The sequence below is a fragment of the Sesamum indicum genome, linkage group LG7 (genome assembly GCF_026168435.1).
Source record: "Sesamum indicum cultivar Baizhima isolate 11 linkage group LG7, ASM2616843v1, whole genome shotgun sequence".
NCBI lineage: Eukaryota > Viridiplantae > Streptophyta > Magnoliopsida > Lamiales > Pedaliaceae > Sesamum > Sesamum indicum.
Genome location: NC_142663.1, coordinates 11,835,425 through 12,079,534, shown reverse-complemented (window position 1 = coordinate 12,079,534; position 244,110 = coordinate 11,835,425). Strand labels below are relative to the sequence as shown.

General features: G+C 34.9%; 31 protein-coding genes and 1 pseudogene across 80 annotated transcripts; 10 read left to right on the top strand and 22 right to left on the bottom strand.

Moving 5' to 3' along the window:
• Positions 1 to 4,973: 4,973 nt before the first annotated feature.
• On the bottom strand, positions 4,974 to 6,601 carry LOC105180239 (LOB domain-containing protein 1-like). The gene is made up of 2 exons (XM_011103910.3): positions 6,287 to 6,601; positions 4,974 to 5,484 (listed from the first exon to the last, which is right to left on the bottom strand). The coding sequence occupies exons 1-2, from the start codon at positions 6,548 to 6,550 to the stop codon at positions 5,164 to 5,166; spliced, it is 585 nt and encodes a 194-aa protein (XP_011102212.2). The 5' UTR covers positions 6,551 to 6,601; the 3' UTR covers positions 4,974 to 5,163.
• Positions 6,602 to 11,423: 4,822 nt separating this feature from the next.
• Positions 11,424 to 16,403, bottom strand: LOC105180259 (Pentatricopeptide repeat (PPR) superfamily protein). Of its 3 annotated transcripts, none has more exons than XM_020691631.2 (5): positions 13,877 to 16,403; positions 13,317 to 13,512; positions 13,123 to 13,215; positions 12,268 to 12,896; positions 11,424 to 11,624 (listed from the first exon to the last, which is right to left on the bottom strand). In XM_020691631.2, the coding sequence occupies exon 1, from the start codon at positions 16,328 to 16,330 to the stop codon at positions 13,961 to 13,963; it is 2,370 nt and encodes a 789-aa protein (XP_020547290.2). In that variant the 5' UTR covers positions 16,331 to 16,403; the 3' UTR covers positions 11,424 to 11,624; positions 12,268 to 12,896; positions 13,123 to 13,215; positions 13,317 to 13,512; positions 13,877 to 13,960. The 3 variants fall into 3 exon arrangements, with proteins under 3 accessions (XP_020547290.2, XP_011102235.2, XP_020547291.2); XM_011103933.3 differs by having other exon boundaries at positions 12,268 to 12,339; XM_020691632.2 differs by having other exon boundaries at positions 11,424 to 11,615; positions 12,268 to 12,339.
• A 2,076-nt stretch (positions 16,404 to 18,479) lies between these two features.
• LOC105180257 (uncharacterized) lies at positions 18,480 to 20,750 on the top strand. The gene is made up of 3 exons (XM_088882841.1): positions 18,480 to 18,936; positions 19,731 to 20,073; positions 20,528 to 20,750. Exons 1-3 carry the CDS (start codon positions 18,542 to 18,544, stop codon positions 20,591 to 20,593), a joined length of 804 nt encoding a protein of 267 aa, XP_088738967.1. The 5' UTR covers positions 18,480 to 18,541; the 3' UTR covers positions 20,594 to 20,750.
• A 666-nt stretch (positions 20,751 to 21,416) lies between these two features.
• On the bottom strand, positions 21,417 to 24,520 carry LOC105180320 (complex 1 protein, LYR family protein). Of its 2 annotated transcripts, XR_016066458.1 has the most exons (4): positions 24,234 to 24,520; positions 23,086 to 23,204; positions 22,418 to 22,527; positions 21,417 to 21,785 (listed from the first exon to the last, which is right to left on the bottom strand). XR_016066458.1 is itself a non-coding variant. In XM_088882842.1 (3 exons), the coding sequence occupies exons 1-2, from the start codon at positions 24,450 to 24,452 to the stop codon at positions 23,091 to 23,093; spliced, it is 333 nt and encodes a 110-aa protein (XP_088738968.1). In that variant the 5' UTR covers positions 24,453 to 24,515; the 3' UTR covers positions 21,417 to 21,785; positions 23,086 to 23,090. The 2 variants fall into 2 exon arrangements, 1 of the variants encoding a protein (XP_088738968.1); XM_088882842.1 differs by lacking the exon at positions 22,418 to 22,527 and having other exon boundaries at positions 24,234 to 24,515.
• A 3,987-nt stretch (positions 24,521 to 28,507) lies between these two features.
• Positions 28,508 to 31,043, bottom strand: LOC105180123 (putative RNA-binding protein ARP1). Of its 2 annotated transcripts, none has more exons than XM_088882732.1 (5): positions 30,727 to 31,043; positions 30,465 to 30,636; positions 29,955 to 30,157; positions 29,220 to 29,433; positions 28,508 to 28,854 (listed from the first exon to the last, which is right to left on the bottom strand). In XM_088882732.1, the coding sequence occupies exons 1-5, from the start codon at positions 30,937 to 30,939 to the stop codon at positions 28,835 to 28,837; spliced, it is 822 nt and encodes a 273-aa protein (XP_088738858.1). In that variant the 5' UTR covers positions 30,940 to 31,043; the 3' UTR covers positions 28,508 to 28,834. The 2 variants fall into 2 exon arrangements, with proteins under 2 accessions (XP_088738858.1, XP_088738857.1); XM_088882731.1 differs by having other exon boundaries at positions 28,508 to 28,830.
• A 5,925-nt stretch (positions 31,044 to 36,968) lies between these two features.
• On the bottom strand, positions 36,969 to 42,847 carry LOC105180125 (nuclear transcription factor Y subunit B-1). 3 transcript variants are annotated; one of them, XM_088882733.1, is made up of 6 exons: positions 42,700 to 42,847; positions 42,197 to 42,457; positions 39,377 to 39,515; positions 38,975 to 39,058; positions 38,812 to 38,874; positions 36,969 to 37,186 (listed from the first exon to the last, which is right to left on the bottom strand). In XM_088882733.1, the coding sequence occupies exons 2-5, from the start codon at positions 42,433 to 42,435 to the stop codon at positions 38,812 to 38,814; spliced, it is 525 nt and encodes a 174-aa protein (XP_088738859.1). In that variant the 5' UTR covers positions 42,436 to 42,457; positions 42,700 to 42,847; the 3' UTR covers positions 36,969 to 37,186. The 3 variants fall into 3 exon arrangements, 1 of the variants encoding a protein (XP_088738859.1); XR_016066433.1 differs by lacking the exons at positions 36,969 to 37,186; positions 38,812 to 38,874 and adding an exon at positions 41,398 to 41,460 and having other exon boundaries at positions 39,142 to 39,515; XR_016066434.1 differs by lacking the exons at positions 36,969 to 37,186; positions 38,812 to 38,874 and having other exon boundaries at positions 39,142 to 39,515.
• A 1,243-nt stretch (positions 42,848 to 44,090) lies between these two features.
• Positions 44,091 to 48,396, bottom strand: LOC105180130 (D-aminoacid aminotransferase-like PLP-dependent enzymes superfamily protein). 11 transcript variants are annotated; one of them, XR_002286480.2, is made up of 9 exons: positions 48,225 to 48,380; positions 47,591 to 48,071; positions 47,223 to 47,340; positions 46,311 to 46,435; positions 45,997 to 46,082; positions 45,346 to 45,451; positions 45,225 to 45,257; positions 44,572 to 45,145; positions 44,091 to 44,451 (listed from the first exon to the last, which is right to left on the bottom strand). XR_002286480.2 is itself a non-coding variant. In XM_088882999.1 (8 exons), the coding sequence occupies exons 1-8, from the start codon at positions 48,316 to 48,318 to the stop codon at positions 44,971 to 44,973; spliced, it is 825 nt and encodes a 274-aa protein (XP_088739125.1). In that variant the 5' UTR covers positions 48,319 to 48,388; the 3' UTR covers positions 44,091 to 44,970. The 11 variants fall into 11 exon arrangements, 9 of the variants coding, with proteins under 9 accessions (XP_088739125.1, XP_088739127.1, XP_011102086.2 ...); XM_088882999.1 differs by having other exon boundaries at positions 44,091 to 45,145; positions 47,223 to 47,353; positions 47,591 to 47,665; positions 48,225 to 48,388; XM_088883001.1 differs by having other exon boundaries at positions 44,091 to 45,145; positions 47,223 to 47,344; positions 47,591 to 47,665; positions 48,225 to 48,386.
• Positions 48,397 to 48,667: 271 nt separating this feature from the next.
• Positions 48,668 to 50,432, top strand: LOC105180134 (uncharacterized). The gene is made up of 2 exons (XM_088882404.1): positions 48,668 to 49,872; positions 50,144 to 50,432. The coding sequence occupies exons 1-2, from the start codon at positions 48,815 to 48,817 to the stop codon at positions 50,430 to 50,432; spliced, it is 1,347 nt and encodes a 448-aa protein (XP_088738530.1). The 5' UTR covers positions 48,668 to 48,814.
• A 592-nt stretch (positions 50,433 to 51,024) lies between these two features.
• Positions 51,025 to 54,294, bottom strand: LOC105180121 (NADH dehydrogenase [ubiquinone] 1 alpha subcomplex subunit 8-B). Of its 2 annotated transcripts, none has more exons than XM_011103770.3 (3): positions 54,140 to 54,294; positions 53,238 to 53,449; positions 51,025 to 51,483 (listed from the first exon to the last, which is right to left on the bottom strand). In XM_011103770.3, exons 2-3 carry the CDS (start codon positions 53,426 to 53,428, stop codon positions 51,354 to 51,356), a joined length of 321 nt encoding a protein of 106 aa, XP_011102072.1. In that variant the 5' UTR covers positions 53,429 to 53,449; positions 54,140 to 54,294; the 3' UTR covers positions 51,025 to 51,353. The 2 variants fall into 2 exon arrangements, with proteins under 2 accessions (XP_011102072.1, XP_011102073.1); XM_011103771.3 differs by having other exon boundaries at positions 53,238 to 53,441; positions 54,140 to 54,289.
• A 2,580-nt stretch (positions 54,295 to 56,874) lies between these two features.
• On the bottom strand, positions 56,875 to 61,987 carry LOC105180133 (protein RETARDED ROOT GROWTH-LIKE). Of its 6 annotated transcripts, none has more exons than XR_016066407.1 (8): positions 61,444 to 61,982; positions 61,202 to 61,313; positions 59,884 to 60,043; positions 58,986 to 59,134; positions 58,757 to 58,908; positions 57,868 to 57,982; positions 57,293 to 57,761; positions 56,875 to 57,212 (listed from the first exon to the last, which is right to left on the bottom strand). XR_016066407.1 is itself a non-coding variant. In XM_088882667.1 (7 exons), the coding sequence occupies exons 1-7, from the start codon at positions 61,839 to 61,841 to the stop codon at positions 57,621 to 57,623; spliced, it is 1,227 nt and encodes a 408-aa protein (XP_088738793.1). In that variant the 5' UTR covers positions 61,842 to 61,982; the 3' UTR covers positions 56,875 to 57,620. The 6 variants fall into 6 exon arrangements, 2 of the variants coding, with proteins under 2 accessions (XP_088738793.1, XP_088738794.1); XR_016066408.1 differs by having other exon boundaries at positions 56,875 to 57,042; XR_016066409.1 differs by having other exon boundaries at positions 56,875 to 57,431; positions 57,558 to 57,761.
• Positions 61,988 to 65,230: 3,243 nt separating this feature from the next.
• On the top strand, positions 65,231 to 73,782 carry LOC105180209 (uncharacterized). Of its 8 annotated transcripts, none has more exons than XM_088882932.1 (12): positions 65,231 to 65,390; positions 65,789 to 65,910; positions 66,507 to 66,634; positions 66,747 to 66,873; positions 67,064 to 67,173; positions 69,477 to 69,560; positions 69,652 to 69,700; positions 69,815 to 69,906; positions 70,828 to 70,975; positions 71,184 to 72,120; positions 72,838 to 72,948; positions 73,066 to 73,782. In XM_088882932.1, exons 2-12 carry the CDS (start codon positions 65,815 to 65,817, stop codon positions 73,692 to 73,694), a joined length of 2,511 nt encoding a protein of 836 aa, XP_088739058.1. In that variant the 5' UTR covers positions 65,231 to 65,390; positions 65,789 to 65,814; the 3' UTR covers positions 73,695 to 73,782. The 8 variants fall into 8 exon arrangements, with proteins under 8 accessions (XP_088739058.1, XP_088739062.1, XP_088739060.1 ...); XM_088882936.1 differs by having other exon boundaries at positions 66,723 to 66,873; positions 72,877 to 72,948; positions 73,129 to 73,782; XM_088882934.1 differs by having other exon boundaries at positions 66,723 to 66,873; positions 72,877 to 72,948; positions 73,069 to 73,782.
• Positions 73,783 to 74,561: 779 nt separating this feature from the next.
• On the bottom strand, positions 74,562 to 79,104 carry LOC105180195 (ethylene-responsive transcription factor RAP2-7). 2 transcript variants are annotated; one of them, XM_011103856.3, is made up of 9 exons: positions 78,140 to 79,104; positions 77,680 to 77,705; positions 77,483 to 77,513; positions 77,305 to 77,392; positions 77,087 to 77,232; positions 76,654 to 76,733; positions 76,416 to 76,546; positions 75,727 to 75,825; positions 74,562 to 75,017 (listed from the first exon to the last, which is right to left on the bottom strand). In XM_011103856.3, the coding sequence occupies exons 1-9, from the start codon at positions 78,664 to 78,666 to the stop codon at positions 74,844 to 74,846; spliced, it is 1,302 nt and encodes a 433-aa protein (XP_011102158.2). In that variant the 5' UTR covers positions 78,667 to 79,104; the 3' UTR covers positions 74,562 to 74,843. The 2 variants fall into 2 exon arrangements, with proteins under 2 accessions (XP_011102158.2, XP_011102159.2); XM_011103857.3 differs by lacking the exon at positions 75,727 to 75,825 and having other exon boundaries at positions 78,140 to 79,099.
• Positions 79,105 to 87,244: 8,140 nt separating this feature from the next.
• On the bottom strand, positions 87,245 to 90,601 carry LOC105155200 (zinc finger BED domain-containing protein RICESLEEPER 2). The gene is made up of 4 exons (XM_088882649.1): positions 90,125 to 90,601; positions 87,780 to 89,861; positions 87,619 to 87,682; positions 87,245 to 87,453 (listed from the first exon to the last, which is right to left on the bottom strand). Exons 2-3 carry the CDS (start codon positions 89,857 to 89,859, stop codon positions 87,636 to 87,638), a joined length of 2,127 nt encoding a protein of 708 aa, XP_088738775.1. The 5' UTR covers positions 89,860 to 89,861; positions 90,125 to 90,601; the 3' UTR covers positions 87,245 to 87,453; positions 87,619 to 87,635.
• A 1,231-nt stretch (positions 90,602 to 91,832) lies between these two features.
• LOC105155199 (receptor-like protein 7) lies at positions 91,833 to 95,257 on the bottom strand. The gene has a single exon (XM_011071069.3). It carries the CDS (start codon positions 95,154 to 95,156, stop codon positions 91,938 to 91,940), a length of 3,219 nt encoding a protein of 1,072 aa, XP_011069371.1. The 5' UTR covers positions 95,157 to 95,257; the 3' UTR covers positions 91,833 to 91,937.
• A 3,095-nt stretch (positions 95,258 to 98,352) lies between these two features.
• On the bottom strand, positions 98,353 to 99,829 carry LOC105166657 (dirigent protein 24). The gene has a single exon (XM_011086096.3). The coding sequence runs from the start codon at positions 99,623 to 99,625 to the stop codon at positions 98,510 to 98,512; it is 1,116 nt and encodes a 371-aa protein (XP_011084398.1). The 5' UTR covers positions 99,626 to 99,829; the 3' UTR covers positions 98,353 to 98,509.
• A 586-nt stretch (positions 99,830 to 100,415) lies between these two features.
• Positions 100,416 to 103,801, bottom strand: LOC105166641 (leucine aminopeptidase). The gene is made up of 4 exons (XM_011086081.3): positions 102,624 to 103,801; positions 101,909 to 102,142; positions 101,484 to 101,810; positions 100,416 to 100,822 (listed from the first exon to the last, which is right to left on the bottom strand). Exons 1-4 carry the CDS (start codon positions 103,605 to 103,607, stop codon positions 100,526 to 100,528), a joined length of 1,842 nt encoding a protein of 613 aa, XP_011084383.2. The 5' UTR covers positions 103,608 to 103,801; the 3' UTR covers positions 100,416 to 100,525.
• Positions 103,802 to 104,523: 722 nt separating this feature from the next.
• Positions 104,524 to 107,752, bottom strand: LOC105166640 (leucine aminopeptidase). Its single transcript, XM_011086080.3, has 4 exons — positions 106,594 to 107,752; positions 105,841 to 106,074; positions 105,416 to 105,742; positions 104,524 to 104,997 (listed from the first exon to the last, which is right to left on the bottom strand). The coding sequence occupies exons 1-4, from the start codon at positions 107,575 to 107,577 to the stop codon at positions 104,701 to 104,703; spliced, it is 1,842 nt and encodes a 613-aa protein (XP_011084382.1). The 5' UTR covers positions 107,578 to 107,752; the 3' UTR covers positions 104,524 to 104,700.
• A 1,782-nt stretch (positions 107,753 to 109,534) lies between these two features.
• LOC105166639 (protein TONNEAU 1a) lies at positions 109,535 to 114,151 on the top strand. 2 transcript variants are annotated; one of them, XM_011086079.3, is made up of 8 exons: positions 109,535 to 109,873; positions 110,702 to 110,834; positions 111,226 to 111,314; positions 111,421 to 111,537; positions 111,953 to 112,086; positions 112,182 to 112,207; positions 112,288 to 112,444; positions 113,674 to 114,151. In XM_011086079.3, the coding sequence occupies exons 1-8, from the start codon at positions 109,787 to 109,789 to the stop codon at positions 113,714 to 113,716; spliced, it is 786 nt and encodes a 261-aa protein (XP_011084381.1). In that variant the 5' UTR covers positions 109,535 to 109,786; the 3' UTR covers positions 113,717 to 114,151. The 2 variants fall into 2 exon arrangements, with proteins under 2 accessions (XP_011084381.1, XP_011084380.1); XM_011086078.3 differs by having other exon boundaries at positions 109,538 to 109,873; positions 111,415 to 111,537.
• A 2,892-nt stretch (positions 114,152 to 117,043) lies between these two features.
• LOC105166638 (putative serine/threonine-protein kinase PBL7) lies at positions 117,044 to 124,340 on the top strand. 2 transcript variants are annotated; one of them, XM_088882764.1, is made up of 6 exons: positions 117,044 to 117,346; positions 118,139 to 118,332; positions 119,044 to 119,233; positions 119,377 to 119,768; positions 123,363 to 123,423; positions 123,549 to 124,340. In XM_088882764.1, exons 1-6 carry the CDS (start codon positions 117,256 to 117,258, stop codon positions 123,584 to 123,586), a joined length of 966 nt encoding a protein of 321 aa, XP_088738890.1. In that variant the 5' UTR covers positions 117,044 to 117,255; the 3' UTR covers positions 123,587 to 124,340. The 2 variants fall into 2 exon arrangements, with proteins under 2 accessions (XP_088738890.1, XP_011084379.2); XM_011086077.3 differs by having other exon boundaries at positions 117,046 to 117,346; positions 123,363 to 124,340.
• Positions 124,341 to 124,960: 620 nt separating this feature from the next.
• Positions 124,961 to 135,968, bottom strand: LOC105166637 (uncharacterized). The gene is made up of 19 exons (XM_088882763.1): positions 135,765 to 135,968; positions 135,365 to 135,567; positions 134,256 to 134,325; positions 133,506 to 134,102; positions 133,245 to 133,418; positions 133,031 to 133,144; positions 132,216 to 132,274; positions 131,956 to 132,022; positions 131,758 to 131,809; positions 131,564 to 131,656; positions 131,285 to 131,368; positions 130,734 to 131,155; positions 129,785 to 129,846; positions 128,743 to 128,812; positions 127,409 to 127,489; positions 127,213 to 127,314; positions 126,739 to 126,863; positions 126,414 to 126,516; positions 124,961 to 125,339 (listed from the first exon to the last, which is right to left on the bottom strand). Exons 2-19 carry the CDS (start codon positions 135,433 to 135,435, stop codon positions 125,226 to 125,228), a joined length of 2,460 nt encoding a protein of 819 aa, XP_088738889.1. The 5' UTR covers positions 135,436 to 135,567; positions 135,765 to 135,968; the 3' UTR covers positions 124,961 to 125,225.
• Positions 135,969 to 137,654: 1,686 nt separating this feature from the next.
• Positions 137,655 to 140,429, top strand: LOC105166636 (CDP-diacylglycerol--glycerol-3-phosphate 3-phosphatidyltransferase 2). Its single transcript, XM_011086075.3, has 7 exons — positions 137,655 to 138,260; positions 138,480 to 138,577; positions 138,681 to 138,731; positions 139,069 to 139,182; positions 139,317 to 139,373; positions 139,488 to 139,573; positions 139,697 to 140,429. Exons 1-7 carry the CDS (start codon positions 137,777 to 137,779, stop codon positions 139,815 to 139,817), a joined length of 1,011 nt encoding a protein of 336 aa, XP_011084377.1. The 5' UTR covers positions 137,655 to 137,776; the 3' UTR covers positions 139,818 to 140,429.
• A 245-nt stretch (positions 140,430 to 140,674) lies between these two features.
• LOC105166635 (putative protein phosphatase 2C 38) lies at positions 140,675 to 145,548 on the bottom strand. Of its 3 annotated transcripts, none has more exons than XM_011086074.3 (5): positions 145,345 to 145,548; positions 144,333 to 144,858; positions 143,074 to 143,441; positions 141,859 to 142,095; positions 140,675 to 141,465 (listed from the first exon to the last, which is right to left on the bottom strand). In XM_011086074.3, the coding sequence occupies exons 2-5, from the start codon at positions 144,664 to 144,666 to the stop codon at positions 141,250 to 141,252; spliced, it is 1,155 nt and encodes a 384-aa protein (XP_011084376.1). In that variant the 5' UTR covers positions 144,667 to 144,858; positions 145,345 to 145,548; the 3' UTR covers positions 140,675 to 141,249. The 3 variants fall into 3 exon arrangements, with proteins under 3 accessions (XP_011084376.1, XP_011084375.1, XP_088738820.1); XM_011086073.3 differs by lacking the exon at positions 145,345 to 145,548 and adding an exon at positions 145,101 to 145,321; XM_088882694.1 differs by lacking the exon at positions 145,345 to 145,548 and having other exon boundaries at positions 144,333 to 145,092.
• Positions 145,549 to 147,439: 1,891 nt separating this feature from the next.
• On the bottom strand, positions 147,440 to 165,793 carry LOC105166634 (vacuolar protein sorting-associated protein 53 A). 11 transcript variants are annotated; one of them, XM_088882619.1, is made up of 25 exons: positions 165,524 to 165,792; positions 165,299 to 165,379; positions 164,641 to 164,735; positions 161,397 to 161,453; positions 161,100 to 161,250; positions 160,093 to 160,163; positions 158,111 to 158,235; positions 156,889 to 157,049; positions 156,649 to 156,790; positions 156,077 to 156,140; positions 155,212 to 155,394; positions 155,062 to 155,103; positions 154,249 to 154,353; positions 154,104 to 154,163; positions 153,396 to 153,473; positions 151,918 to 152,025; positions 151,770 to 151,835; positions 151,120 to 151,197; positions 150,879 to 151,012; positions 150,702 to 150,795; positions 150,035 to 150,112; positions 149,767 to 149,829; positions 148,391 to 148,459; positions 148,207 to 148,302; positions 147,440 to 147,936 (listed from the first exon to the last, which is right to left on the bottom strand). In XM_088882619.1, exons 2-25 carry the CDS (start codon positions 165,354 to 165,356, stop codon positions 147,640 to 147,642), a joined length of 2,475 nt encoding a protein of 824 aa, XP_088738745.1. In that variant the 5' UTR covers positions 165,357 to 165,379; positions 165,524 to 165,792; the 3' UTR covers positions 147,440 to 147,639. The 11 variants fall into 11 exon arrangements, with proteins under 11 accessions (XP_088738745.1, XP_088738744.1, XP_088738746.1 ...); XM_088882618.1 differs by having other exon boundaries at positions 165,299 to 165,373; XM_088882620.1 differs by lacking the exon at positions 153,396 to 153,473 and having other exon boundaries at positions 165,299 to 165,373; positions 165,524 to 165,793.
• Positions 165,794 to 168,096: 2,303 nt separating this feature from the next.
• Positions 168,097 to 177,281, top strand: ITPK4 (inositol 1,3,4-trisphosphate 5/6-kinase 4). Its single transcript, XM_011086065.3, has 13 exons — positions 168,097 to 168,432; positions 169,138 to 169,173; positions 170,641 to 170,833; positions 171,121 to 171,147; positions 171,323 to 171,414; positions 171,865 to 171,933; positions 172,525 to 172,727; positions 173,495 to 173,648; positions 174,021 to 174,134; positions 175,061 to 175,123; positions 175,557 to 175,702; positions 175,807 to 175,939; positions 176,965 to 177,281. Exons 1-13 carry the CDS (start codon positions 168,295 to 168,297, stop codon positions 177,118 to 177,120), a joined length of 1,524 nt encoding a protein of 507 aa, XP_011084367.1. The 5' UTR covers positions 168,097 to 168,294; the 3' UTR covers positions 177,121 to 177,281.
• Positions 177,282 to 178,233: 952 nt separating this feature from the next.
• Positions 178,234 to 179,584, bottom strand: LOC105166631 (U-box domain-containing protein 34-like; annotated as a pseudogene).
• Positions 179,585 to 180,390: 806 nt separating this feature from the next.
• Positions 180,391 to 181,593, bottom strand: LOC148787569 (uncharacterized). Its single transcript, XM_088882403.1, has 4 exons — positions 181,404 to 181,593; positions 180,914 to 181,065; positions 180,648 to 180,766; positions 180,391 to 180,535 (listed from the first exon to the last, which is right to left on the bottom strand). Exons 1-4 carry the CDS (start codon positions 181,591 to 181,593, stop codon positions 180,391 to 180,393), a joined length of 606 nt encoding a protein of 201 aa, XP_088738529.1.
• A 568-nt stretch (positions 181,594 to 182,161) lies between these two features.
• On the top strand, positions 182,162 to 184,155 carry LOC105166630 (caffeoylshikimate esterase). Its single transcript, XM_011086063.3, has 2 exons — positions 182,162 to 182,972; positions 183,674 to 184,155. Exons 1-2 carry the CDS (start codon positions 182,322 to 182,324, stop codon positions 184,022 to 184,024), a joined length of 1,002 nt encoding a protein of 333 aa, XP_011084365.1. The 5' UTR covers positions 182,162 to 182,321; the 3' UTR covers positions 184,025 to 184,155.
• A 5,297-nt stretch (positions 184,156 to 189,452) lies between these two features.
• Positions 189,453 to 193,244, top strand: LOC105166628 (V-type proton ATPase subunit G 1). 2 transcript variants are annotated; one of them, XM_011086060.3, is made up of 4 exons: positions 189,453 to 189,607; positions 191,224 to 191,336; positions 191,759 to 191,859; positions 192,858 to 193,244. In XM_011086060.3, exons 2-4 carry the CDS (start codon positions 191,249 to 191,251, stop codon positions 192,999 to 193,001), a joined length of 333 nt encoding a protein of 110 aa, XP_011084362.1. In that variant the 5' UTR covers positions 189,453 to 189,607; positions 191,224 to 191,248; the 3' UTR covers positions 193,002 to 193,244. The 2 variants fall into 2 exon arrangements, with proteins under 2 accessions (XP_011084362.1, XP_011084363.1); XM_011086061.3 differs by having other exon boundaries at positions 189,456 to 189,607; positions 191,248 to 191,336.
• A 132-nt stretch (positions 193,245 to 193,376) lies between these two features.
• LOC105166627 (uncharacterized) lies at positions 193,377 to 196,914 on the bottom strand. Of its 2 annotated transcripts, none has more exons than XM_011086059.3 (8): positions 196,677 to 196,914; positions 196,375 to 196,588; positions 195,877 to 196,273; positions 195,619 to 195,759; positions 195,172 to 195,331; positions 194,461 to 194,617; positions 194,240 to 194,380; positions 193,377 to 193,877 (listed from the first exon to the last, which is right to left on the bottom strand). In XM_011086059.3, the coding sequence occupies exons 1-8, from the start codon at positions 196,805 to 196,807 to the stop codon at positions 193,683 to 193,685; spliced, it is 1,536 nt and encodes a 511-aa protein (XP_011084361.1). In that variant the 5' UTR covers positions 196,808 to 196,914; the 3' UTR covers positions 193,377 to 193,682. The 2 variants fall into 2 exon arrangements, with proteins under 2 accessions (XP_011084361.1, XP_088738932.1); XM_088882806.1 differs by having other exon boundaries at positions 196,666 to 196,894.
• A 6,842-nt stretch (positions 196,915 to 203,756) lies between these two features.
• LOC105166626 (patatin-like protein 6) lies at positions 203,757 to 208,935 on the top strand. The gene is made up of 3 exons (XM_011086058.3): positions 203,757 to 205,171; positions 206,757 to 207,079; positions 208,567 to 208,935. Exons 1-2 carry the CDS (start codon positions 204,026 to 204,028, stop codon positions 207,024 to 207,026), a joined length of 1,416 nt encoding a protein of 471 aa, XP_011084360.1. The 5' UTR covers positions 203,757 to 204,025; the 3' UTR covers positions 207,027 to 207,079; positions 208,567 to 208,935.
• Positions 208,936 to 212,617: 3,682 nt separating this feature from the next.
• Positions 212,618 to 218,565, bottom strand: EMB1144 (chorismate synthase, putative / 5-enolpyruvylshikimate-3-phosphate phospholyase). Its single transcript, XM_011086057.3, has 13 exons — positions 218,337 to 218,565; positions 217,071 to 217,221; positions 216,740 to 216,816; positions 216,569 to 216,627; positions 216,092 to 216,175; positions 215,871 to 215,963; positions 215,267 to 215,347; positions 214,527 to 214,658; positions 214,261 to 214,363; positions 214,034 to 214,128; positions 213,887 to 213,952; positions 213,355 to 213,439; positions 212,618 to 213,104 (listed from the first exon to the last, which is right to left on the bottom strand). The coding sequence occupies exons 1-13, from the start codon at positions 218,473 to 218,475 to the stop codon at positions 212,956 to 212,958; spliced, it is 1,314 nt and encodes a 437-aa protein (XP_011084359.1). The 5' UTR covers positions 218,476 to 218,565; the 3' UTR covers positions 212,618 to 212,955.
• Positions 218,566 to 219,792: 1,227 nt separating this feature from the next.
• On the bottom strand, positions 219,793 to 229,789 carry EMB1997 (para-aminobenzoate (PABA) synthase family protein). Of its 4 annotated transcripts, none has more exons than XM_088882775.1 (14): positions 229,624 to 229,789; positions 229,009 to 229,521; positions 227,309 to 227,440; positions 226,915 to 226,982; positions 226,624 to 226,688; positions 226,351 to 226,417; positions 224,833 to 225,120; positions 224,624 to 224,750; positions 224,099 to 224,370; positions 223,345 to 223,424; positions 223,152 to 223,260; positions 222,428 to 222,510; positions 221,386 to 222,003; positions 219,793 to 220,769 (listed from the first exon to the last, which is right to left on the bottom strand). In XM_088882775.1, the coding sequence occupies exons 2-14, from the start codon at positions 229,331 to 229,333 to the stop codon at positions 220,229 to 220,231; spliced, it is 2,775 nt and encodes a 924-aa protein (XP_088738901.1). In that variant the 5' UTR covers positions 229,334 to 229,521; positions 229,624 to 229,789; the 3' UTR covers positions 219,793 to 220,228. The 4 variants fall into 4 exon arrangements, with proteins under 4 accessions (XP_088738901.1, XP_088738900.1, XP_011084354.1 ...); XM_088882774.1 differs by having other exon boundaries at positions 229,009 to 229,518; XM_011086052.3 differs by having other exon boundaries at positions 229,009 to 229,418.
• Positions 229,790 to 244,110: the final 14,321 nt, after the last annotated feature.

Sequence of the window (244,110 nt, the reverse complement as noted above, 5' to 3'; positions counted from 1 at the left end):
TATATGTTCTAATCAGCTATTGCGTTTCTTTTTCAATTTTATCGACAACTAACGTGAGAAGTTTTGTTGAATAATGTCCCCTCCTTATTTCGGCTTTTTCATTTCCTTGTCTGTGTGTCTCTTTTTTATGTGTGTGTGAGAGCGTGTGGGTGTGTGTGTGGGGTGTGTGGGTGTGTGCATGTGTGTGTGTTGGGGGGGGGGTGTGGAGTTTGTGTGTGTGTGGGGGGGGGGGGGGGGTGTGTGCGTGGGTGTGGGTGTGTGGGGTTTGTGTGCATGTGTGCATGTGTGCGTTTGTGGGTGTGTGGGGTGTATGTGTGTGTGTGCGAGCGTGTGAGGTGTGTATTGTGTGTGGGGTGTGTGGGTGTGGGCGTGTGTTGGGGGGGGGGGAGGGTGTGCGTGTGTGTGGGTGTGTGGGGTTTGTGTGAGTGTGTGGGGTGTGTGGGTGTGTGTGTGTGTGTGTTTGTGGGTGTGTGGGGTTTGTGTGTGTGTGTGTGTGTGTGTGTGTGTGTGTGTGTGTGTGTGTGTAGGGTGTGTCTGTGTCACGGTAGAAAATGTTTTACTTGCATTTTGAACATAAAAAAAGTGAGGTGTTGCTTTTATCTTCTACGCCAACGAATGTTATCTGCGTCTTGTTACATTTGTCATTCTCCTTCAATTTCTAAGTATTTATTTCTATCTTCACAACCTTTTTTCTCGTGCAGGATGTCACCATAGTTTCACAATATTTTATGCTCATTACGGGTATTGTTTGTCTTTGAGGTCTATTTATATCCTTTGTAATATTTTTGTATGATTGCATAGATTTGTATTATCATTTTTGTTTACCTGATATGAAAGAGTATTTATTAAAATGAAGAGCAATAACAGGACATGAGAGAGTGCATTGTCCCTCTTCTTTTTTGCTTTCAATATATCTCGTTAGCAAGAGCGGTCTTGGATTGATTTATTTTACTAGAGGGGATATAGTGAGAGAAATTGAGTGGAGGAGTGATAAAATCTGATAAATGCCTTGGGTGGTTATGATTTGCTAACCAATTCATGAATTGGTTGTCAGCGACCACTACAAATGTTGTAGTTGAACCCTGACTTTGGTGTGTTTAGCCATTTTGATTTCCTTCCTACTAATAGCGGTCTCTATAATTTTCATCCTTGAATCACATGGTAGTTTCTGTAGCATCACCTTGATTTTTGGGTACTCGAATGGAAGAGGGAGAATGGTCCTTTTTCTCCGGAACAATTAATTAATTATATATGTTGTAGCTGATGCTTGACTCATGCTTGTGCTTACATATGGCTTACTGTTTATCAGGTAAAGAACTAATCATTCACCTGCCCAAGTCTCTGTAATTTTTCTGCCTTCAGGTACTTATGGGCAGTTTCATACATATTTGAGTGGTAACAGATTCCTAGTAATGATTTTGGTATTGTAGAAACCAGGATATTAGGCCTATAAGTTGTTGAATCTATGGTAATGCTTGATAAATGGCACAACTATTCCAATATGCTATTTCCTTAATTAACGGGAATATAATCTTATATATGTCAGAGTTGAAATAATAAAAGTTTTGTTTACGATTATTATATTGTTGAGATTTAATAATGGTACGCGGTTACATTGAATCATAGGTATGTTTAAAAAAATAGTATCTCTTTTATGAAATAGTTTGTATTTTGCAAGATATCTAATGTGATGATATATATTAAGATTAATAAATATTTAAGTTGAATCGTAAATTATTAATCTTAATATACATTGATGCTAATAAATTATTATAATTATAATAATACAGATCATTTGAAATTCCTACTTTACTTTATTTTTCTTGTTATAGCATGTATACAAATTTCTTCCTACCTCTTGTGCATCTCCAAATTAGGAACTAATCATCACAATCTAAGAACATAATAATATGACGGGCAATCATGCACGTTATCTATAACGAATAATTTATTCTTTTATTTGGATGATTTTGGTTCGTATATTTTTAAAATTTATAATGGTCATATTCAATTATTATCTAGTACATACATACATATGTACTTATGTCTTGATTTGTAATATAGTTGGAAATAATGATTTTTAGGACATGTTTTGTCACTTACTCAAACTAGCATAAAGTTTGAATGAACGAGAAAATGCAAATGCTGAACGAGTATTTTTTTCTTATTTTTCAAAAATTCGTATACTCTAACATAAAAAGACAATCACGTGTACAGATCGATAAACAGTAACTAAAAATCAATAATGTTATGAACGTCGTGCTTAACTAGTTATCAATTGCTAGTTGCATGATCCATTTGCTGTAGATGGCATTTATTCACGAGGAGTCATTATTGAGAGATCATCTGTTGCATACTCTTTTTTGTTGATTATATCTTACTTTTGACCATTTGATTTGACAAATATTTCTATCTTAAAAGCCCATATTTGTCACATGCATATATACATATGATGACAAATGCCGATGTCGAATAATGTCTTCCTTCGTTAAGAAGAATTTTGTGTTGTATATATATTCAAACGTAAGAGCTAGCAACAACTTGTACACATAATTACAACTAATAAATATTTAATGTTGTTAAATTCTTTAATATTTTTTTAAAAACATTTAATCAATTGATGATAATCGATCATGTGTTATATATATTCCGTAATTTTACTTGATTAATCTTACTTTATCAAATTATTGTGAGCTTCAAGTGCGTGTTTTCTCTCACTTACTCAATTAATATAGAGTTTTAAAAGCGTACAAAAAATATAAATAAATAAATGTTCGACGAGTAATGGTTTCGTTCGTTCCTCGAAGATTTTTGCTTATATAAGAAAGTAATTCCTCTAAATGCCGTGCTTAATTAGTTTCCGATCAGTATGATTGAAAAATGGTGTAGAACGATCCGTTCGTGAGCATTGCGATGTATGCATGCTTTATTTCTTGATTATATCTTACTTTTGAGTTGTTATTCTCAAAAATATTGTTAGTCATCGATGAACACATGCAGTTCAAAGGATGCATGCAAGGAAAAAAAAAAAAAAAACAATTATTGAATGAATAATTTCTTCGTTTTGTCTGGATGAATTGTATTCCTATGTACGAAAGTAAGTCAATCATATGTTCCGACAACTACTAATAATCACTATTGTGAAGGCTAAATTATAAAGGGTTTCTTCAAATTTTATCATTTATACTGTACTATAAAAGAAAATTTTGTGATTATATTAATTTTTAATTGCCCCAATTTACCCATTTTATTTTTTTAAAAACAAAGTTATCCACAATAGTAATTTTAATATTTTTTTAATTATGTTTTTTTTTCTCTCAACCACTGTTTGTTACTACATATCTCTCGTATTTCTCTCTCACATCTCGTCTTCACGTTTCTTTTCTCACTTCCTTATTTTTACAAACTTCCTTCTTCTCAGCCCACTACTCAATATTTCCCTCTCGCCTTCTTCGTGTTTCCATATTTTTAATAAATTCAGAAATTATAATTTATTTTTTTGTCTCTCATCTTACCCTATACATTTATTTCTTATCACATACTTCTTTCTTTCTCCTCACCTTACCGTACGTTTATATCTTTTCATAAGTTATTTTTAATTTTACAATACAATTCCTTTTATATGCTCGCATGGATTGCGTACGACAATGACTAGTAATTATACATACCTTATCGTTATTTAAAAAAATACTTCCTTATGATGGGTTGTCAACGGAAGTATTTATTAGACGGTCATTAATCTCATTTTCAAATATTGGATACTAATTTTGTTAACAACTAAGAACTTATTTTAATGAGACAACAAATTAATTTACATAAATTAGAACTTAATAACGGGATATTTTAACCCAAATCAGATTTGATTATGAAACCAAATTATATAGCAAGTGCAGCTTGCAATATGATTAATGTGCAACTCAGAGTAAGTAATGAATCACATAACAAATATATCACACTTGTTTTATGATTGATTTATCACAATCAAACTTGATTTGGACCTATATATGTACGCAACTGATGAGACAGAAACCAAAGTCCTCGTATTATGATCTCAACCCTGATTTCATGTTAGGTACTAATTAATTAACAATATTTATCACACATCATTTAATAATAATAATAATAATAATCAATAATCAATAAGAACCTTATAAGTCACTTCAATTAAAACATGCATGCATGCTCAAATTTGCATGTTTAACAAGGAAATAATTAATTAATTGGAGACAAATATATATATATATATAGCACTCGGTAACCAAAAGTAGGCACACAAGAATCCTCACCTTCATACCCCATTTATTTTTGGCAGAAGTAGGTCCAAAATGCACATGAAAGTACATGTGCTTTTTTTTTTTTTCTAAGTATAGTCTTAATATATATATATATATATATAATTATATAGTAAATAATTAATATTGATGTGAATGTGGAAATTTGAGTTGGTGAGAAATTAATTAGCTAATCGAGTTTTAAACATCAAATCAAATCTCAATTATAACTAGACAGAAACATATATATATATATATAAGAATATACATAGATATATGAAACAAAATTAGAGATCGAGGATATATATATTGTTTGACCGTCCTTTTGAATGAGGTGTCAATGGCGAATTTATAAGCATGTCATTAAAAAAATATAATTTTTTTATTATTGTTAATTATCATGGTTAAAAGTAAAAAATCGTGGTGGATACTAATCAACCACGACTGCGCAACCACTATTAGCCGATGTTCGTACAAGGCCAAAACAATTGTCATAACTGAAAACTATAGCAAATATTTTGACAATAAATAAAACCATAGTGTAATTAATGACCGTGGTAGATAATATTAATTTTCTACGACTTTTATCTATAGTATAAGAATAATCAAATCTTTTTTGTATTGCGTGATGCCATGCATATATACAGACGTTTAATTTGACTATTCTGCCCTTATTATTTTTGTATAATTAATTCACTTAAAAAAATAATAATAGTTTCCCTTATGCCCTTGTTACAAAAATAATGTAATAATATCATAAGTTTACAAAAAAAAAATGTGACTAATTCTTTCTTGGTATACCTTTTTTTCCTTGGTATGTATCATTTAAAAACATACTATAATTAATTCTCCATGATATACATGTAATAATTATTGCAGGTAGCTAGCTCCTTCATGTCCAAAGATGTTCCCAAGAAACTCCCACATTGGGTTCATCAGAAAAGATGGTTGAGTTGTGATCATATATCAAGTTCTCTTCAACGTTTTGTGTGCCGGCCATCCCTTTGCAAAGTAGGTCAATCAAACTAGCATTCTGGCATTGCATGTTCAATATTTCTGCCTGTGCCTTGGCTACTTCCGCTTGCAGCTCGCTTACTTGGCTCTGTAGATGGCAAATCATGCCCGTGCACCCGTAGATGGGATCCCTTAGTCGAGCATTCGCTTCGTAAACCATGCTGTTCACAGCATCTGCTCTTTGTGCCTCAGGAAGTTCCTGCAGAAATTAGGAGAAAATAGGGTTTTAGAGACGGGCTTTTCGTTTTAATTTGAGATATATCTATTCATAGTAATTTGTGAAGGAATTGTTCGTAAAATTAAGGTACATTCGTTGCGACATAACAAAATAGGTTTTTCCGCATTTTGTGGTTGTGAAACATTAGATAAGTTGAACAATTTTCATAAGTAAATGTCTTCTTATACCTAATTTTCTCATTTATTTTGGAAGAGAGAGTTGAAATTTGTGTTAATGAGTGCTGTGTGATAGTAAACTTGCACAGCAAAAATTGTGTCATTTTAGTTAGGTGCCTACTCCATTGACCTTTTACATAAATCTCTTTCTTATCTACAAAATTAATATGTACATAATATATAATTAACATTATTAACTTTTATATCGAAATAATTAATGTAAAGCAAGACTCTCTGTTTACATATTATTTCAAAAATAATTAGGTATGTAAACCTGTCTATCTAAAGTAATAAACGTCACGACACAACTAATTTAATTTTAACTGATGAAAAAAGTCGGGTGGTATTTTTGGTCCACTTTGAAATTATTTTAGCAATGAAGTTAAAGTAATAGTACATTAAGAACGTCTGTTGCCGGAAATTGCTAATTTGACCATCAAACATTCCAAATTTGCAACCGTCGTATAACGCGTCGCATGACACTTTTCGATCAAATTTGTAATTTTAGAATGTATCCTAAATTTATTTTTCTTCATTGCTAAAATAAATTCTAAAGTGAATCAAATGTGCCCTCCGAACTGAAAGTACAGAACTAATCATTTACTTACCTGCAACAGCTTGATAATGTTGCTAGCTCCGAAAACCCGGTGGGCGGTGGTGAACTTGAGCGGCTCCGTGGGCGGGAAGTAAGGCGCCAGCAGGCAGTTCTCGACGCACCGGCGGCGGAGGATCTTGCAGGCGGCGCAAGGGCTGAGAATCACCGGGGTAGGGAGAGAGGTTGGGTTGACAGATGAAGCTGATGATGTGGGAGAGACGGAGGAGATACGAGCGCCGGTCTTTGCGGCGGCGGCGGCGGTTTTTCTGGATGCCATTGGGATGTTTCGGAGGTTGGGGTGGGGTTGATTTTGTTTGTTGAAAATTATGCAGACAAGGTGGGTGGTATTTATAGAGAAGAAGCAGCTCGTCAGGGTGGGGGTGGGGGGAGCAAAAATTCTTGTCTAGGTTTTATTTGGCAAGATGCAATTAATTATATAAAATCTTTTACGTCGTATGGGATTTAATAAAAAATTAATTTAAAGATTTCTTAGGTGGGGTAGTGTTAAAAATTGATTCTTCATTTACTATAAGCTCGTAAAATTCTAACTCAAATTAAATTAAACTTAATATATTTATTATCGTCACTTCTTGTTATTGAATTTAAGTATACATACACTTTATGCATTTATAAAATTATAAGTATACCTTTTGATGGGGTTTTACTGCAATATACTCAAAGGATTTTTTTGTGTATAGTTACGTCGTTGAATAGGGGTATACTTATTATAGTTATAACTTTGCAAATAAGATTTATAATTAGGGGATTTATGATAGGACTAAATGTATCAAAAAAAATTTAATTTTGGGACTAATTTGAAAAATCATGTGTAGGATTAAATATGTTAAGTTATTTCAATTTTATGACTGTTTTATGACTCTCATAAAATAGAGGACGAAAAGTGTTGAATCCTCTTATGGGGCCAAAAGTATAATTTGGCAGAAAGAAATTTAATTGGCAGGTAATCAATGGAGTTTGATTCAAAAGTGTAATGGAGATGACATCTAGTAATTATGGAAGGGTTAAAAGAAGGTGGTTAGTTAGTGGATAAGGTACTCATCAAGTAATTAAGTAGGTCCAAACAAGATAAACCTTAACTTTTACAAATAATTATGACACAATAATATATATGATTATATTAAATAATTTGATACATGATTATCATATCTTCATTAATTAATCTTGGACGGTCGAAAAGTTTGTGTGTGTGTGTGTGTGTGTGAATACTCGATAAAGGAGTTAAATGCAATGTAGTCTCTTGTGTTATAAAAAATGAACAAATAATTTCTTTATAAAAAAAACCACACTAGCAAATTACTCTCATGTGTTTCAAAAACTGAATCAAATTACCACCTATCAACGATTTAGATGGGGGTAATTTTTTTTTTTTTCAAAACACAGAGGGTGATTTTCTATTTTATTTTTTATAGGAATTTTTTTTTATCAGTTCCCACGTCATAAGGGATATATATATATGGGGGGAGGGGGATTGATATTTTAATATAATTTACTCGTAACAGTTCTAATCAGTAGAAATCGATCTTGAGCAACAATGGACATGCATATGAGAACTTTCCGAGACACATAAAATTTTTGCATTTCGCAAGTATTTGCCTTTTAGATATTTTTCGCGCATAATTTGTCTAAAATAAATTCTTAGGCATGGTCAATTGTATCACTAAAAGAAAGTAATTATTATTCCATAAATAATGGTCTGAATTTAGGTAAATAATTAATTGTTTTCAAAATTACTAATAAAAATCTCTCTCTCTATGTATATATATTATCCAATTGTAGGAGAGGTGATGCATGGATGAATTGGGGGGACAATATTGGGAGGAGTTTATTTAAAAAACTGACCACGCATTGACGAATAGTACTTTAATTAAAAATGTACAACCAGACTTTGCAGGAGCTGCAATCTAGAAGCTATATATATATATATATATATATATATTCCTAATCCCCACGTGTTGTAATTAATCCCTTCAGTGGTAGTGGGAGTGGCAGTGTCGTCAGAAACACCATTATTCGTTCTTATTACCACAATTATTACGTGATATTATCTCTACATATATATAATAAATATTTTTTTATATTTTATAAATAAAAAATTAATTTATGAATAAATAAAATAAAATTAATTTAAGAATATTATTAACACAAAAAAAATTAATGTGAATGAAATTTTTATATTAGTATAAATTAGTATAGAACATATAAATGAGAAGAAAAATCTGAATAGTAATGGTTAAACGTACAATAAGAATATTTTTTGTAATTTAAAAAATTAATATTAAAATGTAAATAACCACTATTTATAAATCAAAACGGAGTTTTCTTTTTATATAATATAGCGTATATATTACAACGCAGTGATTGAGGATAAGGTAGTTAAAACTTCAACCTCTGCGTCTCCTCTCAAACGACTTCACACAACTGCAACAGATATATAATAATATTATTGGTCATTTTTATAAAATATATATATAATAAATAATTATTTATATTTTAAATATATTATAAATACCACGGCCAACAACTCATGCATGGCCATGGTCAATGACTATGATTAATCAGCATTCGTCATAATTTTTTACTTACAATCAAAATATTGAAAAGTATTTTGCCTTCGCACGCTTGCATAAATAACGGTTAATAATCATTGTGCACTCGTAATTAATTAATATTCATGACGAGTATTTACTCTCAATCATGGTAATTGATATAAACATTTTGAGTGGGGTCAAATGTAAACGTAGGTAACCTAAGCAAGAACCACGTTACCCACAAAAATCAACATCTAATAATTATGATTTCTCCTTTCTTTGGAAAAAAAAATAAATAAATGAAGGACCAAAAGATGCTTCAATTAGCATATGTTCTTACTATTTTATGTGACTCACGTTTTCATGTTCTTTTATTCTATTACATACAAGAATTTCATGTAATAATGACATGTTATTGTCTATAATTTAAATATAATTAAGAGGGTGTTCCACTAAATTTATTTTAAATATATTATAAATTTATATATCTTATAAGATGTTAAATTCTACTATGAAAATAAGTATTTAAAATGTTTTAGTATTGATAATTTTATACTTAATATGAACATTTTATATTATTTTTTGTCTAATATATTTACAAAATAAATTGTATTTAACTAACGATAGTCGATTGGATATTTCTGAATAGTTGACTTATATTTCATTTTCAATGTCTGGCAGGGGACAACCTGAATTTTGGTTCCTCCAGAGGTCAGGGTCCTACTTTTTTTTTTTTTTTATAATACATATGTTTTTGAACCAATCAACATATTGTTACAACATTCAATAAGCAATACATTAATATTTCCAAATTAACAAACGATTTAAAGCAAATAAAGAAATAATATACTATGTGTTATTAGAAATGGACTAAATGCCTACAGTTGTAGAATTCAAACGTACAAATTCTTGATTGTGAGGTCTCAATCCCACCGCTCAATCAAGGGAAAGGGAATCTCGAGTTCAGTCAAAACCCAACCCCATGCCATGTCCAATTCATGATTGAGACATGTAGCACTAATGCTGTTGCCCCAAAAATCAATGTCATTCTCAAATTACGTCCATTTACGATCAAATATAATTTTGTGACTATTAGGTTTTTCATGTCCAACATTGAATCAGCCTATAATGATATCATCATAGCACGATCCAACGGATGGCATCGAATTTTTCAATTATAAATAAATATTTTTAAAGGTGGTCAATGTCTCAACCTCTAAGTTTCCATAGCACAAGGTTTTTTGCATTTATCACACTTTGTTTGCTTTAACATTTCGTGTCCATGAAGCCCAGGTTATTGTCCAAATCATGAGTTGAAATCCAACTAGATACATACATATTTATCTTATTTAATATGAATTTTATAATAAATTGTGAAATACAACTTCAATTTTAGCCTCAACCACAAACCCGTCATTTTCATGGGAAAAAGAATATCGTGCCTCATGTCACGCTTTATTTTCTTACAATTGAGGAAATATCACCAAATATACAACTCAGTGGACCACACCATCCATCATTTGAAATCAATTCACAGTTAATTTATTCAAATCAAAAGGCAAGAATGTGTTAATCGTTTGAAAACATGTCTAATTGAGATTTTTTGACCATGTCAAATTGTAATTGCATAGTGAATGAGGGCGTGTTAATCACGATAAGTTTTTTTTTTAAAAAAAAAAATTTTAAAAATAATAAATCTAACAAAGTCATGATCGGATCCTGTAAATTGATCAACACGCGATAAGTAATCTGTAAGTACTTACGTAAACGATGAATAATATCAAGAACATGGCCAGAGCGATAATAGCGATCAGAGTCGAAACCCGTTCTTAAGAGGAGATGATCATTATCAAAGCAATAATAGCATACATCCAAACATGATTAAGTTGGCAATAATTGAAGAGCGACATAACGTCGGCTAATATTACTGAACTCGGACAAAACGCTGGAAGAACCTGACTTGTTTCTGAACGCAAGAATTAGGAAATCATACTTTGGTTTTATTTTCAACTAAGGTGTTGCCATTTCTATTTCTTTTTGGTGGAAAATTAAAATTTATTTTGATTTCAATGGCAAACGTCATTGACTTCATCATTTTGAGTACCCAAACAATATAAAGAAATTTTTAATTAATAGTTAATGGATTTAACAATATTAACATTAATATATATATATATTCCACTACATTATCAGTTAATGAATTTTTAGTTATGTTAGAATTTTAAAAATAATTTTAAAAAAACCCTTACCTTTCTAAAAAAAGTGTTCACAGATATCCTATAGTCATACTTTTGGATCATACGAACTTATCTCTAAAAAAGATATCAAATGCTTTATAACATTTTATAAAATATTTTGAAAAGTTTATAACTTCAGTCAAACAACTCTTAATCTGAACCGGGGAATCCCGCGAGTCATCAAGAATAACCCGTCATCTCTGACATTGATTATAGAAAGAACCAGACCAGAGAGTAAACTGAACAAAGTAATAAGTTCTCCAAATCACTACAATTTTTCCAGATATTCCAAGAACAAGTGTCATGTGTTGCATCATAAGTGCATGTTTTTGCCACAGATTACAATGAGGTTGATACAAAAGAATCCATGGATATATGACAACATTTACTACCTTAGCGCTGTGCCGGTTGATGAGGTAGAAGAACAAGAGATCAATCCCCAAACCCTTCAATCCACTTGCTAAGAGCGATAACAGCCGGTGAAACATCATCAGTCTACGATGTCAGAGTTGGTACCAAAACCATCAACTTGATCACTCCCAGCCTAATCGTATGTCTGCATATCCTGAGCATTTTCAAGTCACAATCAAAGCAGAAATAATTCCCCGACTTGAATAGAATGATTAGTTTCTATATTGATGATCCCACATCATAATGCAAGTTACTGGAGTTAAGTAGAAATAAAAAGCTTGAAGTCTTTCTGAGTTTTGCATGCAAATCTTGTTTAAGATGCAAAAAATCAAAACTTCACAACATGAGGCCTATGTTGCAAGAAGAGTTTGAACTATACAAATTGTATACTGAACCACTACTATGAAACTCATCCTGAGAGTACAAATACCATCAGAGTAGTATAGGAATGACGCAATCATGAATACAGTAATGCATTAATCAATGAGGAAAGGAGGATGTGTACATTGCCATCAGAGGTCAAAAGCCAAAGACATTATATGCAATCTGACAATTTACACAACTGCTAGGTAAACATTAACAGGCTTTACGCACAAGAACATTTCATCCATTAGCATTCAGATTAAACAAGAATAGACTTCCGACTGCAAATTTCTGACAGAGCAACATACATAATGGTCTAGGGAAAAGAGCTTTGATTGTTTTCACAAAGCACATAAAAATTTTACCTTCTCAACTTTGATAGGTAACACAACAAGCATGTGAAAAGAGAAAATAAAAGGAGAGAAAGTGAGCACCTGAGAATGTCCAGTTTGCGAGAGAAACAGTTGATTTATCCTCTTACAACTTTTAGTCCAGGCCGCAACTCTCTTCCAGGAGGGAAGTTATTGGAAAATACATGAAAACATGGTGGAAACCAAAGTATAGCCATCAAGAGGAGCTCACAGATAGAAGAGAAATAATGATGTTAAGAGCACCACAAATTTGCACAGAGATAACAATAAGATTCTAGTAGTTTCACCAAAAAAAGGTGCCACCTACAAATCCCAGAGTAGGCAAACGAAGTACTCAATGAAAAATACAGGCTCTGGGTCATCACCCAGAATTTTACAACAATCACAACAATGAATAGGGGCCTACCTAAACAATGGAATAAAAAACTAATCAATACATGGGATAGTTGACTCATTATGGTGAGAAGTAACATATTAAGATAAAATGCTTTAGTTACAATGGTTTTCAATTTGTCATACTTGAGTACAATGTATACTGGTTGTTCATGATCAAATTACAACCAAAGCCAAATTTGACATCTGTGGGTAGTTATTCATGATCAAATCAGAATGAAAGCCAAATAGGACATCCAAGATATCAGTAGCATATAGTCACACTGATAGTGAAGCATCGACAAAGGCGTGCATTTTTCCTGCACACACACAAGACCAAATCTTTATAAACTACTCCTACTAAAACAGTTTCCAATAGAGGGAAAAAGGTAATCATTAGTCAACCTGGCTGATATCTTTTCAGTATTTACTTGAATGTACAGCGTATAATTACACCTTTATCTTGTCCATGATAAATGAATTTGTCACAAGATGGAAAAAGTCTGCAAATTAATAGAAATCAGGAACAGGAAATTGCTAACCAACCTCAGTCTTCAACTCTCTTTTGCTGCTCCTAATACCTGGAGACAATGCTTAAATCTCCATAAGGGATCACCAACAAGATTTTCACATTTCTACCTGAAGGTGTATCCATGTCCAATCAAAACACTTTCCCATAAGTAATAGTTCATGATGAGCAGCTATTTTAAGGGAATACAGATCACCCTAACAATACCAACCTCGGTTACTCTGAACCAGTGAATGAGCACTGGATCATCAAGTCCATTGACATTGTTCCCAAAAGAATCTTTCAGGTGTAGAAGTCTGAGCCTGGAGTTGGCACGGTAAAGTAGATCATCGTTTTGCTACATTTGAAAGCACGGAGGCACTCACATAGGCAGCTACAACCATTACTGCAGAGCACGACCGTTTTAACTGCATTCAGAAAATAGACAGATTTAAGTTGTTTGCAAATTAAAATGACAATAAAGAGGGGGTTCAATAAAATGACATAGAGCTTACACCAGAACTTAATTAAGAATCTATATCCTATCATTACAATGCCATGTTCAAAGATGTAGGAAAGAAGGTATGCTCTTTCAGTAATGGAAATTGACACTAGCAGGAAAAACACAAAAACAAAGTAATGAATTTGTTGTTACGGCTACATTGATAATACACACAGAAACCACAAAGCGAAACTTCCCCAATCATCAGTACAATGGGTTAAGCTACGAACAAGAAGCAATGAAAGCTACTGGTGTTTTCTTACATACAAAGCCAAGGGAAAAGTATATACCTAAGTTACACGTAGTGCGTTTGCAATGATGAAGTGAAACATGTTCACTGCCTGGAGCCAAAGGAAGTACAAACCAATACACAATTAACCAGGTTTCAAAATACTTTTCCTCCTCTTAATGAGTCCGCTCATTAAAGTAATGTAGGTGGACTTATTTACAGTTATACCCCTCTGAGTCTGTTCCATAAAGATATGCATGGCATCTTTGTATCTCCCTTCAGCACAGAGCTCACTAATCTGTTCTGAATAAGCGATAGTACTTGAATCTGATTCATCTGAAGGTTCATTAGTAACCAAACTTTGTCTATCATCAGTCTGCTTCAAATTTTGAGCCAGTTTATCCCTCTCGACCATTTTTGATAAAAGTTCTTCAGCTTCTTTAGTTTTTCCAGCATCATTAAGAGCACCAACAATGGCGTTAAATGTATAACTATCAGGACCTAATTTCTTTTCTTCCATTTCAGCAACAAGGCCCAAAGCATCCTCAAGTCTTCCTTCCTTGCATAAGGCTGTTATTAATGTATTGTATGTCACAGCATCAAGGTTTTTCCCTTTCGAAATCCATGTGTTGAAGAGTTTGATAGCTTTTTCGAGCATCCCTTCCCTGCACAACCCTCGAAGAAGAATGTTGCAAGTATAGATATCAGGCTTAAAAGACTTTTCAACCATCTTGTTGTGGAATTGAAATGCTTTCTCCACGTTACCCTCCCAGCAGTACCCATGTATAATGGTGTTGTATGTGGTTTCATCAGGAACCAATCCATTCTCCAACAGTTCATTCAGCTTAGCAATTGCCGTATCTGTTTTGCCCAACTTGCAGAGCCCACCAATTACAGAATTATAAGTGATAATACTAGGTATTATCTCTTTCTCCTTCATTTCATCCCAAACCTTCATAGCTCTATCTGCATTATCTTCCTTGAAATACCCAACAATCAGAGTACCATAGCTCACTTCATCTACAATATAGCCTCTCTTATTCGCAGAACTGAGCAAGTCATATGCATCATTAAGCTTTCTTTCCCGGCATAGATTGTGCAGAGCAGTGTTGAGCGTCACTGTATCCATTTTCAAGCCTTTCGCACCCATTTGATTCATCATTCTAAAAGCCTCCGCCAAATCACCTGCTTTACAAAATCCACTAATCAAAGTATTGTAGGTGACACAATCCGGTGAAAATCCAGTCTCTTCCATCCTCCTTACCACCTCACTGGCATCTTTCATCCTCCCTTCCTTGCAATACCACTTAATCATGATGTTGTGAGTAACCTCATTGGGTTGCACTCCTTTCTCCTTCATTTCATTCACCAACTTGAAAGCCTCCGAACTCTTTTTTGCCTCAAAACACCCATTTATCAAAGTGTTATATGTAATGACATCAGGTAACAACTTCAGTCCCTCCATCTCATCTCTTAGCCTAAATGCCTCATCAATCCTGCCCGTGTTACACAACCCATTAATCAACATATTATACGTCCAAACATCTGGCAACAAATTATCCTGAGTCATCAACTCAACAACCTTAGCTGCATCCTTCAACCACCCCATCCTACAATACCCATCAACCAAAATATTATAAGTATTCCTATTAGGAAAAAGACCCTTGCTCTTCATATCCAACAATAAATCACGAATATCATGCAACTTCCCCTTCTTACACAGGGCATCCAATATAGTGTTATAACTCGCATTATCTGGTTTACACTTAAAATCGTCCTCCATCTTCCTCAACAACTGCATTGCATCCCCAAACTTATACTCTAAACAGTAACCACTAATCAAAATATTAAAAGTAACCACACTAGGCGACACACCAAGCTTCAATGCATCATTAAACAATTCTTTACAAAACTGTGAAGACCGAGAAGAAGGGTTCTTCTTTACCAGAGAGCTCAGCAAAGTGTTGAGAGTCAATAAATTTGGCCGAAGCTTATGGCGCTTCATTTTCTTGAAAATCTGTGCAGCGAGGTGGGGCCACCCAGAACGACAATAAGCGAAAATGCAGGTGTTTAAAAGGGCTTTCGACGGCGGCGGAAGAGGCGGAGCGGGGTGGAGGAGGTGACGGTGGAGCTGGTGGTGGGGATGTTCGGCAGTGATCTGGGATTGAAGAATACTCTTGGCGTCATCGAATTTATGGTGGGAAATGAGGGTGGAGAGGAGGGAGAGGAGAGGAGGGAGTGGTAGGGGGGTAAAGCTTTTGAGGGTGGAATGAGAATGGACCCAATTGAGGAAAGATAGCAAGGCGGAAGGCTGGTGGTGGAGGGCGGGGGAGGAGAGGATGGAGTGGATGACGGGTGGGGTTAGGTAGGGAAGGTAGGGAGAGAGGGCAGCGTGCAAGGGGGAGGTAGTGGTGTTGGAACTTTTGAGGACGGTGGTAATGGTGGATACGAGTTCCGTTGGGTTAAATAAAGGCGGCGGATTGCCGCCGTCGGTGGTGGTGGTGGTGGTGGACATAGTTCCTTGGCTTGAGGTTTTTGATTAGGTTTTATTGATGGCAGAGGTATAGGGGTTTTGGGGAGGGGAGAAGAAGGTTCCATTTTTTTAACTATTTTGGAATAAATAATTATTAATTTTCTTAAAAATACATCATATATTTTTAATTCAATCCATTATAATCACATTATTATTGTACAAATAACTATAACAAATATCGGCAAAAAACTATAACGGTCAATATATTAATCAACAAAGTAGGTGTCGGATGAATTTACTAAAACCTGGAACCCGTCCCCCTAAGAAAATTTTGGACTGGATTTAGGCCATGGGGTTGGAACTAGTGGACCAAGTAGTATTACTATTTTAAATATTTAAAAATATTTTTTTAAATAATAATTTTATAAATTCAAGAGGATAATATTATTAGTGTGTTCAAAAAACATACGAGTCCAATTGATATGAACTATGCTCAAAACTTGGGTTAAAGCAGATACCAATCCTGAAGGGGGACATCCAAAAAAGGCATTAGTACTCCAATGCCCAAATTAATATCAAATTTAAGAGAAAAATAATCATGATAGAGTAAGCAATTTTGTGAGAGAAAATCATGCTAAAGGTGCAATTCGAATGCTAAAGCAAGAAGAGAGAATGGTCTTCCAGATTCTAGAGGGAGTCCAAGTAAAGGGATTGAAGGTGTTCTTGTTGGAGGACTGAAAACGTTCCTGTTGGAGGATTGAAGAAGGTGTCCATGTTGGAAGATTGAAGGTGTCTTTATTGAAGGACTGCAAAAAGCGTCCTTGTTGGAGGACGAAAGGTATCCCTCTTGGTGGACTAAGGTGTACCTCTTGGTGCTGCCTGTATTTATAGAGAATGAGTACCTCTTCGTAGGAACTTTATGGTGACCTGCCTTTTCGAGAAAGAAAGCAAAAATACGGGATAAGGCACGATTTTATCTCCTCCTTGACTTGAGCAGTATATCTTTGGTTGGAAGAGGACTCCCTCTATATGAGGACTCTTGCTCTGCAAGGAGTCCTTCTAGGTTAAGGAGTCCAACTTTTTTAGGGCGCCTCCCTTCCTCTAGGGTTGGGCTTGGAAGGCAAACCTTGTACCAGGCCTCTTTCTTGGACCGATCTTAGTGTACTAGATTTTCCTTTTGCTGAGCCTAGTAATTTTTCAGTGGGTTGTCCTCATCATGGATTGGTGGGCCTAGTTTAAGCTTTAAATCTCTTCATGGGCCAAATGAGAGAGAGATGCCTTCAACCTCATTCCTTTGCCAATCTATTTTCTGGAAGCACCCGCCAAAGCCGCCCGCCTATCTACTTTCTAGGGAGGGCACCTGCCAAGGACGCTTGCCAGATCCTCTTGGACCTCTTAAAATGTTACGGACCTCTCATTTCTTTCTTCTTTTTGGATCGCTTCAGTCTCTTTGGGCCAACCTATTTTCATACACATAATTTTTGCTTCTGTTGTTATGTATAAAATAAATTATCAATACAAATTTATAATATTACATTGGACATATATATAGTATAAAACATGCAAATGTATAATGTAATTAATATATAATATTCTATATTTTTTAAGTAATGATATGATATTTTATTATGTGTACATGTAATTGAGTAAAAATTTATAAGTTATATAATATACGTTTTCTATAATATTATATGCATCATGTATTAACACATATTTATATATACTTTTTAACATAATTTATTTACTTTGTAAAATATATCTGCATATATTGAGCTTATAAATATTTTTTGTGTTTCATAAGTTATAAAAAAAATAAAAATTATAAATATTATTTTTAAAATAAAATGTGAGTAAAATTTTAAATCACTAAAAATAGTTTAGGAAAGATATCTTACTAAAATATATTTTAAAAAATTAGAATAAAAAAGTACAGGGATAATGATAAGGGCATTTTTATCTTGTCGATGTCAAATTATTTTGTCAGATAAATTTTGTTATTTTTCATACTTTAAAAATATAAATGGGACAAAATATATAGTTCAGGGTGCAAAGTATATTTAACCCAAAATAATAATTTGAAATAGAGGTAGTGTTTGTAAAAATCATTATAAAATTTTAATACCAATTATTTTATTATAATAAGATCAAATTCAAGAAAAAATTGATAATTTAAAGGTAGAGAGAAATTAAAGTAGGAATGAAACCACACCACAAACATTTACTGAAGTAGACTTCCTATTTATATGCAGCCACATGAAGCGGTTGGCAATCCACCACCTGTCCCACACGCCGCCCAAATCCGCCGTTGCCGCCGACGTGCGCCCTCCCACCTTGATAGATTCTGCAAGTTTGAGCCGGAGACCCTTTTTTCCTGTCTGCCCACAATCTCGTTCCCTTTATCTTCACGCCTTTAGAATCAGATACAGTACCAAATTTATCAAGATTTCGTCCTCGTACCAACATCAGATGGCGACGGGAACCCCCGGGCAGAGCGCGACGCCGTCTTCTCCGGCAGTGGTAAAACTTAAGCCTATTGAAGCAACCCCGGAGAGCTTCCGAGAATTCGGACAAGTGGTGGAGGCTTCACCGGACGGCGATGAGTTCGGGCCACGCGACGCGCAGCTCGACCTCTCCCATGGCATTCCGAGGTAGGTCTCCCCTAACTGTAAAGTGTTTTTGTAGTCTATGTGTGTGTGTGTGTGTTGTTTTGACTGAGTTTAGTGGTAGAAGTGGCGGAATTCAATTAGGTGATGCTATGCCGGCAGTCTCTTGTTGCAGAATCATTTCAGGCACTGCATATTCTCTTGTTGGGAGGAATTAATTTTTGGTGACGAAAAGGAAAATAAAGAGTATAAACATGTAACTAGTAAGCTGAATAAGTAATTCAAATGATAGCAAAGTAGGTTTCTCCGTGTCTCCTTTGTTAAATATGAAAAATTATAAGTAGTGAAAATTGTGAACCTATTGTCACTGACCATTGAATTGTGAGGGAAAGTTAAGTATAATCCAATGGTGTTAGATGGATTCAGCACAAACAAGTGTGTCTGCAATAAACTTCAGAGTGTCAATGTTGACATATCTTCCTGTTGAAAAAGGTTGTCTGCGTATAATTGTCCCAATCCCAAGTCTAAGTAAGGCCAGTTTTAGGCTAGCTAATTTAAGAAATGGTTTTTATCATAGTAAAGTTCTTGATTTAGGCGACTTTGGAACTATGTGGTGCACTTATAATTGTTTTAAGTTGCGGTCTGAGGTTTAAGTAAGGCTAGTTTGGAATTAAGTGTTGTTTTTCATTCTCATCCACAATTGAGCATTCCTTGGAAGATGGGCAGCTTTTGCTAACACTCTATCTACTACTGTCTTACACTAGCTTTTCTGTTCTCTTTAAATCTTAAAATGGCTAACTTCAGAGATGAATGACGATAATGTCAATGCATTTGATCAGGTTTTATATCATGCATCTTGAAGACCGGCCTCTCAAGTTCTCCACAATCACACACCACGCCAGCGTGACCCAATGCCTTGGTTCGATTGGTGGTCACGTCTGGTATCTTGGTGTTGCAAAACCATCTATTCTCGATCCAACTGAAATTAAGGGCACCGTTGGAGCTGATGTCGTGCAATCACACTGCGGCCATTTCTACCTCCCTCCAGCGATTGATGATGTGCGTGTCTTCAGAATTTCAGGTCCCAAGTTTCTGAAGCTCAATCGGGGTACATGGCATGCTGGGCCATTGTTTCTTGAGAAAACGATGGATTTCTATAATCTGGAACTCAGCAACACAAATGTGAGTACTTTGTTTTTTGGCCTTCCATACACGCAACTGCCTACAGTAAGTACCTCTTGATTGTGACATTACTTAATTTAGTTTGAGGTAAGGGGAGGATCGAGATGATGTCGGCTTCATTGGTATATGCTTTTATCCCTTTGCATGTGATGGGAGATGGAAACATATGTAGCATGAGACTTTGATTTGCCTTTCTATACATTTCTTTTTCACTTAGGACTTAGATGAAGGAATAGCCTTTTGATCATATTAGCTACTTGTCATAGTGAAACTAGAGGAAAGTAGTGAAATTCACATAGACTTGTGTAGGATAATTTATGAAAAAAATTCTAACTCAAATCGGATGTGATTGAATTCAAACCAGTCACATGACTAATATAATAATCTTATCTTCAAATTAGTGTATACTTGAAGGAGAGTGACCAATCCCTTGTTTTTTCGCCTTTATGTGCAGGTGGTGGATCATACAACTCACAATTTTGTCAATAAGAATAAAGTTGTTTTTTCCATTGGCGAGTAGCGATTTTGTTTCAAAGAGGAGTGTGATGCTAAAGGTTGGTTCTATGCTTTGTAATAACAACAACCTTCGCAGTCGACCATTATGTTATGTCATTCTTGTCCAGTGAATGTACAAATGTTTCTTGTTATGAGAAAACAGCTCTAGACTGTTGGGGAAATGCTACAATGCTTGTCACCGGAACTTCTACATCTTAGCGTGCAGAGCCTCACAACTCCCACGTCCTTCTCCACCTGTTTGGCCCATAGACTCCTCCCATTTGGTTTTCGTCTCAAAAACCATTTCCAAATTCCCAACTGTTTGACCTTTTTCCAAATTCCCAACTCTTTGGGAAGGTCAATTTCCACACCTATAACTCTATAGTTGGAAACGTGCAATCCAAACACATTTTCGGCACAAAAATCAATGAAGTATTTTCATCCCATTAAAGACGTTGAAAACTGAAATTAAAATTTGAAAACTAAGACGTGATCAGACGGAGCTTATGCTTACTGTGAGCAGATTCGAAAACTTAACCACATCTACCCAGAACATTTGCACTGCGAAACTAGAAGAAAATCTGATCATCCAAATGCTCTTGTCTGGACATGTTCTTGGCCTCTTTGTATGAATCCCAACAGAAGCTACTCGCAGACGTTTTTGCCAAACTGAAGGAGTACTGTCTTTATGAACATTAAGGGATGATTTCAGGTTACCAGTATGGATTACGATCACATGAAGTGTGAATTTTTAGATCAGAACATCATTCGTGATGTTAAACGTAGCATCATCTGTGGCCTAATCGCCCATCAAAATATCATCATTGATAAAGTAAAATGCTAACAACTGAAAGAATACACATAAAGCATCATATTGAATTGAAAAACTACACTCAAGTTAATCATGCCAAAATTGCTTTTAACAGGATGCAAAGAAGGGAGGACGGGGATTTTGAACGGGTACTAACGTAGAAGAAACCTCCCAAAGTTCAAACAATTATTGCAAATGGGAAAATGAGAGCACCTGATTTCAGTTCTATTTCGAACAAATTCGAAAAAGGTCGTCTGCCCAAAAATTTAGTATACAACCATAGCTAACTCATGCTGAAATCAGTCTTACGGAAAAAATGTGAGTGTTGACCAACAGTTTCAGCACATATCGCACACCCCTTAATCCCTGTCTGTTTGCTCAGCCGCATTCAAAGCTCATATGAAAGCTGCAAAATAGATCACAACAATTAGTTTGGAATAAGTTTTGTATCAGTATCACTTATTACAGTGTTTATCTAACTATATATCAAGATAGTGAGTCTCTATTTGAATTTATACTTCAAAAAGTAGAATCAATTCCCAATTTGAAGCAAGTATGAATATAAGGGAACAAGAATACCGTCCGACAATGATTGTACAACTTAAACAAGCTTACATATGTGCAACATGGAAGATGTTTAACTAGTCAGCTGACTAAGGTTATAAGGGTATCACGAGTCTAAAGAGCAAATGACTTGGGAACTCTTGCTTTCTTGATCATTCTTTGTGAGGCCCTTCATTACACTCTTTCCCTTTAACAGGGTGTAACACGTACTAAGGGCACAAAGAAAGCACTAGAGATGGAAAATTATAGTAGCACTCCTATTTGGGAGATTTATTTCCGTCTCCTGTAGTTGAAAATAGATAAGGCAGCAATTGCTTAGCATCTCATTCATCAGATTTTGATTTATGAAAAGATAAAAATAAAGTAACTTCTTCAACAGGCACAGGACACGCTTATTCCACCACACAACAAAACAAAACAGTCCAATGGAGAAATATGCAAGAACAATGAAACATCCTGAAACGTGAATACTACCGGATCACGCAAACAATTGTATTGTGACTAGTAGGCAGCGGAGCTGGTTTGGCCACCAAAACCCGCCCTGCCAACTCCAGCACGAACCCAGGACCCGCCCGCTACAAAACCTGCCAGGGTAGGTTTGACCCGCTTTAATTCTTCCTCTTCTTTTTCTTCTTTTTCTTTTTTTTTTTAAATTTTATTTTTATCATTGAAACAAGATTTACAAAATTCATCAAATCATATTGTTCCACAAATAAATAAAGAAAAGGAAATACAACAACATATCAATTTTAAATAAGATTGTTCCATCCCTAACTCAAATATTCAAACTCCAAAAGTTTTTTCTTCCAATCACTAAATTGAATACTATTAGCCAAAGCAACCCAAATGAATCACATATCAATTGTTCATTAAATTACACATCAGTAGCAACTTTCATTACATATTGAAGATGATTTCTTTACATATTGCATTAATCTATAATAAATTAGTAACATATATTAAAAGAAATAAATAAAATAACAGGAGCAAGTCTTGGGGCGGGTTTGGGTGGACCCTAGACCCACCCCGGCTCCGGGTGGGTCCTATTTATTAGGACCAATTACCCCCCGCTACACCGTTTTTTTTACCCGAAAAAACCCAGACCTGTTGCAACACTGATTGTGAGAAGCATGATCTCTTACCTCTATCATGCCTGATAGACGTCAGGAAGCTGGAGGCCTACACTTGCAGCAGATTTTCCAAGTATCTTTTTCATCTCATCAGACCTATCCACCGCGATATTGTATGAGAACAGCAATTCCTGTACTTTGACAATAATGTAATTGTTAGGAAGCTCAAAAGAAATTGACATAACATGTTCTGATCTGAATTACAACTTTAAGAGAGTCACCCACTACACGGACAACTCAACCAATGAAAGAAAAGTGTTGCCTGATTCATCTAATGCAGAGAAAGCAAATTTAAAGCTTTCCTAATACCAACTCGAACGAAGAACAAGAAAGAGTGTATGTCTAAAGACAAGCGTAACAGGCAAGGAACACAACAGCCTCAAAGAAGCAGCAGAACCATTCCCTAGAAACTTATAGCTTTAACATTTCTAATAGTGACATCACACTCTCACAGGTTTTTGTACTTGCTCAGCATTAAAGTTAGCTCTCCAACAAAAGTAAAACATTAAAACTAAAAGAAACGGATTAAAACTGTGAGGTTCAAGGTACCTAGCCAAACCCCGATTGAGAATGGACCTTATTGTCAAGGTCACTACAAATAGGAAATTCTTACGGCTCCCAGGCAAGCAAACAAACCAACAAGGTGCAGCAAGCCATGAAGGATGAGAGATTCTTGAGAACAGCAAAGAAACATCATGATCGCTAACAATTTATAATCAACAAACATTACGGACAACATTGAAACAAGAATTTGGTAATTGGCTAATGATCTAATGTTTAAACAAGAATCCTTTCTTATAATTACATAATAACATAAAAGTAAGCAGTAAGATATTTAACTGCATAATGCATATAACTCTTCTATATCCCTTTAAAGTTTCAATCTTTATCATCAAAACCTTATCATGCTCAAGAAACATTAACTGAAACCATGCAAATAGTTACTACACACATAATAGGCGCATTATCTTCGTTGCCAGAACAAGTCACAGGCACCAAAAAGATTGTACTTTGCTGTACAACCACCCTAAAACTACCTTCTTCTTTCTCAATTAAACCAAAAACCCACATCCCCATCACCATTAACTTCAGAATTGCAGCACCCAATTACCCAAAAAAAAGATTCACAAAAAACAATCTGGCAACGAAAAATACGACACCTTGTGATGGTGGACGCTGTTGAGATAGAAAGTGTAATCATTGGCAAGCTTCAAATTCTGTGGGTTCTCAGAGTTGGGATTTTTCCTGAATTCTTGCTTGATGAAATCCGTGAAATGGGCTTTGTGCTCTTCGTTTCCAACGTGTTTCCTCACTGCTTTCAGAAGGCTCCTGTACACGCCCTTGGCTGTTGTATTTGCACCTTGAAACGATGAACCCATCACTGCTTTCCGATTCTTGTTCTCTCTTTCGAGTTGAATTTGACAGAGTTCTTCGATACAGCTTCAATTGATGGGCTTTTACGATCCGGGCCTCGGTATAAACATTTCCAATTTCATAGGCCATGGACGCCTACATTAATTTGTACTAAGCTTCAATAACCAAGCCAGCCCAGGATGCTCCTCAAACCTCTGTTCATAAGCCTCAAGATCTGATGGGCTGATCCATCACAAAGAAGAATGTCGAACTACAATCTTGCCGTGTAGAATATGTTGTTTCTGAAGAAATACCATTCCCTCCCTCCAATTCATATGTTCTTAATTTGATCTTAGAAAAAGTTTTAGATTTAGTTTTAAAAAAAAAGTTGAAGTTTTGTACACTATTGTCTTTAGATTTATATAATTCAAAATATAAATATAAGGTATTTCAAAATGACTGATTTAAATGTACATCATTTCAACGACAATGATATTTTTCTTAAATCAATTAGATGCATGCAAAACAAACACACCGTTAATTAGACTATGTTGGGATATTCACGACATTGGTCCTCCAACACTCAAACTAGTGATCAGAGTAAAACTCTAAAAAAAATATAGAGAGAATGGATTTATAGGAATAGGATTAATTATTCAATTTTACGTGCACTCTTGATGTAAAATATGAGTTCAAGATTGCGGTGATCCATACATATTAAAATTTTCATTTAACACATGTATCATCGATGCTCTGACACATTTTGATGGTGTGAAAATATTTTTAGAATAACTAACTTATTTTCTAAACTTTTATACAAATACAGATAATAGAACTCACATAAATTAAAATTTTCTAAATTATTTTAACAAATATATATATATAACATCTACATTTACCTTTGTCTTATTTATTTTTTTAATCAGAAAAATCTTATCTATTTAATTGAATTGATATCTCTATAAATCCGCATATGTGGATGTGAATGTATATATCTATAAATACTTGTACAATATATAAATATTTATATATAATAACAACTGCGTATAAATCATGTTGTGTTCAATATTTATGTCGCATTGCGTCCATCTTTGTACATATGACAACCTTAAAAGTAATTATAATTCTTCTATAGTGCCATCATAACTTCAAGAAATTAAGATTATAGTTTTCTGAGGGAAAAAATAATAATTTGTAAAATGAAACTTTATTTTTGAGACATCACATATATATATATATATATGTGTGTGTGTGAGAGAGAGATGAGTTTATAACATGGGTACATGATAAATGATGTGTGCACATGCTCATGTTGACAATTCATCATATGAATTCCCATCATGAACATATGACCTATAGTGTATATAGCATGTGTGAGAATGAGTTTTTCCAGCTATGTGTTGTGTAGCATATACCATGATTAGGACTCACATGACCATGTGATGTCATGCATACTCATCATTCCACAATATATACATATATATCCATATACTACATTTCTATTCTTTAATTACTACCTATGCATATGATGCATTTTTCATATAAATTTTCCATTTTAATAATGTGGAATAATAGAAGAAAAAAAAATCTTGTTTTATTATTTATTTTATTCCTACCAAATATTGTGGGTGCAAACACAGCCCATAGATATAAACATTAGACACATGGTTTTGTACCATTTAAGCAAATTATCCTAACTCCAAAGAAATGGTCATAATTACTACAAACGAGGTTACTTGTCTTTTTTCTTTTTTAATCTTTTGTTTAATTCTTGAATGAGGCAACCAACATATTAATTGGGATTATTATACTGTTCTATGTTGAAATTTGGTATAGTTATATATAAATATTTTATAATTTAAAAAATTATATTTAGTATTGTTAATTTTTTTTTTATCTAAGAAATTCAAAATTCAGTGAATTTACTAATATTAGTAAAAAAATTGAATCAAAATTCATTAAATTTGTGATATTAGCAAAATAATTAATGAAAATATATTTACACCCAATTAACTTATTACTAACTTGCAAGCAAAATGAATCTTTTTTATTAAACTACTCTTATAAATCTTCACACACTAATGTATATAATTAGGGGTGGACGTGGGTAGGGTATTCTATATTTCGAGTTTTTTAGGTTGGGTACCCGACTTTGTCGGGTAGTATATTTGACTACCCGACACAAATTCGATAAAATCGGATACCAATTTTATTTTTTTTTTGTTAATTTAAATTTGAAGAAAAGTAGAAACATCAAATGTATTTAAAAACATGTATTTTTTTAAAAATTTTATACTTCTAAATTGTAATTTGTATTCATGATGTGACTTTATTTTTAAAATATTATTAAAAAATTTAATACAAATTAAGATATCAATATATTAAGTTAAAAAGTAGTATAACATCACAATTAATTCAAATTAATAAACAAAATAATTCAATTCATTATATTAATAACTTGATAAGTAAATCAACCAACTCATATATCATTCTCTTTTTTACTTTATTATTTTATTAGTAACAACAAATAATTCTATTTTTTAATTAGATGTCGGTATTTAATATTTATCTCTACCCGATAACCAACCCAATATATTCTAAATCGGGTCAAAATAACCCAAAAATTATAAAATTTACCCGACCCGATCTACCCGAACCTGTTCGAATCGGGTCAGGATCTGAACGTCCACCCTTATATATAATGAGGTATATTTTCACCCTTATAAGATCGTTTTGAACTTTTGATCTATCATTTTACATGTATCACTAATTCTCTATAGCAATAATTTGGTGCATAATTCTTGATTGCTAATAATTAATAATGATTGCTTTTACACTATAACATTTATTATTAAAGTTATGAAAAATTATTTATTCGTTATGCTCATAAAAATGAACTGTTCCAAAGAGGTCCAAACTGTCCAAAAGGAAAAAATATATTGCAAGAGTCCAAAGAAATGCAAGGCCTAAGGTGCCCCAAGAAAATCAGTTTGGGTAAGGGCCAAGATGTCTCCAAGAAGCCGAATCCAAACAGAGCTCCCTAGAAATCTGGCAAGATATTGTCTAAAATCCTTGAGGGCCCAGATTTAGAAGGCCGGATAGGTCCATAAGAAAGGTTAAGAACTTGGACACCCCCCCCCCCCACCAAAGCAGTAACCATCCGGCTCCTCAAGGACATGTGACACCCCTAGTAGGAAGTAATCCCTAAATCCTAAAAGCTTCGATTCTGACTGGGGGAAAGCGTCTCCTCAATCACCTCACCTAAATCCAAGAAGGTGTTCTTATTTCCTAAGATATACTCATCTGTAGCAGGTACCAACCGCCCCCCAAAGATTACAAATCCTACAACTGCTAGGAGATGACCTTTCAACGAATTCATGGGGGATTCAACCATCCAACCACTTTGAGATCATGCTTCATCAAATCTTTGAGAAGTCTCCACAGAATACGCGGGCAATTTGATACTAACTGATGGTGCTTATAAATAGAGAGCTCCCCCAATGTAAGAAAACAAGTTTAACCTTGATACTACAACTTGAGCTTGATACAACATATTTTTAACATTCATGTTACAACTTTAGCTGAAATGAACACTTTAATTTCATACTTGAAGTTTTACTTCGATGTAATTATCTCTCATTACAAAATATAAGGAACTTCACTCTCAATTTCATTTATTCCTATTCTCTTAATTTCTAGCATTCTATTTCATCATTTTCTACTTCAAGTGGCTCCGAACACCATTTTTTCTACTCGCAACAATTCTGATAAAATGAAGTTTATTATCAATTAATACATATAACTAGTAAAAATATTAACCCCATCGATTTATTTTCCATTCCTAATATTCTATTTTTTTTTCTAATTAGTAATGAAAAATAAGACCTTAATTTGTCTGATTAATTAGTGCAATTGGATATAGTTAAAACACTTGAAATTCTTTTATTACCCAAAAAACAACTATATTTGTATCATTATCAGCATATTCATCTAAATTACCAAATATACATAATAAACTATGTTGAGTTGAGTGAATAACATCAATTAGCATGCATGAAAACCATCTCACACAATTAAGACATGATGAGAATGAAATCATTACATGGCCAAATTAAGGTTACAATATTTTTCCTTAGTCTAAATGCTTGCATGCACCACATGTGCATCTCAAGCAGGTTAGAGATACACATAATAACAATAATAATAATGAATGAATCAGATAATAATTCCTAAAAATACATTAAAAATAAAAAATAAAAAAAAGGGGGGGTCTGGAAAGAAGAGCCACTGCAGATATATGATAATAATGTTGGTCTGAGCAGCACTCTTTCCTCTTTGTGTTATTCATCCTAACCATTTTGCAAAAGCTTCTTCACCTCTGCTGCCCAACTGCTGCTGTTGTACCTATTCATTCCACAGCCAGGCAAACTGTAATATATATGTACTATCAGTTCACTATCATACATATCTCTATACATATCATCATCATCATCATGATTGATGTGGCGTGATACTCACTGTATGACAGATGGGTTTTTTCTTACAGAGAATAGAATAATTGATGTGCAAGTTGCATGGTTATTAGTATTTAATTGGTGAGCCAACTGTTTTTACCTGCTCACTCCATTACCCATTCACATGCTCATGTTCTCCTCACTTTGGACCATGTGTTCAAAGATTCTTCTTCTCTTTACCTTTTCTTTTTTTTTCAGCTATATAATAATAAATAAAAGGTGACAAGCATGCTATTTCATGTATGTATGTATGTATGTATGGAATGTGTGTGTGTTTACCTGCATTAGGAGGGGCAATGGATGTGGGCTTGGACATGAGGGCTGGGCCAGTGGGTATTGGGCCAGCTGAGTACAATTGGGCCGGAAGGCCCATTGTATGTGATTGGTGGAAATGGTAGAGTGGGTACATTGGCATCAGTGTGTTCGCCCCCACCATAGCCTGCCCTGGGTAAAAATGCCCATTCATGTAGGACCCACCATTGAAACCTAGTTTCTGCACATCACAAACAATGTTTTATTTATATATATATATCATTGGTTATTCTATGTTTTTTGGGAATTTATAAAAAAAATATCCATAAGGCATTATTTTTATTTTTCATACAATGTAATTTTGGTAAGAAATTTTGAAATTAATGCACATCGATAAATTTAGTAAATTGACACTTTACGAAACAGAGGGGATGAAAAATGATGAAGGATCAGTCGTTCAACCAGCCAACGACATATAATATTTTCTTAAAATCAATTTGAATGGGAACATGTTCGATGCAGGACAAGTTTATTGGGATCAAGACTCGATCTGTCAAGAATTTTATGGATTCAAATTTCAATTCGAGATTCAAAAATTATTAACAAGTTTCTATAATGGACACTTTAAGTGATCAATGATTGTGATTGTTTTCGATTTTTTTGAAAATTACTCTACATGTCTATGACATGATACGATACATGCATTGAACGTCTTTGCATCCTCAATTTATTTGAAGATGTAAGTTTAATACATGTACTTACGTGGTTGTAATTCATGTCCGTTGTTGCAATGTACGTCGGTGAGTAGCCGTAGAAAGGAACGGCTTGGGGGTGGTGGTGGTGGTGATGGTGGAAAGGGGAAACTGTCGCGGCCGCAGCTGCGGCCGGTGCCCCTGTCGGATAGTACCATTGCATGTGGTTCGGAGGTGGTGTCGATGCTGCAGCCCTTGGTCCGACATTCACTCCTTCAAAATAGGACAAGAAATAATATATTTAATTTTTTGGATTGGAATTTTTATTTTAATTTCTCGGCATAAGTAAAATTAATAAATAATTACTTTATGCTATACATATTATCGGTCAACTATTTGTTATCCAAGTGATTAATTGCAACAATTTCTCTATCAAAATTCACAATAATTTTTGTAAAAGAAAAAAAATCAAGAGACATATATATATATTGCATGTGATGAACAACATTTCTTGATCACAATTCAACCAATAATTAAAACACACAGTAATTTAAAACATAAAAAGGATATTTTAGTTTACCTTGTTGAGGAGGGGGGTTGTTGGCCGCGCCGCCGGTGGTGTTGGTGGTGGAGGACGACCTAGGGCGGCGGGCCCCAAGCGCGGCCAAGTTGCAGTTGGCTCGACGGCCGTTGATGATCGGCGTGGGTTCCTCACAGGCCTTCTTGGCGGCCTCGGCATTCTTAAAAGTAACCTAGGATGTGGCACAGAACAATCATTACATCTCATATAAATAAACAAACAGATCTTCTATCACACCTTGGTGTTATATACAATTACGTACAAAGCCGTAGCCCTTGGATCGGCCGGTGAGCTTGTCGGAGATGATGACGGCCTCGAGAATCTCGCCGTACTTCTCGAAATGCTCTCTCATGGCCTCCTTAGGAGTCTCCCAAGCCAGCCCTCCCACGAACACTTTGGTCAAAGTCGTGTCACCCATGTTTTGGACATTGCCATTGCCATTGCTGTTGTTGTTGTTGCTACTCATCATGGTCATGGTATTGCAAGAAAGTGTGTTGTGTGTGTTTTGTATGTATATGTGTATCTATATGTTAGGGGGTGGTGGAGGAGGAGGAGAGGTGGGACTATATGTGTGTCTATATATATAAACTAGGAGAGGGGGGGGGGGGGGGGGGTGTGGTTGAATGAGAGTAAGAGTGTGAGGATGTATGAGTAATGTGGTGGGATGTATGAGAATATATTAAAGGAGGAGGACAGAAGGGCAGACAGATGGATTTTGGGTTGAGGCCAACATCAAACTTCAATGTGCTGTCTTCTCTCTTTCACTCATTGCCCCTATTTTTTTTAGGTAAATTTTCATGTTTAACATGTATATATATGGTATGTATGTATGTATACACACACAACACACACTAAAAAAACACATATACAGTATGTACATTGGGGTTTTTGGTTTGTTCTTACACTGCATTTATTCATTACATAGCTGTTTTGAACTTTTGAGAAAGTTGTTAGCACAAATCCGAACCCAACCAGCTGGTTATATTTACTCTACCTATATTAATTTAACTGTCTAAATGAAAATTCTGAGCTGGCCTGAGTTTGGGTAAAGGTGACTAGCTATTTCAGTGTAATAAGAGCGATTAATCACGTAATACATGTAAAAGTTGATTGAGGGGTGGAAAAATTTTCTTCAATAAATTGTGAGGAAGCATCAAATATGTAACACCATGTTTGCACGTGGGACTAACCATTATGGTCTAGTGGTTCGTTATGGTCGAACATTGGTACACCCACAACGTGTGTTTGATTCTTGCTAACACGTCTTGACCTGTATGTTGATTTTCACGTGATTAGGCATTGATTCTTAGAAACAATAAGTCAACTACGATTTGTTCTATTCTACACGTACAATCCTGCCTAACGGATTTGTGGGCTCTCGTCCCTACTTTTCCATTTTGTAATTAAAAAAAAAATTATGTGTTTGTATTTTGTTATTTTTCTTTTTATTTATCGTTGCTTTTGATCTTAATAGTTGTAGGTGGGGGATATGATGGTTTTTTTGGCAATATTGATTGGAATAGTCATTCATTAATTATTCTAACAAAGAAAATAAAACCCACCATTCACAACTCATTATTGACTCTTATGGACTACCAATAAATTTTTAAAAAAATGGGATTTATATAAAAACACCTATTTAATTTGATATAGAATTTTAGATTACAATTAAAAAAAATTAACAGAAATTATAGAAGATCGATAATGTCGCTTTTTAAGAAAAGTGATGTTTTCGTAACAAGAAAATTGGTCAATAACTATAAAAAAAAAAGGATAAAATTAGAGTCGAGCTAATTAGCAAATAAAATTTTCGTTGCTAAATTCATTAATTGTATTGTCTTGACGTGACATAAATCATATCATGCAGTATTATAAATATTTTAATTTTGAACTGACCATAGTACACTATATATGCAGAATGAAATATCATAAACACGTAAGTACCCTCTCGTCCCATCATTAAAATTTTTCCATTGGCGTAATGAATTAAAATTGAAATTTAAGTATTTTCATGATCGAGTAATATCAAAACGTCGTTTTTTAAGAAAAGTTGAATCTTATTTTCTCTAGAATTACAAACAATGCTCATCATACAAAATCAAAAATCAGACCTGACAAAAGAAATATTATTTTTCTTTATAATTAACTGTCACGATCAAAATTAAAAACAACAACGAAAACTAATCAACTACAATGTCGTGTATATATATATTTATATATAAAAAATAAATTTATTCATGTAGTGGAATAAAATGTAATTAATTTTGTAATAATAATTATAAAATAAAAAGAGCCGGCGGCGGCGGGGAATCAAAAGACATGGGGTGGAGCTATATATGTTACATGGGAGCAGTCACGAGTAGTAAGGACTAAGGAATAGCACAGTACAGCCCCCCACGTTCTGTTGTGTACAAACCGGTGTCGTTTCATTTGGTACGGCTGTTTAGCTGTCTTCTTTGTTGACTGTGACGTACGTTTGAGTTGTCCACTACTCTCACTGCACGTGGAACCAATTCACTACTTCCTTTTTTTCTTTTTTTCTTTTTTATTTATCTCAATTTCTTTTTTTTTTCTTTAATTTTTTTAATTTATTTCGATTCAATTTCTCTAATTTCTTTTTTATTCAATTTTTCTTTTTTTGATGGTGGGCTTTAGTCCATATGAAAGTGGATGGATATTGGCCTGTGGGTCGAAGTTAATGGGCCAGCCCATTGACCCGAATGGTTTTCCAATTATTTGGGCTAATTGCTCTCTCGTAGGCCCATCATTTTATATTAATTTTAATTATCATTTGTTAATAAATAATGGTAATTCAAAGTAAACTTACTAAAATCTAATTTATTAAACCAAAATTTATTTTTTTTATTTTTGGTCAAACAAAAAAATATTTGGTCAACTAAATCAATTAATTATTAATTTATCAATTTATAAAAATAAAATAAAAAAACATATGAATCAATCAAAGATTAAATTATTATGGTAAAATGGACTGAAATTTTATCCCTTTTGCTTTTTTTCATAGCTTTTGCTGCACCAGTCCTAATCCACACTCTCCAATGATGGAACGTTGCTGTAAACTCTAATTACAATTCTCTAATACTTAAGTTAATAAAATTATATTAAATAAATACCACAAATTATTAGAATGAATTGCATATTTGCTTTTTTAAATGTGGGGTCGTCTACAGCATATCCCGTTCGAACCAGACCAATCACATGAAATGATGTAACAAATTGAGTGATGTAAATTTACAACAGATTCATCTGTTGCGAATCGTGCGAGTCTTTATCTTGCTCGAATATTTTCTTAAAATTTATGGTATTTTAGTGCGTTTTCATTAATGAAGATATCGTATACGAATAATTTTTTTTTTATTGGATTGAATAATATAAATATAGATAATGTGTGTTGGGGGTGGGGGGGGGGGGTGTTTATGGAGAAAATTGGAGACGTGAGAATGATGAGTGAGAGAGAGAGAGAGAGAGAGAGAGCAATATGTTCCATGCCCCTTTGTAGTTGTCTCCTCCTCTCTCTCTCTTATCCCCCTGCCTCCATAATGTAACGTGGCCAGCTGTTTCCCAATTCGGGGGCATTTTTGTCAATTCATATTATGTTTCATTTGACCGTTGACCAGAAATTTTTATAAGATTTTATTTTTTAAATTAAAAGAACAGAAATGGGAAATGAAGTGGAATGTGTTCTGGGTGTGAGATGCGGGGAATAATGGGGATTGGTGGTGCTAGCTGGAACCCCTCATGCTCTGAGTTGGCTGGGCTATATTTGTAATTCTCCACCCCAACCCCCCACTCTCTCCCCAAATCAAATATTTCAGCAAGAATTGAAAAATTCTAAACTAAATCGAATCTGATCGAATACACTTGTTGTGTAAGTTGATGTACAGTTCAGAAAAAATGATCAATCATATAATAAATGTATCACACTTACTCTGTGATTGATTTGTTCCTATCAAACTTGATCTAGATAAGAGTTTTTCATAAGAATTAAAAACTTTCATTTTATTATTGTATTTTCTGTAGAACGTGAGGATTAACGATTTTCTTTCCTATTTTTATAAAATTTATTAAATTTAAGGATAAATTATAACAGACTTTTACAAGATTTTTTATAATAATGAATATATTTTCGTTGTTTGAAAATTTACAAAGTATTTTATAAAATTAACGATCGTTTTGATAAATATTTCTCCAATATCAGAGGATTGTTAATACGGAAACGAAATGGTAATTGTGTGTGTATGTATTTAGTATTTAGAGGGGGGAGAGGGGGGGGGGGGGTGTTGAAGATGGTTGTAGGCATAAAAGAAGGGATGTATGTGAGTGAGTGTAGCTGCTGCAAGTCCAAGCAAATCAATCATCCACCTCACGTGATTCTCACGTGCTCCTTCTACATTGCCACGTGATGTCACATGCCCTGCCCACTTCACTCATTCCCCCCCCCCCCAACCCCCACCCCCACTCCCACTCCCTGTATCTGATTTTTCTGTACCAATATAAAAAAATAACTGCAATTACACACACCCAATCCTTCTGTGCTCTGCTATGCTCTGTCCTTGTGATTAATCTCCCAATCATCTAACACCACTGCTAGGCGTTAATGAATAGGATAAAACTCTATTTAAATTCATATATTAATTCTAAAATTTAAATTTAGACCTCATAAATATTATTAAATTCAAGCTCAAACTCATTAAAAAAAATATAGATTAAATCTAGAGACTCATCAATACTTATGAGTCTTATGTACCCAATTTAGATAAAAAAAATGTATTTATTTTTCTTCGTTATTCAATTGGATTATTATTTATTAATCGATCTAACTTCAAGTGAACAGTTTTCTTTTGAGACACCATAACATTATTTATCGTGTAATATTTTCATAAGATTATTTTGTAAATAGTATAATAAATGATATATTATTTTAGAAAATTTATAAAAAAAAAAGGAGTTATTTATGTATCAATCTCAATAATTTTAAATTTATTGATAACTTATGAAAAGTGTTAAAAATTCGGTTAACCAATCGAAAACATGTTGAATTGAATTTTCAACTCGTACTGAAAATCGAACCAAAAACTCACTTTGATTTTCGGTTATTCAAAAAAAAAATTGATACAATCAAACCATACAGACTCAATAACCGAAATTAAAAAATATATTTATATAAATATATTATAGTTTTATAAAATATAATAATACATATAAATTATATTTATAATTTATAAATATATATTATATTATAATAATATAATTTAATTTTCTACTTATTTTAAATATAAAATTAAAACTAAAAAACTATTAAAAAATAATTAACTGGCAGATATTTTTTCTTATGAATCCGCTAATTCGATTATTAATCGAACTGAGCCAAAAAATATTCAATTAGTTCAATTCAATTTTTTTTGGTACGTCTAAACTTTTGATTTTCAAAAAATCGATCTGATTAATCGAATTGAACACCTCTATAAACTATGGATAAAAATAAAAATTAATTTAATTACTATAATTTACAGAAAAAAAAAATAAAAACAAAAAAAAAATTAAGTCTAGGTCTGATAGACCCAAACACTAAATTTGGTCGGGTCTAGAGACCCATGAGTCTAAAATGGGATAAAATGAATTGAGCAGAGTCTAAGTTCAAGTTAATTTATCTAGGTCCTTTTGCGGTTTGGATCTAAATAGGATAGGATCCTATCCATTAACAGGCTTACCCCACCCCCACCCTTTTGTTCCTTTTTTGCTAATTAAAAAAAATGTAACCATCAAATCCTAATTTCTAAAATAAGTTTTTAATTTCTTTTAAAAAAGAGATGTGGATAGTAACAGCATTTTGTCCTCAAGAAGATAATTGTAATTAATTATTTTATTAAGTGTTAAAAAAAAAAAGGAGAGCGATTAATGTTTACTGATTAACAAGCACTGAAAATTCTAACTCAAACTAAGTTAAAAATAGAAAAGCAAATCAATGTATGTGATGAATGTAACATTCCATGCAATTGATTGATGATGATGGATTGGTTCCCTTTCATGCCATCCATTTGTATAGATTTTATAAGTCAAGAAATAGCAATTTTGTTGTCCCATACTGTCTCTGCTATCTTATAAATTTTCATAATTTCTTTTTGAGATTTATAAAATGTTCCAAGTGTTTTTGGTAATCTTTAGAGAAGAAACTTAACGGAAGCAAAATAATAAGATATTAGAAGCTTATAAATTCTATCTTCAAGGCTTAAATGAGCTCTAAATCAGGCTTATAAAAGTTTCATGATCTTATTTTATCCGAATATTTCAAGACTATCTCTGTAAAATATAATATGGCGTCTTATTAATTCTAAAAATATTTTATAAGATGTACCAACTTAACACTCTCTGAGTGGAAAATATACGGCAAAAAAATCTTCTTCAGCAAAGCATTGCTGAGGAGAAATTTGTCCATGTATTCCCCGAGTTAGTAGTCACTCTCCTCCAAATGTTAGAGCAAATTAATGAGCAGAATGTAGAGTTCATAACTTAATATCAGGATTTACAGATAACAACTAGCAAACAAAGATCACATCATCATACTTCTTTGATAGAGGAGTTGGGTATAAAATTCCAGGTACATCAACCAATATCAACTGACCGCCATATCCTGAGATTAACTCAGCACCGGGGAGCTGGATCCTTGCTCGTTGCTTGGCGCCGACCATATTCTATTCTCTTGGCTGCAAAAGTTTCAAAGAGACAACACTTAAGATAATTTAGGCACCACCACTTCATTTTTTTGGTTTTGGGAGAAACAAACGAGTTTTAACGAGGAAAAGTAAACTAATGTTCGTGAAGAAAAGAAGCCAACACAAAAACCAGCCATCAGAAAAATGTCTCCTAGGCAGCATCAAGACTCGTACTTCAATGTAGCACCTTATACTACTAAAACAGAAGGAAACAACATCATATGTTCTGTAATTAAGTAGGAAGTGGTTCAGATTTAGAGAGCTCCATTTTTCAAGAACTCCAGTTATATAATTGCATAAGATAAACCAGTTCAGAAAAATTGAACACTTTGCATGTTATTAACTTTCCTGGTGGCCTCCCAAGCTTCTAACCAACAGAGCTTCCCCTTCAGGAGTATATGACTAACTGCATTGTTACTGAGATCTATTTTCTTCCAGTTCTAGGAACTTGCAGGAACTACCTTATACCATCCAACCTTCTTTCTTTCCATTTATTTATATACGTATTTTCTCTCCATGCCATTGAACAAAACAAATTGCAAATGATTTCAGCAAGATACCATGGAAAAGATTAAATAAGAATCTCCAACCCACAGCAGAATCAATATTCAGCAATTACACCGTAAAGGGTAGAAACCAAATAATGTCCGTGCAGTTTCATTCCACAGTTCTATACTATTGTGCTCTTAACACAACATTATCTACCCCCCCCCCCCCCCAATATTGCATCAATAAAGAAAACTGAGGGCGGAGCTATGCAAATGCACTACAAAGCTGTTCATTCGCCTTTCAGACAATGATGTAATATGACTTCCAAGATTCTTTGTTTTCCCCAGCTAACTTTATTCATAAACTATTAGGCTAATATCTTATAAAATTCATAAACTTGCCTCTTGTTACGACACTGTTCCAAATGTTCAATGCAATGTTAAGACTGTGTAAAAATAGATCAGATACCAAGAATGCTTCTGCAGAAATGTTTACTTTGATTGCCTTTCTCATCTAGCCTGTAGTTCAAGCATTTGGAAACAATAAACTTTTAGATTTTTGTTGAACAAAACCACAGAAGTTCTTTCAGCTACAAGCCAAACAACACACATCTGATTCTACCCATCAGCAGCAGGAGAATTTTCTATTCATTCCTCCCTCTTCTATGCATAGCTGGTAATCTTTGAGCAACCACAGCACAATAATGCATATAAGTTTGCAGAAGATTCCAAGAATAGCCCGTAAATATTCATTAATGTTCTCTTTTACCAACATTGATACACACAAAAAATAAGAGCACAAGCTGAAAGCATCTGGCAGAGAGAAGCAAAACCAGAAATCAATGTAAATAACTTGTTAACCATTATCCAACAATCTGCAGTATAGGCAAAGCCTAAAGATAGGAGTAAGTGAAAATTTTGATTAACAGAAAGTAGATAAAAATATATTAGTATGCTGAGCTGAGTGTATATTGCATCTTCATAAGGTGCATTATTAGAACAAATTATACATACAAGGGAAATACAGGTGCAGGAAAAAATTAGGGATGATGTTTACATGGAATTCTCCTCTTTACTCTTTTTGTTTATTCTAATTTGGTGGGGAGTGAGGAGAAGGGGGAAACTTACTCAATATTCAATTTGGGAGTTCGAGTAACTGAAACCTTGTGAAAAAGAACCTTGATGAGCAAACTGCGAAAGTCATCCACACAGAGAAAATAAGGAAAACAATTTTATTCTTTTTTCTGAGTGATATTTGTAGTATATGTCAGCAAATAAATTCAAAAGCTACCTGTGCATCAGAACCCAGCTGAGTTCCAATTGTATCTTTCTTTGCGGATCCATCAGCACCCCTAGCAGGTCCTTTCGTGTCGCCCTGCCGATAGGTCGCAATTTATTACATACTATAACGAACTAAAAAATGTAAGGGAAGTTCATATAACATGCATAGTTTCTTACCTCTAACTGAAACATTGAGGTCGTTCCACAAAATCAACATAGACACCCCAAAAGGAGGAAAAAGGCGAGGGTTAGATTGAACTCGTTTATCATTTAATTATAGATGGGAAAGAAAAGCCAAAAGAGGACTAAGAAAAGATATAGATAAGAAATGAAAGCATGGGAGTTGAGATGGTTCCCTAAGGAGGAAATGAAAGACCAAAGAAGAATATTGAACCAGAAACGATAAGGGAACTTCTTTTACCTCTCTATACCTGGCCAAATAGGCCTTCAGCGGGGCTATATAATCCTCAAAACCCAAAGTTGCCATTGCCCACAACAAATCATCCCCATTAATTGTTTTCCTTTTCTCTTTTTGGCACTTATCGCTTGCTCTGCAAAAAAAATATGAAACAAAATGAAAAGTGAATCATGAAACATAAAGATTAACAGCCAGAGCAACTTACTTTTCCAACCAATTACTAGTCACATATATCTTCTTGTGAACACTCATGCACAGAGAGATAGGAATTTATCAAAATACTGAAGCATCCAATAGAAAAGCATACGGACTGCTGCATGTGGGACGACAAAAATAACCTTATCCTTTTTCTAAGACAAGTACTAAGGATCAATAGTAATTTAAAGCTTTCAAAAAACTGCTCAATCAGACTTCTCTGAGGACAAAGAAAAAACTCATAGCTTATATGGTAGTTAGAATAATCCAGAAAGGGTTAATCAGAGAGTTCAAATCATCTGTCATTTAATAGCAACAGAATCAAGGAATATTGTTGTTATAGTAGATAATATAGATTTATTCCATATAATATTTACTACAATGGCAGCCCGTCCAGAGGCAATGAACCCAACACAGAAAGCAGCATTAAGGATGTAAACTACGTTCAAAGCTTTTACACAAGTCAACCATTTGCTACACTAGAGCTACTTACTCTTGTGGTGCACTGATCTACATGGATGCATCAACTTATTCTTGTATATTACTTTTAAACAACAAATGGATAAACCAATAACCAAATACAAGATTTAGCTCAATTAGAACGACTGATGTTGTGGCTGCAAGTGGACAGAAGGACCAGAAATTCGCAAATACTCTAAAATGTCCAAGAGAACTCATTTTCTGCCCCGGGCTATCTATCCCTTCTTCAAAACTTACGTTCTTGGCTCGCCTTATTGAATGTGGTAACTAGTTCATGTGCTACTAGGGCAAAATGAAAATTCGCTAATATCATGGATGAAGGAAAGTCAAACTTCCCTCTATTGTATAATAGATAAACTAATTGTGACCTACATGGAAAAAATATTATCCTATTGTCTAATTGGAGAAAGTGACTGTATTTTCATTCAGGATGCACTCTCTGACTTTATTCAACAAGTTTCAAAATCCCTAATGGAATACAGTCATGCTCCTGACCCAAGCTCCAAAACTGAATGTATTCTCACAGCTTCTAGAAGGCTTCATATATCCTCCGCCTCTATGAAAGCTGTGGATGACTATCTCTGTCTAATATGCGTCGAGGAAGAGCTAATGGCAAAGTCTTCACATTTTAGACTATTATTTGATCCGAGTTTCAAATTAGTGCTTTGACATGCTGAGGGAAAACAAAACTGATACCAGGAGATGCAACACAATGTCACCCACAACTCTAAAACAAGCCTGATCTTATCTATGCAAGACAATTACAGATCCAAATGCTCGCAAGACAAGGTAAAATATCTAACTTAAAATTATAACAGTTAGATATAAGCAAATCTGATGCCAATTCAAGAGATTTCTGCATCCGCGGTTAGGGAAATGGGTATAGTCGTGGAAGAAGATTCATGGGTATAGTCCATTATTAGGAAGTGCAAGAATAATCCCCAATCAGAGCAACCAAAAATTACTTCTGTGGTAATAGCTAACACAATTAACTAGAACGAAATATCCATGAAATGTGTGGATGCTGTAAAGAATTTGCATTCATGTGCAGATGAAGGAAAGGTTAAAGAATCAAAGAAGAGAGGCAATATGAAGATGGACTTGTAGGCAGTTGCGTCACGTCATAACTAGTTAGCCACATGTTATGCTAAGCGAAGCTTACTCCCTTTTTCACTTGTTATCTTCCTTACAGAATATCTTAAAAAGTTACCAACTTATATTTGACCTCCAAGCGTATAGATGAATATAACCCGTTAAGGTATTGCCCAAGAACCTAAATTATCTCTTAACCTTATATGATACATCTTCACAGGGTAACATGTTTAAAAAGCATGACGCACCTAAAATGAGTCACATCATCGCTAATTGGTGAAAGGCCAATACTCTCAAATAGTCCACCACTTCTGAGCCAATTGACGAAACACAGACACCAAAAAGGACAACCTCAGGAGCAAGCAGAAAAATATAATATCTACGCGTAAACTGTAGAAGTTAACATAAAGAAGTGTCACTATGAACTGCATACAAATAACATATCCATCTCTCATGATCATATCATCCAGAAAGACATAGAAAAAGAGTTATCTGAGGTCAATGAATAATTCTCTGGAATACCAGTTCTTCACATCCTTTAGTTCAAAGCATACCACTGGATTACTAATAAAATCAACAAGCCAATGAAAGCTAGTTATAACATTAAGAATATCAATATCCACATGTATGCATGAATCCCACCCCTCCCTCCACCATGAACATAGAAGCAGTAATTTGTCAGAGCTAAAGTGAACTAACCAATTTCACATATATTAAGCTTCCAAAACAATACGTTCAATAATTTGACAGCATGGACTACATTTACAGTGCTAGACCAGAAGCACAACCAATGACCAATCACATATTCTAGTTGGAAACGCAAACACAATATATAAAATATGCAGTGAATTCTCATGCAATATAAGTTTGATATTTAGGAATCAAGAACAGCATCAGCAGTAAGGAAAGAATGGAACACCAAAACCAAAACTCGATTCAATCTTTAGCACAATCAAATCACGTTCAAAATAAGGGCTCAAGCACATCCAAAACACAAAAAAGTACAGATTGAAACAAATGAGCGAACATTTCATTTTAAGTGCGTACTCGCTGGTGATGAAACTGATGAACTCGGACACACATTCCTGTACAGTGTCCTTCGCATCCTTGGCGATCTTCCCATTCGCCGGCAGGGCCTTCTTCATGATGCGACCAATATTCGCAATCGGGAGAAAGCGATCCTGCTCACGCACGCCCGACTGCGGGCTCTGATCCCCACCGCCACCGCCACTCTCGTGACTGCCGCTGCCACCGGCAACGCCATGGCCACCCGGACTGTCCGCCATCCCTTTAGCAACCTAAAAAACCCTAGCCCCATACATAAGAACCCCCCCCCCCCCCAAAAAAAAAAAAAACAACAACAGAAGAAGAAAATTTGTTCACCACCCAAATGACAAATCACAGATACAAAACCACAAAAAATTACAGAACCCAAAAAAGAAAAGCTCAACCCAGTTCATGAAATCCATCTAAATAAACAGTACATGATCAAAAATGCACATAGTTTTCACACACAGTGAGCAGTGTATGTTTGTGTAATAAGGAGGTACCTTGTGGGTAAAGTAGAAGAGGGATTTGTATTTGGCGCGCTGGAGAGGGGGATTGGAGAAATCTGAGAGGGGAAGGAGGAGAAGATCGGACGACGGAGAGATGAGGAAGGAGACTTGTTTATTACTTCTACTACTACTACTTTTTTTTACTTATACTGCAAAAATACACATTCAAACTACACTCTTTTTTTTTTCCCCCTTTATATTATTTATTCTTTTTCTATTTCAAATATAAGAAAATTAATTTACCTAAATCAAGCTTGATTACATTAAATTACTTACATTCCAAGTATTTTTATATATACATATGAATTATTATTATTATCATTAAACTGTTCACCAATCGCATCATTATAATTAGTTTTGACTGTTTGTTTGGATTTCGACAGTGTAAGTGATAAAATTTGAAATTCAATATTTGTAAATGATAAAATCGTGTGTATGTAGTAATAATTACATCCTCTTATTTTGGAATAAAATCTCGTCTCACTTAATTATGACCACCTGCGATTACTATAACAGTCAATTCTCTTATTATGGTAGAAAATCATGGCGAAATAATTTCTAAAATTGTAATTATTATTTTTCTAAAATAAGAGAAGGTGGTAACTATAGTGTTGTAATTGTGGTAATTTAAATATATCATTTAATCACACCCTATATTTCACTTTCAAAAGTTCATGGTTTTGAAGCTAAATAATAAATAATATTTGGTAAATATACAAATTTAGGTGTCCTAAATTGTAAGAAAGGGGGTAAGTTTCATATTCATATTTAAAAAATGTAACTAGCAATCAAATTCCTTGGTTTTGAGGAGGGAAAATTATGTTCATTTGTATTTTTTTTATTTAAATCATGTTTGATCATATTTAATTAATTATATTATAAATATTATTCTGTATTTCTAATGATTGATTATTCTTCTTAAACTATGCATCAATTCATATTGAATTCCCCTACACAAAGTATTATGTGGTAGTCTTTCAAGAGCCTAAAGACTATATCTTAGGAGAATAAATGAATTGAGTCGAGCTGAAGTTGAATTTCTTATCAAATTTAAAATTATAGTTGAGATTATAATGTAATTGGATAAATCGACTTCAGACGAACTCTAATTAATTTAAACATGACCCAAACTCGAGTATCATTTTCTGACTCATTTTTTATATTATCTTTTTTAACTAGCAAATTTTATCAAATGAAAAACACACGCATGTACGTGTGTGAGTAGTGTTATGCTAACAAACCAAGCTCAAACGAGCTTTTGGTCGTGTATCCAGTAGTTTGATTCAGTTTGTAGCCCTGATTACATTTGCCTTCCTCTTTCTTCTGCAATAGTGATATAATATATATAGATAGATAGATAGATAGATATAACACAAGAGGTCAAATTAAACGAAAAGATAACTCGAAAATTTCCAGAACCATGAAGTTGATCGACATAGATATTCTACATACAAATCCATAACAAGATCACAATACAGTGAGACGTTGAATCGTTTTGGTAATCATCGACAAACCAACAGACGACGTAGAACACCAGGGATAGTAACAAACAGTTACAGCATCAAGAAACCGAAAGCTCAAGCAAGAGGAGAATCCATAAAACCTCATTTCGTCTTGATTGTGAATGACACCATCGAGACAGTTCCTTGGCGTGTGCTAGGCCGGTGGAGATTACACGACCGACCGTCCTTCCTCAAATGAAGTAACCGGGAACTCCTCGACCCCTGCTTTTTTCATAATCTCCATCTGCCACAAAAGGCAACTAAGTGATTACTTCCTTTCGTTCAAGGAACGTACCTGAATGCAAAGCTTCAAGAAGCTAGCTGGTAGCAGCACGTGAATGTAACTCAGACGAAGAAGATTTACCTGTATATATCGTTTTCTTTTAGGGATAATTGTACTGACAATTCCTGGAGTTCAGGCATATTACAGAAAACATCCCTCCGTTTCAAGAAATTGCATACCACCCTCTAATAGTCCTATTTTTATTGCAAATTCCCCACTGTAGATCAGATGTCCAAGGGGAAATATTCGGTGTAATATATGATTGTTGAGGGTGTCTATGTAAATGTTCAAGATCGGCGTATCCTTTTGTAATAAGTCGAAATCTCTGGGAGTGTCTATGTAATTGTCTCTTTCTCTTACACAATGTTGGATCCAAATATATGCAGAAAAATAAAGACTAAAATGATCTCTCTAAGCAAATATAAGAATATCATATGACAGAAATAAACCAGATATGGATATCACGAACAGCGCATTTTATCAATAACTCAAACAAGACTGCCTAACAACAAGGAATTGCTTATACACCACCCCATATTCTTTCGACTTGGGACTGATGAAGATGTGAGTTTCATTTTTCAGGAACAAAATCACATAGAATAAAATCGGGGGGAAGGTAGGGCGCTTACCAGAACCCCAACCGGGTTTCTTAATTCTATAAAAGATTGCTAATCAGTAGAAAATTAGGAAATCGCGGATGTAGTAGGTAAAAATCGACAAACTAACCGAGTTACCTGTAACATTGATGTAATCCTGCCAGGACCGTCCTGATTCAGAAACAGAAGGCAGCATTAATTAGTTCTTGAAAATAGCTCATACTCGCATTTATTCACCTGCTATTGCAAATTCACGCACCTGAAATCGTTTCTCGATCCATGTGATCTCCTCCCAAGTATTTGATTCCACTGATTTCCATGATTTAGGAGCTTGGATTGTCTCAACATGCTGTAAAATTCGAAGGCTATCTGCCAGTGTTAAACAAATTAGATTTGAATGCAACTAGAAAAATACATTCCAACTCTATATTTCCTGTTTTGATTGAAAACGAGACGCTAGTCTCAATCACAAATTTCAAGACCATGCACGGACAGGATATAAATCTAGAGTCTGGCATTTCAGAAGTGCAAACAAGATCTGTTACAAACATGTTTACAGACACGAGGGTAATGGTGAAGTTGCTTCATAAACATCAATGAGGGAGATAGAAGCCAAGGATAAAACTCAGCAGTCTACAAATTGAACAGACACAACATCTCAAGATTTCAAAAGCAGTCTTCGATGTCCTAATGCCAGAGTCTTAAAGGTCTTCTGCACAAGTGACAGTATGGACTTAATGTCAGACCAATTAGATCTATTAAGAATGGAGTAGAACTAAGGGCTGGGCACAAAATTGCAGAGATGCAAATGAAAAAATTTGTATTCAGGTACCAAGCTAAAATACTGCTGGAGGTCAAGACTAACTACAGCAAAATTTCTACTGCCACAATTTATGACCAACAGACTTACTTGTGATGAATGCTTCCATCCACAATTCACGCTTCGACCACGATGGTGCAACTTCTCGAAATGGGATCCCAATTTTCAAGCATATGCTGCAGAAGTTGAGAATTTCAAAACTTGTATTTGAAAACTTTTTAAATATATACTCTTTATGTTCACAACATATGACCGAGTTTGCCCTGTATATTTTATGACATTTATGAGAAAATATTTCTTAGAACTTTAATACTTACTACAAGAGAACTTGGTAAAAGATGTGTGCATGTGTACTGCTATGGGTGAGAAAGTGAAAGATTTTTTGTTGACAGGAACAGACTTACTCTCTGATCACTTGTCGTATGACTCCAGGAAGAACACCATCACTCAAAGGAGCAGTCTGAACTTCAATACATCTTAAACTTTGTGGTTGTTTCTGCTCAACAGTGTGACCATCTCCATCTTTCTCCTGCAAACAAATATTCAAGAAGAATCTAAATTGAAGTAGTGGCAATGAGTATCATTGAAGCATTTATATGTGACCATAACACCCATAAAGCACGACAGACTATATATTCGATGAGAAAAGACACTCTGACAAAAATTTGAATTTATTTTCGACCCAAGATATTGACATTATTCAATGAAACAGAAACAGTTTTGTATGTGCAGATTGATATAGAGTGGAAATGCCAAAGAACTAAAGATGCATACAATTCATAAAGTTTGATTTACAGAGACAAAAGGAGAAATGAGATACTACTAAATTACACCATAATCAACGTATTTTATGACTCATAGTTATACCGGCATGAACTGGAAAGCAGATCACTGGAAAGCCAAAACTACCTTAAAGAAACAGAAAACCCAGACTGACAGACAAGTTTCCTCATACTTCACTTACATAATAATTTCGACCTGAGAATTTTGATCACTCATATCTCTAAAAGCCTAGGTATTAATATAAACATCGAGTTTGGACTGCAGTTATCAAGGTGTTCACACCACCACCGTTTTGCTTCCTCTCTCATCTACCATTGACACTCTTGATTATCTAACAAGCTTAACATTGGTTGCAGCAATGCTCAGCAGCTTACAGATCAAGCAAGTTCAACAATAGTTTCCAAATACTCGTCAAAGTGAAATTTGCTAGTTCAAGTTATGTTTTCTATTCTTTTTCTAAGAAACATAATCCTGTGCTTACAATCTACCCCTCAAAATTTAAAAGAATGGCATTTAAAAAATCTACCCCTCACCTTGAGACAAACGACAAAAAAGTTTGTCAAACAGCCTTCCAAAATCTGCTCACCATCATTTGATAACAGAAGTTCATTTACAGAAGGTGGCCTCAGCTTCTCCAAAGGCTTCCTTAGCCTACCTAGAAAAGCTATATCAAACAATGCGCATACCATGAAAAATGGCCAAAAAGAAGTGTATCTACCTCTTCTAACAACTCAAGAAGAAAAGCTAATCAAACTTGCAACAAGATATTAGCTAACCATAGGAAAAATGCTAAATATCAAAATCCAACTAACTACTTTCCATCAACAGAACAAACAAGAATCTCCCACTAGATTTTAGAACCAAACAACGGAAAAATTATAAATGGCAACAACATTTTTACCTGACCCAATCTGAATACTTCGCATTTGCAGAATCCCTGCCACGACCCACCACAGCCAAATGCGCAGCACTCCCTCTAACACCAAAAACAGGCGGAGCATATCCGCCTATATGTAAATACACATCCAAAACCTCAGAAATCTTTCCCTCATCAAAACCACCCTTCAAATGATCCAAATTCTCCAAATTTCCACTCAAATGCGCCGTGATTGCCAATTCCTCCCCGAATATCCTCTCTTTTTCAACAAAAGGCACCACTTTTCTCATAGAATCATTAACTAGAGACCGAATTACTGAGTCCCACATCATTGCTCGGTTCGATAATTCCAAAAATGCGGTACTAAGAGTTATGGGTTTTTCAAATAAAAGTCTTGGATTTTCTTTCAGTAATAATCTGAAGGAGTTTGATAGCCTAAGTAGATGTCTTTCCCAGAATAAGAGTTCTGAGCCATTCTTGTGAGTACGAGTTGTTGTATATGCACCTGAATATCAAACCCAATCAATTATATGAATCCAACATATCCATCAACCACAGTTTCTTGAACTCTAATTCTCTTCATTTCCTGTTTGAAAATTCTGCTACGAATTCAAGAAAATGAAAATTTAAAGGTAAAGGAGCTTTCATAGTAGTGCACCTGGGTGAGCTTCAAGAAAACCTGCCACTGAAGGAGTGTCCGCTGCAGGTGAAACGACCCCGTTTTTGAACAGAAATCTATTGCCATGAGACATCAGTCAGTGTATGAGAGCGCGCGGAGGGGAAGGAGAAAGAACACTGATGGAACCATTTAAGGCCACCGTATCAATTTCAAGGAAAAGCGTATTAAGGAAACAGCACTTTTATGTCATTTGATTTTCGCGCTTTTTTCTTGCTTGGACAATCGAACCGCCACTGTGCTTCAATACAATTGCTTCCAGTGTCAACCAAAATCGCTACACTCTTCCCCAACTAAAATCGCACTAATTAGACAGAAGCCGATTTCAGTTCAAACCTCCTCGCCCGCACAACAACAAACAGGAGACTTCGCCACATTTGAAACCACATTGAACCGTTGCCTCCTGAAATGGAAAAACCTTCAATGCAGAATCCAACACACCGATTCCGACCAATCGCCACCCCCCCACAGGAGTCTCTCCGTCCACCACCACCACACATATATATATACACACACACATTCATGCATATATACATTTATATACCTTCACCAACTTCGAGAAAATCAAGAAAATGGATCATGATGACCTTTCAAGAACTCACTCTCTTTTCCCTCTGGAGAGCTGCCCACAAGTTCCTGACGAAGCTTTCAATCTCTTCCACTCCATTGACAGAGAGCTCTACACCCGTTTGATCTACAATCTGGGTCGGGACCCGCCTGAGTCCGTCCAAATCATGGCTTTCTGGATGTGGCTTGAGAGAGAAGGAAACGACATGAACTTGATCAGGAGACTTCTGTCGCTGCCGCTGCCGCTGCTGAACGAACTTGCGGAGGAGACGGCGGCGTGTTTGAAGTGCGTGGAGAAGGATGAGTTTCATTTCCGTGATGATGGGATCAGTGGTTATCATGAGATCACTCTGTTGCCTGAAATTTTGAGTAGCCGTGTCGTCAGCCTCCGCTTCTTCCATGAGAATCGAATTGCTGTGCTCCGGGGAGTCACTAAGATCATGAACACCGTCTGTTCAAGGGCCTTCAATGATATCTTGCAGCGGGCTTGGCGTGCAGGGAACGCCGCTGCCGCGGCGGACAGTGGTGGTGGGCATGTCAGTCCGGTAGGTGGTGTCCCGGTGCAGTTCATGCGTGCTACTCATGAAGTTGGGGAGTCAAGCAGCGCGGCAGAGAGGAGAAACGAAGGTGGTGGCGGTGGTGGAGGGGTGACGGCGCCGCCTGTTATGCCGATCTTGTATCACCCTTTTCTCAACGTACCATTCGTCCCTCTTCCTCCAGCAGCATCAGGTGGGCTAGTGGGAATCCCACTTCCTCCACAATATCCATATGTTCTGCCACCAGGCGCCCACCGTCCTCCTCGTCCTCCAGTGGCGGCGGACGCTATCGGGATTCCCATCCACATGGTGGCGGAGGGGAGTTTTCCGGCGTACGATTTCGGGGCACAGCGCCAAATTGAACTAGGAGAAATGCTGAGCAGGACCTTGAGTATCAGCAGCAGAGATGAAACTAGTAACTATGGAGAAGAAGAAGAAGAGATTGCAGCCGATGACAGAACAATTTTCTTGACATTCTCCAAAGGTTACCCCATAACTGAAGATGAAGTCAAAGAATTCTTCACCAGGTAATAAAAACTACATGAAAATTACCAATATATAATCATAAGAACACATAAATTAAACAGAAATTATAATGCATAAATATAAATCTGTTTGTACTATAAAAATATCGAGTATGCATCAACGGCTAATATGTGTATATAAATACAAGTATGCAACGTGCATCACCTGCTAGTGCATACATGTATATCGGTAATGACTGGACAAGAAAACATGTAAATTCTCATCAACCCATAAAAAATGGGGTTTTTCTCTCTCTTTTTCTAATGTTTTCAGGAGATTTGGGGATTTCATAGAGGAGTTGATCATGCAAGAAGTGGGAGAAGACGAGCAAGTCCTCTACGCGAGGATGGTGGCGCGGTCACCTGCGGTGATAGAGGGGATCGTGGGAGGAAACAAAGCAAAGTATTCGATAAATGGAAAGCATGTGTGGGCAAGAAAATATGTGAAGAAACAGCAGCAGCAGTCGAGATCGCCTCCGAGACAGGATTCTACTTCACAGCAGCAGCAAGGCAGTAGTTCTTCTCCATCCACATCTACTTCTGGGCGTGGGGAGCAGTTCTGAGTTGGATTTGATTGTTTTTTTTTTTCTTGGATTCCTTTTGTGCGTTGAATGTGATGGTTTTCATGTTTCTGGATTGTCTTGAATGTGGGATGGTTGTTCTTTTATATTTTGTGAGTTGTTGTGTTTATGATCGTATGTAACGTGAAAGTGTGATAGAAGATCATATGTTATAATATATTAGTTTTGATTGTAATAAGATTGTATTAGTTTTCTGAGTGTAATTAAAACATTTTTGCCTTTTGCATGCATGAGTAATGAACTCTCTAAGTGGGGTTTAATTACACGACAATGAGCAAACAATTTGTTTTCCGTTAGTAAATTCTTTTTATTCAAATCAAATTCGATCGGATCAAATCACAAAGTATAAATACTTTACCATATGTCACTTTTTTTATTGGTTGATTCAAATTCGACCCAAAACCTGATCGAGTCAAAATTTCTCATTAATTATTTGTCACATAAATATAATCTCAACTTAATTTAACAGTTGAAAAAACGTGTCAAAAAGGTAAAAAATATTATAATTTATGTTCTTTGAGAGCGGTGAAAATGTGTTTGATTATCTCTAAAAATTTCGTCATAATCACATATCTGAAGGAGAAAAATCTCACAAGCAAATCCTTTCCCCAACACGTCTGCTGTTTCAAGACTGAATGCATGCATACAAGAATTTCATGAGAAATTCCAGAAACAAGTTAAAAGAAAAGGCAACATTTCTTGACAGAATTATTGGAAACCATTTCTGCTATACTCAAAACAAGCTGCGAGCATTTGTAGACACTGAACAGAGTTTCCTGCAAATGATCTCTCATGAACCCATAAACGGATCAGTCAAAAGTAAAATTCAACAGAATATCACTTGTTGGAGATGGGAGTTTGTTATTATTTTGATAAGATTGAGGAAAGGGTCTTTGCTGCTCATCAAAACGGGCATGCTTTCTCGAACTCCTTTTGCTCTTTACGACAGAATTCAAACTCATTGGTGTGGTAATACATGCACCCAGCATAAGAATCCAATTCTTTGTTGCAGCTCTGGTGAAGATCCTTCAGCCTGCAAGTACAACAGAGCGTATATGTACTGCCATGTTACATAATTCTTCTAAAACTCGATCAAGATACAGCGAGTGATGCATTTTATCTTCTTCGAGTGTCAGATACTAAAATGCACATGTATCAATGTTTATATGTTTTGGCTGTCAATTGCAAATGCCTCCTCGGCTCATATTCAATGAAATATTTACCTCTCAAAAAGTGTGATGCATCTTTTGTTGGTAGCAAATAACAATGTAAAAAACCATGGGGCCAATTTCCGACAGGCCTCTCTGCCACTTCTGAAGTACAGGATGTCTGAATCAATGATATGAATACTAATAATGATAACTAGTATGTACTATGTAGAGCTTAATTCTTTTCTGAGAATTGTGAATGCAGTTTTTCCAGAAATGCACGCATAAAGTCGCCGCTAAATTCTTGGCCCAAACCCATCCGCTTCTTTTCAGGGGCCATGTAAATGCAATGTCAAGAGCTGTTCAGGCCAATGGGCCAACCTAGAGCACCTTAAATTGGATCTTACTCAAGGGCTGTGCAAGAGCGGAGGAAAAGTTGGAGAAAGAGAGAGAGGCAGAAGTAAGAGAAGAAAAACTGAGAGAGGAGAACTTCTGGGAACAAAACATATATAGAAAGGGGAGAGAGCCTTGGAGGAGGCATGAAGATACAATCTTGAACAATTTATTCATGGTCAATATGGTTTTAGAGCCATATGATTTGATTTCCTCAACATTTTGATTATGGGATTAGACTCAGGTATATGACCAAGCAGCAATGTATAGGATTAATCGCCAAAATGAGTAACTGTTTGCCAAACCTAACCTGAATTTAGGAGAAAAGGGCTATCCACAGTGAAGTGACGGGGTGAATATCGGACATCATTTACACACTATGACATAAAAAGTACAATCTGCAAATCCAAAGTGTTCTCCTATCTCCCCAACTTTTTGTGCATTCTTGCAAGCATAGGTCAATTGATTGAAAATGAAACAAAACAAGAAAAGTTAAATGCAATAAAGGGAGAAGCAAAATAGAAGATATTAAAGCAACAAACTGAGAGCTCAAAAACGTGCAGATGGCCAGATAATTTTTTCTATAAAAGTTAGCTGTTCCTCGCAAGCATAAAAGTAAATAGAGCCTTCACAAGTAAATCAATCAAGGTGCTCTGTTTCATCCAACTTTGAGAATAAAAGATAATACGGAGACTTTCAAAAGGAATGGCAGCTAATGTGAACTATAGAACTTGATAACAAAACTTTAAGAAGAATCAGCAGAAGTAACTACACAGCACAATCCGCACATCCCATCACCACTCTCATAATGGAGCCAAATTATAGACAAAAAACATAGACATTAACTCTACATATTAAACAAACCGGCTTATTATTATAAGAAGTTCACAGCTCAATCTCTCTCTCCTTAACTAGAAAGCCCATGATTGCATTCTGACCAAAATAAACCTGAAATTGACTTAAACTCGGCTTTCAGAAACAGCAAAATCAACCTGATCAGCCATCATATTAACTACACATTCCTAACGTGGAATGGACTTCAAATTACACTTTCAAATTAATAAGCGGTAGCTGTCTTCAATGCACATTGGTTTCTTAGAATGCATATATAAAAGCCCTCAGTTAGAAGCTACTATAAAGATGCCTAAAGAAGTTCAGATCATAATTTGACAGCCACATATTAAGTTTGGTAAAAGTCGAATAATCTATCTTGTATCACATATAAATGAACTAAATTTTAACTTACAGGTGAAGCACGCATTGTGTAACTTGGCGTCCTTTGTCAAGACATTTCTCAGGATTCGGATCATCCTTCTTGCACTTCAAAAAAGCCACATTCTCACCACGGCACTTGGTTCCTATATGCTTTGCCGCTGCCATCAAAACAGATGAAGTTGGGATTGGTTCTCCTGCCGCTGCATCCACTGTGCTTGCCATCCTTAACCAAAGACTGCAAAACTATCACCATTCACAAACCTTTATTTAGAAGGTAATATAATAAAATACAGTCAAGCATCCTAAAATCTCAAACGTTTAACAAACAAAACCGACAAGAATAGCGCAGACCCAACAACTTCAATTTGAGAACGGTACGCCAAGCTTCCAAGTGATGCCATATTCCACAAAAAAGAAATCTTTGGCAAAAGTTCAAATTCTGATCATCCTCATCAAGCATGAGTACAATAACCAAGTTTACAAAATTGAATCAGAAGCCACATCTAATCTAATACAAATATATAAGTGGTGAAACACCTAAAATAATTCTTACCCCACCCAATAACCACAACCAGCAAAATCTTTCGAGCAGTATCTCCACTGCGCCCCCCCTCCCCCCCCCCCCCCAACCTGAAAAGCATCAAATTCCAGCAGTTCCATTGAAATACAAACCAAGACTATACTTTTATACATTTTCCCGAAAACCCATTTGGATTCAACAAACAAATCCACAATCTTTTTCCAGTCCCTACGCAAAACGGAAATGGAAGCACAAGATCCCGACCCCCCAGAAAAAAAATACTCATAAAATAACAAACTTCCATCCAGCTATAAACCCAAATCTCATACGACACAGTTAATCTCATCTCCTCCATTATCTTCAAACGAATTAAACAAACAAAAAAATTGAAAGGAACGCGAGAAACTACTCACCTTTTCTTTGCCGCTTCTTTGGAGATTCAGTGAGTAGTCAGTCAGGCTGAGAGCTCAGAGAAGTTTACCAAGATGCCGTTCTCGTAATTTGACACAATTTGCAGGGCTATTTTTGTCATCAAAAGGTATATTGGGCCTCACCCAATTGAGAATATCTGGATCTTTTAGGCCCAACTTTAGTAAATAAGATGGGCTCCAGCTCTTTGACAATCCAAATTAGGCCCAATTTTAGACAAAAAAGTTGTTATTTATTTTTAAAATTTAATTCTAATATGGTTCCATGAAAATATAAAACTTTGTGACTCGTTAAGAATTCAAATTTAATTATCTACGTCAAATCCAGGCTTAATAAATTAAATGGTTCTTCTATAATATTCGTAAAAAATAATAAATAGGCAAAATTGTATTTTCTTATCATGAAACATGTCCTTATAATTTTTAATTCTGAACTTACATTGTTGACACATTTAATTCTTTATTCGACGAATTCAATTTTGAACATTTTATATTTAGTCCTTTTTTTATAATTTTCACTTTACATTGGAATAGATTCATTTTTTGTGTTGTAATTATATGTTTTCAACATAAAAACTATCAATGCATGACTAAATTTGTCAAAAAAAAAAATTGACCAAAAATGAAATATTCAAAACTAAATCTGTGAAAAATATGAATAAATGTACAAGTAGAATAAATTACAGGACCAAAAATACCAACAACCTATAATTACAGAACAAGGAATGTAATATTACTGAATAAATGTTACTCGTTGATTAATAGTAATAAGTATTTCTGCTCATATGCAAATGAGGAATTATGTAAATAGCAAGTGTTGCACATTCTATGTATGTATATAATTCTTAAAAATGAATCAAAATAAAATATTTATATAATTGTATTATTACTTTTTGTAGTTTAGAAAAGTACCTAAAAATATATATTGAGATAATAAATTAATATTAATATCTTGATCTATAAAAAAATTGAAAAATAAAGATAATGGATAATGTAGGAAAACCAAAAAAATTGTATGAAAGAGAATAACCACAAAAATAAAATTATGAAAAACCATGACAAATAATTAATTAATTAATTTAAAATTTTGAAAATAAATAATATATCAAAATTAAGTAAGATACCAAAAAAGTGCTCTCACATTATATATAATAGCATAAAATTATGATCAAATCGAGGGGGGAGGAATCCAGAATGCTCGCCTATTCTGCCCAAGCCTGGCTGAGGAAGAGTTACGGGGCGTAAAACAAAAAAATACGCTACCCTGTCTCCACATTGGATCAAGAACAGGGTCAGAGGGGAAAAATAGAGATGTCTCCTACGTTACCCATAATATGTGGATTTCTGAGGAAAGGCTGCAATAGCAAGGGATAGAGGCATCTAGTATACTCTTAGGATTCTGTAGACGGGCACGGTCACAATTTAAGGAATACACGCGCGCGCGCGCCACCATCAGTCATTCGTGCTCCTCACTAGAGGATCACTCATTCCTTCCATTAACCGTTCGCGCCTTCCAACTAGGAAGACGCTCTCTGCCTCCTTGCTTCTCTCATGTACACACCGAGCCCCTTTTCTCCTCGGCCCACAGAGACAAAATGTAGGACTGGTGCCAACAATTCACCGCCGTATGGCTGACCGGCGATTACTAGCGATTCCGGCTTCATGCAGGCGAGTTGCAGCCTGCAATCCTCCTATTTTATTTGGGGTTAAAATGACAATTAAGAAATAGGATTTTCGGGATGTAGCTATTGGGCAAAAAGCATCTTCTGTGGCTCAGGTAGTAACTAGTTTACAGGAAAGGGGAGCGATGGCCTAATACTTATAAAGATCCCGTAAAGGAATCCGCGTTAGGTGCTGGACCCTGGTTCCAGTTCTGGAAGGGTCATTGTCGTCGCCGGTGCGGGCCGCGAGATGTTCCTGGTAGAGAAAAATACAGACATGCTGCCACCCTTATAGATAGATAAATCTTTCCTTTTCATGAGTTCGAAGTTTCACCAACCCAACCTGTGAGCAAGCCCGCGATTCTGTCTCGCATTCTCTTTTTCAAATACTTCCTTCGTGAATGGAATCTTCCAACTTGTGTAAGTACTTTGGAAGCCAAATAGCGAGCGATCACTCAGCAATGAACACTAGCTGAAAGCGGCCGACATAATATAATACTAAATGACTTCCGAAGTGTTAGAAAACTCGAGGGAGCCAAAAATTATAATTATATATTTAAAACATTGATAAATCAATTAAAATAAGGATAAATTACAACTATTTGCATAATTACAAATAACATTCATTATTTGAAAAATTATTAATACCTCATAAAATAGAAAATAATTATGTAGCTCCAAGACAGTGAAATGGATACTACTATTTTCCCTTATTCAATATTTTAAAAAGATAAAAAAAATATTAAAAATGTATAAAAAAAATGTGGGTGGGTAAAAAATAATCTAGAGGAAATATTAATTCATAAAAATATTTTAAAAAATTATAAAATATATATATAATTATAATTTATAATTCAAAATGACATTTTAATTAATTTATCACAAAAATTGAATGAAAACATAACAAAATAGACTCGTTGTTAGACGGATATTAAAATCAAATGAGTATTTATAATTTTTCAAATAACAAAAAAGTATTTGTATTTATGCAAAACCTCAGGAAAGGTGACCCTTAAAATAATTGGGAGCCAGGGTACAAAAAAAAAAAGGCAAATCGAGTAAATCTTATTATTTGTTTATTTTTAATTGATTGCATTAAAAAGTTAATAAGTGTATAATTTATACACTTCAAAATTTGAAGCATTCACATAGGATATTCTTCCACCTCAACAAAAAATTGCAAAATGCGCAGTTAAACCAGCAGCATGCGCCTGGATGCATGAATATCTGCAAATCCAAACCAATATTTCAACCACGAAAGAACTGATAATTGAGACCCCCGAAACCTAAAAGAAGCTCAAAACAGTGGCAATAAAATTGGTAATATATACTTAGCCCCCTCGAAAATGGTTCAACTACTTTTTCTCCAACCCTTTGGAAATTACAGTGATATCCTTCTAGAAATGCAATGGACACCCTCAGTGTTAGGATTTTGAACGGAAAATAGAATGTATCGATCACATAGGAAGAAACATACTCTTTATTCCTTCGAAATTTAAGGAAGTGAGACCGACAAAAAGTGAAGCAAACATGCGTAATTCTTGAACTTCAACCAGGAGGGAAGATTCGACTTTCTCCGTACAGGCAGAAAAGAATACAAAAAACAAGAATGTTTACTGCAGAAGTCGGCAGAGAAGCGATACCAGTCAAAAATTTTGAAACAGATTAGGACTTCCTGAGATGAGTTGCTAAGAGCATATAGTTGAGTAGTATATACAAAGCAAGATGTGTTGTTCATATACCTGAAGTCGTCAAAGCTGTTTCTGCAAACTAGTTCATTTCCTAAAAAATTTATGAGGCGTCTTCTATAAAGATGTTATTGCTGACTTATGAGCAATGTCGTAGACGGATATAAGGATTTCAGCACCAATTAGGATTATAATCAGCCATTCAAGGAAATCAGATTTCCTGTTCTGGAGAATCTCTTGAAGAAAACGGATATTGTGCTGCAAGCATAGAGGAACATGGCGACCGGGTGATATGTGTAAAGTATATTGTAGATAGTGCAGGAATTGGGTATGGAAGAATGAAGAGGCTTGAAGAAAGCAATACCTCTACGAACTTCAACTTGAAATCAAGGCTTGCGAATCTCTGAGTGAGTTCAAATTCATCTCTGAGGTACTCCCAAATCTGAGCATATTTAGCATCCTTCCATGCGATATCTGATCTGGATTGGATATGACTTTATATCAGTGGCAGAACAACAGCCAATACAAGTAGCAGATGGAGAGAAGTATATTGTAAAAGACAACTATAGTGCACGTCACTTCTGCAAGAAATACAAATAGGACGAATGAAGACTTTTGGAGAAGGTTTGCTTTTTCCTCCAAAAAAAGTGATGGCAAAAGAACATATAGTGAAAGCATGAGATGAAAGACATTGAAAAGAGTAACAAGACTGGTATTCACTTATATTTTTTTAATCAGTGTTTAGACAGATTCAAGCAGCCAATATTTTTTGTTTTGAATTGTAATCATTATACTAACAGTGATTTTATGCAGCGGTCACACTACGAAATTGTATGCAAATAGTAAATTTAGAAAGTGGTGCATTTTTTTTAATAATGCAGAGTCAATTAATCGTTTACAATGGGAAGTGGTGCAAGTGGATGTAAATCTGCAAAACTATCATATGATCCAAACGCAATTACATAGGAACTAAAAGAGATGTTTTATTTGTGTAAATATCCAATCTGAGTATGCTTTCTAATAGTGAAATTTGATAAAATATTGTGCATCACAGAGAAAACAGCAGTTAGCATTACAAAAGACGAGAATGTCTTGTTCAAGTTTCACTTGAATAACAAAATCTTCTATTTTCGTTTCTGCATGATATGGAAAACAAATTTCATGAGCTGTGACAACAAGCAAAAAAAAGATTGTCACTACGACGAATCTGAATAGATCCATCCAATTCTTAATGGAAATAACTGGATTATTACCTTTCAAAAAGTCCCAGCTTTAGAATTACATCTGCAAGATTGGAGTTTGCCTTTCCTACCAGTTGAAAGAGCTTTTTCCGTTCCATTGTAAAGGTTCCAGTTTTCTCCATCTCCCGGTTGATGTCCGTAAATTCCCCAACCATTCCATCAACCTGAAAGAGCTCAAACATAAATTCCCTAAATCAAAGGGTACTGTCAGAAAGGTTAAATTAGTTGATAGGAATAACACCTGACGAACATAGTAGTCAAGAGCAATACTTTGACCAAGAACACTACCAATTGTACGGATCCCATCAGTATTTAGGTACTGCAGCATTATGTAATCAAGCCCACCTTGCATCCAGGTATTCAAAGTTGGCTTCTCTCGCACCTCATATTCTGTTTTACAACCCCAGGTCAGAAACTCATAAGGAAGATAAGAATTAGTATTGAGACGGACGTGTGCTTTTCATATGCTTACATCACTCAAATGGCAGCACCAGTAAATTAATAATTAAAATATGCATTCTAAATCATAAAAAATACAAAGCTGCAAGTACAATATAGCTTATAACAAATGGACATCATTCAATAATTGTCATATACTCTATCACAACAGGAAATATCACAGACAAATATATGGTATAAGGTTTCATCTCAATGAAATGTGTAATACATCAATTTTTAACTTAAAAAAAGTGACGTAGGTAAGGTCGATCACAGCTCTTCTTTCAGAAATTTGGATTGCTCGTACACTTTCAAATCATTGTTCGCTTTTTTTCTGCATAATGTAATTAACAAATAAAGGCAAAGCCAGTCTGGCACAAAATTTAGACATCAACTCACCTTTTCCCAAATGAACAGACCAAGTTGTTTTGTTCTTCTTTAGTTTGGAAGGAGAACAGGGTAGATTATGGACTCAGAAGGTTGGCAACATTACAAATGATTGAGATTACAAGTGGGACGAATATATTAGGTGTTTCCCACATAACTCAAAGCCAAGTATAAGATATCATCATTGGGATCTCCATTCTTTGCAATGCACTCACATACTTGAACTATAGCATCAAGCATAAGAGGAAATGAAGTAAATTAGTAAAGTAGGTAGCTGGATACAACATTAACTAATGTAATTTTTATGGGCTTACCATCCTTTCTCATCTCAGGAAGCAATCCGGAAGCATGCCTTTCTACAATTTTTAGATACCCATCAATTTCATGATCACGGACATTGAATAGGACAATCGAGCCATACTGAAAAACTACCATGTAACAGCAGTCACTTCCACCTAAACTAGAACCTGACCCCTGAGAAAGAGACGATGCACTACTAGTCAACATGACATAAGGAAAGTATACAGGGTAACATTCATAACAAATATTGAAAAGGTCTGTCCACTTAAAATAAATGGATAACCCGGGTTGTGTAACTGGTACACATGTCTTATTGAGCAGCATGGTAAAGTAAAAAATGAGACAAGACCAACTTTGAGTTAAAATTTGGACTCCCTTACAAACTGGTTCCAGATAATTTTTAACTTGCTCCATGCCAAATTGACCCCCGTCACTAATCCGCTGGCAGTACTTAATAAGCCTACAACTAGAAACTAAATTTGCACTCCAAGAAGAAGAGGAAGAAAAATAAAGGAATAGATAAAACTCTGTTCAAGGAGTCATCTTATCCACCCATATTTACTTGAAGTGATTGCATAATACTTAAAATTCTGGTTATTCATAACCATATATCAATAAAAGGAAATCCGTGACACCTGCAAATTGTTGGAGCTAATTACAATTATTATCAGGGGATGTACATGGTTCAAGCAATCCAAGAGCATTCTTATTTTCTTCACATAAAATTAACAGGAAGCAAGGGTTCTCTTAAAAAAGGTTTCCAGTATCTCGGAAGTTGAAACACCAAAACTTGCATTCAGGTAACATCACAATCAGCACAGCTAAGGAATTATCAAATATAGAACATAACATCCGACAAATCTATTTCACTATGGAACTTATACAGCAGCTGTTCTTCATATAACTAAAAGAAATTGCTCCAAACCAAATAAATTACGACACTAAATTGGAATAATAAATTGACATAGAGGAAAAAGAACACACACACACACACACACACCAAAAATCAAAGAGCAGCAAGTCATCAAAATTATGCATAAATTCCACTAAGCAGGACTCTTGCTGAATTTACTACAAAGTTAACACAGACACTCCATTTCATGCAAAACAATGTACAAATAAAAAAAGTAATCACATTATTGGCAAAAAAAAGGTATCATGTTAGAGGAACATGTTTTCCTTGCATAACCATTTTCTTAACTTCACAAATTCAACGCCAGCCAGAACTGAGGAAATAATATAGTAACAACTATATCACCAAAACTCCATTACATCGTAGATAGAACTAAACCCCTCTGGGGAAGGTGCCGCAGGTCAGGAATAGAAACTCACATTAGGATCAAGTCTTAAATCACCAAATCTCAAAACCACGTAATTAGTCATGCGAGATGATGGCGGAATAAAATTCTGCTTATTTTGCTCTGTTAACCTCCTCAAGTCCACACTGTCACCATCATTACAACAATAGTCATCAAAACCAACCATTATAAGAAGGAAAAAGGAAAAAGAAAAAAGAAATTAGCCAGAAAAATTTATCAGCTAAATGAATATAGAAAAGGGGGAAATAATCGAACCTAGTGGAGAAGAAAAAAGCCCTAACTGGAATAGAAGCCCCGGACGCGTCAGTAACTTCATCCTCCTCCTCTTCCGACCTCACAACTCCTTCATCCACTCCGCAACCACACTCCAAGTACGACCCGGCGTCGCTCCACTCCAAAGTACTGGCAGCCGACGACGAAATCGAGGAAAGACATTTCGAGGCCGCGAAGCCGGGGTTGCGCTGAAACGAAGAACGAGCGAAGGAGCGACAAGATTGCGATGAATGGGCGTCCCGGCAGAGAAAATTGGAGTAGAAGACGTAGGCGGAGGAGTTGGGGTTCCGGGAGATCGTGGAGAAACTTCGGGCGGAGCTGCGCGTGGAGAATGTGAGAATAGCTTCCCGGAGGGAAGTTAACGTCGTTGTCAGCCTCATTTCCGCAGGCAGTTCCGCTGCAGTCCGTACAGTTGCTTTTGCTTTCTGCAGTGTACGGAGGGAGGAGGATTGGTGTGCAAGAAAGAAATGTGGAGGTCTCGTCTCTCCTGTGAATTTTACTCTAGTGGTATCCAATTTCTTAAAAAGGCGTTATGTTTACTTCATGGGCCAATGCTAAATAAGCCGAGTTGAGCAAAAAAATATACATAATGTTTGGATTCGTTTTCTAAGTATTTTGTTGTGTTTTATGGAGACAGAGAGAGAAAAATAAAAATAAACAAGTATGTGTTAGAGATAGTATGTATGTTTTGATTTATTTTGTAAGATAATTTAAAATAAGTATTGTATGTTTAATATTGTGTTTTGGGAGACAAAAATTACTATTCATTATCGATTCATAGTCAAATCATGTCTTTTTTATATATATTTATGTATATGTATGTATATATACATATGTATTTATGGTAAAACAGTTTAAAACACCTAAATAAGGTGTTTTTGAATAATGACAAACATTGGGTATGTTTTGACTCGTCTCAGAGATAATTTGAAAATGAAAACAAACATAGCAATAGACTCGCGCTCAGACTTCTTTGATCGAACTCGATTATTTATTTTTAACATTTGGGAAATAAGAAAAAATATGAACTATTTTATAATTTAAAATACATTATTCAAAATTTAAATAAGAAAACATTCATAAAAATCCCAAAAAGAATGAATACAATGAAAAAATTGACAACCATAAAAAATGATTCAGTCCAATTATTGATATTAAAATTGTAACAAAAAATTCATATACATTATATTAAATATTTATTTTTAAAAAAATTATAAAAACTTACTAAATTATTGCTTAAGTTTGTTTCTAGAGTTAAAAATTTAAATAATATAAATAACGATATCGTATTTTATAATTATCTAAAATTAAAATAAAAGATATTTGGCTAATAATTATAATACATAATAAATTTTGAATATATACTTGATATAATATTGAATATGTAGTAAAATATATAAAAATATTTATAAATATAATTAAAAAAAAAGGTTTTAGCTCATGAGACAAAAATAATGCAGCTCGAGTTCGAAACTTAGACGGCTTGCAAACTGGCTCCACTCATCTTACATCCCTACTTTATGCTCTCAATAATACACGAATAATTCTAACATATGCTTCTCATTTATTAAGAAGGTGCATGCAAATATTTATTTTATCGGCTTATTATTTGAAAATAAAGTTAAAAATAGTATTATTGTTTTATAATTTCTATTCTGAGTCTGATTAATTGAGTGTCCGGGAGAATTTTGAATAAATACTTTTTAATTTTTGGTTTAAAAAAAACTTTTAAGTTGAAAGTTATATGGTTTAAGCTGCATTGACTTTTCCTAAAATAAATCCATTTTTATTTTAGATTACTTTACCCTTATTATAATAATTATAATTCAAAATCTACCTTTTAAATTGTTTTTTTCCAGTAAATTGCACATTAAAGTATATGTTAGATTTTCCAGTCTTTTATATAATTGCAAGAAGGGGGGAAAGAGTAGATTTTTCAGTTTATTATCATATTCATTATATGATTGTTGTACTTTTAATAATCATTTAATATACTTCTTTTTGTGATTTATGATTTGATTTGTAATGATATGTATTCTCCATTTATAATATAATTTAATAGGTCCATTGTTTCACGTAATGGTCATATTTTCTATTTATATAAAGAGGTCATTTGAGGTGTTTGGAAAAGTAAGAAGTTGATGAATCCTTTCCAATCCCATAAGTTTCGAGAATTTTGGAAACATGACTGTGGACTGATTCCTAGTCCCTCGTGGTCGTGTACATGAGATGAGACACTATTGAGAACCAATAGAATTTTATCATGAAATTATGGTTAGTCGTTAAAACCTACACATCAGGAGGCAGTCATTTACTGTACTTACTCAGTGATATATATTTAACATAATATAAGCATAAATCATACAATATTTACATTTGTGTTACTTTTCCACTCGTAAGATAACATATACAAATGACAAAAGTATATATTATAAAATGATACTTGGTGTAGAGGACCGGAGGAAGTCGCAACTCACAAGCTACTAGCAAGGAAGGTAAAGAAGAGCATGAGCCGTCAGATAAGATAGAAAATGAAGACATGATATTCTATTTCTTCCTCTGATCAGAATGGACAAGTTGGAGCACTCTTTTGCATTGTGAATATGCTTTCAGTTGTGTTTTCACCCGCATGAAATCCGGGTAAAAGGTTATCATATTGTAGCTGATGAAGTCACTCTGGATAGGAGTAGTGGGAAAAGTTGTTTCCCAACAAAATCATTCATATGGAAATAGGCCACCAAAATCTATAAAAAATATTGAGTCAAAATCGTTAAGCTGTCCCTCAAATAACTATAAAAGACTATATTTTTAGCATGAGATGTCCCTTCCCCATTCCATAAAAGGTTACCACAAGGATGCCAGAATTACATGATCTCATCTCAACCACTACATACCCCAAAATACTTACTTCCCTCCTCCACCTTGTTCTTTGTAGGGTAAATTATTGCATTTAAACTATACATTATATATATATATATATTTTTTTTTTTGTATCAATTTACCATCTTAACTTTGCGAAATTTATACTTAGTTATATTCAATCATTTCTTTTAATATTTATGTCGAAAAAATATCACGTACAATAATATGTTATATTTAATGGCAATGTAATGTCATGCCTTTCACATGTGAACTGAATATGATATATTTTCAGTAAAAAATCGACAAGAAAATGTACGACAAAATGTAAATTTCTCAAAGTTAAAATAGTAAATTCACAAAAAAAATTAAATATGCAAAAACAAGCACAAAAATAAATAAAAAAAATTATTTACCCTTCTTTGTAAGCATGTCCTTTAATTTCTCAACTTATAAAAATAAATTTATTTTTAAAAATTTTCTTGTTTAAAATCTCCAAATAAAGAAAAAATTAATTTGGACACAAAAATTGCACTATCTCTGATGTACACGTACCTCGACTATGTTACGGAAAGTCATTATAGCTCATAAATCATGCATTTCCAACTACTACATCTTCAATATTATATTGATATATTGTATATTTCAATCGTCTACATTTTAAATTAATATTAATGTGTGCGTAAATTATATTTAGTTACGATGAAATTTGATATAATTATAAATATTATTTTTAATTAATTAAATATCAATTATATTTACATAATCTTTTTGAGAAATTACTACAAAATTAAACCAAGTATGAAAATTATATATTTGTCTAGACTCGATTTATTTATGTATTTTTGTATTTAAAAGTATTTATATTGTTATATGTATTATGTATATATGAATGTATAAATCGAAAAAGGCCATCCATAGAAAGCGTCTGAATCCTGTGGTTTCAAATCATCGCTCATTGCCGAGCAGGCTCTCGGAGTTGGTTCATCGCGTCTCTCTTTCTCTCTCTACATTTCCCTCTCTCTATTTGTTTTCTATATCTGGTGGCTTATTTCTTCATCAAAATCGCTGTAAGTTTTCTTATTTATTCTTCATTTTTTCGTTTTCGTGTAAGCACAAAACCCTGTTTACTGCTGCTCATTTCATGTGTGGGTGTATGTATGCACATTCATGATTTCACAGAAAATCGTGCATTGTATGTGTAGTTATTTGTATTTTTTGCACACGTTTGAAGGTTTTTACGCGCTTTTTTTGGTTATATTTCTGGGTTTATACGAAAATGTTAACATTTGAAGTTCTTTATTTTTATTCTTTTGTTGAGAATTTTGTGAATGGCATTGTAATAATTTTTCGTTTGGCTTGCATATGTGCTCAGTGGAGGAGGGAAATGTTGCATGGTTTAGTGTGGTTGTGGAATAATTTCTTTTCTTTTCTTTTCTGCTTCTTTTTGTGGGTTGGTTTTGTGCAGAAGTTTTTGTTGGGTCGGAAAAGGTGATGATGAGCAACGAAGAAGAGAAGAGGTGCCCGCTTTGTGCAGAGGAGATGGACTGGACGGATCAGCAGTTCAAGCCTTGCAAATGCGGTTACCAAGTATGGTTTATTTAAGTGGAGTATGTTTCAGTCAAGAAAATTTAAATAGCTGTTTCTAAGAGTCGCAGTGACTATTTTATAATGCAGCTACTAGCTATGCATTAATACTTTTACCTACCTGTGATTTATTCGCTATAATTGTTAATATGCTGAATCAGCCATTGACATTTTATTGACATGGACATTGTTTTGTTTTATTAAGCTTGGGATTTGGTTTTTTATTTTATATGTAGTTCTGACAGGGCTTGGTAATGAGGGTTCATGTGTATGGTTGTTTGTGTCGAACCCATTCTGTGCAATTCTGGGTGAATTTGTGGGTTACAGGACATTACAGGATGAGTTATTTGTTTTAGTTATCAAACCATTTAGGGTATCAGTCTGGCAATGGGCTCTGGTGGTTGCCTAAATCCCATTTATGTACTACAAGGGCAATTCTCATCCTTTTTGTTTTCCCACTGCATTCATGTAATATATTAATTATGTGGCACTGCACCACAAAGATGAGAAGTCTAGCATCACCTATGGCTATATCTTTCTTTATCTAGGGAAGTTGGTTTCTTTGCTTCTATTTTAGCATGCTTCAATTTATTTTACAGGTTTGTGTTTGGTGTTGGCATCATATAATAGACATGGCAGAGAAAGATGGGACGGAGGGCAGATGTCCTGCATGTCGAGCAATCTATGAAAAGGATAAAGTTGTGGCAATGCAAGCAAATTGTGAAAGGTGGTTTTGTGTCTGTGTTTCTTATCCTTCCCTATAGTAGAGCCCTGGCATTCATGCAGAATTTTTTTATTCAACTTTCATTAAGTAGGACTTCAAAGAAAAGTTCTAATAGGAAAACCAAACCCCCGAAGGCCAAGCCCAAGACTGATGAAGTAAAGAAGGATCTTTCAAATGTTAGAGTGATTCAGCGAAAAATGGCATATGTGATTGGGCTACCTCTTACTCTAGCTGATGAAGATGTAAGGACTTTTTTTTTCTACCTACCCTTTTCCCCTCTCTTTTGTTGTTTCTCTCTCCAAAACTTTTATGTACTTCTCCTCTAAAGAAATTGTCTGTGGATTTTGCCTAATTCTATTTCAAGTTATTAACCAATACCAAATTTTTGTTACACTTTTTTCAATTCTCAAGTACGAATGTTTTCTGGAACAGTTATTACTCCGGAAGGAGTATTTTGGTCAGTATGGAAAAGTGACCAAGGTCTCTCTCTCACGGACAGCTGGTGGAGCCATTCAACAGTTCATTAATGACACTTGCAGCGTGTGAGTTTACTGCTTTCAATTGATTTGTTATATTTGAATTGGTATAGCAATTATTTTACTGCATTCATGTGATTGAAATGAAATATTTTTGCCTATACCATACTTCATTTTGATAAAATTACTTCTTTTTGTATGATTTGGCATATCTGATTGAGCGAGACAGAAGGGAATGAGATTTATAGGAAGTTAGTGAATGAGGAATGGCCCAAGGAAACAAAATAATCTCTTCATGCTTTTAGCTTGGCTTTTGCTTCTTTGTCCCGCCTCATAATATTCATTTGTTTTGCTTTGAAAGTTCTACAATGTTATATTTTCTTTACCTGATACATGATTATAACACAAGGACCTGAATTTCTTTGATTGCTTATATCTTATACTGTACTTGTAGCATCATATGCAATCTTCTTATGTTTTATGAAAAATGTAATCTCCCTATTGGCCTTGAATTGGAATGTCCAGATATTTAAAGGTCAACCAGAAAAGGATTACCTTTGGATCTCATTTTGTGTTGGACTCTGCATCAGGAGCTATTTTAGACAAAATTGTGCCAGAAAAGGAATTTATTGTTTGGTTGGTGATGCACCATTTTGTCACAGAGACTATTTAGTATGGCTAGGGATGCACCATTTTGTCACAGAGAGTATTTAGCATGGCTTACCAGGATATAACAAATGTGTGGTTGATTTTCATGCATATCTTTGCTTCTCACTTTCTCTCATGCAAAAATACTCCTCTCAAAAGGGTGCAAGACCGAGCTTATTGTTGGTGGCAAATTGACAGATTGGTTATGTTTAGTGATACACCATTTCTTCACTGAGAGTATTTAGTATGGCTTACCGGAATATAATAAATGCGTGGTTGATTTTCATGCATATCTTTGCTTCTCTCATGCAAAAATACTCCTCGTCAAAAGGGTGCAAGGCCGAGCTTATTATTGGTGACAAATGGGCAGATCAGTTTAGGTTTGTGTTGGTTTAAGTGGATTTGGGGCTGATACGGGTTGGATGCAAAATGGACCAAGTACATGGGTCAAGAATGGGTTGTGTTGGATGGAGCATGGGTGCATCCAATGCAAGAAAGAATAAAGGATTCAATTACTTTAACAAAAGCATTTAATTGAAAAAATACTAGTAATATTATGTCTATCCTTTTGATTGTATAATCCTAATTGTAATATTTCAACCCAATTTAAATAGTGTACTTATTCTTTTAAGTATCTGTTGTATTAAATCTACAAGTGTTGTTGTACTTTATATTACGTATGCATCCTCTCATGAATATCTGAGTAAGCATTTAATACTTCTAAATTATTATCATTGTTATTTGCATTGGTTATTACTAAGCACTTGTTGGCTTATACACTACCATATAAGTTGCTATGTATAGTTAGATATTGCATGGCAAAAGAAAAGACGTGGATAAAACATAAAAGTAGATAGAGAATTTGGACGTCCTGTATATTGTGACAATTGTATTGCACTTATCATTTAGATATTCCATTTTTTCTGCATAAACATGGAAACCATATTCTTGCTATTTCCTTACTCCAAGTAATGAATTAATAAGTTTTGAAATGTTCTGGTTGAGGGTTCCGATGAAGTTTTTCTTTAAAATTCTTTATCTATAACCAAATAACCAAACTTAAATATTATTTTTATTCAGTCAAGAAAGATGGAATAAGTCCCACGGGGATATCCCAATGGTTCGGGCACAACACTTCCCTATGAGAGGTCTCATGTTTGAACTTTGGGTTTGTGCGTGTATTGGGTGCGTGAGTGAAAGCAAAGTAAGAAATATGTAAAAAATGAAAAAAAAGAAGTTTTTTGAGTTGGACCCATACTGACCCAATTTGGACCTATTTCAACCCAAACCCAATCAAACTCAATAGAGTCCAATTCAACGCAACCCAATTTAGAACAACTTAAGACCCAACCCAACTCAAAACTGGGTTGGGTTAGACCCATGGGATCTAAACCATTTTGTCACCGCTAGTGCTAATCATCACATGAGTATGTGATAGAGTATTGTATTAATAAAAGATGAAGGCAGATAAACTATCGCAATGGTATTCACAATCTTAAAATGGGAGATTATGGTTTAAGTGTCTGCTGAGGTTGTTGGATCCACGTAATTACTTGACACAGATATCAAGTAATAAACTAATATACACGATGTCAATGAGTTGGTATCATTATCTATATGTTTCAAATTGTCCATATCTTGATTAGGTCTGCGGCATTACTTCATTTCACAGAAGTTCTGCTGTGTTCTATTTCCTGTTGTCCTGATTATGTCACTTCCAGATACATAACATATTCAAAAGAGGAGGAGGCCTTACGATGTATACAATCAGTGCATGGTTTTGTCCTGGAAGATAGGTTTTTGAGGTAAGCACTTGTCGTGTTCTCTATGTTGATCATATCACAGATGACTTCAAAGAATTTTCTAACATTAGCAACTGAACAATTACTCGTGCAGAGCATCATTTGGAACTGCAAAATATTGCCATGCTTGGCTGAAAAATATGGTACAGATGCTCTGTGATTGCTTTCTTTTTTCACATTGGACCCTGCAACAATTTCTTCTTATGCTATATTAATGAAACTCACTCATAGTTTATATATATAAATATTTGTTTCAGCCGTGCAACAATCCTGCTTGTTTATATCTACATAGCATTGGGTCTGATGAAGATAGTTTCGGAAAAGATGAGGTTGCTGCAGTACACACAAGGTATCATGTTTACCATTTGTTTGATTCCTCCTCTGTAATATTCAAGTTTCACACTGTTATGCTTACTTTCTCTCATAATAAAGCAAACTTCTCTTAGATCCAGATGAGTTAAGTGCTCATCACGTAACGCCCAAGCTTCTAGTTCCAAAAAGAGAGAAAAATGTGGTCTATTTGTAGGAGTGCGCTTATATGGACTTACAAAGTATGATTTTACTACAAGAAATTTAGACATGCGATTGAAGAATTTTGTAGCTAAATTGATGGAAACTTATATCTACTGAATTTATGCTGAGTATGTGCTTTATCATGGCATTCATAGCTTATTAATTGATATGCTATTATGTGCTGCATGTGGTAGATCTTTATCTGCGCAAACTGCATTTGCATGGGAAGGACACAGAAGATGCTTTCTTTGGGTTGTAACTTCTGTTTGCTGACACTAGTTATCTTGAAAGTATTGACATATGTGTGGTAATTCTTCTTGGAGGAAATGTATACTTGTGAACTTGTAAGAGCTTGAGAGTGAGAAATGCTTAAATGCATATCATGCACGAGTTAGAATTAGTTTTGGAGAACCTTGCACTTTTGTTGATTATTGGTGTTCCTCTTTACCTCGCCTGTTTTCTGTTAGACTGTTCCTTGTTTCATTGGGAGCTTATTTAAGATATGTCTTATAAAGGATTTCCTGCTCAGCGTATTTGCTTATGTCGTTTACTTGGCTTGACTTTGATTTTATCTGTTCCATGGTTGCTGTTATCAGATTGTCTAATTTAGTTTATAATTATGTTAAGGATTCTGAGTGAGATTTTTTGAATTTACATTCATAATGGTATATAGGTATTAGAAGTTAATGTGCTGGTTTAAGTGCTGTATCTACTAGTGCCGTTTTTTTACCTTTCCCTTTTTGTTTTCATCTTAAAGGAGTAGAGTTCAACAAATTGTTGGTGCTGCAAACAATGTGGTAAAGCGATCTGGCAATGTTTTGCCACCTGCTGCTGATTATATCTATAGTAGTACCTGTCCTTTTAGTGACAAATCTACCGAAGCAAGTGATACAAGTGTCACATTGGTAAGTGCAAGCTTATGAAGTCTTACTTGGCTTTAAGATTGATAAAGTGTTGAAGACATTTCAGGAATGATCACAATACTTACTGTATCATTATTGCCAGTATTAGGCTTTAGATACCACCAAAGAACTTATCTCTACATTATCATGTTTGTGTTTCCATGGTTATCTTCTGTTGAAACATTATCACTGTCTCTGGTGTCACTGTCAGGATGCAACTCATGGTTCTGTAAACAACGGCAGCGACATAACTGGCACAGTTCCTCCTAAAGAGAACGAAGGAGGTATTGCAGTACCCCACAAAGTGACAACTTTTGTAGATGTTGGAGGGTCTCATTCTTCTGTTATTGAAGATAGGTGGCTTTCAGACCTATCTTCTCAATTATCGTCAGGAACAAGTAATGCAGATTTACAAGCCGTGGAGCCAGATTCTGTCAGTACCATGGTTAAAGTTTCATCGTCTAATTGCATAGGAAGTGGATTAATTAAAAGTATCCCAGATGAATCACTCAGAGAACAGATATTATCATTTGATAATCATGGGTCAAAGGACACCTGTGGTTTGAGTCAAAGCACTTGTTTTCATCATCCATATTATCCTGCAAATATTTCTGAGGATCCTGGTGGTCCCACATTATTGCACAAGAAGACTCATAGTCTAAATGATTTTAGGATGGATCACAATCTAGTACAAAATCATGAGGATGAGGCTTCCTCACCTATTAGGTTTGTGAATTGCCTATCAAATGATTCATGCAGGGATATGAAGTTTCAAACTTCCACTAAATCTGATAGAATATGTAGGAGTTCCAACTCTTTTTCTGATGAAGAAATAGTTGAACATTTACGAAGAATAGATGACAACAACTTGACCAATAGCGGAGAAAATTCTACCTACGATGCCGTGGAGAGCAGTATAATTTCTAATATCCTGTCAATAGACTTTGATTCATGTGAAGATTCTTTGCCATTACCTAATGGTTTGCCCGAGTTGCTTGGTGAAACTGACTCTTCCTGGAAGTCCCTGACTGGTGACCAAGCAAGGTATTCAGTTGGGAAACAAGAGGCTTTTGCAAGTTACAGGGGTTCTATGCTTCCTCATTATGGTCATAACAAGGAGCAGTACTTGTGTAAGCCTCAATACCCAGGTATATGAAATAGATTTTTTAGTTCATGGTTGTTTTAAATTTATTGTCTATAACTTTTCAAATTCAAAGGCGCAACATCTATTGGAACCATGACATTTATGAAAAAGGTAAAAATGGTTTGCTAATGGGTGTTCCATTATATTTTTGCCAATAACCATCTTGGCCTAATTTTCATCCCGTATTCTTTATTCTTAATATTCATTAATCTTATTGTCCTCTTTCTGGTCCTTGATGATCTTTGTATATGTTTTCTATACGAACCATGTGTATGGTTCTTGATTTTTTAATTTGGTGGCTTTTTCACACTTTGAGCTTGGAACTATGAGATGATATGGGCACTTGGAGTATATCCCAGTTAGCTTAACATTTTTTCATGGATGTTTTTTATGGGAAAAGACCAAAATTATGGGCTATGATATTCAACTGTTTCTATGTGCAACAGTATCTCCCTTTCAGTCAAAGAGGTGAAGCATGTATATGAGTGGGTTGTGTTTCCATAGCTAATACCTGGATGTTTATACCCTAGAAAATCTGGATATGAGTACCGATAGGAGGTTTTTAAGAGCAATATGAATATTGTTACATGAAATTTTATTGAAATTTGTAATTGGAATTTGCTCTTTGTTCTAAGATTAGTTTATGATTGGCTGTATCTTTCTCTAAACGACTTATTAACTCATTTTCTTTGTGTCTTTGTCTTGTTATCTCTTCTTAAAGTAACTAGAGCTCAATGTTTGGGCCCACCTGGTTTTTCAGTGCCTTCAAGAGATCCACCTCCTGGTTTTTCTACATGTGACAGAACTGACTGCTTAGCCCGTCCCTCATCAGGTTTGTGCTCTCGATCCTCGCATTCCTCCATCTACAGTTTGTGGCTTTAATCTAGTTTACAATTCTTGTTTTGTCATTGTTGATGGACATTTCTTTTATTTTCCCTCTTATTATTAGCAGGTAGTTGCTTGGTTAATGCTTCATCTTCACCCAAAACTTTGCTTCGACCTCCTTCAACAGGATTTGGCCGCAGCTTTGGTGCCGTTGACATCTTAGACCCTGCCATATTAAGTTGTGTTAAAGGTAAACTGACAAACAGGTTAAAAAGCCCAGGCTTTGATAGGAGGCAAGCTGGCACTGGGCGACTAAGCACATTTGAGGATGAATCCAGACTTTGGCCTTTGATGAAACAATCAACATCTGCATGCCAAGACTCGAAATTTTCTCATGTGTTTGTGCAACAGACTCCATCTGTTCAACAGGAACCAAGTTATACTAGTCATATGGAGAAGAATTGCTTCTCTGGCCTAGATGATATATACGGTCTACCTTCAAGACTGGTTGATCAAGTGCAAGACTATGATGCGTGCTGCTTGGCACAAATGTCACAGCTGAAATCTTCAAATGGATGCATTTCCAATACCAATTGCTACTGGCAGAGTTTAGATGAGGTTCAACATAGAGGTGAAATGTGCATGAGGGATCCTCAAAGAAATGAGAGATTTGGAGTCAACAACTATTTTCCTGGTTATGGGGATTTAATGTTCAGTTCAGGTGATATATACACCAAGGTATTTGGGTTGTAATTATCATGAGTATGGTTATGAAACTCTCCTTTGTATAACTCATTGCCTATGTAGTTTGAGGATGAGATTGAAGGTCGTTCCTATCTAACCAATGGACCTCTAGGTTGTCATTTATAAATTTGCCCTCAATCTCTCTCTACACATGTACGCATAAGTGATAAGTGTCGCACGCGACTTGATGTGCATAAAAAACATTGGTTAAGTACATTTTGCAGAGTCAACGAGGATAATAGGTAAAGTATGAACTGGAATGATAACAATCACCTTTATTATATTTGGATTCATAGTCCTGGAGACTTGGACCAATGTAAAAGAATTAGGCTGCACAATTAAGGACTAAGTATTTTCCAGTACATGTCTGATCAGATTTTGGCACACCAGGACATTTAGTTATAAGTTCAAAATGGGATGACTCTGGCATCATGGCTTTGTTTGACAAATCTGTTCGGCAATAATAGACTTCTTGTTATTTAGGTGGCAGGTAAACGGGATCCTATCATACCTAAGACCGAATATCTTACAACTATAAAGTTTTGGGTCCAAATTCACCAAAAGTACTGATATGTGTCCTGGCTATGTGTTTTTGAACTAATACGCAACAAGAAAATAAAGCTGCTAAACTAGCAAATATGCATGAAATGCCTCCAACAGAAACTACTTAATTGCAAACATCACAACTAGTGTCCAGTTAACTTACCAAATTTCCACAGATTAAAGTAGATAAGATCATGCTAATGTTACAACATCAAGAGTTTTGCATGTGGCCAAAGATTATAAGCACAAGTTCGCAACAGGATAGAAACAGCTATCCAACTTATAATATTAGTCGGAATCTAAACAACATTTGTTGTGTGAATAATGCAAACATTTCAAGGGGGAAGAGATATGCTGAATATTCATGGATATTATGTCTAGTGAACTATACCAATCTATACATCATACAATATGTTCAATCTGTTTTTTGTATTATATATGTATGACTGACGAGAGATGTAAATCCATATCAATGCTGATTACTGGTTTCTTTCAGTAGCCAAATCTTTTACAGACTAAAGTAGTAAGGCTGCTGTGATGTTGCCTCAGGGGCTGTAATTGGAGAGTCGATGAAGGCCGTGGGAAAAGCAGTTGGTGGAAATTGTGGTGTAGACGTCAATGAGATGGTGGAGTTTTTGAGTAGGGAGAGGTAGTGGAAGAGAATCTTGATGATGCTGCAGAAGACAAAAGTGGTGCAGTGTCGACTAAACCATGGATTTGCCTTTGCCACGGCCAGCTTGAGAATCCAGGCAAATGAATAGCTTCAGTTCTCGTTCCTGTTGGTCTTTCCTGCAGATGTAGAAAATAAATTGTTATTCCTAATGGTGGAATTAAAATCACATATCTTTCATGTTTGACGTGGCATTTCCTCTAAAGAGTAGTCTTTCGTCAAGGAGTTGAAATTGCATGCGAGAAGAGAAATATCTTCTTCTCTCTCATTGATGAATGTGACGAGAACATTGCACAATAAAGTTCAATATTTTCATAAATGATATTGAAAGTTCCCTGAGCACAAGGAAAACACCTCACTGGCTCGTGTTGACAAGAACTTGCTTGTAGCATGTTAATATTTAATATGACAAAGAAACGAAATGAAATTCGGTACACAAGAAGAATATTAAATGTTCACAACTGGCATTGGTAATATCATTAATCAAGTGACATGATTTCTAGGCACAAAGGAGCAACTTCGGGAGGGCCGGATATATGGAGAAGGATACGTCCAGATAATGGGGCAAATGATACATTGAAAGGTTGATTTTTTTTTTTTAAGGAAATTATGTAATTTCAAAAACCAAAACGCTCAAAATGCTCTACAAGTGCAAGTCTAAGTACGACAAATGGAACTGTCCAATTCATTTGATTCATTGACTTAAGTACCCTAAGAATCTGAATCAAGATGGCTTAGCAACCTCGATGATTGATTGTTCTTTACAGGCAGTCATCAAATTGGCTGCGGTCTAAAGTTGGTACGTAAGAGCATAGAAAGAATACCTACCTCACTGTTTGGTGAGATACCATAAAATATGCCAGCTCCAATTGGAGCATACCTGGTGGTTATTACTAGCCCATGAGAAGAAGCAGAGGACGCTTCAACCTGTCATATTGGTGAAGTATTACCACCAATACTATCCATTAATATCGGATTATATTGTCGATACCATGCATGAAGTCGATCTTATCAGATTATATCGCCTATAATGTCCGATTGTATGTGGACTTTTAGCGAATGTTATATCTAAAAATGAAGTTAATATGTCCTGGGGAACTACTTTCTAATTTGACTAAGTGGATAGTTATACAATGAATGTTTTCTGGTATAACATTAGTATGAACTTTTTTCTGCGCACATAAATTTGGTATTAACATGTATACCTTTATCATCGTTTGATGCAATGGTTCTTTCTCAATGAATGAGTAATTTGTTTATTTATATTTTTTGTACAATTTTACTATTCTTTTAGAATGTGTGAAGCGTCCTATAGTATATTCTGCTTTGTATTGCCTGACAATATCCTAATAAGCAATGGCCACAGCAGATATCTATGGACCATGATCAGATGGTGTTGGCTTAAGGAAAGCCCTCAATGTACGGAAATTAAGAATGAATCTCAACATTGAAAGGTTACCAGGACATTGTTAAAACACTAGAGTACGTTCAAGCTTACAATGGAAAGATAGGAGTACCTTTACTCTCTTCCCATCAGGCAATTCATAAGATGCATAGGCGAAGTGCAAGTTATTGGTCGTACCATTCCTCTGTGGACCATCTGAAGCTAAAGAAATTCCAAGGTTGAGATCAAGATTCCTTCCACTACCTGGATAAATTCATAAATCCAACTAAATAAGTCAGCTGCCTGTGCTGTCCAACATAAATTCAGGACAGGGATAAGCATGGGCAACGGAGAATAAACTTATCACAAACCTCCATCTGTCGAAATTCTATTTATCTCTCCCTTGTAATTACCAGGCATAAAGTTGGTAACAGCTGCTTTATCATGATCCCTATATCAGAAAAAGGAAGCCAATGCTGGTAGATTTAGAGCCAACCAAAGAAATAGATATTAGTATCACATCATTTATATTTGATTGCAAAATACTTTGCAGCATTTTTCGCCTCTATATAATCCCCGATGCAACACCCTGTAATATACCACTAAAATCTTATAGATCGTAGGGTTCCCATTCTCCATTTAATCAGCTATTCTAGAATTAAATTCCAAACCGATAAAGCAAATGCCAACCAGTGCTGAAAACGAACAATGGGATTTCAGATTACTAAGTAAAATGCATGAAATTAACAGTTCTTGATTTTAACAAATTAAATGATTTGTGAGAATTTCCAAATGTATTCTTACTTTTCCCCAAGGAATTGACCCATATGTGCTTCCCGCAGTCCATATTTGTGCAGGCTTACGCCTCTGTACTTTGAGCTTCCTCGAGAGAATCCAGTGTTCTGCCGGCGAAGAATTTGAACAAATTCTTCTTTTGTCAAGTTCTTCATCTGCAAACCATCAACTGAGTAAGGTTCATTGAACTTGAAACAAAGTGTTAGGACCAATCTACAATTGCGAACCTGTTTCATGTCCTCCTCATAATCGGTTATGTTGAAATTGATGTCCGCATCAACTCCACGGAACTTGACTGCAGCACGATCATATGCTCTGATAAATAAATATAAAAGCACTCAGACATACTTCCAGGAACTCACAATTACAAGATTCCAAATATCTGCTTGCAAGCCATATTCTTACCTAGCTGCAGCATGAGCTGTGTCAAATCCCCCTGAAAAAGAAACCAAAACCAAATAGTAAAGCAAACGCCTAAATTACAACCAAAAAGTCGGCAGAAGTATATCTAACTTCATTATGGAAGACCACAAAAAACAGAAAATGGAAGAGATAAGTAGTCAATTATTTAATCATTCAGGGATATTGCTCAGTGTTCTTACCCAAATAGACTTGTTTGCCACAATCCCTGCACACAAACACAGAGTTCAGTTAAAAGTTACAACACAAAAGGACCACATGTACACAGTACCATCTAAATTCACCCACCAAATGATTCTATCTATAAATAGCTTGCTTATTGATATTCAACCCCTAAAGCATGAACTATAACCGTACACGATTTCATGCTAATTAAATCTCAAAATTAATGACAAAATGCCACAAGATTTAATCAAGAAACTGGGACCGAGGGAATATTTACAAATTTGTAGCGGCTAGATGTGAGAAAAACCTTTCTTAAACACTAACGACATGTATGTTGCCTGCAAAAAGTACAAATACTGTAGCACAGTGCACAAATCATTTTGTCTAGCCAAAAAAGAACTCTAAAACAACATATCATGCATGCAACACAAATCGAGTATATTCCTTTTCTGAATGTATGTGTAAGCATAGACACACCAGATATGCGACTCCCATCTTCCTGTTCTCCGATAGAAGGTAACCCCTCGATACTGCGAGCTCCGAGAGCGCGGCCCACGCCTACTCTTCTTTGCTGGTGGCTTCTGCAACTGATTATTAGGCGGCACTTGTGCCTTGAAAACCCCCAATTCTGCCCCTCCACCGCCGGAAACCTCCATCGCCGATAAATTCAACCAATAGTTAGCCCTATCCATGGCCGGGAGCGAACACGATGCACCAACTGGAAAAAGCTGCAATTCAGTCATGTTACGGGCGACTCCGTTATTCACGTCATGGTCAATATCGATCACGTTGCGGTGGAGGATGGAGAAATTGAGAGTAGGGACGGCGCTTCTTCGGGTGGAGCTGTTGGAGTCAAGCTCGTCGGCGGCGAAGGCGACATTATTGTTGGTGGTGGTGGAAGTTACAGAATCGGCGTCGCCGGTATTGGTAACCTTCCGATCATTTTCATCCTCGCAGGAAGCGGATTCCACTGACAATCCGGCATCAACGTTCAGATCCAACATTTCACTCTCCACAGCGTGTTTCTGCCCCAAAAACAGCTCCACGTCTACACACACACTACCAGGTGGGCAGTTGCAGACAAGTTTTATCGTGATAGAACTAAGTCACATGATGGAAATGAAGAGTAGAGAGAGATAAAGCGCCATGCCACCGCAGAATTTGTGTATCTACACACATACATACCTTTTAGCTATACATCTCCATGAATTGAAGCACAGACACCCAAACCCAGTTACCAAAATCCAGAAAAAATGAGAGAATTCAGGTGGGTTGTGGTGGGTATATATACATTGGCTGTGCCTATAGGAGACAGAGAGAGAAGAAGAAGGGTTTTCAGTGCGTGTGTGAGAAGGAGAGTCAGAGGAGTTGCAATTTTAGGACTGGAAATTGGTTATATGTCTGCAGTCATACACTCATCGCTTTTGAACAACAAAGATGAAGCACAACAACATACAATTTTAGAGAGAGAAATTGCAAACCAAAATTCCAATTTAAATTCAATGAATTAACTATTTATTTTTAAGATAAATATATATTATAATACATCAATTTGATTAATAAATTAAAAAATTTACGATAAATTCACATTAAGCCATCGGCATTAATTGTGAATTAACTTAAATCGGACTTAAATTAGTCGTTGTCGTACTTAGTTTCTATGTGCACATAAGTTGGTGTTGTGGTTTTATAACGCCGTTTGTGAGAGAAAAAAATATTTTCTTTTTATATAGTATAAATTATTATAGATAATATTTTATATTGTAAAATATAAATAAAATATTTAAACCAATAATATTACATTAAAAAAGAAAAGAAAAGAAAGCTAATTTATTAGTTAATATAAAATTTGAAAAGCTTAATAAGTTAGTTATCTTATCAGTTGAAGTGCATTTTTAGCTTTACAAAAAATTAGTACAATGTGTCATTAACCGCTATTTATGAGTGTGGATAATTTTTTTATTATTATATAGATATAATAAAAATTAATAAAAATATTATTATATGAAATAAACTAAATAAATATTAGACTAATAATTTCTAAAAAAGAATCTTGAATAAATATTAGACTGGCAATTTTAAAAAATTATCATTCTGTGTAAGAATAAGTAGTCTGAGGGTAATTTAGTTAAATCACAACATGCCGATAAAAAGATTTATTATTCTAACCCCGTCACACTTAATAAATAGTATTTACATAAATAATAGATATATTATACTCATATATAGTTATTATGATCAATTCATCGAGTTGAAAGCTAAATCAAACTACTTGATACTCAATACGACTAGTCGAAAAATAATAAAATATATTTAAAAATATCATATTATTCCAGCCCACCTCATGTTTCAATTAAAGCTCGTTTGAGTTCGATCAGAGTGATAATCAAATCAAATTCAAATATAATTTTTTAAGCTTGATATTTAATTCAAACAAATTTGTGGGCTCGACTCGAGTCATTTGCAGCACTATCAATTCGTCTTCGACTCGTCTAAGCTTTCTGTAATCCAATTTTCTTTTAGTTAGTCTCTTATTTTTATTTATTATTTTAATTTATTTATTTTTTAAAAAATTTATTATTATTATTATTTTGAATTATTAAATACTAATAAAAGTTAAGTTGAAGTACATGGAATATTTCAGTAATAGAGAATAATAAAATTAGAGGGGAATGCAGCATTTTTCTAAATAAAGAAAAAGGATAGGGGACGTGGCGTCTGCTCATAGGTTGTCAACAGCCAGAAATGGAAGGAGAGATCACAGCAGAATCTTGGGTGTACTATCCTCTACGGAGGACCACACTGCAAAATATTTACTACTAAACTTCAATGTTGATGCAATGGTCCCCTAACCCCTACTGAGCACAACAACATTAAAAAAGCATGTGTTCGTTGGTCGTATGTATGGCTACTCGAATAATCTAAAATTACAAAAACACCCTTAAAGAGAAATTATCCAATGCCAAAACTATTAATGATTAGGGATAACAACTGTTCGGGTTGGAACGATAACCTTAAAACTGTCAAGAAAATTTTAAATTTGAGTTTTGATGTATTGGGTTGATACATTTGATTTAAAATTTTCAAAAACGATATGATGGGTATACACATGTCACCCCTGCAAAAAGACCGAAACCCTTCATTAAGGGCATTATAGTCATTTCGCAATCAAAATCCGCGCCTTTTGTAACGGGCGGGTCGCGGAAGACCCGACCCGGGTCGCACAGACTGATGAAAGACACGGATAATGACAGCCGCTCGATCAGAGCGCGAGCCGGTAGGATAAGGCCACGTGGCCCAGTACTTAATGTCCAACTGTGCTCTATAAATAGACCCCGATACGCCATAAATGAGGTAACTGCTGTGCATTAATTGAGCTCGAATTCTTAGATCGAATACATTTCTCTCGATCAACCTAACTTGAGCATCGGAGGGTCATTATCGGGGACGTGCCCGACGAGCTCACTGTTCGTGTTTTATTCTCAGGGAATCTAAAATCTGATCTAGGAAGAGTTAGACCATCTGCAGTGAGATCGTTTTAGGAGATCGCTAATTTCGACCCGGATCACGATAATAATAATTAGTCTCTTATTTTCGCTTTTCATCCCACTTTTTTGTTCATCATCTATTATGTAGCGCTTGTGATTCGATTGTTGTCTTGTTGCACGGTTTATTATCTGCTTTATACAGATCATCTATATCTTTTAGATAATTACACATACATGCACTAAGATATTATTACCACTTTCACAAACCATCCCTTACTTTTTTAAAAAATTATATATACACCCCCTAAAAATGTTAGCATCATTGCACAAATTACTCCTATGTTTTGGTTGTTAGCGATTGTTTATGTAATTATGCAAAAGATAGGAGTGATTTATGTAAATAAACCATAAATCAAGGGATGTAAATGTAATTATCTCAAAAAATAATTATATAATAACAATTATTATTATTTGGTCAAAATTCTATATGAAAAAAGTCAAAATGAGAAGAAAGGAGCATGAAAGTAGGAGTCATGAGGAAGTGGACATGTAATGTAATAATTTATTTAGTAGTACGAATGTCCTTTTTTGGGAATAAAGTACCAAAATAGTGATAAGTATGCATTTGATAAGTACAAAACTCTCAACATATATCATTGCTACTACTTTTTCGGTCTACAACTTCTCTATTAGTGTGTGTATGAGTGTGTGAAAGTAGTTTCTACATATATGTATTTAGTGTGTATACTATACGTGTGTACTATAGTGATAAGTACAAAACTCTCTACATATTTTATTGACTTTATCCGATTATTCCGATACTTGAATTGTGAATCATTGATAATTGGACACGTAAAATTTGACTAGTAACGATAAACAAATTATAATAAATAATCTCGATAAGCTGAGCGTTATATCTATTCAATCAGTATAGAAATATAACTAGCAACAAAAAATAAATTGCAGTAACAATGACAACGAACTTATTCATGAGAACTCGATTTTAACCTTAACCATCAGGCTCAAACATCGTTGGTCTCTAAAGCCAAACTAGGCACACAAGTATACTCCTTTACTCTTAACACTTTTCATTTCGACCCGATATTGATTTAACTATTAAAAAATTTTCCACACAAAACGTATCAAGTACTGTAACTTTTGGACACAACTGTCCTAACTAAAATTCTTAGTATTTTGGTGAGATTTGTAGTCAACTCTTGTAAGTTTACCAAAATAGTTAACAAGTTTGCAGGTTTGTGTGACCAAGAAAAGAGAAGAAGGTGCAGTTGGTATGTGTGAATTGGTGTGTGAAAGTGCCCCTTCTCTTGTGTCAAAAGACACCCCCACAATCACATGATTCAAGATTTCTATGGACTTTGTACTTACGTTGTGAGGGGCATAGGATGCCCTTGTCTTTTTCTTGACAACTATGTACCTCAAATGATGAAACTAAAAGGCCATTCAATTTTTTTTTTCTTTTTCTCGAATTTTCTTTTTGTGATGTGATTGGTCGGTTATTCATACTCAAACTTTCACAATGCATCTTATGCATATCATACTATTTTTCTTATGAGTTAAATATATATATATATATATATATATAGTGATGTATTAATATGAGTAATGCATAAAAGACAGAGTGCTTATTTGTCATAATATGATCCCAACAACTTTACGAGGAATCGAGTTGGTGATTTCTAGTTCGACACAATTTATTGGGGTTTTGCATCGAAAGTTACAGCTGATTGTAACGGTACAATTCAAATTTCTAAATCATACAGCTGCACAAATATAAGTTAACTACGTAACTTTATGATCTTTTCGTTTTCGTTCAAGCCCATTTCATATTTGTCGAGTGGAATAGTTACATCTATACTACATGATCCATGATTTAATTACACAAATCATCCATACTTTTTGAAAAATTACACATACACCCCTAGAAAACATCAGCATCATTATATTTTAACTGTCAGGTATAATTTCTATAATCGCATAAAGAAAATCACAAACGAATGTAAATATAATGATCCCTTTGTCAAATTGATACTTTAAAAGAGTACTTATCAAATAGTCTCATCTAAATTAGCAAAAAACTATGAATGTGGTATCCTAATTAATATTGTGAGAATTTTCCTTGTTTAGGGACACACATGTCACTCTTGATAACAAATAATAAAGAGGTTTCTAAGGGTCAACTACATTAAGAAAAGGATTCTTTGAAGGGAAAGCAAAACATCATGGATGATGTCAATTTGCAAGAGGAGGGGCATTCTTGTCATTTCACATTCTAAGAGAAGGGCAACTTGGACTAAGCCCCACTTCCCATTTTCATTCCTTTGTCCCCCTTCCCCCACACAAAGGGCCACTTGCAAGAACCAATAATTATTAAAATCAGACAAATAATGTTTGATTTGTCAATCAAAATGTCTATTTCCAAGTTCATAAAATTTGTGTACAATAAAATAAAATAAAGATAGTGATATCTTTTAATTTTTCTTCTTCTATAGTCCAAATGAAGTGTCTGGTGGGGCAGGTCCATTTATAGACTATCAAAATGTTGTTACAAATTATATAATTAAAATTCATAATTATAAATATTATGACGAGAATAATAAGTGGAGACAATATTATACGAGAAATACTAAGTATAGAATGCGTTCATACATAAATGTAAATATTTCATAAATTTTAATAAGTACTTCAAAGTCAATTTTAGTATAATGCTAAGCCACGTACATTTACTATTAGGATATCTGGTACTAGCTTTCATTACATCACAACGCTTAAACTATCAACTTTAAATTAGACGCTCAATGTCACGCATGACACTAGTAAATATGATGATCGAGTGAGATTATGGACAAATAAATAGGATTAATTGCATTCAGACCCCATCTAAAATTATAAAATTATATTTACACCCCCTCTAGAAATTTTTGTTCACACATGACTTCTTTTCATTAGGATTTGAATGAAAAATGCTGATATCAACAAAGAAACTTACATATATTTTTTATTTTGCCACTCATGTTTGTTTTTGTACGTATAGGAGATAAATGTAATATATATTAGGAGTCATATTAATATATTACATTTTTTCTCTTTTAAATACGAAATTATTACATGATGATGTATTTTACGCCAACAACAATATTTTTCATCCAAATTATAACGGACTAGATTCAAGTATAAATGATGAATTTTCAAATGGAGTGTAAGTATTTTATTTTTTTAAAAAAATAATTTTATATTTTTAGAGGGAGTTTAAAGCATAATTAATTCAAATAAATATTTGTAAAATGATATACGATAGTTTGAATTTTTAGTAACCAAAAAGAAAAGGTTTAAAATATCATATATTAAATTTGACGTTAAATTATGTATAGATAATATTTTAATTTTTTTGAATATTTATTTTATGGGATAAATTGAATATCACAAATTTAAATATTAGGATAAATGTACAGGGATCCGTCACCTCAAACAGCTAGGTGGTTTTCCTCCAATCATAATCAGGTGATCAATCCAATAGGAGGCTGCCACGTAGATGTCAAGAACCTTTGGAATGACAGTGTGGATAAGGTACGGTCGGCCGCATCGCAGGTTACAGTGCCACCTTTTCCTTAACCAGACTTTATTCCAGATCGTAGAACGCGCTACGTGGCGCGTGTGATGCACGTTACATTTGGATTTTTCCATTTCGATGATAATTTGCCAGGAGTTGCTGCCAGGTGCGAGGAGTATGAGCCCTAAGTCGGAACCGCGAAGTTGAGGTTTTATAATTTTAAAAAATATTGATTGAAATTTTATTATTTTATAATTTTATTGACAGAAATTATTATAATTAATTTATTTTAATTAATAATAATTTATCGCTTTTACTTAAAAAAAAAAAAACAGAGGCATAAGGAACTCTCAAATAGGGTAAATTGCGATAATATTTAGTGTAAATTACAATAATTTTTCTCATATTCGTTATGGTTATAAATACTTTTTTATTTTAAAAAATAACAAATATATTCTAAAATTAATGATTGTTTAATTTTTATTGATCTCTTCGCTAGGGCACGAATCCTTTACAAAAATTTATATTTTACAAAATTACTTCATTTAAAAAGAAAATGAATAAATGACTAAGATGTAGAGGTTGAAACTATATGTATTTAATAGCTATAAACATGAAAATGATGTATTATTAACTTATTTGTGAAGTTGATAGATTTTTGCAATTATTAGGATTAGATATTTCTGAAATATATAATGAATAGTTAGGAAAAAAATAATAAAAAAAATTCAATTTAAGCTTTTTTTAGATTAATTTAGGAGAAGTATAATATGAAAATTAAATTTTTACAATCACCCCAATATTACGGCTACATGTTCTTGTAAATTTTTTGAAAATATGACTAAAAAAAATAAATAATGTGAAAAAAGATGATAAAAGATTGTCATCAATAAGTCTAACTCAAAAGAAGGTGTATGGGTATAGGGGCCAATATTCAATATTATCTTCCTAGTAACTTTGATGTTGTGTGTTATGACCCTAATATGTTATTCATCAAGTCCAGCTGCTCTACTTATCCAACTTTTTGTGTAATGTCATGCCCTCAGGGTTCCGACTCCGTTGGGTGCCAAGTTTGTCTTCAAATTCATTAAACGGGATTTTGAAATTCGATTATGAACAATTTGAATATTCGATAGGTGGATTTGAATTATTTAACTAAATTTTTTTTATCGATACTTATATTATCAGTTCTTGATTAACGTGGGACGGAAATACCAAATAAATTTAATTATAATTTATATTTGAAAAATATATAGGTCGAGCTGATTTGTTGCGTTGCTGTAAATCCTTAAATGATTTGAAAAACTACACATACACTCCAAAAATGTTAACAATATCAGATAAATTATTCATACTTTTTAATTATCAGGGGTAATTTATATAATCAAGTAAAATACGAGAAAAATTGAGTAAATATATTATAAATTAGGATGTAAATGTAATTATCCCAATAGAATAATCATTGAAAAGAATAGCTAAATATTTTATGAATTGTGGGCAAGTGGATTTTAATAATAAAAAAAGTAGGTGTTTGTATGAATAATTAATGAATGAATATGGGTTTTAAAATTGTGAGAGGTAGATAAGAAATGAATGGAGAGGGCAGGGGCAGGTGTACGAGGTTTTAATGCAGGCGACGTGGCCTCTTCTCCTCCTTTCCTACCAAAACATCCCTTTTTCTCCTATATGTTTGGGCCGCCTCATCACTCTTTATGGGCTTCTTATTATTACTTTTCAGACTTGACGGAAATTGAATTTTTTAGGACTTTTTTTTTTTTTTTAATTTAGTCTTATTTATTGTATTGCATTCATAGGTTGAAATTTTTTTCACTTATTAGTCTTCACGTGTATTTTTCGTTCATTAATTAACAATTTCGGCAGCATTTTTCATTAATTACATATGTTGAATAACGCTGAAAATATTTTCAACTTATGGGAACGCAACGTAAGAAAATGATAACAAATTGAATTAAATTAAAAAAGACACCAACATATGGGACCAAAGGGCGAAATAATGTTTTGCATGTATTGTCTTATGCAATTAACTATTATTTTATTGAAATTGATTTCAAAATAATTGATTTACGTTCGACCAGATTCGATCCGAGCTAAAATATTCCTTACAACGAACATAATCTCAACCTTAATAGTTGGGTGAAACCCAAATTGGTAAGGGATCCAAACCCAAATTAGTATTTTAATTCAAGACTTATTATCTCATTAATTGGGTACAATTGCGTGCCATATCGATTTGGTACTAGCATTTGCATCTATGAAACGACCAAAACTAGATCGAATAATTGAAATAATTGCAATTATCTAACCAAAGTTTTCTTGTCCGTGTAAATAAATCAGGCAAAATACATAACTAATTTACTTGCTATTCGTACCAATCATTCATGATAATTACGAATTATTGAACTCGTAGTCAATGATAGAATAATTAATATTGAATCGATATGTCGAATCTATCAATAGTAATCATGCCATAAACAATAAAATCAAAACAAAAAATACTAAGAGAAATAAGATAAACATAAGATCTCATAACACAGTAAATGGTTCAACGTTTCCCTTAAATTAGAGAGGGGATTAGTTATACATGAAGTGTTGAGAAAAACCTAAAAACCAACAAGAAAGCATGAAGTAAAGAGAAAAGGGAAATATATTGATAGTTGTCTCTAATGAAGTCCTCAAATCTCTTGCCCAAACGCCAAACAAGCTGCATTTTTCACCTAATAATAACCCTTTTTATCAGTACAAAATATGAATAATTCAAATATGTATGCAATAAAGTTCTTTCGAAATACTCGACATAAACATACATAGGAGCGTTAATGTGTCTCTTATCACTAATACAGTTATAAAACTATAAATAAAGGAAAACAATTCATACTTACATGAAATATATATGGTATCATAAACCAATGATATTTGACTTTGAGCCGACACTTGATACGATATCTACAGGTACATCATTTGAGATAAGATATTAGAGAATTAAAAATTTAGAATATGAAATATGTGAATAAACTATTTTTTTAAGAACGTTGAACTATACCTTTTTCAATTTTCTGAATAAAGTCACGGTCCTCTTCCATGGGCTTGATTGGAGTGTGGTGAAGCCAATCTTGACAACAAATTAGAGCTTGTGCCATATTGGGAGTCAATGATGCTAGAAAATTATCAATGATGTGACCTCCAATATTGAAAGCAAACTCTGTAGCCACGCTAGATATAGGCATCGCTAACACATCTCGCGCCAATCTTGATAAAATGGGAAATTTAGGACTATGCGATTTCCACCAATCAATGATATCAAAAGGTGGAGAATCATTCACAATTTGTTCACGCAGATAGATGTCCAACTCCGATTCATCCATGCCTCTAATCTCAGATATCATTTGTCGGAATTTTTTCTTTCTACGTTCTCTAATAACCATTGTTCCAGTTAAATCATGGTCTCCTAATTCTCTGGGAGTAGTGCAAGAAGAACGTGATATAGTAGAAGAATACAACTTCTTGTATTCTTCAAAAACATCATATAGAACACTTTTTGCCAAATTTCCCATTTGCTCTCCACGTTCAGGCCCGTACATAGTTTTGAGAACATACTCCACATAACTGAATTTAACGCAAGGATCAAGCATGACAGCAACATATAACATCATATTCATCTTCTCTACATCACCCCAATACTTATCAAATTTCACCTTTATATGTCTTGCCAAATCTACCAAAATATCATCATCACTCGTAAGCCATTCCTTCAACATGTCATCCACATCACTTATTTCATCCAAAAACGTGTTAGATGTTACATACGAAGACCCAGAGATTCGAACAGTGAACTTATAGAAATATTTCAACACTTTCACAAATCTTTCCACCACAACCCAATCATATTTAGTAGGCAAACCTATTTTTCCATAAGGTCCATCATGTATAAAATCACCACGAAAATCAGCATCAGAGATTTCATACCTTTCAAATACACCTTGAAAAATCACTGCCGTCTCCAACATAGTATAAATCGAATCCCATCTTGTTGGATCATCTAGACATAATGATCTTTTGCTTTCAACCTTCTCCTCAACAACAAAATCATTAAATTTCTTTAACCTATCAAGTGATTGTTGGACATACCTAACTACTGCACGAACACGCTCAACCGATTCATTCAATTCTTTTAAACAATCTTTGACAATAAGATTAACAATATGAACCACACATCTCATATGTAGAAATTTCCCTCCAAGTATAGCAGTTCCCCGATTAACAAACTTTCTTCTCATATAAGCCACAATAGTGTCATTAGAAGAAGCATTGTCAACAGTAATAGTAAAAATTTTATCAACTCCCCAATCAAGTAAACATTTCTCAATCAACAAACCCACCTCATCGCCTTTATGAGTAGGACACGGAATGAAATTAAGAATCACCTTTTGCATCTTCCAGTCAGTATTAATGTAATGCGCAGTCAAACACATATAGGTAAGTCTCTGACTTGAATTCCATGTGTCCACGGTCAATGAAATTCTTTGTCCAGTTGTCTTGAAATAAGTTTTCAGCTTAATCTTTTCATCAAAATACAACCTATAACAATCTTCAATTATGGTGGTTCTTGATGGAACAATAAACTGCGGACAAGCAACAGATACAAACTGCCTAAATCCTTCTTTTTCTACAAACTTAAATGGCAATTTATCAATAATGACCATGCGAGCTAAGGCTTTTCTTGTGGCTTCCTGATCAAATTTCCAGTGAGAAGAAAATTCACTAGAATCCTCAGTTACACTCCTGCAGGAACTAGCTATTGCTTGATTATCGGCAACATATGCATTATGAGGATGATTGTTGCAAGCTTTCCTATGATTATTCATTGCTGAAGTCACGTTATTAGATGCATCGACATCATAAACTTTATCACAATACTTACAGTTAGCCCTAGTCTTCCCATTGTTATCAGTGTAAGGAGTGAAATGGTCCCAAATCTCCATTTGTGTGGGTAGCGTATCTGAATAGCCTTCATCCTCTATTTCCATTTGTTCGTTTTCAGGCGTAAACCGTGGAATTGATGTGGTGGGTGGAGCCTGAGGTAAATCCATTTTCTTCGAACTTATTGAAGGCGAGTCGTCCATAACTAATCCACACAATGTGAAAAAGTAAAAATTGAAAAACACAAATTAACTGTGAGAAAGAATAAATTAACAGCTCATTTTCTGATTAATTCATGAACATATTAATGAGTCCCAATTTGTGAAAATTGTAAATCCAAAACCAGAATCGTCCTCTCTTCCATGCTTGTTCTAAATGTATAGGGATCTCATGACTCATAAATTCATAAACAATCCATGTCCTAAGAATCAAGGGTTTTCAAGAAATCAAGGGTTTTAAACAATTTACCTCTTTTCACTTTTCAGACGGGACGGCGCCGCGGAGAGGGTTCCCGACTTCCTTTCTTGATTCCTTCCTTCTCGCTCGTGTTCGTGTTTCTTTCTGTTTCTTGATGGTGTTCGTGTTTCCTTCTCCACCTCGAACTCTGTCGTGGATTCTTAAGTTATGTCTGAAGACTGAAAAAGTGAAATTAGGTTATTAGGTGTTTAGTGTTAATTTTTTAGTTATTAATTATTATTTGTTACTTAATTGTTAGATTAATTCGGTTCGGTTTGCACCGAAAATTTTCGGTGTGTTCGGTTTTCACCGAAAATTTTCGGTGTGGTTCGGTTTTCTGCTGGTGGCGAGGTGAGTTTCCATTTACATGGAGTATTCTCCTCATGGAAGAATTGGCCACTGTTTGAACAGATTCTGCCGTTGTTACTAGTACAATGTTCGGCTGTTCATTGTGTGGGCTGTAGATAGCTTGAAGTTGGTTTGATATATGTGTATCTGGTTTTGAATGATTATGTTGCAGAACAGTAGTTAATTAGGATTATCGGTATGGAGCTTCGGGCGTCGCTGGTTGGCTGGTAGAGGCGAAATGCTGCTGCAATCCGTTGTTATGATGTTATGGTGATTGTTAGATTGACTTCTTTTCCATATGACTTTTGCATTGTGGTTTGTAAACTGGAAGTCATTGGTAGTGATGGTGAATGAGATATCCTCAAAGGGATTCCTTAGTCAATCTTTCTGCTAGGATTAACTTTCACATGAATGCATGGAGTTTTCTGAGCAATTACCTTCTAAAAATCAAGTTTCTCGAATTTAGCAGAGAGGTAGAGTTTGTAACGAGGGAATGGAGGGATGTTTATATTGTTTTCTTATACATGATAAGTGTAGTTGCATCGCTGCTTGTTATCGAGAGAAGAGTCATTTGAACCACGTCTTCTTGGGCCTTTCAAACATTATACCCTTTCCGTGATTGCTGCAATGAATTATAATGGGCAAATTTGCAGTTCATATGTGATGAGATCATTGATTAGTGGTGGGTTGGCATACCTATTCTAGAGGATATAAGAGTTCGATTACTGAAACATTTTATACATATGGAGATCTCTTAGGCAGTTTGCTGAAAGCTGTACTGTTTGCTTTCTGATATTTCTTGGTGGCTCCGCTTTCAGGTGCGCTAAAGAATGTGCACTAGCTGTACAGAGGTCGGATTGGTATACATTGTCTTGAGGAGTTATCTTTGCTAGTTGTCATATATGCTGTTTGAGACAGTCCTTAATAGGTTTGTAACTAGAGCTGCTATTCCAAGGAGGCTTTTTCCCTGAATAGTGCATTTTTAAGATTCAGTTTTTGTTGGAAACTTCACAAATATGTAGAAGAAATACAGTCGTTTTATTACCCTCTCTAGTAAGAAAGCTCCTGTATATAGTTAACTGCATCGGATGCATTTCTTACATATAGAAACTAACAGAAGGCATTGATTTATAGTGTTGATATACAATTTTTCTTGCTACGCAAATTTGCCATTATGTGGTGAGTAGGAGATTGGGAACAACTGATCAGCTAGATGATTGAAAAGGAGTTGAATATCTTCTTGTTGAACTTGTATAATGACTATGGAAACATGTATATGAGCTGTATCTCTTCAACAGTGGATTTATAATATAGTGGAGAGCAGACTTGATTGCTGATGGTTTATTGGTTAATAGTCAATGCAGTGAACTGGTAGAGCTGTTTGACATCATATGGACTCAATATTCTTGAAGTTACAGCGACCAGGTGGATTCTTTTCTCGCTTGTCTATAACTTAAGAGAGGTACAGATTGTAAGTTCATGATCTTCTTCCTCGCCTTTTAAGTTGTACACGCCCTCTACTGAATCTCAAATCTGGTAAAAATGTGTACCCAAGTGCAACACCAACAACTATTCCACATCCATAACCTGAGAATGCAAATTTCCAGTCGAATAAGCTTTCTTTTGTGGAACTCTCACCCTGCTGTGGAGGTTCTGGAACTGGATCATCAATCGGTACACATCTCGTTGACAATGGCAGCCCACACAATCCAGTATTCCCAATATAGGAATCACTTGAGTAGGTGTTGAACTGGTTTCCTTGAGGCACATGCCCTGTTAGATTGTTGTAAGAAATATTGAAAAACCCCAGGAAAGTAAGGCTTGTAAGCTGCTGTGGAATAGGGCCAGAGAGTTTATTCCATGAGAGATCTAAGGATTCAAGCTGAACCAAGTCCCCAAGTGATGATGGGATTCCACCATCAAAGGCATTTTGTGACAAGTTGAGCACGACCAGTGATTTTAGTTCCGCGATTTCACCAGGGATCTTCCCGTGGAACTTGTTGTTGGACAGATCAAGAGATATGAAAATGGTCAGTATCCTCACGAGGACCATTTCATTTCCTTTGCTCATAATTGTGACGGAATCTTGATAGTACTCGTATTGCCCTATCGTTTTCAGGGTGGCAGACTTGTTTTTGCTGTTCAGTTGCATCTCATCCAAGCTTTCCAGGAATTCTGGAGGCAAATCTCCAGTGAACTGGTTGGATGATAGGTCGATTATTCCTAGCTTTGAGAGGGAAACGTTTCTTCTTGGAAGGTGTATTTGGCCGTAGAAACTATTGTTCCTCAAGACGAGAACTTTTAGTTCAGGAAGTTTATCCAACCAGAAGGGAAATGTATCTGTAATCTTGTTGTTTCCAAGATCCAGCACTTCAAGCATTTTACAGTTTGCCAAGGATCTTGGCAGCTGTCCTTCCAAGAGATTTCTGTTGATATTCAGAGACCTCAGACTGCTTGCTGATGCAAAATCTAAAGAGATTTGCTGATAGTTGTTCCCCTGCAAGTTCAGCACAGTAAGATTGCTCATCATGCCTAGACATTCGGGGATTGATCCGCTGAGCTGATTATGAGAAGCATCAAGAATGGACAGGCTGCTCAAACTGCAAATCCCACTTGGAAGTGACCCTTGAAGCAAATTTCCCCGAACGTCAAGAGTCGCCAACAAATTCAAGGAGACGTTGGGAGAGAATTCTTCCACAGAATTGAGATGGTTGTGCGAAATGTTCACGTATTGAAGGGTGCTATGCCAAATCCAGTTGGGCACTTGGCCCTCAATGTTGTTGCCTGACAGGTCAAGGTACCATAGACCGTCTAACAATTTCAGAAACTCAGGGAATCTGAAAACTTTGCAGGAACGCATCGCCAACTTTACCAATGGAGAAAGTATACTGTTTGCATTGTCACCCTGATTAGGTTCTTCAGGAAAATCGACTGCATTCTGTGAAAGATCCAGCTCATTGAGAGAGCTAGTCCACAACCACTTGGGAACATATCCTTCTATTTGATTGTTTGACAGATTCAGAATCCTTAGTTGGTCTTGTTTCTTGAGGAAAGTGGGGAATTCTGTCAAGTTGCATTTGCTCAACTTCAGTTCCTGCAGCTGCGGAAACATCAAATCTGGTTGATCAGTTCCAATGGTTAAGCTGTTGGAAGAAAGGTCAAGGCTCGTTAAGTTATCGAGGTTCTGGAACGCTTCCAATTTGAGGGAGCCAGTGAATTTGTTAGCAGCAAGTGAAAGAAAGCTGATGCTTGGGATCTCAGAGATCGATCTTGGTATTTCCTCAGACAGGTTGTTGCCATTTAAGTACACTTGCTCCAACACTGACGAGGCTGCTGGAAACTCCTCTAATTTTCCACTCAAATGGTTGTCATTCAAGTACAAAACTTTCAGGGATGGAAGTGTGAAAATGAGAGGGTCTATTGTCCCTGTGAGAAGATTGAAAGATAACCGAAGATCTGCAAGTTTTGGGACGCCGCTATCTCTGAAAGGCGGGATTGAGCCACTGAATTTATTATAGCTAATGTCTATCTCAGTCACACTAGTCAGGTTTGCAAATGATGATGGGATCAAACCAGAAAAGTTACAGGTGTAGAGAAGCAAATTTGTCATGAACTTCAAATTACCAATTGAATCAGGCAATTTTCCTTGGAAGTTTGTCTGGTAGAGTGAAACCAGTCGCAATGAACTGTGAGAGGGAAATTCAGGTAACTCACCTGTCAAGAGTGGATTTTTCGACAAATCAATGGTCTGTAGTCTTGGTAACAGGAAAACTTGGCGGGGAAAGTTGCCGTAAAGTTGAGTAGATGCAAGATTCAAGACTTGCAAATCCCTGAAACTGGCTAGAAAACGAGGCACCTCAGAGGTGAGATTGTTGCCTTCAAGCTTGATAAAGTTGAGAGATATCAGATTTGCAAACGAACTATGGATGGGACCTGAAAGCCGACAGTGTGACAAACTTAAGACCTTAAGTCTTGGAAGTACAGACAACGCTTGAGACCAGTTGGAACCTTGAGCTGAAAGGTCCACATTGTCAAGAATAACCTCAGTTAGATTATTCAGATTCCTGAAAACCGACTCAAGATTCGGCCTTTCAAGCCTCAGCCTGTGGAGCTCCTCGAAATCAAAGATATGATTGAAGTCTGGATCATTAAACGTGGGGGGCAACTCACAAAACGGAATCGTCGAGAGATCAAGAGATACTAGTCTCGTCAAACGAGAAATCCCAGCTGGTATTTGATCAGAAAAACAGGAATACGAAAGATTAAGGTGCGTTAAATTCGTAAGCCTCTCAAAACCAGAAGGAATTGGACTAAGCTGGAAGTTGTTACGAGCAAGATTAAGACGCTGGAGATGGCGTAGATCAAAAATGGCTCCTATGTGGCCTGAAATTCTGCTGTAGCTGAGGTTCAGGCCGACAACATTGCCAGACGTATCACACGTCACGCCATCCCACAAGCAGCAATCTGTTCTGTCGTCCCATTTCGCCACTTTCATCGACGAATTATCATCGAACGAGACAGAGGAGGAGTTGTGGCTGAGGATGTCATCTTGCAGTTGCATTAAGGATGTTTTCTGGTCGTCGAGGCAGAGGTGTTTGCTGCTGTGCGGCGGCAGCTTTGCCGCACGGGACGGAATGGAGACAGAGAGAAGAAAGACAAGCAGCAGCATGATCTCATGCTTGCAGGTGAGTCTCATCTCTTCTCTATTAGGTAATGCGGGAAATGGCTTTTAGGATGTTCTTGGACTAACACACCACTTCTTGTCTTATAGTACTATGAAATTTCTGGTTACTTAATTACCCCTTAATAATCATGATTTTTTGTAATGAAACTGTATTATTGTTCAGTAATTACAGACTTCATGGTGGTGAAGTCCATTTCATGCATGATTTGATGGCATTCAATAGTGGAGACTGCTGTTAAATATCCCAATCATTGCATTTTGACCCCTCATGTTTTAAAATATTATGTATAATCCCTTACTTTATGAAAATAATAAGTTGTAACCCTTGTTTTTTGAAATACATCGAACAAGGACTAAAAATCACTTTTTATATATTTTAATTAGTCCAATTATATTTGAAGTTAACTCATGCATAAATAAAAGAAATCAGTAAATGGGCATGTGGGGAATTCAAATATTAAAAAATAGAAGAGGTCAAAATGTAATTTTTAATAATATTTGAAGTCAAGTAAGTCTTCCCAACAAGAAGGGGTGGAGTCTCCTGTAGGTCTATGTAAGTCCATGAGGACTCTTCCTCTATCCCATCAACTGCAGCTAGACAAATAAGACTTCTTCAAACATTCAATCCTTCTTACCCACATCACATCACATTGATTTGAGTTGTTTACATATAGATTTTTTATTTTAACAACTTTTTTTTTTTTTTTTTATGTTTATATACATTCACTTTTCATTTAATCAAACACAAGGAACTCCAATCCATGAAAATAAATTGACTTTTCTATTTTAAATTTTATTTAATTTTTTATTCTAAGTAATACATATACGTTACATGTATGAAATCCTTATTATATGCTAAAAAATTGTCCTATTTTTTAAGAAGAAGAAAAGATATTGTAAAGAGGTTTGATAATTTTTCTATTTTTAATTCCACATAAATTTTAAAAAAAATTCTTCAAACATATTTTCAAGAACCATAACTCCAAACATTTATGTATGAGTTTGGAAGGAGTCAAGTTCCAACCAAATGGAAATTTTAGCAACTAAGGTTCAAAGTGATGTACTATCAATTGACAAGTGATATATAGTCATATTAATTGTTCATGGGAAAATTCTTGGAAACAATAATTAATAGTCCTAAATGCATAAAACAAAATTGATTTTCTCATCCTCCAAGAGAAATTTCAAACCCATTCAATGATGTTCAAATTTCGGGAGTGTTTGCATTAATTTTTTTCTTTTTTAAAAAAAATATATTTATTAGATTCCGACTTTAAAAAAACTACTTTAAAGTATTTGTAAGTAATGATTCTATTTTAAAAATTGTCAAAAATAAATAAATACTTTTGAATCAAAAGCTATAAAGTATATATTGATTGATGCTTTTAGTTGTTTTGATTTTTTTGTAAATAAATTCAGTTCTTTGGAGTTTGGACTATTTTTTTATTATTATAATAATTTTAATCTTGATTTACTTTTTTTTATTTATGTTTTTGTATTTACATATTTAAAGTTGACATTGAACTCTTCAACTATACAATGGGAAAATTTATTTGTAATTTTTACTTTAAATATTAATAATATATATATATAAGAGAGAGAGAGAGAGAGAGAGAGAGAGAGAGAGAGAGAGAGAGAATCTCATTTAATTATTTCATTTGAAGTATAATATAAGTTAGAGGGGACAAAATCTAACCACAAATATTTTCTTTGTTTATTGTTTGACATATGACCTAAATAAGATTTAATAAATACCTAACCAAACAATATTCCTTAATTATTTCACATTCGATGTGGGTCACGATAGGGGTTAAAGAGGTCTAAACCTCTTAATTGAATATTTTGCCTTCCAAAAATTAAATAATCGCAAGATAGGTTAAGATTTTATGTGATATTTTTATCGGATCGAGGCCTAATAATCTAGAATGGCAATCATTGATGCTTCCACCATTTGAGGGTCTGAGTTCTCAGTTGGATACATGACTCCGTACAATTTCTGACAATTAATTTGCCAGCCCTTTATAAATATTGGTTGACTTTGTTAAACAAACATGCATTTATGACACCAAAGATTAGTTCTCACTATAAAAAAAAAAATTGAGGTTTTGCTACACTATAAATAACCACGGCTCAAAAATCATTGTAAATTGCTACTATTAACCACGGTTAAATAAAATTGTAGCAAAAACTTAAATTTTTATCACGATAATCACTATTCACTATGATTTTTAGTCATAACCAAAATATTTGTATGGTTTTAGCCATGACTAATGTATTAGCTACACTTGTACAAACAACGGTTAATGGCCTTTGCGAAGTCATGGTTGATTTGTATTTGCTAGAATTATCTTCTTTTGGCTAGTAATTAAACGTAGCAAAAAATCTCTGCAACCACAATTAATTATTAGCTTAAACGAACTCTGGTTCAGATATTGAAAGATTTTAGTTAAGGATCACTTCTACAAACATAACTAGTTGTGTAACATGCGAACTCAGGATCTAAGATTGAGAGGCTAAGATACCTCACACTTTCGATCATCTGACGGGGATAGTAAACCCCATCTCCACCTCAAACACTACTCACGACCTTCTTCCGAACCAATTTCAATGTAGAAATTAAAAAAAAAAAATATTACTAGAGATGTTTCTTGCAAGATTTCTTTTCTTTTTTTTCTTTTTTTCTTACAGAGAAGTTTGGAAGACTTCAATTCTAATTTCTTGCATGGATGGAACCATGAATTTTAACTGGAAAGCAAAGAGATATTTCCAGTCATGAAAAATATTTTTTTTGGAAAAAAAAAAAATTAATACAGATATAATGCCGGCGATGTGAATTGTCTGAAATGCCCTTAACTATATTTATTTCTTCCATGATAATCATTTATTTAATTAATTATCGAGCACGCCTATATCAAAAAGTAGGGGTTTTTTGGTTCAATAAATTTGCATTGTAGTTAAATATACGAGATGGATTGTGTACCCACTTTTCAATAAGGGTTCACACCATATTAGTAATATCGAGCCTTCAATTTATAACGAGCTTAATATATATGCACCAACAGAATAGATTATTATGTAGAGAATCATATCCTGCATAATCAACCAAACAAAATAGATCAAACTTGTATATATATACACACACATTATATGTATATATATTTAACAAATTAATACATAGATAATATAAATTTTGTACACATGCAACATATATAACATGAATTTCCAACATAAAATGTGAACTGATTTGGACAAACTTTCTTCTTATAACACTGATCACAAACATTAATTTGTCTTACATCATCATTAACACACAGTAACTTAAACCCCACAAATCATTCAAGAAAGAAGGGAAAAAGAGGCTCTAATTAAGGAGTAAGATAAAGAGTGAAATGAGTAATGGTTTCAAGGCCATCTGTGGTGTGCTGATCCTCATGTGGAAGTGTCTCAATTGTAGCATACCCTTTTGCATTCTCGTACTTCCCTGTCCCTCCAACAATGGCTATGTGTGATATTGGCGTGGCTGTCCGATGAACCCCAAAGAAGCTCACTGTATCAAGAATCTCATGATCGTGTTCCCCGCCGTGGAATGCCACCGTCAGCGCCACCGTGTGGCTGCTGCCGTCGCTTGAGCTCACCATGTAAAAGCCCTGTGCTCTTCCCAGCACAGAGGTCCCCAGCTCGTGCCCTTCTGTGATCTCATTGTCGACCACCGTCACGGTCCCGAACATCAGTTGTTGGAGGGTGAGGCCGGCTGGGAGTTGCCCCGCCGTCACGAAGGCTTGGTTGTTGCTGGCGACGACGTTGTTGCCGTTGCTTTGGACAAGGGTGTTGGTAGGGGAGCCGTTGAGGCCGACGAGGGAGGGGTAGTTGTTGTTGTTGATGACTCCGTTGATGGTGTTGAGGGGGACGCCACCGTTGATGGGGAAGATTTGGTTGTTGGGCACGGAGAATGGGAGGTTGTTGGCGTCGGAGTTGGCCACGACGCCGGTGACTACTCGGCCAGAGGGGTGCGTGCCACCGAGGATGTCGTGCATGAAGAAAGACAACGTGGGGTGGTCCGAGATGGCACCGTTTGTGCCAGTGGCAACCCCACCGGATGTTGCAGTGGCGGTAGGAGTGGTGACTGGTGGTGGCACGGGTGCAACAATGGGAGCTGATTCTTCCCCGATAGAAGGGTCAGCAACCGGTGCCACATCAGTGGTTGGAGTGGTGGTAGGGGTGGTAACTGGTGGTGGCACGGGTGCAATGACGGGGGCCGGTTCTTCTAGGATGGGAGGTTCAGAAATTGGTGCTACATTGGTGGTTGAAGTGGTTGTGGTGGCGGTAGGCTGTGTTTCGGGCAGGGTTACAAGGTTACTTTCATCAGGCAACTCGTTGGAGACAGGAAGCTGTGGAGTTAGTTGGTCAAGAACTCTTGATGAAGTGGCGAATGGGATGGTTAGAAGTAAGAAGCAAATAATTAAATTGAGAAATTTAGGCATATTGGATGTGAGCGAAGAAGAGGAGGGAAATGAGATATGAATGTTGAGAATGATTGATGGATTGGGGGAAATGTGAGAAGGGTATTATATAGTGGAATGAGAAGTGGAGCTGATGATGGATGATATGGAGTTGGTGCAGTATTATTCATTGCACTGTCATTTGTTTAGTTGAGAAACCTAATTTCTTGAAGCCTATGAAGAAATGGTTTTGTTGAGTTTTACACACACACACATATATATAATGTAGGATGGTATTTATTAATTGAAATATTTTATTATAAATTAATAATGTATTTCATGTTTATTTTTTATAATATCTGTATTCTTTGTATATTTAAACAAACACTACTCAAGAGTGAAAGGTACAAACACACATTACTCGAAAGCGAACATCTAGAGATATAACATATTTCGATAGAATCCATTTAGAACTAATCAGGGAAGTGGGGTATACTCTACAAGCCCAAGACTTATCATTTTGATAAATGGGCTTTCTAATCTACAAGAATTTGACTAGAAACACAACATTTTAAAATAATTTAAAATTCATTAATATCCAATAAAATATAATTTAAAAATTAAAATCAAGATATAAGGAATCAAGCAGAGCAAATTTAGGCAGGTGATAAACTACAGCCATACAGAGCATTTCAAAGGTTTGATGGATTGATTTTCTGTAGTAACAGTTACTGTATTTCTCCACACTGTAAAATTAGATGCAGAACTAAATCAAGAAAAGACTCGCACTGTCTTCTAGCAAAAGCCAATATCAACAAGGTGGCCAGGAGGATGAAACGGCGGATGAAAAGCATTCATTATTCAGCCAGATCCCAGAAAAGTGCATTTACAAGAAGTATTCGGGTTAGAGCAACTAGAGTACAACGGTGAGCATCTTCTGGTTTACATATGTTTAGCAAAGATAGACTCAACTACACCCTGAGCTATAGGATGATAGCAAGCGCATGCCTCTGAGAACACCCTCTTGGCAAATATTTTCTCCTCTTCTTTGCCGGTGCCCTGGACTAGTCCAGTATAGAGTGGGCGGAGATATTTCATCCTTCCAACTTCCTTCAGAGTTTTCTCAACCTCGTTATAGTAATTACTGCACCTTGATGAAATAGCAAGCTGAAGAAATGCCACCTTGACCTCATAATCTTTTGATTCTGAAAGCCTGTATCGTGCATCCAGAGCTAATACCTGTGGCAAGGTCAACATGGTAAAGCTGCATTAGCTCTACATCGGGAAGGTGTTATTCTATAGGAAGAAAATGATGAATCTTGCAGGCTTGAATTCTTACAAAAGCATCTTCATTTTAATCTAATTCCTCGTCTCCTGATGGAATAAGGAGCATATAATATTTGAGGAGAGAATAATGATATTATTTAAGCACTATCACATATGAAGCCTTCTCCTCAAGTTTCCTTGGCAAGTCTAAAAAAAATTCAAGATCCCTTGGGCTAAAAGTAAGGAGCTTCTACTCGATAAATACCAGAGACTGAAACTATTCTCAAGAATAGAGGACAGATGGTGATGTGGAATTTGATCAACTAAAGTTAACATTTGCTTTATCTTATATGACAAGAGAAGTGGAGAAGATATACTGGGAAACAAAGAAAATAGAAAAAAAGTACAGATAGCAACTGAACTAAGATAACCACCTACTTCTTCTAATTAAGACGCTAAAAGTCTAAAAAGCAGAAGATTGCAACTTTGGGCAAATTAGAGAACCAATCTCTAGGATGCTGCAAGAATATAAGTTGTGTTTATCAAAGAATTTAAACAGGCAGATGAAGTTTATTGATTATGAAGGCTGTCTAGGTAATAGAAAGTGCATCAATTCGTCATGCCATAACAGTACCTGTGAAGCTTCAACAGATTTAGGAAGGTTTTCTAAGTAAAGCTCCCATTCCTGTCCTCCCCAATCAGCAACTTCATCCTCATTTGGCATCCTTCCTACCTTAAACTCATTAGCCAGAGATACAATCTTTGTATAGATATCAGAAGCAGGCTCCATAGCATCTGGAGGTATGCCAGTACCCTCAGTCCATTCCTTCAAATCAATATGACTTTCTATTCCAGGAACATTTGCTTTCAGGAAATCAAGAAATGTGTCAGTGTCAATAGATTGGAACTTGAAGGTGGCAATATACTTTTTAAGGAACTCATCAAATGCAGGCCTCCCAATCTGTGCATAAAATTCAATGAAAACAATTAAGCTCTTCTAAGAACATATAAAAGAAACATAATCTCCAAAGGGCGAAAAAGTATTAAGTATGTCCTTGCCTGTCTCTCAATGCGCCACAAAAATTGGAATCCTTTTTCATAGGGCACTTGAGAATAAACATCATCTGGGTCCACTCCTTGCTGGTTAGTTTTCAATTTTGTGAATTCCATATTGTCCTTAAACCTCTCCATATCCTCAACAAGTCCTTTCCAACCAATTCCGATATTAAGTACAGCTCTTTCCTTTCCTTGCACAGCCTCAACTATCCGGCGCTCCGCATATGTTGTGAAACCCTGTATTGTGTGCGAACAAAACCAAAATCTCAAGATTAGCGGAAACCTCCATAACAAAGTCAAGAAAGAAACCAAGATTAAAAAGAGAAAGGGCTAAAATTGCAGTGACTCTTCTCCTCAAGACGAGACAAATAGAGGCTGCATTTCTCTTAAGTGGATCTGCTTATCCAAACTTCATCATTTACCAACAAATAGAGGCATACTTTTCTCTTAGACAGTTTTGACAAGTCATATTCAAAAGAGTGTACAAGCATTCAATAGTTTTGAAAATTAACATACAGAACAGGTCAAAAGTATCAACATATCAAAATTTTCCAGTATCACAAAGTGAATACCATCTATAGATGAGTGTTACTAATCTTAGCATGATTTAGCAATTCAATTTCATCAACTCGTCATACGTGCATATGACCTCTTATAAAAAACAAATCGCCTGTCACTTAACATAAACCATAACCAAGTATACAACACAAGCAATTACCTCATTTAACCAGAAGTGATCATTACTCTTATTGGTAATCAGATTCCCGGTCCAGCTATGAGCAAGCTCATGAGCCACTACCTGCGCGCCAGTGGCATCCCCCTTAATGACCGTGGGGGTCAAAAACACCATCCTTGGGTTCTCCATTCCTCCATAGGGAAAACTCGGTGGCAAAACCAACAAATCAAACCTCTCCCACTCGTAAGGCCCAAACAACCCCTCTCCTACCTTAATCATCTCCTCCGTCCCTGCAAACTCTGTAGCTGCAGCATCCAACACCCCAGGAATAGCCTCCGAGTAAACCTTGGTTCTAGGACCCACCTCCCTAAAACCCAACTCCCCAACGGCAAATGCAAACAAATACGGCGGGATGGGCTGCTCCATCACAAACGCCTCAACAACCCTCCCTTCCCCACACCACAACGAATCGTCACAAGCACCGCCACACTCCCCGGGAATAGGGTCCCGCCTACAAACGTGTTTTGCACCCATCACAGCTGATAAATAGCGCGGGATATTCAATTTCGCGGCATACTTGATCCGCGCAGCCGGGGTGTCTTGGCAGGGGAAAATGGACCTGGCGTGGATGGCCTGGCATTGGGTATAAACAAAGGGGAACGACTTATTAAACGTTTGGGGAGGAGAAAGCCACTGAAGGGCAGAGGAGGAGGGGGCAGTTTTGAAGATGACCAACAACTGGGAGTGGTTGGAAAGGGTGACAGTGAGGGATTGACCCAAAATGGCGTCGGGGGAAGTGGGCTGCAGAGTGAAGGGGAGAGGGGTCAGAGTGGCGATGTCAAGGACTTGGGAGATCGAGAGGGAGCGGGAATCGAGGGTGAAGGCGCCGGAGTAAGGGGCGGCGAGAGAGAGGACGGCGGAGGAGAGAATGGTGGAGGAAGCAAAGTCGAAGTAGAAGGAGAGGGAGATGTGGGTGGTGAGGGGGTGGGTGGAGTCTGTGTAGGAGTGAGGATCAATGAGCGCCATTATAGATGAGCAGAGTTCAAATTCTCCTTTTCTGGGAAATGGGTGCAGAGGATAAAGTGGTGGTTAACGGCGGCGGAGGGTGGTAGAGAGGTGGCGGAATCTTGTCGCGCAAGCAATGGAAGAGAGGAATGGGATTAGGCAAAGAATGTGATGGATGGTGAGTGAGTGTAATCCACTGAACTGAAATTAGGGTTTAAAAAATTGGAGGGAGAGAAGAATTGGGAATAAAGACAAAAGGAATAAAGGTAAAGATGAAATAAACTACAGAGAATTTGGCCAAAAGATTGAATGCATTGCCAAATCTCTTTAGTTCATATGATTCCTAATAATCCTTATTTTTATTTTAAATAGATTTTAGGATAATTATACCACTCATAAAATTTGATACAATCAATTATAATTAAAAAAATTATATTTAATATTTTTAATTATTCTGATAAATAGATAATTCCGTTAGTCAAAATTTATTAATTTTAGCAAAATAAATTAAATAAACTTTTGTATTTACTACTGATTGACTTATTACTATCTCATTAAAAGTCAAATAATACCATCCTTATACATCTCCCTACACTGATGTATGTAATAATAAGTATACCATCATCCTTATAAAAAAATATGATAATTAATAAGAAAAAAGAAAAATCAAATTTATTGCATAATATGTTCATTGCAAATTTTATATATATTACCTTCTAATACATAGGCATCATTATATTTATTACATTGCTTTTTTTTTTTTTTTAGTACCATAAATATTTCATATTTGAATGAAAGATAAAAGTGTTTCCTCCCAAGGTTAAATATTTCATGAATTCAAACTAAAAGAGCGGGAAATACTATATATTAGAATAAATATTATCTTTTTTTTTACATTTAAATAACGCTCGAATTTAGCTAACTTCAACCATTGTAATTGAATTCAAACTGTATGTTCATATATATATAATGAAAAAGTCGTATACACGTTAATTATTATTATATTTTTATCTCGCATACAGAAGAAATAAAGAAAAAGAGGATGGATGCATTTACATGCCATCAAATATTGGCGTTAGAGCAACGAGAGGAGAGGCGGTGAGTATCATTTTGTCTACGTATACTTAATAAGAATAGCTTCAACGACGCCCTGAGCTATAGGGTGATAACAAGAGCAAGCCTCTGAGAACACTCTCTTGGCAAATATTTTCTCCTCCTCTTTGCCCGTCCCCTGGACTAGTGCCTTATAGAGCGGCCGGAGGTATTGCATCCTTCCAACTTCTTTCAGAGTTTTCTCCACCTCACTATAGTATTTACTGCACCTTGATGCAATAGCCAGCTGAAGAAACGCCACCTTTACCTCGTAATCTTTGGATTCTGAAAGCTTGTAGCGTGCATCTAGAGCTAATACCTGTGATATGGCCACCATGGTAAAACCTGCATTAGCTCTATGACAAAACGTGTAATTCTTGAGGAAGAAAATGCTAAATTTTGCAAGCTCTGCTCGGATTCTTGTAAAGCATCCTTTTTTAATCTAATTCCTTGACTCCTTAGTCCTGATGGCATAAGTTTTCTTGGCAAGTCCCAAAGATTCAAGATCCCTTGAGCTAGATAATAGACAAAAAGTACAGATAGCAACTGAAAAATGATAACCAATAAATCTAGAAAGCAGATGATTGCAACTTTAAGCAAATTACAGACAATCTCTACGAATAGTACAAGAATGCAGCTTGTATCTATCCAAGAATTTCAACAGGGAGATGAAGCTGGAGGTTATGAAGGTTGTCGGTGATTAAAAAGTGCATCAGTTCGTCATACATTAACAGTACCTGTGAAACTTCGACAGATTTAGGCAGGTTTTCTAAGTACAGCTCCCATTCTTGTCCTCCCCAATCAGCAACTTCATCCTCATTTCGCATCCTTCCTACCTTAAACTCATTAGCCAGAGACACAATCTTGGTATAGATATCAGAAGCAGGCTCCATAGCATCTGGAGGTATGCCAGTACCCTCAGTCCATACCTTCAAATCAATATGATTTTCTATTCCAGGAATATTTGCTTTCAGGAAATCAAGAAATATATCAGTGTCAATAGATTGGAACTTGAAGGTGGCAATATAATTTTTAAGAAACTCGTCAAATGCAGGCCTCCCGATCTGTGCATAAAATACAACAAGAACAATTAAACTCTTCTATGAAGATATAAAAGACACATAATCTTCAAAGAGCAGAAAAGCCACCAATATGTACTTGCCTGTCTCTCAATGCGCCACAAAAACTGGAATCCTTTTTCATAGGGCACTCGAGAATAGACATCATCTGGGTCCACGCCTTGCTGGTTAGTTTTCAGTTTTGTGAATTCCATGTTGTCCTTAAACCTCTCCATATCCTCAACAAGTAGTTTCCAACCAATTCCAATATTGAGTACAGCTCTTTCCTTTCCTTGCACAGCCTCAACTATTCGCCGCTCTGCATATGTTGTGATACCCTGTAACGTACGAGCACGAACCCAAGATCTAAAAATTAGCGGAATCATTCATAAAAATGTCAAGAAAAGAACCAAGATGAGAAAAGAGGAAAGGGCTAAAGTTGCATTGTACTCGTTTCTCCTTAAGAAGAGACAAATAGAGGTCACATTTCTCTTGACTTCCCAGTCTCATTAAACTTAAACAGATGATCTGCTTATATAAACTCCATCATTACCAACAACTCAAAGGTCGATTGGCATACTTTTCTCTTACAGAGAGTTTGAGAAGTCATATTCAAATGAATGGACAAGCATCCGTAGTTTAAAAAATTAACATACAAAATAGTGCAAAAGCATCATCAAATCAAAATTTTCCAATATCATAAAAAGAATTCCATCTTAACATGAGTGCTACTGATCTTAGCATGAATTAGCAATTCAGTTGCATTAACTCCTTATACTTATAAATGCCTCTTAAAAAAACCAAATCGCCTGCCACTTAATACAAACCATTACCAAGTATACAAAACAAGCAATTACCTCATTTAACCAGAAGTGATCATTAGTCTTGTTGGTAATCAAATTTCCGGTCCAGCTATGAGCGAGCTCGTGAGCCACAACCTGTGCACCAGTCCCGTCCCCCTTAATCACTGTGGGGGTCAAAAACACCATCCTTGGGTTCTCCATTCCTCCATATGGGAAACTCGGTGGCAAAACCAACAAATCAAACCTCTCCCACTCATAAGGCCCAAACAATCCCTCTCCTACCTTAATCATCTCCTCCGTCCCAGCAAACTCTCTAGCAGCAGCATCCAACACCCCGGGGACGGCCTCTGAATAAATCTTGGTTCTAGGACCCACCTCCCTAAAACCCAACTCCCCAACTGCAAATGCAAACAAGTACGGTGGGATGGGCTGCTCCATGACAAATTCCTCAACAACCCTCCCTTCCCCACACCACAAAGAATCATCACAGGCATCCCGGCACTCCCCGGGAACAGGGTCCCGCCTACCAACGTGTTTTGCACCCATCACAGCCGATAAATAGCGCGGGATATTCAATTTCGCGGCATATTTGATACGGGCAGCCGGGGTGTCTTGGCAGGGGAAAACAGACCTGGCGTGGATGGCCTGGCATTGGGTGTAAACAAAGGGGAACGACTTATTAAACGTTTGAGCAGGGGAAAGCCACTGGAGGGCGGAGGAGGAGGGGGCAGTTTTGAAGATGACCAACAACTGGGAATGGTCGGAGAGGGTGACCGTGAGGGATTGTCCCAAAATGGCGTCCGGAGAAGTGGGCTGCAGAGTGAAGGGGAGGGGAGTCAGAGTAGCGAGGTCGAGGACGTCGGAGATCAAGAGGGAGCGGGAATCGAGGGTGAAGGAGCCGGAGTAAGGGGCGGCAAGAGAGAGGACTGCGGAGGAGAGAATGGTGGAGGAAGCGAAGTCGAAGTACAAGGAGAGGGAGATATGGGTGGTGAGGGGGTGGGTGGAGTCTGCATAGGAGTGAGGATCAATGGGCGCCATTATTGATGAGCAGAGTTCAAATCCTCCTTTTCTTGGAAATGGGTTCGGAGGATAAAGTGGTGGCTGACGGCGGCGGAGGGTGGTGGAGAGGTGGCGGAGTTTTGTTGGGCAAGCAAACGGAAGAGAGGAATGAAGCAACACAAGAATGTGATGGATGGTGAGTGTAGTCCACTTCCACTGAACTGAAATCTTTGGTTTTAAAATTTGGAGGGAGTGAGGAATTGGGGATAAAGACAAAAGGAATAAAGGTAAAGATAAAATAAATTACAAAGAATTTGGCCAAAAGATGGAATTATTGAGCACTTGCTTCAATTTTTATTTATAATTCTTTTAGCATATATTATAACAAAGTTTTTTAAAATTTTGATATAATTATAAATATTTAATAATATTTTTTAATGTTAATAATTATTTAACAATTATATTAATCCGTTTAGTCATCTTTAAATTTTTATTTTTTATCACCCTACATTAAGAGGATATTTATAATTTTTCAAATAATGAAAGAGTATTCATAATTATACCAAATTTCGTATGAGTTTGTGTAATTTACCCATTTTTTTATTGCCATATTGACATTTGTTAATATTTTTATTTATTCAATTAGTATAAAGAAAATGATCTGAAAATGGATGTGAAAAAATAAAAAATCAAACTAACTTCAATATATTCCTAATCAATATTGTAAAAAGTAAAAATGATAATAAATACATGTAAATTAAATTGTTGTTCTAAAATAATATTTACACATCATATTCTTATTTAATTTCTTTTTCTTACTTAAATTGGTTAACGTTCACTTAAATGGCGATTTTTTTAACAGTTATTACTTAAATGACGATTTTTTATATTGCAGAAGATAAAGCGCCTGACTCGAATGGCTATACTTTTGAATTCTTTAAAGCGATTTGACCATTTTTCGTAATTGAGTTTAATTTTGTTACGACTTTTTTGTCCTAATTGTTTTTTGAATATTTCAAAAGTATCCTATCATAGTAATAACAAAAATTTACCCATCTACGTTAAATAATTTCACAAATAAATTGATAATATATTAATTTTTTTATTAAACACTTCCATATCATTTTTTTTCCGAACTAATATTCGAAATACTTCAAACTTTTACATTTTAGTCACTTATCAAAAAATAAAAATTATTATCAAACACTTTTGAAAAAGTATAATTTTCGCAAAACACTCCCTAAGTTCGACTTTGATAAAATTATTCAAATTGTGACTTATAAATCGATTTTCATTCAACGGTAGATATAATAAAATCATCGAATCGAAATTAGTTCTTGCTATTTTTATAATTTTTGAATATAATCAATTCTAAAAATCAAAACTTTTTTAAATCTTCATTTCCTTTTTCAATTATTTAAAAAGCAAAATAAATGGAGTATATTATATCTTGCTTGTTTACCACATTAGAATTAATAAAAAGAAATAAAATGTAAAAATATAAATAATAGGAAAAGTAGATAGAATAAATACTTTTATCAATAAATTTATGTATGATAAATATTACATATTTTTATTAAAATACCCTCAAATATATATATTTATATGTAAAATAAGTACTTGAATTTTCCATTGATGCACATTTAACTTTTTTATATTTTAGTTAAATAAAGAAAAATAAGATATTAAATTATGTATGTGTATCGAGTGTGCTCCCACATTAAGTATACATTAAGAATGGGATTAGGTTAATGGGCTTAAGTGAAAAAATGGAAAGACAGAGGGGCTAAAGTGTAAAAAAAGTTCCCCCAGAAATTTAGGACCATCCACAGGGAGAGAATTGTCCAACTAGGGAAGACAAGATTTTTTCCATCTGCGGCTCCCCCCTGGGATCATATCACACAGTTCCATGCAGTACCTAGTAAAGTCGCGTTAATATAGTTCCAAAATGCCCACATCGCGTGGCAATCAGGAAAGAGACTTTACGATCAAAGAATTGGAGGGGGAAGTTACAGTAGGCGAACAAATAGAACTTTACCTTTACCTCATATCATATATTCCGAAAAGTTGTGATTTTTTTTTAATTATTTTTATTGTCATTACGCCAAACCATCAGCCCATTACTTCTCAGTTCCCACTCGACAAATCCAGAGTCAAGAATCAAAACCCGAAGGCATTCGAAGAAGACCCTTGAATTTTTTTTTGAGCTGAGAAGGAATTCTTGGAGATTGGGAAATTTGAGGGAAAAATGGATGATTATACGAGGGAAATGATGGATTTGAAAACCCTGGTAACTCGTACTCTGGAGAAGAAAGGAGTCCTTGCCAAGATCCGTGTTAGCATCCTTGTCCTCATTTTAATTTTTTCCACATTTACCGTAATTTCTGTTTTTCCGTTGTAATTCTTGTTTCTCTGTGTAAATTGGTGTTTTTCTGTTTGCGTCCGTGGATATATGTGGCCATGTGGGCGTTGAATCATTTCTGGCAATAAAGAAGTCAGGGGATCGCGTAATGTAGAGCAAATTGCTCGGAAAATATGTTGATGTGTTTTATTCTGATTTTTAACTTTTGTTTTTGGTAGCTGTAATGTTTGCGTCTGAAAGTGCTGGAAGGTGTGTATAGTTTTTCTTTTTTACCTGATTTCATGGTGCACATTCGCTTCAGATTTGGACTGTTTGGAAAATTAGATAAAGGTGTATTCTGCAAGTTAACATATGACACGGTTAGATTTCCTGAAGTGAGAATTCTTGGGCTTCATTGCTGGCTGCACTTGAGTTTCTTTTCATATTTCTAAGTAGTAGTTTACTTTTGCATTTTTTTCGTAATGGCTGTGACGCATAATTCATTGATATGCAAATTCGGGTTTTAAGATGTCATAATTCGAATGCTGGAGTTTTATAATGCTTACCAGTGTTTCATTGGTGGTTGTTGACGCATGTAAAGGTTCTTGGAATTTAGCAGACTGATGTAGAACATTAGTGAATACTTTTACTTAATCTGTTCGGTATTACATGAAGAGTTTCTGGAGTTATCAATTTGCTGAACAAGTATCTGTAGACACTTCTGCAGAAGAGATGTATATGCACACACCGAATATTGAAGAAGTGTGCCTCAGCATTTGGTTCCATTTAAGATGCTGAAGTTTTAATTTGCTTGGATGTTAGGCTGAGCTGAGAGCTAGTGTGTTTGAAGCAATCGAAGAGGAGGATAAAGTAATAGAGAAAGAAGAAGGTTTGCCTCCTGCACTATTGGGTAGCTGCAATGAACGGGCAAAGCAACTCCATAACTCACCTTCAGGTAATTTTAGTTTCAGCAGTCTGTACTATTTTTCCAATGATGTTGATGCCATCTATGTATGTAAAACCAGGCTATATTTCTATCGTCTCGTCTTTCTCTCATTCCGCATTCCTGATACAGAATATTTCCACTGACTTTGAAATCTATAAGGAACTGCGCACCATTACTCATTGTGTATGACTCTGCAGACTAAGTTAGAAACTTTTAATTTCTATGGCATATTCAGTGAAGTCTCTTCTTATATTATTGAAAACAATTTTTGCTGTTCAAAAGTTATTAGGATTATTACTACTTAATCAGGTGGCTTTGGAGCTTCCAAGAGAGTTCAAGTTTTATGAGATTTTGTGGGCTAATATTTTCCCTTGTCTCACAATTTGGTGCCATAATTCAGGAAGGCTTCTAACTGCACTAATATGTGAATATTTGGACTGGGCTCAATTAAATCACACATTGAAAGTCTACCTTCCAGAGTGTAATTTGGTACTTTCTCCCACTGTTGTTACTTTGGAGGTCGGATTTATTTGTTTATGATGATGGACAGGTTTATCTATTTTATTTTATTTTTATTTTTCAATTTCAGCCAAAGGATTCCTGGAAAAATGAATTAAAAGAATTCAGCAACAAGAATGGATATGACCTTAATCGGATTGGAGACAGCGGGCCTTTGCTTTTGGATGTTCTTGAGGGGTTTTTGAAGTATGAGGTCTGATGAAATCCACTTTGTATGTTAAACTGTAAATTAGTATATGCAGGCAAATATAATGTTAATAATTTGCCTTTTATAGCATAACATGTTGCATGGGTGTATAGGCAGTTACTGTAATAACATGTAACTGATATTTCTTGTAATCCCCAAGCAAACAATTCTAGATGAGAACTGATATTTCTAGAGAACTAGACAGTTAGAACTTTTTGCATCATGATATTTCTGCATGTGCCGAAAGGAAAAAATATCACATGTAACGCTAAGCAGGCGGCTTACCATGCTAAAAGACATGAGTTGAGTTTCTGTTGAGATCTGCTCTACTGGATGTCAATTCATATCGTAGACTTCTATTTTCTTCTCTTTCTTAGAAAGCATAAGCTTTGTTTCATATTCGTGATGTGTGTTCTTGTAGAATTTGACTCAAGGAAGGGGTAGCAACAGGAGATCAACCACTCCTGAACATGAATCTCTATCAAACGTGGAAGGTAGAAATATTAGGAGGCCTTCGCCGTCATCAGTTGCTGGGGGTCTACCTCCACTAGGAAGGTTTATCATCACTTACTATTTCCTTATCTTTCTTCCTTCTTTAGCTTGGTTCATCTTTCAGTTCTTAACTTGTACTGCAATGATGCTTCTTGCAGGCCTGTTCCTGTTTCACAATCATCTGGTGAGCATGAAGGCAATTTCAAGTTGGTTATGCAACATTAGTTAAATTGTTTTATGTTCTCTTATTATTCTGAGTTTCAGATCGAAGAGCTGGGTCATCCACATCTGGCTATAGGAAAGATGAATACAATTGGAGATATGACAACGATGAACTTCCTGATGATGTAGTTCGTGCTTCTGCTGCTTTAGAAAATTTGCAGTTGGATAGAAAAACTCGTCACTTGACCACGTCATGGAGGTTTGTTTCTGCGTCTTGACAATAACATGCTCTATATTTCATGCCATGTATATGGGGAAATTGGATCTCAGAAATGAACCGTACCCTTTTGGCAAAATCATTGGAAAATGTCGGCTAATGTTGTTACAAATACTGAAAGTGAATGTTGGTCAATCTACCTTCACTAGAATTGTTCTTGAATAAAGCATACGTGATATTTTGTTTCTGGAGTCTTAGTGAAATACAAACGTTTGGTGACATGTTCTTGTCCATAATTAGAGTAGAAATGGTTGGAAAATACACCAAACATGGAGAGGAAAAAAAGCTTTGGGAAAAAAGAAGAAGAGCGGTTGATGTAAATTGGAAAAATTGTTACTGAAACAATTGATGTGAGTGGATGCCACAGTGAAAAGGAAGATTTTTGGCTGGCTCTAATAGGTAGTAATCATGTGCTTCATGGAACAGTGATGGTAGGGACTTTGTAATATTGAATCATAACATTAAATTACCTAAAATACTTGACTTCATCAGGAAATTTTAAAAGTTGATTTTGAGATGATTTTTAGAAAAAAAAAAAAAAAGAATTCTTGTGCGTTACTGGGCCAATAATTAAGGCATGTATTCTCTTATGTTTTACCTTCCAATAGTTCGACTTTCAATTCCATTGGTATCAAGAAATAAGTCAGGATATATTATGTCAGGGGATGAGGAACATGCACCTAAAACAATGTTATCACTGGCTGCCCATGATGTAGAAGGAAAATTGTTAATATGAAAAGGAAGGCAACAACTAGTTGTGGGCAGAAGCTCCTGTGGGACAAACACAGATGTGAATGCTATTTTAATGTAAATGGTTTGTTCTTGAAGGTCATCCATTCGTTATCTTATATCCTCTATGTTATAGCGTTGTAGATATGAAGAGTTATAAGCAGCAAAAAAGACAGTAACCACTTAGTTGAACACTCCTGAAATTAAAGCCACAGTTAAAGGAAAACACTAGGTTATTGAGTGCTTATAGAACTGATTAGGACATGGATGGATGAAAATTGTAGCTGACCTTTCTGTCCAGTATTAGCACTACTGTCAATGACCTTTTATTGGTAAAACCTTTGTCTGCTTTTCTTGCACCCTTATTATCACATTCACAACATTACGCCTTCTATCCTTAACGACACCATTCCAAGATTAACTGGCAAATCCACTTTGACATGGAATTAAACCTCAAATGTTTGTAATGAATTTCGTTTCAGGCATGCAGGGGATGGAATTTCTGAGGAAGATAGCATGGGGTAGAAAGACCCCTTCTACCGGAACGAACTTTAACTTAGTTATCTGGATTTTTTATTAATCCAACAATATGTTGTTCGCGTGCAAGGTGAATATGTGCTCATGTATGCTACAAATTTGATGATACCTTTCTGTATTCTCTTCATTTTCTTTCTCACCTCCCACCCGGTACGTTCTCACTCTCTTTATCTATTCTGATGTTACATCGAGAGCTAGTCCGAAGACGGGTTCTTTTTTTTTTTTTCCGTAGGATGTAAAGATTGAAAATTTAACATTATCATGATTGTCATCTGTGGTAGATGTCATCGGTCAGGCTTATATTTGGCTGCTTACACTGGTGTAACTATTCCATCATTTTTCCTCCAAGAGTTAATTGTAATGTAATACAGCAGATGTTGGAGAAGATGAGATGAGTGGATGGATGTGTTGTATTTCAGTTAATTTGGCAGTAGCTCTGTAGTATCGAATGTTTCTTGCTGGTTGTCGGCTCGATCTTGATTGTGTTTCTTTGGCGTGTTGCGTTTGGATGAGCCTAAATTCAGCTCAAAGAGGCAACCAGATGAAGACGTTTCATTTGAATCGAGCTTGATTGATTTATAAGGGATATTGGAAACTTATGCCAAATGAATGCTTATATGTATACTATATCGATCTGTATTAATATAAAATAGAAAAAAAAAAAGAATAGGCTACACTCACAAACAACGGTTAGTGATATCGTCGCATCAATTTTAAAATATAATAATTATACTTTTAATTAGAAACTCTTAAAATTCAATCGTAATTATTATTATCATTATTCTACAAAATTTCTGTCATTTTTTGATATCATTTTGATAATTCTTTTGTTGTGTTGATAATATTTTAGATCTAATTTTTGTTTTGAAATGTAATTTATTGATTTATATATTTATTTTTGTTTATAATATATTTTAAAATATGAAAGATTATTAATTACAGGTATGCAAAAATAATGTGCTATATTGGTTAGTATTATTATAAAGAAAAGAGTTATTTTGGACATACAGTGGCAGTTTTGACACTACTGTATAAATTTTTGTGATTTCAAAAATGCCCTTTAATTAATAAAATAATTAAATTATTCAATTTCTCAAGTTTAATATTAATTCAATTGCTCAATTAATACATTTTATTCTTATTTATAATATTTATAGTTTATCAAGAATTGAGCTGTTATAGTCACAAAGTAGTGATTTTGATACCATTACATTAATTTTTTATTATTAAATAGATATGTTTTCAATTCATAAGATATCTAGCTTATTCAATTTTTTAAATTTTATATTAATTTAACTGTTTAGTTATTTTTATCTATAATATATTTTAAAATATGAAAAAATATTTATTATATAAAACGGTTTGCGAGGACTGCTAGTATAATTTTTTATATTTTTAATTATATTTTTATTATATTTCATACCTAAAAGTAGATAAACTCTAAGTAGTTTGATCCACTGCTACAAAACGCGAACAATTCTTTTTTTATACATATATAATAATCATAAAAATAATAATAATATAAAAATGTAATTATTCTTGGCCAATTAACAATCCAACAAAACCGTCGCAAAAACTGCCGACTGAATTTGCGACAGTTGTTCTTAAGCAAGCAACAACTACCCTGGATTCTCTCACTAAACCCACCAATGATTCTGTAAATTTAAATTTTTTCAAAATGTTAATATAGTATTTTTTTTTCCAAAAAACATTTAAGTTTAATCAATGCGCATTCAAAGCGGATGCAATTCATTAATTATTTAAATATTCGATTTCATTAATTAGTCAAACCTAATTTAAATAGTAAAATTTTGAGACTCGATAATTATAAAATTTAAATTTCATCAGTATGTATGCTTTTGCATAATTTAATTAATATTTATATCTATTTTTTACTAGTTTGTTAATTACTAATTATAAATTATTATCGGTTATTTTTTTTAATTAAAATATCCTTATGAAGATGAAAATGAATCTTCTCGCATTCATTAGAGTGTGAAGATATATAAGGGTTTGACCTATAATAAGTCATTGATAAGTCAATCGAAATTAAATACTGATTTTTATTTAATTTTTTTGGTAATATAATCAAATGCAGTGAATTTTAACTGAAGAAAAGATCTATTTATTAGGAAAAATAAACATTATGAATACTATATGTAAATTTTCAAATAACAGAGGTCTAATATAATTATATAAAATTTTAAGGAAGAGCAGTATAATTATATAATAAAAATTTGATTTTACGTACATATTAAATGTATATTATTCCCTATCATTTGCAAATATATCAGTACACTCTTAAAATTATAATTACAATTATGAATAAATTCGAGATAAACAATTATAAATATATATTTTAAATTAAAATTATAGATTTATAATTTTGCAAATAACGAAACCTCGTAATGTTGATGTAATATAACCTAATAATTAAATAGTACACAAAAAAATAGTTCAACACTATTTGACATTAAAAGGTATAATTATGGCCATTTTGTGTGGCATGAAAAGACAATGCTGCCCCGCTGCTCTTAGCCAACAAGTAAATCAATTATGAGGGTACACTTGTCTTTTCACATTCACCTCCCAGCCCTAAATATTAACTTTAAAATGTTGCCCCTAGACTTTGTGGTGTTCAAAGTTTCTAACCCAATAGTATATATATTATTTTATTTTATTTTAATTAATAAACTTTCGCGAAAAATTTTAATACTTTATTTTAGGTATTATTAGCACTTTCTGATCGTAAAAAAGTCTTTATCAGATGATTTTAGTGCTTTTATGTTCTATTCTATTTTAATTCAATATTTTATAATTCTTCGTATTATGTAATTATTCGTATTTAATATTGTTATATTTTAATTGAGATGATATGTATATCAATACTATTATACAAAAAAAATATGAATATGTATATATATATAGTTTATATACATTGTGATAATTTGTTTAATTTCTGTATTGTTTCAATATCTATATACAAATAACTCTGAAAATTAAAAAAGAAACAATAAGAAAGTCGAAAAATATAGTATAATAATTTCTTGAAATGTAAGTGATATTTAGAATTTACTATATGTACTTCAATATAAATTATATTATATATAATTATTTTTTCAAACATTTTGTATAATTAAAAATGCATGTATATATATATATATATAATACATATGAAAGATATTTAAAAAAAATCAAGAATAAGTTTGTGGGTGGTTTAAGAATAAACCAAGAAAAAAGGGGCCAGAGTGCAATTTTGACCCACCAGCGAAAAGGTAAATACAAAAAGAGCCCTGTGTCCGAATTTAACTTCACTCTCTCTCTCTCTTTCTCTTCTGTCTGAAAATCGTGTTTGGTCTGCTTTCCTTGGACCCCCTCCGCCCACCCCACCCCCCTGGGGTCCTTCCTCACCTCCCTCTTCCCCTTTTCTTCAACCCTTCCTCTTCCTTTTTCTCGTTCTTCAAAGCGTCACTCCCCCTTGTCATCACTCACACACTGAGGAATACGGAGAGAGCGAGAATACAGAAATGGGTTGGTTCCTTTGTTCTGGAAAATCAAAGAAGAAAGCAAAGAAAGATCAGGACAAGAAGTCTGATGATCAGATCCCATCAAATACAGGTATTTGTGTTGGTGAGAGGCTTTTGGGGTTTCTTGTACATTGTGAGCTCTCAAGATTGTAGCTTTTTTGTTCTGAACCTCCTTTATTTCTTCTATTTTTTTCTTGGAAAATTTGGTGTTTTAGTTTTTACTGTTTTTCATTTGCTCATCAGGAGGGGATTTTGCCTCTTCCAAGCAGGTTGGATTATCTGGCATGTTTTGTTTTCTTGATCCCACTTAATTTGGTGGAAATGCTTCTGGAAAATGAGCTTTATACCTTTTTTTTTTAAGTGGTTTTTATATTAGTGATATATCATGTTTTTTTCTTAGACGAGGTTTTAGCCGAATTCCTGTTTTGTGGCCAAAGTTAAATCTTTAAATTTGCACTTGCATATGATTCAGATGAAACAGTCGTTAAGACAATTTCGTCCTATGTGTATGCATTGATTGGGTCTAGACAATGTTGGTTCACTAAGTTATTCAGGTCTGAGTTGGATAAAATTATAATCTGCCTGCGAAAGTAGGAAACCAGTTGCGGAAATTGGACTGGAAGTAAAATTATTTCAAACTTTCTACTACTTGTTTAAGGTTCGCATTTTTAGTTAGCTCACTTTATTCGAGTCCAGTATTACAGTAGCTTTAATGTGTAGAACTTGCAAACTTGTGCATTGACTATATTTTACTTGGACCTTTGTCCGTTTGTTGTGGACCTTTACTATGCGATTACATTGTCTTTTAAACTATAATTTATGAGTTTGTCAAATAGAAGAGTATGGTCTATTAATCTTGTCTTGCTTGCTCTTCTCATGCCAGAAAAGCTAAAGACAAATTCTTCATTTGATGTAAAGAAGGAAGGTCCCAAAGATGGAGGATCAGGTCACATTGCTGCACATACATTTACGTTTCGTGAATTGGCTACGGCTACCAAGAACTTTAGGGCAGATTGTCTTTTGGGTGAAGGTGGATTTGGAAGAGTGTATAAAGGACGACTAGAGAGCACTAATCAGGTTTTCTCCTCTGTTATTATGAAACTTGATCGTGAATCCGAGTTGTTTGCTGCTTGAGGCAAAAATTGAGCTTGAACGCGGTCTTTCTTGTATTTGAGACGTGAAATATCTTGTAAAATATGGACCTCTCCCTTCTTTACTATCTATCTGCAAAACAGAAAAAGATCCGAATTCCAGAATTGATAATTACAACTGAAGGATCTTTTTAATGCTATTATCATTGACAAACAGCTGGAAATAAGAAACACACAAATAGGAGATGGTAAATTGTGACTGGCTGTTTTTCTCTCCTTGATAGCGTCACAGAAACTCTACAACTTGTTTTCTTGAAAGTTGAAATGAAGGGCAGTAATCTTTTGGAATCTGATGAATTGAGATAATGGGGCCTGAAAGATTTTCATCTTTCAGACGCAGAGGAATCAAAAGAACGTTTCTTTCTAATTCAAATTTGGATTATTCATATGGAACAGTTTAAAGACTATGATTTTAAAGAAACTGCTAAAGACCTGTTTTATTGTGAATGTGCTTTAGTTATTTTCATGCAAGACACATTTCTGCATATTCTAGTGCGTGTAGTTACTCTTTGTTATATCATAAATAGTTTATGTTAATCACCTAATTTGTTTGCACCCTGTTGCCTGAGAAAGGAAGTTCGAAATATTTAATGTGAGTTGGGGATAAAACCTTAACTTATTGTCCTTTTTTCTATAGATTGTAGCTATAAAGCAACTTGATCGCAATGGTTTGCAAGGGAACCGGGAATTTCTTGTTGAAGTTTTGATGTTAAGTTTACTTCACCACCCAAACTTGGTAAATTTGATTGGCTATTGTGCTGATGGAGATCAGAGACTTTTGGTGTATGAATACATGCCATTAGGATCATTGGAGGACCATCTGCACGGTACGTGTGTTGTGTTAAAAGGAAAAGTAGCCTAATTGTTGAACTCCTAATTTTACTAGTACGTAACTGTTTTAGTTTTTCAAATAACATGCACATGCATTACAAAAAAAGAGTGAATACTAGTTTATGGTTGCACACTCCAGACCTTCCACCCGACAAAAGGCGACTTGACTGGAACACAAGAATGAAAATAGCTGCTGGAGCGGCAAAGGGTTTGGAGTATTTGCATGATAAAGCGAATCCACCAGTTATATATCGAGATTTAAAGTGCTCAAACATTTTATTAGATGAAGGCTATCATCCTAAGCTTTCTGATTTTGGATTGGCCAAATTGGGACCTGTCGGTGATAAGACTCACGTATCAACCAGAGTTATGGGAACCTATGGATATTGTGCGCCTGAATATGCAATGACGGGACAACTCACTCTAAAATCAGACGTTTATAGCTTTGGAGTTGTGCTTCTCGAGATTATCACTGGCAGAAAGGCTATCGACAACTCAAGAGCTGCTGGGGAGCACAATCTAGTTGCATGGGTAAGAGATTACGCTTTTTTAATTTTTGCTGCTATGTTTGTTTTTTTGTTCGATTTGATCTTCCATAGTATGTTTTGGAGCATATATATCTATAACTTGCGGACATTCATCTTTAGAACATTCAGAGTTCTTGTATTTTGTCACTAGAGTAAATTTTCAGGCAAGTTTTGAAATATACTAGACTTGAGGATGGAGATGATATAAGGAATTATGTTGGCAAAAATATGTTCACAAGGTAAACTGAATGAAGGTGAAATAAATCAGATCATATGCTGAGGCTGGATTGTAGGGTCACGTCCTAAGCAACATCATTGAACAACCTAAAACCTCAAAGTCAGGTTGCAGGCCCAACCCAAGTTTAGGACTTCGATGGTCAAGTCACTTGAGGGTCAAGGTCTAAAGGTTGGATATAAAGCAGCTTGTAAATAAGATTCTGGATAGTAATTATCCAACCTGATGCAGTGCAATAGTGAATGAGATATTTGTAGCAGATACTCAAATGGTACGGACACAAGTGTGGCTCACCGGATCATGCCACGTGTATGATGATCCTTGGTTGCCCTTGATCGTCCTTTTAGGTTGCTCGGGCTGGGCCTTTGAGGCCCATTGAGCATTATTCCGATATTAAGCCATGCTGGGCCTTTGGAGCCTAGACTCTATCATCATAAGGGCCTGTCGAACTGGGTGTTATTGGTTTGAGTGGGGCCATATTACATTTTCAGGTTCTATCATTTTAATCCCCACTTATGGTTCAAAGGTAGAAATTTGGACTTAAAATTTCTAATCTTAAGATATAAGTTGATATCAGCCCATGTGCATTTATTTTGCTCCAGTTTCCATTGGACGATCAACTATCTATCCCTTTGCTTTGTTCGCCGTTGGATGCTTTGTTGCGAATGTTGTGGATCAATTTCTTTGTGCTTTGCAATTATATATGACCTTGGTAGAACTTTTAAGCTAATATCAAAATTTGTTCACGCCAGTAAGGTTGCCTATGACCTTGGTGCTTGGTGGGAGCTTCATTATATCACTTTATATAAATTCCCACGGTCGTGTATGACCTTCATTATTCCGCTTTATGCATATTCCTTTTCCATAATTCTTGAAAAACATTCTTTTCTAGAAATTTGTCTAAGCTCCTGTTGTGGTTACATACAGTCTTCCCGAGTGGATTTCTTTTTTAGAAACTTATCATTTTATCATGGTTGTATCTTACAATTCTTGGGTCATGTGACCTTTAGGAAATCTTGTACATCTGTATGATTCTCTTTGGATTATGCAAATTTCTTCAATTTTTCAAATTTGCATAGAAGGTATGATTATTTGTTGAAAATTGGAGCAGAATAAATAGATATGAGTCCATATCAACTTATATCTTTGGATTATAAATTTTGAAAATCAAAATTTCCGCCATTGAACCATAAGTTGGGAGTAAAATGAGAGAGAGAGACCCATAATGTAATATGGCCCAACTCAAACCAAGAAGCCTAGTTTGATAGGCTTTAGGATAATGAGGAGTGAGTTTGGTCTCCCTAGGTGCATCATGGCTTTATATTCAAGTAATGCTCAACGGGCCTCAAGGGCCTAGCACAAATAGCGGACAAGGACTATCAAGGGCAACCATGGATCTCATGGCATGATTCGGTGAGCCACACTTCTGTCCTTACCATTGGATAACTGTTACAAAAACCTCATTCACTATTGCGCTCTGGTTGAAATTATGTGCAATCTTGTTTACTAACCGGTTTATATCCAACCTTTAGACCTTGATCCCTCAGCTGACTTGACCGTTGGAGTACTAAGGCCGGGGTCGGACTTTGTGGTTTTAGGTTGTTCGATTGGATCTTGGAATCTGACCTCAACATACAACAAATTCATAGTTCAAACTATATTTCTTATAAATATAAATCCGGATATTTATGTGAAAATATTCAAGTAAAAGCTCGTGAATTGTTGAATAAGAATATCAATTCTATTTTCATATAGGCTAACTTGAAATGAACAATTTTTGACCAAGCCTAAGCTCACTGAAAAGTTTGACTCACACTACAAGGAAATGAGCAGTAGAAATCTAAGTTGTAGTACATAAAATTATATTTCTGTTTGAACTCTTTCCCCATTTTATGATTTGGTTCAATTAATCTCTATTGTAGATTGAATGGAGATACATTTGTTATGACCATAGTAGCTATCTATGTATTAAAAACTTATATATGCCATTTGTCCAAAATTTATTGCTCATCTTCATGGAACGATCCTAATTAGTACTTCATTTGTTCAAACTTTTTCCCAAAATCGCCTTAATATGTAAGTAATGATCTGCACTGACTCTCAACCACCACTATTTTGAAGGCAACATTGTAAGGTACATAGAATATTACTTTTTCAACTCTCTTTAGAACTTCTTGTCAAATCAAAAACGTGTCATGGCTTAGTTAATTAAATTTGAGGAAGAAGATGATTGAAATATAATATGTACCAATAGATAATAATATTTTATTGTTAAGTAATTACAAATAGAAAGTCAATTAAATATATAGAATTTGTAACACGGACTTAGAGTTACAATAGAACTATAAAAGAATTGATTATGCGCAAAAATTCAACTTATTTTGCTAGAGATAATCGACTATTGGTTGGAATTTCAGTGTTATTCGGAAAGGATAGTTATCTAGGGCTTGGTAGATGTGGTTAATGATTAAAAATTTAGCATTGTGTATGAACATAAGGGTAGTGATACATATGTACACGTATGCATATACAATAAAAAGTATATATACATATACATTATAAATTATAATCAAAATGGTTAAATTTTTTATGTTCACAATTTTGTATAAAAGATATTAAGTATCTACATTTAACATCTATACAATATATTTATGTATACTTATTCATATACATTACAAATTTCACTTACAAATAAGGGTGTTCATTCGGTAATATCGAACCAAAATTTAGGCATGTCAAAAAGCTGTGCCGAATCCCGAATGTAATTGAGAAACTTTTGGCCTGATTTAGTTTAACGCCCTTTCAATGTCGATCTTAATAATAGAATTTGATTTGTGAAAAGTGCCATTATAAAGGCCTAGAAATTAAATGGATTTTGGTTTGGACTTTAGCGTTGTGAATTTTGAAAAATTGATGTGAAATGTGGATATGATATTCATTTTATCTAGCAATTTGATATGGAAAAAAAAGAACTTAGTGGTTTGAAGATGTAGCAATTTAAACAATCAAAGAATAGAAGTTTATATAATTTAAGATATTTATCGAGTCTTGAATAAGCTTTTGAAAAATTCAATATAGCAAGTAGGAACATCATCAAGAAAATTCCGTTTCTTAGTTCCAAGGTAACATAGCTGCTGTATTTCGTTTCTTGACTGGTACTGGGAAAAAAATTATAGGATATGATGCATATTTGGTGATAAAAATCAAATAAATTAACTAAGAAGTAATGCTCAAAAGTATTTGTGCATGATTATTTCTTTGATGTGATGGAATTGTAACGTGATTTATGTCAACTGAACCACACCTATGAAATAAACATCAAAAGCCTATTAATCTTCGTAAAATGCTCTGGTATCTTTGCAGGCTCGGCCTTTGTTTAAAGACCGTCGGAAGTTCTCGCAGATGGCCGACCCCATGCTTCAAGGTCAGTACCCAGCTAGGGGCTTGTATCAGGCTCTTGCTGTTGCCGCAATGTGTGTTCAAGAGCAACCCAACATGCGGCCGCTCATTGCCGACGTTGTAACAGCCCTAACTTATCTTGCGTCCCAGAAATACGACCCGGAGACTCAGCCTGTCCAGAGGCCTAGCTCAGCCTCATCCACTCCAAGAATGCGAAGGGAACAGCGATAGTACCGGCCAATTTCAATGTTCTGCACGGAGCATGAGGATTTCTACAACAGAATCAGATGGGCGAAGTGATTTCGCTGATCATGACTATCTCGTGTTATCCCGAGTCCAGGCAAGAGTTTCAATACCCCCGTGTACTTAAATTATTAAAAATAGAAAAATGAAATGAAAGCAGGTTGATCATCCTTGAACCACACCATGTTAATTTTGTGAAGCTTTTATTTTCCTTTCTCTATTTTAGAGTTTGTGTAGGGTTCTCTTATTCTTTGCTTTGGTTCTTTGCTCTCCTTTTTCCTGCTCGTTTGTTCCATTTGGATTGTCCCGAGTATTTTATCACATTTTCCAGATGTGTAGAACTATGCCTTCGACGTTTGAGGATCGGACCATTGAGGGGCTCTTGTATCTAAATGTTAATATAAATGGGCTATAAACACCATGTTGCTGTCAAATACGTAAATTCTTGGTTGCTGCTTCCATTGTAATGATGGTGCTAGTGATGTCCATGGTTTTGTACATTTGCTTTATGTTCAAATGCTCAGGCCTTGATGTTTTTGCTTAGGTATAAAAGTTTTCAGTTTTGTTACGGGAACAGAGATGTAAAGATCATACTCAGTACTTATCTGTGTGCTTGAGAATTCTTGTATCCTATACACTGTCTGCTTGCTGATACATCATTATACATTTGAGCAATGGTCTAACTAGGTATTTTAAGCAGTCCTAAGTGTTGCTGTAGTACCCCATTGGGTTAATACAAGAGATTTTGAACGATGTATAAGCCTCTATCTCCATTCTCCTGAGATCTCAACAAGTATATTTCCCATGACGTCCCAAAAATGGTATATTTACGACAAAATCATACAGCTTCACTGGATATGTTTTTTTCTTTTTTTTGGATGGAAAAAAAAAGAAGAGCAATATTAGCAACCCAGCCACCTTCCAGTGTGCTGAATCCTGATTTGTGGGTTGCCAGCAACATGCTGTGCCTGGGCTTTTGTATCGATTACAAACATATCAGACACTAGAACTAATGTAAACACTGGTACCATCGGCGTAGTACAATGAGGGTTGGAACCAAGTATAGGTCGCAACTTGGACACACTGGTTAGTATTTGCGACAAATGCACAGGAGGGATTCAAAATGAATGCACATAACTATATAAAAATGGTCCTGGGCTTGAATCAACTAAAGAGTCGAGTACTGTAAATTCAATTGGGGTTCATTTCTGAGAAGCAAATCCGGTTGCAAGAATGCCATGAAACCACCAAATTTGCAGAATAGCTGCAGTTAGGCATAACAAACTACAGAGAGATTTTCTGTTCAGGTAGATGACAACTTTCTTAAATAACATTCGTCATACTTTATAAAGATGTGGTGCAAGTATTACATAATAAAGACTTTACAATTTGGCTAAACCGACAATTAGTGACCGACAAACAAACAATAAATATTATTGGTTCTCTTGATAATGAACAAAAAGAATGAATTGATAACTCTGTATTGGTCATGAAGGGACTTCGGAAATGGAAAGCATTTATACTCAACATAGGAAATCAACAGGTTCCATTGACAGATGTGTCGGAACTACAATTTGGTGGGCATTATACCTTCTCCTCTACCTCATGAACATTGGCATCGTCCTGCTCAAGGCTTTTATTTTGTCCCTCGTTTGAAGATTTCCCATCATTTGGCTCCTCAACACTGGTGGGTTTCCCCTGTTGCATCCGGTTTTTTCAAAGAGAATTGTCAGCACAGCACAGATATAAAGGGTATGGTTTAACATACTCGATGTACTAGACACACAACGAAATTAAAATAGGATTGCAAGTGCCTTTTATCGATAATCTTATGTTACAGCTTCAGAGTGAATACTTCTGCAGCAGGATGACAGAAAGATCTTTTCCATTAACTTTCGTATTTTCCCAGTTTGAAAGTAGAATTTTGGAACACCCAAATTCATTTGAACGATTTGCTTATTATGGAGCAAATGATGAGATATACACAAAGGAGTGCATGATGACAGAAACTATGTAACATTAAATCTTGTGAGCATAGCAGAAAGTATACCTACAAATCACCAAAGGAAGCAAAAAGCAATCTTATGGGTAGTAACCAATGCAACTATCTCCATTGCATGAAAATTAATGGGTCAAATTATACTGCCCAATGGTTAAAACTTTTAAATATTAAAATGAGCTGCCTTCCGTGCATGTATCTAGATTTCTAAAGAAGGTACCAGTCAATAATTTCCCCTGTTTACTACAGATACAGAACAGCAAGAAAAATATGAAATACTTCTGATAGGTGGAGAAAGCAACTTTCCTGACTATTCTAGGCAGGTGATTGGAAGTGTTTTTTTTGGTCCTTTCCCCCCATTTTGTGCACATAGTATCAGTCACACCCGTATGACCTCATTCCAACTAGACTCCTCTTGGGGGTCATGAAATGAACAGAGCAAGATGCCATTTGAAGAAGAATTTGGCTCAACAATTTTCTAATTAGTTTAGTTTTAATCGGAAATGGGATTTAGCTTCTGAGGTTATTAGGGACTTTGGTCTATTATGCTAACTTCTAATAAAGAAAACTTCAACTTTGGAGTTGGGATTTAAAGAGCTACACTACATAAAGTTAACCTATTGTTAACTAAAAGCAATAGGAATAGAACCACAGGAACTTGAAAATTAGAGGAATACTAATGAAGCCATGAACCAAGATTCATTCTAGGTATTTTGGTGTGTGTGTTGGGGGTACCCAGGGTGGGGGGGGGGGGGGGGGGGTTTATCACTAACCTTGTTCCTCTCTCCCCATCCTAGTCCAAATGGTCTGGATAGCAAACTAATCTTTCTTGTTGGTGTTTCTTGTGAAGTATCCTGATTGCTTTGCTGTGGCGATCTGCAAAGAACATTAAGATAAATTTGAACTATAAGGATGCCCTTTCTCCATAGACAAGGAATATATTAATAGGGGGAAATGGTGGAATTGTAAATGTTGTGCTTGCCCTTTCTTTACAACTATTGCTGGCAGCAACAGCAATAGTAACAACATGGGAAAAAAAAAATAAAGGGACATGGAGTAAATCAATTTAAAAATACATTTAAAGAAAGCTTGTATTACCGAGGAGAAGACAGTGCTTTGTTTTGCCCTGACTGGTACTGCAAGGTTGCTTCCAGCATGGACTCGGCCATAACTGCCCTCTTTTCCATCTCAGCCAGGGCAGCAGTTGTTCCTTTATACTTCTCCTGCATGCGGTCAATGCAAGAGTGCAGCACAAATTCAATATATCTACAATCGAAAAAAATTAAAGGAAACTAAGCAGACAAAATGTCTAGTCTGGATGCACATCTTGAAACCATACTACCACTGCAGGTTATGCAGCAAACTATCATGAATGAGGAATCGTGAACAGCTGGAAAAGCAAATTGTATGGTTTTCTGAAGATGACAATTTACGTCATATAATAATGTTACTTGCATCAAATGATGTCACTGTTATAAAAGCCCCAAATGGGGATCAAGATGCGTAAACTGCCACACGTAGGGGGTAACAACACTACAGCTACTACTACTACTAAGAAAAGGAGAAAGAAACCTGAAGCACTTGTGCTGCATATCTCTGGGCAGCAGCATCTTGCTCGGCAGATATGCGAGCATCCTCTGCCACCTTCTGTTCTTGTTCCACCCTCATTAAGATCTAAAAGTAAACAGGAATGCAATTACCATACTGGAACAAACCAATCGTGAAAAATTGGTGTAATTGTAACTCAATCTTAGAGCACTAGTCTTACCTGAAGCATGGCATTCTCTTGTTCATGCTTATCAATGAGTAGTTGCCGAAGCTCAGAGACCTCTCGTTCTAACTGCTCAACCTAAAGCCAGAAACAGATGCTTGCTATCAGGTTGAATAAATCAAGGAAAATCCCAAAAGAAGAACACTACCTAGGTTAAATTACGGACCAGATTGTAAATGCAGAAGATGGTATCCTGCCTCTGCTGCTATAATCAACACTTACATATCTACTTGACGCACTAGCTTAAAAAGTTATATACTATGTAATTTTATATAATACTTTCCTTCAAGTTGTTCAAGTTGTTTGTTATGATCCATATGGAAGAAGATTTAAATACTTACCCTTATCAGTTTAATAAAAATAAGGTGGGATGAAAAGATTATTTTATCTAGCTTTATCTATTAATCTTTTTGGCTAGATAACAAATAAATTACCATATAAATAATTTAACCAATCAAAATGAACTCATAAATTAACTAACTTGAAATCTCTTCAGTAAGCAAAAAATAAGAATGAGACTGCAATATTTTGTTTTTGTGCCATGGATGACAGCATAAAAAAAGATATATATAGAGACTAATCTAGTTGCAGAAGGAGTACATGGTAGCGGAAAGATAGAAAATAAAACAAAGTTGGACATAAATTGTATCTCTGAATAATATGATAAATAAAAATCCAAATGGGGATCTTCTGTCTTTCAAGCTACTCTCGCTCTTCTACCCAATTTTGAACAAAGAGAAAAATGGAATCCGAAGAGGTTCATCTACACCTTGTTTTACTTCCATCTATTCTTTCAACCAAACAAAACTTTTTCCTAGACTCATTCACACTTTCATTTCCCTTGTACAATCAATTCTCACCGTCCAAACAAACTCACAAGGGGTGTTTGCAATATCTTCTGTGTTTCTTGTGGTGGAAATAAATTGTTGGAAGAGTTGAAAATCAGCAGTACTGAAAGTTGGGAGTATTTGAAAACAAAATTTAAAAGTGAAAAAAGGCTTACGTTGGATTGTTTGGGAAAACTACTTAATCGTTGCAATTTTACCAATAAGTTATAGAAGTTCGCTACGTTGGTTGAGAGTTGTCTATGACTTTTACTTAGATCATCTTATTCATTGAAAAGCATAGGATAAATCAAAAACACCTTGTCAATTTATTTTTAGCAAAAAGCTGATAAGCGCTTAAAATAAGCTTGCGCAAACAACCCTCCAGTAGGAAAAGTCATGGATAGCTAGCACATACTAGTGCACATGTCCACATATATTTCCACAAGCATTATTGTGACAAAACGAAAAGGAAAACAAGCAGTGTGCATCGAGCTTCTTACACACCCTTGCACTCAATTGTCGCCGATTATCCTGCTTAACCATCTCCACTAGTGCTATTTCAAGCTCTTCTGCCCTGTACAGAGAAAACTAAATATTAATAACTCAGTAACATGGGACATGGGATTATAACATGCTAACATAAATTTCTGCTTTAAGATGACAGCATTTTATCTTATCTGCAAAGGCCTTAAATCACACTACTGCAACTCACATGTCAAGCAAATTATTGAGCTGGTGGATTGCACTCCCTAAAATGGACTACCTAAAGGTTAGTGCAGATCAACACGGTGAATGTGAATTATCCATATCTCGTGATTTCCTTAATCTTTTTCCAAAAAAAAAAAAAAATCGCAACATATATTTTTATCGTAAGCCTTGATTAATGATCAGAATTGCAACATTAATAAAGCATTAACCTTACAGCTAATTATGCTTAACAGAGCACAGAAACAAAATCATGGAATGAATATTGGCTATCAGAACCATTTCCTATTTAAATATAAGAAATTTGTGTGTTAAGGACCATTCCAAGTGTTAATTCTAGAGACTTTTATCGTTTCAAAGACATGGACATCCTTCAGCATCATCAGAGAGGATAGTACCATGTACAAGCTTCCATAGCAATGAGGGGAAAGGGGGCTTGGGGAGTCCACATCAAGTGAGACTAGTATAACTTGCACAAAGTTCATTGAAAGTAGAAACTACATAATTCTAATCTAGATTTCTGCTTGTGTTATAGATGAAGTGAAGTGACACATAAGCATATGCTTTATCCTTAGGGGATGCAGGCAATGAGATTCCGACCTTGTTTCTCAAGAAAGACAAATATATAAGGTAACAGGTTATTTCCTGGTCAAAGCAGGAGGGAAGTTATTTTGAACACTTGATAATGTTTAAAGTTCCCTACAAATTAAGTGGGGTGTTCAGTCTAGAAGCACAGAAATGTCTGTCCTAAGGGAGCTGGATCAAATAGGAGGTTATCAACTAGAAAATGATAGCTTCAGCAAGCAATTGGAACTCCAGACTACTATAGATTTGTTCTCACCTAAGCTCAGCACATCGTTTTTCCTCAAGCAGCTTGCACAGCTCAACCTTAAGCCACACCGCCTGAATAAAATCAATGGCTTACATGGTCAAAAAAATGTTCGATAAGAGACACTATTTACTGTTTACTAAATATAGGATCAGTAACTGTAAACGGTATATCCTATGCATGCGAGAAGGACAAAACATTTTTAAATTCAAAACTATCATAATTCTTATTCATACTTCCAACAAAAAATGAGGAACAATATGAATAAAAAAATCAGGAGAAAGACAAAAGATGCAAAACAGTAATTTTTCATATAGTATAAGACCTATCCAGCAGGTATTTTGTTTGTTAATTAGATGGTAGTTAATATAAACAATCTCCACAAAAAGGAAGAAATACTTGTCAAAAGAGAGCCTGCATCTCAAGTTCAAGATTACTGAAGTGAATCCAAGAAAGAACACTAAGATACTAACCATTGACATGTATTCGTACTAGTTTACTTTGAATTCTTGACGTATTTGGTTCAAATATTTATGGTTGCTGTTGTTTACTATTATTATAGAACAAATAAAATATATAATCTGTAATTGGGAAAGACAGAAGCAGTTACTTATAGAAACAAGGAGAAAGAGTTCCTCAAGGTAGTTACAGATCCCTAAATAGGAGAGGTGATACATAAAGTTGAATCTAAAGTCCTTCCGGTATACTAAGTCGAGTAACAATAGCTCATTATGGGAGTCATGCTAATAAAGGATGATGTTAGAGAATCATCAGTGTGCTAGCGGTGCAGGCGTTCCAATCGAACAAACTCTTAAAGTAGAACACTCCGAGGCAAGAAATAAGCATGACAAGTGTGAATGTAAGTCAAAGAAACTTATTGAAAAATGGGAACAAGTAGGGGATAAGAGTCCATATATGGCTATTGTGGTATGATATGCTGGAAAAATAAATAAACAGCTACCTGCTCTTGAAGATCTTTACCAGGATCTACCTCCATGTCACCATTCAAGCTCATATATGGCCCATTCACATTATCAGATGAAGCATCCAAGTGTGAAACATTATCATTGATGTCAGCATTCGTTCCTTCTGGTTTATCAGTTCCTACCATTGTTGAATCAGGAGCCTGTTTGAAATTATATAACTTTGAAGCCAGAACCTGGGAGTCCCTCCAAACTCTAAACCCCTTCGATCTTTCTTCCAGTGCAGCCTTGACAGCAGGTCGATGTTTATTTCTCAGTTCTTGTAATCTCTTTTCATTAACATTTTGGTAAGCCATGCAAGCTGTCAAGACAAGTTGACTGCTATCAAAAGTGGAGCCTGCTAGCGACTGAAGCAGTGTGACTGCGTCTCCAGCATCCTTGGTTGTAACCAATGCAGGTCCTGCACAAAACTGAACAAAGATAAGTTTCATCCGGAAGAAAAGCCAACAAAGTTTCATATGAGCAGACAAACTTACATTATATCCTATTCTTTTATCAAATAAATAAATCAAAAAATATTTGCCAGTACCATATAACTCCATTAAAGCGAGTGCAGTCCGGAATAGCATTACACGATTTCCTTCATAGAGAAGTACGTCCCAGACCCTAAGAACTGAAGGAATACAGAATTAATCAGGTTTAAGGGTGTAAGAATTGAAAAATGGATGACCCTAAAGTTAATAAGTAGGATCAGAATGCAGGGTTTCCTGTAAGGCAATGGTATCAAGTTTCAAGGTTACCTAGCAATGATATCCAAATTCATGATTTTTTCCAATTAATATTGCATGACTGAGATAAAGAACCTCACCACTTTCCCATGGAAGCATATTCATAAATATCGTAAGGAACCACGGCCCAGTCACCCATGCCACCTGCACTCCCAGATAATCCAGATGGTTTACTGTGGCACAAAAAAAATTAATGAGGAGCAGAAAAAGATGGTTGGATAGAATACTCGTTATGAAAGGGTATGTAAAAGAAAAGCTACCAAAAGGAACAAACCTAGTTTGGGAAATCTCTCGCGCACCAACTCCTCAAGAACAAGTTGATCAACCTGCCAAAGACATAATTTAACACGAGAACCTTAATCATCTTACACCATTTTATCATGTGTAACTATTTCAGAGAAATGTTTGATAAATTGGTGGGAATTTGTTCTTCATGTAAAGGAACAGCTGGCAAACAAAAGCCTAGGAATACCTGAGATTCTATCATTTCTTCTGAATAATAGCCATCAAAATAGTCATCTAGGATACCCATTAAAGCCCTGAAATTTAATTAACTCATGAGATATATCTAGTTTAATAAGATCGAGGGCATCTAAAAAAAATTATTCAATGAGGCTAAGTGAAAACATTATAATCTGCAATACGACATGTTACGTAGCCAGCAATTTTACAGTTTCACAACAATGGGTATACAATAACATGCAAAAAAAAGTGAACCAAGATTCAACCCACCAAAATGCATTTTCCTCGGGCATCAAAAGCAATAACAAGCCTGCGAAGAAATTCATAGCCTGCATGCATTAGATATAAGCATCAGCAGCGCCCTACAACAAGATATCTGATTGCAGCACAAAACATAAGCCTGGAAGGCCTGGTACTTACTGATTTTTTTTTAAAAAAAAGAACAAAATAGATGTAAAAGACATTTAAAAATTGCAACAGACTTCCAGAATAAAAGAGTCCTCGGACTATATGAAACAGTTTCCCTTAATATTTTAGTAAACAACATTCTGTATAAACCCAAAAACTCATAAGCGCTTCAATTCTTTCAGAGCTGACACTGTAAGATGCTAATGATTAACGAAGAAAGACAACAATTATCCAACTGGGAGGTCGTGCAGAATTCTTGATCTAAACAAAACTTTCAAATATCTAGATGAGAGAGACTTGTGGATAATCCAAAAGTATTAGAATTACAGCAGCTAGACGCACACACACCCCACCCATCCAAAAAAGAAAAATACACTGACAAACAGGGCAGAGCATATATAAACCAAAAAGAAATTGTAGAAAACAAATCAAGAGAAGGCTTTAGAAGATTGGCTATTTCTTCTGCTCCATGCTGCTTCAGAGATGCAATTCTTTGGATGAGTAGATCCACCCAAATAAATAAGTTTAAAGTGGCAAGAACTTCATAGTAATGATACTGTGACAAGTCTTCATGGGAGAACAACCATATTTCAGAAAGCATCAAATATTAAAAAAGAACTTATCATTAATTGACATGTAAGATAGTCTTTCTAAAAGGTTCTTTGAAGTAGACTTACCTGGCAGTAGCCAACAGAAGGATTATGGCGGGCATACGCAGTAAGCAAACGCCTTAAAGCATTTCTACCATCATCATCTAAAGCAGGATGGCCTGGAAAAGTTCGAGGCAAGTCCTGCATTGCAAAGGTAATAAAATTGGATTTCTAGTCGCAGCCATATTTAAAAAATAGAATTGTTAGTAAAATACCACACAGGTGAAGAAGAATGAATAACCTTCTCAATCTGGCCTTTCCATTTTTCAGGTACACCTGCACATTCTGGATTTGACTCATGAATCTTATCCTCCAGTTCATTGTTATTGCTTCTGACACAATTGTCTGGAGCAAGCAAATTATGATAGTATTTTTCCACTCGACGTGCTTTAACACCAACAAAGGCTTGCCAAAGCTGTAATTTCAAGTGAAAAGAATTAATAAAGAGTATAGAGGGAAAAATCAGCAAGAGAATTATCAAGAATGTTTGATCTTTTCCTACTTCGCCCCTTAGTGCCATTGGCACCCCTCCTTGAACAAGACACTCCAGTTCTTCCTTCCAAGGAGGTAGAGATTCTGAATTAGTAGCATTGTGAGCCGCCCCCACAGTTGGAGCAGGAACACTATCTCCTGAACTTATGTCTTGAACAGGATCTGATTCTGATCTTTCCAAATCGTAAAACTCTTCCTCAGAGTCGTCTTCAGATGCTCCTTTCCCAGGTTTAGCCTCTTCTAGGGGAGGAATTGGCTTTCCTGCACCAGGCACTGATTCATTTTTAATTGAAGTGTCCTTCTTTTTCACACGAGCACTCATCATATCTTCTATGGCGCGAAGAGATGGCCTGATCTCTGTCCATATTTGTACGCGGTGAATTTTAACATCTGTTGCAGATTGCACTTCATTTTCCTTTTTCAAACTTTCATGGTTAGTCTTATCATTTGAATCCTCCGGTTCACCAGCATTCTTGGAATTATCATCAGCTGTTAGATTCACTGATTCAAAATTCAAATTTGCAGCATTATGGGTATCAAATAAGCCAGATTCTGATTGCCTTTCCAGAAATTCCTTCCATCGATCTGATCTCTCCTCCTCTTCTTCCTAAAATCACATCAGATGACATATATTTATTAGTAATTAATTACTTTGAAAAGTAAGGCAAGGCAGTGGCCAGTTTGATGGTTTTCTCCTCCTAAAAGTATTTAAAAAATTCGTAACCGACAGAAATTGAGTTCATAGGGAGAATGGGAAAACCTTGTAGATGTTAGCATATTCCCGATATCGTTGTACATGCTGAGGTCTCACTGCAAACCCATAAGCATCCCTGCTCATGCAATTTCCAAATTAAAATGCAGAATCAAGCAATTACTCTTTGTGATGATAATCTCCAGCCTTTCCTTCAGGTTTTATTAATTTTAAAGGCAAAAATGCAAAAAAGAAAATAATTTGAGGAAAAACCAGGATACAGAAATAAAATCTGTCCAGATATCACGCATTTATTTTAGTTCCACGGAATTTCTGTTTTAAACAAACAGAGAGTTAGAATCACCCCACATGAAGTATCTCTTTCTCTTACAGTTTCATGGAATAAAAGATGCGAATTAGGAGATGATTGGTGAAAAAGTTACCAGAGCAATACCAAGATTGTGCATATATATTGCACTTATTCATATTTCTAGGTCCCCTGTACCAAAAGTTTGTAGTAGTTCTTCTCATCCCACATACATGCTATCAGCCTCCAAAAACTGCCTACTCAGATTAATAGCAACAACCTCACTGTAAAATGGTTTTAGCATTGTCCCACCATCACAACTGCTACGTCAAACTTTGTTTGAATGCAAATCACACTGAAAAGTAACTTTTTGTTCAAATTTACAACTAATCAACTTTCCATGTTCTTGGATCCAGTAAAATCAATGTTATGAATCTGGTGAAATTATTAGAATATTTTTTATCAAGAAAATAGGAAAAACTGAAAGCCGGAGAGGAAACCTCATCGGTGCACTTCGACATCAATTTACACCCCAAAAACCTTAATCATAGCCAGTCAACCAGAAATCTCTTATACAAAAAAAAAAAAAAAGAAAGAAAAAGAAAAAGAAAACAGAGAGAGCATAATAGCCAGTTCGATAATAAATACTCTCAAATTGGATTTATTTGTAATGTCGCAGAACCCAAGAGCAAAGCAACAGAAAACCTCAAAACCCGAAGAACCCAAGAAAATCGACAGACTCATTTTTCAAACTGCGGCTGAACTAAGGTGAAGCAGAGGTTAACACCAGAGTGACAGATCATAAAATAAAAGCAATGCAAGAAAGCAAAAATGGCCGACACGTGGGGAAATACAAAGCACATTGCAATACCTCTTGTGATCAAAAGAAATAACAGGAACAGGGTTTAGCACAACCGCCGCCGACGCCCCTTTGGCCTTCATTATCGGAACCAATACAAAAAAAAAAAAAAACCAATCCCACCTCCAAAAATAGCTTTTTTCCTCTTTATCCTTTACTGGGTCTCCTTACTTTGACGGGCTCGATCTATCTACTTAACTCTCCCCCCTAAATCTCTGCAACAGAAGGAAAACCGTACAGTCAATAAATGTGAAATGGGGTCCCCCTGTTTTCTTGCTTCTTGGCTACAGCAGTGAGTGGTCTCACTGAGTAAGTAGGTTCGGCGCGCCAGTGCGTGTAGTGTGTGGGGTAAGGGGGTGGCATCATTATCACATGGAAAGCGCGAGGTTACCGTCAGAGAAAAATGGTTTACATGTGAGAAAGGGAGTGATTACTGATTGCTTAGCACGGAGTTCGAGTAATGGTAGAGCAGAGGAGTAATTTTGCAGCCAAAAAGGCGATCAGATATCTCAATATCAGAAGATTGTTCATACTTCAAACCGCAAAAAGGTGAGCAATTTCTTGGGAGTGGGCGGTTGGGGTGAAGGGGACTCACTCAATTTGTACTACTTCTCACACTTCTTTCCTATGTAGGCTTCATATTTTTGAGAATTAATTTTCATTTTAAACAATATATATTAATTAATTCCATAGATATCAAACATTAAAAAATAAAAAAAACTTACCAGAAATTATTGAAAAAGATTGAGAAAAAAAACAAAAAGGATAATATGTGGAAGTTAGAAGAAATAAAAATAAATAGAAAATAACATATCATAAATACTGAACACACTAAAATAGTACTCTTCAATTATATAAAGCTATAGGTACTCGTTTTTTCTGCATGTATATTATATATTTTATATTTTAAAATATACTGTAAATAATAATAAAAATATAAACTTTTCACAACAATAAAAAAAATAAAAATGGAAAACTAAGATTGTAATATCGGACCTAATATAAATATTGGGTTCTAATAATGTGAACAAAAGGTGTGATTATGCATGATTATTAATTTTATCATGCCTAATCACACGAATCAAATGAGGCCTAAATCTCTCATAAGTTATATATAACTAGCAGCTAACGCACATTGATGTGTCTACACAATGTAATAATTTTTATTGTATCTTTTTAATTAAATGAAATAAAATAAAATTTGATTGAACTCAACATGAGTTGAGTTATAGTAATTTGATACTTTACGATTTATTTTCTTTTTTAACTTTTTATTAATCATAACGAGTTTGAGCCAAATCTAAAAGTTTATTGAATAAACAAAATTTGTTCAAATTTAGTATGCTATGCTTAACAAATTAAATTTAAATGAATTTTCATTAATCGAACTGAAATTGAGCACCCAATAATTTTTCATTGAAATAAAAATTGATAGTTATTGCTCATCGGAGCTAACACCGTAAAATGTTGGAAGATATAATCGGCTATTTTATGATGTTTAAGACAGCAACAGTTTTTAACTGAGATTTAAATAAAAATGAATTACATATCTAGATACTAGCAGGCAAATGAAAAAGTATGCAAGAAAAATAACATGTTCTAAAAAATGTGCAAAAATATTGAGAAAATCTAAAATGTTGTTGAGCCGGCTCCTCCATCTTGCGATTGTAGGGCAAGTTTACTTTCACAGTTGTTGATTGATCCAATTGGATGACGGTCTACGTGAGTACGAAGTGTTATTGCTACATCAAAAGGTAACGAACGTTTGTTTAGGAAGAGTTTGTTACATGTTTCAGCTAACTTAGCACAACTCCTTGTCTCAATTTTTTTTTCCAAATTATCTAACTATCTATTACCGCGTTGACAGTTCATGCGTCTGTCTATTGTGAATGTCTGGTGGTGACATGTCCGTTGAGTAGTTTGAGTTATCATATGCTACAAGTGCTTTGGTCTGGTTAATGGGCACTAACAAGTGTCAGCTAAGTTAAGTGTAGACCTTAATTTTTGAGTTCCGAACATCTTGACTTCTTGATTTTGTCGCAAATAGATTTGAGTTCTGATAATGTATTATAATGTAAGTGTATTATATTGAAAATACAACTATTTCTACTTTTAAATTCAATAAACAATTCGAGTTTTAAAGAAAAAATTGAAAATGGGGTGAGAATACCAACACCCTAAAATTTTGGTGTAAGATTAAAATGACTGTAATTATTCGTACCTTTTTGGAAATTCCGAAACTTCATGGGTGCTTTTTCGAAATTTCAACAATTTGTGTATCAAAACTGAATTTTCTTCAATATTTACAACCAAACCATAATTGGCAGTTCCCCTTCTCCAGCTGGACCACCTCTGCTGACGTAAGCCTCCGGCGCTAACTTGAGCTCCCGTGTGCAGTTAACCTATACCCCATCACCATCCACCATGCCGGGCGCCCTCAAGCTCACCAATTTCACTATCGTTCACGCTCGTAAACCCTACAGATTGCTCAACAATTTCTCCTCCACATCCTCCACCACCGCCACCGTCGATTCGAGGCCAATTCCCCGGCTCAAGTACTTCGCCGGGTTCTGGTGTAGGACAACCCTATGCGCATCCGCCTCGAACGTTGATATTGCCTCCCACTTTTTCCGTAGCGGGAAAAACGGGCGGAATCTTCACTTCTACACCTCCGATTGTAGGAACAAAGGGCAAGTCGTTCATTTACAGCGCAGCACAAACGGTGATTTCGGAACTCAAATGGGTGCCACTGTCAATGGCAGGGTCGACAGCCAATGCAACGAACCTGATGTGTTGCAGCCGCCGCAAAAGGACGGAGAGAAACGGCCGGCGGAGCCGTCTAAATTGCTCACATTGCCTACGATCCTGACAATTGGCCGTGTTGTCGCCGTCCCGCTTCTCGTCAGCAGTATGCACTGAATTCTGTACCTCCTCTTTGTTTAAGCTTTTCAATCTGTGAGTTGGTCAACAGTGCATCAGAAAATAATGATGGAAACATTTGCTATTGAGTTCTTTCCAGTTGCTTAAGTTCTGATTTTGATTTCATATCCAGTTCAGTCTATTTTGTGTGCACCATTTTTTAGCAGTGGTAAAATTGATGAATTGACATTTGGTATCTCTGTACAAGCTTTTTATGTTGAGAGCTGGTGGGGACCTGCTGCTACAACGGGAATCTTCATTGCAGCTGCCATTACAGATTGGCTCGACGGTTACCTTGCTCGAAAGGTGCTTCTTTTCAACCTTCAAAATTTCTCGAAAACATAAGATGAGGTTTATCTATGTTGTCTCCATTTCCTGACATGCATGTTCATGTATATTTGCATAACAGATGAAATTGGGTACTCAATTTGGTGCATTTTTGGATCCGGTGGCTGATAAGGTAACACTGACGATTTTGGCACACTTATATATATTTGCCCGAGTATAAATCTTCTGATTTAAGTTTTTAGTCCACTGTTATCTTGAAATCATATGAAAGATAAGTGAAGCTATAAAATAAAGAGCCATTATAAGAAAAGATTATAGTATTTTAGGGTGGTATGAGTGAGAGTAAAAGCCCAAACTTTGAATTCAGGGATACTCTTTGAATGTATGGACTCTAAGAGCCGACATTCTTTGAACTACGAACTAATGCTCAACTTTTTTCGGAAAGTTGAAACAATGTTGGCCAAGCTAATGCAGGAGGACCTTATAGTTGTCTTTTTTAATTGATGCAGCTTATGGTAGCTGCCACCTTGATCTTGTTGTGTACCAGACCATTTGAAGCTGGTATGTTTGGACAAGCGCCATGGCTGTTGACTGTGCCTGCAATTGCCATAATTGGTAGAGAGGTAAGATCCTAAGTATTTGAGTGCTGGAAATATCTATTTCAAGAGCAGTTTCTGTCCTTTTCAACATTACTTACTTTTGTTTAATTTGGTACATTACATGCATTTACATGTTTGACTAAGTCATCAACTTGCAGATAACCATGTCTGCGGTCAGGGAGTGGGCTGCTTCCCAAGACAGAAAGCTTTTAGAGGTTCAAAACTCAAGCACACATATCTTGCCATTATGAAAATGTTCATTGGCCTGTAAATTTACTTGCTTCCATTAGTGAATCCACTGAAAATCTCTTGCTCTGCCCCTCGCCCAGGCTGTTGCAGTTAATAATCTAGGGAAATGGAAAACTGCCACACAGATGACTGCATTGACCATGCTTTTGGCTGCCAGAGATGGAAGGTATTTTCCCTATCTTTTTTTTGATGTAATTTCAGTGTAGATTATTTTAGTTTTGGAGATTGTATGTGTAATTTTCTGATGTATGCAACTGTCTTCTCTGTGTGTGTGTGTGTCCGTGTACAGTCTTGTAGGTTCAGGAGCTCTTGTATCTTCTGGGGTAGTGTTGCTCTACATATCATCATGGCTCTCCTTATGGTCATTGCTTGTGTATATGAGGAAGATATGGAAAGTGCTGCTGCTGTAGTAACATCGACCATCAGTTGTATTTCTTGATTCATATCTGTTAGAGCTGAGATTGGCATCATCCTTTTCTACACGGTGACAGTACTCTCTAGACACGGATGAGGAGACACTGCACATATTGGTGATTCTTCAGCTACACTTGAGTTCGATCCTGTGAAAGTTCTATGGTCCAGGAATGCAAGAAAAGATATTGGCTGAACATATTGCAGCCTTCTAGCATTTGTTTTACTGACTAATAAATCATCAACCAGCATGTGGGGGTCCCAAGTTTTCCATCCTCCGGAAATTTGTTGGGGCTAAACTCGGTCTAGATGCTGCTCACTAATGGTTCCTTTGGGTATCATGATGATTTTGGCAGTCCTTAACTACACTTGTAGCATAAACAGTCTGGAACTTGTGTGCCTGAATTTTATGCAAGCAGCTAAAAATTTATTTTTGCACACATGTGGCTCTCTGGTTGACTGTTCAAGCTAGAATCATCAGTCATTGGTTTTTGAAGATTTGTAAAAAAGAAAAGCACGGCCACATTTTTCTGTTGATTAATATGTTGTAAAAAACGTCATGTAATATGTTGCAAAAATTGTGAAACGTACATGTTGTGGTTTGATTTGTACTCTTTATGTTTCCAATCTGATCAGCAGAGTTCACCTAAATTCATTTCAAACAGGAGCTTGTTATATGGACAATGCAAAGATTTGCCTTCTAGTTTTATATTCAAGGTCTTCTACAGGTGGCTAGTGGCAAAACCAGCTTGTTACTATTACATCATGCCCTGGGGCTGCAAATTCTGGTGATACAACTCAGACGGCTCTCACAGTCTACACACACACACAAATCCACATTTATGGACTTGAAATCTGAAACTCCAAATGAAATGTTGCATTTTCATGTATTTTGGTGGTCAGAAAGGTTGATGTTTGTGGCTCATGCCCAAGGCAAAAAGAACTCAACTTCAATGTATTAACCAGTACTAGCAGTTCAGGCAAAGAAACTGGCTATCCTCAATTCTACTAAACTCCATGGATACTCAAATGTCAAGAAATCCAGCCACGATGAGCTTAGATTGTCAGAACAAGAGCATCTAGTCTTTCAACCAAATCTGAGATGTGTACTTGTCTGGAATTCTGGATGATGATCAACAGACAGAAGGAACCACAAGCATTCTGAAGAAACTTTTTGGATTATTCTTAAGAGAATAAATCACTGTCCCCTGTTCATCACCTGGTAACTATCCCTGTTTCATATGCCAGTCAGCAAAAATTTCGAAGCGATGCTCCCTTGGCATCTTCCTGGCATAATCATTAACATTATCAAGAGTCTTGAGATGCCAAACATCACCTTGACATGCTTGCATATGTTCCTTTTTCCCATTGGCTGAACGAAACACGGAGCCTTCTGGTTCTGTAAGAAGGATTGTACCATGTGTTGGCATCTCAAGGGGTAAATGAACCTCCTTTTATTGAAAGAATCGGTCCATCAAATGGACTGCTAGTAACCAAATGGGAGTCTAGAAATACAACTATCACTGTGATGTCATCGTGAAAATGTCGTCTCACTCCCCTATCAATCTTTTTCAGGTCCGAATATCTCATTTCTCTTTTCTTTGCTGCTTCGTGCAATGCAGCTTTGACGAGTTTTCTGGCGATGCCCTGCAAATAAACAAAACAGAGAAGGTTCTTAATCAGGAAACGGTATGACCATAGATGTCCATATGTGAGTTAATGAAATCAGCCACCAGTCTCTTCTATACTATGTCGGAGATCAGGAAAAGGTTCATAATCAGCATATAATGGCCTAACGAATGGTTGCCTTTGATGCTTATTAGTAAACTTCAGACTTGACAAACCGGAAAATATTTGTCCTAATAAACCAGTTGCCTTTAATGTTCCGTGAAATGAGTAAATTTGAGCCCAGTCGCACTGCAGCTCTCTAATAATATGTTGGTGGTCAGGGGACGGGTGGGAGGGTGGCCCGGACTATTTTTTGTTTGGCATGGCCAAGAAAATGAGAAAAGAAAAGCTCAAGTAACATAGAAATCATACGTTTCGTGGAGAGCAGCTGACGAGTTCAACAGCCTCTTGATTGCTAAGGTGCTCCCACAGGCCATCAGAAGCAAATATAAGAAATTGATCCTCAGGATAAAGTTCCTTAACGAGTATTGACGGCTCTGCCAAAAGGATTGGTTTCTCGAATGGTTCAGGCAATCTGAATTTTGGCAACAAAGGCGGTCTATTGAACTCTGATTTCTTCAAGTAGGCATCACCAATTGATCTTGAAACCTGAGATGGAAGTAAATATATATTAGAAAGGCAAGTCAAGAGAAGTGGTCTGCAGCATTTCTTATCAAAATTAAAATAATTAGCATGTCTTATTAAACCAAATGTGACAGTTATTACATTAGAATCTTGCTGAAAAAGATTACAGAAGTTCAATATTGCAACTCATTATTTATAGACTAGTATTAGGTCAGACTATGTTGGAGCGCTTTTGCGAAAAGGATATGGAACAGCGATGCGGTCATAGTTCCTTTCAACATCCACTTTAATTGTAAACAATTTCTCCTCTTTTGCAGGAAATCTCATCCCGACTCGTGGAAAGCAATAGTTAAGTTCCACAGCTTAAGCATTGATGTTTTGATGTCAAAAGACTACGGTTTACGACAAAAATCCTCATGCCACCCCACATAAAAAATGAAAATGTAGTGCGAAAGCCCCCTCCATCCAATATGTATATATACCACAGACATAAGTACATAGATACATGAAGACAAACAAACAGAGAGAGGGAGAGAGGAGACAACTGAGTTCTTCAATATTGTACACTAAAATTATGTCAGATTTATAGCACTAACTTATGATAGTTGGAGAACAGGACATCAAGTTCTTCAATTTTGTAAAATTACAGCATAATTTCTCTGTCAACACATCAATTATGGAACAGACATCTAACTCATTGTGGAAAGATCTATTCATTCTTTTCTTTCCACTTTTTTAAAACTAGAAGGCTTTTTCCACACAAATAACATCACATAATGTTTAACGAAATTCACTATCACATGCCAAGAAAATGAGTAGAGTCATACTGATAACCCTCTAATCAACATTATTTTGTAAAATGAGTTTGTCAAGGTTTACCAAGGCCGACTCCCAGAGAATACAATAAATAGCCCAGAGGATTTTGTAATTAAAGCCAACTAGAGCATCGAAATAATATCTCACGATAGAGAACAAAAATGATAATTAACAGTTAAATGTCACCTGAATGATACCCTTGACACGCCAAACCTTGTGCTTCAGAACAACAATCTGAGGATCATCGGGATGCAACGAATGTAATTCCTCCCGAACAGATTCCAGATTTGCATTGTGTTCATCTGATAACTGGACGGCTTTGACCTCTTTCTCAGCCTTATCAAGTCTCCCCAACACTGCCCTGGAATCTCCAGCATTTGCAATGTATAAAAATCCGTTGCATACAATGCCAACCAAACAACACGATCCCACGGAAGCAATTTCTGGTTTAGTTTCCCATTGCTTTTTAACCAAAGAAAGAAATTCTTCCTCTGTTGCCAAATACGCATTTTTTATAACATCAGCTGACATGTCTTGATCATCTGATGCGAATTCTGCATAAGAATAGGTGTCAAGTGAGTACATATGCATTAGAGTGATGCAGTTCAAGCAAAGTTACATGCAATCTCAAGAAATTTCAAATATAGAATCAACAAGCAGGTATGTCACTCCTTTTCTTCTTCTCAGCATTATGTATGTCTTGACAGACCACTCTAACTTTGGCTGTTGATGATAATAATAGTGAAAGAGTTCACCGAATTCCTGAACTGACACTAGATCTTTCCACCTAGATGTCTCATGTGAATTAAAAATGGTAGATTAGTATAATGGGCTGTTTATGTGTGTCCTTACGAGTGGTAACTGTTAAGCATGAAAACAAATAACACTCTCATATATCCCACACAGACGGCCAAAAGAAACAGAAAACATGTAAAATTCTGTTGACTGAACTTAGCGTACACTGAACTACTTCTTCAAAATTTATAGTCCGTACGAGCAAACTTGATTCCTATATCCTATCCCAATTAGTTCAAGAAATTAACCTAAATGTCAATTGCTCCCATCTATATATATAGAGGCATCATAATTTCCAATCTGATACTTGGAAATAATCTTTTCACAATTATGTAAAGCATATTTTAGGTTAAAATGCTTATCATATACTATTTCCCCTCTCCAAAGTTTGACCTTTGATTCCCACTCCTATAATTGTTTGATTCAGCACTAAATCTCACAAAATCATGTGTTCTGCAAAGAACATGTAGAATATGATATACTAGAATTAAGAGAAGCCCTACAACTTTAAAGGAAGTCAAGCACATTCTGCAAAAGGAAAATTACAGCCTAACAGAAAAAACTATCGAGATCCAACTAATTTTCAACAGAATCCGCATATTGAAGAGGAAACTAAATAATAGAATATGTCGTAAGAGAGAGAAACATACTCTTAATATTTTCAAAAAGTCGATCCCTTAAGAATCTTGAGGCTGCTGGACCGGCATGCCCATCATAAATTCCAACAAATGTACCTTGAGGACCTGACTCAGTGGAGCTCATTGGCCCGGACTCGAGCTGGCTGTAATCTTCCAATACAGTATTGGCTTGAATTACTGCCATCGAAAATTCCCCGTTGACGTGGTATCCTGAATCTTTATACCACCACAAACCATCGGAACGGCCAATAAGTTCATACCCTCTATTGCTGCTATTTTCTCCGTCATCATCTACTAATGGCCTCCAACATGGCAGTACAAGCTTTCTCCATGTAGGGGTCACCATAGCTCATACTACTTTCTTTCCTTATTCACTCAAATGAACCCGCAATATAGCAAAAGCGAATAAAAACAACAGATATATAAAACTTTGAGCAACTCCAACCCCAGAATCAATGTTTTATCCTCCCTAGCTCCAAATCCAAATCATAAATTCCCAACTTTATGCAGTCATCAAACAATGCAGACAACCATCAATCTGTGTTATGCACAACAAGGAAAAAAACCAAGAAACCAGCAAAATTAAACAGGTTCCTCCCGAAAATAGCACAATCCCAAAAGACAATGCACAAAAAACAACACCAAACAGTTAATGACTTTTAAATAAGATGCATTGAACGGAAATATGATGAAATGTATAGAGCCCACAAAATATATTCACATTTAATTAGTAAGAAAAAGAAAAAGAATACAAATAGAAATGAAGATTCTGAAAATTACCAAGAATCAGAGCCTTTCAATCATGGGGGCAACAACTGAACATCCCATTACAATTTTCAATTAGATACTCAAGATATCCTTTGAGAAAGAGGGCAAAGATTGTTCCTTTTTTCCTCTCTCTCTCTCTTTTTTTTTTAATTATTATGTTAAAAAAGGGATAGATCAAGAGAGAGAAAGATAGTGAGAGAAAGAGTGCAATGGCTTTGATGTAAATAAAATATGCATACATTAAACTAGTACTTACATATATATAATCAACTCTGAATGGGCTTCCTCTTTCCTGGTTGGGTTCTTGGAGATTTCTAGCAATTCCCATGCAAATTACAGGCTAAAAATGGGTAATCCCTACTTTGCAGTTTGCACCTTCAAAACCCAATGTATTTCACAACGCTCATTTAGAATCTGAAAATTTTCATTTTGTACCCCAAAACAAAAATTTACTGTGCAAGATCCACCGCTCTTGCACTTTTTAGCAGGTAAAATATCAGTGGAAAAAGTAATTTAGTGGAGAGTCAATGGTCACTATCTATTTCCTTGCCTTTTTATTTATTTATCTTTTTCTTTTTGAGGGGGGGGGGGGGGGGGAGGGGGGTCGGCATCAAGAGCAAAGCACTCTTTTAGGCAACTATTTCTCATCTCTTTCCCCCTTTCAATTACTGATAATTAGTAATTATCGCACGCGGTTCAAAATAAATATATTATACATACCGCGTTTACATAATTGCTTATCATATGTTATAACAAAAATTTGATAAATATTCAGAATGTAAACTTCAAACATATCTAAATAAGCACCATATTTTCGAAGACATGATTAGACTAATTTAATTTATACGTTGTTTAAAGTTATATTATTTTTTTTATTATTGTTAAATTTAAAGTATAATTACTAATTGCCCGTCTTTTTTCTATTTATCTTGAATTTAAAAATATTAGTTACTTTATTCCCTCATAATTGAAAGCTTATTTGCAATGAATACTTGCCTTTTTTCGCAAGAGTTCAAATTTTGTACGGAACCTAAAATTAAGGTATTAACTGTTTTTAATATATATCTGCAAATTAAAATTTACTCATATTTTTCTATTTTCCTCCCTCTTATAATTAAACATCATTTCAATTTTGATTTTTTTAATATTAAAATTATCAACTAATGTTTTATGTTTAAATTGTTCTATAGCCTTTTTTTGCACAACCAAAACATGCTATGGTACTCCAAAAATTTGTGGGAAATCTTTACATTAAAAAATATTTCAAATTACTTTGATTTGGCATAAACAATTTAGTCATGCCCAAAACATGGACTTGACTTTATCAACATCTTTTTAAAATACTAACAATCGGAATATATTTGATACTCACGTATAATTTAAATTTTTATTATATTTTTTAATTGAATAAAAAAAATAAACAATAAATTAAGTTTGAGTGTGCATAGTCATTACTATAAGTCTATAACTAATGAATTGAAACATATAATTATTTATAAGAAAAAATTAAGTTAAGTAAGAGTATTTTAGGTAATTCACACATAAATCCATACTCTAAGCACCATATTAGATACATTTTTTTCAACCCTACTATATGTTTCGAAAATTATATTTGCTTTCATTCTTGGTTACAAAATTTTCTTTAATTATAGCTAACTTTTAAGTTATATTAGAAGTCGGTGCACATTTGATGCATAGTATAATTAAAGTTTTATTATATTTTTTAATCATGTTTTCTTATTTGTATCCAACGTAAATTTGATGTAGATTATGTATTATTTAACTTGAGGGTAAGACTTATTTATACTATGTAAAAAGGAAAGGCGTTCTATAATTACAAAACATGACATCGCCACACTAATTTTTAAATAGACGATTATGTTCCTAATTAGACAATTTGAAAAATTAATTATAGTTACCTTCTTTTTTCCAAAAGTGACTCTATGTGGTTTTACCACCACTACACCAATTGTTTTGTTTTGTCAATAATATCTTATGTTGGTTACTTTTGCTTTTTTCGTTTTTTTTTAAATGCAATTTGTTAGTTTATAAAAAAATTATTTTTATTTATAATATTTTTTAAAACGTAAAAGATTATTAAGAGAAGAACCAGTTACATAAAGTAAGAACTACTCGAAGATCCTTTACTCTGACACTGATAGCATCTGGGCAAGAAGTATCATAGTTTCTGACAGAAATTACCAGAGGAAGCAAAATATCATGGACATAAATGTTCCTGCAAAACTAGTGCGTTTTTGGTGAGTACAAGTTCTTACAACCGACTAACCAACTATAACTCATTTTGCTATTCTGAGGCTTACTCCAAATTATTGCGATCTTAACATAACACCCATTAATAAGCTTCTGAAATTTGCATATACCTTCTTGCCAAATCAAAAAATCTGCATATCAAAATTGCTCAAGAGAACTCAAAAAATGCACGAGGTTTTCTAACAAGGTTGGGTTGGGGTTGAGTGACTAGAGTTGTGAAAATATTAGAACTATCGAATCTGAATTGCGGAAGGAACAGAATAGAAAACACATCTAGGTTTCATCCGCTGAAAAGCTTCCTGAAAGTACCGTCTTTACGATCTCTGTTAGATGATTCAGTTAAAGCTAGGAATCTCCGGATTCCGGTTGTGGCAGCGCCTCTCCCAAGTGCAGCAGCTCTTGCTACGATATCTTCCTTCAGTGGGATGATTCCAGGAGTAGATGGATTAGCTACAACTGGTGCAACAGTAGTGGTAGCGGCAGCCTGGACGACTGGCTTGATATCTGGTTGATATGTCCCTGCTCCACGTTTGTTGTAATCATCTAGTATGCTTTGCTGGTCAGCCTTTTTGAGGCCCTGGCAATGAGAGTGATAATATTCAATCAATGAGCAGCTGAGTTTGATTTTGACTCTCCATGTATATGATAAAGTCCATTTGGAGTCGAGAGCCATCCGTTTTTTAGTAGAAATAGCAAAGAAATGTCTTGACCCAAAATTTATTAGAGTAAGAATTGAGACCTTTCATATATGCATATATAAGCCATCATATACCAAAACGAATTTATTATGAATTTCCAATTCAAAGAAATAAAAAGAACAAATTCAAGATGGTGGTTAAGGACAAACCTTTAGATCCAGAATTCGCTGGAATTCTGAAGGTGTACCTTCAGGCAGCAGAGCACTATATGTATCTGCCACAGAGTCAACTGGGGACAAAATAACCTGCATAACAAGTAAGGGAATATGTCCAGAAGGAAAGATATAGAAGTGCATTTTTATGGGAAAGTTTTGGTGTAAAGTTCAATCAGACCTTTAGTAATGCTTCAGCTTTGCTCATTTCACTACTTACAAATTTTGAGTAGCCAGCATCTGCCGGTTTCTGTTCACAAAACCAAAATAACGGGGTAGTTATGGCATTTATCTCGTGGAAGTGAGAAAGGGGACACCATAAGTTACAACCTTCTAAGATTGAATTTCTGGTCCACACATACCAGAATAGCTTCTGTTGATCGTTTCTTTTTAGATTTCCTTCAGACTACCACACTACTTTAATAGGATTGTTTGAACTTAATTTGTAGTTTGAGAACTATAGCCAACATAGATAATGGAAATATTCTACAAAAATTACAACTAGCATTATGATATTCAGATGCAAATATAGCATAGCTGTTATGTTTTTTAATATCTATGGTGGGAATGCACCATCTAACAAGCTACAGCTGCATATTGAATATTAAGATTGTCTCGCCACATTTCACATGTGAATCAGAAAATGTTTGCATACACGTGCATTGAAATGTGGAAGTAGCATGTAAAAGGGACACTTATATATCGTTATCCACAGATGCAATATGCGCGCTTTCGGAGCAAAAGTTTTATTTTCCAACGAAGATTATCATGCATTTTGCAGTTGAAGCCATGCTCGCATTCGTTAACTAGCTCCCAAAATCTAAAAAAGAGGAACCTCAAGATTATTAGCCAGTTTCCAGTTGAAACCATGTTCACAGTTTTCACTTGCTTGCAGTCCCAACACTGTTAAGCTAATCTGTGAAGAATACACCAATATGTCATCCAACTGCTGGCAGTTGGAGCCATTTGTGTATTTTTAATAGCACACAGACTCTAAAGAAGGGGAAAACTCAAGATTATTGGGCATGTAACATTGGATGCCATTTCCTTAGTTTTAACTAGCTCATGGTCCCCAACACAGGAAGCTACTTTTGTGAAGAGTACACCATTATGTGATCCAACTCATGCCAGCTGGAGTTATTTGCTTATTCATAACTAGCCTGCAGATCCTAAAAAAGGAGTAGCACCATTAAATCCATATGTGACTATGATTTGTACTTTTTCCAACAAAGTAATTCTGAAAAAACATCTATAGCAAATGATCCTCAATATGCTAATTGTATATATAGGGAAAATCACCTAAGGTCAGCTAATTGATCCTTGTTCAAGCTACGCAGGAATATGTACTAAGACTTGCTGTATGGATTGACAAGCACTGATAATTTCCATCTTATATTTGCAGGTATGGGAAATGTGCAACTCAGATCAACTTAATGCTCCACATGCTTGTAAATAAGACAAATGAAAGAAGATGCAAAAAGCCAGAATAAGTACACAGATTCTCTATACTATTTGATGATGTCTAGTTCCTGCAATCCAGTAGAGGTGCAAACATACCTGTTTTCCAAGGGAAGGAATATCCAGAAGAATTGTTTTTACAGCCTGTGTATCCAATAACATCTGCAAATTGCAAAATACTTGAGCTTTACATAAATAATATATGTAATGTATTTATACCAGCACAATTTCTATAATATTCGAAAAACAATATAATTATTGGAAATATTTGTAAGCAATAAAGTTTCTGCTGATTGAATTGCAATGTTATCATGTTAACTTTTACATAACAAATGTTAAGACACAGAAGAGTTAACAAACTAAATACTTGTTGTGCTCCTGTTTCCGATATGTGCTTGCATTTGAATATATTGAGGAAAAAGCGAGGACCAAGATTTGATGCAAGCTGCAAAGATCGGAAAGTATGAGTATTTGATGAAGACAAAATAATAAATAAGTTTACAAAATGTAAGAATGTCTCCTCTGGATTATTGCAGATAGTATAATTTTTCAAGAGTACATTTACATGCCCCTGGGCCACAAACCCGACCATATGCTTTAGATAGTTGATTCACTCTAACAGCACACCAGATATTTGGTGAGAGATCGTGCTTCACCCTCTCAGACCTTCTGTCTCATGAGCAAAAGAAAGCATATACAAATATGACTAATATAGATCAAACAGGCAATAAATTTAGATGGAACCCAGCAAATGAAGCAAAAACAAGAATAACCAAAAGCAAGTTATACCAAGGTTTTGGCACACATGTATGTTGCCTGGAGTAACCAGCCACTAAATGTGTTCATCTCTCTTATCATTTTATCCAAAGGGTCAATGTCACGGTCGACAGTCATGTTTACTAATGTTCACTGGGATACAACCATATGTATACAAATATAAATAGTGAGAAGACCAAACAATTTCATAGGTAATAAATTTGCATTAATATGCAAGATAAGAAGTGGACAAACTTGAAATCTACTAACATATTTACCTTGTCAAGAAAGAACTGAAAATATATAGCTGAAAGAAGGCTTCCAAGTACAGGAATGCTAGCAGTCAGAATTGTATTTATGCCATTCACATACCTGACAGGAATGCCGAAAAAGTCAAAAACAAAATGGGCATATTAAGATGTTCAGTGGTTAACATATTCATAAAGTCATCTTACGCGGACTGGTCACCGACACTTTCCAGCGTGCCCCAAGGAACACGTGTCATTGCAACCATTTCGGTGTCAAATTTAGTTTCTATACCATGCACGAGAGTTATCAATGCTTTTGTTATAACCGCTGAGAACTCATCCTGCAAAATACAGTAGTAACACGAAACATAGGTCGTTGAAATACAGAGGAAAGCGGGGGAAAGAGGACCCAGCAAGAATTGTCTTAGAAGTATGCAAAATGCACTACCTGTACTTCAGACATATCAATCTTGTCCGCAAATTGAGGATCAACTATTTTAGACACATTTTCGGCCAATTCACCTGACTAAAGACATAAAGTGGGGGTTGCTTGAACAAGAGAAAAATGAAGAAATGAAAGTTCAGAAATAAGAAAATTGCAGAAAAAGGACAAACACTAGTACCAAATGTATTGTCATCACATCATCTCAGTACTTTATTTTATATATGAAATCTTACATAAACAAGACTCCAGATGCGGCGGATATGATGTGCCATGAGTCACACAGACACCAGCCTCTTAGTCAATCAGAGATGCTACAAAAATTTAGATTCTTTCTAACACAAAAGATATTTAAAGGTCATATGGCGACCAACAAGTATTTGCTTCATTTTAAGTCGGATAAAAATCCCTGACGCCACCTGTAGTCTCAATCATCCAACAGACCCATCATACATTTGCTACAATCTGGTCATTTTGAGAGATAAGTGGAGTATCAGACAACATACACAGGACATCTCCCACCACTCTTTGGCAAGATTAAAGATTTTAATTTATGTCAACACTAATCATTCTCTATGTTTCTTTTAAAACCAAACTACATTGCATATAATTGAAATCCAATTTGATCACTACAGATAAACGAATTAAAAACCAACCGTCTTCTGGCAATACTCAGCTGTGTTGACAATATAACAGATCAAACGTTCATCCCGGTCAGATGTCTGCAAAATATTGCCAGTTAGGGGATAAGCACAAAAAACATAATTGTGTAGTAACAACCTAATCTAAAAGAGGAAGTAGTACTTTAATTTGACCATCCATTCCAGTAGCAGCTGCTACAATCCCTGTGCCACCCTTAGGCAGTCTACCAAAAAGCTTTGTGGCATATGCTTTAAGAATCCTTTCAAATACCTATTTTCAGGAATATGGAGTTTTAGAGGACATATAATGGATCTCTGTGATGGAAAACCTATTTATAGAAGCTTGACTTAAATGACATAAAATGGGGTTTCATAATCCAGTCTAGACTAACTGTTTCCAGAACAAAAGCAGAATCATACAGTGCCTAGGCATTTGCATCGCAATTTAATCCCACAATGTTAAGGAGGTAAAAGTTCATCATACTTTCAAGGCAATCAGGCAAGAACAGTGAAACAGTGCCAATATCAGTAAGTGAGAGGTTAAAATTTGGTCAGTTTTGCCTCTAATTATTTCATTTTTCAAGTTGAATAAAAGTTACAAGTATATGGATAAGTTTGCATTTACTATGTGACTCTGTTAGTATCAGATTGTTGCTCAGTTGATTCTTCTGACAAGATTATAATTTCTCCAATGGAATTATTGTGTGAAGACATAGAATAAGTACCTCATTACAGAATGACAGATAATAACAGCATATAGAGAAATTTTAATATCGAGGACTTTGCAATTAAGGGCAACCAAAAATCAAACAGCAACATGCTGCAGAAGATACATGACCTGCCCAGCTATTAGAATCTTTCTTCTTTAGTCGAGGGTCACACTTGCCTTTCTGACATGGAGAAACCGTTGTGAAACTTTAAACATAGATTTTTGGTTCCAATCTCCTGAGTCGGAGCATCTTTAGTGTAAGATATCAAACTGTCGGAAGATTGTTGTAATTCCAGATCCTTGGGATTGTAGTATCTGCATATATTCTCTTTATTTTGTATGATGTAGTTTGATTTTATTTCCTTTTCTATACTAGGTGACTAGCTAGGACATATTTCTTGTACATATATTGATACTCTCTGTGTATGAATGAAAGATGTGTGATAGTTTTCCTTTCTCAGATTCTTTCTCATTTCAGAAGCATTTGTACATTGAGCAGTAACATTCATTTACGGACCACATGTACTCATGTTGATCTCACAAATATAGTTATTCAGGCAGTGCATTGTATATTAATTTCACCAAGAGTGTTAACATTCTTTACTCCTCATTCTTTTCTTTTCCTCCTCCTTTTCTTTTGGCAATGTATATGTTGGCTGAAATTTTTGTCAAGAATCCGGAATGAGGACACTAACTGAAGAAAAAATGGAGCTTGTGAAGAGTCCGGTATTACAAAATTTTAAAATTTTCAACTAATTCAATTAAATGCAGATCAATGATAAAACCTAAAAAGAATCCAACTGACGATAGGTTTCAGGACAACCAAGGTCTTCAAAATTAGAAAGTAGGCTCCTAAATCAGAAATGAACAACCTAATAGAAGTAAATATCTGCTTCAGGCCAGGGAATAATAATCAAAATGGGAAACCACACCTTGAACAAATTAAAGAGTGTCTGGCTTTTTGTTAAAGCACTGCATCTCTTTAAACTCCTTCTGATAATCAAAAAGACCTTCATAAACAAGCAAGGACTTAGTACAAGCGATATTTTAACAACTTACTAAAGTGCAAAAACAATAAGAAAATGATGAATATTACAAAAATGACATTTTCAAAATGAAGATCAGATTTGATACTACATGGCAAGGAGGAATTTAGTGTACTAAGGGTGCCACATAAATCACAGGAGAACAAGAAACAGGACCGTTATAGCTCACATATTTGAACTGATTTGATAAAATGCAATTGTGCTTGTAATTCTTTAATACCAAAATTAAATGCCCAATCAAGCCTTCAGCGGTGAGATAAAATTGTACGCCAAGTAAAGAGAGATTCTGGCACCTCAAAAAACATGGAAATATTTCCTCCACAGTCTGCCATCATTTGCTTAAGATAAGAGAAAAGGAATAGGTGCTTCAGAAAAGAAAATTAAGCCAGCAGTTACGATACATTTCCTCATCCTCCTCTTCAACCATATTGTACCCTCTTGTTTGGGAAAAGTACAGAAGCAATATACATTCCATAAAAACACATAGGAGAATATTACTAAGCATATGCATTCACATACTTGAATAACTAACAAGTGCTTGTTATCTTCTTGCTATTTACAAACAGATTTCCACTATGTTTTTCATTTCTATACCTGAATGCTGCTAGATAAAATGTTAGTTTGACTTCCGTCTTCAACATCCCATGTTTCTTCCTGAAATAATGAGATATAAATGCATGTCGTGCAGGAGATCCCAATTCCACTTACAAGTTGATAAAAAGAATTGGATGCTCCAAACCTGTACAAGTTTCTCCAAGTGCTCCATAAGAGTCTTCTCTTCGAGTTCCACATATACCATCAAGTAAGGTTCAAAGCATGATGAGATTATTCCTCGAAAATTGAACTGCCACATAGATCAAGCACACCATTACAGGATAAAGTGCAGGCACTTCATTTTTCAGGTTGCATCTAGTATGAGAATCAAGCTACGGGCTTAAATGAGAAGGATCTAAGTGTTAAAGTAAACTGTTCAAAGAATCAATAATACAATCAATTTCTCACCTACTGTCCCATAACTTATTTAAAATAACAGTGTTTAAGTTAACTTGGAAAGATATGATAAATCAAAATTTTCAAGAGCATTCAACTATTGACTTGTAAAAACACATCTCAGTTAAAACTTCTGACTTTATTTTCTTTTTTCCAAATTGACATTCCAATAAATCATTTTCTTTTTCAATCTTTTAACAAGCAAAGCACCTGAAAATAGATTCAGTTATTAAGATTTAATCAAAAATAATAACTGAGCATGCCTTGACATGCAGAAGTTCAGTTACTAGAAGCAAAACAAACCATGATTTTTAGAAATTACTGCCCATGAACTTGTGCATGAATATCATTTGCAGATTCTAACTCATTTCAAACAAGGAAGCAAGATTTGTATTGCCTATTTATCTAATGAAACTGAACGTAATCCTTATATCGGGAAAAAATTTAGAAAAAGGGGGGAGGGGGAGGGGGAGGGGGAGGGGAAAGAATTTATTGTAGAATTACTAAGAAAGGTGGCTGATGAATGAGTTGCTAGTTGGAACATCCAGGTAAAGGAATTTACCCCGGCACCAGGCACTGACAAATCTTTGTGCTCATTTTGCTCCTGACAAGGGAAAGAAGTATCTCAGAAGTCAGAAAGTAACATGATGCAGCCAATTATAAATCGGACTTGTGTATGCATCAACTAACTCAAGTAATTGCAGATTCATGCCTCGTTCTCATTTGTACGATTTGCAGCAAGCTTTTTCTCATATTTCTTTCGAATGTCTGAAACAGCCTGATTGCTATTTTCAGTATTACTTTCCCCGACATCATTTCCTGATTCTCTGCTACCATTTCCAGCACCAAATTTCTCTGCTAATTCTTCCTCAAATTCCAGAGTCCGTTGCAATGCCTGGAAGCATGCATCAATATTAGAAGGATCGAAAAAGTGAAACTGGTAAAAGATATAGCTATATCAGGTGAAAAATACTCTTATTAATTTATTTAACGTGAAATTATTTGATGATGCTCCATTGACAGAGGGCTTAACATGCAAAGACACAGAGAAACTAAGAAACCATAGATTTCAGTATCTCATCAGTGTTTGCACGGAAAGAGGCTGACAGGGGTAACTAAAACAATTAGTTTCTACCTAAGTCTGTATTACTGATCGAGGAGCACATAGGCAAACAGGCAGAAAATTCTGTAACTGCTACCAGATATAAACAGAAAGGAAATAAAAACCCACGAAGGGGTAAAAGTAAAAGGAGCATCTAAATACATAAACACAGAAAAGCACAGAAGAGGCAATGAGTTTGACCTCAACTGTTGAGACTTGCGATAATACATCTCCGGGGAAGTCGATGTATAAGTGGACAAAAGGAAAAGTGCCTGCTTACACACTGATGGTTTTTACCATCCTGAGGATGACTTCGTGCAACAAAGTATTCAAACAGAAACCTTTTTCTTTTAATTTCATTTTTATCACGCACACATCCAATGGAATATGGGTTTCAAACCCAACACCTCAACTAGGAAATACCAGTTCCTCAACCATTGGGGTATCCCTGTGGGACTATTCAAAGAAAACTTACCAACAATAATGTCCCAACATCCGGCTTTTCGTTAAGATTGCTGAGGGTCTCCTCAAGTTGTGTCCTGGAATACAGAGAAAGTGACGCTAATTTATCATTATGGAAAAGATTATAAGAAATCTTACAGCATATCTTATTAATGTAACATGATTGGTTTCTGTTATGTCTCCTTAGGAGCCAGAATAAAAAATTCAGCAAATCCTTTGATACCAAGATTTATTCTATGAATTCAACGTAAAAAATGGTCATGAATATAATTTGTCTAGGAGGGGGTGAAAAAGCCAACTAGCAAAGGCAGCAGCCACACAGGATTGCAGATAAAAAACAAAGTGGTTTCAACAGGGTTTTGATGCCAAAGCACATTTCTGAGTTTGCTGATACAGCAAACAAACCATAAATAAATTGATAATCTGTGATGATTTCACCAAATTTACTATCACAGTGATGAAAGCATAAGAAACAGTTTAATGGTTTCAATTTAATCACTGTTTCAAAATCTAAAAACTGAAAATGAAAACACAAACAATAGGCCCGCTTTCACATATAAACTCAATCAGAGGTAAGTCACCAACCTTGTCAACTTGCAGAACTGGATGCACAGCAGATAGGGAACATGCCAGGAAGGTGGGAAAATTTTCCAAATCTCTTCATTGGTCCTCAGTCGACGCTTGATCCAAGCATACCTTCTTTCTGTTTTATCCAGCTTTGCTAGTTCTGTGAACAGTAGAATATACTAAAATTTCAAGTTCTTAATCAAATTCAACTTCAGAAATTGCTGACACCAATAACCAAAACCAAGAAACCAGATGTACCTGCTCCCTCAAAAATTTGTTGATATGAAGTAAGTTCCCTGCTGCAAAAATTCTTTACTGAGTCTTCCCTGACTGATGGCTCCAAAGCATCAACAAGTAGGCATGCATCTGATAGCTGCTGTAGATAATTAGCTTCTTCGGTCTCTTTCCCTGTACCTAAGCTATAGACAAAGAATAGATAGCGAGGAAACTTAATAAAATAACAGACAAATAAATGGGAAAAAGTAAAGACAAAACATGAGGAACATGGCACATCTCACACTAGGAGAAACTCAACCCAAATTAAGCAAAGCATTAACCACTACAAGCACACCATATTAAATATAGAAAACCATGAGATGCTTTTTCTGAACTACCTCAGGGAAAAACAATCTGATATAAGAGAATTTTAGAACGAGATTTGCCCAATGTCAGACATTCATCCATAATATTGAAAAGTGAATCATGAATAAGTGAAGAAAAATGTATATGAGAAAGAGAAGGATTTAAAAAGTTGCCACATGTCATACTCCGGTGAGCACATGCCCAGTGCTCAAGAAACAAAGAAGTAACACGTCACTTCTTGTTCTAATATGTATTTGGGTGTCTAAACATTTTCTTGTTGCTGGTTATCTGGTATGAACACATATTAAGAGATAATAGCACCAGAGGCTTAAGTATAATAAGGGTATTATGGACAATTCCGTCAGCTGCTCCTCCTGCATCCTTGCAGGAGCCGCTTTGAATCACATAGGGAAAAAAGCAAATACTCATAGCACAATAGAGAAGTTCTGGGTAGAATTAAATATGCTAGTTGCTAATAATATTATTTCAGACTCCCAAGGACAAGTTTGTTTCCATGTAATATTAAGTAAAAAAATCAACCCACACCAACAATGTATACATCCAAATAAAGTTTTAGGCATGCTAATATGGACCCGGACGAGGACGTCACTAAAAACTCAAAAAACAAGAAATGCACTCGATGCTGAGAATGCTTGTCATTGATGGATCCCAATATAGAGAAAGTTGCTATAATATTTAATTTGTTCTCCTATCTCACGTCTTCCAACAGATCAAACATTACCAATTGCATATAACTGTGCAGAGAGAAAGAATATTTGACTGGCAGTGTTGGGCTCTTACAGAACACATATGTAGCAGCAATTAGCTAATTCACATATGTGCAGGAAACAGCATGATACATGACATAAAGCAACACATACAAACAGCATTTACACACCTAGAGAAATCTGAAAACACGTGTGACTTCAGAATTCGTTTGATGCTCTTAAACCTGTCCTTAAGCTCTGTGATCTTTGGATTATCTCTGAAAGCATCAAAATGGCTGCATAACTGGTTGACAGCCTGAAATGTAGGCGTCAAGCCATATTATGGAAATGACATGACTGAGCAAAATATCCATATATAGACAACAACCAATAAGACCGAGCAAGGTTTCAATTTCTACGACTGGCCATTTGGATGTATAACTACATAAAGAGCCAAAAAGGAATTGCTAATTTGCCAGAGATGTTCATTGAAACAAAAATAGTATCTTAATTAATTGAAAATTATACTTATCCCTCTAAGAAATATTGAACCTGAGAGCAACTGAAAGACAACTATAACCAATAGAAAATGAAACAAAATCCCAATATCTTCTACTTTTGTAGAGTACGCCACATATTAAACAACTGACAAGAAATTAAATGCCGCTACAAATCCTTTTAATTTGATGGGAGGGATAACACAGAAATATACAGCTGCGAGGGTCATAAACATGTTCGTATTTAAAAAGTGGAAATTGAATATGAAATTACCATTTGCAGTTGAAGAAAACCAAGACAGATGAACAGAAGATAACAAATACAAGCATCTTGAACTCTCTATGTAATATGCATTTTATTCAAACAAAAGGTCTTATGGTACCAAAATGAAAATGTTTTTATAGTGTAAGTAAACCAGTATGACCAATTCATACATTAAAGAAAAATGTTAGCTGTGGTAAAATCATTCGTAATTCTAGCTGTGAAAAACCAGTGTGTTGGATAACAAAATACACTTCATTCTGATCTTTTCAATAAAAATAGGGAAAAAAGGCAAGGTTCCTAGAAAAAATTCTATATCATGCTAATCATTGTATAACTGAAAATTTGTCTCCAGTTACTTGATAGCAACATGACAAGACTTCTCAGCAAACTTGCAGTTAATTATGCACAAAAAACAAATAGTTGAATATTGAAACTTTATCAGTGACTATGTTTGGAGTCTTTAAACACAATTTCATAGACCCAATGACAATATTGTATTATATAGCCAGGATATCTGTTTTAAATTTAGTTTGTATTTGTACTGATCAATTATGCAATAGTAGGAAAAAAGGAAAAGGATAATGTCTATCAACACACTTCAACCATGTTTAATCTTTCTATGTATCACCATACCAAAATCTAACTTTTGACAACTTATATATGATGAACTTCGAAAATGCCTTTTTAAGAAAGCTCTAAATTATTTATAAAATTCAATTTCATATCTTTAATGTCTTTGAAATCTATCAGTAGTTTTTTCAATTGGGAAAAACAAATGAAAAGTGAACAAGGCAAGATAATATCATGCATCATATCCAAAAAGGTCATTGCTAAAGCCTCCGCCAACTAGAGATTATCTTTTAATAATGTTAATTAATGTTCGCCATATCACGTTAGATTTTCACAACAGCTCATATTATCATTGGAATTTGCTAAAGTATAGCAATTTTATTAGAATTTGAAGAATAAATAGTTGAGTGCCTGTCGCATTGAGCACATTTGTTTGGTGATAAGAAGCAGCATAATAATACATACGATTCATCTCTTCACATTCTTATGATAATAATTTTTGTTTCACTTGATAATCAATTAATTAATCAAGAGACAATTCCAACTTCCCGAACGGAAAATATACATTCAGATCTAGACATCCTAAGAAGGGATCACAATTAACTCCTTCCTTTCTCCACCGAAAACCCTATACCTTGAAAAGAAGTTGAGATATTTTACATGAGATTGAAAACACTAGTATAATTTTATGAACATATTGCACAAATGGGGATGCCCTTAATACCAAAAATTTTGAGCGCTTGCTTAAGAGCTGAGATCCATGAAAATAAATGTATGATAAGCATCTAATCTATGACTACAAAATAAAATACATGCAAGCTCTCTAACAGTTATTTATTACCTCAAGCTGTGCAGCTGCCTCCTTGTACTGTCTTTTAGAAGCCATAACTTGGAGTTGTTCGACAGCAGAGACTGTCATAAAACAAGAGAGATTGCATTATTTTTTTCTTAAATCAGATAAAAAGACATAAATGATCGATTAAGAAGTCACATCTTTACATCTCTTTCAATAACTTACGGCAAGCATGCTTCTCACTACAAACGAGCAAAACAAAACGTGCTGATTTGTTGGACATTTCAAAAACACTCAATAGAAAGTAAAGTTTACAAAACACTGCCCTCATGCTAGAGTATTAAACTCAACTTTCCTACAGTTGACGAAAAACTGATAGCACTTTATACATATCCTTTATAAAGATAACAATAGCCCTAAAGACTTCCAAAGGAACTATAATATATAAGAAAATAACATGGAAAAAGGATTGGGCAAATATTATTTGAGATTGCAAAAAGTATACAAATAATGGGATACCTTAGAGAAAACTTGATAGCTGAAAAGAAAATAAAGGTGTAAGGAAGATGGCAAAAAGCATGTCCGCTACAATTCATCTCACAGACATACAACAACACCATGGTTTACAAAAAGAAAGTTAATGCTATCTTGACTTGTTGACCTAATTAATTGTGAATGCAATAGATTATGGAGTTCTCCTTCATTGATATCCAAGTAGTCGTCTAACCACCCAAAGTCCATCAAAAACTTGGGTGTCAGAAAACAGCAATCAGATAACCACTATCTATGTTGAAGCCCTTTGAACATTGATTCTGGTAGTCCAAAAGTACCAAGAGAAGAAAAGGACTACGGCAATATATATACCATAAGGAAATGAATTAGCAAACGTTCAACAAATTCTTTTATCATCTGGAACTAAATAGCAATTGTTCGAGAATCAAAGTCAATAGGCAAGCCAAAGCTCATCCCGAAAACAGTACGCCTCACAAACCTAAATGCAACAAGAATAAAGGAGCCAAGATGAACTCTAGAGAATCAAGAGTAAAATGGCTAACCCAGCATGGTAAGACGATGAAGAGCAGTAATTGTTGTAGTTATATGCTTCTTTGCAAAATCCAGTTTCTTAATATCACGGCATATTTCCTGAACCATTGTTTCACTTTGCTCTGCTTTTGTTTTTATTTCTTGGATCTTAAAAATAAGTTCCTGGTTCAAATGGTAAAAACAAATTAACTAAATAGCAGCAATACAGAATCAAAAGATATTGGAACCAAATCAAAGGAAGATAAAGACGCATACACAAGGAACCAAACTTCTTCAAGGAAATTAAATCAACAAAAGAATGAACGAACCTGAACAGCATGAGTAGCTGATGCAAGATTCTCCCGGGCCTTGGTTCCTGAGTTACTCTTTTAAGAGATAAGGCAACCAAACAAGCCATTAAAGGAAAGCATCATTAAATAATAAAAGTAACAACAACTATGTTGATATGGAGAAATAATTCATTGATATCGACCAAAAGTGACTAAAATTATACATATCAACCAAGATCCACCATAATTAAAAATCTAAGCTCGCCTGCTCATCGTATCTAGAAAACAATATAGTAAACAAACATAACTGAAAGAAGAAAGATTCCTAAGAGATGTGACAACCATCTCCATATAAAGACAATTGCATGGAGCAACTGAATCTCGTTTCGTTACACATGAAGTCTAATGAAACCCACCCAGTTTTAAAAAATGTGATAATTATCACAACAGCAGTGAGAAAGAAGTGATCAACAACCATAACTACATGGAATTCTTTAATATAAACATGCCTATGCAGCAAAGCATACTACTCCATGTTAATTTGCCTAACATAAGTGAGGAGTAAGAAGGGACTGACAGAGACTTATTCAAGAATTTGATATCTTCCACTTTCTTAAAGAGATTTACATAATTCATCTGTTTATTGACCTTAATAAATTGAACAATAAACAGAACTTTTGAAACTGAATAGCATGAATAAATGGCTAAATCAGACGAATCATGGTTCATAACTATTTTCATACAAAATCCGGATATTCAAATGTTATATTTTTCGTTTGAGAGATTGCTTTATGATCAGTAATGTAGTTAGTATAAGTGGACGATGCTCTCTTTAACATAGATCTAGAAATTACAAAATTAACTCTCTAGTGGTAGAACTTGGCTTGTTTAATCTTTCTAAATACCCATAGAGAAACTTCAACTGAGCTTGAACAACTTGACTAATTTAAACATTTACTTGATGGATATCAAGTAAATGAGTTGAGCATGAACCAAACCCATAGTTGTTAAGGAGCATGATGGAGAATGCCATGGTGCGGCGCTCTCCCTTTTTGTAGCATAACATATTTGCAAAAATAATCATATGTTTATACCATTAGTAGTTTTACCAAAATCAGCAACCTCAACATTAGGTTTTTAACTTTTTAGCCAAAATTTTCAAGAAAAAGTCAAATTTAGAAGTTTAGCAAAAAGAATTACAAATTTATTTACTTAGGCAAAAATTTACATTGTAGGAAGAAACATGAGTTATGGCATTAAACGATAACAATATACTACATCATAATAATAAAGTAGTCAACAATTTACTGAAGATACAAGGAAAAAAACACACAAAAAAATAAGACAAATAAGAGGTGGAACTGTAGCCTTTGACATAAAAGAAAAGAAAAAGTACAAGAAAGGAGAGAATACTGTAGCATCCGGGAAGAGAGAAAACAAAAAAGAATAGATGAAAGAAACAAGAAATAACAAAGAAGAAGACATCAGTTGAAGAGGTGGGAGAAAAAAGTTACTGCAAGAGAGAAACTAGGGGAAGTTACACTTTTCATTCTCAAACTTCACGCTAATTCGATGTTGGTTGTCAAACAAAAGAAATGGCCCGAAACACAGTCGTGTTGGAGAACACACCTAGAACACGGCCTGGGTGTGTTCTCCTCAGCTCATGTTGCAATCATGCTTTTTTCTTATCTCCACTGTCAACATGAATTGCAAATACATTACGGAACTCCTAAACCATGGATGTAACAAATTTATCAACAAATCAATTAAAAATGAAATACCAAATTAAAATCAATTGACTCCTCGACTAAGTTTCATTTTCTTATAATTTATCACATCATGTTCCAAATTGTTAATTCTTCTCAGCAAATCTAAGATTGATCATCTTTAATCTCTCACATATTTCATTATCTAACCATTGGAATAAGCTACGATAGCTTTTCTTTTGTTTCATTTTTAGAAAATAAAAATTCAATCTACCCAATAATTCATAATTCACATTAGAAAACCAGAAAAAACACACACACACACACATATATATAGGGTGAATAACAATTTATCCCCTCAGTGATATTGAAAATGGGCATATTACCCCTCTATGAAAAAATTATAGCAATTTACCCTCCTGTACTTTTTAAAATAAAGCAATTTACCTCCTTATATATGGAGGTAAATTGTTTCATTATAGGGCGGTAAATTGTTGTATTTTAAAAAATATAGGGAGGAAAATCGCTATTTATTTTTTCATAAGGGGGTAATTTGCTCATTTTCAATATCAAAAGGGGATTGCTTGCGTTTTTCCCTATATATATATGTATATATCAAGCAACTTACCCCATAATTTGGGCAAACTCATTGTTTGCTGTTGGTGACCTTTGCCATTCAAGAAGGAATAACTCATGACTGCTTCTTGTTTTTCTTCCCATGGTTGTTCTTCTTGGTGATTTGTTGCAAAATGATGAAGAAATCTGGTTGTTCTTCTTGGTGATTATTTTGTACATTGTTGCAGTTAATTTCATAGTTTAGGAGTGCACTGGTGAATTTTCAGTTGGTGTTGATAATGAAAGTTAGAAAGAAACAAGGCATGCCATGTTCTCCAACACGGCTGTCTTCCTCTCAGTCAATTTTTTTTCAGGTCCATTTTAACAAGCTCTTAAATAAAAGAATCAATTTCATCAAAAAATCCAACATTTGAGGACAAAATTGTTTGAGAACCAACATTGAATTAGTGGTAAAGTTTGAGGACGAAATGTGTAATTATCCACAAGAAACTAGCATAGATTTGGGTTTATTTTTTTATAAAAATCCCAGGCCAGGCTTTTTAAGGCTAGGCAAGCCATGAGCACCATGGCGTGCCCAGTGCCCCACAAAAATGCACCTTGCCTTTCGCATCATGGCACGCTCCATAACGTGCCATTTATAACTATCACCAAACACATACTCTTTACAAGCTTTGATTTGTAAGCTTAAGTTCTATCCACTAGAGGTAAGATCTTGAGTGAGCTATCCAATCCATAGAAACCTAGTATAAGAAACTAAGTTATATGATATACACTAATATGGCCTCTTGCTTCAGTTCACCTTAAAAAGGGGCAAGCCAAAAGCAGCAAACTATTCCCTATATTCAACCAGCATCTTTCTCAACGTGATTAGAAACTCCAGATGCAATAACCAATTAAAGGGGGTGACCTATATAAAAATTAATCATGTGAAGCACAACTATAGCAAATGTTCAGTTTTAATAATTAAACCCATACAGAAACCCATAAAAAGATATTCCAACCTGCTGACGAACAGCTGTTAAAATTTCAGCATCCACTTTACGAACTTCACTGTGTATTTTCTGCATAAGTGGCTCAACACCAGACAGAGAGGCCTCTGCATGTAAACCGTCTTTCGCATTGTCAATAAACAAACTTGCAAATACTAATTTAACCAACGTTTGAAGGTTCAAGAAACAATTTCAAGCATAATGTAAAGACAAATTCTTAAGCTTCACACAGCCCAAACCTTTATTCATATATCACTTAGAGAATATTTGACGGGGCTCATTCTATTGCAATTCATATAAATTCTTTTTCAGCATACTAAGTGCTTCGTGGCTTGGGCTTCTTCACTGAACTAAAAGAACATTGTAACAGTTCTGAATTTTCTTGCAACAAGTTCTCCAAATATATGGAAAGTATGTCAAATCCTAATATTCCAAGTTCGACAACCTTAAAGGCAATGAGACTCCTAAATCTCCAATCATAATCAAATTATATGATAACTGCATGAGGACTGGAGCCAGTAACAACAAAAAACAAATTACTGTTGAATATATCACAGTATAGACACGCATGCAGAAACATGCCTATAAATCAAACTTATCGTAAACTACAATTGATATGAATTTTACACAACCATCATCCATAACATAGCAATGAGCACGTAAATCATACCTGTAGGGAACATCTGATTGATGTAATCTAAAGCACTCTGCTTGTCAGCCGCCGCCATTATCCGTAATCCAAAAGCTGAAACTAAGAAAACAAATACATAAAAAAAATCCACCAAACACGCCAGGATAAACTCAGCATTGGATCCCAGTCATGCATTTAATCCTCGAAATTACTGAATTAGTCAAAAGAAAATAAAAAATCGTGTCGCGTCGTCTCTCATTTTACCTTGTGAATTTCTCAGTAGGTTCACTTCAGTTGCGCAGTTTCAACACGCTGATAATCTAACTTTTCCGCTGCCGAAATCCGAACTGCCGACGAGAAGAATGAACGCCTTTTCAATTGGCATCAACAGCGAATATTGAGCGAGTTTGATGGCAAACGGGTCGGATCCGTGGAGAGCTAATCTTCGGATCTGGGTCGGAACTGACTGGTTATAGCTGTTGGAGTAGTTAATGATGCGCTCAACCAACGGTGGGAATTTCCAATTATCAATCATATTTCTTTGTCTTTAGGAATAATTAAACTCTCTTTCTCCGAGATTTGTTATATACACTCGTCTTGTTTAAAAATTATATTTAATACATCTAAAATTTATTTTTATTTAATAAATAGATTATTTTATTAGTCATAATTTACTTAATTTATTGATATTATTAAAAATAATTTATGGGGACGGTCCAAAAAAAATTGGTCCAAGATGAAGTACCAAGCCTAGGCGAAGATCCACCAGTCCATGAAGAAGGCAGTTGTCCAAGTCATTACACTCAACCCAAGAAAAGGACCCCCTACGATTCAGCTTAGCCCAACGAAAGGGTCCATCAGGCTCAGCCCAAAGGACCCCCTCGCTGCATCAAAGCCCAATCAAGAAAGCAAGTCAACTTTGTCAGATTTGGCCCAAAGGAAAGAGCCCAACTCGAAAGCACCCAAAGCTAACTAATAAGAAATAATGTGTCCTCAAGAGGAGGAGCTCTTCATCCTACAGGACTCCTCGCCAGGTGGAGGATGACACAAACAAAGAATCCCCTGTAGTCGGAGACTTGAGGTTCAAGCAACGAATAATGAGGTACAGGATCCCACTTTTCTCACTGAAGCTGGCGGATACCCCTCGGCAGGACTCCTATCGCTGCGGAACTCCTCCTCTATAAATAGAGAGGGTACCCTCCATTAACCCCCCCCCCCCCCGCTCTGGCTGTCAGATTCGAGAACTTTTCTCTGGCTGCTATTCTGTTGCATCAAAATCGTGCTCTTGTATATTAAATTCTTAGCTTTATCATAATTTATCATTTTCATTCCTTCTTTTATATTCCTTAAGTTTGAGAGTAATTTAAGCATCGAAGTGCTAACTCTTTATTTTGTAGGTCCTTATTCTCATGAATTCTTACCCAAGCAGCCCAGATCCATCTAAAAGATCAAGGATTATGAACTCGTGCTAAAATCGCACGCATCAATAATAATCGAATGAAAATTGATATCTAGCTTCAATTGACTTATTGCAAGTCAAATAAATTTTTTCAGCTAAACTATTATTATAACGGTTACATGTATTAATGGTTGAAGATATATAAAGATAGTCTGGACATAAATAAAATATTTGATTAGTAATAAGTTAATCATGGATAAAATATAAATTTATATCCATTTTTTTCTTGTTAATATTAGCAAATTTGGTGATTTTGGATTAATGGGGGACTTATTTGTTAGACGAAAATAAATTTTACGAATACTAAATTTAATTTTTTAAACCGCAAAGGGTCTACATGTATTTACACCAAACCTTATGAAAATGAGTGTAATTATCCATTTTTTCTGTATATTTAATTTACTTATTAATAAAGGCTTGTTTGTCATTATGGGCTAAAGGCTGCAACTACAAACTAAATCAAAGTAGTCGATATTTGATGGATAAAAACTCATTTGAATTTGATCCATTAAACTTAACAAATCGAACGTAAATAATTTTTTTTTTTCAATAAGCTTCTAGGCTCAACCTAAGCTTGATTTGATTCGGAAAAAAAAAAAAATGTACTTAAAAATAGTTTTACTTTTTACCCTTCTATTCTTTTTTGAACTTTTCACTAGCAATCAAAGTATACTATAGACTAATGATAAGTAGAATTTTTATTATATTTCATTGAATTAAATAAAATATGAAAAAATAAAAAATGAATTTTATAACCGATAAAAAAGAATAGCTATAAATACATATGAACCAAAAAATATAGATATAAGTAATTAATTAAAGAGACCAACCTTTAAATTTAAATATATTGCATAATTTAATAAATCACACAGATAAAAAAAGGAATAAATTACAATGAGTATATTGAGATTTGATATAGCTAAAAATGCGCATTTATTATTATTTAAAAAAATATTAATACTTTTAATTTTAACGACCTTCTAACAACTAATTAAATTCATTAGTTTCCGTTAGATTTTTATCAATATTTTTGTGGATTATGAATTATAATTTTACTAAATTTTTACGAATTAAGTAGATAGTTTTTTATATAACTTTTAAAAATTTCCCATCCTATCTTTTACAATTATTTGATTTTTTGCAAAAAAAAGAAAAATGTTTGTTAGGGTAAAGTTGAGAATTTCATTAAAAAAATGATATAATTTCATCAAATGCAAGGAATATTTGTATTTTTTTTTCTTTTTTTTTATTATAAGGATATAATTTTTTAAATAATAAGAGATATTTATAATTATGTAAATTAAAATTTACTTAAAAAAAAGAAGAAATTCTCACCATTTCACTTTCACCCTGGGAAAATATAAAAAGACACCTCACGAGATTCGGTGTCTGCCTCAGAGGCACGCATTGTGATGTTGGGGCATTGTCGCGATGCACTGAATGCAGCGTGATTGATACTGAAAGGACCTTGTAATGTTCCTTCAGCACTTGCGGAACGAAAGGAAGAACAAGTCTCTGCATGCACACGCATCGTACACTAGAAATTTCACACACATACCGACTATAGAGCAAAAAAATGGATGGAGTACGAGGGATTCTACTGGACTCCTCTGTACTATTGAGGTCCGCTGCTGCTGATGTCAATGGAGACATCGGCCTCAGCCCGGGTGCCGATTATCTGCTCCGCAGGCTGCGCTACTCAAATATCCCAACTGTAAGGTTTTTCCTTGTTTCTTAAGACCAGCATCACTATTTGTATGCCGTTGATGTTGATTTATGTATGTCAATCTTTTTTTTTTTTTTTTTGCGTAGAAAATCAGTGAATAAATTGCTTGATTGTTGGGTTGGTATGCTTTTGATGATTTGAGTAGAGGTACTTTGGGTCTTGGAAATTATGGCTAATGAGAATTTGAATTTTGAGACCCTAATCATATGCCAATAGGAGAAGCTTTTGGCTGATCTTTCAGGCAGGAAATTTGAAGTTACAAGTCTATTTTATATCTTGAACTAATCATGCTATATTCACTTGACGGTTCATAGAGTATCTTTGCTTGTGATGTCTGTGGCGAAGCAACTGTTATAGGGGGACCAGTGAGATTCAAGCTTCTATATTTCTTGGATCTCCAAATATTAAGTACTTGCCCTGAATGAATATGAAAGGGAAGCAGTTTGGTTCACCATAGGTAAACATTGTTGGATTCAAAACCTAAAGAAGATGACATTTATTAGTTTTTCCAATTGTTAATATTTTCTGCATGGTGAGGAGACGAATAGTGTGAAGCATATAGATTATGTGACCATTTGTGGGCTGTGCAATAGAAAAGTTACATAATGCTTTTTATATGTTAGTGGGACAGTAAGATCTTTGGCTGTTACTATTTGCTTTTGATATAGATTAGTTTTGAACAAATTTTTGCAGGGAATATCTCATGAGCAGGGTCTTTCAAGTTCGAAGGTAAGTTTTCCTTTATCGTATGCTATATGAAAGGGGATTGTTTTCTGCTAATCTAGTTTATGATCAGATAGGTTATATGTTTTGGAAACATAGTGAATATATGAACGAAATATGCTAGCCAGCATAACTAATTTTTAACTTTGAGTTTCCCAGAAATTCTCAAAACAGGATTTTCACCTGATTAGTTTCCTAAGACTATCAATATATTGAGGTTTTAGTTCTATGTTTCATGTTAGAGTATCTTATGTTGAAGGAATTTTTCGCTTTGTAAAGTTTTTATTTTACAACAGAATGTTTAAACACGGTATCTGTGTGAAGTTCTTGATCTGACTTGCCAAATTTAGTAAGTGGTTCTGTGTCAGAACAGATGCACTAAAATTTTGCAGTTTACATAGGATAGGACATAAACTAGGCCAATTGTATTTGTGACTGAATCATGTGGTTAATGGCTTATTACTTTTTGCAAAACAAGAGTTAGTTATATTGTCACTATATCTGTCTGGAACTTCTAACTATGTGTGAGGTTTGTATGCAACGGAGGAGCCTAGGAGCTATAACAAACTGAATAGGTGCTTTGTAATGCACCAACTTTGTTGCTGATGATCCAACCCCGAGTTTAGCGTAGTAGTCAAGTTCTATCTGCTCTTTCATTGCTGTCAGAAAGTTGATTGTAAGCCTTTATAAAAAAAAAAAAAGAAAAAGAAAAAGAGGTGATCGTAAGCCCATGCAGCATCAAGAATTTGTAATAATTAGCTAAACGGAAGATGGTAAGTTTGTAAAAGTGATCAAGACATAGAATGCCCTCAAGGTATAATATGTTGGTCAGTGATTAGCCATAGTTTCAAGCTGGGAGGTCAGCTTCTCAGAGTTCATATCTGAGGTTATCCGATATTTTTCACTCAACATTTCATCTATATTCCTGGAAACAAAAAACTTTATAGATTGTTAGATCTTAAAATTTTTATTGGTTTAGCAATTGTAATATGGGAAGCTCAACAACCCTCAAAATTAAGAGCTATCATCTTATGTCTACATTTTGTCCCCGTCTTGCCTTTTATTCCCTAACATCAAAGTTCTCGTTCCAACTGGAGTCTTGATCTTCATGGTTATAATAGCGTCTTTTTGATATATTAAGCTCAACATGGATGCAACATCAGTTACCAGTTTTGCATTCTAGCATTTCGCAAGCCAACTAATCTGGGTGGAAGCATGGGCGTTTGAGAAGAGCATTTCTAGAACGACTCTGTGTACTTTGATGATTTCTGATTATATGCTGAAATTATGTGTTTCACAGTCAAACAAGCCATTTCATGGTATATGCATTGAATTTTATAACGCCCTTGGATTCCATTTCTTGTAGAATATGTATAATGAAATATATTGTTGGTGACATCACGTGTCTTCATAATACAAATCGCAAAATAATATTTGAACAATGAGTCTTAACATTAATTTTATTTTTTTCAGGAAAGTTTTCTTCAGGAGATGTCTAGAACCTACTCGTGCAGTATCTTGTGCTTGTCACCAGAGGCTAATGTTTCAAGTGAGGTTGCTCGAATTTGGGAGGACAAAGGAGGAAGTTTTGTTCATGTAGTTTCCAGTTGCAGAGAGGACTTCTATCACAAAGCAGATTGTTCTGGCTGGTTGAAGGTTATAGTTGGTAAGCCTTACTCTAGTTGTCATCCAATTCGTGATTTGCTATATCTTCCAAATGTGAGTGGTTTGTCATATCTTCCAACTGTGAGTGATTTGCCACCATATCGTCATGGATGCAATCACCAATAATCATAAGCTGTTATGATCTCCCATAAAATGAAAACAAAAGATTGTTATAGCTATTTAGTGATCGAATGCATAGAAACAAATTACAAATGTATCTTATCGAGCCCATCTCAGGTTTTTAAGGATTATTCTTTACCATCTTGTATGTTTTTGTCTATTTTGCAGGATCTGCTGAAGGAAAACCATCCAATGGTAAGCCTTACTACCTTCTATATGTGGATAATAATTGTAGTCTCATTGTTCTCTTAAGATTATTTATTCTTTTCATGTATGCTATTTGTTTAGGATGTCATGTTTGGAAAATCTTGGCTTCATCAAGCTGTAGAAGATTTGTACTCTGCTAAAGTGACTTGTACTTTCATCACAGATGCTGAGTATGTTTTTGCAACTGGGATGTCAAGGATATTTATTCACAAACTTGAGGAGCTGCCTTTGTTGATCTGCCATTGGAATAAGAAGGTGTGTGGTTGTTCCTTTTTCATATGGCATAACCTTTATCATTCAATGTGGTTTCTCGAGTTTTGCCTGTTTTACATAAACAGAATTAAAGTTTGTCTGTAGTTTCTTTAGACCTCGATATGAAATTTTATGTAAAGGTGCATATTGCAGTGTTTGACCCAAAGCTGTCAGGTTCACCCTGGATAAGCTATATATGTCGAATATTTATAATGTGTTTGGGCTCAATACGTTAGGAAATGTGACATTTTCATCTTTAAATCGTGAACCTTTAATTAACCTGTACAAATATACACTTTTAAAGTTGCTTTGCGAAATGTCTTTCTTCCACAGAACAGCCATTTAGATAATTCATCGCATTCTCTAATGCCTGCTTGTTTGTAGATCTCTGGAAAATGTGGTTCACCCGACAGCCTTAAACAGTTATCTAATTTGTTTTATTTTGGCACACAGGCTATGGGTAAGGAGGTCTTGACAGTTGGATATGCAATGAAGCCTTCTCGTGAAGAAGATTTTGCAAAGGTAATTCCATCTGAAAAAAGTAAATGAGGGATTAGTTGTGCGATTGAGGGGTGGTATTTTTATTCCATCAGCCACAACTTTAATGGTCTCTTTTGAAACTTTGAGGAGAATCTCGACTTTTTTGGCGATAGGTTCATTATTTTTGAGTTACAACTTAATGAGATATATCATCTTTTTATTTTGACAACCAAAAAATTTGAGCATTGGGTTAGATGTATCAGCCCAAAATATTGATCTTCCAAGAAGCATTACAGTTTTAAATTGAAGATGGATCTTTGGCATCATAACTCAGACATGCTGAAACAAATAAATTAAAATTCTGCACTATCCATATGTTGTTTTAATCATGTCAGTTTGCTGTATTGCGATCTTCTCTTGTCATTATTAATAAACCTAAGGTTTGTGGGGTATACTGCTATTATTGCTTTTACATAATTTTTGGCATGAGAATTTTTTTTTTTTTTTTAATTATTATGTAAGTTGCTGAGTTTTAGCTTGTGCACTCTGCTATGAGCAACATCTATGACTGAACATGATCAATGAGTTTCTTACAAGATATCAGAGATTCTTACATTACCGCATGTTTTGCAGAGGGGCGCCTTTCCCTTGCGTCCAACACAAAATGGGCTGATCTTTTTGCCCCTTAACTATGAACTTCCCATATCATCTCAGTTGCAACTAGTTGATGCTGTTCTTCACAAGGCAACAGATGAGATTTTGGCTGTTGACATGGTTAGTTCTTCAGAATCCAGTGACAGAGTTACTTTTACACGAAATCTGCAGGAGTTGCAAAGGTAACTTCGAACATTCTACTTAATTAGCATTCGTAGATGCTGTCTATTTGTCATTGGGAATTATTTTGTGAAGCATGTACGAATTGCCTGCATCTTGATTTCATTTCTCTGGTTAGCCAAATGACAATCTTTATTCCGTCTCTAGCATCCTGTTCTACCACTGATTGTTGGATAATTTTTCAATTTGAAATCTCAGATGAATGGAGAGCTTTTACTTGAGCAAGTTTAGTTTAAGTTTTCTGAGATTTAAGCCATTCAAAGTCATGCCAGCCTATCTTATTTTGGTTCTTTTTGGAGAAAACATATTTTTATGCATGATCTATATGCAAACGGTTATGTTCTGAGACGCCCTAGTATGCTGAAGGCATTATGGTGAATATACTTTCATAGTATATGGCTACAGGATTCCTCTGATGACTTTTTATTATATATGGTTCCCCGTGGATATAAGCGAAGGCCTTCTTTTTCTTTTAAATTAATTTCAGAGAAGATTTGTATTTTGTCCTGTTTATCTTTTTCTTCCTTTTTTTTCTGGATAGATCATGAAATTTCACCCAGGCAATAAAATATGTGCTGCTGCTGCACCCACCTTTTCTCACTGCCACTTCTTTTTATACACTCTGCAAGTTACCAGAAGTAACTGAACAGAATAGAAAATTTTAACAAACACGATGAGGAGTGTGGGGAGACACTTTTTTGTGTTTAGTTCCAAACTATGTCTTATGATCTAAAACTTTTAGTAAGATATACTCAGTCGTGCTTTGCAGGTATGTCAAATGCCAGCTGGATTGTTGTGTAATTGACCCATTTAACAACATATTGCCTGTGTTGGATCGGCTGAAAATCCAGCAGATTTTAATTGGCTTGGCAGAACTCAACATTCCAGGTGGTTGTAAGATCAGGGGCCCCCATTTTCTGAAGGTCAATTATCCTATGTTACATCTTTATTGTGATTGGTTTGGAATTACTGATTAAGAAAGAACTTTGTAGTTGTTCTTTTTACTACTATTGGATTCAAATTGAGTCTAAATGCAGCATGTATTATATTTCTTTCACATACATGTTACTGATTAAAACATCACTAAGATCAGAGTTGGTGAAAGAATGTAAATCGTTAAAACTGTTAAGTATTTCTTTGGACATACTTTAGAATAGGAGCTCACGATTTAGACTGATAGGAATGAAAGAAATGGAGTGGATCAAATTTCATTCTTTGCGGTCTTTATCTAATCATCCTTTCAAAACTTATAAAGCTACATAGCATTTCAGTTACAGTTGAACATCAGCCTGCAGGTTGACAGCTTTGATAAGCTTGGTTTGGAGCAAAGGCTAGCAGAAGCAAAGTTGTCTCTACCAAGTATAGTGAAACCTCAAGTTGCTTGCGGTGTATCTGATGCTCACAGTATGGTATGTGGATTTCATGAAATATTCATCATAATCAAGTCTTTCAAAATCTTTACTTTTCAAGTTCAGAAACTAAAGGATAAACTATACTATTTAATTTTGATTTTTCAATGCTTTCATTCTTTGGCTGTAACTTTTGTTATCTCCTATAATAAAATTTTCTCATTTTCTCCTTGTAGCACATCTGCTCCTTGTGATAAGAACCTGCTTGCCCCTTGAATTCAGTCCAGAGAATCTGACTGTTTTATACTAAGATATTGCCTTTGCAACTATTTAAATCCAAGTCATGCTCATTCATCCTCCTCCTGTAGTTATTTCAACCCTTGTTCTTATTTCTGGTTGTGGACCTTGTGGTCAGTTTACATTTTGCCATATGGGATTAAGAGTTTGGTTTGTTATGGCCCTGAATGAAGTAATTGCCAAGTGTTGGAACGGTTACTTTTACTTGAGTGACCTTTATTAAAGTGCTTTGTATCCTGATCTCCATTAGGGGAAGGAGACAATTGATAGCCAAACTATGAAAAGAAAAACATGAAGACAAGCATGCACAGACAGAGAGAGTACTGATTATTTAGTTATAGGAACAATGATACTTTTGTGAAGCAATCAAATCAAAATATACAGATCTGTTGTGAATGTAAAGAGGCCATCCAATTTACCTGGAAAAATTTGCATATAATTTTTGTTTATCCACCCTCTCTCTTGTCTTTCTTTATCTGCTTGTCACTTTCACAGCAGCAGTGAGCACCATCAGCTTTCCCTTTTCATCTTTTCTTCCTTCACATTCTTTAGTCGCTCTACATTATTATTAATACTGCTATGTTCTGGTGATTCTGCTATGTTAATGGAAGAATAACTTCTACGTTTTAGTTCACTGGAAACTTTCATAAATACCTATTTAGATGTTGCGTTGTTATATGTGGTTTCAGGCGATTGTCTTTAAGATGGATCATTACAAGGATCTCAATGTTCCTCTTCCAGTAGTCGTGCAGGTCAGGCGATTTGCATATTCTGAGTTTTGTTAAATAGAGGTCTTACCTGCGATGTGATACTAGTTTGGGTATCTCTCAGTTAGATGGTTGCCATCTTCTTGCTTGGAAAGAGCAGATAGACGGTTTCTGATGTCTACTTTCATTTTTAGTAGAGAGGTCAATAAAATATGTTTTATTCTCTTACTCCTACATAATAAGATTGTGAAATAATGTTGTGTTCCTGCTCTGATATTGATTATGCGTTGTGGGGCTAGTAGGCCCAAAATATACAAGCTGTCATAATGTTGGCAGAATATGATCCTGATTGTCTGGGTTTGAATATAATATGATAACTTTATTGTCAAAGATTTTGCAGTTCATCTACTGGATTATCTTCTGCTGGTTGTACTGTCTTCCTGGGAGAAGTGAACTCTGAAATGAAATTTATTTGCAGGAATATGTTGATCATTCATCTTTGCTTTACAAATTCTATGCCTTGGGCAGCAAGATCTTTTATGCTGTCAAGAAGTCTATTCCTAATGCGGATACCTTGCTGACTTTATTTGCAGAAGAGGGACTGAAACCTTTACACTTTGACAGGCATTTCATGTTTCCCTTCTCCTCGACCTTCCTATTACGTGATTAATACTCCATTTTCTCCTAATATGTCGTTCATAAAAAAAAATAAGCTCTATGTTTTGCAGCCTAAAGTCTCTTCCTGTTGCTAAAACTCAACCCAATGGAGATGAGCATCAGATTGATTTGGAGCTTGTCAACCGGGCTGCCGATTGGCTCAGAAGAACGCTTGACCTTACCATATTCGGCTTTGATGTCGTTGTGAGTAATTTCTTGTATTCTTTGTGTATAACAAGTTAACTGTATCCGATTTGTCCCTGAATGAAAGAATTAGCCTTTGCAGATACTTGTAAATATATATATATATAATATATATATATATAATATATATATATATAATATATATATATATAATATATATATATATAATATATATATATATATAATATATATATATATAATATATATATATATATATATATAAAACCAACCTGAAAAACTGGAAACTAGAAACATGAGAAAATATATCGTATGAAATCTCTAGCTCTACATTTGGATCGATGAATCTGAGTTATGGATCTTAAATCTAGTCATAAATCTTTTAATTTGTTTGGATTATTTGAAATTTAAAGGATTTCAAATCCTTTACGTCTAAATTTGAACTATGTTTTGTTGATATTGATAGATTTCCAATTCTTTTAATATGGAGTCATGTGAGAAATCCTTCCCTCAGGACCTCAAGTCCAAATTCATCAATCCAAATGTAGCCTAGGAGTGGGTTGGGTGGCATTATCAGTTTCAGAAGAGCTCTAGTGCAGGAGAATAATCACAATGAATTAATATTTGCAATAGTTCGAGGCTTGCATTTAATGAAAGCATTCATGTTTTCCCTTAAAGCAGATTTTAGGATGTGATCCCTTTCTCTTTGACAACCCAAACACTGAATTTGCTGTAACCATGCCAAATGAGTCAGGAACTTTCTGATGCTTCTAGAAACAGTTTCCCATGGGTTAACCAGCTTTAATTCCATTAAAAGCTACTGAATCGGGTAAAGCAGAGCTCCAATTCAAAACTTTTGGACATGAACCTAAGAATATATAAATCTTTCAGCATTAAATCATACAAATAAATATCTAACTGCAAAATAACATGAAATGGAGATTAACATTAGCATACTGTTAAGCTCGCAAAATGGTTCATGTATCTCAACTATTTCCAGCACCATTTGATGCATCTCTGGCTTCCAGATGTTTTATCCACAGTGCTTTCATTTTCATAAACACCAGGTTCAGGAAGGCACCGGCGACCATGTCATCGTGGACGTGAATTACCTGCCGTCATTCAAGGAAGTTCCTGATGATGTTGCCATACCTTCCTTTTGGAATGCTCTGAAGGAGAAGATAGTTTCAGGAAAGAGTAAACAAGCTAGAGATATCTCTTAGTTTTCTTATATATTTATATTTTTGTGACTGATTCAGCTTATGTAAACAAGGATTATTTGTTTCTTTTCCCATCTCTCAGCTGTTGCCTGACATTATGACATGTATGATCATGTAACCTTGTGTATTTATCTAACTGAAGGGCATTAACCTTATTTTGTTCACTAACATGTGATTTTAAGATAATCCATATCCGCTTTTGTTTCTCAAAGGAGATCTTCTAAATAAATGTCGTATGTATGTTGGTCATTTTTTAACACTCTTGGGACCGTACCCTCCATTTTGGCAGACTCATGGGTTTGCACATGATGGGGTGTGATCATTTCAGAACTCAACTTGGACTTTAGGAGTCACCAACAACTTTCCTAAACAGAAGGGACAAAGAATGCCAAGTCAGTCAAATAGATGATGTGATCTGTTGAGGAAAGTAAAAGGAGCAAGAGGGCAGCCAAGAGAATGTAGTGGTAATTTGACTACACTCTAAAACCAGATTGTCACTAACCAAGCAGTTGAAGACTCCACCATAATTGAAAGCACATTTTTGAGTTTCCCTTATCACTGAATATGCATGTCAGGTTCTGGAGTTCGAAGTACATAATATACATAGTTCTGCCGTTGGTCATGATGGCAGAAAATTTTACGTCATGTTCATGTTGCCTGAACACAGGCAAGCGAGATACCGTACATGTAAGGATCGACAAAAATCACTATGATGAGCTTCAGAGCATTTATCCCGAGCTCATTTCTTCTATTACCCTACTTTCTGCACTAGCTTGCTGCTTATTCAGTAGTTTCTGCAAGATAAAAAGACAAATGAACCATACGTTAGAGAGGGACCAATTGTGTTTTCATTGCAGAAATTCTAGTTTTGCAGGTTGTTCTTCAAAATACCTGACTGGTCTTCTAGCAGAGATGTACAGCCCATGGAATCAGTGTATTTATGATTTAGGTTCGCTCTTGTCTACCTGCACAAGAATTTCCAGATCGTTTGAGTTGTTTTTAGATCATTTTATGATCACTCAAGCATTGTTTGAAGTCTTTTATGTTGTTCTCAGGGACAGACCTTAGTATCTGTAAAAGCAGAGTTGTGAATTTGGGATGCTGCAAAAGTGCCACTTACAGAAACTGGCTCATGTTTTCATCACCAAAATCTCTCAATCTGTTCAGCTCTGGTAGAACGATCTTTCCAAGATCCAGCCTGTCTCTCCTCCTCAGCTCAGAACATTACAGAGCCAGTCTTGCAAAAGCCAAGGCCTCATCAACGTCGGACTTCACTCCAAAGCATGCCTGTTTGCTGATACACAGGATCGATATAGCAGAACGTTGCAGCAGCTGATGTCATCCAGTACTGTGTTACATCATCGGCTACGCTACGGATGGAGGGACGAGCCTTGCCAGACCGATGTCACTGATTTTGCTCACGTAGTTCTGGTCAAGCGGAATGTTTGCTGGTTTAAGGTCACGGTGGACTAATGGTTCCGGCTTTGTTTGGTGAAGAAAATGTAGGCATGTTGCGATCTCTGCAGCGATTCTGTATCAGAGTTGCCATGAAAGGGCACGTGTGTTGCCTCTCCTGAAGCGACAATCCTCCAGGCTGCTGTTGGCCATGTATTCGTAGACTAGACAACCGTGCTCTGGGCATGCTCCAAGCAGTAGCACCATATTGGGATGTCTCATGCAACTAAGCACTTCAACCTGCATTAGTTTATTCTCCAATGGTTTGTGAAGAGACACTCATTCTTGCATAGTGGACCAGTGTCCTCAAGTTATATGCAATACCAGCTTTGTTTAACCTTACCTCTTGATTAAATTGCGCTCTTCCTTGAGCAGCATCAAGCCGCAGGACCTTAACTGCAACCGGCATTTGATCAAGGTGACACTTATAAACAGGACCATAACCGCCTTCTCCAACTTACCTGGACCTCTGAGAAATACTGAGTTGCCTGTTCAATCTCATCAATGGAGTATCTTCTGTATCTCAATGATGATAAGCTGAATGCCTTCTCCTCCACCTCCTCAAGAGCTCTCATCTCAGCATTTACTCTCTTTTGGCACTCCAGTTCTGCTATTCTCTGAGCTGCTTGAGCACTCTTGATGGCTGCTCTGTACTTCGCCTTCTCATGTTCAATGGTCAGTTGTGCTGATTCCTTAGCCAGCCGAGATTCTTCTAGTCGTTGTTCTTCTTCCATCCTCCAACGATTGAGCTCCACAGCCTGTGTAAGTATCTATATTGCTAGAAATCATGCGGGATGATGCAAATTCTCAGAAACCATATGGTGTTTGGTCCTTTTACCTTCTGTTTTGCTGTTATAGCTTCCTTACAGGCAGTGCTATACATCTCCATAGTCCTCTGCAGCTCAAGCTTTAGCCATCTCATTTCAGCTTCCACATCATCCTGCATTTTTCAAGTGACATGTTGGAGCGGACATCAGCTATACAACTCCAGATGATGAGGCTTTTAATTTATAAAGGTAACTAGAATGACATCTGCTAGAAGTTAGTGTAATTACTGACTTTACCCTTTGGATTCTATAATTACAAGAATATAACAACATCAAACAAGCACAAAGATTGTAAAAATTAGCATGGTTCCGTCTCTTAAGAGTTAAGACATCTTTTGTCGTAAAGATAGGTAATGTCCTTACGCTTTCAACAGACGACAATGAAAAATCAGTGAAAGAAAATCCACTCCCCCTGTTGCCTGACCGCATTGATCCAAAGCTACTTGTGGTTGAGATTCGTGGCGTTCAACCTGAATCAAAGCTGTCGAAGAGTACCCTGGAAATGTGATCCACGCTTATCCTATCCGTGCTCGGCCTGTCTAAGCTCATGAATGAATCACTATCAGATTCAGAGAAATCACCAAGCAACTTCCAAGGGTACTCTCTTCCCCTTGAAAACGGTGACCTGCATAGTATTTTTATCGTCAGCCTGTGAGAAATAAGGTAACATGTATTACCAACATGACTGTCAATGTGCTCGAGCCAGCTTGCTGTTCTCAAGCCTACAGGCAACTTACTTGATTGGATTGTGTCATCAACTGCAGCCCTGTGCAGCGATGGTGTCTTTTCTCCACCTGCACAACAGAATTTCCGCATTAGGAAGTTGGCCGAATCACAGTGTGAACAGCTGTGGAAAAACAAAATGGAAGCATCACATGTCCTTAAACGAAGCCGAACTTTCCATACTTGGTGTGCTCTTGTTAAGTGCTTCAGGAGTTGAACTAGTACCTTTAGCCTGCTCCTCCATCTGCTGTACTTGAGTTTTCAGAGGCTATGTGAACAGTGCTGGACGAGAAGCATTCTTGACAGAGGAGATCTTCATCTTTGATATAACATAGACAGTGCAGAAGTCGGGTGCTCCTTTGATACGCTTGTAGGTACGTCTACCATCTTCAATCTTCTGCCCCACAAGAGCACTATTTACAAACTAGTCGAAAACGTGTTACAAAACAGTATTTGACCTATCTTGACGTTGATATAGATGTGGCATGAGAAGAAACACTAGAAAAAAAGTAGTGGGAGAATCACTTGATAAAGCCTTGATGTGAGGTGCCAAGAACCAGGTCTTCTATTGCAGCCTGGGAGACGTATTCTGTTATCGCCTTTGCTATGTCTATGTCCTCCAGAACCACATGAAAGCAATTTATCTGTTGAAAAAGAGTTGCATTTTGAGAAAAGAATAGAACGGAAGACCATCATATCCTTACATTGCTGAAAAATGCGTCAATGTTCAACCAGCATCTGACGAAGAATGAAAAAGGGGAATATCATCTGAGCTTACATCTCGCGAGTACAGAAGCAATGAAAGGTGAGGAGTAGCTCTTTTGTCCTCTTTTCCAGCACTTGTTTTTGAGCATATGCAGCTCCATCAACATTGCGAATGACAGAGTTGTTGCCGGCAGCATCAGCATAGTTAAATCAAAATCAAGGCATTCAGGACAGAACTCTAATGCAAGAAATTGTATCTTGCAGATGTTTGAACATAGATATCATCCAACATACATTACAAAGCACTGTTCCCTCCATCAGTTGCATGAAAAACAATCATATCTATGGTTTTAAGACACATCGCATGTTAGAGATAGATACATAACCACTCTATCAACTTTGGGAGAGACATGTTAAAGTGATCAAATTCTTAAAATGTACAAGACATCTTCATGTGACCTTAAATCAATTGGACATAGACCTTGTGCATTCAAAATGACTTGTTCTCGCTGGGCGCTCAACACAACATCACGAGAAATCATATCACATCAGCACAATATCATATTATTTACGTACGAGAAGCTGCAAACGACCTATGAACGTCATGAATGAGAATGACAGTCTGGCCTTTGGAGAGGAGATTCTCAATGGCCCATTTGAGTGCTTCTTGGCTATGCTTATCCCTCTCAATGGCTACTGCAACTAGCCCATTCCTCCCACCCCTTCTTGCTACATCAATCCCCCTGTTTGAACTTGAAAACCACATTTCTCGTTCATTCATATGTCTTGTGTTCTTTCTTGTTATGTGCAGGAGAAGTCAGTTGTTCTTGCTTTTTCTTTTTCTTTTCTTTTCTTTTCTTAATCTTTCTTTCATCTAAGTTTGGGAATTTTGTTGTTTGAGTCATGGAATCTCTCAGTTTTTGTAGTGGAAATAACTTGACATAAATGAAATAATTATTAAAATAATTCAGTCACACGCTTTATGTCATAGTAAAATTATTAAATTCATCTTAATTTTTTATCTTTTTAAAAAATTAATTTATATTTACTTTTGAAACAACTTCCGAATAAAAAGTCAATCTATTTTGTTGGAAAATAATTATAAGGGCAATCTAATTTTTTCAAAAATATTTCAATAGTTATTATTAAAAAAAAATGTTAAGTTTGTCTAAAAATTTAAAAAGAAAAAGTGGGTTGGACAGCAAAAACTAATTATCAAAAAATGAGGATTCAAATGCTAATTTTTTGTTTTCAAGGACCCAATATGTAAATTATTCCGAAGGTGCAAAGTGCAAATTCCCTTTTAGCCAATAATATATTGAGAAAACACGCCAACCGCGCGTCGATAATGGCCGCAGCTAAATCCTACCCGCCAACAACAAACAATAAATGCATTCATCGCCATTCTCACCACCCTAGCTTAGCTATCTCCGCCCCTCTCCGCCGCTAATTCCTTCCACCCCGGCGGATTCTGTCTACGGAGACCAGAAAAGAATGGCCAAGTACAAGCACCCAGTAGCGGAAGCAAACGAGACCAGCCCATTTGGGGAGGTGGGTGCCGAAGAATTCTACGCTCGCCACTCAGTAATCCACGCCTCCGACTACATCACCAGCAAGAAACTCAACCTCAGGCTCTTCACGCAGTGGTGGGCTCCGCAAGAACCCGCAGGGCCCCTGAAAGGCATCGTGTGCGTGGTGCACGGCTTCACCGGCGAGTCCAGCTGGTTCGTGCAGCTCACGGCCGTCCATTTGGCCAAACACGGCTTCGCCGTCTGCGCGATAGACCACATGGGCCACGGATTTTCGGAGGGGCTGGTCGCCCATTTGCCGGACATGAATCTCGTTGTGGATGAGTGTATTTTGTTCTTCAATGGGTTTCGTGCCAAGTATCCGCCGGATTTACCGGCGTTTCTGTATGCCGAGTCGCTGGGAGGAGCTATCGCTCTGCTTATCACGCTCCGCCGTGAAGGGCTTGTGCCGGAGAGGAGGTTTGATGGTGTCGTTCTGAACGGGGCGATGTGTGGGATCAGTGATAAGTTTAAGCCGCCATGGCCGCTGGAGCATTTCCTTGCCATTGCAGCGTTCTTGATTCCCACTTGGTGCGTGGTGCCTACACGCGGCTCCTTGCCTGATGTTTCCTTCAAGGTAAAAATTTCTTATTTGATGTGATTGTAGCAGTATAATCTTGTTCTTAGTTTGACTGACTGAGTTAGGATCCCTTGGAATTTGAATTCACCCTAATCTCATGAATTTATTTAGTTTAGCAAGAAAGCAAATATTTGTTTACTCCCCAATTTGAATTTTGCTACCAACTATTTGTGGCCAAATTTATGAGTAAATTATATTTCACCGATTGATCTTAGCAGAATTTGAAACTGTTCTTATGCTAAGAACCTGTTCTGTTATTCTTGAAAGTTCTTAGCTTATGTTTTCTTTCTGAAACAAAGGGAAGTGATGTATAACATTGATTGTTCTTGCACAAATGTGAAAATCAAAGAGCAATCCGTTGGTGTATTTGCGCAAGATATGTAACTAAAACAACGAAATGCATAAATTCTAGCCAGATTTTTCCAGCTATTGACTAGTAGTTTTATGAACAGCTAGTTGTTAACTTGCATTAATATTAGAAAGTGTTGAAACTACCATAGAACTACTATGATTAGGAGTCTTCATTTCGACATCTTTGCAAAGAAGTGTTTAATTGAAGTCATTTTGTAGTATTTTAGGAACACTGAACATGAATAAAGAATACAAGATTTTATAGCCCTTGAGTTCTTATCTGTCTTCTATTCTTTGACAATTTTTTTGGATGCATAATACATTTTGTCACTGGTGTTCTCTAAAAGGTGGAATGGAAGCGAAAATTGGCAATAGCAAGCCCCAGGAGGCCTTTGCAAAAGCCGCGTGCAGCCACAGCGCAGGAGCTGCTGAGAGTGTGCAGAGAGGTGCAGGGGAAGTTTGATGAAGTTGATGTGCCGTTTCTGATTGTGCACGGTGGTGATGATATTGTATGTGACCCAGCATGTGTAGAGGAGCTCTACAACCGTGCTGCTAGCAAAGATAAGACACTCAGAATCTATCCTGGAATGTGGCACCAGCTGGTGGGTGAGCCCGACGAAAATGTGGAGCTTGTGTTTGGGGACGTTGTCGACTGGCTCGTGACTAGGGCCGAGCGTCCAGTCTCTGCATCAGCATAGTGAAGCAAATGTTTCTGGACTTATTATTTTAAAACAAGTTGAGTTGGTGTTGATTATAATGTTGCATCAGACCAAACAGTATACTATACCTGGATGAATTATAAGTCTATAAGTTGTTCTTGTTCATGATCCATTCTGATTCATTGTCCAAGATTCCAAATCATACCCATCCATCCCTTGGTTTGAGTTGATTGGCGCCTTTTTTTTTTTTAAATTTGGTAAAATAATTTTATTTTGTTTTTTTCTATCAAACTATCTTATAAAAGTGAAGATGTATATCTTCACATGTATTAACATGTGAAGATATATAATAGTAATTTCGTCAGGCAAAAAATTCTATGGTCTATAATAAGTCAACGATAAATCAATTGGGAATAAATATGGATTTTCATTCAACTTTTTTTGTTAATATAAACAAATTCAGTGTCTTTTGACTAAAGACGAGATTTATAAACAAACGTAAGAAGTATTAGATATAATTTCTCAAATTACAGGGCTCCACGTATAATTACAACAAACATAACGAGAGAGCGGTGTAATTATTCCTAATAAATGGTCATTAGCTTATTAGTGAAGTTGAAAAAATGTGTTTTCGATTTATAGTTCTACTTTTCAACGACTTACATTAAACTGATTTAAACGAAAAAATCATAACCAACTTTCTACCAATTTGTAGTCCTGTCTTTGTCATTGAAAGGGTTAGTTAGACAGGTTTTGCTACAAAACAATGTGTAATAAATAACGAATTTTTTCCTGATCTTTGGATCTTTTCAACTTAGAATTGGTCTACTCCTCTTCCAACATTTTAGGGGATGCTTCTTGCTTAATTATAGTTTCTTGAGAAATTCTCAACCATTTTGATGTATTTGATCCACAAGTATTATTTGATTATGCATGAATAACAGGTTGATACTGCTGAATCTCTCTATCTCTCTCTCTTGTTGTCATGGAAGATTTGTTTGGTCAAATCGAATGCAGAACAAAGTCGGATTCGATTGTGATGAGGATTTTGAGATCTGCAATGGATGAAGCTCATGAAAAGTTGCAGTCCGATGATGGACCTATTGAGTTCTTGCATGAGAGATCAACATTCTATGAACTTGCAGCTATCCTAGTGGAGGGTGGTTTGAGTATTGTTGAAGAGGAGACTGACATTCCTGAGAGCAGCTCTGATAAAATCCTGGCGGATTTGAAGGACATCCGGCACTGGCTGCAGGGCCGGATCCAAGATATGAAGCACCTCATAGTCGAGAAAGACAGGGAGTTGACGGAGAGGTTAGAGAATGAGTTAAAGCTTCGACGTGCACTAGAACTGAAAGATATGGAATTAGTTTATCTGCATGGGAAGCTCGAGCCTGGACGAACCAAGAACGATGACATCCATTATTTTCCAATGATCAATCAGGGAGTCCAGGGTGGGCCTTCAGAAGGGGATATCTTTAGATTGAAAACCTCAGTTGATCAGCAGCTGTGTAACATGAAACGGAAACTGGAGGATGAGAAAGAAAGATTGACCACTGAACGAAGGACGAGGAAGTCTCGTGTTTCTAGTCCTAATCTCAGCTTTGAATTCTTAGACCTGGAACGAAACGGTAGTCCTGTTTTCACAGAAGACGTAAATCCCAAGAGTGAGTTCGCAAGGCCTGATAAGAACATACTGATCAGGTGGATGAGTTCAGATATCGACATTTTGAAAGAAACTGTGGATCTTGCGTTCGGGAGAATGAAGATTGCGGAGGTGCTCCTGTTGGAGAAAGAATGGAGGTGGACTGTAGAGAAAGATGTAGAGTTGATTTTGGTGAAAGGCTTCATAAGCAATCTGCAAGGAAGTTTTGATGTAGAACTGAGGAAGAAAGTCGGCCTCTTGAACAATAATTGGTTCGACTTAATTAATGAGATAAGAGTCTTGTGCCATGAACTGAAAGATTTCTTTGCTAGAAATGATGTACATGAGAAAGTGAAAGGCCCAAGTGTACCGGGAAGTTTGAAGCGAACAAGCAGTGAGCCTTTACTGGATATTGTTTACATGGACAATCTGATTGAGGAGGATACTGAAGTTGAAAGAAGCCACCATGTGGCCAAAATGATCAAGAATCACGAGTTGATCATACGTAAACAGCGCCAGGAGTGGAATTGGCTGACAAGAGAAGTGCTCCAGAGAGAAGGGACATCGTCTTGCACCAAGAGAGACGAGGACAAAAATCGACTTGTGAGAAGAATTCAAGATGCTATCACAAGGTTGGACAATCTTACCAGAAGGAAGGGAAAGTTTGCTGATCAAACAGGTGTCAGTTGCAGAAAGTGCATTCAGAAGAAGACGGCGATCCCAAAGTCTAATTTAAAAAGAGCTAACAGAAGTCCGACTTCGGTTGAAAGCTTAGAAGAAGATATTGGAAAAGTTAAAGAAGAGAGAGACGGCTTGTGCTTTCAGATTACTGTAATAGAAGACACTTACCAGCTTCTTTTTCGCGGTATGGTGAGAGATATCAGTACTTTTTTGCATGCTGAGAAGACTGAAAAACTAATGAGGAGTCGTAGTGGTCGACTCTCACTTGGTAATTGTCCCTATGATCGTCATATAAACAGCACAGAAGAACGTGACGGGACTGTTGCTGAATTGGAAGGCTCAAGTTCGTCTCAGATGCTGCTGAATTTCGTGGAGAGCACGGTAAGGGAGGATTTATATGTCGTCTTTTTTCGTGAAACGGTTGAGCAGTGGAAGAAGAATTTTGTTCAAGAGTCCATAGGAAGCCTATTAAAGGAGGAGATTTACATGGTTTTGTTCAGAGAAATGTCTGAAGCATGGAAGTCAGAGAAAGATGCTTGTGCCTTTGAGAGTCTCATCAGGGAAGATATCTATGAGTTTGTCGTTAGTGAGGCTGTGAAAGATTCGTGCGTCCGGTTAACAGAATCAGAATCACTAAACCAGCTTGATTTTCAAGAACGTACCCCTCGTTCTAGGAGATTGGATGCTGATCAAGAAGGCACGCCTCGTTCTAGAAGATTGGATGCTGATCTAGAAGGCACTCCTCGTTCTAGGAGATTGGATGCTGATAGTTTTCAAGAAGGCACGCCACGTTCCAGGACTGATGGAGAGGAGAGCTTGATTCAGAAGCTCGATTCTTTGTTAAAATGCTTGGAAGCAGAGGAAGACCTGATGCTACAAGCGAATTCTGAAATAAAAGAACACAGTGTAAACAATAGCTTAGTGATCTTGAACTGCGAAGAGATGGATGAGCGGGACGCCATTGAGTGGCTGATAACTGATGATGAGAGTACGTTCGGTTCAGTGAGTGAGAAACTTGAGAGGGCTCTGCAGCAGTTATATACCAGCAAAGAATTGTTGGTGGAGTTGGAACAAAGTCTTGATGTACCCGACGACTCAAGCATTGAACATGAAGAAACTCGCTCGTTTCTTCAGCAAGAAGACGGTCAACTTAGCCCATCGGCCCCATCTGACACTGTTTTGGCAATCGTTATGCAATTTCAACTAGCAGTCGGTAACGTTGAGCACATGTTACATGAGAATCTAGAAAACAAATGTTTGAGGTAACTCGGATGAAGTTATATGCTACACTATGACATGAATTCATCGGCAATGTTTTGACTCTTAGTATGTAAATTCAGGCTGGACGTGTTGAAGCGTCAAGTCGATACACTAACAGAACCTGTGGCTTTGATCAGAACAAGAAAGTTTCTCTACAAGAAGGCTTTCATTTCAAGATGTCACAACCTGAAGTTAGCTGAAACTGAGGTATCTCCAACTTAACATGATGCCATGTCTTTTCTAGTCGTCTTGTTTTATTTCAAGCTTGTCATCACACTGGCAGTCGTCTTTCTATCCATTAACTTCCGGTAATAACTTCTAACTATGCAGGTCGACTTGCTTGGGGATCAAGTGGAGTCTCTTCTCTGCCTGCTCGAGACGATATACACTGAACTAAGTCGAAATGCAGCAGTCTTTTCAAGCTATTTTCAGGTAATTACTTCTTTTGCTAGTATGTGTCGTTGCGGGAAATTCGAGTTCAAACTCGATTGCACAAGAACAAGCCAACCACAGGCGCACTTGCCACGTGGTTGATTCGTTTTGAAAGAACAACGCCCTCGCATAGAATAGGTAGAGGTACATTACACTTATTATGTTATTGATCGCATTAAACCAAAATCGAGTTTGGACTAAAATTTTCCTATGTTGTCTCTGTCACTGATCATTTTATGACAGATTTGTATTAGTGCAGGTTTATGACATCTTGAAGTTGATCAAGAGAGAGTTACACAATGGGAGGTCTTGTCTTTAAATTGACTAATTTATAACCAAAAAAGATTAAGAAAATATCAACATACAGACAACAGTTAGAGAAATGTTGAGTGATAGATTAATGTAAAATTTTCATGAAGTAAACAACTACTCCATTTTCCTACAAGAATAGGACACAAATTCTTTTGATTTTGTCTGAGAAGATTCAGGCTACATTTGATAGACATCTATAATAAAAATACAATATAAGAATGCGACCTATGAAGCTAGATTACTACACTACAAAAAAAAATGAATTATTCCCTACGTTATAAATAACAACAATTTAAAAATTATAATAAATCAATACTATCTATTACAGTCGAATAAGATCAATGCAAAAACTTATGTTTTGACCATGGTTAATTAATATATGTCATGTTTTTTGTTATGACCAAATCATTTGCCATGATTTTTAGCAATGGTTAATGTTTTGGGCTCACCTGCGAAAACAATGACTAGTAGCCATGATAATATTAGTATTTATCATAATGCAATTTACTGTGGACTAAAAGTGCAATTTCCACATTGTTTTCATGTTCGAACAATTTACATTTTAACACAAGTTATCTTTTTATACTTTAATTGCTGTTTACTGTGGACTAAAAAAACAATAAACTATCCGAGTTTTAATTAATACTTTAATTGCTTATCAATTTCTTTTTATAATTACTTACTTTTGTAATATTTATTTAATTAAATTTATATCTTTTGCAATAATCTTAACGAAATCATAATTTTGGTTCATCATATTTGTTCAAATGAGTCATATAATATTTACTCAAAATGTGATTTAAATTTTGCTTAAATTGCAATGGGCTCCCAGAAGATTTTTTATAATAAAAATATTTCTGTTATTAAAAAATTATAAATATCTTTTTAAATCAATCGTCGTATGATAGACAATCATTAATTTTATGAAAATATTTATAATTTTTTAAATAATAAGGAATATATTTTTAACTGTGGCAAACTCTTGGAAGCCCTTTTTAATTTACTCTTTAAATTCTTAAAATATATTTAAAGGCAGAAACAGGGCACAGAATTATTTGATTTGATTTCTTTTCATAATTAGAATTTAGAAGTTTTTTATATTTAGAAATTAATTCAAAGAAAGAAGGGCAGGATAGGAATTTAAGGTTTTGTGGCTCTGGTAAAAGCATATTAATCTCTGGACGTAACTGAAGAGCGAAGAGCGAAGGCGAATTTCCAAAATCATATAAAACGGAAAGGTCTTCATCAATCGTTTTCTGTCCAGACCACCAAACTCCGATTTTGCAGTGCAGGTATGTGTTTCCACTTTCCTCCCACCCCAAACTCTTGATTTTTCTCTATAAAGTATAATGATGGTTGCTTGAGTGGGACTAACTGCTGTCTTTTGTTGCTTGTTTGATTTGACTGATTTTTACTTGTTTGAAGTGGTTTTAGTTGAAGGGTCACACTCCTTTCGTTGATCTGCCTCCAGGGTGAATTTTTCTTTTGTTTGTGTGTGTGATTTTGGTTTTTCTTTTAAGAAAATATATACGTGTATGGGAAATTGGTTGGAGTTTTCTTGACATTAGCTCCAAGAATCTTGGTTGTGGGATGTGGTGGGATTTGAACAGGAAGATCATTGCTTGGTTGAGTACATTGATTGTTCTGTTGTTGTTTCCAACTGGGATAATTTAGTACTTGTTCTTGAGTAGCAAAAAGATTGAATCTTGGATGAGATTTTTGGTTGAAACAGTGTTGTGGTCTGATCAGACATGAGCATTTAAACGTATTTGATTGGAAAGGGATTAACCATGGATGGAACACTTCCCGTGAAGGTTATAATATAACTAAATTCCTACTCAAAGTTACAATCATGGGGTTCAAAGCTCGACCGGTAATTCTTGAATACCCAACTATGAGTAGTACATTGAGGTGCCATTCTACTTGCTGAGAAGGATAGAACAATTACACGTGATGGTAGTTCTTTAGTTGGTCATTTTAGTTCTTCTATGATGCATGGAAGTTTCAGCCCTCTCTCCGCCTCTTGAGTATAAGCTTATGCTTTGGAACGGGGTTCCCCTTTAGGCATCTCTAATGTGAAAGCGAAAAAATTCTAGTCCCATTTTCTAATTTTGTCAAAGAATAAGCATGTTGGATTAATACGTCAATGTAGGTTTTTCGGTTTCAAATGAGTTTTCAACCTTTTTGCTTTGAAGATAAAACTAGTGCCAAAATTTCAGCCGATTCAGTTAGCAACTACATAACATTTGTATCAGGTAGACACCTGGGCAATTGACATTGAAAATATCCTAAACATGTGGAAACCATATTCAGATGGTTGAGTCGGTAAGTTCTGGGGAAGAGTGCTAAATATCTAAAAAAACAAGCATGCGTAAGACACTAAAGATTTGTTTGGTAGGAAGATATGGAAGGGGGACGTGAGGGGTTGTAGGAGGTCATGCATCTTTTGTCAGTATACAATTTTCAATTTCTCCTTTATATTGGAGTTCAACTTTTGGTTTGCTCTAACGTTAATCCGTCTTGCAGAAAATTAAATAAAATTTCGAGGCATAAATCAGTTTGTACTTTTGAGTTTTGACAAAGACCACCTTTTGATGTGTTACCAGGCTACCTTGAGCAGAATTACAATTTTACCTCTTGATTGACCAATATTACTTATGTACTCAGAAACAAAATTGAAAGGTATTCTTCATATCATATAACATATTCAAACATTAGGACTTCAGGAAACAGGAAAAAACTTCTTTTTTCCTTGTTTTAGACCTTAAAGATGTAATGCAGATAAATTTATAACACTATATTTATCATGAATCTAAAGTCAAGCAAGCATTCAATATCATATGGGTGTTGGAATTTACTCCCCTATAAGCCCTATGTTCTCTGTTTTGTTAATATTGTCGTTTATCAGTGCATGTCTGCTTCTATATATCAGTATGGCAGCCAGCACTAGCCAGAACGGAATCCAACTCTTGTTAGCTGCGGAGCAAGAAGCTCAATACATTGTCAATGCTGCTAGAACTGGTGATCACTCTTTCTATAGCAAAGAACATGTCTTCATTTTCTCCATTTATACTTTGAAAAAGAACGCTACCTCTTTCCATGAAGAAACAAATAAGAAACTAATGCCCACCTCTAGTATCAGTTTGTGTTTGTTAAGGATGTGGTTGGCATCAGAATTGAGATGTCCATTCAATTTCCAAAGTATATACTGCCCACTCCAATTCAACTTTATGTTTTGGTGTAGAGATTTAAAAAGGCTCGAGCTTCATCCTCAAGATGTGGGGCTTTCATGTAGTCTAGCTAATATATTACACTAACTTGAAAATGTAATGTGAAACCTTTTCATAATTGACAACGGTTTATATGCACTCTATTCACAATAATAAAATTTGCATGGAATGGTTTCTTGCAAATAATAGATTTCCTTTTGGTTTCCTGTGCAGCAAAACAAGCCAGGCTGAAGCAGGCAAAAGAAGAGGCTGAGAAGGAAATTGCTGAATTCCGTGCTCAAATGGAAGCTGAGTTTCAGAGGAAGGTTGCGGAGGTAAGAGTTTAAGTTTAAGTAAGGAGGGCAAACTATGCAGGTCATTTACGATACTCGCATCGGACAAGCATAGTTAGTCAAAGTTATTTTTGGGATAATTAGATTTATACCCCTTAGTTATGGCCAAACCGCAAAGAAACACCCGCTACTGTCTGAACAATTACCCCTTGATGCCTTCGGTCTATGTTTGTGTTACACTCACACCATTGTTAGTGATGTTTCCATTATACTAACTTCTCAATGTAATAAAATGTTACTGACATGGCAAATAAGTGTGATTATCTAAACCATGGGGGCAATTTATGTAATTTGCCTATAATTATAGAGGGGTTGTTACTGTAATTATTCCTTATCTTATTTGGATAATTACACTCCTTTTCCCTGGGGTTTGGTGTAATTACATGTTGACCTCCTGTAGTTTGAAAATTACATATGATACCTCTAAGATTTGCTCTTATCTAACAAGTAGGTCCCTCCGTTAGTCAAAATTTACCAAATTTCTTGATATTGACAAAACAAAAATGAAAGTTGATATTTACCCTCGATTGACTTATAACTGACTTATGCAGGTCAAACAATTTTTTTCAGATGAAATTTACCCTTATAACGGCGAAGACTTCACATGCATTAACTTGTGAACTGTGAAGAGGTATAAGAGTAATTTGATCATAAAAAGATTTATTTGACTTACAACAAATTAGTAATAAATTAATGGGGGATAAATAAGATAATTATCCATTTGTTTTGCCCGTTAATATCAACAATTTCTTGAATTTTAATTAACCATAAGGGTTCTACGTGTAGGGAGTGTAATTATCCCTATCTTATTCCAGCATGATTGGATCCAGAACCCGTATTCGCTAGTTTATAGCTTTCACTACTCTTGGCAGAATGCACGCACATAAACTTCTGTTCGTTTACATTAATACTTAACGAACAGACAGATCTTAAGACTTGGTTTTTTCTTGTTGGTCTTTGCCGCCCTCCATTGAGCACAGAGTAGTGGAGATTCCGGTGCTAATGTGAAACGCCTTGAACAAGAAACGGAGGAGAAGATCCTTCACCTGAATGCGGAGGCTTCAAGAATTTCACACGATGTTGTTTCTATGCTCCTAAGGCACGTGACGACCGTAAAGAATTAAGAGCTTGGCTTAGCAGAGTGGATTGGAACTGAGCTCACAGGTTCTCTTGATCTTGCCTATTGTGGAACGGGATGCTCTTTTTCAGTTTTTACTGTAGGCTATGTTTATTTCTTGTGCTGTATGTGTGCAGTTGCCATTGTATAATAAAGTGCTGCAGTCATTATTTTTGTGAACTTTGTTTCTAATGTTGAGAGAAAACAGATTACTTTCGCTTCACATATGAAAATAAGTTATGTTGTACTCTTTTTTGTCCAAATTTTAGTAAATTATTCACATTTAAGTTCTGATATTAATTAAAAAAAGTATCTAACAAGATTTCGTATCAGACATTCTTGACTCAAATGTTCGATGTGTCTAACTCTATTGAAATACAAATTATGTCGAACAAAAGTATATTACAGTAAATTACAATATCACCTTTCGAAGTTATGTCCAATTATACAAATACTTGCTGCCTTTTGTAAAATTACTAATACATCCTTGAAGGTCGTAGTTGTACTTATAAATACACTCCTATTAAGTCGCGAAGTTTTTCGTTGATATTTCTAAAGTACATTACACTAACACCCCTACAAAACAACAAAAGGTATAATGTATTTACATCTGCACATAAGTTTTTCTTGTATGGTAACTACATCCTCCTGAAGAACACTTGGGACAAGGGAGAAGCAAGTGAGGTAATTAAGGATGCAAGAATGAGAAATCTTGAAGGATCTGTTCCACTACAATCCCACAAGCAAACAATCCGACACCAACAAGAGCAGGCCGTGCTCTTGACATTGCTGTTTCTTCAGTTTCTTGGCCTTGTTTCTTGTTCATCGCCCACGCCATTGCCGGAGGAAGAACTCCATACAGCATCGTCATGCAGTAGCCTCCCTGTTCGATTATGTGCTCATCATCTTTCTTACAACATTGATACCTTTTAACACAGTACTAACTCAAGAAACAATGCACGGAATAAAGATTATTTGACCATCAAACTTACTATTATTTATATTTTTTTATACCACATACATAGTATTTACAATTATTACATACGTTGCTTTTAAATGTGTACACAAGTTTTTGTTAATCTATAAGACATGCTGGTAAAATATCAGATACGTATTTAAGAAGTATGTTGAATGTCGTATGATATTCTAGTATTCGACATAGATACAATTCCGTTTCAGAAGGTGCTGGCCGATGATATGCAAAGCATGTAAAAGAGGCAAAAGGGGGAAATCAATGCAACTTACAGCAATATCCGTGGCTGCAGAAAATGCGTCAGGTACAGTTGTCGACACAAGAACGGAAGGAGCAACGACCATTACAGTTGCCATAACGCTCGCTTTGTTTTTCTCCCACCAACTGCTGACGTAATAGAAATAGTTCGATTCCTGCAAGAGTTAATCATCTTCAATCAGACAAGTGGTGTTTCTCAGTCATATGTTACTGTAAGGGTCTTAATGGAGGCTACCTCTGGAAGTTGTCGTCCTGATGGAGAACCTGAGGTCACATTGTTAAGTTGCTCTTTGAAGAACTTTGAGAAACTCAGAAGAGTGCCTATTAGTGATGTTCCCACGGCCAGAAGCGAGAACGCCTCAACCATAAATGGAACTCCACTCCACTCCACTCTATAATACAGCAACACGTTGGTTAACTCACTAAAAATACAATTCAAACGGCCATTCTACAACAGCAATCGCAGTTCAAAGTATCTGCCATAGTTGGAAGTATCCGATAATATCGACTGATACCTTATCTGGAGCAGTCCTTGTTGATCTAAGAATATTGGATGAAACTTATTAATTATTCTATGAGTTTATCTGCAGTACTGAAAATATCTACTTGTATCGTCGATACCATGATATTATCTGCTATAGAACGAATTGTCTTGAATGTCATATCTCATTTCTAATTATGAATGAGTTATTTTCTATTAGAAATTTAAATTTGGAGAGAATTATTTTAATATTCTAGTAAAAGTATTAAGACATAATAATTTGTGTTACTTATATTTGTATTTATACTATTCTTTATAACAACTTTTTGAGCATCTTATGCTGCAGCACTACAGATATTTAGACACGGCTTGAGTAATATGGAACAATACATACTGGTATTATTATTAACGTAGCAATTCTGAAATATGATAGCATTATATTTCAAGCATGTGGACGTAACTAACCTTAGAAGCAATTCGATGGGATCAGACGCTTGGTCTGCCTGGTTGGAGAGGCCTAGTGCTATTGCTTCCCAGATGAGCAATGCGAACAACGGCACCACACTGCCAAGCAAAACCGAAGCCCGTATACGTGTAAGATCACCTTTGAGATAAGCACATAGAACTGCAAGAGCATCAAATATGGCAAAGCAGGAACCAGCTCAGCTCAGGCATCTTATGACAAATACGAGAATCCACACTTCAGTTTTTGTGCATGTCATGGTATGTCGTAAAAGTCCTAGACTCAAGATGTTGCATGGTTAATTTCTTTGTTCCTCTTTTTCATATATGAGATCCTCTTGTTGTTTTCCATTGACGGAGCCTGTTCTTGGCGAACCATATAAATTGTGTCCCTTTCTGATTATATGGCGATAACAAAATATTTATGGTAAAGAACAAAGCAAAACTCACCTGGAGCTAGATCATGATAAACCAAAGCAAATATCATAACCGGAAGAGTTGGAGGAACTTTTCCCCAGTCGCCGCTGCTTCCCTCAAACCCCGACCACCCTCCAAACAGAACGGCAAGAACCTCTATTGCTGCAAGCAGACCTGTTTCACCATTCCATCATTCTTGAAATACTCAACGAAAAAACTACGAAGTTTTTACAGGATTTGCTCAAAAGTTTGAAGGCAATGACATGGGATCAATTCATACCGAACAAGTACCTATCATGGACACTGTCAGCCACTGGTTCACTTGGTCTGTGGCTCTCGTGCCGCCTACAGATATCAGAACGGCGAAAAGGGCAGTGAAAACAACTCCAGAAGTCGACTGTGGAAAGTCGGTTAGACGATGTAGGATTTCCCCGGACTTGGAACTATAAGCTATCATGGAAGTGTAACCTAAGAACACATACGTCACGGTTGCTAAAGCTCCACCCCATTCTCCTAGTGTCTCTTCAGCCATTGTTCTAATGGATATCACCTCAAACTCATCATCATCATCCTCTGCTTCCGTTTTCTTCTTCCTCAGCAAACCGACGTTGATCTCAACTAGCAAGAGAGCTTCAATCAACAGAAAAGCCCAACACATTGTCAGTGATATCGAGGTCGGAAGTAATCCCTGCAGAACAAAATGGAGGCAAAACATGATTGATCTAGCTTTAAAAATAAGATATAGCATAAATAAACTCCAAAAACATCTTACAATATTTAAAAATTTACCGCGGGGGAAGTTTTGTTTGGAAGAGCAAGAATCCCAGAACCAATGCTGGTCCCAACAATAAGAGCAACAGCACCAGCAACACTGCCCTCTTTCCTCACACCCTCGCCCTCATCCCTCAACTTCACTATCACAAATTTCCCTTTTTTTGCCTTTGAAAATCTCCACCGCTGAAATCCCAGTTGCGGACAGCTGAAGCCACGCCCAAACAGAGCGCTGCGGACACAGTAAAATGATTCAGACAACACAGAATTATTGCCAAAATCAACCGAAAAAACAAGAAACAGGGTTACATCGTTCCTACATCCTGGCCGGTTTGGAGCGGATTCTGCCCTGTTGATGGAGTCCTTCCCATGGGGGAGTTGGAATTTTTGGTGGGCCGCAGCAAGGGTTTGAACGATGGGGTGAAGAGGAAATCAAACGGCGGAAATTCATCAGACCACAGAAAGGAAAATAGGACAGCGGGAAAGTGTGGGAGTTGTTCTTCCCAAATATCTGGGAGGAGAAACAGTGGTGGCAGTTTATTTGTGGACTACACTTAGAACTTGCAAACAACAAATGTAGAATATGTATCTGACCCAATTTAATAAATTTAAAATAAAATAAAGAAATTTATATTTATTTTGAATTGAGCAGTGAAATGCATATATAAGACCCAAATTTGTATTGACTTATACACTTATTATTTTTTAAAATATGAAAAGCTCAAATTTATTACAAACTTTTAATTTGAAATTAAATTATTAATCAAATTATTTGGACTTTAGTTAATAATTTTATTCTAAAATTTTAATATCAATAATATATACAAATTTTAACTCAAATTTTTAATGAATAATATGATGAAGTTTGAATTCTGTTGATTACAAAACCCTAATTGATGTGGCTAAATCCAAATCATCATTCATAGAACAAAAATCACACTCAATATTTTTTTTTCGATAAAGGTAAATTTTATTAAGTAAAAAAAAAAGCATAATAGTACAATACATCTTGCTTAATCTAAGCGGTTTCCTCGATAGGCCAAGGAATCCGCCATAAGTAATAAAGCAGTAGGTAATTCGACAATCACACTCAATATTATTGATAATTATATAGGGAAGGACAGGTCAGAATAAGGAACAGTTTGAGATTAATTAGTACACCTGAACTCCTCTAAAAATATAAAATTACAATTTTTTTAAAAAAAATTAAAATTACACTTATAATCTCTGTTTTCAACTGCCTCTTTCCATTAGGGATTGAAATATACTGATATTAACAGAAAAATATTACATAAACTTTTAATTTTACACCCTCATTTATTAATCTCCTGGTACTATTTTTATACTTATAAGGAAATAAATAAAATATATATAAAATCAAAATGATGTAATTGTAACGAAATTTTATTCCGAGATTATAGCATTGGATAAAAAGTAGCCATTTATGCACGGGAAAAACTACTCATTGTTTTTTTGTATTTTTTACTTCATATACATGGGGTGGGGTGTACACCGTTGTTGTATCTATTCTTGAAACACTAGATGAGGTGTTTAAATAAGATATTTTCAAGAAATAGATGCAAACATTGATGTTAACCTCAACCCCATATATAAAAAGTAAAAAAAAACACCAAAAGATGACTAGTTTTTCTATTCATCAACGACTACTTTCTATCCAATGGCAATAATTCGAGAATAATATTTTATTGTAATTACATCCCTTTTGACGTTATATATATTGCATTTTAATACCTTACAAGTATAAAAATATTATTAGGAGAATGTTGAATGAGGGTAAAATTATAATTTTATGTAATTTTTTTGCTGACATCAATATTTCACGTCCAAATACTAAAGTTGGCAGTTTTAAATGGAGAACTTTTAGAGGGGGTGTAAGTGTAATTTTGAACCTTTTATAGAAAAAAAGTATAATTTCATTAAAGGGGGTCTAAATAAAATTAACCTAAGAATTTACAAAATAAATCACATTGACTTCCCATGTGATTTGATCTAATTACACAAACACCCTTTATTTTTTGTAAAATTAGAAGTCGAATTGTATAAGAGAGTACTTGTATTCACAACTACTATAACTTCAAAGGGTGTTTGCGTAATTAAATTTAATTTCATAAGGTGTCAATAATTTATCCTAACAAATAAAAATTAATAATATCTATTAAGGGGTTTACCGATGCAGTAAAACGTCACTGATAGGGGTGTTTCTGTAATTTTTCATGACTATGAGTAATTTTTGTAAATTTATCATAATTCAGGGATGGCAGAGGAATTATCCCAATCTAACTCGTCAAACATATAATTAAAGATAAAGTCCTGTAATGATTCCCACTAATCAAAATGTTCTTAACTACAACTTGTGAAACATATGATTAATTAATTAATTATCATGACTTTTAACTATTTACCACTAATCTTTACAGTGCAAAAAGCAAATTGAACAGTAATTTAGTACTGTTGGACATGACTTAAAGAACTCATTACAGTTGGAAAAACTGCATTAATGTCAAAAGATGGAAATAAATGTGTAAAATAAATCGGGTCAAGTCGAACATTTATTGAGCTTGAAAATTTATATTTAAATTCAATTAAATTATTAATTGAATAGAGTTTTAATGAGTATTATTGAGTCGAACACGAATTGGGTCTGAATAATTTAATATTTTCTTCTAACAAAAAAGTTAATTATATTTAACTAATGAAGTTGAGCTTCAAATGTATTTGATTTTGGGGATATATTATGTATCCTGAAATTATAAAAGTACCCCTAAACTTTTCAATAACTTCAAAATGGCCAAAGATCGGGGTATAATTCAAACACAACTCAATTTGAACACAGGTATGTTCATATTATGATGGTTACACGATCATTTTTTCGATCTATGGTTCAAAAGTTAGTTTTCACAAAATCAATTAAATAAAAAAGTATTTTTCATGATCAATTATTCAAACATTGAGCCAAACTCAGTTTAAATGATTGGATTTGATCAAATTCAATTACAGACGAGTAGTTTGAGTGGTTTATAAGCCCTTCTGCCCTGACAAAGCATTTTTTCAAGACAAAACCATAAGACTCATATGAAGCAATAGTAGTGGTCAACGTCTCACACAACAGAGGACTGAATGAGTCGCAAGCCGCATCATTTGGCGTCATCTGTGGAAATGTGGCCATATGAGCGTCCCAAGCCCCTTATTTAAGAAGTTGATGATATAGATAAACATCCCATAATAATTGTAAACGAAGAGGTTGAGTGGATTATAAGTCCCAAATTTTTATTTTCCTAGCAAGACTCTTTTTCAAAATATTTTGATCCATTTTCATAAACCGTAATGCTCTCCAAAACAAGACATATACAAAACATAAGAAAAATTATGAATTTTGAAATAAGTCAACATGACATGACAAATGGATAATGATTTAACTGTTAAAGCATGTCTTATTGTCTGGTTAATTGGAGTAGCTTTCATCAAACCTCATAAATAATCCAATTTTCACTAAATTGACCTTCATAAATTATTTTTCATTTATAAAAATAAAAAAAATCAAAACAGTTAAAAACACCCATTTAAGTACTTTCGATTAACGGTTGGACGAAGTTCCTATTTGGCGATACAATTTAACAGTTCAATTATTTCAATAAGCTAAAATTAGTTTTTCAAACGCTCAAAAAATGTTGTATAATTAAAAATCGGGAAAATTATATTCTTTGTTCCACGTGTTTGGAAATTTTTTTTAATTTAATTTTACTTCACAAAAATTAAATTTTTTTCACAATTTTAATTCTCGCAGATATTTTTTGTTTAATAATTAACATATAGAAGTAAAAATAGGATTTTTGGGTTGAAGATAAAATATTGTAATGATTTGGATTAGTAAAATGTTGTAAAACTCAACTTGTTAAAACACATATGATTAACTATCATGACTGCTTCTAACTATTGCACTAATGTCTTGTTTTTGTGCACTATGTCCGATGCTGTGGACATGACTTAAAGCAAACATTACAGTTGGAAAATCTTTTGCACTAACCAAAGCTTTTATTCATGTGTTTTTAGTGGTACCAAAACTCACTTCTTTTTTCTACAAATTACACTTTCACCCCAGTAAGAATTCTCACTTTATAATTTTCCTTTTTTCATTAAAATTTGGACGAAAAATAAAAAAAATATTATATAATTTTTTTATTTTACTCCTCATTCAACATTTCATATAATTTATTAATAAAAATAATCTAATAGTGTGTTTATACTTATAAAGGGGATAAATATTTTATATATATATATATAAAGTCAAAAATATTTTTGTGATTTTTTTTTCCGGTGGGGTGAGGTTAATCCCTCCGGGAGATACAAGTGTAATTTCGAAGTTTTTTTGAGGAAAAACGTAATTTCACATTTATAAAGAAAATTTAAGTATAATTAATCTTTATAAATGAGATAATTATGTAATACGATATAATTCAAGTCAAATAAGGGGTTTTAAGAAAATCACGTTATATTCATGAGCTATGTTTTAGAAAAAAGAATATTGTTTGCATCAGTAAAGGGGCGCGTCTATCTTCTTTAACAGTTTAAATTTTAAATAAGTATTATTAAAGTAATCACGGATACCCGTCCATGTGAAATTATAAGTCATTATTCGTTAGTTATGATACCACAATTTCACCAATTCACTGACTATAGCTGGTCGGCCAATAAAAAGAATGATTTATATTTGGAAGCTCTCGGCCTCCAACAATCTTGTATTATTACTTTTTTAGGGATAATTATATTTACACCCCCTCATCCTTATTTAAATTAGGGGTAGTTTCTATAATTTTTAAAAAGATAGTGGTGATTTGTGTGAAAAGATATTAATAATTTAAAATAAAATAATAAAGGAAATAATATTTTTTAAAAATAAAATGTAGAAGAAGAAATAAGAAAAGGATAAATTACATTCACATCCCTGAGGTTATGCTAAAGTACAACATCATCACTTTATAAACATCCCAAAGGCTTTTACAAATTACAAATAAACTCTTTGAAATTGTAATTATAATTACAACTACCACTTTCTATTTAAAGGCAACACTTACACAAACACCCATTGAAAAAATATTACGGCTAAAAGCCCTCATGAGCTATAGCTGTAATTTTACAAAGACAGAGGGTATTTTTATATTTTAATCTAATGTCAGGGGTGGTATTGTAATTTATCCAGAAAATATAAATTACAAAAGAATCCCCTAAAATTTGTCATGATTATAAGTACCTTATCGTTATTTGAAAATTCGTTTTAAGATTAACGATCGTCTAACAAATGTCTCCTCGTGACAGTCTAGGAGTATTTATTAGTTGATCGTTAATTTTAAAAAAATATTTATAATATTTAAAATAATAATAAAATATTTATAATTATAAAAAATATGGAAGAAGCTTATTGTAATTTGTCAAGAGAAGAGAAAACCAAAGTAGAAGAACAGAAAAAAGAGCAGTAATTAGTGCATCAGCATTCTCTTGCCGACGATAGCGTCCGATCGGGCCCCATCTCTCATACCCCACACGTCAATTCCCCATTACGCCACCCAATCACGGACAAACACTCCCGCTTCAATCCACGCCCTTCAAAGTTCACCCCAACGGCCCTGATCACATCCTCACTTACACTCCCCAATCCCCATTACTCCTAAAATGAACATAACAAAATTCATAAATAAATTAAAATTAATTACATGATCATTATATTATATCTATAGTTCTAGAAAAATGAAAGTTATATGACAAATACAATAATACTTAGAATATAAATTGATTTAATGAGAACAACTTGCTTTTGAATAAATAGTTTTTCTCAAACAATATAAAATTGTAATATTAGAGTATGGAATTTAATGCAATATTATATTTATGTCCAATATTATTTTTTTCACACGCTTTTTATTAAGGGATAAATTAATAATATTACAATAATTTAAATGTGCGATACCACGTATAAATAGTTGGGTCAAATGCACATTAAAACTTACGTCTGTATTCAAAATACTGATTTATTCTGCTCAATTGTAGGCCAACAAACACTATTACTTAGAACATAACTGATTTTATGATTTCAAACTTGATACGAATACAAATGTTCCGTAGTCCAATATAATTTTAATAGTAAAAAGCGTAGAATCTGGTGCAATATTACATTTATGCTCATTATTTTACAAAATACACTTTTTATTGGGCGTAAATATATGATATTACTAGTCGTTGTGGCACATCGTCCATGCGTGCGCATAATAAATAATCTTTCATACTTTAAACTATATTTTTAATAAGAGTAAAATATATAAACCAGTGCATTTCACTTAAAAAGAAAGAAAGAAAGAAAAGAAACTAATTTGTTAATTAATATAAAATTTGAAAAGTTGAATAAGTTAGTTGTCTTATCAGTTAGAGGACATTTTTTACTTCACAAAAAGTTGGTGCGACGGTGCGCCGTTTATGAGTTTGGAAGTCTTTTTTTTTTTAAATGTGCACTAGAATAAAATAAATTGTTGATGAATAGTTTGTTATTATAACTTTAAAAAACTTACTATAGTAAAATTATCTTGACTAATTATAGACGTAGGAATATTTTTCAAACCACATAAAATTTTTATATTTTACAATTATATCTTTTAATTTTATAATTTATCAACAAATTTTCTATAATTTTACAATTGAACATAACATTTTACAAGAAAAGGGAAAACAAAATTGCAACAAGAAATCAACCATAGTACAAGAAAGAAGTAAAGGTCCAAATCATCTCAAGAAAAAACAAAAATTGGATTTTCTTGGGATTTTATTTGTCTTTTATTTTTTTCCTTTTTCTTGGATACCTTTTCTATTTACAGAAAAAAGTAAGTACCATAGACATATTTATTCATATTAGGTCTAATTATATAATTTTTTTTTTGCTTTTTGTAAAATTACAGTATACTTCCAATTTGAAAGGATATTACTGTAAATCTTTGCTATTGAATAGAAGTATATTTGTAATCAGAACTACAATATCAATGAATGTATTCATAATTTTTGCAAATAATAGAAAATATTTATGTATCTATTTGTATGATTGCAAAGAAAAGAATTACTATAAGCACAAACTATCATTTTTTATATTACTGGACTAATGTTTTATAATTTCAAAAATATATTTGAACTGATGAGATAATTAATTTATACAAAAAAAAATATTTTTTTAATTTTTTATTAACATGATATATTAATTTTTTTATTTATAATATGTATTAAAATATAAGAAATTATTGTATTATATATATGCATAAACAATCATTGTACAGTGTCTTGTTAATGTAATTTAGCCTTAAAAAAAATGTTTAGGATTAGAATGGGTTTATAAAAGCCAAAATGAAAACAGACATGCTCTGCAAAAACTGCTTTGTGTTTTCTATATCACCTCCTCTCTGTTTTCTTCGCCATATCCCTTTTCTTCTTCTTCTTCTTCATCTTCTTCTTATCAGTTGATAATCCTTTGAACCATTTGTCTTTTTTTAGAAGCTTGAAATCCAAGAACTTGCAACCCCACTTTTTCTTTTCGTTTCAGGCTCCTTGTGTGCGTGTGAATATGGGAATTCCCAGAGAGGTGATATAGAATTATGTGAAGAAAGATTGCTCGGAAATGGCGTGTGTTGATGTTCATGGTAACGGTATTAAATCCCCGGTGGTCGAAATGCAGGAGCCCAGTATTGATACGGATAAATTGAGCTACGAGATTTTCTCCATTTTGGAGAGCAAGTTTTTGTTCGGTTACGATGATCGGAAGCTATGGGTTCCGAAGCAGATTGCTGAGCCCAAGAATGGTGTCGTTGCCGCCGTTGACGAGAGCGGTGTTCAGGCGATAAAGAATCAGAGGGGGAAAATCTGCATTCTCAGCGTCGACGGCGGCGGGATGCGGAGCATTTTATCTGGTAAAGCGCTTTCGTATTTGGAAACGGCGTTGAAGAATAAGTCGGGGAATCCAGACGCCAGAATCGCAGATTATTTCGACGTCGCAGCCGGAACCGGGGTCGGAGGTATCTTTACGGCGATGCTCTTCGCGGCCAACGATAAGAATCGCCCGATTTTCCACGCCGACGACACGTGGAAGTTCCTCTCTGCGGAGGGCAAGAAAGTCTACCGCCCGTCTAAGGCACGCAATCCCAAGGTGAGGTTCTTCAGGCGGTTTTTTCGCAAAACCGGCGCCTCCGGAGGTTCATCCATCGGCGGCTTGGAGAAGGCGATGAAGGAGGCCTTCAGGGACGAAAAAACCGGGCGTAGCTTAACGTTGAAAAACACGCTGAAACCGGTTCTGATCCCGTGCTACGATTTATCCAGTTCGGCCCCGTTTTTGTTCTCCAGGGCCGACGCCTTAGAAACAGACAGCTATGATTTCAATCTCTGGGAGGTGTGCTTGGCTACCTCAGCCGAACCTGGTGTATTCGACCCGATTTGCATGAAGTCGGTAGACGGGTCAACCCGGTGTGTCGGTGTAGACGGCGGGCTGGCGATGAACAACCCGACGGCGGCGGCGATAACGCACGTGCTGCATAACAAGCAGGAGTTTCCGTTTGTGAGAGGCGTGGAGGATATTTTGGTGCTTTCGCTCGGGGCAGGCGGGCAGCTGCTCGAGGGCAGCTTTGACTACGAGCAGGTGAAGAAATGGAAGGCCAAGGATTGGGCTAGGCCCTTGTCCCGGATTTCCGGCGAGGGCTCGGCGGAGCTGGTTGACCACGCGGTGGCTATGGCGTTCGGCCAGAACCGCAGTAGTAATTACGTCCGCATTCAGGTATATGAGGAACATTAATTAAGATACTCAGCTTATTTAACAAGAATCTCTTTTATTAAATGCGAATCAAGATTTTTTTCTTCTTGGAATATTGGGGTGGGGATGTTTCACGGCAGTTGGATTTTGGGTGCATGCAATTTAATTCTTTGTGTTCATTATGGAAGTGGGGTGGTGGGAGTGGGGAGGTGCGGTTGAGTGATAGAAAGAAGAGGCCAAGAGGAGCAACGTTTTCATTTTGGGAGCCTAAAATGCCAACCCGAAGTGGAGTGTTTGGACATTGACATGGGTTGCAGTGACTCTGTGCTGTGTGATTCTGTGTGAAAGTAATTATGATTATTCAGAGCTCTTCGTTTTAACTATTGTCTTTATTAACTTTCTTCTCCACCGGCACTAAGATACTTATCAGTATTTTATGGTTGTTTTGACTGTATCTCCCTTGCAATTTCACAGTAAGTCACATGTTTTTGACTGGCTGCTGTTAAATGTAGCTTTCGCATTATCCTTATCATTTAATCAAAATAAGCTATAATGGATTCTTGAATTTGAGGGTCCTGTGTATATCTATGGTGTCATTTTCTCTATAAATTACTAAGAGATGAAAAATGATGAGAAAGAGAGAAGAACAGGGTTACCACTGTACACAGCTTGCAATCTTGTCTGTCCTTTGGCATTTTTCATCTGGTGGGGTGGGGTGTTGCTGGTCACCAAGAAAATTGATTTCTTGTACTATAAATGGGATTTGTGGTGCTACTAGTAAAGACTGTGACTCCAACAAACTGCAAGTTCTCCATAACAATCAAGACGTTTGCATCATCAGTGCATATCTATGATACAGATTTTTTGCTGGAATTGACCAGAACGGGTTCAGTTGCCGTTACCGTGTATCACCTAACATTTTAGATCAGTGGCAAAGTGTGGGGTTTATTTCCTTATATTCATATATGGTCCTGCATTTTCATTAAACATAATATTTCCTCTTTAATGTGTGAATCTGGGAAGTTTCCGGGACAATCAAGAAAATTCATAGATGTTAAATCCATAATATATGTTAGAACACATTGGAAAATTGCGATATTTTGAGATTTCTGGAGTTATGGGCTTCCTAAGTATAATCTCTGTTTCGCTTTACATTACAATGCATAATAACGGTTCATTCTGTAGTGGTCCACTTATCACCATTTGATCACTGGGGAAGTGTGAATTTCTAATTGCCCTCTCAGTCCTATTTGTGATAATTTATGAGCATTGACATGATGTTTGGATCTGTTTGGACAATCAATGACTATAATCTTTCTTGGCAGGAAAGGGTACCATTTGGAATATGACTAAAAGGGTAGTGCAGAAGCATATATTAGTTATAACTTATGAGGGTTATGAAGGATAATTAATATATTAGTGCTGCTTGTCCTTTTGAATCTATGGTTTGGAATTGCTGATTATTGTTCGACAATGCTGATTAGTAATGATTAACAGTTAATTGGTGCTCAGAGGGTCGAATTTTAGCTGCTGGATTTTTAGCATTATTGAAAATCACCTTTATTGAAAATAAAATACCTTATATTCTAACTGTACTATGAATCAACAGGCCAATGGATCCAGCGGCAGCAGGTGTGGGGCAAATGTCGATTCAGATCCCAGTCCGAGCAATGTAAACATGCTAATCGGAATAGCAGATGAAATGCTGAAACAGAAAAATGTCGAATCAGTCCTCTTCAATGGCAAGAGGATCGGAGAGCAAAGCAATTCCGAGAAGCTCGACTGGTTTGCCGAGCAACTTGTGCTTGAGCATCAGAGGAGGAGTTGCAGGATAGCTCCCACTGTTGCATTCAAGCAAGCTACCCCAAAACCATCTTAAACCAGTTCCAGAAAGTCATAAAAAATACCCCTTTCAAAAGAAAAAACAAAACGGTAAGTTCTTTGCACTCAACTATCTTATATTCTTCGCCTTACTGAATTGTCAACATAGTCTTGATCAAACATAGTCCGATTGCTAATAGCAACTAGTGCTAATAGTTGGTAGATAATGTTTGAAGGTCAAATGTCACTTTTACTCCTAGTAAATGCATTATTTGTGAAAAATCCTAATCACAAAAATATTAATGCTGTCTGTTTCTGGTACTTACGAGCTACGTCTTGTCATTTTCTACTGGTTCAAGAAACAAGAAAGCTAGCAACAATCCCTTGGTGTTGTACTAGTTTTCTTTTTTGAAGTACTGTGAGATGGGGAAATTTAAGCCCAACAGGAGTGATGTGGGGATAGGAGGACCTGAACTGTTGTCTGCCCACCGACACCTGGTTCTTGGAGGATGAAGATGGCACTATTAGTCATTTTTGGCCAAGAGGGTATTCCCTTCGGAAGGGGGGGGGGGGGGGGGTGGGGTGCCCTTGGCATAGAATCATGCCATGTTTGACTCTTGAAACTGGTTCTTTCTTTGTCCCAACAATAGCAAATTCTTTTACTTTTCTTTTTTCGTTTTTTCTTTAGAAAAAAGAACTCAAGTGCAGAATAGGAAAATATGCATGTTATTCTTGGATTTAGGGACAATAAGACTTTTGGGATCTATATGGTTATTACATATGGATGGTTCTGATTGTTCAAGAATATTTTAGTTTTTCTGAATATTGATTCGTAGTTGAGAACAATAATTAGTTAAAAGCCATTATCATTACAAGAATCAAGTTGTTTCTTGTCAAGAAACGTTGCTGCCAAAACACTATTTCTGAGACATTATCATATATCTCCTTTGGCCTTTTTCTCAACTTGGTCTACCCTTTTGTCATTCTGAAGATTTTTGGTGGGGTGCCCCATTGTGCGGAATTGCAGGATTCTTGAGCATGAAACTGCAAGTTCCTAAAAACCAGCCATTTTGCCCTGCCAAAGTGGCACACACATCTTCATCACCATCCTTAGGATGCTTACTTTATATGATTAGAGTTAGTTGCCCATAATTATTAGCACAAAAAATTCTAGTTATGATTGGGTCGGCAAATTAAATTTAATTATATAACGAGTGTATTACACATATAATAAACATTACTGTTTATGCTACAATGAGTTCAATAGAGCTAATCTTCCCTAGAAAATAAGCTCCAAAAGATCCAAGACGATCTTGGTAATTCTTATTTTATCAAATGATTGTAATTGCATTGCTCTCTAATTTTTCTTACAAATGGAATTCTAAGTCAATTTTATGCATCATTGGAATTCTTGAGGCAGTACTAACTTTTGACATTTCTTCAAGAAGTATTGAGAATCAAAAGGTGGTCTTTTCTTGAAAAGAATAAAAAGCATTAAATATTAGTACCTTCTCATACTTGGATGGTTCTATTTCATGCGTTTCTATGATTTTGGTCCCTTTCTCCGATAATGCTCATTTTATATCTTTCACATGCAGGTATAAAGATGTATGAATATGGCAAAAATCCCAAAAAAAAGAGAAAAAAGAAAAAGGGATTAATTGAAGAAGAAAAGTAATATAGTGGCTTTTACTTTTGAGGAGGAGATAGTAGTAGGAGCCTTCCTGTGTGGAAAGGACTTTCAACTGTAAAAAATCAAAAGAAAAGTGGTGTGGGATCTTTGGTGGGATTCTTTGCCTGCCACTTATGTTGGTCAAAAAATAGAAATTATTATAATTTGTAATTTGTCTTTGTGCAAAGTATGTAATTTGTTTTTATTTTTATTTTTTTGTTTGACCTCTCCTATTTGTGTGTTGGAAGTGGTGGGCTTTTGCCATATACAGAAAGCCTTTAAAATTTTAGCTTAATCTTTGAGGGTTCTTTTTTCTTGGATTATATGGTGGAGAACAAGTAGGACTTTGTGGGTTGTTGAAGAAATTGAGCATAGACTTTTCTTGGGAAATTTGGATGGATGATTGATGATTTGGACCCTTTTCATGTAAATTTGTGCAAATACTTTTAGAAAACCTCCCTTCTATTCTAGATATATGTTCTTCTCTTTTTATATCTCTTCTTGCAGGTTTTGAGTTTAAATCTTGGGTGTGTATGGGTGGGTCGGTGGGTGTGTCCGAGTGCTGGGAGATACAACCAAAAATGCAACAAGAAAAACTCAAAATTAAGGGCAAAAAAAGGAAAAGATAAAATAAATGTTCAAAGATGCCAATCTTGTCATCTTAGGGGGCCTAAGCCTAGGCATATCTTCTTGTTCAACCACTTTGATCACTTTTCTTAACTTCTCTTGAATTTGTTTAATTCTTTAACGTATTCAAACTTTTTTTTAAAGTTTTTGTACTGATTTAATTGTCAGAGGATATTTTAACTGTGAAATATTTTGGATTTTTTTTTCTTAACAAGTTTGTAAATTTCAACCCCTTTATGAGACATAAATTTCTAGACCAAAAAAAGATTATCTTCATCTTAAGCAAGTCCTAGAAAAAGGGGACCGAATGGAGAAATGTGTCAATTTCATTCCATGAAACAAAATATTTCATTTACTTTTTCTTTTTGAATCAACAATGATAAAGAATTAACTAACCACTCCATCTATCCTAAATTATCCTAATATAAAAAGAAAAATCCCTTTACACTAATAAACAGCGGTTAATAACACCATCGCACTAATTATTTGTCAAGTCTAAATGCCCTTCACGATAAAATAACTAATTTATTCAATTTTTTAAAATTTATATTAATTGATAAATTGTTATTTATTTCTTTCTTTCTTTGATTAATGCAATGTACTAATTTATATATTTTCTCTTATTTATAATATATTTTAAAGCGTGAAAAAAAAGTTATTATATGTACGTAAGAACAACGTGCCACAACGACTAGTATTATAAAAAAAATATTATTTTTTCCACTCATAATTGGAAGTTGTGACACTGCAACATTAAATTTTGAAATGCCAACTGTATTCTTAAATATTTATACTAATATAATAACATTATATCAACTGGTCCACGTCATTTTTACCCTCTAATATATTGTCATATTTATCTGCCACTTTTATCCATATCAAACACTTGATCCGCTTTTGGTTGTATATTTATTTTTATTTTTGAAATATGTATGATATTTATCTGATTATATACACACAGGTATTGCATATCCCAATAGCTTATTAATATATATATATATATATATATATAATGTATTTGTTGAAATATGGGTGAAGTGAGCTCTACACATTTTGTGTTGGCTTCTATACATATTATTATTAAGTTGAATGCAGTTGGAAGAATGTGATGGAATTGCACCTAATACATACTTTGATAGAGACTGAAACTTAGACTACCCCAATATTCTTAGTTCAAAATATTCTTAGATTGAAGTTTAAGCACTTGCATGCACATTAACTCTCTCCTTTTTTTTTTTTTTTTCTTTTTTCTACTAAAGATGTCATGATATTCTTAATACAACATCGAAATACCCGAATAATATTACATTGTCGCTCCTTAATATTAGGTTCAAAATACACAAATATTATTTTTTATAAAATTACAAGTTCACCCTTAAAGTTGTAGTTGTAATTTTAAGTACACCCCCTCTTTAGTACCAAAAATTTACTCGAATACCCCCTACGATATATTACACTAATACCTTTTTAAAAAGTGTAATTGTAATTTTACAAAGAAACGAAATACTTATACATTTGAACTTAATTTCAACATATGTCAATGTAATTTAATAAATAGAGGAGAAGTTGTAGTGTACAAACATGCAATATGTCATGATTCATGACATTTGAATAATTCAATATTAATTAATAGGGGTTGTTACATTTACAATCTTCATCTATTGTCTTTCTACACAAATTATTCCTAGCAATTTTTGGAACCCAAAAATGCACTTGTTAACTAGGTCAACCTTTAAAATAATTTTTCAAGGATAAAAATGCTATTAGGGGCGTTTTTGTAATTAATAAAAGATGGAAGGGGTGTCAAAGTAATATTTATGAAGATGAGTAATATAACCCCTATATTTTTTTTATTATTTATACTATTTTTTAATAATTTATATTAATTTTTTTTATTGAATCTCAATATAAATTGCACCTTTTAATAATTAAAATATTGAATAAAAACTATTTTGATAATTAAAATAATGATGCTTTGACACCTCTTCTTTCTTTTGATAATTAAGGACATTTCTTTCCTTCAAAAATTATTTTTAAAGATTGACCTAGTCAACAAGGGTATTTTTGGATTTTAAAGGCTGTCAAGGGTGGTTTCTATTATTTTTCAAAAGGCAGAAATGATTTGTATAAAAAAATAATAGATGAGGGGTGGAAATGTAATTATACCTAATTAACATTATGATAAAGGAGCATATGAGGAATCTACTTTTTCTAAATTAGGGCTTTATCTACACTTGGCAACAAGAAAGCTTATCCCTTTGAACATTCATGAACAAAAAGTGGTTAGGCTGTGTTTGCTTTGCTCCATTCACACATCATTTTGCTTATGGCTTATTATTATTAATTATTGATTGGGATTAAGATGTTTGGTGGGTCTAAATAGGACAACAACTTAGTTTATATTGTGATGATTATAAGTTGTGGGGTTTGAGGAATTCCTTTTTCCCACTCCAATTATGCATTTTTATTATAGTTTAATCAACAAAACAACAAATTGTTTATTTTATTAAATTAATCAAGAGATGTACCAAAAATATTGAAAAGCTAATTAGCCTGTGAGATTAATTAATATATTGTGCATGAATTAGGTTAATTCATGGGGTAATTAATTTATTTTTGCTTTTCCTAGATTCTTTCTTTCGAATTATTCACCATAAAAAAAAAAAAAAAAATTGACAGAAGCGTCTGCAAGTTAATATCAAACGCTTAGTCAAAATAAGTTGAAAAGAATCTTATATACACGAGTTTATTTGCAATTTATGTTTTTTTAACTATTTAAATTAAATAGATTTAAAAATCAAACGTTATAATCAATTCATTTATTATTAAATTATTTTCTCAATATTCCAACTTTAACTATATTTTTATAGTTTATTCTCACCACAAAAACAATAATAATTATTATTATTAGAAATAGGGGAAACCACAATGACTTTCTCTGAAATTTGACATAATTATAAATAACTTTTTGTTGTTTAAAAAATTACAAATAACCCCATAACACATGATGAAATTATATAATCACTTAATAGAGGTATAAAATTATCAACTTTACAATTATTGTTAGACGACTATTAAAGTTAAAAAAATATTAATTTTGAAACAACGAAACAATATTTATAATTATACCAAATCTCAAAGACGTCGTTGTCAATTACCCTTCAGAATATTGTTATATAAATCTACTTAGAACTATTCGTTCATTTTTCTTTATGTTAAAAAAGATAAAGTATGACCAGTTCAAACAGACTACGACTTCAAAGAATTCAGACATGCAAACGCAATTGAACTTTACTCATCATTTATGTACTTATAAATTAGTCGTCTTCGTAAATGTGCAACAAAGACAATAAGATTAAAAAAGACTGGACTGCAACAAATGTTCAATACACAGTATAGCAAGCAGGTCGACTTACATTATTCCTTTGAAGCCAACTACGCTAATATAATCAACTGATGAAAGACTGGTTGTAAAACCAAAAGATTCTTGTACTCTGTGAAAATACATACAACCTCTTCAAACCCACTTCACTACTTTTATCCAAAACACAGAATAATTCAATTCAGAAACACGTCAATCTCTCAGATAACAATACACTCATCGTAGGTAACTTAAATGAGAAGTGCCGCTATGGAGAGGCAGAACGCTGAGGAAAGCTGATGACGAGAATGGTTGGACCAGCCACCATTAAAGGGGAATCTGTGCTTGCTCGCTTTTACGCTGTTCCAGTGGTTCCTGTAACGCTGGATTAATAGGGAAAAGCATACATTGGGCATATTGTGCCATCAATTGATCAACGAGCACCAGGGCTACCATTGCTTCCACCATGGGTACAGCTGTGCATGGCAACAATCAAGAACATGAGTGGCCTAATAAATTGCATGATGTGCAACAAGTTTGCTGTGGAATCTCTACAACAGAGACATGTTCCGCAGATAAATTTTCGGTTAACCAAGACTGAGTCTATGAGCAATATTAGACAGAGGTATCGTCCAGGGAAGTAACTAAAACGGCCACATTGTTCAGATAAGATGCAATTCAATGTGAAGAACAAAATATCAAAACATCTATAGAACGCCAGCTTACCTCGTGGAACAACACAAGGGTCATGACGACCTCGAGCTATGAGCTCCGTGTCATTTTTGTCTCTGCTCACAGTATTCTGCTTCCTCTGCATAAAAAAACATGAAATGTTTGGTTAATATATTTGACTCGTACATGTTTGGTGCATGTTTAAACCTTCAGTAGGTTCAGTTCCAATAGTTCATAGGCTCAGGATAATGTTCAATGAGGCCATTACAAATTAAGGTTTATACTCAATGGTGGAACTTGGTTGCCAGATGCAACTGTGAGATAGTGTACGATATGATATTTCTTTCTATGTTTAAAATAGAGATCCCATTCAAAATATGAGCAGTGATACACCTTACAGGTTAATAACTCTATGTGGAACCTACAGAGGCCATTAATCTTTTGTGCATGTTAATCTGGCATCGGCAATGCTTACTTGTTCAGCATTTTCAGGCCTAGTGAGCTAATTTGTCTCAAGTCAGATATTATCAAAATATGCACAAGGAGGCTGAAGGTGAGGAGCAAGGGAAAGAGAAAGAGGACATACAGAGATTGTAGATGTTGGCTTAAAAGCTATTCTCATGTTGATGATTTCTCCATTTGATATCCCACCCTGGAAATGGACAAGGAAACATGAAAAACATTACGAAAAATGATGAACTGTATCATCTTCCGGAAACCTGAAAGTCTTTACCTGTATCCCACCAGAACGATTGGTTTTTGTCCTGATTCGGCCATGTTCATCCATGTAGAATACATCATTATGCACACTACCAGTCATAAAAGTACCTGATTGATTTTTATTGAAAGGAAATTAGAATAGCAACAGGAGCCTCTCAGCAAATTATGGGAACTTTCTATTTAATTATTTGGTCATCAAATTATGGGAACTCTTAATCAGAACCCAGTATGCTTTTGCACCTGCAAATCCACTGCCAAACTCAAATCCCTTTGTTGCAGGCAAAGACAAAGCAGCTTTGGCCAACTCTGCTTCAAGTTTGTCAAAGACCGGAGAACCAAGACCCTAAGAAGAGAAGACTGATGTTCAGAAATTTTCTTAGAGCATTTCCAAAATAAAAACTGAGAAACATCCGTCTAGCAGTGTCTCAATAAGAAACACACAAAACGGTTGGGAGATGGGGATTGAAGGGACCCCGGGGATGGGGGAAGGAAAAGAAGGGTTTTACCCTTGGAACATTCCGAGCAATGCAGGTGACAACACCCCCCACAGAGTCACCTTTCACTCTGACAGCATCAATGGCAGCAATCATCTTTTCCGCATACTCGGGATTTGGGCACCTTACAATATTACTCTCTATCTGCCAGTATTAGGATTACAACAAAACTTTATTGCCTTAAGACAAGCCAAAGAGATAACCATACCTATAGAACACAAAACAAACTCAGACAAAAACGAGACTGAGAGAAAAGTAAAACTCAACAACTTAGAAGAAAGGAAAAAATGTATGGAGTTGTATTTGTCAAAATAAGTCATGAGTCAGATCTATGGAGGAGGCAATTTTACCATCATCTTGCCTTTCCTCACTCATCATTATGCTCCATAATCATATGGATTGAGTGGAAGCTCAGCACCTTATGAGTGTGTATCTATATACACATACAACAATTCAATTTTCTTTTCCTAATTTCTTTCCCCATCATGATTCACATGTCCTCACAGCATATCATGGGTACATCAATTAGCTACCAACAAATGATAAAGTATGGTGTCTGAGCTTTTTTTAACATCTTATTATCTTATTGCTATATCAAAACTTATGGCGCATTTGTTCAAACTTCAGATGGGAATGATCTGCAGTATTAACAAGTTTTAAGGACAGTGGTATTGCTGGCCATCACGTTCCAATGTGAACGAGGCTACCTTTAATAATATCCACAAGAAATAAGACAAACATATTCTGCATACCTGATCGAGGGTCAAACTTTCATGATCAACCAAATTTTCAGGAAGGACAACACTGTGCACTTGTGAAACATAAGCAAGAATCTGCAATAGAAAGCATGAGCAGTAGAATCAGGAGATAACAGAAAACCCATAGTTTAATAGGGTAAGCATTTCCTACATTTTTCATGATCTGGTGGTTTTAAACAACAAGATACATTCTCTCCCCACCCCTCAATCCCCCAACCAAAAGATACAAGGAAAAGCAAGCAGTACTCCAGGCAAGCTCATCAATAGTTCATTTTATTGCTAAATAATGTTTCTGATCTCCAACTAAATTATCCATGTTGGATGAACTGAGGCGAGAATCTATTAGTTATGCATCACTAGCACAAACAATAACCAAAGCATCTCATTCACAACGAAGAGCAAATTGTAAGCTTCAATGAAGGGAAAAGGGAATGAAAATGTTAAGAACTCCACCAGTAAAAATATATCGGAATACATTCTTCTAGAAACAGATATTTGGTGAACACCTCAATCTGCATGGATGCACAGTCTAATAAATGGGGCTCATTTGTATTTAGCAGTATACAACAATCTTCCATATTACAACCAATTAACTTACTTCAGTTCCGGCATATTGCTTCAAAATTTTCTTAGCAACAGCTCCGGCAGCAACCCTCCCAATGGTTTCTCTTGCAGATGATCTACCACCACCCTGGATACCACAAACACATTAACATAAACAAAAAAAATAATCTTGAACAAAACAACCAATGTTCCATGAATCCAGTAAGAGAATGGGTCCATTCCAAACTAACTGTTCAAAGATAAGATGATTTATACCTGTATTGATCTCACGCCATACTTGAAATCATAAGTTGCATCAGCATGAGATGGTCTATAAGCTAGTGACATTTCACTGTAGTCCTGCAAAAATCCAAAAATACTGAACTTTATTAGCACCATGATAACATGCATATACCTCTTAAAATAATTCTGATGAAGCTTTGAGCTTAAGTTAACCCATTTGTAACCGTGCCTTCTCTTAAATTATTTATTTTTGGACATCAAGACATGCTATTTTACTTCAGTGCGTGAACGAAAGAAGGAATTCATAAAAATTGAAGAAGTGAACTTATACGTAAAAGATTACACCTAGCAACTATCAGGAAATATCAAAGACCCATAGCTCTGCAGTTCCAGATTAGCCAATCCATTTACAACTCTCCAATTATTTTTTTCCTCTCCTGACCTTAATCCCTATGGCAGGACTTGCACAGCAGCAGTAGCAGAAGAAGAGGAGAAAAACTGGGCACTCACATGTCCTCTTTGATCTGTATTGGGCACTTCTACTTTGATTGGAGAACCAGTGGTTAACCCTACAATGAGTAGATGACACATCAATCCACTTTAATGAAAGTCACATTATCATCCATCTAAGAAAAAGATGCAACAGAAACAAGAGTTCAAGAAGGCAATTGAATGACTAACCATCAGCAACCCCTGAAGCTATTTTACATGTATCAGTCTCCTTTCTAGGGGTGGTTATTCTGCTCTGACCTGGCCTCCTAAATGCAATAAAATCATAAATTCATTAAGCTTCATGCCTTGGTAACTAATTCATTTTCTTGCCAAACAGAACATATCATGGAAATATAAAGTTACTGCTATCATATCTCATCTCCAGTTCTGTGGTCTCATAAGCGAACTCGAGGTATATGTTAACCATGAGGACCGCAAGAACCAGACAGAAAAATATATTCATACATAAGAAGGTTGCAAAAAAACACTAAACAGGACAATTCAGTAGCTAGGAATATACCTTCTATCAAGATCTACTTGCATATCAGCTTCTGAGAGGGGAAGTCTAGGAGGGCATCCATCAATAACACACCCTACACCACCACCATGAGATTCTCCAAATGTTGTAACACGAAAGTAAGTGCCATATGTGCTACCGGCAGCCTGTATTTCTGTCGACAGTAGGAATGTAAGTATCTTCAATAGCCAAATATTGCACTGAACGACATATAAGCACAATTTTGCACTTCAAAAGAAACAATTAGCATAGCTTGAGAATTTCTGCTGAAGGGCACTCAGCACTGAATACCATAACCTCAAGAAAAATCTCCCTAGATGCTAATCATAATCAACAGAGGATTAAGTTCAAGGTCATATAACCTAAGGTGAAAATCAGAAAATAGAACTGTACCGCTCCTCCATTTCAGATGATTCTGAACTTCTGGAGAATCAATATGAGACTTCACATTTCATTTAGTTACAATTTTCCCCAAGTAATAGAAAAACAAACAGGCTAAAAAAAACTATCCTGAAAGTTGTAGCATGAAAAATGTGGATATGTAATGAGGGGCTAATCCTAGGTCAAAATGACGTAGTCCTTCATCAATGGTGTCAAGAAGCGGTTTTCTCAGTAAACTTTGAAGTTTGTCTTCTTCTATCTTGTTCTGTTTCTGGAGATTATTAGCCAAAACAATATGAACTGATGCTTGAGAAAGACTACAGTTTTATATAAATAGTCAACCTAGGTTCCATTGGGAAGGATGAAATAGGCAGCTATAAATATTATTTAAGTACTCTTATCAGGTAGCCTTTCCAAGGGGTTGCAAATCTTTCAAAGTTACTCGCAACATGTCCTCTCCAAATTATTCGACCTCAGCTTATTAAGCTACTAACGATGCAATTCAAGCTTGAAGGGACTTGATAAACAAATAATAGTTTTGTCCTCTTTAAACAACCATCAGACCAGCTCAATTAGGATGCTCTTACAAAGACAACAAAGCAAATGCCGTCTACTCGGGAAAAAAAAGAATTGAACCCAGCTCCAGTAAACCTCCGCATTAGCTTTCTAAATTTCACTAACATCAGAAATCGCTAATTTATTCCAGCTCAACAAACACAAGTATCCAAACCCATTCGCGATTCAACACCCAGAAACACAAAACAAATTTCTGGACAAAAAGAAAACGCCAACCACCATTACACAACAAATCAAAAGATATAAAAGATTCTCACAATCCGAAACACGAATTACTAAAATCAAACAATGAAATGATGGGAAGTTTCGCACCAAGGCGTCTGGACTGGGATCGGCGAGCGGGCAACTTTAGGCCCGGAGACGGCAGCATCTGCGGCGATTGAAGGGATCCAAGGCGGGCGGATCCATCGGGAGCTCCGAGGAAGAGTTTGGTGGAGATGGACGACGCCATTACGCCGACGTCTATTCGAGTTTGGGGGTTGGTGAGTAGAGAGAGTGGAGAGGAAATTTTCAGTGGTTGAGATATAGAAGAAATGTTTATATACGCATTTCAAGGGGGGTGGGGGTGGGGGTGGGCGGGCGTTTAAGTATAGAGTGGTTGTTGGTGGAAAAAAAACGGTAAATTATATTTTTGGTCCCTCTACATAGTCGCTTATTCATTTTTTATCCTCAATATTTAAGTGCCATAATTTTGATTCGTAATATTTATAAATTTGATCCTTAATAAAAAAATATAACTAATTTTCATATTTTACTAATTTTATTTATAAATATTTATAAGATAAATTATTATTTGATAATTAATTATACTAAAAATAAAATTCAAGATGTATAATTGTCAGTTCAATTTTAAAATTTAAGTTATTGAGTCTAAATTTAAAAAAAATTCAATTAGATATAATTAAACATTATTTAAAAAATGGATAAAAATACTTATTTCCTATAATATCGATTGAAATAAAATTACCATTTTAAATATATTCTTATTATATAATTTAATGGAATCGGATAAAAATAAATTTTTTTCTTTATTCTCTATTGGTCATTAATGTTTACATGTGTCACGATTTTGATCTCTAATATTTATAAAAAAAAAAATTCTGACTTGGGACTGAATTTTGAACTAAAATTTGTAAAAAATTATAAATATTAGGAGTTAAATAGTGGTATATGAACCAAAAATAAGTAAATAAGAATATATAGGGACCAAAAAAGTAATTTACCCAATAAAGGAAAGTAGTTGGGTGAAGAGTAGTGGGGGCCACAGGAGGGGCTTAGCCACCACACCTACTCCTCTCATCCACGTTTTGTTTGGTTGCATTGCTTTTTGTGCTTCCTATTTTTCTTTTCTCATTATTTAACTTTTCATTTTTTTAATAATAATAATAATAATAGTAACAAATACAAATCCAATAGAAAATCAATGGAATGGTTGGTTCGTATGCACCTGTATCACTTCTTTCCCCCCCTATTTTTCACTTTTCATTTTAAAGAATTCCAAACTTCTATGGGCAAATTACACTTTTGATTAGAAAATGTTGCATTTCTTGTCCCACAATTTATAAATTTAGCACATTTGGTCTTATAAAATAAAACATTGTCATCTTTTTGATCCTATAAGATTAAAATTGTGGCACACTTAGTTCCATGGAATCAAAAATCTTAACATATTTTTTTTCCGGGTCTCAAATACTGTAATTTTTTAGCCAGCGGTAATAAATGTGATAAACTTGTAAACACTTTTTGTCGTGTAGGACCAAAAGTGCAATTTGCACAAACTGCCACTGCAGCAAAATTTATATAATCTTTTTTTACTCTGAAGAGGTAAACTACTTTTCTAAAGTGGCAATTCAACAAGGATCCCGGATGAATATACACAAACATTTCCTCTTCATATGGACTAGAAGATAAACAAACTATGAGAAGAAAGAGCTGTAAAAACACACATCACGCAGTTTGCTGCAGGTTTTCAGGCTCTTAGCCTAATACTTCCATAAACAATATATAATTCAAAGCATACAAATCCTCAAAAGCTTTTGATCCTACCTTCAGGCCTTCATCTTCCTTCAGAAATCCTTGAGAAATGAGTAAAAACAACAATGGGAGATTTACCTTTATTAGTTCAATGAGCAGCTTGGCTCCCGTAAAGAATGCGTATAATCCAGTCCTATTGCTTTGCTGTTGTTGCTGTAGTCGTGCATGGCCTATTTAGGACTCTTATCTGGAGAATTAGCATATGCTTGTGCTAGAGGCGGTGCTGTTCGGTTCTGATATTCCGTTACAGCCTTAGTTGGAGCTCTGGTTTTCAGCACCATTTCTTCATACTCGTCGTTAGTATTTGAAAGAGCTGTAATGGCACCTCCTGCTCCAATCGAAGCCTCGCCTTCGTGTATGACGATAGTTCTGATGACAATGTTGAGATCAAAGGTTTGGTTGTATGAGAAATACCCGATGCATCCGGAGTAAATGCCTCTAGAACTACTTTCCAGGGAGTCAAGAATTTCCATCGATCTCAACTTTGGCGCTCCTGTCATTGACCCACCAGGAAATGCAGCCCGAACACAGTCAACCGCACTGACGTTTGATCGTTTCTTCCCACGTATCGTGCTGACCATGGTGTGCACGGTAGCATAAGATTCGACTTCCATAAGATTAGGCACGTGCACAGAACCCGGCTCACAAACACGTCCCAAGTCGTTCCTCAGAAGGTCGACAATCATCAAATTTTCAGCTTGGTCCTTCTCACTGCAGAAAAGAGTTAAAAATTCATTCGCAAAAAGCAGAGACAATCAAGAAATTAATTATTGCTTCTTCATTATGGCTTACTTTCGTTCGTAGTACAAACTATATTCTCTGGGGGATAGGCCTAAAAGCATATGAGAATTCGAAGTATATTGGAAAAGGGTGGAAGACATGAAATGGATTCAAACACATATTTTAGGGAGGTCCTGACGTATATAAGATTGAGGGATAATTATAATGGCATCCCTAAGGTTTAGACATATTATAGAAGAGAACCTAATTTTGAAGTATTACACCATACCCTACAATCACGTTTTATGTTACAGATTCCCCTCTCGAAGAGAGGATGAGATAGTCAGGGAGAATATGTAATGTAAAACATGACTTTCAGGGGTCCTGTGTCATTTTTCAAGACTGATGGTTTCTTCGTAATATATCCAATCTTAGGGAGTAGTTATGCAAATATCCCTAAGGTTAAACTCTATCGACATCCAAAGACTGGGGGAGAAAGCTGCTGAACTTGGATAACCAGAAATCACGAGGAAAAAATTATAGTACTTCTCAGATGTCTATATATGAAGCCATAATACTGTTTTTTACACGTTTGTAGACGCACTACCTGTATTGCAGTTGTAGCTTGTGCAGTTCGTCTTCCTTTGGAGATGCTCCACGAGCTATGGTACCCTTGATGGGCTTTGCTTCTAGAATGCCATTCCTGTCCAACCGTAGGAACCTTTCAGGCGAAGAACAGCAAATGCATAAATCATGTTTCGGAAAGTTCAGCCAGGCAGCATAGGGGGCAGGGTTCTTTTCTCGAAGATTAAGATAAAGTCCCAGCGCATGCATTTCCCCTACTTGCCTTCTCATCTGTGTCGTAAGGCATAACTCATAGCTTTCTCCGTCTTTTATAAACTTCTGACACTTTTCAATGTCCGTGATATATTGCTCCCTCGATTTCTCAGCTGTAAACCCGTTTCCTGGAGAATTTCTAACAGAAACTCTGGATGCCAAAGACACAGGCTTTCTGGGAGGGCATTGTTTCATATTCAGAAGCTTCTTCTCAACGTCATCCAACCAAAGAGTGGCACTTGTGTTCTCGTCAAGTATAGACATGACATAAATATCATCACAATGATGATCTATAACGACAAGATTATCGGCAAAGAAGAGGCAAGCATCAGGTACTCTTGACTTGTGACGATTTGCAGACGCCCCACATTCAACTTTAAGATCATACCTGCATTTAAATGATAATCTCTATCAGTATTGTAAAGTAACATCATCCCTAAAACCTTCCCAGACACTTCAAACCATTAAATGGCCTTAAAAACAAGAAATAGCCACTTTGAAAATTATCCAGACACTTCAAACCAAAAAGTTATGGTATGCTCTAGCTCAGGGTAGTGGTTTATCTAACACAGCACATTCTCAACAGAGAAATAGACACGAGTACTTTGATTTCCTAATTCCAATTCGGAATTTAAAAAGTTGCATATAGGATAATGGACTGGCCAAGATGCAATGAATTAAAGATATATAAACGTTGGAGAAGAAATACAATGGCAAAGAACGAGAAGATGAATGCGTTGTCCTTTTCATGACATTGGCAGGTAAGAGTTCTTCACCCCAGGAGGATCACCATAACCAAATAGGTGACGTACCCAACGTAACCAATATAGCCACCGAAGAAATCAAAAGGCAATCCTTCATAATCAGCTGCATCATAGCAAAATGACTGGAGCTCCTGAAGCATGGAGATGCAAAGAAATTACCACTGAACTTGATATATCCAATTATTTTCATGTCAAGAGAAAAAAATTTTTGGTCAATTACATGTACACCTCCTAACCTATGGTCTATTTATAAAAACCACACATGCCTTTTGAAAAATTACACATACACCCACCAAAAATGTCAACACTATTTACACGAACCACTCCCTGCTTTTTGGAAAATAACACATACACCCCCACAAATATCAACAACATTACACAAACTATCCTATTTTTTGCTGTCGGCATGGTTTGTGCAAATAGACCATAGATTAAGGTGTGCAAATAGACCATAGATTAAGGTGTGCAAATGTATTTATCTCTAAATTTCTTAAAGAGGAAGAGAAGCTGTAGGCTAAATTACTTATAGATAAAGCATTTTCCAACTAAGAAGTTGCAAGACTACCATAGAAGGATGTCATTATATTGAACCATTCTGGAAATTCAATATAATAAAATATTTATGCAGAATTGTTAGCAAAAAAGAGAGTTAGTGCACTAGTCACATAACACCAAGAAAATATCTCGTCCATTCGCTTAACAATCCAGGAGTTGTTAATAGTATCAAGCAAGCATTCATAAAGTTTTTGGACATTGTATTCTCAGAAATTACCTGATTCAAAAAGTCAAAAAATCCATCTTCCAAATAAGTATTTCTAATAGAGCCCTCGGCATCTTCAATTGATAGATAGCCTCCACGATTAATTTCTGTATCACTGGAACTGGTATCCAGAGGAAGAGCTTATAAGTAAACGAGGTCATCATTTAAACAACACAGAGGAGTACTGAAAGAAAGCCTATCTAACCTCTTGTCTGACAATCTAAACGTCACTTGTCTCCAGAGTGACCCACCTTTACCCCCCATAAATGAAAAGCGAGCTCTTCTCTACAAAGACAAGGTGGTTCATCATCAGAAATTATGTAAATACAAACTCAAATTACTTTCTCAAGAAAATATTATACACATCCTAGGGAATATATCCCCTCTAAACAGATGTGGGCTGTTACGTAAAAGGAAAATTTATATCCTGCAGAGAACATCATATGTACTTTAAACTTCTGTGCACAGAAAGCAACCAATAGTTCCAGAAACTTCTTATACCAACTCTATCCACTTATCATGGCAGCATCGCTACATAGTTCTCAAAGTATATCAAACATTTCAGTTTTTAGTTTCAGGGTCTAATTGGTCTAAGACTAGCTCCAGGTAACAAAATAGAAGAGTTTGGAATGTTCAACAGTAAAGTTTTTTCAAAACATGCGCAATGAGATCTGACATTAACATCAAAGTGCTATCAGTACATGTCAGTAATCCCTAATCACCTTCAGTTCTTGTTGGCAACTTTAAGATATTAGTACCAAGAACAATCACAAAGTGGGGGAGAAGTAGAAATCGACTTGGAAACAATAAGAAAGAGAGCAATACTACCCACTCATAACCCAAATCCTTAATTTCACATAAACCAATGCCAAAAAAAAATCAGTTCATCAGAGTGCCAGGCAATCAGTTGGATCTAAGCTAAGGGAACATAAAGAAAAAGAAAGAAGAAAGAAAAAGACCATCTCTATCGAGGAACTATCCAACCAAAATGTGTTTTCCGCATGAAGATCTCCAAACAGCTCACAGAATATGTTTCCTGCTCCACCGACTTGGCTGATGGTACATTCAACTTTTCTCCATCTTAGCTTCAAATTTTTTGCATTTCTGGAACGTAATGGCTTCATTAAGTTGCAGAGGCTAGCATGCATATTGTCGTCAAATCCGTTCACCACATTCTTGCTTCTGACAACATCTTGGAATAGTTGAGTTACTCTAGGCACCTGCATGCATGCTAAGTAAAGTTCACTGCTCAGAGTGACTGAAAGGAGCATACTACCATCAATAGGGATTACTCCAATTACATACTGCAATAAAGCAAGATCCTCTAGAAACTAAAAGCTACTACACAAACCACAAAGACTATAGTTTTAGGAAATAAGACCACATTTCCACCAGTGACTACCCCTCCTTCCCCTGGCTGAACAACCCAAAAGGAGAAACCCAGATAAAAAAGGTAAAACAATCTTATTTTTGAAGTAGATTACCAGCATAATGAACCTTCTTCTGGCTGTTCGAGGATGATCTCAACCTAAACCAGTACTCCTTTGTGATTTCTGCAAAGTTTTTGAATATTTGCCTCCCATGACTAGTAGCTATGCTCTCTGGATGAAACTGGACCAAGAAGCATACCAATTAATTTTGGAGTAAAACAGCAGGGTAAATCATAGAACTCATAATTAGGATGAACATTAACCTGCAAGCCGTAATGAGGCCTGCTGGAATGCATAATTCCCATAAGAATATTTCCACTCTGCATCTCTGATGAGTTGGAAGAATGCCATTGCAAACCATTATCTGATTTTGTGGATAATGATTTAGCAAAATTACAGGGGCCAGCTTGCCTCTCAAAATCATCAAGGTAGGAATCAAAGTTTTGGATTCCTAGAAAGGGTGACGTTTCAGGATAAGAGGTCCAAGCTATAGGTATGAGTTCCCTGGGAAGTGAGCTTGGGTCTATCACAAGGGAGTGATATCGAACCACCTGCATCACATAAATGCAAAAAATGTTCAAACTGACTTCTATATCCCATACATGTAATAGCTGCATTACTAACAAACAAGACAGCGTTAGAACTTTGTATTGATCTAGGGAACCTTGTCTAAGTGAGAATACTACTCAGCTGTATCATTATCATGGAATTCAACAAGCAAGCAGAAGTTTAAGAGCATTCAATTAGATCATAATCTATGATCCCAAAGATTATCTGACCGATAATTGGTCACTTTTGGACCAGTTTTAATATAGTTGGAGATCTTTAAACCCAACCTATCTCCCAATAGTAATAAAGAGAATATCACCAAGTTATATCAAACCACCAAGTATATAATATAAGAATTCTCATCCTATCACAATATGGAGCAATACATATTTGCTTGAATTGTTCCCAGTGCTAATCAACTCATTTTGAAGATAGGCCTATTTCAACCAATGTTTGCAGTTGAATCTCTTTATCTCTTATTTCGGCCATCCATAACTAATGATCTCTTCCCAACAGTAGCCCCTTAATAGTCAGTTTACCGATCCATAATGAAAATGAAGTTGCTGAATATATTATGTGCCCATTCGTTTGAGAGTAGAAAAGGAAAAGAAAAACCATGCATGCCTATATTTAACTCTGTCCTGAGAGTCTGTGTCTATTCAAGGTTCGATAGGAAACGTTCAATTGTAGATGGAAGGAGTAGTTTTTTCAAAGCAAGGGCTTCAGGTAGAGGAGGAATATTTGGTTTACACGAGCCCTCACACTGTGTTTGAGAGGGAAGAGAAAAAGTAAGAAAGAAAAAAGTTGTAGAGAGAAGTGCAGAGGTGCTAGCAATCCAAAATATTGTCGCGAAAACAAAAAACACAAGGAGACACCACAAAAGGATAGCACTGAGCAAGAAAGAGATGTTCCCCCCCAATGGATTCCTCCTTCTCTTCCGTTCAACTTTCAAGACCATAAGCAACATGCATCTTTAGGCGCCTACATACCATTAATTATATCTTAGATTGCCACATGACCAAATAAACCAAAGGAAACCGGTAATTTCCAAAAAGTGGCTCCAAAACTCTATCTGCACCAAATAATATGGAAAAAGTAAGGCTCTTGCACAAGTATCTGGCAAGAATTACTGCTTGTAAACCAAGCCATATAAGATATGAAATCACTGTCATGAAACAACAATTTAACAAGCATGAAGATAAGACATGACAATCTCATGGCTTTGACCTAACCTTAAATCCTGAATTTCTTCCAGAGGGAATCCCATGGAACATTCCACAACCATTATGCTCGATATCACTGTAAAGGTCAAACGAAAATCAACGAAAGCCGACACATGGTTGCAGCCGACTAACAGATTAATGCAATGGGAAAATAGCCAATGGTCTGGACATATAATTTCACGAATGTGTCCATTTTAAAGAAGATTTTGGATTTGATCCATTGAGTCATAAACACCTTCTAATTGTAGCATGGCAAAAGGAAACAAGAGCATCGTATCTGACCTCAACCGTCCATGTATAGGTTCAGGAGCATGGATGACCCGAGCACCATGGACATAACCTAAAGCCTGTAAATCATTTCACTTGTCCATTGTCAGTTGAACATCAGACAATGGAATAGAAGGGAATAGTTGAAATACAAGCAAACTCATGAAAACGTCAAAAGCTCCAATGCTTGTTAATCAAATCAGAGAGATGACAATTCAAGCAATAATACAACTTTTATAAACCACCTAGGAATCCACCATGTTATGGAGTTGACTAGACATGAACTATGTGAATGACTAAATATACCTGATGACCAAGGCAAACACCTAAAATAGGGATGTCCGTGCATTCAAGCAGCAGCTTAATGCATATTCCTGAGACATTCAAATAAGTCAAAAAATGTAACAATCAAGATAAACTAACCAAGAACAAGGCAAATAGAAAGTTCTTAGACCTATAGAATGTTATAAATGACAAGACTAGAAATGGCATGGGAGCCATGATGGGAGACCATGGAATTTTCACTTAAGTATGTCTTTTGGGAAAAGAAGTCTAATCATTCATGACGAAACCAGCGCATGTTCAACTTCCTAAAACAGACTTCTCGGAAGATATCCATAGTTCCATATAAACACAAAAGTCAACAGGGTCGATATATAACATAGTAGAAAAGGCTTGAAATGCAAATTTCAGATCTAACCTATATCAGCAGCACAAGTTGGAGAACCAGGCCCAGGAGATATCACAATATTGTCAAATGCCTTTTCTTCATATAGGTAATGACAAACATCGTCCCAAGACCACTCATCATTATGAATCACCACAGGAGGCACTGGTACAGTTTCAACACAAAAAAACAGATGATTGTCAAAATCATTCCTTAACAGCGCTTATCACATTTGGAATCTTGTTTATTTGATGACACGGTCTTCAGAAGATTCTCTCATTAAGAGCAATTAAACAAAGATGGAAACAAATTTTCTTCTTCCTTTTCCTTGAATTCAAAATCAGAGCACTGCCGTTGGACAGAGCTTCATTTCACCAATCACACCAAACCATAAGCAGAAACCAATAGTAATCTAGAAGCCAAAGCTTTGTATGATACTTTGAGCATTGGAGGTAAAAGAAATAAGCTACAAATGCATGATCTAGAAACTAGACCTTCATGCCAATCTCACAATGTGTGACACGGCTCTTTGGTAATTCCTAAGACTTGATGACAACCAAAGGTCACTTTGGTTTCAAAATAGAAGGTTGTTCCTTTGTCACTCACCAAGTTCAAACCAAAGCACTATCTGAATAAAAGAAGCAGCAGCAGCAGCCAGAAGGGGATGGGGCCATATAAAACTGTAAAGGTATTAAAAATATAAGTAAAAATTTCAACTTAGGCACGCACTTAGTATTACTGGCATATCTTTTTCTGAAATGATGCCGTTACTGAAAAATCATCTACATCAGAAACTTAACAATGACCTCAAATAGGAACCAAACCGTAGCATTGAGAACTAAATCCATGAACCTCCACTTCAACATCCTATTTCCAACTTTTCCCAAAAAAATACCTTTAATCCATTCTACTCCCCATTCATTAGTACTGAGCACAATGTAGAATATGAAATATTTTCATAACAATATCCAAACACATTTCCCCAGCAATTGGCCTGGTCCTATAACACAGATCACCATCTAAACAAAGCAAAATTTGGTTCTACGTTCACAAAATCATCAACACAGATGCTCAGGATTTATCATACTATCAGTAAGTATATTGGACACTAAATGTTCACAGTAGAAAACTAAAGCTACAACCCTCACAACGAAGACAGTCATAATGGCAGAAAAACTGCTACAAGGATGCCCACCCCCCCAACCCCGAACATGACCTTCAACTGATTTCTTTTGACCTGCTAGCCCCGACTATAAGTGTATATGCAGTAAGAGCAATGACCCTGCCTAATTTTTGGAAAAAAAAATTCAAGCTCTTCACATCTACATAAATGACAATTCCAGAATGAGCTGGTTTCAGATTTAAGCAAATAATATAGACACTATCACCATGCTATCGAAGGTCAAGAATGATCCAAACCCACCCTCAATCTAGAAGCTATTCCTTAATAAAAGATTAATGCACGACAATGTTTCATCTAAAACTCTGAAAATACATTAGGCTTTCTAATTACAAGCTCCATGCGTTTAAGCCTATAAATCTAGACCTTATGAGAAATCACTTGACCGTTAATTATTACAGACTCTTGCTGTCCCTTTACTTATCCCCAGTCGTAAACCCACTTACTGACTCTCTCTCTCCATGCAAAAGAATGTATTATGCAACCACCAAAATTAGCAACATATGTTGACATGCCAAAATCTAAAGCAATGGAAAAAAGAAAGAAAACTTACATCCATTGATGACAGACAGCTCTTGGTAAATATTATATGTGTAACTATCATAATTGTCAATCAACAACGTCCGCACAAATTCCAACTTGGAAGCTGGTTCCTTCAGCTGCTTCCTTCCTACATATGACCCTTCCAAGTGCCCCGGAACTAAATGGCTGGATACCAATGCCTTCTTCACAAACCCATCATTTCTGTCTTTCTTGTTCAAGTCACCAAGTCTAGTGAAACCTCTCGGAACAACAGACTTCAAATTCTTGCCCAAGGAAATGGTCTCTAAACAAGAAAATGAAACCTCGGCTGAAGAAGAACACACGCTAAAACCCATTCTTTCGATTCAATCTCGTGTCTTCCTCGACACAATACAATTTCTCCCCCACAATTCAATAAGCTCCCACTGACCCACTGCTCCTCTGCAAACCATAAGCGAAGAAAAGGGCATCAAACACTTCATTCCTCAAAACTCCAACGAGAATGGATAAAATCATATTCTAAAACAAAACGAAATGGGCTCTGCTGAAAAACGAACACAAACACGGCTGCATTAACAGATCTCCAGATATCAGAAAAATTAACAAGAAACTGAACAGATCCTCAATATTGAGCTAAAACTTGTACCTGGAAAGAGGAAAGCGAATTGGGATTCAATATTTCAGTTATTTTTTCACTTTTTTTCCAGCTCTATTACCCTTTTTTGGGAGAGCGGTGATGAGGCGTTTTTGCAGCCACCGCTTTTTTCGAAGAGTCGAGTCGGCGGGTACTTATGAATTCTGTGTCTGCTGTCCCTGAAAATTAGTTATTACCAGAAAAAATGAAAAAGTGCAATATTTTGGTAAAATGGAGAAAAACGAAAAGAAAACTACCCAATCGCATGTCGCCGCGTGTATGTAGAGCCCACCATATTCCACCCACCACCAATTCACCAACCGTTGGATTGGGCCAAAATTGGATCTAAACCCAAATCATTTACCATTTAAATCATGTCTCACAATTTATGTATTTAGGTGTTTCATTTTTTTTTTTAAATTATGGTCAGCTTCACCTAACTTTTTAAATTATTTATTATTAGCAAAAATATTTTTCTTTTAATTTATTTTTATATAAATTATTCCGTAAATATATATATTGTTTATGCTACTATAGATAAAGAAAATATATATATATTCATCGCATTTGGGCCTCATTTCAGGTGAGATTATTTTCCAACTTGTGTGTAAATGGGCTCATTCCACTGTTCTGGCCCAAAGGCAACCTGCCCTGCCTTTTGTTTCTTTTTTTTTGTTTTTTCTTCTTTTGGAATTTTTATGAATTTGAATACGTTGGACCTCTTAGATTTATTAGAAATGTTTATAATTTTAAAACATTTAAAAATAATAAATTTTCTCAACTATAATTTTGACAAAAAATATAATCCCAACTTTATAAACATGTAATATTTTTATTTTAATAAAACATTATTATCTGTAAACATTTTAAATTTAAATGAAAGTCGATATTTATATTTAATTTATTTATTACTGACTTATTATAAGTAAAATTATTTTGTGAATAAACTACCTATATAACGATAAAAATATACTTCATCACATACATTAACGAGTGAAAATGTATAAGAGTAATTTAGTCATAAAAAATTATTTTGACCTGCGATAAATTAGTAATAAGTCAATCGATAATATAATAATTTTTATTACCATTATTAAATTTAGTGAGTTTTGACTAACGAAATGACTTATTTGTTAAATAGAGATAAATCTCTTAAGTACTAAATGTAATTTTTTAAATTACAGAAAATCTATACGTGATTATATCAAACTTTAAGGTAGAAAAACGTAATTTTTTTTAGATATTAAAAAATGGAAAGTAATATTATTTAAAAAATAGAAAAGTGGCGGCCGTACCACTCCATGTATACGTGTATATATATACACACACATACGCACGGAGTAGGTGCTACCTAGAGAGAGAGAGAGAGATAGAGTAGGAAGTGCGTGAAAAGTGTAGGGCGTGTAGGGAGTTTCGAGGCGCATAGAAGCGAATAAAGTCAGCATACAAGCATCTTAACTCATTCCTCGGTTTCCTCAACCCCCTACCCCACCCCCATCTCCCAACCATCGAATCATATGATCATCGTCTTGTGTCTCTCGAAAAATCATTTACTGTCTTATTTTTTAAGAATAATTATATTTTTTTTAAATTTAGTATAATTATATATAAATTTATTATAATTTAAGAAATTATATCTAGTTTTCTAAGGTTTGCTTCATCTAATAAATAAGTCTAACTGAATTTGCAAACATTAGTTAAAAAAAATTGAATGAAAAATTAGTATTTACCATCGATTGATTTATTACTAACTTATTGTAGGTCAAACAATTTTTTTGGACTAAATAACGATAAAAACATAGCTCATCATATGCATTCATGCGTAAAAACGTATAAGAGTAATTTAGTCATAAAAAAATTTATTTGACCTGCAATAATTCAGTAATATGTCAATTTACGATAAATATGAATTTTTAATGTAAGTCAATTCGATGAATTTTTTTACTAACAAAGAGGATTTCTTTGTTAGACAGAAGTAAACCTCAGTAGTGCTTTATATGTAATTTTTCAAATCACATGAAATCTATGTGTGATTAATATAAATTCTATTGCATCTTACAAAATATTTTTAATATTTTATTTTAAAAAATAAAAGAGTATTTAAATATATAAAATAAAGTCATTAAAAATTATAAGATTATGAACTATGATTGTATGATTAATTTGATTAAAATCAAGGATTATTAAAATTCTAAAAATGAATAAATTAATTTCCTAATTTTCTAATATATATTTTTAAATTTTATAAACTCTTTTTTCTGAAAACAATTATCAAACACGGTCTCTAATATGTTATAAAATATTTATAAGAAAAACTTAATAATTCATTTAAATACCCTCCGAATTACATCTAATTATGCACCGAATTAAGTTCGATCACACCAACCAAACGAGGCCTAAAAATTTTAGCTGAATTATTAATTAAAGTGTATTTTTGTATTGTGTATGTATATATTTGTATGTATATGTTTGGGGGGGGGGGGGCGGTGAGGGGATGTGGAGGTGACAGGAGGGAGCAGGATTCCCACACCTCTTCCTTCCAACACTCTACACGATAAATACCCACTTCTTTCTATTTTTTAATATATTCACTTTTCTCTTTCTCTCTTTATTATTTCCCATTTTCCACTTCCTTCCAACCACAATAATTATATATAGATATATATTATTTTTTCTTTTAATTTAAGAATTTGATTTGTCGTGTTTTAGCAATTGAATTTTTGAATTTAAATTGAAAAAAAAAGATTTTCTGATTTTATTTTATTTTATATTGATAAATCACCATAAGTAAAATATTTTACACTTGCGATTAAATGTAAAAAATAGAATAATAATAATAAAAGTGAATCACAACGATCTCTCATAAAATTTGGTATAATTATGAATACCCCGTCGTTGTTTAGAAAATTACCAATATTCCTCTAGTTTTAATGGCTATCTAACAATTAGTGCAATCCATTAGGTTTTCATCAAATTTTTGCAGTAGACTTACCAAAATGTACCTGTAAATTAAAAATTATAATATTTTTTTATTTTTTATGGACTAAGTAGATTTTTCTTTTATAATTTTTAAAATTTTTTCATCCACGTCGTTCAATTTTTTTTATTAGTTTTTTTTTCTAAAAGAAAATAAAAAATACAGTAAGCGCAGAGTTAGCAATTTCATACCTCCATCAAAAAATTACATAATCTTATCAAACATTAGGGGGTATTTGTAATTTTTCAAACAATGATAGGGTATTCGTAATCATAACAAATTTCAGAAAAAGTTGTTCTAATTTACCGTAATAATAATAATAATAATGAAAATAATATTTTCTCAAAACATTGAGTTAGGATTTATTTAAAATCAATATGAAAATCAGACAAATTTCACAGTAAAGAAGGGTATTTAATTAAATTATTACTATAATAATTATAATTTAATTTAATTGTATTTTTCTAAATATTTAAAAAAAAACTTGTGTCAATCACACATCGACAAGACACTAATATTTAATATTAAAGTGTTAGAGTTAAGTCCCTAATAATTATCCATTCTTAAATATTTAATATTTAATATTTAATATAGTTTTAGAATAATACTTTTTTCTAAATTATTTTTTAGTTTAATTAATGATATTACATCACTAATAATTATCCATTCTTAAAAATAAAAATTATTTAAAACTTGAGATTGCTCGAAATAAAGTCATATAAGTATGCCAAAATATTTTTAAAAAGAAAATAAAAATAAAAAATAAATTACAACGAGCTTTCATAAAATTTGGCATGATTACAAGTACTTAAAAAATTATAAATACCTTATTGATACTTGCTTTTATTGTATTTATTTAATAAAAATAAAAGAAGTATAAAAAATTGAACAAAGTGTATGGTAAATTTTGAAAAATTATTAAAAAAAAACTCACTTAGTCTATAAAAAAATTCAAAAAAATGTAAGAGATAATTAAAATTATAATTTACAGCCTACAAGCGTATTTTCGTAAGTTCATCATAAAAGTGAAACAAAATTTAATAAAAACTATCAAATTATATTAATTATTAGATGATTATTAAAATAAAAAAATATTAACAATCTTTTAAATAATAAAGTAATATTTGTAATATTAAACTTAAAAAAAATCACTGTAACACACCTTAAATTATAGTTAATTATTATGATTCATTCCTCAAAAAAAAAAAAAAAAAAGACATTGAAATCAGCATAAAAGGACAGTAATTACTACACTCTTACCTTTTTCCATACATATGATTCCACTTTTCCATATAATGATGTCAAATCATCTTAAACTTTTATCCTTTGACAATCTAATTTTATTTTCTATTTATATCAAAATTCACCAAAAATAATAAAATTTATTTTATTATAATTAACTAATTTAATAAAAATTAAAAAGTTACAATAAATACCAATTATATATAACTATATATACGTTACAACAATTTTATATGAACCGCTATTTTTGCATTCAAAATTATGATAAATATTTTAATCATAATTAAGTATTAAAATTTAATTTTTTTAATAAATAATGTTGAGTTTCTAAATTATGATCATATATAAAGATAGTAATTTATTTTTTTGTTGTGATCAAAAGTGTAGATAGCACGTTTGTATTTTTTTTATTTAAATTCTAATTTTATTTTATTTTTTAATGGATATATATTAAATAAAATTATAAAAAAAATAATAAAAAAGTAAAATTAGAGTAGGTAGAGAATGAGTTTGTTAGTGGTAATGATGAGGAGGATACATATTCAAAGGTTTGACTGATGATGATGTCTGTATGAATGTTGGATTACTGTCTGCCCTTTCTTTCTTTCTTATCACACCAACCATCTTTGACTTGCATAGACTTGTGGCCCATCCAATGCTTCCTTACCATCATCATTCCAACAACAATATCTCCAGTAACGAGGCACTGATCATGACGTACGCTACATTATTTTAACATCGTATATGGGAACAAGGAACGCATTCTACATTTGTTGTAGACGGGGAGTTTGAATGACTTATAAACTTTAAAAACATCATTGCTCCGACTAAGAAACTTTCAAGACAAAATTTGAGATTCGTATGGAATCATGACATACAATACCTTGCGCATGTAACGGGATATCGATCGGATTGCACGTCATATTCGTGACATCTGTAGTGATAATTAAATGACAGCAATTATTTATTGATATTGCCATTACCTCTACCTTGTCATTATATATGTTCACTGATTGTCTATAAAGACAATTTTCATACATGATTTCGTTCATTCTTGCTAATAATATTTTTTATAAAATAATAAATACTATTAAAATTATAAAATTTATTATTATGATAAAATAAAAAAAATTACCACTAAATATACATAATTCATGACATTATCAAAATTATCACTTAATTATTATAACCCTAAAAATAAAACAGCAGAACATAATGTATACTATCTCCCAATTTGTTCTATTTTTTAAAATATTATTATATAATATGAAATAATAACCTTAATTAATTCCAAACTCATTCTAACTAATCTTTATAATGACTCTGATTTTGTCTCTATAATAATTAACTCGGAAGTCATTGGAAGAACACAACTTTGCTTGGCGGTCAAATAAAGGTTTTATCAATGGAAGTGACAACCCCACAACTTCTCATAATTAATCCAAAAATCTCGATTTTAGATGTCTGATCCACCTAATAAGAACAACGATACGGCTCAAAATTCAATGTGATTAGTTAGTGTGACTTATCTCCTAAAAAGTACAACACAAGGAATAAACTGCCTACTCAATAAGTATAGCTAATTGATTCATATATATATTTATATGTGTAGTAATATATATTATATAATATTGATTTCTTATATTTGATCGTAAACTTAGATTTATATTTATTCTCCTAACCCTAAAATGTAGGATTTTTCATGGGATAGATAAGTGATTGGGTCGAGTACTTCAAGATATCCAATCATATTACTCGTTTACTGGTAAATTTCTGACCACTGTTAATCTCATAAGTCAATTATAGGCCTCAATTAAAGCATGATACAAACCCAGTCTGGTGGGATATATTACTCCATGAGGCCTATGTGCGTTGACTCAAGCTCGAATTACAAATAGTCCGCACTTGTACAAACAAGCCTCCCTTCTTCTCTTGAAAATTTATTGGTTAGGGATTTTAATGGGAGAGTAGTTTTAGAAATTGATGAATAGTCACTTATTTTTTATTCCAAATGTATATTTTGAGTAAGCATAAAATTAATTTTATCCCAAATTTTATTAAATACAAGTAATTGATGTATATAGTGTGATACTTTTATTTTATTCTATATTTAATTTATCATTAATTTATACCAATTTAATCCCTTTATTCGAAGTAAACGAGCCCTTAATATTATAAAAAAATAGGTTTTTTTTTTTTAATTCGATAAGCTTTGATTCGATTGGAATAATATATAGAAATTATGAAAAATATATAAAATCTCTTCGGAAGGGATTTTATTAGGGAAATAATTACGAAATTTAATCCAGCTCACAGAAAAAATACGAGTACACGTAATGTAATAATACACATATATATATATATTTTTTTTTCCAATATCAAGTCAACATTTTTCAAAATTAATTTTTCTTTTTTGAAATTTTTCTCTTGGAATTATTAATAAAAATATATATAATAAAATAATAAAAAAATAATCACTAATACAAAAATATTAATAAAAAATAGAAAGAAAAAAATTCTCTCCCTCTATATATATATTAATATTTTGTTTATGTTAATCATTAATTAGTTTAACTTCAACAATAAGTCATAATTAGTTGTTCCAGCGCATGAATCAAATCAAGCAATAATTACAGGTAAAAAAGGTCACTTAATTATAAAAATTAACGCAAAGGTTAAGTTTAGAGTTGAAATTGCTTTTCTTCCTAATTAATCAACTTAATTTAAACTTTAATTTGTCTAGTTCTAACATTTGCTTCATCCTTAAAAAATACGGGTGCGCGTGTAATTATTTAAAAAATATGGGTAATTTATATATATATATATATAAATATAGATAAGGAATATAAATATAATTATCTCTTTAAATTATGCTCGTGTATATATCGATCGAGCTAGTGTGCTTCGTTCGCTGATATATATTAGAGATAGATAGATATAGAGTGTATATATATCTATAGATGCAAGTATGTGAGAGGGAGGGTGATAGGTTAGCTGGTGTAAGTAATTGTAAATGATGTGGAGTGTAGGTATATGTATATATAGGTAGCATTGTAATATTTTGGCAGCAAAAGATTCTCATAAGATATTGACAATTCAAAGGTACATTATATGACAAAATAAGGTTGTATTAACTCTTGCATCATCTCTTGTCGTGCACACACATACGTTTATATGTACATATGAGGTACTCTGATTATTAGGCCTTTTTGGTGCACATATGAGCTGCTCTGATTATTACCCTTTTTTGGTTCAAGAACCATAGAGGGAGATATGAGAATTGCATTTTACATCTCCCACAAGTTAGGTTTTTTTTTTTTTTTTTGTAATTTTGATTATGTTATTTTTGAATTTATGACATTGCATTACATAATAAAAGAAAAAATTATAGTTTTAATCACAAATTGTAATTTATTCATTAATTTTATGACGAAAACAACCTCAGTTTCCTTAAAGATTTAATGGGGTTCGTGTCATGCACGTGTTTATTTCTGTTAGAAATTTATGAAATTAAACTTTGGAGTAAATTGTAATTATTGTTGGAGTTATGAGATGCAATGTGGTGAGTCAAATAATAACGGGACTAAAATCACAAAAGGCTAACTTGTGGGAACGTACGTAAAACGCTATTTTTCGCGTAATTTTCACAAATTTTGATGATAATAATAATAATAATAAAGAATGTACATAGGTTATAGGGAGAGTTAAACCGCTCTGCCCTAAAAATTTGTATAAAAAAATATAAATTCCCAATGGTTTGAAAAATTACATTCGATATCTGTAAAATTTATTTTCGTCCAATAAATAAAAACTCATATGTTAGTTAAAATTCACTGAATTTACTGATACTACAGAAGAAAAAATTGATTAAATATTTATATTTACCTCCCAATTGATTTATTATTGATTAAGCTGATCTTTTGTGACTGAACTATCCTTATAAGGGTGAAAATGTTCCTCCTCACATGTATTAACATATGAAAAATGTATAAGGGTATGTAGTTTAGTCGGAAGAAAAATTTGCTTAACTTGCAATAAATCGGCAACAAGCCAATTGGAAATAAATTTGAATTTTCATTCAGTCTTTTTTTACTAATATCAGCAAATTCAGTGAATTTTTTACGAATGGAAGGATCTATATATACTTGTTAGATGAAAATAAAACTCAATGGTGCATGTCAGATGTAATTTTTCAAATCATAAAAAATTTACATATAATTACACCAAATTTTACGAAAAAACATTATAATTATCCCTAGATTATATTAGTATCGGAGACCGGCGGTGTTGACAATTAATGATATATATACAATGCAAGAAATTAAAATTTTAACAGGACTATTTTATAATTCTAATAAAATAAAAGACTAAAACTACATTTAATCATATATATTCAGTATTGATTTTCAAAAAATTATCAGTGATAAGAATTATGTATATATAAATTATATATCACTATATATTGATAATTACTATAAATACAGTAATGATTATATTTGTAGTCAATATACATATGTCACTAATTATTTTATGAATAATTTTATCTACATTTAATTATGGAAATTTTCTCAAGTATTTTTTTATTTGATTTTATTTAATTAATGTACATATGTTCAATACATAATTGATTATGATTGTTCAAAAACTCAAAATTCAAACCTCAAGATAATTATATAATTATTTTTGAATGAACAGTGCATCCTTCATTTTCATGTATATATATATATATGTAAGCAAGAGAAAAATAGAATTTTGGTCCATTAATAAGGGTGGTGACAGTTTCAATCCAAACAAATTTGAGATTTGAAATAAAGAATTGTATTTATCCTAATTTGGCCGGAATTTATCACATCATGTGTCACCTAAAAATTGGGGATTTTTAAACTTTCCGGCCAAATTAGGATTTGACCGAAGTTGTCATTTTCATAAATTATTATCATTTATTGCAAATTATGAACCGACCTGGATTGATGGGCTGAAACTGTCGCCAACCCTATGATAGTGGACCAAAATTGCATTAAAGTGGCAATTTTCGATTCATGCCAATTCTAAATTTGCAATAAAGAACTGTAAAAATAATTTTGGTTCAACAAACCCTAATTTGGCCAAAATTTGTCACTTATATGGTTTGCACACGACACCTAAAAAACTTTTCAGCCAAAATAGGATTTTTTAGATTGAAATTGTCATTTTTTCATAAATTATACTTCTTTATTGCAAATCTTGAATTAACTGCCACTATCCCTATGTTAATGGATCAAAATTGTATTTTTTTTGGTACGCACGCCTACGTATAAAAATTAAAATGGTGGTTAAATATAATAAATAATAAATAATTATAATGTATATATATATATATATGTCGATTAATTAATAATTTAAAATGATATAATATTATGTTAGAATGAAAGATGTGGGTGGGGGGGGGGGGGGGGTGGGGTTGGAGTCCAGGTCGTCCAAACGCTTGGAGACAAAGAGGTTCTGAAGATGTAAAGCAACGTTTGCTTTACCTGCACCCAGAAAAAGAAGATTTCAAACCCCAAAAGAGTGAGCTTAGGAAATTGCGTGAGCAGTAAAATAACCCTATTCTCATCTCACCCCCCCCTCCCCCTACCCCCCCCCTGTATGTATACATACATATACATACACATATATATAGGTATCAGGGTTTGGCATATAATTCCATTACAACCCCACGCAGCTCCTCTTTCACTCACATGAAACCCCACAAGAAATTATTACATAACTTACCTGTCTACACCCCTTTTTCTCCTTCATTTTCACCCTATATATATATATATACATGCTTCATCTTCCCATATATATTTCATGTGATCTTCTTCTTCTTCCTCTTCTCTCTCTCTCTCTCTCTCTCATTCTTGATTCTTCCTTGATGTCTCTCTTCTTCCTCCTTCGTTTTGATAGGGTTGTGGGCTTGATTTGTTTCCTATCTTCTTCTCATTTCTCTCCAAACCCTTGCTTCTTCCTCAGACACACACACACACATGTGTGTGTGTGTTTGTGTTTGAGAGAGAGAGAGAGAGCACCAATATATATATACATCCTAACACTACTGTTTTTCTCACCACTCAATCCCATCATCTTCTTGTTTTCTGATCATATACATATGTATAATGGCATCTCCCATGCACAATTACCCTTTTGTGTGTGTGTGTGTTTGCATGTAGGTTTGTGGCATTAATTAACAATATACGTATCCGTATGGTATATATACATACATATTTTGTGGAATACTTGCGTATACATACATATGTATGTATGTAAGTTATTATATGCCTGGCTCCCTGTATGCCATTTGCAGAGCCCATCGGAGGCGTCGATGGCCTTCCGTAGATGGCGTATGAGGAGCCAAGCATATATATATATATATATATATTCACACTTACTATGTGTGTTAATCATCATTTTGTTCTTATTTTGGATATTAATTACGTTAATTAGCACTAATTAGGAATGTAAATAGTACTAATTCCTTACATAGATCTTTGTTTTTGTTTTATTCAATCCGTCCAGTAGATTAGCAGTATAATTAAAATTAGCTAGCCCACCATTGTGCCTCAACCACTCAAAGTACATCGTTATCGCTATGTTGATTAATTAATTTAATTATTTGTGCATATTTTTCTTGCCTAATATTAATTTGGTTTTAATTTGTTTTTTATTTTTTAATTTGCTACCTAATGTAATCCTTATATAGTCTTCTTGGAAATAATATATTTTTTTTATAGTTAAAATCGTCTGTGTCCAGACGAAAATAAGATATATTCTTATATATATCGAGTGTGAAAATATCAAACAGCTTTCTGATATCAAATAGCTGATCCTTCTCAAACTGTTGTCTATTTCATTTACATATATTATTTTGCAGTAGTAGAAGGCTCCCTTGTTAAGAGTTTTCTTTTTTAACTATTACCCATATGGAAATGTGCAGATTATTGTTTCTCGATTGTACATCAATCTCATAAAAAGTGTATTATATATATGTATATTATTTTTAATAATTGATTCAAATTTAACCAAATTTATCTGTTTGAGCAAGAATTTCGTATCTGTTATAAGATTATATTGATATAGCCTTTTTTCCGACATGCAAAATGGACCAATATTAAGTTATATATACTGGTTATATGTAGGGTTTATGTTGCATAAATATGACATGATTCATACTGTTCGGTACATTATAATAAAGATTTCTGTTTCTAAAAATAGATTGCCTAGAATTAAGACATATTACATACGATTTATAATATTTGATTAACATACATTAATATAGACAATCATTTCACATTAATTGCAGACGAAAAATTTAAACATTTTATAGGATTTCATACCTATAATTCTCTTTCTACTGAGATGTCTTTATATGAGATCAAGAAAACAAACAATACCTCAAACCGATTGAATTCCAAACAACATCATATAACAAGGAAGGAATGCTTGTGGGATGAGAGTTTGACGTGGAGGAAGATGAGCCATGAGAGAGTGAGATATATATTAAGAAAAGAAAAGGGTGTAAGAAAGAATAGTGATGAGTATATATATATTCCCTTAAGGCATCACAGCTTCTGCACATAGAGACAACATGAAAGTTACAACCTTAGTGTCCCCCAATCATCTTCCTCCCACTCTTCTCATCATCTCTGCACACACCACACCTTCCACTAATTATCGCTTTTTTACAAATTTATAAATTATTTCTTTTTTCAATTAATTGGGATTTTTTTATTATATTTAAGTGTACTTTTTCACCTATATTTTCATTTTTTTTTATAATTAATCATCTGATTAACCTCTGATTTTTTTTTCCTTCCAGGTATTGGAATATCCATCAAGATCTGAGCCATTTACTGTAAGCGCACATTAATGAGGTGGAATTGTATTTTACTTTTCTGTATTGAGAAATCAGATGTAATTTGGAAACTTATAACTTGAATATTTGGTAAAATTATCATAATTACTTATAATATCGATCTTATAAGTTTTATAATTTTATTTTATTTTAATACTTTATGAAATGCTTCTTTTTTTAAAAAATAAATTTTAACATCTTACAAATTTTAACGTTAGTATTGTAATACATTAATATTGTATATATGAGCTTATATGATCTATGTTATCAACCACACAATACGTATAACATAAGATTTAGTTATAGTTAATGTTTTGGTATCGCCTACAGAAACGATTAATATATAATCGTCGAGCCGTCGTGATTAATTAGTAAATTCAAACACGAATTTTGAACTTTTGATAATCATGATGGTAATTAATCATGAAAAGTCGCGTTTCTTCCTCTAGCGAGCTAGTTGCAATAAGCAATTGAAAATATTTAATATATGGAATAGAGATATTAATATAGATAACTTAGTAATTTTAAATAATTAATGGTAGTTAATTATGTACAAAATTTTTAATTAATATTAATTATTTGTATTTTTTTAAACTAGAAAATATTTATATCTAAACATATATAAACACTTATAACATAGTATTTTGGAAAATGAATATAAGATATATAATATACAAATTAACAAAAACAATTTTAATTAACAATCTTTTCCTGCTATATTCTTCTCTCGGATAGTGTTTCTCATATATTTGTTGTATTTATTGAAAAAATATTTATCTAAAACAGTACACATATATATATATATAACATTAATGGAACAATTAATAATATTAATTCTATATATAGAGGATCAAAATAACAAAAAATAAAGTTAAACTTACAGGGTTGAAATTATAATTTTTATTAATTGAGAGGCCATTTTAAAAAAAATATAGTAATTAAACCTCCAAGATCAAAATTGTAAATTTTTACCAATTGGGGAGGGGAGAGTGTTTAATTAATTAGGTTCATCTGCATAAACCCTAGTATATTGTGTGTGTCTGTGAGAGAGAGAGAGAGAGAGTAGGTAGCTAGGGTTTGTGCAGAGAGTAGCATAGTGTGAGATTATATGGGGAAAGGAGGGGTTGTTATCATGATAGCTGCTTTCTTGGCTAAGTTTTGTTATTATTTTTGTGGGGTGGGGGTGAGGGGATGGACCACCCCCCACCCCCACCCCCATCCCCACACCCCCTGGGCAGAAACCCTAATGCATGCAGCTATATATGATGGTGATGATGATGATGTTCTCCATTTCTTTCTTGATCCCCATAATTAGGTATTATATACATACAGTCAAAATGCAGGTCAAAAAGGACATATGTTGGGGTTCTTGCATCAAGAAAAGAAAAGGACCACTTTTGTAGATTTCCTCAGACCAACTCTTGATTTTGGTCTTGCCCTTCATAATTTATCCCCCACCCTCTTACACATACATAACGCTAAAAATATTTATTGTGATATTTAGCTATGAAAAATATTTTAGCTACTCTCGTAAATATTATGATTAAAAATCGTTGTGTGGTCGTGCTCGATAACTATTTACTACGATTATTCCTTATTAATTAGGGCAACTAGCCATGGTCAAATATCAGTTACAGAAAATATTTTTAGTCATCCTCGTAAAAACTACGATCTATTACCGTTGCGTGTTCGTGCTCAAAAACTAATTTGTATTGCTATTTAACAATTGCAGGAGTAGTAGTACATGGGGAGAACATTCTGCGCTGGATAAATTATCCTTAACAATTGTCTGAAAAGAAGAGAAGTGTAAAGAAAGAAAGGGGCCATCAGCCATGGGAGTTACCACCTTCTGCTCTTTACACTCTCTTCAAATTCTTCCCAAAAACTAAAAAATAAAGAATTTTTTAATTATATATAAATTAATTAACGAATTTACATATTTCTTGTAAATATTTAAAATTGTATTTATAGCTTGGAATAATTATTTTAACATGTATTAAATGAATTAAAGAATTAATTAGTACTTCTTTTACAACAAAATAAAATTATTAGCATATTAAGTAGAGTGAAAATATAAGGAGTAATTGATGGAGGAAATTACATTTTTAGTCCCGTAAGATGGGAGTTCAATATTTTTAATCCTCTGTTGTATAAGGTTTTTAAAATGGTCATGAAATTAAGAAAACTCGACCATTTAGTCCCATAAATCCCGTAAAATGGAGGACTAAATGCGTCGAGTTTTCTCAATTTAAAACCATTGAGAAATAAATATGTTGTGTTTTCTCAATTTCGAGACCATTTTGAAATTCCTTAAAGTAGAGGACAGAATGTGTTGAACTCCCAATTCTATGGAACTAAAAATATAATTTTGCTACAATATAAGTCCTATCATGATTTATTACATTTTCTT

Bases quoted from the DNA above. Each gene is read 5' to 3' on its own strand.
- ITPK4 (XM_011086065.3), top strand. From the start codon at position 168,295: ATGGATGGAGTACGAGGGATTCTACTGGACTCCTCTGTACTATTGAGG. The intron at 175,703-175,806 runs GCATTTCATGTT...TATGTTTTGCAG, and splicing joins AAACCTTTACACTTTGACAG to CCTAAAGTCTCTTCCTGTTG. The intron at 175,940-176,964 runs GTGAGTAATTTC...CATAAACACCAG, and splicing joins TATTCGGCTTTGATGTCGTT to GTTCAGGAAGGCACCGGCGA.
- LOC105180239 (XM_011103910.3), bottom strand. From the start codon at position 6,550: ATGGCATCCAGAAAAACCGCCGCCGCCGCCGCAAAGACCGGCGCTCGT. The intron at 5,485-6,286 runs GTAAGTAAATGA...TAATTTCTGCAG, and splicing joins ACATTATCAAGCTGTTGCAG to GAACTTCCTGAGGCACAAAG.
- LOC105155199 (XM_011071069.3), bottom strand. From the start codon at position 95,156: ATGAGACTCACCTGCAAGCATGAGATCATGCTGCTGCTTGTCTTTCTT.
- LOC105180209 (XM_088882929.1), top strand. From the start codon at position 65,815: ATGATGAGCAACGAAGAAGAGAAGAGGTGCCCGCTTTGTGCAGAGGAG. The intron at 65,911-66,506 runs GTATGGTTTATT...TTTATTTTACAG, and splicing joins CTTGCAAATGCGGTTACCAA to GTTTGTGTTTGGTGTTGGCA. The intron at 66,874-67,063 runs GTAAGGACTTTT...TTTCTGGAACAG, and splicing joins TTACTCTAGCTGATGAAGAT to TTATTACTCCGGAAGGAGTA.
- LOC105166634 (XM_088882619.1), bottom strand. From the start codon at position 165,356: ATGGCGGCGGCTGACAAGCAGAGTGCTTTAGATTACATCAATCAGATG. The intron at 158,236-160,092 runs GTAATAAATAAC...CCTACATTTCAG, and splicing joins AGGCAGCTGCACAGCTTGAG to GCTGTCAACCAGTTATGCAG. The intron at 154,164-154,248 runs GTTTGGAGCATC...TCATTATTTCAG, and splicing joins ACTTGGAGAAACTTGTACAG to GAAGAAACATGGGATGTTGA.
- LOC105166630 (XM_011086063.3), top strand. From the start codon at position 182,322: ATGGCCAAGTACAAGCACCCAGTAGCGGAAGCAAACGAGACCAGCCCA. The intron at 182,973-183,673 runs GTAAAAATTTCT...GTTCTCTAAAAG, and splicing joins TGCCTGATGTTTCCTTCAAG to GTGGAATGGAAGCGAAAATT.
- LOC105180259 (XM_020691631.2), bottom strand. From the start codon at position 16,330: ATGTCCACCACCACCACCACCACCGACGGCGGCAATCCGCCGCCTTTA.
- LOC105166636 (XM_011086075.3), top strand. From the start codon at position 137,777: ATGCCGGGCGCCCTCAAGCTCACCAATTTCACTATCGTTCACGCTCGT. The intron at 138,261-138,479 runs GTATGCACTGAA...TCTCTGTACAAG, and splicing joins CGTCCCGCTTCTCGTCAGCA to CTTTTTATGTTGAGAGCTGG. The intron at 139,183-139,316 runs GTAAGATCCTAA...ATCAACTTGCAG, and splicing joins TTGCCATAATTGGTAGAGAG to ATAACCATGTCTGCGGTCAG.
- EMB1144 (XM_011086057.3), bottom strand. From the start codon at position 218,475: ATGGCGTCGTCCATCTCCACCAAACTCTTCCTCGGAGCTCCCGATGGA. The intron at 216,176-216,568 runs GTGAGTGCCCAG...GGATTTTTGCAG, and splicing joins ATACAGATCAAAGAGGACAT to GACTACAGTGAAATGTCACT. The intron at 213,105-213,354 runs GTAAGCTGGCGT...TGCCATGCACAG, and splicing joins CCCTTGTGTTGTTCCACGAG to CTGTACCCATGGTGGAAGCA.
- LOC105180195 (XM_011103856.3), bottom strand. From the start codon at position 78,666: ATGTTGGATCTGAACGTTGATGCCGGATTGTCAGTGGAATCCGCTTCC. The intron at 77,233-77,304 runs GTTCGCAATTGT...GATGGTTTGCAG, and splicing joins ATGAGGAGGACATGAAACAG to ATGAAGAACTTGACAAAAGA. The intron at 75,018-75,726 runs GTAGGTATTCTT...CTACATCTGCAG, and splicing joins GTATCTCACCAAACAGTGAG to GAAAGACCAACAGGAACGAG.
- LOC105166626 (XM_011086058.3), top strand. From the start codon at position 204,026: ATGGCGTGTGTTGATGTTCATGGTAACGGTATTAAATCCCCGGTGGTC. The intron at 205,172-206,756 runs GTATATGAGGAA...ATGAATCAACAG, and splicing joins GTAATTACGTCCGCATTCAG to GCCAATGGATCCAGCGGCAG.
- LOC105166641 (XM_011086081.3), bottom strand. From the start codon at position 103,607: ATGGCGCTCATTGATCCTCACTCCTACACAGACTCCACCCACCCCCTC. The intron at 102,143-102,623 runs GTAATTGCTTGT...CACACAATACAG, and splicing joins ATCACTTCTGGTTAAATGAG to GGTTTCACAACATATGCGGA. The intron at 101,811-101,908 runs GCAAGGACATAC...TTTTATGCACAG, and splicing joins TGTGGCGCATTGAGAGACAG to ATTGGGAGGCCTGCATTTGA.
- LOC105166657 (XM_011086096.3), bottom strand. From the start codon at position 99,625: ATGCCTAAATTTCTCAATTTAATTATTTGCTTCTTACTTCTAACCATC.
- LOC105180130 (XM_088882997.1), bottom strand. From the start codon at position 48,318: ATGTCTCATGGCAATAGATTTCTGTTCAAAAACGGGGTCGTTTCACCT. The intron at 46,436-47,222 runs GTGAGGGGTAGA...ATTTGTTTGCAG, and splicing joins TTTTTGTCGTTTGTCTCAAG to GAGAAAGATGGAGATGGTCA. The intron at 45,146-45,224 runs GTAACTCGGTTA...AATCTTTTATAG, and splicing joins GGATTACATCAATGTTACAG to AATTAAGAAACCCGGTTGGG.
- LOC105180257 (XM_088882841.1), top strand. From the start codon at position 18,542: ATGAAGCGGTTGGCAATCCACCACCTGTCCCACACGCCGCCCAAATCC. The intron at 18,937-19,730 runs GTAGGTCTCCCC...GCATTTGATCAG, and splicing joins CTCTCCCATGGCATTCCGAG to GTTTTATATCATGCATCTTG. The intron at 20,074-20,527 runs GTGAGTACTTTG...CTTTATGTGCAG, and splicing joins TGGAACTCAGCAACACAAAT to GTGGTGGATCATACAACTCA.
- LOC105166627 (XM_011086059.3), bottom strand. From the start codon at position 196,807: ATGAATTTCCGCCGTTTGATTTCCTCTTCACCCCATCGTTCAAACCCT. The intron at 196,589-196,676 runs GTAGGAACGATG...CTGTGTCCGCAG, and splicing joins CGCTCCAAACCGGCCAGGAT to CGCTCTGTTTGGGCGTGGCT. The intron at 194,381-194,460 runs GTAGCCTCCATT...TAACTCTTGCAG, and splicing joins CAGGACGACAACTTCCAGAG to GAATCGAACTATTTCTATTA.
- LOC105180125 (XM_088882733.1), bottom strand. From the start codon at position 42,435: ATGGCGGACAGTCCGGGTGGCCATGGCGTTGCCGGTGGCAGCGGCAGT. The intron at 39,059-39,376 runs GTTCCCTTATCG...ACCTATCGGCAG, and splicing joins GGTATAGAGAGGTAAAAGAA to GGCGACACGAAAGGACCTGC. The intron at 38,875-38,974 runs GTAGCTTTTGAA...TGACTTTCGCAG, and splicing joins AGCTGGGTTCTGATGCACAG to TTTGCTCATCAAGGTTCTTT.
- LOC105166635 (XM_011086074.3), bottom strand. From the start codon at position 144,666: ATGGTGACCCCTACATGGAGAAAGCTTGTACTGCCATGTTGGAGGCCA. The intron at 143,442-144,332 runs GTATGTTTCTCT...ATTCTTATGCAG, and splicing joins ACTTTTTGAAAATATTAAGA to AATTCGCATCAGATGATCAA. The intron at 141,466-141,858 runs GTATGATTTCTA...GTTTATTTGCAG, and splicing joins TCAGCTGCTCTCCACGAAAC to GGCATCGCCAGAAAACTCGT.
- LOC105166639 (XM_011086078.3), top strand. From the start codon at position 109,787: ATGGATGATTATACGAGGGAAATGATGGATTTGAAAACCCTGGTAACT. The intron at 112,208-112,287 runs GTGAGCATGAAG...TCTGAGTTTCAG, and splicing joins TCCTGTTTCACAATCATCTG to ATCGAAGAGCTGGGTCATCC. The intron at 112,445-113,673 runs GTTTGTTTCTGC...ATTTCGTTTCAG, and splicing joins CACTTGACCACGTCATGGAG to GCATGCAGGGGATGGAATTT.
- LOC105166628 (XM_011086060.3), top strand. From the start codon at position 191,249: ATGGCAGCCAGCACTAGCCAGAACGGAATCCAACTCTTGTTAGCTGCG. The intron at 191,337-191,758 runs GTGATCACTCTT...TTTCCTGTGCAG, and splicing joins TGTCAATGCTGCTAGAACTG to CAAAACAAGCCAGGCTGAAG. The intron at 191,860-192,857 runs GTAAGAGTTTAA...CATTGAGCACAG, and splicing joins TTCAGAGGAAGGTTGCGGAG to AGTAGTGGAGATTCCGGTGC.
- LOC105180121 (XM_011103770.3), bottom strand. From the start codon at position 53,428: ATGGCAAGCACAGTGGATGCAGCGGCAGGAGAACCAATCCCAACTTCA. The intron at 51,484-53,237 runs GTAAGTTAAAAT...TTGTACTTGCAG, and splicing joins ACACAATGCGTGCTTCACCT to GCTGAAGGATCTTCACCAGA.
- LOC105180133 (XM_088882667.1), bottom strand. From the start codon at position 61,841: ATGAGGCTGACAACGACGTTAACTTCCCTCCGGGAAGCTATTCTCACA. The intron at 61,314-61,443 runs GTTCGATTATTT...TGATGGTGACAG, and splicing joins GCTTTTTTCTTCTCCACTAG to TGTGGACTTGAGGAGGTTAA. The intron at 59,135-59,883 runs GTAAGCCCATAA...GTTGTAAAACAG, and splicing joins TCCTGAGATGAGAAAGGATG to AATATGAGGTGCGAGAGAAG.
- LOC105166640 (XM_011086080.3), bottom strand. From the start codon at position 107,577: ATGGCGCCCATTGATCCTCACTCCTATGCAGACTCCACCCACCCCCTC. The intron at 105,743-105,840 runs GCAAGTACATAT...TTTTATGCACAG, and splicing joins TGTGGCGCATTGAGAGACAG to ATCGGGAGGCCTGCATTTGA. The intron at 104,998-105,415 runs GTACTGTTAATG...GCCATATCACAG, and splicing joins AATCTGTCGAAGTTTCACAG to GTATTAGCTCTAGATGCACG.
- LOC105180123 (XM_088882731.1), bottom strand. From the start codon at position 30,939: ATGACCATGATGAGTAGCAACAACAACAACAGCAATGGCAATGGCAAT. The intron at 30,158-30,464 runs GTAAACTAAAAT...CCTATTTTGAAG, and splicing joins CAACCCCCCTCCTCAACAAG to GAGTGAATGTCGGACCAAGG. The intron at 29,434-29,954 runs GTAAGTACATGT...TGTGATGTGCAG, and splicing joins CGGACATGAATTACAACCAC to AAACTAGGTTTCAATGGTGG.
- LOC105166637 (XM_088882763.1), bottom strand. From the start codon at position 135,435: ATGAAGGCCAAAGGGGCGTCGGCGGCGGTTGTGCTAAACCCTGTTCCT. The intron at 133,419-133,505 runs GTAGGAAAAGAT...TTGAAATTACAG, and splicing joins CAATGGCACTAAGGGGCGAA to CTTTGGCAAGCCTTTGTTGG. The intron at 131,810-131,955 runs GTATTCCTAGGC...TGTCTTTGGCAG, and splicing joins AAGAAATGATAGAATCTCAG to GTTGATCAACTTGTTCTTGA.
- LOC105166638 (XM_011086077.3), top strand. From the start codon at position 117,256: ATGGGTTGGTTCCTTTGTTCTGGAAAATCAAAGAAGAAAGCAAAGAAA. The intron at 118,333-119,043 runs GTTTTCTCCTCT...TTTTTTCTATAG, and splicing joins GACTAGAGAGCACTAATCAG to ATTGTAGCTATAAAGCAACT. The intron at 119,234-119,376 runs GTACGTGTGTTG...TGCACACTCCAG, and splicing joins ATTGGAGGACCATCTGCACG to ACCTTCCACCCGACAAAAGG.
- LOC105155200 (XM_088882649.1), bottom strand. From the start codon at position 89,859: ATGGACGACTCGCCTTCAATAAGTTCGAAGAAAATGGATTTACCTCAG. The intron at 87,683-87,779 runs GTATAGTTCAAC...ATGTACCTGTAG, and splicing joins TATTCAGAAAATTGAAAAAG to ATATCGTATCAAGTGTCGGC.
- LOC105180134 (XM_088882404.1), top strand. From the start codon at position 48,815: ATGGATCATGATGACCTTTCAAGAACTCACTCTCTTTTCCCTCTGGAG. The intron at 49,873-50,143 runs GTAATAAAAACT...TAATGTTTTCAG, and splicing joins GTCAAAGAATTCTTCACCAG to GAGATTTGGGGATTTCATAG.
- LOC105180320 (XM_088882842.1), bottom strand. From the start codon at position 24,452: ATGGGTTCATCGTTTCAAGGTGCAAATACAACAGCCAAGGGCGTGTAC. The intron at 23,205-24,233 runs GTGTCGTATTTT...GTCAAAGTACAG, and splicing joins ACAGCGTCCACCATCACAAG to GAATTGCTGTTCTCATACAA.
- EMB1997 (XM_088882775.1), bottom strand. From the start codon at position 229,333: ATGGGTTTTAGCGTGTGTTCTTCTTCAGCCGAGGTTTCATTTTCTTGT. The intron at 223,261-223,344 runs GTTAGATAGGCT...TCTGGATACCAG, and splicing joins TTTAGATTGTCAGACAAGAG to TTCCAGTGATACAGAAATTA. The intron at 222,511-223,151 runs GTAATTTCTGAG...TCCATGCTTCAG, and splicing joins TTTTTGACTTTTTGAATCAG to GAGCTCCAGTCATTTTGCTA.
- LOC148787569 (XM_088882403.1), bottom strand. From the start codon at position 181,593: ATGTGGTTTTCAAGTTCAAACAGGGGGATTGATGTAGCAAGAAGGGGT. The intron at 181,066-181,403 runs GTACGTAAATAA...TTCTTGCATTAG, and splicing joins TAGGTCGTTTGCAGCTTCTC to AGTTCTGTCCTGAATGCCTT. The intron at 180,536-180,647 runs GTGATTCTCCCA...GTTTGTAAATAG, and splicing joins TCACATCAAGGCTTTATCAA to TGCTCTTGTGGGGCAGAAGA.